At 40.7% G+C, this 288,358-nt stretch overlaps 4 protein-coding genes across 8 annotated transcripts in view; 3 read left to right on the forward strand and 1 right to left on the reverse strand.

Moving 5' to 3' along the window:
• Positions 1-711: 711 nt before the first annotated feature.
• CHN2 (chimerin 2) lies at positions 712-164,866 on the forward strand. Its single transcript, XM_086742592.1, has 13 exons — positions 712-993; positions 68,009-68,047; positions 75,387-75,442; positions 90,813-90,844; positions 94,026-94,139; positions 96,142-96,427; positions 139,562-139,639; positions 146,205-146,289; positions 148,614-148,787; positions 150,575-150,652; positions 157,914-158,051; positions 159,543-159,648; positions 163,000-164,866. The coding sequence occupies exons 1-13, from the start codon at positions 945-947 to the stop codon at positions 163,169-163,171; spliced, it is 1,407 nt and encodes a 468-aa protein (XP_086598718.1). The 5' UTR covers positions 712-944; the 3' UTR covers positions 163,172-164,866.
• Positions 164,867-172,882: 8,016 nt separating this feature from the next.
• Positions 172,883-175,468, forward strand: PRR15 (proline rich 15). Its single transcript, XM_086742005.1, has 2 exons — positions 172,883-172,999; positions 173,455-175,468. The coding sequence occupies exon 2, from the start codon at positions 173,464-173,466 to the stop codon at positions 173,827-173,829; it is 366 nt and encodes a 121-aa protein (XP_086598131.1). The 5' UTR covers positions 172,883-172,999; positions 173,455-173,463; the 3' UTR covers positions 173,830-175,468.
• A 38,201-nt stretch (positions 175,469-213,669) lies between these two features.
• WIPF3 (WAS/WASL interacting protein family member 3) lies at positions 213,670-249,588 on the forward strand. 3 transcript variants are annotated; one of them, XM_086742593.1, is made up of 8 exons: positions 213,670-213,829; positions 227,360-227,502; positions 240,863-240,995; positions 241,676-241,804; positions 243,331-244,086; positions 245,610-245,756; positions 246,441-246,542; positions 247,481-249,588. In XM_086742593.1, the coding sequence occupies exons 2-8, from the start codon at positions 227,413-227,415 to the stop codon at positions 247,519-247,521; spliced, it is 1,398 nt and encodes a 465-aa protein (XP_086598719.1). In that variant the 5' UTR covers positions 213,670-213,829; positions 227,360-227,412; the 3' UTR covers positions 247,522-249,588. The 3 variants fall into 3 exon arrangements, with proteins under 3 accessions (XP_086598719.1, XP_086598720.1, XP_086598721.1); XM_086742594.1 differs by lacking the exon at positions 213,670-213,829 and adding an exon at positions 214,968-215,051; XM_086742595.1 differs by lacking the exons at positions 213,670-213,829; positions 227,360-227,502 and adding an exon at positions 239,257-239,351.
• Positions 249,589-250,050: 462 nt separating this feature from the next.
• Positions 250,051-288,358, reverse strand: part of SCRN1 (secernin 1) — a 41,759-nt gene continuing 3,451 nt past the window's right edge. For all 3 annotated transcript variants that reach the window (XM_086742598.1, XM_086742597.1, XM_086742596.1), the window contains exons 2-9: positions 279,633-279,792; positions 268,252-268,433; positions 263,364-263,566; positions 258,626-258,820; positions 256,811-256,976; positions 254,708-254,888; positions 252,451-252,610; positions 250,051-252,181 (exon numbers count right to left, since the gene is read on the reverse strand). In XM_086742598.1, the coding sequence (XP_086598724.1) occupies positions 252,452-252,610; positions 254,708-254,888; positions 256,811-256,976; positions 258,626-258,820; positions 263,364-263,566; positions 268,252-268,433; positions 279,633-279,791 (1,245 nt within the window). In that variant the 5' untranslated portion in view covers position 279,792 and the 3' untranslated portion in view covers positions 250,051-252,181; position 252,451. The remainder of the gene's footprint in view (positions 252,182-252,450; positions 252,611-254,707; positions 254,889-256,810; positions 256,977-258,625; positions 258,821-263,363; positions 263,567-268,251; positions 268,434-279,632; positions 279,793-288,358) is intronic.

Genomic DNA, 288,358 nt, shown 5'->3' on the forward strand with positions numbered 1-288,358 from the left:
AGAGCCCGGTGTCGGTACAAGAAAACGGATGCCAGGAGGGAGGGAAAAAAAAGAATAAAAGGGAAGAAAAGTGCGGGTGGGAGCGTGCCAGGCGGGAGGGGGAGAGCCGCGGGAACGGAGGAAGGAGGCGGACAAAGGGCGGCGGGGGGCGCAGCCCTGCCCCAGGTGCGGCAGCCCCGCTCCAGCCGTAGCTGCACGGTAGCGGGGGGGTCTCCGGCGGCAGAGCCGGGGGGCGGCGGGCCCCCACACTGCGTCGCCGCCGAGCGGGGCGCCGGGCCCAGGCGCTCAACAGGCGCTGCCGCCCCGCCGCGCCAGGCGGGACGGGCGCCGGCACATGGCCGGAGCCGAGCTCGCCGCCAGCCCCGTGCCAGGCGGCGGAGGCCGGAAAGGGGCTTGGCCGCCGCTCGGCGGGGCTACCGCGCCGCCGGGGCTCGCCCGCCCGAGACCCACCCTGCCCGCTCAGCCGGGGCCGGCAGTGCCGCCGCTTCCTTTGTGTGCGTGAGGGGAGCTGCGGCGGGCGGGCGGGAGGCGGCGGGTCTCCGCGGCGGGCTGTCAGCGCTGCCCGCGAGGAGGCGGGGAAGGGAAGGGACGGGAAGGGAAGGGAGGAGGCGAGGGAAGGCGCTGGCAGGGCGGCTCTCCCGTCCCTCGTCAGAAGGTAAACGCTGCTCCCCAGGGCGGAGAGAGGCACTGGCAGCGCCGCGGGGCTTTTTCCCTGACCTGCCGAGCGGCTTCGCCCAGCCCCAGAGAGCGGCCGGCAGCGCCTCGGCGGGGGCGCCGCCGCCACCCGCTCCCCGGCGGCGCGGGGAGCCCAGCGCGGGCTGCGGTGGCGGCGCGGCTCGGCTCGGCGCGGCTCCGGCACTTTGCGATGGGCTGGCGGCAGCGGCGGCCGGACAGCAGCGGGGGCCGACGCAGGGCTCGCAGCTAAGGGGCGAGGAGGGGGGACCATGGCCGCATCCAGTAACTCCAGTTTGTCCGGCTCGTCGGTTTCCTCCGGTAAGTTTCTCCGGCGAGCGCCGCATTTCTCCCCTCCCTCCATTTTAGCAGGGAGCTACCTGCCCGCAACGCGCCTCGCCGTCCCGCCCGCCCCGAACGCCGCGGTGACCCCCGAGCGGGCTCTCCTCGGGGGGAGCGGGAGAAGGGGGCGATGCCCCTGCCCGCAGTGGACTGCCCCTCGGACCGGCGGAGGTGAAGCTAGGACGGGAGAGGCGCGGCAGGGCCCAGCTCGCCCCCCCGCCGTGTTTTTGTGTGGGGCAGGGGCGAGAGAAGCCCCGCGGCCGGCTCTCTGGCCAGGGTAGCAGCATCCCTCCCGGTCAGGGAAGGGGCGCGCCCGTGGCCCCCGCGCAGCCGCCGCCGGCACCTTACCAGGTGCCCCCGCCTCCGGGTTTGGGTGGCCCGGGGTGTTCCGAGACCGCCTCGCACTGCTGACGGGTGTGCTCTGCCTCTGGTGGTCCTCGCGGTGCAGGACCAGTCCCGCAGCGCAGGGCGGGTGCTGCGCGGGGCGCTGCGCGGGGCTCTGCGCGGGTGTTGCGCGGGTCCGACGGGACGTGCCCCTTGGCGGGCGTCGTGGCGCCCTGAGCATTTTGAGTACTTCTGCAGTACTGGGAAAGATTAAATTCCCAATCGGGATTAAAAAAAATGTTCCAGGTGAAAAACCTCCCCTAGGGCCGTGCGCGGCTGTGGATGAGCCTGCGCTTGCTCTGGGTTTTGAGGGTGCGGGAGTAGGAGGTGGAGTGGTGCGGGGTTTGGGGTGGTGCGGTGAGGAGGGCCGGCTGCCGGCGGAGCCGCAGGAAGACGGAAAAGTTACGGTGCATTTCTGAGCGAGGCAGCCCGAAATTGAAAGCAGTGGTGTAGTAGTACCACCGCCTGCTGCTTAGCTCGCTGAGCGGTTCCTTTAATGTTTAAGTGATGAGAAATTGGCAGAGAGTAGTGTCCAGGCTTTTTAGTGGGCTGAAGGAGTAAATAGAAGGATGAACAACTTTGAGGTTCAAGGGATTTGTGACTCAGTGTTTTATTTGAGGTGCCAGATAGAGAATTTGTATCTTAAACATAGCAATATGTGCTGTGAAAAGCAGACACGCTCCTTTGACTATCAGTACAACTGCAGAAAAAAAATAAAAATAGATTTAAAAGGCAATGAGCAGCTATGTTTTTTTAAAGATGGTGTATGTATGTGACTTACACAATTTACTCTATTGTCACTGTTCCAGCATGTGACACTTACAGCCAGATTCAAAGAAAGAACAGGCTGCTAAAAATAAATATTTATTCCAGCTCTTTTAATAAAACCCACAAACACTGTGAGCCTTGATTGCCTTAGCTAGAAAGCACCTGAAAGAAGCAGACATGAGAAATTCTGCCTTGTGTTCGTGTTTGCAATGCAAGAGTCGCAAAACCAGAATGAAAACAAGCAAGTGTCATCCCAACTAAATAGAGTGTTAGTTAAAGTACTTGTTTGGGCAATGCGACTTTTATTTTATGAATTATTTGTGTATTTTTACATCTGAGTTATAGGACAAAACCAGAAATAGCTCTAAAAGCCCAGACTGGAACCCGGGACTCTGTTCCTTGGTGCTCTAACCATTAAGCTGCAGAAGCGTGTCCCCTGTGTGCGTAGCTTCCTCGCTCCACAAATCTCAAGGTGTTTCTTGCATACTGTTCCAGCTTCTGAGAAAGGATGCTGAGTGCATGCTGCTGAATCCCCTATGGCTTTACAGAATCTGGGCTCCAGGACCTGACTCCCGAATTGGCAAATGGGTCTCCCTTGCAGCCTTGGTTCAAATGCCTGAAGAGTGGGAGCTCAGGCACATCCTTGGTCCGAGCAGTTGATATCAGCGAACTCCAGGTGGCCTCCTGCTCAGCAGGTGAATCTGGGACCAGACTTAGCATCTAGCTGAGGAACTGAGCTCTGGGCTTTAGATGCACATTCTTAAAAGTCAGAGGTTTTGACGCTTGACAGTACCCTGCTTTGTATGAGGCCTTTGGCTACAGCCCACAGCAGTTTGTGGTTTATCTCGTTTTGTATTTTTGCAAGGATGAGCACAGCTGAGCCTTGGCCCATGGCTTGGGGCTTTTAGATGCCACGATATTACAACTAATAAATATTGTCAACTGCTTCATAAAATAACTGAGTGCCCTTGGCTTTCATAGCTTACAACCTTGGATTTTTTTTTGTTTTGTTTTGGTTTTGTTCCAGTGCATTCAGTCTATATTTCTTCTATGCAAATACTAACCAAAAGTTACATTTGCTGCGGCACGATAAAGTTTCCAGTGTTAGCAGACACACCATATCTGACTGTGCAGCTGTATTTTGGGTGTCTGTGGTTTCAGTTCTGAGAACTCTGCAAGTTTTAGAGCATATTGTTTACACGATCTAGCCAAACAGTCTTGCTTTTAAGTTTAATTTGATAGAATTTATATGTATATTTAACTTACCAATATGAAGACTTCCAAATAGTATTATTATTTCTGTTCCACGGAAGAGGGAAGATTATAGTATCACAATATATTTTACTAATGGAAAAAGGAAGTGAAGTTTGTGGTTGATAGCAGAATGCCAAGCTGCAGGACTCAGCTCTGCCGTTGACCTGATGCTTGGCCTTGAGCAAACTGTGTAATGTGTTGCTGGATCTTTTGCCTGTCTTTAAGAGCAGTTTAGTGTTTGTCCATCTCATAGGGAACTTCTGAAGCCAAATTAAAGCATTGCTTGTATAATCCTTTCAGATTTTGAAGTAGCATAGGAACAATTGCCATATTTGCAAATGCATTAGCTTCAGCAAAACATGTATTTTATTTTTAGTTTTTTAAAAATATACAAGCATTCTGTGAAGAAACAGAACTGTTCATCTCGCGACCATATAAATAATTCAAGTGTGAGATGACTGTCAGAGTTTGCTGTTGTTTTGTGGTAACAACAGAAAGTCTGCCTGGCTTCTGTACTTAAGTTAGTGTCTGTAACATCCAAATGTGTGGTTAGGTTTGAGCATTAGTATGTGATACTTCATAAATCATAGGTGACTTGTTTTAAGAACTTCTGGGGTTAATAGCTGACCTGCATATGCATAAGTACAAGTTGAACTGGTTGATTGCCAGATTCTGGCCCATCTGGACACAAAGTGGTGCAGAGTATCTCCAGGTTCCTTCTGTTCACATCAAGATTTTGGTTAACCTCTACGGCCTGTGTGGAAAGGCAAGGGTTAGCTAGAATCCATCTTACAAGGAGTAAAAAGGTTTATTGACTGAGTGATAATTGCGGAAATTAGAGTTTGAGTGGCAGATGGGAGTTTTCATTCACTTTTTTAAAGGAATGATTTCTTCTCTCTTTTACCCACCTTTCTTAAAATAGAGATAGTTCTCCTTCCTTAGACAGCATCCACCTCTACCCTTCCATTGTAAAATCATGTTTCTGTTATACAGGTTCGCACAGATATGTTGTAGGAACAAAGTAGTCACATTAGGCCCAGGGGGAAAAAAGTCTGCTCTTGAATGCTGACTGCTGAAGCCTGAGAAAGTGTTACTGCAAGTGACCATTTGCGATATTTCAACCATTTCTGTTTTGATTCCTGCCAATTAATGTAGATGAGAAAAAATGTTAAACAGGTTAAATATATTTAATGTGAGGAAGGTGCCCAAGAATTTTATGGCCTGCGCATTTACGTTCCTGTAAATGCGCAAGTGGGATCTATAGTCTTCACTTGAACTTGTGTCTACATTAAAGACCAGAATTTAGTTCTGTTGTGGAGCAGTTGTTTATAAGCTCTGCCTGCACAGTGGCACGGCATGGTGGTTACCTGTATCTCTTGTGCAGATGGGGACCTGACGTCACAGACAGCTATGACTTCAGCTGTCAACTAATTGTAAAGCAAGAAATTGTACTTAGGAATCTGTTGCTCCTTTGCTTTCAGAGCTGGTCAACCCATCCCTCCTTCAGAGCTCGTGTCTGTGCTACTCATCTCAAAAACCACTGTAAGGCTGCTAATTATAGGTTCAGTCATATCAGGTACTTTCCCGGGCCCCATCTGAGAAGAGCCTGTGAAGGATTTTTTTCAGTAAGCTAGCACTCACTAGTAACAAAATCTACAGGAGACCTGTGGGCATTTTGTATTGTATTTCTTCATACATAGCTTTCTGCTTTTGGTGGCAGAACTTAAGCTGCTCTTTGACCACCAGGAGTCGTGTTTGAAGGTGGCTGGGGCAGAAAGGGGTATCCTGTGCTGAGGGAAGAAGGTGTGGGCATGATAAGCAGTTAGTTAAGCATTCTTCTTTGGGCCTTGGGTAAATCTGTACAGCATTTGAAGCGCTGAAATTATAATTACTTGCACTGGGGATTCCAGTTTACTTTCCTGTAATCTCTTCTATAGCACATGCCCAGGTGATCTATTAGCTGTATTGCTTGAAAGCCCCTAAATTTTGTTACTCTCTGTAGATGAAATGCTGACTCAACCACAGGCAGCATCTTTTCCTTCTCTCCCACCCTGTAAAGAGGACTGTATATGTTTCTATGCCTTCCTTCAGCTGCTTTCTCCTTAAAATAGACATATTCCTTTGCCACTCCCTGTCTTAGTATTGACCCTTATTCTCACTCATTCTGATCCTTCTTTTTTTTAAACTTTGTTCTTGGTGGTGAAACTTTTTGGCTTTTTCCTGGCAAACAATTTACCTCTCCCATTTCATCACCCACCACTTCCAGTTTCCTCCACCCAGTAGCCAAATACTGATTGTACATGACTGCCGAACTCGAGGCTCTGCTTGCTGGAATGTAAATACAAGCTTGAGTGAAGAGACCTTTGTGGCTGTGTCTGCTCTGCTTGTCTAAGGAGCAAGAAAATCCAGCGTGCTTCCCAGCTAGGCTCCATGCAGTGATATTCCCTGGGTGTCAGACATCTCGGCCTCTGCGTGGTTGTGCCAGCCACAGGTAGCACAAAGGGGCGATGAATCCCAGCTGCCTTGAAGGCCTTGAGCTCTGCTTGAAAAGTCTTTTGGCAGCTGGCCTCCTTGTAATGGCTAGATAGGTTAGATAGCTTGGGTTATCTGTCAAGTAAGGGTCCACACTGAAGGTAAATGCAAATACAAGTCTGCTAAATGATAGTGTATAGCGAGGCTTTCTCCTCCAGCAGGACTTGAACTGTGCCAAAACTGTTGCCTGAGTCTGAATCTGTGCTATAAGAATGGTAACACTGGGAGAATTTGGATGAATCATAGAATAGTTTGGGTTGGAAGGGACCTTTAAAGGTCATCTAGTCCAACCCCTCAGCAAGGAGCCGGGACATCTTCAATCAGATCAGGTTGCTCAGAGCCCCATCCAACCTGGCCTTGAATGTTTCCAGGGATGGGGCATCTACCAGCTCTCTGGGCAACCTGTGCCAGTGTTTCACCACCCTCATTGTAAAAAATGTCTTCCTCTTCTAGTTTAAAAGCTTTAACCCTTTGTCCTGTTGCTACAGCCCCTGCTAAAAAGTGTGTCCCCATCTTTCTTATAGGCCCCGTTTAGGTACTGGAAGGCCACAATAAGGTCTCCCCGGAGCCTTCTCTTCTCCAGGCTGAACAGCCCCAACTCTCTTGGCCTGTCCTCACAGGAGAGGTGCTCCAGCCCTCTGATCATCTTCGTGGCTCTCCTCTGGACTCACTCAAACAGGTCCATGTCTTTCCTGTACTGAGGACCCAAAAGCTGGAAGCAGTACTCCAGGTGGAGTCTCACGAGAGCAGAGGGGCAGAATCACCTCCCTCGACCTGCTGGCCACGCTGCTTTTGATGCAGCCCGGGATGCGGTTGGCGTTCTGGGCTGCGGGTGCACATTGCTGACTCACATCCAGCTTTTCATGCACCAGTACCCCCAAGTATTTTCTCGGCAGGGCTGCACTCAATCCCTTCATCCCCTGTGAAGACCCAAGGCAGATATGTAAACCCAGTATTTTGTGTTTTCTGTGAGCTCCAGAGATAAATTTGCAGGTGTTAAGGAAGACATGGAGGTTGAAGGGATAGCTCTGCGCCTTTCTGCTTCCTGTCCGAATTGGTGCTCCTTCATGTGCTGCGTGCATTTCAAGTAATACCTGTTATTAGACAAGGTGATGGAGTTGAAACACATAGGCAAGCTTTCTGCTACGGGCCTGAAGAAGGGCTTGTGTGTCTTCTTGGGGGATTTTTACATTTTGTCTGAAAAATTAAAAAATTTTTAATTGAAAATCAAAAAACATTTTTCTGTCTGAAGCTCAGGGGAAAAGGCCTGCAAGTATCACATAAGCAGTGATCCTCATTTAATTAATAATGAAGTTTATGGTTCATAAACTAATTCTTGTAATAAATTGAAAGGCAACAAATTGAGTTTTTTAAATAAATAAACAGAGATGTGTTGTTTAAAGGCAGCATATTTCTCAACTACAAGTTTTCACACATATGCTGCATTTCGAGATGGATAAAAAGACCCTTACTGAGGGAAGAAGAAAAATCTTTGATGGTTCCAGTAACTTAACAAGGTCAAAATAAAATATTAAAGGCTCATGACTCTCTGGGGGTCATGAAGGTGCTATGATGTGAAATAGGCAGATATATTGTAAAAATTAAAGTCAACATAGGCTGATTTTAATTAAGATGCAAGCAAGTGAGAAGAAATGAAATTACTATTGTACACAGATTCATTCTAATTGGGAAAAAGATTAGTAAGTGACAATAGATGTTTATTCTCAATGATTTAATAGAAATAGTGTTGTGAAAATGGCACATGAAAGCTATTTAAATAATGCTGCCATTATGCTGATAAGGTGCTACTTTTGATTTTTAAAAGGGCAATAAGAGTTCTTTTTATTTCTGTTCCTCATGCCAAGCTTCTGCTGGCCAGGGTGCTCTTTCTCTAAATTAAAGCTGAAGTCTTTTGTATTTGGTGATTATAAATAACTCACCATTCTTATTAAAAATAATAAAAATTCAAAAGGGAAAAATGCCAAAATACCCCATTCTGATGTAGTAATTTGTTCAACAGTTAGTTACTGAATGTGTAGGCTGTGATTACTGAGAATAAAATAGCCTGGAAATTGGTATAATACACGTCTGCTTCTCAATTTAACTTATACTGGTACTCTGTAAAGCAAAAGTCTTATTCTTCTTACGGATCTGCTTGTCTCAGAGACATATGTAGAAGATCAGACGAACAGTCTTTCATGCTGTCATGATGATGACCTTTTTGGATACAAGTTCAATTGACTAGTTCTTGCCTTCTGTTTGATGGTTCTAAGGAGGCTTAGATATGCCAAATGCTGAGTGATTGTAGGCAGAAATATCTTACGTTAGTGAGCGTTAGGCACAGTCCTCTTGTATGCCCATGCCCATAATGTTTTACATGGTTCAAATGATAATAATTTGGCTATTATGGGGCATAGGTAAGTCTTCAACCTGGTGTTTTAGATTAAAAAAATGTTACTTTTTTAAAGTTGCTTTGTTTATATACGTATCTTTGGCTAAAGGGCAAGAGTGGCTGGATTCGCCTTGCTTGCACCGTTGAGTGCTGGCAGAAGGTGTTCCCATGCTGGGGAGCCAGTCTGTTGTCGCTTGTTCTTCTCTCCTACAAAAGCAGGAGATACCTAGGAGAGTAAATATTTGGAGAACTGTATGTTAAGGAATGGCACATTAATATTGCATGAAAAAGCTTTTGTTGCAGGGAAATGTAGCAGGATTTATACAAGATGCTCTAAATCTGTAATTCTGTATATATCACATTCTGTACAGGTATAGTCACTTTGTCTAAGAATTATATACAACAGCTAGTGTAAATATGTACTTTTAGCTGCTATATATGAGTAATGACCCACTCTTACTGTATTTTTCTGACCTTTGATTGTGAGAATGTAAATTTGAATTTTACATTTGGAGGTGATTATTACAAACTATGACTCACGCGCAATTCAGCAATAATAGTTTCATCACCCTGTTTTACTCAGCAGTAATCCAAATCCTGGGGCTGGAGAGTGAGTGTATTCCTGGTAGAAGGAAGCTGATGTTGCAATAGCGTCCTTGTAACATTAATGTGCTTTAAAGTTTACCGATGAGTAGGTTGAAACTCAACAGCGCGGGCTGATGCGTTTGGTAAGGCAAAGAGAGGTTAAAGGGTTTTTAAAATTCAGAAAAATGTGCAAGTGTCGCTTGTCTTGCTTCTGGTGTTATTGATCAAGGTCATCATGAAATAATTAGTTTAGTAAATAAGACATCTGTTCTGAGGATGTCTTTATCAGGCAGTCTGATTCTCTCAAGACAAGGTGTCTCCAGGACGGTGTTATTACTGACAGTGTAGAAAGTACTAGGTGGGCCCTTGCTTATCCTCAGTAAATCACATGTCACCTGCTGCGACCTGTGTGTCAAGTCACATTTCTCTGTTTCCTCTTACAAGCTTGTCATGTAGCTGTTCCTCTCCCCTTCTCACCTTCTTGTTGGCTGGTTAAACATTGCTCGTAGCTTTTAAAAAACCAACATGTGACAAAGTGCGTTTGCAGTGTTAGGCTTTTTATTTCATCAAGGAAAAAAATTGAATGTTAGAAGAGACAGAGACCTCAGTTTGAAAATGAGGTTCAGCTTGTTGAGCAGATGTTTAATTGCTAAAAATTTGTCTTATCTTGACAGATCAATTGGTTAAATATTTGGCTTCGTGTTACGGCAAGGAAGAAGAATGGCAAGCACATACAATGTACAGGCACACTGAGCACAGCCACTGCAAAGGCAGGCAGAAGTTCCTGGGAGAAGGTGGTTCTGCTCCTCACAGGTGGCCTGTGCTGTTTTCAGAAGCAAAAGACGTCCGACAGCTCTCTCAGTATTAAGTTTACTGTCAAAAGACATGGAATATCTGCTGTAATATATTTTTGCTGCATGAAGCTGCATGGATTCTGCCTTAATCCCCCAATAAACTAGATCAGAGCACCCCAAAGGAAAGAGGAGAGGATGAGGGGATCATGAGAGATAAATCTTCCATTTTTAGCTTTTCCAAGGCATCTATGTGGTTGCTGATAAAGGCAGTTGCATGGTTTTTGGCGTGGTTGGACCCTGCCTTTCTGTGCATGTAGCACTGTACTGTTTCTGCGTATTATACAGTGCTGTGGCCCCACAGACGGTGCCAGCCCTTGCATCTCCTGTTTTGAAGCAGTTATATTGTGTGGGCACGTGTAGCTTAATAGAGAACCATATCCTATCCTGGTTAGGAGTTCAGGGTTAGGAACTTCGTAGACAGAGGCATATATAAACTGTGGAGGACCTCTTTGGCATGGAACATTAGGGATGCTAGTGACTGTTGTGGGCTATTAGCACGTTTAGGTAACTTCACAGGAGATAGAGCCGTCCACTGTCGTTACATGTAATGATACCACCTCTGTCTGAAGTCCCTGAGCTTTATGTAGGCTGGGAAACTGGTGAAATATGTACGTTATATGCCTGCTGTATCCTTTTGTACTTCTTTAGGTATCCACTGATAGACACTGTGGGAGATTATCTATCTATCTGACCCATCGTTGCTGTATTTATGTATATAGCCGGTAGAGTTACTGCTGAGTCAGCGTACTGTGACTTCTAGGTCCTGCTTTCTATAGGCAAGAGCTCCTAGAAGTCAGGAAAAAATTGGGGTGGGTGTGAAATCTGGGATGTGGACGTTCTGTGTTGCAGGTTAAAAACAGAACCAAACCCCACACCTATGTTGCAAGGAGATCTAATAGGAAAATCTTACTAATATTATGCTCTATAGAACAGCATATGGATTTGTCTCAAACTCTTTTTCTTCCTTTGATTTAAAAGCTTTTTCATTCTTCTCCTTTACTTTATGAACATATGACCCAGCTGGATTTATGATCCAGCTACAACTGGATCACGTTTCATTCTTTCTGATTCCAATATTAAGGCTAGCAGTTAATGAATTTTTAGGAGCTAGAGTAGAGTTTTTCATGTAAGGTTCCTCAAAGTTCCAAGATTTAGGGCTTTACAAAAAACGTGAATGTTGCAATCAAATTTCTGTATTGCACAGAACTGTCACAAAGCTGAATTAATTCTTTGTAAAAGATTTTGCTTTTAAAATGAAAAACCCTTTATGAACACAAGGTATTAAGCCCTGACCCTTCAAGCTGCTTGGTGCCTTCTGTTCCCACTGCATTGAGGTAGTAAATCAGCAGCTTGCAGGACTGGGTAGTTGCTTATCCGAGTATTTTTATGCAGTTTCCATTAAAGCAGAATCTGCTGTTACGATGGGGCAAATTATTATAGGCTACGTAGTAAACCTCCCCTCCTCCAAGTGCTGGTACATAACATATTTAATATTCAGTGCATTTACATCAAATATATATAGAACATGTCAATTCATTGGTGATGAATTTCCAAGGATTACGTACAAGACTTAAATTACACATAATTTGTATAAATACCTGCTTCTCGAGAGAGAGTACTCTCCGTAACTCTCCATCTCCTGCCAGGCAAGCGAAGATGATGGACAGCTTTTAGTATCACACTGTGATTACTCTATATTTGTTTTATTTTGCAATCTGAAGCTTGTAGTTAGACTGGTTTTTGTTGATGAACTTATTTACTGAATTATTGAACCCTTTGATGTCTTAACAAAAATGGAAAGACACATTTTAATTCTAAGCTTACTCATGCTCCTTTGTGTTTAACATATTGGTGTATGTTGGAAATTTTGTTTAAGTTTAGAGAGTAACTGTGAATAATGACTTAAATAGGAGTGGCTGCCATGGATGGAACTTCAGTGCTCCTGAGTGAACTGGGAGTGAAATTAAAGCTATGGAAATGGTGATTGACAGGCATACTTTTTTCTCCTCTTCCATTATGACACTAAAACCAGCGTTAAATCAGTAAACCACTGAGAAATAAACAAATGAACTGGAGGATGGAGGTAAGTAGATGTCAAGCTGGTGAGAATTTACGAAATTATGTAGACAAGAAAAAAGATGGCTTTATTTAGGTTGCGTAGACAGAAGAATACAGGATCCTGGACTCTTTACAAAGCAGGTTGCTGTATCAGACCATGTTAGTTGACAGAGGGAGAATTTTATAGATTTTTAATGTGGAACCTCTGGTCATTTTGATACAAAAAGAGTACGTCCTTGTGTGTGGGAGAGAAAAGCCTTAGGTGCATTGACAGTCTGTTAAAAAATATTGAGTGTTGGGTTCAAGATTTATCTGGTTTTTGTGATCGAGTGCACAAGTGGGGAGCTCTAAGGCGCAACTGAAAGCATCAGTTGTTTGCTGTGAAAAATTAGGTAATCATCTTTTTTTCCTCTGGTTGAACTAACAATTGACTGTCAGAAGCATCCCCTTCATGTTTTAGGTACACACATGATACAATAAGGAGGTTTTGGACTTTTATGGAACTCTGAGAGCTGCATTTCCATTGATGCAGTGCCTGGGGTGACCACTGTGGTGGCATTCCATATTGCAGTTTGAATGATTTCTCCCACAATTTGAAAAAGTATCGTGAACACAAAAGGAAGAGGTTTTCTGGGTGTGCTGTTGGGGAGCAATGCTGGGTAATGCTATTGCGCATTGCTAAACAGTTGTTCTATTTCCTTTCAGAAGTGATGGATTAGTTCATTCAGTAAGCTCCAAGAAAGAAAGAACAAGAAATTATCCGCCCAAATCCATTAAATTGCCTTATACCATTGATTTTTAAAATAAACCTGAAAAATGAAGTTTAAGTGCAAAACCAAAGAGTTAAGTGTATTACTTTTAATGATTAATGTAACAGTAAATCTTTAAGCACTGGCAGCTTAAGAAATCAACACGTACTGTGTGATTTCTTCTAGAACTACAACATTTGGCAGATGTATATGGGCTTGTTTGCACATAAAAATTATTTTTAAAAAAAGTCTTAAGAGACTCTTAAGAGACAAAAAATGTTTGGACATGGAAATATTATGGAATAGTTATTCTGGAACAGCGATTCCTGAACGCTATTCAGTTAAGTTATAGTAATGTAGATCATTGAATTGAAAGATGTAGAAATATAGCATTAATTATACTCATTTGTTGAGTAATGCTAAGCTTCTCTTTTCTTTTTCCCTTCTGCTCAATGTATTCTTGAAAGGTCATTGCTCCCTTTTTTTCAGAGACAGAATGCATTCTTGACATCAGAAACTTAAACCTGAACCTGCCATTGTAAGTTTTTTTTCTTCTTTTATTTAATTCTGTGTTATCACAGAAGCTGATCACATGATAGTTCAACTCTAAAAGGATAAAACGACGTGAAGATAAAGGTGACTCATTTCAGAGTAAAACTTTGCTAAACAGAACAGGTCCTTATTAGTTAGAAACGTTCACATCATGCGTGTAAGAGGTGCAATTACTGTTGTTTCATTTATGCTGACATACATTTATGTAGAGATTGCGTGAAAAGGCCACAGGGAGATTGGTGGCTATATGAATATAGAATAAATGACAATTTGGGGCCCAAAAATCTTATAACTTGTAGAATGGCAGAAGCATCAGGATAGTGGGTGTAAACTACAGTCAAAACAGTGAATAATTGGCACACTGTTATTAATTACATGTATCAAAATGTGTGTGTATGTTTAAGAAAATAGCAGGAACAAGAATGTTTAGGGAAATAGCAGGAATTTGCCCCCCACCCTTCATGACCTGTTTCTTCTTTAATTCTATTAACTAAGAAGGAAGACACATTGTCTTCAAAGAGTTGCTGCAGAGGGCTTTGGCTCATGAAAGCCTTTTCTGTCTTGTATTTGTTTCAGGTCCTTTGATCTCTTTTGGTTTGATGAGTACATGTCATCGCTTGGTATTGCAATTGCTTCCTCTTGCTCAGATATGACAGTAATAAATATATTCACTGAGGAGTGTAATTTAAAATCTTTATTATTCACAGTTATTGGCAAGTACTGTAGCCTAAGTGGTGAAAATGAGGGGGAGTCTGGTTCAGGTTGATTTTTTTTAAATAATTGATCCGTCTTATCAATATGCATAATAAGCTTCTTCAAACAGACTTCTCAAAAATTAAAGAAGAAAAAACTCAATATAAAATGATTGTAAGTGTAATTGAGTAGTGTAATTTACTTTCACTTTACAGGAAAAGGCTTTCAGCTTCACCTCTTAAGTCGCTTTAGAAAACTTGATTGAATATATTGATTGAAAACATCCAGAGTGTCTAGAAAACATAAGTGTACACAAATTCATCGGAATGGGATGTTTTATAGGAAGAAAATCCATCACTGTCTAGGGTTTGTAAGTATGTTAACTTCAAAAGTACTAGATATACCATAACAGACAATAAAGAACTTAATAATAGCAGGACTTTTTGACAAATATTTTTTCATCATTCTGTAAATGCTTAACTAATCCTCACAGCACCTGTTTCATAACTGGGAAGAAACTGGGCAGAAAAATTGAACCACCTAGATACTACCAGGACCTAAAAATAAAATCAACATGGAGTAAAAACGTAGGATTTTTCAGGAAACATTCTCAATTTGTTAGAGAAGGAACTGAGGTCCCCCCTTGGACCTCATTGGGTGCTTTGGCCCATACGAGGGACATATTTAGGACTTTTTTTTTTTCCCCTTAGTATAGTTTACCTAATTTTTTGTTTATATGATAGTGTGCCACAAATTTGTCTTATACATTTTCGTTTCTTGTTGTAAAATCGGTTTAGGACATGCTTTGTCTCAGTAGAATTTACATTTATTTTTGGTTTTCCTTCCTTCCTCATATATACTCTCTCCCTCCAAATGTAAAGCTTTGCTACACTCAGGCTGGGGTTAGGGACAGTTATGCGTGAACCAGTTAAGTAACTGCAGGTAACATCAGTGGAGTGAACAGTGTTATCCTGGATTTTTGTTCTGACAGTTACTTAGTCTGATACTGACTTTCCCCATCCTTGATGATCAGACTGTTCCCTAGTAAACATTTCAGAACAGATTTATTCACTGATATATACTTAAAGAAGTTGATGCTGTTCATTTTTGAGGCTGTTGAGTACCATTTGGAAGAGCAGCTGCTGAGGTAATGATTTGGATGTGTCCCCTACTACCCTTGAAAGGAGAAACATTGTGGGTGTACAAAACCTTTCCAAAGTATCAACGCCGTGCAAGCCTGAAAGCATTTGCATATTTTATTTTAACGGATTTTTTTCCCACCATGAATATGTTTATCTTGCTTGCAAATACTGAGTCTGATTGTGTGATGTCAAGCAGGAATGACTTCAGGATTTTTTTATATATCTAAGGTTCCCATAAGCACATGAGCAAGGGTATTTTCTTTCTGATTACCTGCCAGGCTATGACAAACTTAAAGAAATACGATCTTATGGGTAAGAATCGGTAGTCAGCTCAGTTTACTGTATCCTGTGATTTATTGGAGCCTGCAGTCCATGTAATGGAAGATGCCAGCTCTCATTTGAGGGAGCTCTAAGAAAGAATGAGAAACTTACCTGAACCGGCTTTCTGAAATATTGAGGAAAAAAAGAGTTTTGTAGTGAGGTTATTGCTTGAAACAAAACCAAATTTTAGGCCAGTCTGTCTCCGTCTCATTCCCACTGCTCATCCCAAAACAGCCCTTCTGCCTAGTGAACACAGCAGTCTTTATAATCTGTGATCCTAAAGAGCCAAACCATGGGGAATTTCAGCCAGGTTGCACGATTGGAGAGTCTGGCTTTAAGTTTTGTAAGAGAAGTTAAGTTCCAGGACTGGCTGACCTGTCCGAGCCATTTCTCAGTCTGTCTTCTGTCTTGCCTTATTGTAGTTTGAGTTTGCTTTGGTTTTGTTTGGGTTTTTTTTTAGTTATTTAACCTACAGTAGCTCATGAGTCTTTCTGCTTCCATGATTTGGACACAACTCCAGCTTTCAGAAGGTTGTTTTCTTGCTTCTGATAACCTTTCATACCCTGCTGTTCAGCTACGCTGCCTTCCTATTCCACTTTCTGAAATCTCTTTTTTGTTGTGTGGCATGTATTTGCTCTCAGCCTGCAGTGTGGTATCTCTGTTTACCATGCTGCCTGGGAAGATTTAACTCTCTTAGCTTCCCCATTTAGCTGGTTTCCTTTTAGCAAGATTTAATGTATCCTCCAGGGTGACTTAAAAATCAGATTTTGAAGGTTTTATCAGTCCTGTCAAAATTTCCTAGTATGTGTATCAACACTACCTACAGTTACAAACCCATTAAAAATGTCCAGACTGTAAAAACTATGTGTGAATGTGTTAGCACGTGTGTCTGTTCCTTGTAGATAGGGAACAGATAATCATTCTTGACAGGAAGAGTAATTCTAAATGTAGAATCTAGGCAGTCAAAGCTGGGGTTTGTTTGATTTTATCAGGCTCTAAACCAGCAGAAACTGTCCCTTCGGATGTGACGCTGCTGTCTTCGTCTCCAGTGGCTGCTTGGGGCCAACCAAGCTGCTTTTGCACCCAAGGAGTCTGGGGAGTGAGGGCTCAGATTTGGACTCAGTTAGAGATGGTTTACCAAGACAACTCATACAATTAGACATAATTTTTGGAGCCAAAGTAGGCAAACTTTATTCCTGGAGGAATCTGGAGCGCTCCTGTGAAATTGTATGACTTTGTCAGAGCTGACTGATAGATCCAGCCACAGGCTCAGTAAGCGTTAATGAAGGAGCTTAATAAGTGTGAACCGATGTGGTTTAAACAAGCTTAGTAGAGTCCTGTCACTTAGCTGTGGTATTGTTTGTAATGAAAAAGCTTTTTATAGAATCAGAAAACATAAGGGTAATTGGATTGCATCATAAGACATCACTGACACTCTGCTGCTTAAAGGAAAGGAAAAACGAGCAGGATTAGTAATTTTAAAATATTGTGATAGAAGGTAAAAATTTCAGAAAAGATGAAACAGGGAGCAGGCATTCTTTCTTTAAACTGAAATGATGCAGCTTGTTTAAATTTAATAGTAGAGTCAATATACGTTTACATGTACTTAAAAGCTGTCACATTCCCCAGCCATTAATCTTGATCTGACCTATTCCAGGCGAGAAACACGCACTCTGTGAACTTTTTTCTTTAAACTTCAAACATGAGCTCTCTTTACGATAATATATTTTCCGTGCTGTCTTTCTGAACCTTTCTCTGTGTGTTTGAGTTTTACAACACTGAGCTTTATCTGAAAGCAAATTTATTTTTAGAGCTTGCAAGAGAATAGTACAGCTGCACGAGTAAGATGCAGAGACTGAACAGCCTGGAAATACCCCTCTCTGAGAAGCATCTCTTCTTGGCTGGTCACACTTGATTTCGGTTTGCCCATGACATGAACATGTACAGAGTGTGTGCCGAAGTCCTGGCTTGGGTTAAGGTTGTTTGTTTATAGTTTATTAATGTTTTTAATTGGATTTTAAGATGAGTGGCTCTATGTTAATTGAGTAGGGATAAGCTTATACTGAAATGTGTTCCTGTTAATGCCTAGGGAGGTCTATTCCAGACGTAGCAGAGGCTTTCATCCAACTGGATGATGTGTTCCCACCTCTCCCTTTCCTCAGGCATCTCCCTGGGGACCGTATTTCTCCGTAGTGCATCTGTCCTGCTCTGTGCAGCTCCCCTCCGCCTTAGCAAGCCTTGCACCCCGTGCACCCTTGCTCACCATTGTCACTTTGCTCACAGTCATCCCCAGCGCTAGAGGAGATGCGCAGGAAAACAGAGGGACGGTTTATTAAGCCTGACTTAGAGCGGAGTCGCAGGGTGAAGATCCAGGAGGCAGCTTGAACTGGCTGAACAGCTTGGAGAGAAGGGATGTCCCAGCCTGCTGCCCAGTCCCGGTCCCTGCTCATGCTGCCACCGTGCGCAGATCTGGCACTCGTTGCATCCTTCTGTGAGCTGGCAACCAGCACCGTTTGAGAAACAGGGCTGACAGTGGAAAGCAAAAATCTCATGCTAGCATTTGCTTACCAAGATTCTCCTCTCCTTTTCCCAGTATCTATCATGCAAAATCTGATGTTTCTTTCTCTTAAGGTATATGGCATGTCAATCACTTGTTACAGCTTTGCTTTTTTGGGCTTTACAAAGTGCCCATCCCTTTCTCTTCAGCTCCTCTTCTCATCCTCCCTTTATTCATAACTGTAAAACCTTTTGGTGCCTGTATAATTCCTTTCATGTAGGAAGCAATATCTGTTGTGTTTATGTACGTGGATTTTGCTAATTCCTTAGTGTCTTATGTTTTGATAGAGTGTCTTTGGATATTTTTATGAATTTTAGCACAGCTGACCGTACTGGGAGCTTTCTGAGAAAAAGAAAGACAGTATTCTGCATTACAAACAAAGCAAACATGGTGCTAAGGAGAGTCTATTACCATGTGATGGGAAGCCATAAAATTCCAAAGTTGAGAGTCCAGGTGCACCTTTTTTTGGGCTGCTGTCAGCATCAATGTTAAAATGTAATTGTCAACCATGTGATGAAACATAACTTTTCAAAAAATAAAATATAACATACAATTTGTGCTTACAATATTGTCACATCTCTGATACACTCTGTATTTTATTAAGTATGTGAGCTGCAACTCGATAAAACTACTTAGATGAAATGTGCTTATTAAACAGAGATAATAATACCCCTATAACGCCAGAGGATTAAAAGAAAAAGAGAAGGGAGAGAAGTGTACATGGACATTTTAGAGTCCTATTTTGCTGTCTACATGAAAAGACTTGATTTTTTTTTTTTCTTCTAAGGATGCAGTCTTTTTTTTCTATGATTTTTTTTTTTTCTCTGTTCCTTTGAAACAGTGGACTGGAAACACCGATGTTCTATGACCTATTGTATTAACTTGGGCTCGTGCCAAGAAAACTTTTCTGCCTGGAGAAACAGTGCCAATTTTCAGGTTCAATATTTTATACTACCTGGGTTATAAAAATATTGTGAATTTCTGTGCAGCTGACAGTTTATCTTTCCAATTCAATGAAGCCATTACTAGCAACTGGTTAATTATTGATCCTTGGTTTTAAAGTTTTCTGATTGTTTTGCTTTCCTTTTTTTAACCTAAGCTGTCCTCTTGAGCAGCTCTAGATAAATAACATCTACAAGGGGGTATATTTTACCATGAGAATTTTTAAACTGCAGCTTTCAAATGCCAAATGAATAACTTCTTTCATATATGAAATATTTTACAACCAAGACTAAGATAACTTTAAAAGCAGAGACATTATGAGAGTCATGTCATTTTAGGAAGCAGATTCCTCTAGCTTAAACACATTCTACAAACTTTTTTTTTTTAATCTGTCAGTAACTTATTAAGTTTAAATTTTCAGGTGCATGGTGATCTTAAGTGACATGCTAATAAAATAAGGCACGTAAAATCTTAAAATGTATCTTTAAAATCTTAAATTTTTTCAAATTAAAATAATAAAATTTGCATGAAATGCTTTCATCCCATTGAATCTTGGGAAACAAAAACTTACACATCAAATAGCCATGTAGGGAGTTTCAGAGATTGCACAGATGTTTAAATTAAACTTTTTGGAAAAATAGTTTGAAAAACAAACTTCTAAATCTTTTCGACAGGGAGTGAATGCTCCTTATACTTAAATCTCTGTAACTTCTTTGGCAGAACAGTAGAAATGCTGTGGAGAGCAGTAAAAGTGGAATTGGCTCCGTGGTTCGGAATATTAGATCCCTGCAAATGCCCAATAATGGATAATGAGGATAAGTGAGAAATCCAACCAGGAGTGTAAAGAGAGGCTCATTCTTGCAATGAGCTCCATATGGATAGGCATTTCTGCCTTTGCAGAACATCACTTTTGTCAGCAGGTCCCCATGTAGTACATGGGTCAACTGTGTAGAGCTGATTGCATCATGAAAATGAAGTGACAGTATGTCTCAATGGGTTGGCTAAATGCTGTGTGATATTCTTGATTGTAAGTTTAAAAGCCTGTGATTATTTTGTTTCCATTAGCTGTTTCAGTTGTATGTTTCATCCATGGGATAACACAGGCATGGGCTTTGATTTGAATTGAAACCACTTAGTTCTAACAGCAGTTTCTTCCCTCTAAGACTGTCAGTGGTGTTAAAGCTTTTAAGTTCTCCCTGTTTTTCACCGAGTCTCTGTCCAGGTGTGGAATTTCATGTCTGGGGATGTGAAAGCTGGTTTATTGTGTCTGTTTGAGTGACTGAACGTGGTATCTTTCAGTCTGATTAGTTACGTGTATTAAAACAAAGTGTACTCATTACAATTTGAAGTATGTCTGTGGATGAAACAGTATTAGTATTAATAAACTTTGTAATTAATTAAAACACTGAGAAACTTCAGCTTCCTGTGACTTCAAGTCAGAATTTTTCCCTTTCGTCTTGAGACTTACCCTAGCAATAATAAAGTATCTGTATTTTAGATATGTGTAAATTACAGTACCTATAATTTAAAGTATCTTTAACTTGTATCTACTTAGTAAAGTGGTTAGTTGTTAAAGCTGTCCATTCGTTTCCAAGAGAGTGCCAGTTTTGGGGCCAGGTCAGACACTGCCAGCTGGTTTGATTGACGATGCTGATGCCTTATGTTCATGGAAGGCATTTAATCAGTCAGGAAATTAAGGCACTTCACTGCCTTGAATATACTAGAAGAAGAATTTGGGGGTTAACTGCTTCCACAGCCTTGCAGCACAGAGGGAGGTCAGCAGGTCGGTGGAGGAAGTTGGGAAGCATCTGCTGCTGCAAAGGAGTTTGTAGGTGAGCGGGCTGCAAGCACCCCAAGGAGAACTTGGCACCAAGTACTGAAGTCATTGCTGCGTGTGATGTAAAATGAGTCAAAATGAACCATCTAGCCTGCTGGTTTATGGCTTTCTCTAAACACTGCCACTACGACCAACACGTGGACTTTGCACGCTGTGCTGGGACATGAGGTCAGTGCAGATCTGGAGGACAACATTATCATCATCGTCACCTTCAAACCAAAGACACAGACTGGCTTCTCACTTGGCACTTCTCACTCCAGCTGTGTCATGAGCAGCTGTGATTATCATCAAAGTCTATCACACGGTAGCCGCATTTTAACACTTGAGAATGCATTGACTTAAACAGCAGAGGTGGAATCCACCACATTTTTCTGTCTAGACATGCTTTTAGCTGCGGTGTCTTGAAATAACAGAACATAGATTTGTAAAAATTGACATACAGCAGATAGTGTCTTGGTATCATGGTGGGAGAGGATTGTGTAGCCATTTAATTGTGACAGGGACACATGAAACCAGAAGCTGGTGGCCGGTGCTAATGTGTGGGCTGACACCTTCTTCCTCCACAGCAAAGCCGTGCTGTTGATTCTTGCTTGTGACATGGATTTGATTGATAAATATGGGCACTGAAGCTCCCGGTTACTGTTTTTACATACATTTCTGAGCTCTTCATACTTTGCAAATACACTCAAAGCATGATGTAATATATTCCAAACAGGTATTATTTATTCTGAAAAGAATGTGGCATATACCAGTTAGAATTTTTCCTTCCCCCCCACCCCCCGCTTAGTTTCTGTAAAGCACTCTGGAAGTTTTCAGTGACAACTTCTGTCTTCTTAACTGACATATGGAGAAGCCACAGTTTTGGCATGAAGTTACCTCCTGGTAATAGTGCCAGCAGAGTGTTATTTTATGGCATTGTTCAATACAGGAAACTGCTTTGCATTTTGTCTGTAATTTCAGCTTTTCTGTATGTTTGTTTTTGGATTCATAATTTTAATATTGACCGTTTCTTTTGCATTTTGAAATGTCTAATAAAAGGAATAATGATAGCATGAAATATTTCATTATGATCTTGTTGGGGTTTTTTTAATTCCATTTCCTTTATGTGTTTCTAGTAAGTTCTTTGTGGCAGATAGTGAAGAATAACTATTCTAGGAAAAGCTTCAATGTAGAAATGCCAACTTTTAATGTCTGAAACTCTTCAAGTTCTATGAACATTTTTCATAGATAATTCTTTGCAGTTTTCTACTAGTGTTAACATTAAGATCCGTCTTAGCTGCGTAACAATGAGCCGGGTGCTTCTCTGCTAACACAGAAAGCAAAACTAATTTCGGGTCAAATCCTGATTCTTTGCTCACGGCAGCAAAAGGCAAGACAGGAAAAACGGAGTGGGATTTCCACATCCCCACTTGTTTCCTGACTTAAGGACTGAGCAAATTTGATTTGGAAAGTAACTAAGACTAAGTATAAAGGCTTCAAAGTCCTTTTAAATAATAACAGCCAACATTTTTATAGCAAATTGTAGATAAAATCCTGGCGCTGTTGAAGTCAGCATTAAAAGTCCCACTGAGCCAGGATTTCACACACAGGGTTTGAAGCACTGTCAGGACATGGACTGATTCTCCGTTGCCCCATCTAAGAGGTGGGTATGTATTGTTGCCCTTAATTTGCAGGCCAAGATAACAAGATGAAATAACTTGGTCCTTCCTTCACAGAGAGTCGGTTAGCACTAGGACAGTAATTTGGGGGTTCCTTCATCTCAGCAGTCAGTTCATGCCTGACACCGTCTTCTACAGAGCATTTTTGCACAGTATCCCTGCATCTTAATTTGATATTCCATTCTTTGGCCTTGTTTTTACTTGCCCATCTCTTTGCTAACCATTTCATTTATCCTGTACTTCTCTAGCATTTTTTTTCCCCTGGTTAATTTACAGTGGTTCTATTTCTGGCCATCAGATTTCCTCTCCTCCTTTTATGGCCACAACAGAGCACACTTGTAAATCATCCTTCGGACTGCATGCACTGGCTGCCTTCTTGCTGCAAAACATGAGCAACTCTGCCCTGTCACTATTATGTGCTGACATTTAGCAGATGTATCGCCATTGTTCCAGAAATACTATTTTCTTAACATTTTAAAATATTTTTAAATGGCTTTAAAGTAACTTCACTAGCTTTCAGTGTCTCTTCATAAACTTAATAGATACATTCTAATATGGGTAAATATTTCTTGAAGTGTTTTCCTTCATTTGGAAATAATCTGTACAAGCTTAATTTTTGTATTACCACCAGTTGCAGACAATTCAGTTGGGTGATGTGAAATTAAATTATCTGTCCTGGTTGCGTATTGTATTCTACACAAAACCTTGAATTACTTTCTTAACAAAGACATCATCTGAACAATAGCGGACATGCCTGCTGTATTCAACATCTTGCGCTGTGCTTCTGGAAACAAATAAAGTCCTATCTTTGAAAATTTCCTATTCATTTCCCCAGTCTGTTCCTTCTTGTACTTGTTCTCTGTTTAATGCTGGCTTCTTTCCTCTATCAAATGAGATCTTTTTGAGTACCTTGGCATGTATTGTGATTTAACAGTCATTAACTGGGTTTTCTCTGGATAAAGAAAGACTGGCACAGCCAGAACTCCCTGGGTTCCTCCCTCCTTTCTCCTCTCCTCTTGAGCCTCAAGCTCTGGCTTTTTAACAGCTGGGGTCTCATCTATGTTCCCTGGTATTTGATGTGAGGGCTCATCACTCAGTGAAAGACGGTACTCATTTCTTCAAGAGCTGTGTTCAATGATTTTGTAACAGCGTCAGATGGCTTGGGGTAAGGGATTTCAATCAGAGTTTGAACACAAATTTTCTTAGATAAAGCACTCTTGCTACAGTTGGTAGTCCTTAGCCGTTTTATTTTTCACATGTACAGCAAAGTTATACTGAAATTTGCAAGTTTAATTCTTCATAACAAAATGTTAAAATGTGGCAGCTTGGTAAGTGAATTGCCACTTGCTTTCTGCTGAGCATTGTCATCAGTTTTGGCCCCAAACTGAAACGTTGTTCCCAAGTACTCCTCCATTTTGATCTGGGACAAATCCAAAATCCACGCAGTATCTCTCTCTTGGTTCTTGTTGGGAAGGCATCAGACTTTGCCAAGAGCAATGATTTTTACCAGATTTCAATGCAAGAGGTGACAAAGTCTTTGGAACAAGTAATTCTGTGAGATTTCCGCTAATGCGATGGCAGCTGTTTTTCAGAGTTGCCGCCTTTGCTCGCGCCTTGGGTTGCTCTTGCTGCCAAAGCAGTTGCTTCATCCATGCCTAAACTCCAGTGTCAAACTCACCAAAGTCTGTATCCAAACTAGCGCTTCTCAGTGTACCTTTGCCTGTGTTATCCCATCCTTATTGATCTCATATCTTTCCAAAGTGGAGAGGAGGGAAGGTCAGAGGAGGAACTGCCATCTGTGTGACCAGCTTAATTCAGTATATGCCCAGTAACGCGTTCTGTGACGGTAGCAGGCTATTCATTTTAAATGTTATTATTGCTGTTCATGGAGGCATAGCTGAAATACTAGCTTGAGCATTGGATCATGTATATTTAAATGCTAACTGTTGTCAAAAAAATGGTAAGCACTTACTAGCTGTGGAGTTTTTTTACTGGAAAGATTGCATGGATTGGTATTATTTCCTCGTGTTTGAATAATCCATAGGTTGCTTCGACTAAAAAGTAGGAATATATGTTTGTAACCTAAGTATTCCTAGGGGAATACCAGTCATATGTTCCTCCAGAAATTCTGGAAATGCATCCAAATAGATGCAAACTCTAATATTCAGTGATTCTTTAGGTCCCTGAAATATTGACTGATAGGTAACAGAAGATGATAGTAGGGTTCATTCAGAAATTCTGAGTATTCATTTAAATCTGAGAGTGTTTGATTCTGTGAGCAATTATTGAAATCCAAGTGTACTTGCTTTTTATGGAGGAATTCAGTATTGCTGGAAAACCATTTACATCAGCTCCCACTCTTCCTGCATTGTGCCTGCATTGTGAACAGGCCAGATGGTGCTTTGCTGCATGTGAGCACGGCAATAATTGCGGTTCTCAAAGTGAATGACTACGTTTTGCAGCATGACACCAATTTTAGATGAAAATGAGGCCCGGTGTATTGACAGACACAAGCGGAGTGAAGCCATGGCCCACAGAGTGGGAGTGGACTTGCTTTCTGGCTATTCCCTCCTATTATTCCTTATGTACATTAACAAACGTCTGTGTAAATTAGGACCAATTGAAGAGAAGTTTGCTTGGGGTGAAGTTTCAAAAATTATCCCCCATCCTCCCCGAGGGTGTATGTTTCAGTATCCTGACAAATTTGTATAGTATTATGAAAAGGTATTAAGCTTAATATATACTAGTCTGTGTTTCAAAATAAAAGTTACTGTTGGTACAGCTTGAGGTCATTTTGCTGCCATTTACCGTTTATCACCTGGTCCAAAACCTTTGTTTCTCAACTCTACACAAAGTTGTTTCCAGCCTCCCAAATAATTTGACCAACTTTACTGTTAAGTGTGGTTTTGGTCCCCTGTTCTGACAGAAAGCTCATCACTAGTCTCCTTATCTAGTCAGAAATTAATAAGCATCCATTCTCGCCTCCCTTTCCTGCTCTTCTCTTTTCACTTTGTCCCTCTTGCCAGGATGCCTTTTCTCCTTTCTCCCTTCTCTTTGAAATGACAGTGTTCAGCTACGCCGTCCTGCTGCGTCCACTGTCCTCTCTTGCGCTTGCCTGGCCTTTGTGGATGGGAGGAGATGCTGAAGGCAGGTTGTCAGCTTCAGCAGGTCTTAATAGGAGAGGGTTGGGGAATTGGGGAGGGGAAGGGGGCTGGGGTGGAAGAAGGTTGCTAGGGATTAGGTTTCCATCTGCCACTCTCTCATCTGTCCTTACCCTGGTCCTGGGCTGCCAGTGCTCCCCTCCTTTTCTGCTGTTGAAAAGAAGGAAGAAAGCATGGGCTTTTGTTTGTTTAAAAGCATAAAAGAAAGAGGGAATTAAGCTCATTAGTCCCTTCCTTATTAATCACCATTGACTGTAGGGAGTAAGCGTGAGTAAATGGAGGCTTGCAAAACAGCATAAAACCATTCAATGGCAGCAGTTAAGGGGAAGCTGAAGTCCATTTTTCTTTTCTGCAAATTTGAAAAATACTGAAAGTAGATGATTTTACATCAGAGTATCAAATTTAAAATCTGACATATGAACAGCGAATTGTAACACCAGTTGCTTGTTTCCCTCTTACTGATTGTCAAAAGAATGTAAACACTTTTGAAACAACAATTTTGATTCGTGCTTGGATTGGCTTTGCAGTATGCATTACCGACTTGGATTGTAAATGTATATATGTACATGTATATGACTTCCAAGAGCATATTTGTTACTCTATATGAGTGCTCTGAAGTAATATATATGAATACATATATCAGAAGTACACAAACATTCTCAAATAAATATTTGTGTTCAGTAGAAAATTGTTTCATTTGGGCGACAAGTTTCTGTTCTCCCACTCTTTGTTTTATCTTTGATCAGTGCTGTGCTAGGAAACAGGCCTGATTCTGTGTTATCTGTTCGGATAAAAAATTATTTCTTGATTTTAATCATGGAAAGAGAATTCCTGTTGACAAGTTACTGGCTTGACCAAACTTAGAAATAGGCTGGGTGCTGAGGGTGCTTAGTTAACATAATCTTCATGATACAGAATGTCTAAATGCAGGATGTAAGTAATTTGTTAGGATATTCTGGATGTACCAAGCAGGCAGCTTTTGACACTGAAGTAGTACAAGTTTGCAGATAAATGCCGGATACAGGTAGCCTAAAAATTCACAGGTAAACTACTGATGCCTGTTACTGTTGCTCCTGTTTTGGCGGCTACTGCTACAAAATGAAGATATTAACAGGAACAATTATCTTGGGAAAATAGTAATTAGTACATTCTTAAAACGTTTGCATGTTTGATGACTACAAGTGGTGTAGCAACCAGAGTGATGTATTACTAGTGGCTTGGCACTAGTCTCCCCTCTGCCCCTTGGTATGCCCATGTGCACTTGCATGGGGCAACAAGCCCAGGAGCATTCGGAGGGATGGGAACACCTTCTTCTGAACCACAATCTCTCTGTTCACCCTGCCTGTTAGATTAGAAAACCAATTGTGCAACTTCAGTGAAGCACTACATGCTTGTAGCTTCAGCAGTGTCATGGCACTGGGGCTCGGGCACCCCGAGCAGCGACCCGCGCGGGTCTGGTGCGACGAACAGCAAGCGCAAGAGCTGGGACACTGGGACAGCATCACGGACAGCTCTAGTGGTGCTGTTCTGCATCTGGTGGTGTCTTCCAAGCTGCTGGCAAGGTTTTTCTCTGGTGTGTGCATGTGGGAAGCCAATTTGCATTAAAAATTCTGTTAACTTGGGACAGCAGTGGCAGGTAGAGGTGGTGTCTTGCAAGCATGACGTGTAGGAAAGGAAAATGGGCACTGAATTGCATCCCATAGACACCACAATGGTTTTCCTCTTGTTTTGTTTTGAAAGTAGTCACTTTTAAAGATTTAGTATAAATGAGATAATTGCTCCTGACATTCTTTGAAATTATAAGCATGAGTGTGGATCACTAATATGTCTCTGTGAGCTTTATTGTATTTTTACATGATTTGCTTGCTCTTGAAGAAACCAGTTTCAGTGAAGTCATTTTCACACAGGGCTTTAAGACAGATAAGAGAAAACAGACAGTTGTTTATACTACTTGTAACAACACCTTAATTGATATGTCTCATTTTTTAATATCCTTTTATCTACATGTCTAAAATTAAATTAGATCTCCATTACTAAAATTAGAAGAGTCATTGGATTTGAAGTGCTTTCTTTCTGATCCTTAACTGAATGAAAGGAGCTTCTTTTGATAAAACTGTAATAGAATTAAATGCTCTGCATCTCATCCCCTGAAATCTTATGGATGGAGTATTAACTTTATTATATCCGCCAGACTAAGAACACCTTAAAAGGTGGGACTGAATTTTCTGAACAGGGAAACAAGGGTTATATGAATAAGAGAGATTAGTCATTCAGCCCCAGTATTACCCTCGCATACTGGATTTTTGTTCAAAGTAGCCTTTCCTCCCCACCTTACACAGACAGAACTCCGATTGTATTCAACACAAGTTTTGCTTGTTTGAAGCAACGTGCTCGCTGTAAACTTCAGTGAATTGCACTGATACTTAATACAAAGCTTCTGCATAAGTATTTTTGCTAATTGGGACCATAGCATTCAGCACCACTGAGCTCTGGCATCTTAAGGGCCTCAGGATTAAATCTACTACTTGCTACTACTACACAATAGATGCATTTTGTATGATTAAGTATTTGTATGTTTCTAAAATTTTTCACTCTGGAAATCATCCATAGCTGAATCCTAGCCAGGTCTCCATCTCAGAAGCATCGAGTGAATCCTCAGTAGAAATGGTGTAGGGGAAGAGCAACAATCACAAAAGCATCTATGCCTTTAACAGGTCTAAGCTTTAGGATTGAAAAGAAGCATCAAAAAATAGTGTCCAAACTTCACATTTCACAGTGAGATATGTCCTGTTAGCTGGCAAGCAGTTATTCTAGTATTAAAAACCAATTTCATCCTTCTTAGAACCACAATAAATGGCTATGTTTTCCCATGATTTAAAAGCAGTAAGACCAAACACTGTAGGGCAGTTTAGTGTAGCTTGCCCTTAGGAAGATGCGGATCTTTCAAGGTTGTGCAGACTGTGGATTCATTTGATGTGAAATGGTCTCTCCGCAAGGCCTTCCACATGCTACCAGGAGGCCCCAGACAACGGTGGGTGATTGAAAAGTGACCTTTTTTTGAGCACTTTGACTATGCCAATCCCACGGTCTGAGGTTATTGGGGATTGGGATGGTGCAGCAGGATATAGGATGGGGAGGAGTTCTCTTTGGAAACAGTTTAGTTCTTTACCTATGAGGAATGGCATGGGACCACTGTTAGGCCAGAATTTCATCTGGACAAGGTGTGTTCAAGAGGTGCCTGAGTTCCCCCTGCTTTTTTACAAACAGAGAGTGCTGCCATGAAGTGGCAAGTCTCATTTCTAAACTATTCATCCAAAGAACTCGGGCTCAGGTTAAGAGGACTGCACTTTTGTGTAGATGTGCTTATAATGTAGCCATATCTGCCAAATTTTCCATGTACCCTAACATTCAAAAATTAAAAGCAAAGAGAATAAAAAGTAATTTTGTTGACACTGTATCAATTGTTGAATGTTTGTTAGGGTGTGAAATTTAAATGTCTTTGAATTTATCTATGAATTTGTCTTTGACATATATAAGTATAATCAGCATTTTCTCTTCTTCTCATAAACTAAATGGCATAGAAGGGAAGGCTGATGTTTAAATTTCTTTCCTGCAACTGGGTCATTTCTCTGTGAAGAAATTTTCTGACTGCAGTGAGGTTATTTTAGCATGATGCAATGTATTCTGTAATGCAGGCAAGTCTCTTTCATGTCTGATGTGTCATTTTTAGAAACAGAACTGTAGAGGAGTATCTTTGAAAAAAATGCTAAGACGATGTTTGCAGTTTCCATGACCTTCTTTTATTAGTGCCTGTTCAAGCTGATACATCTTTTATGTCAGCAGTTCCCAAACCTGCCTACTTTGGACTCTTTCCTGCCTTCCAGCCTTGAAGCGCAGTTTCCAGCTGCAAGCTGCCGTGCTGTTCTGGATTACGACATCCCTTGTAACCCTGATTTTGAGTGTTGGGATCCCATGTGAGGGTGTGGACCCACATTCAGACCTGATGTTTTGTGCAGTAGTGTTAAAGCCTGACTGGCCGTGCTTTAAGCTGGCCTTCACACAAAGTGACAAACGGGAGATTTATCTGGGATAAGAAGCTCCAGGTCTGCACGAAGATGACAATTTGTTGTCATTCAGAGAAACAACAGACATCTACCAGGAAGACAGAGAGCCTCTAAGGAAGGGTTCATAGGGAGGTGCTGACTGTGTAATGGTGTCTGTATGGAAGAAGCCCAGAAGAGACCAAGGTGCAGGAGTTTTGAGATAAAGGCCTCACCTGCAGGAGGGTAAATGAACAACAGTCTGTAGATTGGAAGGTAATGAGGCTGTAGAAGTCATGCTTCCCAGATTATGTAAAGGAAGTCTTCAAAAGGGTTGGTAAGAACACTCTTGTAGTGGAAAATGTGTTTAAAGGAGGCAGACCTCAACAGAGATCAAGCAAGTGTAGTGCTCAGGTTATGTAGGTGGAATGTAGTATTAGAGTGAGTCTGTCTTATTCTAATTTTACATTTGGTTTTAAGAAATAAGCTAGATTATAGCTTAAATCTTAGACAAACTGCTAAGTACGGAAAGTGAAGTTGCTCCTATTATCTCTTTTTAGGTTGGAAAAGGCTTGAAGTGGTAAAGGCTAGTCAAGTTCACGGAGGGGCAGGATGTGACTGGAAACGTTTCCTTGTGTGCAGAGAAGCACTGATCTGAAGAGGAAGTGTTTGAAGGGTGGATAAATGTCTGTGTGTATATTTAGCCGAAACCTCCATGACAAAGGGAAGCAGGGACTGGAAGGATTGCCAGGATCTCGGCACGCAGCAGTGGTGGTTGTGGAGCCAGCTACCTGGAACAGGCAACTCCCAGCCTTCTGTCCAGGCTGGATGCTGACAACAGGGTCTGACCTCAAAAAATTTCTCCTATGTGTCCAGTGTCATTTCAACGTCAATACAAATTAACAATTTAAATAGTACTATTTTTTCACATGTATTTCAGTAAAGGCTGTTGAAGCCTTTGCAAATACAGCATTTTAACTGACCTTCATAATCTGTGAGGTCTGTACCACTACACTCACTTTACAGATAAAGGTACTGAGGAACATAAATGTTGTGATGACTTTTTGACAGACATGAGTGTTGGAACTGCAGAAGGAATGAAACGTGAACTCAGTTTTGTTTACTTGGCTTCCCAAGACAAAGGGGTTGAAAAGGTAGTCTGCGAATTAGGAAATTTCATATTTTGTTTATAATATATGAAATATATTTCTAAAAAAACTTTCTGACTTGTGGATTGTTTATTTGAGGAAAAAAAAAAAAAGCTAAATAATTTTTTTGAAAATGCATTGTTTTCTGGAATGTTTTGTTCAGCATATATAAAACTATTTTTAAAAACATTTATTCCACTGAACTCCATTAAAAGAAATCTGAGCATCTCACAGTGTAATAGTAAAATCTATAGTGCATTTCTCTTCAAAATGCAGCTGAACGTAATCTTCCCCTCGGTATTTCTGGTGAGTATGTGACAGTTGTATCAGCTAGTTCTATATTACTCATTTTGACAGATTAACTTTTTGGTGGGAATTTTCCATGGAATGAATCTTTCTGTAAACATATATTTAATAAATTAGAAGTTAACTAACAGGCAGTGATGACTAAATTATAATGTAGGAAATACTAATATGTCAAGAATTCATGTGTTTTGAGAGTGATTTGTATATGTTTGCATATGTTACTGTTAGCAGCAAACCAGCCAAGGAACAAACAATCCATCCGCTCGGTGTATTTTTGCCAGTTTCCAGAATAAGTAATGTCAAGTGAAGAACTGCACACTTTTATTTTCTAAAAGCAGCTTTGCCCTCCCATAGGAAAAAAAAATGAAAAACATTTCATTTAATGTAACTGATATATCACAAAAGCAATTAAAAAAAAAGAAATTGTATCCATCAATACTTCTGCTAATTCTTGTTTTTAGTAATTTGTTGTCTTTCAGGTGTCATTTTCCTCATATATAGCTCATTTCTCCTGTTAGAGCACCAAGAACATATATATGCTGAAGGCAACATTTGACATATAAAAATTCATGTAAGGATAAAAACCTTCTTAAATGAAATCAGGGCTCAAAAATGCTAAGGAATGAGAAGATGTTGCATTGCACTTCAAAAAAGAGATTTGGGTTTTTTAGTAATGAGCTAACAGACAATGCTGTTTTCCCGTGAAAACGTGTAGTAGAATTCGCAGAAAAGGTAGTGCCATTTGAGCAACGTATATGCTAATTTCTGAACACTTGAAGTTTATTCCTTTTTCCTCCTTGCTATGTCTTCTCAGTTGATTATAATAAATCACTGTTAAGCCAGGGCACAGGGGACTATGGCACAGAAGAAAATGCAGGGATGACAGGCTCATTTACTGGCTTAGCACACCAACACGTTGGGCACATTGCCATTAGTCATCTTGAGTTTGGAGTTCAGTTCAAAGAGATGCTTGTCAATGCATTTCCAAAAGGATGCGTTATTCATTTCCATAACGATGCTGGCGATGACTGCATGCTCAGTAGAAGCTATGAAGAAACTGGAATTTCCTCTTTGTTCTTGCTTTGACATGGGAAATATAGTTTATACAAACTAGGTTCTATGGTATTAAAATTAATGAATAATTGTACGTTATTTTCTCGCTAGAAGAAAGTTGAAAGCACACTTTTCAAAACACCCAGCTTTGCCCAGACTTTGTCAGGTACATTACTGAGGAGAACGTGTTCTGATTTGTTGGGTGGATTAACCTCATCCAAATGGACTTTCTGGGGCCACAGCTGGTCAGAATACACTGAGGAAAATGGGATGCTGAGGAAGTGCTGGGCCCTTGTAGGTGGGCCCTGGCACATGTGTCCACCATCCTTAGTGCTCTCCTGTTAAAGAAGGGCAGTGTCAATGAACTGTCACTGAATGATGGCTCTGGAGAAGCCTTTACTGGGTGACAGTTCCCATGTATTCAGATGCCTCTTATCACCCTGTGGTGATACGGTGTCCATTTCACAAGCATCTTAGAATATTAACAACAGCAATAGTGGAACAAGTGCTACCTTCAGCCTTGGCCAGGAGGAGGAATGGCTATAGTTTTCACAGATTAGTGTATTGGCATGCAGATAGCGGCTCTGGTTTGTCTCCTGAGCTGTGCAGGGGCTTTCTTCTACCCAGGAAATTAGGTTTTCATACACATTTCAGAAAGCAAATGGGTTGATGGCCGTTCCTGTCTCTTGTAGGATTAAGGCCAGAAGGTGCCATTGTCAATGTCTTCCTGGTTTGGTTGAGAAACATAGATGTAGTGAGAGTCAAGCTATGGGTGAATTCAAGAAGGTCTTTATATATGTTGACAAAAGTCCTAGAACTGGCTCTGGGATAAGTGGGAGAAAGACAGGTTCCAGAAGGATTTCCAAAATATATTTAAAGTGCATGTCATATAAAATCTGAAAACCCTCTTTTTCTGTCCTGCTTGCCAGTATGCGGTGTTCATCCTGCAGGAGAGTGATAAATCTCCCTTTTAAATAGCTATTATGGTCAATGGCAGGAAGGGGTGATGCCATCAGAAAGCATTTAGTACATTCTCTTTCAGGAAGAAAACACAACGTTAATTTCTCAGAAGAAAGATTCCTTGCCAAGGGAGAGGAAGGAGTGGCTGAATAGTTGAGGAGGAAAAATCTCAGTAAAGTCCTCATTGGGTTTTCTTAAGGGACATTTTAACAGGTCTGATTCAGCAGCTGCTCAGTGGCCATGATAGTCATCTGAAGTTTAGCCTTGGGGCCCTAAGCGTTGCCATGAGTTAGAGCTGAGCAAGCCTGTATATGCACTTTACCTGACCTGTGTGCCATAGGTTACACTTTAACAGTTTTATTATACTTATCAAAAAAAAAACTTGCTAAATGAAGTAAACTTTCTAATACTTTTTCAGATGTGTAAAATTACCTCTGTAAAAACTAACTCTTTTTTAGATAACATTCTATATCTATGACGTCTTTTTTCCAAAGTATTTGAAAATCAGATCAAATTCTGTCTTCTTCTAATCTTTGAATTTGACGCTTTGTATTTAGCACTTTGTATCTTATTTTATTTGTTTTTACATCAACAGTTCACTACCACTGAGCCCACAAATATTTGTAACTTCCCTAACAAAATTAATTTCTTCTATTAATGAAAAACTTTTTTTTTCCCCCTGTAGAAGCACACAATCAAAAACTGATTATACCAAACTGACTAAAATTTCCATGAGAGCTTGAATCTGAAGAATTCCCAATGCAGAGAATGGAAATCAAGTGCAGCTAGATCAATGTGATTCCTGTTTGTCGTTATATTTACAAGTAACAGGAACTAGGCTATGCTAATAAGCAAGTCAGCCTTTGAAGTACAAAGTGTATGCAAATGTGTTAGCCAAAATTTGTAGTTCGGAATGTAATTAAGTGAGCAGAAGAAAGACTGAGGATGCAGAAAAGTTCCAGGAGTATGGCCCACTTTCCAAGTGGAATTTACTGAATTTTTGGAAGTCTGTCTTAATGTACAAAATCTTTTTCGTTCTTCTGATTGTAGTTTTCAGTTGCTAGCAATATTGTAAGCTGTTGCAGTTCATGGATAGATGTTTTGCATGTTACTGTTCATACATTCTTCCTGCTGTTTATGTAAATAAGGGACTTTTGCATTTACCTTTGCGTTACTTAGATCTTAACAAGCACAGAATTTTTAGGAATGCTCAGACTTAGGTAATTTTGCTCCTTAATTTCTCTTAGCTTCTTTCCAGCAGCTGCATTGAGCCAATATGCTCACCAACTTTAAAGGGAATTTAAAGGGAAAGGCTGATGCAAACCTAGGGGTATGGAAAAGGTAAAGAGGAACACATGGAGTTTGAATGTTAGGAAAATGAAAAAAGTGTACTTGTGAATGGATATAGCTATTTGTAGAAGAAAAAAGTAATAGAGTATAGAAAAAGGAAGAATAGTAGGGCAAGAAGGGAAAATTTGAACACTTGAGTAGTAGGAGAAAGGCGTAAATTAAATTAAAGAATAAACCTATCATTTTGGTGGTGGAAAGCTGGTATGTACTTTCAAAGCATCCCAAGCCCATGATGGCTTTTTCTGTTTGTTTGAGCGCTTTCCACATTTTAACTTTCCTTTAAAATCAACAAGTGCTTCAGCTGAAAGTTTTATGTGCTTCCTAGTGCCTAGTTCTGAAATTTTAGAGAACACACTGCAAGAGGTATTTCCAGAGTGGCCCTGCTCTCATAAATAATGAAAGTTAATGACTGAAGGTCAGTACTGTGTACTGTGGGATAGAGTTCACTGTTCACTATCTGGAAGATGGAGAAGTTATTCTGGAAAACCAATGTTTGTAGTATGAAGTCCCACTGATAATATTGTTCACATGAGCAGCTCTGGCAGCGTTAGATTGTATACCTATGAAATCTAAGGATTGGGTTTGAAGTAGCACTACAAGAGTGGTGCCAGATTGAGACAGAGTACGTGCTTGGATGCTGATATACCACCTTAGATTTCTTTAGTGCATTGACCCACACACCACTGCTAGATTCTGGTGACAGGTTTTGGAGGTAGCACCTGACTGCGGCGAAGGGAATGGCTGGGGAACTGTGCCTTTGGTACATTAATCATCTTTGTTTTGCAAGACTGTTGATGACAAAATACTGGTGTTTTCATTTACACTATAAAGTTTCCTATAACACAGATGGAACTAACAAAACCAAACAAACAAAAAAAGAAAATAACACCCTTCCAAGAGGAAAAAGCTACATAGAATACCTTGGCACTTCCCAGGATGTTTGCTCTTCTGCATCTTGTTTTTTTGATTAAAAAAAATAAAGCTTTCAAAACAAATTTGAGGCATGGATTAGGATGTGTGCCCCATATATATGTCTCCTACTGTATAACAGTATATATAGTAGTAATTGTATAATGTGAATTACAGAATAAATTCTAAAGGGAAGATTCTCCATAAAGAAAAGAATCTTCAAAAACATATTTGGTTACTAAAATTTAATTATCAGATTAAAATATTTTTTACCTCCAGAGGAGTCAAATGTTCCAAATTGATAATTTTTAGAAAGACTTCAACAAGTGTAGAAATCATATAGAACTAGAAATCTCAGATATTAGAAAAACATAAATTTTTAATAGTATTCAGGGCAACTGACAAAATATTGGAATACAAGATAAATACATTGGGTTTGGTATTTGTTATTAAAAATCTGCTTGGAATTCTGTGTAGTGGAACACTTCTTAGCATTTCCTGCTTCTGATTCTTGCTTAGCACGGGTCACAGAAGTAGCTGGTGAAGCCTGCCAGGAAATGATCGTGTGCAGCCCTGCACGCTTTCACTCTCCTTATAAACTTTGTTTGTATCCTGTTTTTTAAGCAGGCAATGATTAAGTGTCTCAAAGAAAAACAGAACTTGGAAGGTGTGGTATTTTAGCTTTGCTTAAAAATATTTTAACATGCACGTCTCTTTTCTGGGACTGGCAAAGGTTTTGACTAGCCGTGTCTTTACAGGCTGATGTTTTATTGCCATACTGTCCATAATGTTCGAGCTGGTGTTGGGGAGCTCATGAGATAATCACTGCACAAACAATCATTTACCACTTCAGAAAGCTTGTTCATCCTTAATCTACATTCTGTGTAGCGCAGAATACTTTTGTTGGCAGAAGTGAGTGCATCAGGATATTAAAAGGCTGTGTTTTAGGATTAGTCTTTTTGTGCAGTTTCTTGCTTCCATTTGCTCTCTCCTCAACAAAACCACCTGGGTGTGAACTGTACGGTGTGGCTTAAGTCAGTCATCATTCTTTCGCTGAGGAAAGAGATTATTTATCAGATGCTTCAGGTTTTTCAAGAATGTGACTGAAACCAAAGAATATTTTGAGATTTCTGCTCATATGCAGAAGATGTTTATCATTTCCCCACGGAAAGCACGATTTTTATGTGTTAAGATGCTTTTTGGAAATAGCTCCTATGTTCCCTGTACACCAGGAGTGACTGTGGATGGCAGCAGGAAGTTTGGGAGTGCAGGGAATACACATCAGAACCATTCTGCACACATCTCATTACAAACAAAGTACATAAAACGTTGAACTGAATTTCCACTGAAGGTCTGTGGAAAGCTGCAGTCATCATTGGCGTCCTCAGAATTAGAATGAGGTTGGAGATCTGCTGGTTTAGGCAAGCTCTCTAGTCCACATGGATGGTATTTAGGTTTTGGCCTTATCATTTTTTGGCAAATTTAGTCTCGGGAAAAATGTTAGTTGAGCTTGATGTAATTAAGTAACTTCATGTGTAAAAAAACCACAGTGATTTCTGAGAACATTTGTCCAATAGCAAGTTTAAGTGCTGTTAGAGGACAGAAGGCCACAATAAGTTGTTGTAATTGTCCAGCCAGAGGTTGTTAGAGCATTGGCGACCCCGACACTCCAGAAATCTTTATGCTGAAACAGCCATCTCTCGTGGTCTAGGTAGATCTACAGTTGTTGAAAAGATCAGCGGTAGAGATGGGAGCTGGTGGGATATGAAGAACAATTTTTATCCTGTTTTGGAAAGCAGATGATCCCAGAGACATTGTGAAGAAGTAGCACTGCATGAACATTGCTTGGACAGGGCAAGACATAGAAAGGGCCTCCAGCTTTCTGAACTTAAGTGATAGGGTGGTGGGTGACACTGGGTAATGGCAAAAGGTACAGAGCAGAGAGAGTTTAAGAGACAAGGAGTTTTACATTTCAAAATAGGTCCTTTCTGTAGATTAATTTTCTCTTAGGACCTGTTAGAACTGGATGTGTTAAATACTCTATCTTTCCTTTAATTAAATAAAACCTGAATATTTTATACATTTGCATGTTTTATACATTTGCATGCTGTGGAAAGTGATTTTTATGTTACATATATTTATTCCGTAAGTTTAGGCAAATGCCTTAAGGAATGAGGCTGGTATAATCAACTTCAATATTAATAAAATTTTCAGCAGGGAGGGGCTGCCAATGCAAGCTTAAAATGACAGTTTAGAACCTTTTTTAGTAAGAATTCAGAATTCATTGCATATATCATACTGTACATGCTGCTAGAAAGATACTTCACTTTATACTGCTGTACTTAAAAGTTGGGCAGAAAGAAACCAGTGGTTCCCCATCTCTGGGCAGATGCCTCAGCACCACTCCCAGCTTGACCAAGCATTCCAGATTCAGTAACCCAACTCAGAACGGTTTGGCCCAGCCTTATCCTGTGTTCAGGGATGTTTTACTACTGGACTCGCTTACTGTTTTAGGGTATATGAGGCCATAACACTGTAACTGCCATGGGTCTCTTGCCCAATGTGCTAAGACCGTAACAAATCCCATGTTGCTATTAAGTAATTTTCTTTATTGGACATGAGAAGTGGAAATAAATGCTTCATTCTTCATTTAAAATTTGAAATCTGGGTAATCTATAATATAATAATTTGCCAAAATTGAGTCACACAAATTCTGGTTTATCCCTTTATATAGTGTTACTGCAGGAGTGAAGTTTTTGCTTCCCACCCTACTTGCCATGCCGTCAGGAAAACACTTTTTATAATAGATTGTATTCTAGTTTCATGTCCCTGTGCAACTATCATTTACATTTAATAATTTGTTCTCTAATGTCTGTTATAAGGAAGCAAGACATGTCTATATGACTTTGAGAGATGAGAAGTGTAAAGTATTGTGAAATAACCAACCCAGAGCTATTAATTGCATTTCTTAATATCACGCTTCCTATGTTTTTTGTTTATGCTACACATGAGGATTTTTAATAGGAAGCTTGATTCTGAAAGCGGTGGAGCGTATCAACAATAAAATAAATGTTTTAAGAGACACTGTAAAGGCTGATAGTCCCAAATTTTTACCTACATATTTTTTGTTTACTTTATGGGCTTGGTGCTAGTCTAGACCTGCCTCTAATGCTGCTAGCTTCAAAGCTTCTTAGGTACCAGAGGAGCCTCCCTCTGCCCTTTTTTCCTCCGGCAATGTGGTTGTTTGAAGGTGCTCTTTGTTTTCAGTCTGTAACATCATTATGTTAGTCTGCATATAACACAGCCATTCAAGTTCTTCCAACTCTATGTAGTAATCACATTTATGAGAATGCTGTTAGGGTTGTTGTCAAAATGTTAATTGATAGTGTAAGAGAATGTTGTTACCTTACCCGTAACTTTCAAATCACCACTCTTCAAGAAACTTGAATGGTGGAGAGTGTTCCCAATAATAGAAAATGCCTGAAATGAAAGGTTGAAAGAGAATCAAAGCAAATATAGAATACCTTTTGGAGACTGTAATTGACCACACTTTGATAGTGTGGAGCATCCAACAAGAAGCAGTTGGTGAGCCTGCAGTGATTCTGTTGCATGGATATTTCAAATACCTAAGGAATTGAACTCTTAGGGTCATCAGCATGCAATAAAAAACTATAGTGCTCAGCACTGAATGTATATGGAGATTTTCCCTTGATGAAAAGCAGATTAAAATTTTACATAAAGCAGTGACTTCAATAACAACTGACGATTACTATATCCTAATTTTAAGTGAGCAGTTTGGTACTCTGAGAACAGCTGGTTGGAAGTGTCTAAAACGAAAATGTTAGCATTCAGAATCTATTCTTTTGAATGCAGGGCCAAAGTGCTAGCTAACCTCATTTTACAGTGCTAAGTGCTTGGTATTTGAGAAGTATGAACAGTTCGCCTTGTGCTGATAGTGACAGGAAGACAGAACTTGGAGAAAATAAGATCTCATTTTTAATACTTGATACCTGAACACAAGTATTTATATGTATTTTGCTAAGTAAACACTCATTCTTTATAACCCAAGCCTTTTGGTGAAAAATTTGCATGTTGCTTTTCCTTTTATTTGGTTCCAAGTTTAAATTAGTTCTTAAATGTGTTTTAGTATGTGATTCAGATAGGCTGTTCTGTCGTAGGATGTTGACTTTGTATCTGAGTGATGAGTCACTTACTCTTAACAATCAGGCATAGACTAGAGAGTATATAGAATACCATTTAAATGTATACGTATTTACCATGTCTTCATTGCTGAAATAAAAAAAAAATAAATAATAATAAAGGAACCTGGCAATTTCTAACCATGAGTAACATGGCTGGCAGGTTAATTGCAGGCTTAGGCATGAATATGCAAAGGCAGAGATGATTCACAATGGCAGGAATAAAAGAACAATGAATGAAGGCCTTGGCTAGGTGTACAGCTATGGCAGTAAGGCCTGGCACCAGAGAGGATGAATACACTTCCTCGATTGGGCAATCATCATAATCAAGAACAAGTTGTTCATGAGCAGAACTGCAACGAAGCCTGGTTTCCTATGGGTCTGTAACATACCCACTGCACTTGATGACTTCTCCTCTTCATCATGTGCTTCACCCCAATATCTGCAGCTGCAGTTCTATGGTCTTCAGTGCTCCCTTGCCCCAAAGCTGTCTCCTGTGCTCTCCCTGCAATGGTATTTCCTCCTCCCCTCCAGGTCCCTTAACTGCCAGCTGGGCTGAAGGCAGTATGTATTGCTCTAAAATTTAACAAACCAAATACTTATATCCCTGCTGTGGCCTTTCTCACATTGGTAAGTCACAAAATTTACCTCCATTCTTGAGAATGCAGCTGATAAAATGTAAGAGTAACCTTAAGATACTAGTTGGAAAAAAAATTGAGATGTTCAAAGTCTGAATTCAGACCAACATTTTGTTGCTTTGTATCTGTTGGGCTGTAGGATCTCAGCGGCTTTTAAAAATCTCTAGTCCTTAAGATGCCGAGAGGCCCTTGACTGACTCCTGATTAACTCTCACTAGCTTAGGAGGAAAGTGAAGAATTCTCCTTTCTATCAATTATATATTTATTGTTTGTCATTTAAGTTTCACCGCTTATTTGTAACTCGTTTCCTCCGCTGCATAATGGATTAGGTAGGTTCTTTTAATATACCCATGTTGGATAATATGAGTGGTGCATTCTTGTGGTTTTGTGACCATAAGGATTTGCAAAATGCTGATGTGCAAGGTGACAGAGTAGTAAGATGAATCAGGACAGTCATCCTGCACAATGTGTTTTTAGCTGCAGTAGCTCCTCACAGTAAATCTGTTGTGAAAGGTATGGTCGGTATTGGCTGCTGTTTCAGTGCACTACAGTTGCATTTCTCTTGCTCCCTTGTTTTGCTTTATGCTCGGTGGCAGCTGGGTGGCTTGGTGAGTGTCAATTACCCCTGCTTTTTCTGCAGCTTTTCAAATAGCCTGAGTGATGAAAAGAGCTGGAATGAAATGGGACATTGGCCCTAGTTTTGCTTCTGTGCTGATTTCTTGCAATTTTTTTTTTTCAATGTGATTTCCAAATGAAATAGACTATAGTGTGGTGATCCAAATAGGTTTGAAAAGTAATATGACATTTACCACAAAGTACTTGTTTGTGAGGAATAAAAATTGACCTGGGTTTCTGGCTCTTTGGGTTGTAGAGGAATGACGCTTTGATCAATAATTTTGAAGCACAGAAAATTCCTGCTGACATCTTTCATGGATGTACATAATGAGGAAGACAAGGCGGTACTGTATGGAACAATAAGGTCGTCTGAACAAGCTGAGCAAATCTGAAAAAATCCTAAAGTAGTTTCTGCTTTAAAGGGTGATCGCTGATTGACTGTGTCAGAATGGAGTTACAGTGTCCCAACAAGCAGTGACTGGTGTTATTTTTGAACGGTGATAGTGAAAACATAACTCGAGAGGCTTTGACAAAGTGAGCTTATAAACTCTTAGAACATGTAAGTAGGGCAGTAACCATCGGGAGCAGACTGATGCCTTTGCAGTGTGCGTGTCACTGGTGAAACTGGTACTGGAGTACTGAGTCAGTCCTCCTCGTCTCCTTCAAAAAGGAAGTTGTAAAAGCTAAGAACGCACGAGACAAGCACCAGAGTGATATGGGGCCTGAGTAATGCATCTTACACAATAAACATAAAGAGCTCATCTGGCTTGTTTTATCAAAAAGGAATTTGAGAGAGTTTGATTACAGTGTACAAATTCCTCCACAGACAGGAGATAGGGAGTGCTAAAGGCTTTTTTTATTTTAGTGTGTCGTAGTTCAGCCCCAATCAGGACTAGACTACACAGTCTCTCTCTCACTCCCCCCCACCCTCTGAGAGAATAGGGGGAGATGATATAAGGAAAAACGGCTCGAGGTTTGAGATAAGGACGGGGAGAAATCCTTCTTAAAGTTACCATCACGGGCAAAACAGACTCGACTTGGGGAAAACTATTCATTTATTTCTAAAACTAGCAGGAGAATGAGACAGAGAATGAAATAACCTCCCCCCAACCCCTCCCTTTTCCCAGGCTTAACATTATCTCTACTACCTTCCCCCCTCCCTGAGTGGCACAGGGCGGGAAGAGGGAATGGGGGTCGCGGTCAGTTCATCACGCATTGTTTCATGCCGCTGCTTCATCGTCGGGGGAAGAACTCTTCAAATTCCTCCCCTGCTCCTTCGTGGGGTCCCTCCCACGAGCCACAGTCCTTCGTGAAACTGCTCCGGCGTGGGTCATCTCTTCCACGGAGTGCAGTCTCTCCAGAACGGCTGTCCCAGCGGGCCCTCCACAGGACACAGCCTCCTTCAGGCCTCCACCTGCTCCGGTGTGGGGTCCTCCACGGGCTGCAGGTGGATCTCTGCCCCTCCGTGGACCTCCATGGGCTGCAGGGGGACAACCTGCTCCACCATGGTCGTCACCACAGGCTGCAGGGGAATCTTGGCCAGGAGCCGCATTACTCCTCCCCCTCCTTCTTCACTGATCTTGGTGTCTGCAGCCGTTCTTCACAACAGGCTGGCAGATGCCTCTCAGGATCCTTTTTACATCTTATTCACTTCTCATCTCCTCTCCACTTCTTGCGGCTGGACTGGGGCTAGTTGGGCCCAGTCGGCCGCCCAGCGGGAGGCCAGAGGGTGAGGCCTGCAAGGCCCACAAGGCTCGCGCCTCCCCCTCTCTGCCCCCACTCAGGTGCTTCACATCTTCTCCCTCTTTTTTTTTTCTGTTTTCTCCTTCTTAAATACATTATCGCAGAGGCATTATCACGGGACATTCTGCTACCAATTGGCTCGGCCTTGGCCAGCAGCAGGTCTGCCCTAGGCCCAGCAGAGTCCACTGAACAAAGGGGAGCAACTTCTAGCAGTTTCCTACAAGAAGCTACCACCTTAGGCCCCCCCTTACTAAACAAAACCAGAACATAGTGGAAAATGAGTAACAGTCAGAAACAGAAACCAGATAGAGTTGAAGGAGAAATAATGTTCTCATTTGAACATGAGAAAGGATGAATGAGCGATGGAGATGGTACCATCTCTGTCCCTTGATTTCTTCCAGTCAACACTGACTGCTTTTCAAAAAGGTATGTTTTCATCAAGCAGTAAGAATAAGGTTATGATATGTAAGACATTTTACAATCTTAGGCCTGGTATGCTGTGAAACTTAATAAATGCTCACATGGCTTTGGCTGAAGACACTAGTCCACAAGAAGCCTCTATGTAAGTACAGTTAAGGTGCCTGTTTTACACGCTGACCTATTTCAGTGCTGAGGTACTTAAATGGTTAAGCTCATGGTGAGAATTAGTCACAAACTTATTTCTGTGTAACAATTTCTGATTGTCTTTTAAACCTCTTATCAACTCACAACACTTCTGTTTGTAGAGGCAGCATCACTAATTAGTATACATATGGTACGGAGAGCACTGGTAGGCAAAAAGTGCTGAAGAGCCAAGAGAGGAAGGTTAAAATACTGTTTTATTTGCAATTCACAATAATTACTTGCTTTCCTTAAATTGAATGGCCTTGTGGATGCAGAGCAAGGTGTGTGATGCCATTTTTTTTTAAAGTTTCTTCCTTTTGCAATATCTCAGGGTTGGAGAAGGGGAAGCAGAGGGGAGATGGGATTTTCAAAAGCATTAGACAAAAACATTTTAAAAGTTACGTTAGGGCTACACAATGACAGAATTAATACTGATGATTGTTAGAGCAGCTACAAGAAATTTTTAAAATGTTGCTGCTTATTCTGAGCTCGTTTTCTTCTGACAGAGGCTTTTACGAAAGATTATAGAACTTTGGGGTGTAAATTGATAAAAGTACTGGTTTTAGGAGTAAGGAAGCCTCTTTGGTAGCAGTGTAGAGATCAGAGTGATTTTAAAAATATAATTTAACTTATTGGGAGAGGGATTTTTGCTTAACTGTATGGCCTTTTCCTTTCTTTAAAAGGAGCTGCAAGGAAAGATCAATTGAGGGACTACAGCTGATGTCTGTTGGGAGGAGAAAATAGCTTGGCATAGAAAATACATGGTTATTGGGACCCTCCCCGGTCTGAGTGTTGTAATTAAAAGAAGTGCTATATTTTTGTGTGCAGCCTCAGTTCCAGTAAATGCTAAGTACCCTCAATTTTAACTGTACTCAGATCTGAAAATGATCAGTCATGGGAGCAATTCACAGTCTTACACAGTCTGGATGCTGTACCTTGTCGGTCTTTTAATGAAATCTACTCTGCGTCTTGACCTCTACCCCTTGCACACTGGTCTCTGTACAAAAAAACACTAAAAGGCTGTTCTATTAGAAAGGACATAGCAAGAAACACTAGATGGGTCCGAAAGGAGAGAGCTGTCAGTCATACATGGGATTTGATTCAAGATCAGATACAGCACTCTGTTTGGTTTTCTCTGTTTCTGTCTTGCTCCAGATGTTGGACTGTGTTAAGTGCCAAGTGAAGCAGCACGTCATTGTTCTTATTTTTGCCATCCTAACCACTTAAAGCTAAGTTTGGATCAGGCGTGAGAATGATCTGCCGCTTCCTTCCCTGTCATTAGTGGGGCTTTGAGCAGTGGATTATTTTTCAGGAGAGTTATGCATTTCCTTTTGTTTTCCTCCCTGGCGGAGTGGAATAAGTGCAGGCTGGTAAATTTTATTGCTCTGAAGCATTCCCCTTGGAAAATAAAATGAAAGCTCTGCCCCAAATCCAGCCCCAAGTATCCAGTCAGGGAAAAGACCTCTGATAGTGCTCTTACATGATCTAATGGGTCCTGTGGCAGTTCCCATTTGCTAGAGCCATCTCTGCGAGGGTAGCTTGACCTTCTGCAGACCTGGCTATGGAGAGGAGAACATCTTCAGTAAAAGAGTATCACGTGAGAGGAAAAAGGTAAAACTTCGTTATTGTCACTGCTCAGTTCATTGGAGGGAAAAACATGTTCTGGTATGAAAATCGGTGTTGCTAATTGTCATTTGGTATCCCTCTTTTTAATTTTCTTTGTTGAAGCATGTGCCCGCTAAAAAATGAGCGAATGTTCCTCATGAAGGGGACTTCTTAGACTCAGGATTTAGAAACTAAAACAGTAATTTCCTGTCTCTCTGTCAAAAGAAATCATTTTAATTACTTACAGTTCTGTTACCATTTCCTACCTTTGTTTTAAAGAAAGAATTCTTAGTTGAAATTAAGTACAGATAGAGATACTTTTTTTAACAACTTTGCCTATGTAGCAACAGCAAAATTTGTAGCAAAAATTTATGTTGTGGATTGGACATTAATTTTCCTGTGGTGATTTCACATAAATGGAAACTCTTGAGGGGCAAATTTTGCACTCCTCTGAGATCAGTTTGATGTGTGTGTATTCATCCAGGGATTGAAATTGATCCCATTAGATCTTTTCTCTATCAGCATTCTCTTAATTCATGTATTTCGGTTTTAGACAATTTGAAGTACAACCTTGCTCTGACCTGTATAGATAAAGTTATGCATATGCATATATATATTGTGCATCTCCTTTGCGCATGAACACATTCAGGATTTCTTCATAACCTTGACTTCTTCATAATTCTTGACTTTAGAATAATTGCCCTTCCAAAAGTCTGAAAAATGTAGTTAAGCAGTGTTTTTATCTAGTATTTCTCTTTTCTTCTCTTCCAGCACTCAGTCACATAGCAGATTCTGTGCTGTAGAGATAGAGATAAAACTGCTCTCAAAACTTCCCCCATTATGGACCACTTGTCATACTGTTCTGAAATGACTTCTTCCCTATGGTAGGAGTGGAGAGATGTAGCTGCCTTGGTGGGAGGAGGAGGGAGCAAAAGAGGGCGTTTATTCCATCCATCTTACACAGACTCCAACACACCTGGAAGCATCTCTCTAGACTGATAGTTGAAGTTAACTAGCTGAGACTAGATGCACAACTTCTAGCTGGCTAAGTTGAGACAAATCCCTAGAAACATTTCATTATGCTCCCTCTGTCCAGGCGCAGTCTTTGGACAATCTGAGGCCTGATGGAAGGACCAAATCAGTTTATCTCAGCAGCTTCCCAGTAACTAATGGGTTTGTGTCCAGACATCCCAATGCACAGGTATGTCTTGAGTGTAGCAGAGATTGGATCAGATTAATATAATCTCTTTTAAATCCATATAAATTATATGCCATTTTGACCCATCATTTCTTTGGCAGATTCAGGGAGAAGAAGACAACATTGATTTTATCTTCTTTGGAAAGAATACACCAAGCACAGCATCCTGTGGTATCCCTGACGTGTTCTTTGTGGCTTTTGACAGGCTTTTTGCCACTAGATTATCTCTGCCAGTGCCACACCATCCAAAGCTATTAGCTAAAGTTTAGACTGTTCTTACTCCTCATCCACCATTGTGACATCATTTTATCAGCTTTGTACTCTGTATACTTATGTGCATTGGATCTTGACTAATCAGCTAATTGGATCAGCTTCTAAACTGCTTTTATTGAAGACTGTTGGCTGAGATATTAAAACTGTTCAGCATGGTTGGCCTTTCTGCTCGGATGTAGCATGATAAATTTTGAACTCCAGATCTGATGTGTTTCACTGTTTGAGAAGTGTAGTGTGTGTCAGTGAGCTGGTCTAGCCTGTTTGGATGGAAATCATGAAAAAAGAGGACAAGACATGAAACTCCTTGCAGCTGTTTGTAGAGCCGCTGCTGGGAGGTGAGGAAGGTGTAGAGTTCTTGGTGTGCTCAGGAAGCAATCCTGGCAGAAGCTAAGAAATGTGCAGCTATGTACATAGCAGTTATTGCCAACACTGAAACATGTTGCAGCTTTTTTTCCAGCCCATCCTCAATTGCTTATCATGGCTGTCTTGCTAGAAGTAACTATTTTCTCAGATCTTCCCACAGATATGCTTGTTTAAGATGTTTCCTGACCTTGTTCCATCCAAAACAAGCTTGGTTACTTTATGCAACCTAAAAAACATGGCTTTGTTTAACCCTACCTGCTGCACTTTTGGAAGCTGAGGCATCTGACAGGAGGGCTGTGTGAGGGAGCTGGGCAGTAATCTTTTCATTAAATCATAGAAATTTGGTTGAAGAGACCTTTGGAGGTCTTGAATCAAAACCATTTCCAGCACTATATCTGGTGAACCATGGCTTTGTCCCGCTTAGTCTTGAAAACCTCCAAGAATAGATGCTGCATCATCTCTCTGGGCAACTTGTTCCACAGCTGCCCAGAATTTTGTTTAATCATGTTTGTCCAATCTGAACCATGCAAGCTGTAGTTTATGATGTTTGCCACTTGCTGCATTTTCTGCTGCTACCCAGGAGAGTTTGGTTCTGTCATCACTCCAGCAGCCTAAGCAACTGTAGGCTGCTATGAGATTGCTTCTTGGCTGCCTCTTTGCCACACTAACGAAGCCCAGCTCCCTTAACCTCTCATTGTGGGTAATGTGCCTTCTGTATGGTGTTTCTCTTATTTGTGAAGAAAGCATGCTGTTGGTTCATATTCAGTTTGGAGTGCACTATGACCCCCAGGTCCGTCCAGCAAGGCTGCTATACAACCAGTCAGTTCCCAGCCTTCAGTGATGTATGGACTCAGACACCAAACTTCACACTTCTTGTTGAACATGATGAAGTTTCTGTTGTTCCAATCCTCGGTTTATCAAGGTTCTTCTGAACTGAATCTCTCAGGGAGAGATTAAGCTAAACAGTAATTTACTATTGTCCAAAAGTTGCTGAGGAGTCTATCTTGTCACTCAAGTAGTTGACGATACTGAGCAATATCAGCCTCACTATTGATACTGGGGTACTCTGGTCATTACCAGCTGCAAAGCAGTTGTAAAGCCATTGATTAGCGCCCTTCAGGATTGGCAGTCCAACCAACTAGTTTTCAACTGACTTAACGATCTGTTCTTCTAGCCCTTATTTCATCAACTCCCAAATCATTTCAGGGGGTCACAGTGTCAAAAACCTTAATAAGGCAAGGTATATTGCATGCACCTCTCTCTCCTCATCCACATAGCAGGTCATTTTGTTATAAAAAGCAGTCAGCTCGATCAAGCATGGTCTGCCTGTGTTGACTGTTTTTGATTGCCTTCTTGTCCTTCGTGTATCTGGAAGTGGACTCCAAGGAACATGTTCCCTGCTTTGTCCAGGGACCGAGGTGAGGCTGACCAACCTGTTGTTCTCTTGGTCCTCCTTGCCTTTCTTAAAATAAGCATAATATCATGTCCCGTCCCTGGAAATATTCAAGGCCAGGCTGGACAGGGCTCTAAGCAACCTGATCTGGTTGAAGATGTCCCTGCTTCTTGCAGGGGATTTGGACTAGATGACCTTTAAAGGTTCCTTCCTACCCAAACTGTTCTATGATTTTATCAGCATTTTCTGTCTGCTGAGGACCTACCCTGATCGTGTGCAATTTTTCTTACATAATGGCCACACAGTCACATCAGTCAACTCTTTTGGCAGCCTTAGATGAATCCCATCCAGCTCCAGGTGTTTGAATAAATGCATCTAGTTTTGCTGATGAGTCCCTAACCAGTTACTTCCCCACTGTCAACTGCCCATCCCTTTCCCAGACTGCAGTGATACATGGAGAGGTCTGGAAGCAAGCTTTTCTATGTTGCTCATCAGTGGATTGTCAACCCCGTTCATCTCTGGACTCACATTTTCCCTGAACTTCCTTTAGCTGCTGGCTTTGCTTGTACAAGCCCTTCTTGTTTCCCTTTGCATAGCTGGCTAATTCAGCAGGAGCTGGCCTTTCACCTTCCTGACGTTAACCCCTAGTGACCGAGCAGTGTGTTTATACTCCTTCTCTGTGGAATTTTTAACCAGCAGAGCTGCTTCTTGGAGATGATGTGTGTCTCTGCAGCCTGGGTGTTCATTAAAGTACGGGAAAGCTGGAAGTGCACAGGCGATGTTCCCGTCGCTCTCCCTCCAGGGCAGAGGAGTGCCTGCTAGAGATACCATCTTAATATTTACATCATTTCAGTCACCTGCTTTTGTACACATATAGCAGGTCATGAGAAGCTATTACTTTCCATATCTCTGATGGCTATTTACAATATGACTTATTTATCTTGCCAGGCACTCTGTTACGAATGTGTATTGTATTAGGGTACGAGTGTAAATGGCCATCTTGTTCAGAAGAATTACTCTGGTTTAACAAAATACTTTTGCAGTTATACTACCGTGTTACTGATCTTCAATTCAGTGCAGTTAAAGTGCCATAAAATTGAAATATAGGAAGTTAACCCATCTACAGTTTGTGGGATTTTTTACTTCAGAGACCAAATAATGGCAGCTGACTACGTTCTGTATTTTCAAGTTAAGAAAAAGCAATGCATAAATAAAACTTTCCCTATGGTTATTCCGTCTGGGTATTGATGTATGCCACAGGACTGTTTATGTCCAAAGCACTTCAGAGTGGGTATGATGCAGCTCTGGTGGTGTCATGTGGGAAAGCAGCTCCTTCAGCCTGGTTGTCCTGCTCGCAAACTCTTCCCCTGGGCAGGTATTGCTGGCCATTGTTGGAAACGGTGCGTTGGGTTAGACAGGCATTTGGTCTTCCCCGGTATTGCCACTTTTTTGTTCTTATGTCTTTTTGTAGGTTGATACTTTTAACTTTCTCTTATACGTGTTTAGTTCAAGTGAGTGAGTTTTCTAGAACATTTTGAAGTAACTTGAATTTGTCAACAGGATGGATAAATAAGTAATATTGTGAAAGCTTTTTCAAGTCAAACTTCTGTTTGTTTCATAGTGCATTAATGGCAGCACAAATGTCCACTATTTCATTAATTGTATTTCTTGTTCAAGCTGAAATGGCTTATTGCTGCGCTAGTTTCTGCTTCCAGAGAATAACAAAAGAACAGTTGACTTTTACCTTAATTCGGTTTACTCAGTGAGACATCAGTGTGTCAGTGTGCAAGGTCTGCTGCACAATTGTATTTCAGATTTATGTTTCTTTTAAGAAGGCATCACAAAGGTCACAAGAGACACTTCCTGAAAGATTTTCAGTAACAGCTTATTTGCAAGATGAAATCCCAAATCCTTAAATGAATAATGAATAGAGCTGTAATTGGATATGTAGCAATAACTTTTAGAAGAGGGTAAGGTAGAAATGTCCTCGTCCAATTTGAACAGAAAAAAAAAAAAAAGTACAGTACTTGAAATCAGAATGGAGACCTGAACTGTACAGCTATTTGAGATTTGTTTTTTTCCTGAATAATTCTCTCTGTCCCACCGTGCTTGGATTTTTCTTTTTTTGTTTGCTGGTAACTTTTGTTTCAGTACTTGAGTTACTTCCTGTAGTTATCTGCTCCTTTGTGGAGTTAGGGAGTACTTTGTTATTCATGACTAACTAAATCAATCATCACTTTCTCATGTCATCTTGCATTGCATCAACTTCCTTTTTCAGATTAAATGGATGGGTGTAGCTCTCTATGGAGTCTAGAAGTGCTGTTTGCTGGCTTGGTTTTGGTGGTGGTTGCTCAATAGCTGCTTAAACATTTAAACATTGCAGTTAATTTATGTTTATCTGTGCCAGTGCAAGGCTTGGAGTTTAAGCACTGTTGAGGTATATGGGCATTTTTACTGCAGTGATGTTGTACCATTATCCCTACAGTCATAATTGTAAAGATTTGCATTTTCTGTGGAGCTGGGTAAGGATTAAGAGCATAAGCAGGAGAGAAGTGGGTTGCAAAGATATAACTGAGAGCATAATTTGTCCTGCCAGCATCCTATAATTGCTAATGATGCCTTAGAATAAGTAAGAGAACTTAGGGGTTTTGTTTGCAAGATTGCCAATTAATTAATTTACTGGGGGGTTGAAGGAATATTTTATGGAGTATGAGAGCTGCCACTTAGCAAAAAATACCTTATCATTTCAAGTTTACTTTTCAGTCTGGAGCTGCATTCAGGTTTAAGTAGGAATGAAATTCTATTGAAACTGAAAAACCGAGACTTTCCCCAGTGCACTGCTGTATGGTCTGCTTCGCTCTGATTTAGTTCCCCAACGGCGTGAGACTCTGCTACCTAAGTTAATACATTAATATTAAGTGGGTAGATCAGTATTGCACTGTTGGAGCCAATAAATTTTGGTTTAATTTAAAATCAGAGATGATATTTTATACATTGTGTTAGCATACAATTTTTATTAGCATATCAGGCTGTGAAAGAGTGATGCATTGCAGTAGAAAGCCAAGTATTTCAAGTTAATTGCTATTCCATTAAGTAGAAGTGGTGGTTTCAGCTTGAAAGAGTGTGGAGAAATGTTTGGCTAATGAAATGAGTGCTCAGAGTGATAATAACCGTTTGATGTACTGAAGACACCGGCTGAAAATACTCACCTCAGCGCTCAGAGCTGAAGGCCCTCAGAAGCAGGTGGTGAGATGGGGCTGGTCCAGCCTGCAGAAGCACTTTGGGTATGAGCCCAAAAAGCAGTGCTGCCCACTGAGGCCCTGTTACGCTACTAGAAAAAAAGAAAGAAATAAACAGCCGCCAAGACAGACATCCAGCAGCAGGTTTGTCTCACCTGACATGCTGGTTTTGTCCGGAACAAGTAGTGTGAGAGAGGAGAAACCACATTAAAGCACTGGGTTAGAGGGTAGCTGGTAGGTGCCAGTCTGATCCAGCAAATTCTTCCACAGCCTGCTGCCGCTGCTGGGGCTGTGCTCTGCCAACACGCTGCCGACCTGCACAGGCCAGCCGCTCTTCTCACAGGGGACATGGCGAGGGCAGGGCATCAAAGCAGGCTGGTTTCTTACCCGCTTTACTTCTCCCCTGCTTGGCCTCCTGCAGTCCTTTGGTCAGGTGTGGAGCCATCACTTTTTGGGACATGCTGCTACATGCGAGTGCAGCCCCTCAAGCTCCTTCTTGATTTCCTTCCACATCCACATCCTACAGCTTCTTTCTCCACCGTGGAATCGGAGGGGTTGCAGCTGAAATCAGAGTGGAGGGAGGGAATTCATCTCCCACTGCCTGCTATGGAGATCTCCATTTGGAAACACTGAAGGAAAGCTCCTGAGACTCATTTCAACTCAGTGCAACAGCAGTTTTCTTCCCCGTATCCCTCTTCAACGATGCTCTCAAGAGCTGCCATTGATTTCTGTGCCCCGGGTGGAGCACTGCAGCACTACAGAGCTATTTTTGTCAGATCAGAAATATTTGCTCCTCTGAAGTTTGCACTGAAGATTGGATTTGTTTATGTCTGTCTCCCTCTCTTTTCTACCCTGCCCTTGCGTTGTGCCAGTGTAAAGCACTGCTTGTTTTTGAACTGTGCTCTGTTATTTGAGGTAGCAGACATATTTGTGGCTCATTTTACCATAATTTCTAAAGGCCGGATTTGAACTGGGACTCTGCTGCTGCACAGGGCCTGGGGCAAGGTGGCTCCATCCCCAGGAAATCTCAGAGAGGCTGGGAGAAAGACTGTGCTGTATTTCTCTCTCTTATAGGGATGGAGAGTAGCACAGGGAATATTTGGAAGAGCTAGAAAATAAACTCAATATCTTAAATTTCAGTACTGTCCTTTAATTGCAAACCCATCCTTTGTCGTTCCTAAATATCAGGATGTTCTCTCCTGATACATCCCTGAGCTGTGTCACTGGTTTGTCTTTCCTCTAGCTGGACCTGTGAAACTGAATGAAAAATTAGTAAAACCACAAAATTTATTGTGGAAGTCAGTGCAAAGAGTGAAGAAAAAGTCCCAATCATTCCATATACTCTTCTATGAAAGATCAGCTGAAACCTGAAGTGATCGAAAGAGTTGTAGTGTGTGTTTGTGAGATGGAATAGACAGACCACACTTGTAAAAACAAAGACTGAATCTTAGTAAGCATGTAAGGTAGAGATATCTACATCTATATATGCTAGTAAATGAGCATATTCAGAAAAAAAAAAGATAGACCTCATTGAACTTTTTTGACTAATTTAGGATATAGCCACTCACTCATCCATTTTAAAATCTGATTGTGTAGTGCTGGTCTTTGGTCAGGGCTGCTGTGTTTTACTTTTCTGATAGGTAAAGATCCAGGTTTCAGTTCTGAAATAAGGTTATCTTAACAATATTTATGGATGAAGGAATTAGATTTAAACAGAGTTTGAATTAAAAAGTGTTTGATAATGCTTCTAGCTTGGGATTTTTGTAGTTTTTTATCTTAGCTTTTAAAGAGTTTTTTAATAATCTTTTTTTTAATCTGGTTAGTTATCTATGTCAGTGATCAGCGGAATCTATGTTTGTCCAGTACTTCCATAGGTCATTTGAATCTTTACTACTTTAGTGGTTCATGTAAATTTTGCATAGGAGAATACTTTTCTAGATCTGGACATGGGTGCAAAAGTCAAGTGCCCTTTCAGTGGCAAGAGTTCTGGACTGTAAGGGATAAATCAGAGAGTGCCTGGCTCTGGCTTCTTTTATATAGTGCATGAATAAAATTATTATAAGTGATAGACTTAAGTTCTTGATACTTCAGTGTTACTCAAGTACATTGCAGTCATTGGTACTCAGCTTACTGAGAGGAGTGTGAAAGCCATCTGCTGTTAACACCGTGGCCAGTGGGATTTCTGAGATCATGATGCTTGTATATAATTCTAGACAGCTCTTTGGCAGGAATAAATCGCTCCTACTCTAGTGAAATCAGTGGAGCAAGCATAAGTTTTGTAAATCTAAGTTTGGCGCTCTCTGATACTGAAATTTTTACTGACTTGGAATATCATGGGGCTCTTAGTTGCTGGTTCCATTCATTTTTTACCTCCTAGGTGATGTGCCTTTAGTACTGGTTATGCTTCTTTATTCCCACTTACATTCTTTTTTTTATAAACTTAAAGCTAATACATATTTTGCAGGACCTTTTCAGTGAGCCATGCGAGCATTCATCTGCTATTGTAGAGGAGACAATAAAGATAGCGATTCAGATGCAGAACAAGTGGTGCAGGAATGCAGTCTGCCAGTCTAGGATATGCAAAAAGTAGCATGCCTGCTAGGCTGACACTTCTCTGTACAGCAGCAGGAGCAGAGCTCTGAAAATCCCAGTTGGAACTGGCGCAGGAAGACACCTGTACTTTGAAGGACATGGCAACTTAAAGTTGAATCTGTTTTAAGAGAAATCATAAGGGCTGCAAAGGCTTTATTCAGAGCTGGCATCAAACCACTTTGGCACCTAATCAGTCATCTCTTCCATTGTTATAAAACCGTTGGAGCATTTTCAAGTGACTGTTTTGAGATAAGCATTTGTGTAAGGCTCTCCTGCTGTATTAAAAGTATCTGCAATACCTTTCTTGGGGAGGTGTGATTTGCAGCTAATGATCATGAAGCACCACCTCAGGTTGATTTTTTGTTAGTGCTTTTGAGCACAACCACTGGCTCGTTAGATGAAAGCTCACATTTCACAGCCCCTTTTAGCCAACGGTTATGTCATCGTAAATTGTCTGCAGAAGAACTTGGCGTTCTCCTGAATTTCACTGTCTAATGGCACCAATTGTGTGCCGCATGGACCTCATCAGATATACATGGCTGCTCTCAAATCTGGCCTCCTCACTCCGCTGGGGACTAAGTTTTGGACCCTAATGAGTGAGAAGCTGGGAGGAAATGTGGTTCTTCTAGACAGTAAATTAGTTTCAGAAAAGAAGCATTTCTCTATTGAAAATGTTTACCATTTGGGGACTCTGGACCTGACTTCACACAGCAGTGGTGTAAGTAAATTGACTGTCATCAGATAAAATGATGCACTGAAATCAAACTGCCAAGCAACAGGGTGTAGGCATATCTTTAAAAATACAGTCAAGTCAGGTGCTGTTGTCTGGTGCACCTTAGCAGGGAAGGATACGCTCAGGGTGAGCTGCAGTTTGCTTTTGAGTAATTCACTCTTCAGTAGAAATAAGTTATTACAAAACCTTGATCCAGAATAATTTTATTATTTATGTGATGTGTCGCTTCAATGAAAATGTAACGCAAATGTATTGAGGTTGGTTTTTTTTCTCATGCTTTCAGAAGGAACTAAATCTCCACCATTTTTCTTAACATTTATAAGCAAAGCTTCCTAATGTAATAATAAATCAGATGAAATTATCCCTAGTCTGTTTGTGTGATGCTCTATGTTTTTTGATTTTTTTTGTTTGTTTTTAACACCATCTTCTGTTTTCCAGCTGTCTTTGCGTTGCATTCAGATGAAACTATTATCTTAATAGTTAGGGGAGGATGCTGTGACTGGTACTTAAGATTCTGACACGGATAGCCCTCCTGTGTACCCTTTTGCTTTTCCATGCTTTTTTCCTTTTATCTGTTGGATGCTTGCCGCACACTATAATCACAAGCACTTTTAGGTCAGCAACTGCTGTGTTTTATTTTTAAACTGTACTAGTTAGCAGTTGGACATAACACCAACCCTGATTTTGGGTTCCAAATGCTGCCATAAGGGGAATATTTAATGATAATAAAATGCTTCGCTTTTGTGTCATTTGGAGTTCCACCTAATCTGGCTAAGCAATCAGCAGTTACTAGGCAGATGTAGATGAAATATTATTACTCTATAAACCTGTTTAAATTTGAATAGCCTTTTATTTAATATGCATAAGCATTTTTCCAACATTTGGTCTGTTAGGCAAAGTATATGCTGTAAAAGAAGCATTTATTGCTCACTTGTAAAAATAAAATATAGTATTGGTAAGCTAACTGGAAGCTTGTAGATACTCCATAAAGATGACAAGGTAAGATAAGCAGTAGAGCTAAGGCAAAATTGCTCTGGAGGTCTCTCTGAATAGCTGTCAGTTGTATGTTCTCCTAACACAATAATGGGCACTCCCAGGAGGTGGGAGTCTCATGGGATAATTATTCTTCTGAGGTTTAGATGGGTTTTGCTATGCCTTTTCCACAGATGGGTAAGACTGCCTTATAATTATTCTCCTCCTCTTTCAGAAGATCTTTCTAATGTAGAAATTAATAGAATTAATTTTGTATACATGCACTGTACTTACATTACCTAGCATATTAATGAATTTCAAGCAATATTGAATGCTATCAGATGGGAATAGTAAGTGGTCGAGTTAGCTTTTATCTTACAAATTGGATTTAAGTCTCACTGTGCTTGCCTTTTGAGATGTGTTTCTTTTTAATATTCAGGTCTATTTTCTGCTGTCATAAGCAGGCATATTTACTTTCTCAGCCTTGTTTGCCTTTAACTAGCCTTGAAAATAACAAGCATAAGAAGTAAAAGTTTAAAATAAATGTGTATTCTATAATTGTAAAATATTTTTAGAGTTCCTGGTGCATGCAGCTGACGTAGTTGCTCACCGTCTCTCTGTGACCATCAAGTAATGTTGATGAAATGCAGCAAACACTTGACAAAAATTGAGCTTCCTTTGGGGTGGCTCGTAGGGCAGCAGGCTGTCTCAGTCATTAGTTAAAAACCTTTGCTGTTGCCAATAAACCTGCAGACAAACAGCAACCTCAGCCTCTGGATTCTCAAGAAAATCTATATTTTGAGAGGTTTAGCTACTAGGATGATCTGACAAGCTCTGGCAAGCTTTCCTGTATGATATAAGAAACATACAGGAAAAGCAGGAAAAACTTTTTTTAAGTGTGTCACGTGGATTGGTGTACTTGCAAGGTGAAATATCCCTGCTAGCTCGGGTGGTGTCGGAGATGAGAGCATTAGCTCATCTTTTTAGCCAGCTTTCCTGTCTCCCAAGATGGGAGCAGGACTGCAGAGCAGTGGTTGCTACTAAGACTTGCAGTTCTTGCCTGGCACCAACCCTTCCCCTTAGCTTAAAAAAAATTGCATCATACCACTTTGGAGATTTGCCAGAACTTTCCAAAGGAAAGGCTTGAATTTGTTTTGTTTTCCTCTCTCTATTCTCCAGAGCAACATTAGTCGGGTTTGAGTCTCTGTGCATGTAGACACACGTTCGCTGTTTGGGAGTCAAAAAGTTACTGAACGTGAACGCAGTTTTGTTAGATGAAGGGCAGTACGTTGTCAGAGGAGCAAAGCTGTCCTTGTTTTCGTTACTAGGAAGCCATTGATAGAAAGTTTCTCTTTTGTGTCCATAGCTCTTTATCTGCCAGCATATTAGTACCTCCATTTGTGCTGGTACCTCCATCCGTGCTGGTATCTCCATCCGTGCCCCACGAGTTTAGACAGAGGGACAGAACTGCTCCTGTGATTCTGCAATGCATTTAGCCAGGTTTCTTCCTCACAGCTGTGATTGAGTCATGGCTTTTAAAGAATTTTGACTCATTTGCTGTTTAAAGGGGAGACTGTGCTGGGTCATAAAGATCAGCTGCTGGAAAAAAAAATGATGGTATCTGACGTCTAAACTTTATCAATCAGAGTACAAATCACATTAGAAAGTGTACTTGCTTACTGATACTGTATTGAATATTGGTTATTATTTAACTGCTGGAAGCTTATAGCTAATATATTTGCGAAGCTTTTGATGAATATTGATGCTTTTCCCTGTGCCTCTGCCATGAAATATAGTAAATATTATTGTACCAAAACCTTAGCCTTATTCATAATTAATTGACCTTACGCAAAGCGTTTAGTGGGATGAGTTAGAGGGTTTGTTCAAAATTGTGGCACCTGTGTGTGTCTTTAAAAATATCCCCAAGGAAGAGGATAGGTTTTTCTTACTGTACTGATTTTATGATCAGAGATGTGATGGATGAGCTTGTAAGTACTGGCCTGACTGTCTTGTGAGTGTATCTGCCAGATAAGTGGGATATATTGGGGTAAGAAATTAATTTTCTTTGTGAGTTCTACAAAGGTGGAAGACAATTCCAGAAAAGTTACTGAGAAAAATTGTGCTTTCTCCTTCCTTTGTAATTTATTTATGTGAAAATAACTGGCCTATCTCTGATTATATAGAAGCAAAATCTGGGAATTACTGGGAATTACTGCTTTCACTGTATTGGATTTACTTATCACATATAAAGATGCTTCATGTGTTCTAAGAGATTTATATACAGTATTCTCCTGTTTTATAGGTCTTTAAAATTTGCGAAGTAGGAAATCATGATATTAATCAAGCCACAGTCTTGTATTTTCCTTTATACATTACGGGTGGCTAAATTCTGTCCTCCCACTCAGTGCCACTGGAGGCACTCGTACATCTGTGTGTCCTGTGAGCACTGGTTTGGATGCACTTTAATCTGATGATTAAAATATTACAGAGACATGGGGTTTGTCTCCTGACATGCCGTTAACCACACTGTTTCCCTAGGGAAAATGCAGTCAATGCTGCAAGTTGCGAAGCTGCAAAGCAAAGTTGTCGCCCATGCCCAGGCACCGGGATATTTTGCACAGCCCTGTTGGTTATTTTGATAGAACTTGTGGAAGGCCTAAGTGTATTTTAAATTTTATAGTGTTTCATCCAAGGTATTTTGCAACTGTATGATATGCAACTATACTGTAAGAACTCATTATCAACTGTAGAAGTGCCAGGCTGTAGTAAAAAGCTCTTCAAAGAATCACAGACTTCCACAAGGCAATAACAATTCCTCCCGAGTAAGGAAACAATACATAAACCATATTCTTCTGAGGGGAAATAGTCCATGATAGTTTTCTAGTGATTTTAAATACTGGTATTCACTCTTTTATTGCCAAGTTGCAGGGAGGAAAGTGTAGTTGCGTAGAACTTGCTAAGATATAAGAATCTTGTCAGCATAAACATATTATTGTGGCACCAAATTTTAAGAAGATAAGCATTTCTACATGATTTAGATCTGAATTAATAACTGCAGGAACAGCAGTGCTGGGGGAGCAGTTAAATGGTGGGCGGCGATATAATAGAAAAGATATGTGAAGTGTTTGTATAACATATTTGAAGAGAAGGTGGGTACGTCAGGAAGAGCTGACATTGATTAATCAAAATTATTTTTCTAAAAGAGATAAGTTGAAGATCTAGAAACTTACTTCACATAAAATAATTATTAAATTGACCTTGAATGTAATTGACACACTTAGATAAAACTGTCCACCAAAGAAAGTAACTAAAGGAAAAATGTCGGGTTTTTGTAACAAGGAAGTACCCAGGTAGAGTATTGCTTCTTATCCTAGGAGCCTTGATTATTCAGAGTTTTATCAGAGAGCTGTGGGAATGATTATTATGCTTTGCAAGTGGGTGCTGTTTTTCCTGTTTTTCTGCTTTGATGTATAGAAGCAAATATTGCAGCAAATACTACTGGGCCTGTAAAGGAAGCCAAAGAAAAGTCTAATTATTTCCTAACCTTTTATTCTTCTGCAGGTTATTATGCATGCTCTGGATGGCAGAATAGTTCTCATCTCTGATGTCTAAGCCTTGAAATTGGGTTTAGGCTGCAGAGTTCAGTAAGGTCCCTAGTGTATGCGTAGCCCCTGTGCCGAGCACAACGCATTTTCTGATCTTTGTAAGTTACCAGTGTAAATTCTCTGAATCACATGGCTTTGCTGAGCGATGTGAATTGCTGAGTATCCACTTGATTCTGAGTATACAGTTCCAGCCTTTAAAAATACTTACATTTCTGTATCCAGAGAAGGGCGAACGCAGGGCCAGATGAGGAGGATGGAGTGATGATCTCTGAAAAGCTGTTGAAGAACCTCCATGGTCTTCAGGATGGCAGGACTAGGACCACCTCATACCCTTGAATAGTCAAAAGCAAACACTTGCACCCTTGCTTAGAGAGCTGATAAAATGACACGTCAAAAATAACAGTTACCAAAAGGAATGATTTGGATTTTGCTAAAGGTTAATAAGTTTTCAGGGAATATGCTGGCTCATTTGACAAGCCAGATAAACGGGCATCATGTCAATGTATGAGTGCATTTCTGGAACAAGGAATGTGCTGACACTACTTCAACATAAATGCTTTAATTGAAATACTTAATGGTGACCCTTTTAATGCTGGGTTTTTTGCATTATTGCAGTTATTTCAGTCACATGCTTTTTCGCACAATGCCTGGACTGCTTTGCTGAGTCTGGGGATCACTGGCTGGGTGTTGAGGGGATGTTTTTTTTTAGGATGCAATAAGTAAATAACAGGACATACATTGCCACATTCTGCACAGTGATAAAATAGCTTCAGCAGAGCTCCTGTCTTATAAGCCAACTGATTATCTGGTCTTGATTTTTAGCCAGGAACTAACTGGTCATTAGAAAGAAGCTAAAGCATATCTGTGTAAGATAGGAGGTCTGCTAACGTGATATGATTTAACTTATGTCATATGTTTATTCCCACCAAAGAAACGTCAGTCTCTCAGTCAAGCATAGCCCTGACTGTGGCATTTTAATGTCTTGATACCTCTAGTTTATAGATTAAAAACAGGAAAATGTGAAAATAACCATGTTACATTTTAATTACACTGGCATTAGTGTTAAAATAGAGAGTGGTAACGTGCATTGGGGCATAATTTTTAGTGACCAGATTAAATTAATGGCAGCCATTAACTCAAACCGATTTTTGGCAATCAAGCATGAAGGAGATATTTTGTGATTTTTTTTTGTTGTCTACCTTTCTAATTTTTAGACACAAACCTTTAATGACTTGCATGAGGAAATTCTTCATTGTTGCTCTGTGAGCAAAATGTTTCAAGGTGCCTAAATCATGGCAGCTCTTAAAAGCCATCCAAGATCAAATAGATTCAAAGTGATTCAGCAATAAAAAGGACCTACCTGCCTAAGATGAGGCAGTGTGAGTTCTCTGCACTCTTATATCTTACAGATTTCCCAGGAAATGTTTAGGGTGTTGGGAATATTCGCATCAGCTCACTTAGACTGCTGTCAGGTCCTTGGATTTGCTCTCTGGAAGACCCTGTATAATTCTGTTTCTTGGACTCCATGCAGTAACCCTAAGAAAGACTAGCCTCCTAAAGAGACCTCTAAAACTGGAGTTCTACAAATATCCTTCCCTTGTACACTTCTGTTGCAAATGAGAACCCTGCTTGTTCCTTCTCTCCATTTCCAAATTTTGAATGATACTTGCATCGCTTTGAATTCTCTCTAAATCTGTGCAGAATAGAAAGTCAAATTTTTCAATTAAATGGGATATTGTTACAACTGGATGGTCGTAGCTGGCTGAAGACCACTCACCAACTGCAGAACGTGGCTCCTTAAGCTTTTGTTTTGCTGTTCTACAAGTTTAGTTGTGGATTCAGGTAATTCAGATCTCCTGTGATCTTTTGGAGTAGGTCTCTAATAACTCACTTATTTCACAGTTGTATTTTATTTAATTCTTGGTAACTTCTGAATTACTAAATTTACCTATTTGCATGATCTTTCATCTGCATTTTAGTAAAACAGACAGGTGCATTAAACAAAATTATCCATGAACTGACCACCTGTCTATTAGTGGAAAGATACTGTTTGAAATCTGAAGCAAAAACAGGAGAGAGCACAATTTGGAAAGACTCTGATTTGTAGAAGGGACTACATGAGCTACCTTTACAGCAGTGGCTTCTAATAGCAAGTTTATGGTAGGCAAAAGCAAAAGATACAAAATAGCTGTCAATTTATATTGTGGTTATTAAAAGCTTACTGTTTCAGTGTAATTGCTGTGCAAGGGAGAACTCCACCTCTTTTGTGAGCTTTTTCTGACATTTTAAATTACACGCTATGGCTGATTTTTTTTTAAAAGAGAATAGCGCAGTGGGAAGCACCCATCATCTGAATTAATATACCAATTATAAACTGTTGCAAATAAACAATTTGATCACTTCTGTTTCTGTGCCTTACACTGAGAATTGAAGTGTCTCGTTAAAACAAAAGCTGAAGTCTCTTTCCATATTTTATCTGTCCATGTACCGATGACGAGAAAGTTCAGCAGTAAAGCTGGCAACTACGAGCTCCTCCGTAGGCAACTGAGCGTTCTGAATGAAACATTAAACAGAGCTTTTGACATGCTGAAGTGTTTCAACAGCTACATCGCTAATTATTAACTGCAAGAGAATTAATTTTGCTCTTCAAAGGAGCAGTGACTTTTCAGGAGTTAGAGAGAGGTGCTCGTTTGACAGTATGATTATTTGCAACTTAAAAAATAAGAACGTTCTTTCTTAAAGTGTAGTCAGATGTGCCTGCAAGGGCAGTTACTGGATGTAATAGGAGTAATCGTAACGCCCAAAGGTGTATGCCAAATGACAATCAAACCTAGAAAAAGTGCCTATTTAAAATAGTTTGCAAAATGACTGTGGTGTGGGATAGTTGTATATGAGTATATATTAATTGGTAAGGGGGCAAAATAAATGAAAATAGCCCTTCACCATCCGCAATATGAGCCATTAGAGGTTCAGATTAGATTAAAATGAGCTTCTGTAATAGCTAAGTTTTAAGCACAGAGTGGAAATTAAATAATGCAGTGATGTTTTACATGTTGAAAAAGAGCTGGCTTTATCAAAGAAGTCCCCTTATTACCATTTTGCTTTAATCTCCATCCACCAATATATGCTGGGAGATGCCCAACTGGAAAACAGCTTGGCAGAAAAGGACCTGGGGGTCCTGGTGGGCACCAAGTTGAAAAAGAGCCAGCAATGTACCCTTCCCTCCAAGAAGGCTGATGGTGTCCTGGGCTGCCTGAGGAGGAGTGTTACCAGCAGGTTAGGGGAGGGGATCCTTCCCCTCTACCCACCACTGGTGAGGCCACACCTGGAGTACTGTGTCCAGTGCTGGGCTCCCCAGTACAAGAGAGACATGGACATACGGGAGAGAGTCCAATGAAGAGCCACTAAGATGATGCAGGGGTTGAAGCATCTGTCCTGTAAGGAGAAGCTGAGAGAGTTGGAGATGATGTCTGTTCAACCTGGAGAAGAGAAGGCTCAGGAGGATCTCATCAAAGTGTACAAAAGCCTGAAGGGAGAGTACCAAGAGGATGGAACCAGGCTCTTTTCAGTGGTGCCCAGTGACATGACCAATGGCAATGGCCACAAAAATGAAACACAGGAGGGTCTGTCTGAACATCAGGAAACGCTTTTTTGCTGTGAGGGTGACTGAGCACAGGCACAGGTTGTCCAGGGAGGTTGTAGAGTCTCCGTCCTTGGAGACAGATATTCTGAAGCTGCCCGGACATGGTCCTGGGCAACTGGCTGTAGGTGGCCCTGCTTGAGCAGGGGGGGTGGACCAGATGACCTGCTGAGGTCCCTTCCAACTTCAGTTATTTTGGGATTCTGTGATGTCCATCCACATTATAGCCAATTGTATAATATCATTCTGGCTGTATGAAGAAAAAATATAAGAAAAATATATGTGCCTGAATAGTGCAAACACTGTTCATCTTTCACATAGTCTTTTACTCAACAGTTATATGGTAATGTTATATATATAATTACATATAAAAAAAAAGAAAAATGTGTTTAATAATATAGGCTAACTTAATGTTTTAGAAACAAAGTTATAAATATGAAAGTGTATGTAGTAGAACTGTTAAAAATCTCTTTAAAGGAAATATACAAAAGACATTTAAATACTAATAATTATTAGTCTTGGTCCTGAAAATAACAGTAGAAGATGAAAAAAATTAGTAACTAGACTTGTTCATCCGGTGAATCATTTAGCTGCACACTGCCAGTAAGCCAGTGGCTTCCAAATTGCCAGATTGGCTCTTCCTCACACACAATTGTCTTTTCTTGCACAAGCAGGTCATAGTTTTAAAATTAGTTGTTACTGGAAAGGAAGTCTGAACTTCAGACAATGGTGGCAGAAAATCCACGCTGAGGCAGTTCTTCCAAGGTGAACTGCAGAATATGTTTTATATTCCTTTAGAAAGGACAAAGGTAGAAAAAAAAAAAAAACAAACTTTTCTCCTCTTTCATAGTGGCTATGAAGAAATTAGCAAAGAATTATGGTCCTCCTTTGGTAGCTGTCCTTCTGCTACTCTGCATAACTCTTTACTACCGTAGGAATCATAAATAACTTATAAGAATATCTAGAACTGGGCATGGCATATTGCTACAGTATGGATATTTGTTACTGTTCCCCTTATAATTAGAAATGCCACTTATAAGTCAGAAGTATTTGATTCATGTGACATAATTTGTGATCTTTCTTTTAAGACAGAGTTTCCTCTTTCCAGTACCTTGCCAGTCTTGATCGTTAAAAGGATCAGAGTTTTAGCTTAGTCAGTATCTTATTAGATCTGCTTTAGCTGGGTCAGTCCCAGTGCTGGTAGCACAAGCATTGATGTTACATCATCATCATCTTCAGAAAGCACAAGGAAGTAGTAAAAAGCAATTCAGTCATTCCAGTGTCTCTCACAACTACATCCAGAAAGTTGTCATCTTTGGTACAGAGCCAGGCACGGTGAAGAACAAAGTTTGAAGTCCATGGATAACTTTACTTCGTATATAATTAATGTAAGCCCATTTCTCAGAAATTGCTTAAGAATGGCTCTGAGTAATATATTAATCATTTACACCCATCGTTTACAGAAATAATCTTCTGTCTTCATGTTTCTTTAAAAAATAAATCTTATATAGTTGTACTTTTTACCTGTCTGCTTAAAGCTTTGCCAGCTTTTCAGTACTCCCTTTACTGTAGTCTTTTTACACTTACTCAGCTTTGCAGTGCTCCATCAGCTTTATGAAAATATTTTATTCCTAAGATGCTTTTCATCCTTTCTAGTCTGTGAAGAGTAAAGCAAATTAAGTGAAGAACTAACCTGCTTTTCCTTACTCCCACTTTCCAGTTCCACAGTATCATTTTTGGTTTGACAATTTTCTGCAGTATCTTTTCATGTCAATTATGCATGCAGTACCTTCTGGTAGCTCTAATATTCCCCAAGAGTCAGCATTCATAATCCCTTTTGCCTTTCTGTTTCACATACAACTAACTTCTAATTACTTTGTTAGGTCTAACAAATACCAACCTTCTCAACTAGAATGTTTCAAAGCTTTTAGTTAACAGTATTGCCTGTAATATTATTCGTAGAAGTCTCTCATGGTTTTTTTTTGCTAAGGTCATTTCCGATATAGTATTGGTAAGACTTGAAAAAATTTTTAAAAAGACCCAAACTTCTGGACATTCTGTAAGTCTTTTACACTGAGTCTCTCCAGACTCAGAAAGCTGTATCGTAGCTGGCCCTGGGACATTTTGTTGAGTTTTTCAGAGCTTATACTCATGCTGTGCTCCGAGTTTCTCCTGTGATGACTGCTTTCAACCTCTTCTGTAGCTGGCTCCATTTCTGAATTTAGACAAGAAGTCACTGTTGAAAGTGTGAACCTTTTAATGAAATAGCAATAGGAGAGACCCTGTCAGTGAACCTTTTTTCCCATCCTGCCTGTCACTGTTGTGATAAGCACTATGATCAACGTTCATATTATAAATATCATTTAATGAGAGATCAACGTGGGGCACTTTTCATTTGTGCTGTTTGATTGATTGATTGATTTTTGCCAAGGCTCAAACCTGAGGTCTGTGGTCCTTGCTGAGCCCATTACCATGTGCAGAACTGAAGGCAGAAGCTGAGGGAGTTGAGGTGTCATGTGGTAGCTGAGCCAGCCACCCAAACTACCAAATTATTGTCAAATTCTGTGAACCTGCTGTATCAAGTCGAGTGATGGAGAGCATGATTTAATGAATAGAGCTACCTTATAATGAAAAGAGGACCAATAACAAAGAAGCAGAACAGAAATCTCATATAAGGGCAAACAGTAGGAATCCAGTCTGCTTGGGTAGGATTTGTCTCATTTGACCCCTAGGTTAAGAAAGGCTGAACATTTGACCCCTAGGTTAAGAAGGGCTGAAGTTTAGTCCAATCTAGTCATCCAGGATGGGAGTCCTAAGATTGTATCATACAAGGAGGAGAGTCAATGTATTTCTCCGGTGACTCAGACCTGAGTCCCTGATGCAGGAACTGTCCTGAGGCTAATTTCTATGCCGACAGTCATGTAGAATGGCGTCTTTGGCTCTATATGGATCATGTCTAGACAGGGGCCCAGTGGCCTCCTTCCACAAAGGGAGCAAGCAGTCTATATCTGGGCTTCGCGAAACATCTCCCTGATCCTTAAGCATGACCTCTGTCTTCAGGTTGTGTTTAAACTAATTGTTCTTTATTTCCCTACAAATGGATGCCATCAAATGTCATGCACGATAGCTTGACAATGACCAATATTAATACTATCACATGTGCGGAGTTTTGTTCCCTGTGATTTAGAGATGTGTTATCAACTGAAGGCATCATAGAGGATGTTGCAGTGCCTCGTAAGGGCAGATGTGGGGCTGGTGACCCATGGTTTTCCTCCAAGCCTGCTGCCCTTAAGAATTGTTTTAGCTATGGAGGAATGGTTCTGTCCACTCTTTCCTGGGCTGACAGATTAATAACTGTGACAAATCTAACATAATCATTGGGAGTTTTGTTTTATGACTATTGCCTGGGTGACTGTTCTCAACCGAGGTTGCAGTATTTCCACACCATAAGTCTCAAGCTAATGAAGCACTTTATGGCCACTTGTAGATCAACTTTCACTGTTCAATTTGCTATGCTCTTTCTAATTAATTTTGAAGACTAAAGCAACAACTGATACTCATTGCTTTTTTCGTTGTTCCTCCCAGTATTATTTCCTTTTCTGAAGTCACAGGTATAGATAATCAGATATTTGTTATGTCAATGTTTCTCCTGTTGGAAAAATATATTAAATGAACAAGCAAAATCGGAAATTCTCTTGCAGTAGTGTGGAAGTATGACAGAGAAATTTAATACACAATATTACGGTATTACAGTAAACTATATGTGGAGCAACAGATGTATAGGAAAAAGAGAGTCATATATTACCATTATAATGTGAGAGGAGAAAAAATTAGTCAGCTCTTGCATGAATAAATTTCACTGGTCTCACAAATAGCTTCATATAATTTAAAATAATCCTCTGTATAATGAACTTGCAAGCTAATTACTTTTGGATTGCCACAGCATGGTATAACTCTTGTCAGTCTGGAAGCGTTTTAAATTTTGCCAAAGTTGTGAAGTGGATACAGTTGAAACTGGATTTGAATGGGTCTCCCGATCAATGTATCTGCAAATTGTCGCAGGCTGTTATACCAAGGAGTAACTGTGATCATTGCTAGATTTATCCTTTTTTAAAACAATAGAGTTAAAAGTGACAGATGGTGGTTAATGATTAACATTCCTAGTAAACAAACTTTTGCAGGGATATTTTTAAAGTGGTTGTGTGTATATAAATAGACAAGGAGCGTGAGCTGTGCAACTATAATTGAATTACATTAGCATAACTTAAGTAGAAGTTTAGTAAATACCAAACACCTTAATTAACTTGCACAGTATTAGGAGGTTAATGACATACGCCCAGTAAATGACTCTCCAAAGTGTTTGGCAACATGGCAGTTTAGAGCCAAACTGGTACCCAGTACCCCACCCTTTGTGGTTGGTGTATGGTAACTTATTTAACTCCTGTCACTCCAGGTTGGCCTCTACTGGGATTTCTGGAGGATGAAGCAAAAGCCTTTCTTACAGCGAGCTGGAAACCTCCCTGTGGAGTGGGACTGTGCACTCACCATCCCTCTAGTCCCACCAGTCTGCCTCCCAGCCTGGAGAGCCCTTGCTCGCTGGGTCTGTAACACAGAGGGGTGGTGGTTAGCTCAGGCTCTACAAACTCATACTTTTAAACACAGAAGCTCTGCTCCTCCTGCCAAAAATTCACCCAGCAGCATTGTATAACTCTTGCACTAAGAGAAGACCCCAACTCTTTTTGTGCCGCTTTAGTCAATAAGGGCTGTAATTGTCTGTTTCTTGTTGCAGATTTTGTGGTCTTTCCTTTTCCTAACTTTTTATTGTTGTTTTTGCTGATGCAGTTTCTGGAAAAATATGCAAAATTCATATTCTAGTGGGTTCAAGAAGTGTAATTGCATCTCGTTGTTGAAACTGTCAGGTCTCAGCGTCAGAGTCCAGTCTGAGCTCTACATCTTCTTAGCTAAGGGGTGTGGTGAGCACTGATGCTCATTGTGAAGTCTTGATAGTGAGGTTAGAAGCTTGATTGAAAACCAGTAGTGATTTCTCTGTTTATCATGCCAGGTAAAGTAAATAAAGAATGTCTAGTTAATTATTTTTAAAATACTGGTGAGTCAGGAAACTATATGCAAATTGGTAAGAAATTGATTCCTGTTGCATTTGAGTAATTTGGAAAAAGCACATTGGATCCACAAGTGGTTGAAATTTATATTCTTCTCTCACATAGGAAACTGTACTGTAAATGAGCTGGCATCTCTCTTGGGAAAGAAATTTGAATTTTGCTGACAAGCTGAGGTCTCTCAGCAGAAAAATGCATGCTGACAGTTTGACCCAGTAGCCAATCGACTGATATCTTTCTCTCTTTTTACTTCTGTTTTAGATGCTGAAGAATACCAGCCTCCAATATGGAAATCATACTGTGAGTATACCAGAACTTTCAATAATCTTAGTACCTTACCAAGGTGTCACTGTTAAGTCTTTTCCCTTTCCTTGTTTAGAAAAAAAAAGACATAAATGTACTGCGTGCTTGTAGAAATTACTGTATGGGACAGCAGCGAAACCTGAACTTTTCTGGTTCTCCATAGAGCAAGTGCAGCAGGATTATGAGCAGCAGAGTCTCTGGACTCTGGAGTGTCCAGAGTCTCTGGACACTCTCTTACAAGTGTGCAAATCGTGGTTTCTCTGCTGAGATTTTCAGGAAGGATTCCAGAGCTAAAGGTTAATGCTTCATGTGTTTACTAAAGGTCAGGCTTGAGTGTATTTGTCTTTTAATATGGGTCACCAAATCACTTTAAGATAATAATATTTTTGATCCTTAGCAATAGAAGCTGATTTTTGAAGTGGTGGTTTAGAAGTTGGAGACACTATTATCAGTTCTTTGAACCTTCCTGTCTGCCTTTAGAAAAATAATTTACATAGAGTACAGTGCAGAACTGCATATTTTATGCTCTTTTTGCTTTGTTCCAAATGTATTTTCTAATAAAATAGCACAGATCTAAGACAAAGTATTGGCTTTTAAAACCCTTATTAAAGATGGCCTTTAAATTTGATATTTTTAAACCTTTCCTGGAACTTTAATGGAGCCATAGCTTGGGTGTAGAGGGAGATTTTATTACTGTTTTCAGATACAGAACTATCCTAGGCAAAAGTTGTCCCTTTTACTGTGGCAGCTTCAAATTCAGTACAGCGCCATTACCAAAATGGAACTACAAAAAGACAAGGATCACAGTGGTTACATGCATGTACGTGTATAATTTTAGAGACTTGAATAAACTTGTTGACTTAATTTATATGCCCATTAAACTGCCTTGCTAACTTCAAAGATATCGCCTCTATGTTACCTGAGAATGACAGTCTGCCTCAGAATGCTCTGGGATTTTTTCATCCAAAATTTGTGTACACCATTAAATTACAAAACTTACTTCTCATAAAACTGTTTTCTAGAGACTTTGTTGTTGTTGTTCTTGCAGTATTTTTAATGTATAAGAAAAACCTCCTTAAAAGTCAGAAAGAGTGGGTTGATTTGAGTTGGACCATTCCACCATACTTTGCTGGGTACTTGAAAAGATGTAGACACCTGAGTGGGTTTTTTTTAGAAGAGAAATCTGGCTTACTGAAAACAAATGGAAAAGCTCCCATTGACTCTAATAAGACCAGGATCTGAAATGACAGATGTTTCTCTTTTTTTTGCAGTGAGGAAGTTTTTATTAAAAAGTCGGGGAGTAAGCACATGCTGTTACTTCTCTTAGTTGCCTCACTGGTGCAGCAGACAGATCAATACATGCAGTGAAAATATTTGGTTACTTCTGCCTGATAGTTTACATGTAGTCCAAGGAAATTTCTTTAAAAATTAAAAAAAAAAATAGAATGAAGGAACAGAATATGAATATATAATTTCCTGTTTAGATATATGTAGGATGCCAATATTGTGGTAATGACAAAGTCATGGCTTCAGCATCTGAACCCCATGCATTAATGACCTTGGAAAAAGTTACAGAGCTCCAAAATGAGGATAATAGTTTAAGATTACAGAGATTTACTGCTGAGACTGCTTAGCCACAGACATATGTTTTTCATTGCAACATTAGGTAAAGTATGCTTCTTTACTCTGCTAGAAAAATCTCAATCTGGTAAATTAATTATGAAGGTTATGTCCAATGATAGTATTAATCTATGGGACAATGACAGTTTTAAATTAGTGTATATACTTTACTCTTAGCCGTTTATGTTTACTGCCTAATTAACAATTATTTTGAGTGTATTTTAGCTAGTAACTTTTTTTTTTAAAGTTTGCTAACATATTTTTAAGATACTTGGCATACAGTTTGTGGTTTTTTTAAGTCCTGGATAAATTTAGGTGCACTATGTTGCCTTTTATTGACTTAATAATCAAGGTTTCAATCCTTCTAGCTTCTCAACAAAGGCAGATTTTCCTGTTTATACAGGCAAAGTATTCAAATAAACAGTATTGCACATATCCATGGGCAAATGCTGATGAAAGTGGAACAGCTTAAGCTTTGGCATAGTGTACACGCTGGTTTCAGCTGTATTTGGAAAAGATGGACACTTCTCATGCAGAAGATCCTCTCTTGCATATGAAAAATTATTAGAAGGTACATAGGTTTCACAGTTTACAAGGTTTTTTAGACTTTCTGATAACCCTGGGATGCAGAGAATAAAAGAAATGCAAGAATAATTTTGTGTTACCAGGAAGTGACTTGGGAAAAAAAATCTAGAAAGATACTAGCTGCCAGCAGTTTCTAGGCAGTGGATTTGATTGCATTTATATCTGAGTAACAGATCAACAAACAAATATCCAACAACAGATTTCTTTTTGTAGTCTGCTGTATGTTAGGAATATGATACGAAATGGCATTTTGCCTTTTTAGCATCACCGAGGTAGGAAAGTAAGGAAGGAAAGAATCACAGACGTGTGGTTTGGCAGGGACTTCTGGGATGAGCTGATCTGGCTTCCCACTCGAAGCACGACTGTTGTCGGCTCTGGAGCAGAACAGCCATGACTTTATCTATCTGAGTCCTGAAAACCTTCAGGGATGGAGCCTCTGCCACCTCTGTCAGTAACCTGCTCTGGTGCTGTGCTGCCCCCTTAGAGCAGAGTCAATGATTGTACCTGCTTCATGTGATGAGTAGGCAATTTGTTTGACTGCTGAAATAGCATAGTCATTTTTTACTTGCAGCTACAGAGTGTATGTGCTTGAGTTTTGAAGAGATGTAAAATCACTCTACGTCTCCTTTTACCACTGTTGAGATTGCCAGGTGCTCAGCAGGTCTAATCTCCTTGCCACTTCAATGTTTATTTGCATGATTTAAGGTCAGTACGCTGGTGTGGAGCAATGTGGGAAGGTGCAGAGCGTCAGCTGATGCCATGCTTCAGCCTCTCACAAAGTTCCCCTGCTTTCTGCCCTTCAGCAAATAATAAGCACAGTGTCTGAGACTCAGTTTTGTTAGAAATTAAGGCCTTATTTCAACCAAGCGCTTAAGTTCCTAATTAAGCCTGTGAGTAATCCTGCAGAAAATAGGACACCTCATATTGTTCAAGCTCGGCACATGGATAAATGGCTGACTGAGATGACGCCGAGGAGGTAAAACTGAGGAACTCAATGAAACATTCTCAGAGAGAAGGCAGGGTGTTTCTTTCCTGCTTTATAAAAACAGTGATAGGAATTTTTCCTCTCTGCTGGAGCATCACTGAGCAGTAGTCATAGGTGAGTTAAAGCAGAAAGCTTGAGTTCCCGACGCACTATAGAATGAAAAAAGTATGAAGAAATTTGTGACAGTCCTCTTTCCCTGGCAGAAGAGGAGTAAATGTTGATATTTGCATGTCACCCGTTTGTTTCTTAGACAGATCAGATTTTGGAATGAGGCAGTTCTTTCTAAAACATATTGTGGAGTTTCTCTTATTCATCCCATGAGACAAGACTCGTCCTCTAGCAGGAACAAAAGAGAGATATATATTCTAACTAGTTACTTTACATCTCAAAGAAATGTTCCCTTAGAAATTAAATAATAAATTTAAGTTTTAATTTATAAGTTTATGAGTTCCCAGGTGATTTTGATGCTGTGAATGCTGGCAAACTAGCTGAATTATGAAACTGATAAAGGTGTTCAAGGGCCAATTAAAAGCTACTGCATTTTTCTATTGCAGTGCTGCATTTTGGTCTCGTATTTAGTATGTATTATTACTGCGCATTTCATTTGCATCTGATGCTGGATGAAAAGCTACTCCCAGTCTGATGCTGTTCTCTAAACAGTAATAACGCATTTTCTTTTTGCGTACAGTTGACTTTTTATAAGGTTAACTTTCTCAGGGCTAAAATAATAATGCATCATTATGTTCAAGTGTCATCTTTTTTATGATGATTTTGGGTTTGTCTCTAACCAGCCTGTCAGTTCTGAGCACTGGAATAGACTGGGTCAGGTATCAATCACTGCTTACCACTATATTAAATAAGTGTGTTTTCTATTATGCCAGTTAACCATATCCTTACACATTGGATTCTGTTTTAAGATTTTCAGAGATGGAGGGGGGAAAATGAAACAGGAAAGCAAGGCTTATTTGTCATTTGAGCAAGTAACTGAGGGGCATGTGCTTTCTGAACTCCTGACCATCCCCAGGACTCTGCTGAGGTCTCAGCAATGTCAGCCAGCGTGTGAGCACCCAGCACTTTGGAAAAAAGTATATAATGAAATCGAGCAGAGCTGCAGGATGTTCAGCACTTCTGAAAATGAGGTCACTTAATGAGGTGTCTACGCTCGTTGGAACTTAGCTGTAGGGCACATTTTTCTCAAGTCACCTTAGCCATAATATTGTACTTGTATTCATCGCCCATTAGCAGGCTTTCACATAGCAATCATTTGAAGCAGAAACAGGAGAGAATCTTTCTAGAGAAGAGCCCGGCTTTTGGTAGGGTCACACTTACTTTGTTCCTTAATACTTTAGTCTGAGCTATTTCCTTTTCCTAGTTCTTCACGTAACTACACTTGCACTGTTGTTTTACCTCCTCCACCCTTGCCTTGCTGTGTGTCTTTTCTGGGTGTCCTTGGCTGCTGTGTGCCTGTCTCTTCTCTGTTGTTTCTCCCCCGTTGAACTGCTTGGCTTCCCGAACCACGATGCCAGTGGTGGATTTCAGTCCTTTCTTTCTGTTCCCGATCTGTCTTCTCTCCCTGCATCTAATGATTCTACATCTCTCTCCAGTAGTTCCACTGGGCGGTCTTTCTGTCAGTTTAATGTCTTTCAGTTTAAAGCTAATATAGCCAAATCTGAACTCTTTATCTTTCCCAGGAAACCATTTCCCATTCATGATGTTTTTCTGTGATTACCACCATTCACGATCTCAGTCATGCTTGTTACTTGGGGCCATTTTCTCATCCTGCACATTCAAGGCAGCATATAATTTATTATTATTTATTTGTATAGTAATAATCCTACTACATTTTCCCCTGATGTATTTCTAAATCAGATATCTTTCACAGTTCAGATTATTGTGCAGATTAATTACCCGTGCCTCTCTGAGAATGACAGCAACCTTTTCCAGTCTATTCAAAATACAGTTGTTAAGATGATTTGTCTTCCTTGCATTCATCATGAATCCCTGCACTGATTCATCCCACTGCATCCTATCAGCATCCAGTTTTTTGTGTTTGCTTTCAAGTCTTTCATGTATCTGCCCTCTCCTGTTAGTCATTCCTTCCTTTGTTTTGTGAAATGCTGACTCTTCTCCTCACCCTTGCTTCTCCAGTGATTTCAATCCCAGTGATCATTTTGGTCACTTCAGAGAGCTCTTTGCTTTTTTCATTTCTTATAAATGCAGCACACCATAAGATAGGCCTCATATGTGTTCTTCAGATCAAATTATTTTGCACCCTAGTTATCAGGGCTATCTTAGAAACAGCTTTACTAGCTTAATTTGCTATGTCAATTAATATTTAACTATTTTGATAGGTATGATTATTGAAAAATAGGATTTTTATGAAGTATGATTTTTCAATTAATATTTAAATGAATAAATTGAGGAAATAGATATTTTACTTTAAATAGGAAGCAATCATACTCTTGCAATATTTTGAATCTTTAGAGTTCCTTCTCTCTACTGGAAATGTATGGGGGAAGAAAAAAGTTACTGTTTTCCTCTTGGATACGTTTGGTATTAAGCATCAGTAACTTGTTGAATGAGTGGTTATGCTGATTTCAGACATTCAGAAATGGACTCTACAATCGTGATATCGGGCTCCAGAATAATCAGAGTATTAAAAAATGGTCTCTGATTTTTGAAGCAAAATTTTCATACTTTGCTTGGCAATCTTTTTGGATACACAAGCCATTTGATCAGAAAAGAGTAGAAGGATGGCTTTGAATCTTATTCAGTCACACAGCTGAAAGAGGTTAGAAAGACCACTAGTTATCATTAACCTTGTGCGAAGGTAGTGAGAGGTCTGGCAGTGCTGAGTGAAGCAGGTTAAATCCAAAGCCTTAGTGCAGATTGAGAGCTGAATCACATCCATATGCATTAAAACTGACAGGGAATATAGGAAATCATGAACTCTTTTTCTGTGCCCCTCTGAGGAACTAGGGATGATGATTGGGTTGGGAAAAGGAGAGGTTATGGTTTCCTCTACTTTAACATTAGCAGAGAGCATCACCCCAAAGCTTTCACCTCCCCTCAGTGACAAACTTGGGTGCAAGCCGAGGACTTCCGCACTGCTCAGGTTTCATTGCTCTTGGTCCCATTTAAAGAGATGGAGAAGGTGGGAGAAGGCGCTGAAGAGTAACACCTACCGTTTCAATTCCATTTCTGCAACAGGGCTCCTGTGTTTATCAAACCTACAGGCATTTATATTCCTCCCATAATCTGCCACTTTTTGGGGCATGATTCTGAGCCTCACAAGCATTATTAACAGCTCTGTCCTAGAAATTCTGTCTTTTAAAAAAATGCATAGGCACAACATGATCTTTCCAAGTACAAGAAGGTCAGCGTACGGAAGGCCTTTCTCGAGGGAGGCAATCCAAACCTCTGGGATTTTTACTGGAGTTACGTAGAGACAGTCTGTCTGCACTGGAATTGATTACTGTCATTGCATGTCAGCTTCCTCTCACGACTCTGGAGTGGAAAGGAAGGAGAGGATCTCATTAAAGACATGCAGTAAAGAGTCTGGGGGCCAGCGTTCAGCAGCTACCCCTAGCCTCAGGTCTTCCTCCTCCAGCCCTCGGAAGATTCGCAAAATTGATCCAGGGCAATTTGAATAGGGCATAATTGCTCTGAAAGGAATGTTTGCTTGTAATTGCCAGCAAATCTTGAAATAAATGATGAGATGGTGGTGAACCCTTTCAGACATGCTGAACAACTTCTTGGCCTATCCAAAAAAAAGCTGGTGTTCTGGTAAGCGATCTGTTCTTGAGTTGTTACAGCATGGTATATGCAAAAGTGAGATTTTATCCTGAGGTATGTCTAATAAATCTTTCTAGCTAGTTTTCCCTGGTATAGAAATGTAAAAACAAGTACAAAAGGAGATAATACTTCTAAAAGTTAAAACAATGATCCCTTTAGTTAGTTTGCAGGTCAACAGCTGATTTTCATATAAATTACTCAGATGCACTGAAACACCTCAATTTGTTCTCCTTCTCTTTACATTTGCATTTTTCTCTGCAGTCTGCAGCCTCTGGCTAAAAAGACTCATCTGAATAAAAGTTTATGTATGTTGCCATCTCCTAATGATCTGTACATTTTTGTGTTTGACAGTGTACCAGTTGCAGCAAGAGGCGCCACGTCCCAAGAGAATCATCTGTCCTCGGGAGGTCAGTTCTTCTTTCGCTCTACCTTGTTAAATCTGATGAATTGTCAGCAGCGTATGATTACCGAGAATCTTTTGTACAGTCTATGACTATTATTCTCCTTAATTTTTCATTTTTCTAAGCCATTATTTTATATAATCATTTTTCTTAAGGTTGATTAATTAGAGCAGATTAATATTTGCTAATTAGGCATGGAGGCCTCGTTCTACCACTGGAAGCCCCTTCATTAGACAAATACTCATTAATCATTGCTTACTGTGCTTTTCTGTATACTACCTAAAGTTTTGTCTATCATTGTAAAAATGAAGGTATATTTTCTTCCTGCATCTGCATATTAATGTCTGCGTGATATCTTTCAACATGATACATGTCGCTCCAGTTTGTTGAAGGCATTCTGCTGAGGATTATGTTCAAGTTAAAATACTGAACTTACAGCTGCAGAGATCAGGTCTGTTACAGAAACTTTGAAGATTATTGGATATCAAGTTTATAGGGCTGAAGGTTTTGCTGAGTCATCCTGTCTCCCTGTTTTCTTTTTCTGTATTTCTTCATTTCTACTTAGTTAGATACATCAGTTCCTCAACCTGCATGGCATAACAGTAATGGAAAACATATGTAGATGTCGCTGCTCAATCGATAAAACTGTGATAGCTTTATCTTCTATAGTGTCAGGGACAAATTTAGTGCAAATAGACGTGTAATAGAAATACTAAACGCATGAAGTGATTACACGAGGTATCAAAGATGATGTGAAAGAAGATAGAAATTGCGGTTCATCAGCGTGATAGATAGCTCTAGTCTCAAATGTCATCCTGAGCTCTGACCTGCTTCCCACACTGTGTACCCATTGAAGTAGAGCCCTAGCACAGCGTCTGCCAAATATTAACAGATACAGTCTCAAAACAGTTTTGTGTAGGGCAGGAGGCTTTGTACCAAGGCATGGGTAGATTAAGTAAGTTGCCCAGGGTCATGAAGGAGATCCATTGCGAAGCCAGGAGCTGAATCCAGTTTTCCCGAGTCCACCCTGCGCCTTAACTAAAAGGCCATTGCATTTTTTCTTTCAAGTGCCGTCTACCAGTTGTCTCAGGGCAGGGGGGAGTAAGATCTTGGCCTCAGACTAGAAGTCTTCAAGCCCTGTCAGTTCAGGATGCTCCCAGGACGTATACGCAGGATGCTAAGAAGGGAAAGCAAAACACCAGAGTGGGTGAACCCTCCTGTCATCCTTTCTCCCTGTCAAAGACAAGGCTCAGGGAGGAGGAGCATGCTGTAGCCCTGTGGGACTCCAGTGCATGTGTGTTGAAGGATTTTAACCAGACTTTCCTCTCTGAAATTCCCATGCAAAACCAATGACAGGTAGGTCTCTGTGGCTGATATTCTCTAAAGGAGAGAACACTAAGGCTTTTACTAAATTAATATCGCATAACAGGCATTAAACTAGTAATGGTACAGTTGAAAAGAGTTAAGGTAAACAATTTATTTACTTCCGGTGTGGCCTTAGAAGAGTTTCTCAGTTTGTGTGAGATAATAGTTTATCTAACATTATATTTATCTATTTCATACTGGAACTACTTTGAGGAAGAACTTGTCTTGAGAAAATCTGATTAATCAGCATGGAAAACTTAGGAGCCCTTGCCTACAATTTGAACTCATCTTTGTGGTGATACAAGTGACTTAGTCTGAATAAGTTTAATCCTAAATTTATTATGCTAACTCAAATTAAAGCATTTTTTTTTAAATTGCCTGCATGAGTGAAAATTTGAATCAAGGTAAAATGTGCTTTTAAAGTGGAGTAGCAATTGTGTTCTTGTGCCAGAAACAAGATTATCTACACAAGAAAGTGGAGTAAATGTGCAGCTATGCACTCTTTACCAGTGTACTATATTGAACTTATTTCCTTAGACTCAAGAACATGTTAGGGACAACCAGACAACCGAAGTTGTCCTTTGCTGCCTTTGCCCGATGTTTAAAGACAATATATATATAGTGCCTATCCGGTTCACTTCCAAAGATTTGCAGAAAGAAGCTACGGTCATATTATATTAACCAAATTAATATGTAATTGGCAAAGCAGTACATAACAAAATAAGTTTAAAATGTCTGATTCACACAATCTGGGTTTGGTTCTGACTAATGAAGCATTTTTAGTGGCTTACTTCATGGACTGACTGAAGAGAGTCCTATTTTGAAAATTTAGTTAAACAGCTGAAAATAAGAGACTTTATTCCGAGGTAGGTATATAAAGCAGTATGGATTCCCATAAATGTGGTCTTTGGTTGACTTCTTGTTACTTGCATAGCACAACTGTAGGTGTTTGCAACCTGACTGCTAGACACAGAGATTCTCTGACCCAAGAGGCAAAAACCACTACAACACTGATGACTTGCATTATTTTTACATATAGTTGGAGAGGTGGGGCAGGTGGGGTGTCCTGATAACTAGATTGCTCCTTGTGGTTCATATTACCACTTTTATATAAAGTAGAACTACATACTGGTTTTATAGAGCGTCACAGATTATTTTAGAGAGAAAATTCATCACTATGTTCCTACGGCACCTATTAGCTTTTCCTTAGCACGCAGAGTGTTGGGATTGTTTTTCTTGGTTCTAGTTTGACTTCAGTGTAATCTGATGATTGTATAGGCTTGCCTCACTAAAGATGGTGTCTTATTTATCCTACATTTCTGTCAGTTACATAGAAAAATCTCAAAATCTCATTTTGTGTTATGTATATGAAAATATATTAATTGGCAATACAGTAGTTACTTAGTATGCAACATGATGCTCATCCAGCATCTGGAGAGCAGATGTCAGCAGTATGTGTGACTGGCAGGGGAAAGATTTATCTCTCTCTGTGCATATCATAGAAACTGGGCTTTGTTGAGGGTGTTCTCTTGTGGATGTATAATTTAGGGTTCAAACTGCTTCAGACAAATTTAAAAATTGGAAATACTTTTAATTCATTCATGCTTATGGGAAGATGTCTTTCGTTCATAATTGCCAAATTCTGCACTGTTCGCAAGGAAATTCAAACATCTGCTGCAAACAAAATCTGTAACACCAACAGATAAACTTATGAACGGTTGGGTTTATTTAGTTTTTTTTCCTCTCACCACTTGGTGTTTTCATCATTCCTCCATCTTTTCCATTGCCATCTTCCACATTCTCTGCATTCATTTGCTCTTCCATTACCTCTCTGTTACTCCATAGTCTCAGGGGTTTTAGCCTCAGATCTCTGCAGTTCTACCACCTCATTTGTGTGGATTTCTTGATTAACTATACTGTGGAGACAGAAATCACCTCTCCTGATACACAAACCATCAGACTAAAAGCTGGGACTGTAAATAAAACATGAACATTTATATCTTTGTGTCTTTGAGCTTTGCTATCGTGATTTTCCTTTTCTTTCTTTTTTCCTGCATAAATATCTTGTCAGCAAAAGCAGGTCATTCCTGCAATGGGAATCATATTGAATGAACTGTTAGGGCTTCAGGTATCTAACAGCTTTTAATTAATCACCACTGGCAGCGGGACTAGTGTGAATACCCTACCTTCCCGATAACATTGGATTTCTGCCAATATCCTCATTTGTAACCATATTCCTTCCAGCAATGTTATAATGATTTATTTTTTAAATAGAAAAAGTTTCATTTAAAAGCTCCATTCAGGTGGAGGAGTAGCTTTTAATTATTACACAAGTGTGCTGATAGGCATCAAAGAATCAGATTCATGTTGTGAGGAAGTCATATTATAAAGCATCTTTTAGGGTTTATTCTACAGAAATGCTGATAAAAAATTACAATCTCAGAAAATAATCCAAGCATTCAACTTCCTGGTTTTATTCTAAAGTAACATTTTAAAGAATTCTTAATTTTAAGAAATATTTTAATAGTAGACAAGTCAAAATATCTTCTAAGGAAGTGAAAGCTTTAATATAGTAAAAGAATTAAGGAAGAATGGTGACATTATTTGGGAACATTTTTGGTTAAACTATAGGCTTGTTATAAATTTCCTTTGAAGAGGGAGTGAGTCTTACCCATGAGGTTTTTTGATTACTTGTGTGAAGTCATTCAGATATTCATACCTGTGAATGTTATTCCTGTTCTATTTCAAGAAAGTCTTAATTGCTGACAACAATTTTTGACACTGATGGGTTTGTCTGCATTAGACTTTGTATATTCCTAACAGTGTCTTGGCCAAGCCAGTGTCAGCCACAGTGAGAAACTTCTAAATTTCCCTAGTGTGGACAAAGCCTTAGAGCCCTCACTTATATTATTGTGTAGAAAAATGTCAGTTAATTGCCTTCCTCATCATTCTGAATTCCAAATAGGTTGTGTCAGAAGTGGTAGAGATTATTATCTCTGCCTTGAAAGCATCACAATTATAATTTCTTTACTAAAAGCAAAAATTATTACAAAAGTGAGACTTTTCTCTGTAAAAAATTAAAAATTCCCTGTTTCTTTTTGCTTAAGTGATTGTGGAAGATTAAAATAATGATAACATATTCAGGCTGTACCACTGAGGGTCTTTCACTCTAACCATCCGGAGGGTCTGGGACTGTTTTGACCCTCTGGGTATCCATTACCCAGATTTATCAAAACAAGTATATAGACAGTGGCATTTCATAGAGCATAACTGTTGAAATGGTCACTAGCAGGTTTATAATGATATTGCCATCCTTTACTTTACTAGCAGGTAATACCCAGGATCTTTACACAGCTGCAAAACTGAACGACTGTGTATTATTCCTTACTCTGTTATCCTCACAGTTTCTTCTGAAGGATTCACAGGATTCAAGCTGAGGGCAGTGCAATTAGTAGAGTATCATTTAAACAACAGCAGTATGGAAAAGTGCTTTAGAAATGCTGGTTACTTTTGTCAGTCCTTCTTTCAGGTACAAAAATGTTTTGTATTTGTACATAAGAAAAAGCTTGTAGTTTGGTAAGCTTGAGCAAGGTTGTTCAAATTAAGCCTTAGTAAGATGTTTGCAGAATATATCTGACTGGATAATAAGTATTTAATCATTGCAATAAGTCTCCCATTAATTCCCTTATTCTGCTCGCTTAGTGACCTTTACAAGCTGAATATTTTCTCTTTCCCTCTGCCCTCATCTTTCTAAGAACAATGTCTATACTGTGGTAAAGTACTAGAGAGCTGTAATAGGTATTGAAATTGGCCATAAAATCGGTGGTAAATAAAGAGAGGAAATGGGAATTTTCATGGCACTTGTTCAAATCACTCTACTGCAAAAAGTCAGACACTACTGTGAGAAGGTGTCTCTTACTGTCAGTCCTGAGAGCTTATCTAAGGTAATTCAGAATATTATATTATCTTTTCCTTAGAAAGAAACCTCGGAACACACACAGTGACACACCAAGAGACCCCATTAGCCAGCAATTAAACGAAAATGAGCAGAATTGTTCTGAAACCTATTTTCGTTAATGAAAATGTTCATACATATAGGACTTAATGGAGCCTATACCTTCAAATTCTTATAATATTGCTGCTGCTTTAATTATGTTTTCATAATTCTGTCTTTATGATAGAAACAAAAAGAAATGAGGACACAGTAGTAGTCTGTGGGTTGCAAATGAAGCTGAAGAGCAATTTTGAATAGACATTGACAAAAGGAGGGAAGTTCTTCAACTGAAATCCATAGCGAAAGTAGAAAGCCTGGCTGCACTGGAAGGGGCTGGAAACAGTTGAAGGCCAGGAAGGGTCTTTCGTTAAATTGATGCAGAGGACCCGTGGCATATTGAAAGGTACTGTATCCAGCATGCCTCTCAACTGGCCACATGCAGGTTTTCCTATTAGGTTTAAAATGTGGGTTTACACCCAATGTCATTTTTCTGTGGTATCTCCATAGTTAATTTTGTCCTGCAGAGTGCCTGTGATTTGCAGCAGTGGATGAATGAAAGAACAGAGGCTGGAATATTGCTTGCCCAAAATTCCCTTGCATTCACCACATCAGAGAAAGTTGCCAGTGTTTTTTTCCAAGGCATTTTAAAGACTGACAGGAAATCTCATCTCTCCTAAAGTCTATGAAGTCTCACCCCACTGCAGTAGTAGGGTGGTGGAGCACTCAGGCAAAGACACATCATCTTCATTTTAATACTCCATTGACTACTGAATGGAGGAGAAAGCTTTCTAATTATTCTGCAGACATGACAGTAAACATTTCATTTAAGTAGTTACAGCTAAACAAAACTACAGGTTTGTCTGTTCCACTTGAGTTTCATCAAGTTTGATTTACTAATGTTCTAGGTTATGATTTGCAAATTAGACTGGTGTTCATCTTCGTCAGAGGAGTACGGTATGAACCAGTTGGTGCGTTTATTGATCACCGAAAATTGGAATAGTTAAAGCCATCCGTCTGGAAGACAAGACGGCAACTTCCAACTAATAAGCACAAATTACATGTCGCTGACTTTCTGGACTGATGAACTTGCTAATTATCCCTCTGGTCTTGGTTGAAAGCTTTGCTGGGAAGTTCCACCCTCCTCTCCTTTTTCCCTTGGAAGTATGTGATGTGTCTTTGTGCGTATTTATGATTTTGTTATTCTCCTATTTTTTATTTCCTTTTATCCTTCTTACATATCAGTCTTTTCATCTAGTTCTTTTTATTTTGACATGATGTCAAATGTCAGTAGTTTTCAAGCCAAAATAAATGAAAGCCTGTTTCATGTCTCAACTTAAAGTTTATCGATAAGTCTGTGTGTAGGTGAAAATGCTATGTGCTTGTATAGATTTGCGTATCTGTTCCAATTTAGGTTGGTATTCCTTGTGTCTGGTTAAAATAACATGTAGAAGGGGGTCTCATTGTCTCTGCTCTCTGACTGATACTTTGTGAGGTGTTTGATGTCTTTTTTCAAGATTTAAGATGAGAACATGGAGTATTGAGCAGTTGATGAATTTGTATTTCTTAGTATGAGTAAGTATAGAAACTTCACACATCTGTCTATCTTGCTTCCTATCTTCCTGTAGCTGTACATACATGCCTACGCACAGAATGAACACATTATCCAGCTACACAGGTCTTTTAGGAGGACCAAAGAGAAGTGGGCATGAACATTTTCAAAATGAAAGTTCAGAAGGTTTGCAATATAGATTTCTATTTATCCTTTGTTTCAAAAATATTTGCGTATCTGTTTGAAATACCATCATGATGATCTAATGTGTACTAACACATTTCAACTACCCAGAGAGAGTGTGCATGTGTGGTAGAGATGTTTTTTACGAAGAGTATATCTCATAAATAAGTATCAAAATATTCAGCTGTGTTGAAATGAAAGCATCTGTAAGTTACCAGATTGTTCATCATTTGGGAAATATTCTCCTACTTAGTATTTTGTAAAGGAGCTAATAGGATCTCCACCTTTTCCAGACTTGGAAAAAGTACCTAGCAGTATCTTAAGCTCCCTTATTCCTGTTCAGACTTTGCAGATAGCCTGACTTAAAAGAAATGTCTGCTGTTCCCAAGTACAGAGCAGAAGTATTCATAAAATCAGTGACAGGAGATTAACTGGATGAGTATTATGATTTCTCCTTGGATTTTTGCTTTCATCCTTCCCCTGTCCCTATGCACAGACGTTTTCCCAGTGTAATGCAGTGACAGTGCATCTCACACCCCATGATGCTGCACAGGGGCTTGTCTAAGGCCCCCTCCTCCTCATTTTCCACCTAGCCCACCCACTCTCAGTTCTGATGAGTTGTTTCCTTTTTTTTCCTCCACACCTCCAGCCCATACTCGAGTTTATAACCAGTCTCCAGCATATTGATGATAAACATTCACTTGGCACTTCTTAAGCGCAATCACTAAGCACCTTGCTGAAGGGCTGCATGTTTACACCAAACGTTAGCAGTGAGCTGGTTCAGAAGCATGTCTTTTGGGGATGCATTAGGGTAGGTGACATAACACCAATAGTTTTGTGCAGATGTGCTGTGGACTGTTGTGGCATGTGTCATAGGAATGTTTTAGTGCTTCTCACTGGTTACAGAATTGCAAGCATTTTTACTGCATTTATCTGCTGGTGCTAGGGATATTTTTCCTCCCGTGAAAATGACTCAATACATCATTCTTGAAAAAAGGGAGCACAGTCCAAATACTACATTCAAATTTTTCATCTTGCATTCAAGGTAACATTGATATTCCTTCTTACATTTAATGATGCCCTTACTGTGTGAGTGGAAGCTGCATAACAAATAGGATGACTCCTGCTTTTGCTGTTGAAGTTGTTTGAACTTGACCCTATCTCCCTTGACTATTTGGTAGCAGCCTCCTTGATTATGATTTATTTTGGTTTATTTTAGCTCACATTCAGGAGCACATTATTTTCTTTACTAGGTCAAAAAATACTTGGTTTTTTTTTCTTGTTCAATCTTGCTCTTTTCTGTTAGAGCTGAAATAGGTTCTGGTTTAGTAGCAATAGCAGATGTCCATGTTGGGGGAGATTTTGTTACCTTCTGGAGTTTGTAGTGTTTTGTCTGGTGTATTGATCGTTTGCTGTTGGACAGTTTACTCAAGGTCATAGATAGGAAACAAACCCAAATTAAAAATACCCTCATAAAGGATGCCTTAGAGCAGCTCTTTTGAGAGTCTGGTACAAGCAAGTAAACAAACAAACAAACTCAATTATTTTTAAATTCTTTGTCTTTTAAAATGATAGAAATAACCTTGACAGAGTGGAAATCAGCCTGCAGTAAGCGCCACAGTAGCAGTCAGAGCTGCTGAGCTTCCTGCGTTTCTTTGCAATGCCTTATCCTTCTGCCAGAGGGTCACTGTGCGTCTTACCTTCTCCATAGGTTACAGCACACCAGCAGAGCAGAGCTGTTGTTCAGCTTTGAGCAGCAGTTAATAAAAGCATTATTTGTGTTCTTCACTTTTGTCTTTCATTTTATATTCTTCCTAGCAGTGAAGAGCTCCACTCCTGCCTTCTCCCCAGGACTGTAAATTTTACCACGGAATATTTTGTTAGACGATACCAAACACAATTTGATGCTTTGCTATGCTGATAAATTTAAACTGATTTTTGTTAGTTAGGTAAGCGGTAACCAGTTTATCACTTGAAGGTTTGACTTTCTTCTCTAGAACAGTTCACTCAGCCCACTGCCTTCTCCCTGCTGCCTTCCCTCCTGAGAGGTGGATGGAAACATGGTATTATTGTGGTTTTATATGTGATTTATACAAGCTATTCTGCCTGCTCTCTGCTCATCGCTATCACCTGGGAGCAGTCCAGGCAGAGATGAGGAATAGGCTGGATCATGGTATCTCAGGGCTGGAAGAAACTCAAGAGATTGTCATCTCAACGTCAAGACGAGATGTTTGCATATCCTCTTCTTAAAGCCCTTCAAGGTTGAAGATTTCATGACCACCTCTGCTTATTTATTTAGTGTTTAATTATTTTTAACACTTTTGTTTGTTTAGCTCTATCTTTTTTTTTGCATTTTAAGCCTATTACTTCTTGTCATGTCTAGTAAGCATGGAGAAAACAAATTAATTTCCTCCTGAAAGAGGCCTTTTTCATAACTGTCTGCTACAGCCCCTCTCTGCCTTCTCTTCCTTAGGCCAGTCTCTTTTCATGTCTTTCACATTTGCTGAGTCCCTGTTCACTTTGGTTGTTTGCTCCAGTCTTTCTTGAGATGTGGTGCCCAAACCCACACTCAATATTCCAGCTAGAGGCTCTCCAAGTGGACATTGCAAGGAGACAATTACTGCAAGGTCTCTTGTTGGCTGCACTCTTCGTTTTATATTCCAGTATGGCATTCTGGATTTGGCAGTTTTTGCAACAGACAGCATCAGTCATTCATGTTCATTTTGTGGTCTGTAATGATGCCAGGATCCTTTTTTGCTGAGACCTGTCTAGTCATTGCCCTTCTGGTATTTTGAATGATTTTGACATCTTGCTTCCAGCTACTCTCTTGTCCTGGGGGCACCGTAGTCTGAGGCGGCTGGATGTGTATCCATCGAGTGGCCGTAACGCTGACATCCCTGAGGCTCTGGGACTGAATGACAAAAGGAGGTGCAGACTTCCAAAACTATTCATGTCACCTTTCTGGAGAGCCTCTGAAACATGGGCAGCCCAGGTGGATTATGTTCTGGGGGCTTGTGCATTGCTAGTTTCTTTCTGAGGAGTGTCTTTGCTCCTCCCTCATCACACAGCCAAAGTACGTGAACGTACTCATGAACTTACGTGTGCTGGATAGGCTTGTCATACGATGCCTATCCCATCAGTCATGCTGAATGACATTGACTGAAAATCTTAGGGGAAAAGACCATCTTGTCATTATGTATGTACCTAACGAGGGTCTATAATTGGCCTGTCCTGGCCCAGGAGTACACGTTACATTGCTGTTACTGCTAGTCACAAAATTAGCAACAGGCTTTATGATGTGATACTTTTTGCAAAACCAAGAGTTGCTTCCATTTGAAAACACTGCCAGAGATCCTGATAAGGTGATAGTAAGGAAGTGGTAAAAAGGTAGACAAATATTTCCCTTCAAAAAGAATGTTCTCCCAATTTAAATTGCTTAAGAGTCATTGATGTGAAATAATTTGTCCTATTTGGAGAGAAAGTTAGACACGCTAATTGATCTAACTAGAAATTTATTTAAGAAAAATTTGGAGGCAAAAAAAATCATTGAAGTAATGAAATACAACGTAGTTTTTTACTTCATTCCATTTAACAGGAGCTTACAATCTTCCTTAATCCATTCTGATTGTTGATTGTAAGGCTAAAGTTTGCAGTTAGCTTATGACAATTCTGCCTAAAGCTGAACAGTTCAGCCAATAAACTCCTTTTCTGTACAATCTGTTTTTACTGGCCTTGTCTTGGAAGCTTCTCTTCCAGCTCTTCTATTTCTCTGTATGTCAAACTGAGCTGAAAAACGTATTTCTATCTAGACAACTAGAATTACTGAAAAATAATTAGGATTGTTCCAAACAGAAAATAGATCAGATTAAACTTCCTTTGGGAAAACGCCTCACTGCCTGCTCTGCATGAACACACTGATGTTATTAACTCTTGGATCTTGTTTCTCTGCTCTTTCTGTGTTTTGAAGAGAGGAACAGAGAACCAGGTGCAGCTACCCATGTTATTGTTTCCCTTCCCCTTTTATATTCTTTTCATGGATGTATTAAGGCAGTGGTTGAAATAGGTAGATAGACAATGTTATGCTGTGCTGGCCCTTCTGAATTACAAACAGATTGCTGTCCTAGAGGGATTTCTAAGTTTTCATTCCAACATTTCTAGATTTCAGCTTTGGCCACTGCATAAAGAAATATGTCTTGTGCAGTGAGGCTGAAGAGAAATTAAATTTTTCTGAAATTAGGGTTATCTTATTTCTCTGGTAGTACTTACGCAGAAAGAATTCTTCAGGGTATCTTCAAATCTTCAGTGTGGTTTGGATGTCAATGCTTGCAATGAAACTCTTATCACATTAGGGGATGCTCCCCTCCTGCCTACATGATTCCCAGTAGTTTTATGATGAGTTATCTTACAGAGTGGTGTAGGATTTTAATACAATAATCTGTACATTAGCAGGAGTACGTCATGCCAGGGCTAAACCGTCCTGGCCAAAAGAGGAGCCACAAATCCCAGGGCACTAAAATTCAGTAAACTTCAAAATTATGTAAAAGTAATATCTTGAATTAGCTTAGATAGCCAGTGTATTTTTTTGAAGAAGACTTATTTCCTTCTCAGTGTTGACTTCAAACCCCAGTACAACCAACTCCACACCTTGAAGAATATGCTGTAACATAAAAAAACTTGTAAAACTAGACTAAATGTACATGTCAGGGTTTTTTTAGGGGATGGGGAGAGGCGATCAGGTTTGGCAGGCTGGGATTCAAGGCTGGAGTATGCGAAGTCTGCGCTGCATTTCATTTCTCTTGGAGCATGCTTCACGATTAGGTGTCGCTGAATGTTGCTGGCTTTGTAAGAGTACTGGATTAGTAGCAATTTAGGCTGTTTCACCATACGTCTTGTTTCCTGATCAACTTGACTTTAGTTTGAAACAATTTTGGCATTCACTGCTGATTCATAATTTATACAACTATGAATTTCAGTAGTAATGTTCAGCGTTTTCCCCATGGTTTCTGGGACAACTGCCAGAAACGCCTGCTCTGCAACAACATTTTTGGTTTGAGATTGGCAATAATACCTTTTTCTAAGCCAGAAATTGCCATCTCACATTTGAATTGAAAGCTACCACTTAATTTTAGTGGAGAAAGAGGACCCATTTAGTTTATCCTCTGTATGGGAGTAGCAAAAGCAAGCTGTGGAGCTCTTTAAGGCAAAATATATTTTCACTAGTGAAGACCTATTATTTGCCTTACGTAATTTTCCTCGGTTTTGTACTTTGTTTTTGTCTGTTCACGTAAGATTCCTAAATGTTTCAAACCCTCCGGTCTCTCCTTTGCTCAGTGTCTAGGGAGGTGGGCCGGAGGGATGGATAAAACCAGCTGGTCACCTGGGAGAGGTGGGCCTTGTTTCAACAAGGAAATTGTGAGGGCTCTAGGGAAAGGGATGAAAGTGTGCTTTATCACCATCATCTGAAAAAAATCTAAGTGTATGTGTCCTCAGAATAAGGCTGATTATTCTAGGCTCCTACCACTGGGAAACGGTCGCTTTTCAACCTGTGGATTTTCTTTCTTTCCACCACGTAGAATTCTCATAGGTGCATCTGCCTGACTTTGTGTGTGCAAGCCCATTTAGAGCAGGAGAGGGAAAGCTAATCCCAACTGAATTTCGGTCACCTTTGCCTTCTGGGGTATATAGAATTTCCCTTGAAGTTTGTACAGAGTCTGCAGTTGGCGCAAAACAGACCTGCTGGCTCCTTTGATACTTTTAAGCCTCTGCTCCATCAATTGTGCAGGCTTTTGGTTTATTTCCAAGTTCAGTTCCACATTCTGTTTTTTGATCTAGAGACCCTGATGTTATTTTGATCTTTTATCTTGCTGTAACTTTGTTTCCTTGTGTTTGTCCGTAGCCCTCAAGTTGGTTAGGAGTGAAATGATTATTTCAGGCTAAAGGTTGTGATGAGCACAGGAGATTCTTAGATTCTGGGGCACCTGGGTGGCCTCGCAGATCTGGAGCTTCATTTCAGGGAATACGACGATATCTTTCTTGCCTGAAGCCAAGTGCTGAAGTTGTGACTGTTTCAGACACGCAGATGCTAAAAGATGCTGGAGTGAAGGTTTCTGTTTAGTGAAGGAGGGGGAAGAATATAGGATTTGATGGGCTTTGTGTGGATTCTCAGAAGAACAAATATTTTAGCTCATGAATGGCAGGAAAAAATGGGAACAGCAGTGTCCAGGGCAGATCAGTCCATTGCTAGTTAAATGATAAAAATTACACATTATTGTATTGTTGCATAAGTGGTGTTGTGAGAGGGATACTTAATGTGCCTCCATTTGCTCAAGGAGTTATTTCCACATTGCTTTTATACTTTATATATGTAGGTTAGCTTTTGTTTCCGTGAAAGAGATGAAAGATTCCATGTGATGGTCTCACCTAACTCAGCTTCTGATACCTATTTTTTAATTAAGTTCCCAGCTGAATATATGCTTTCAGGGGTCATTAAAGGCTAAAAGGATGACAGGAAGGCAGCACAGTTCCCAGATAATAACATCATGTAGCGCTACTAAAGATGAACGTATGAACAACCTCCTTTCTGAGGTAACATGGATTTTTCTTGATTTTTTTTCCTTATAAAAATACAAAGGTAAAAAAAAAATGGAATTCATATACTTTCTCCTCTGTGTTGCCATATATGCACATAGAAACACAGCACTCGCACTTGGCAGTTCCTGTGATTTTGCTCTCTCTTGACTTCTGCATTTGCTTTTTCCTCTTACTCCTGCCCCTCAGAGCTCAAAAATGTTTGCATCAAGGTATTATTCCTAGGCAGGAGTTTCAAGGGTATGATACTACTATTGTTAGTGCTGTGCTACAAGAGAAATGCCGAGCTGGGAAAGAAGCGCAGTAAGGACTTGATTGAACTCCCATAGGTCTTCCACTGAAGATTCTCATTATCTTGTACAGCCTTTCGTTGATCTTGCACTGTATTGTAGCCTCAGCGACTGCAGGGTAGGAAGTCAGCTGCTCTGGTTTAGTGCCTGGCGTGTAGATTATTGAATCAAAAATGTCACATTTTTGCATTTGCTATTCAGAAATAAAAAACCTTTAAAGTTTTTATGAGTAAAATAATGAGGTATAATGAAAACAAGAACAAGAGTGCTTTTTTTCCAGTCAGATAAAATGATGACAATTCGTTGGTTTTATCCTAAAGGATGAAATAGTCTTAAAACCACAATTTTTCTGTGTGTGTGTCACTATGTATGAAGCAGTAATTCCATTTATACGGGCAGCTGTATTCAAGTATCACTCACTGAGATATTTAAAAAAAAAAAAATAAGCAAGAGCCTTTGTGTTTATCTTGTATTAAGCTCTGTCATGGTTATGCATGAAAAAAAAGTTGCAGCCCAGTAAGATGACGCTATTGATAAAGGCCACAACTGGAGAGTGGGCATCGCTTTATAAAGGCATATGTATATGAGTATGCCTGAAAAAAAAAAAAACGAAAATTAATTTGTGGTAGATACGTGCTAACCGAACGGGCCCGCGCGCTGCGAAAGCCTGGGCAGCCGTGCCCCCTGCTGGCACCGCCCGCCCCGCCGCCCGCCCGAGCAGCCGCGGGGAGGACAAAGAGGGGTGAAACACGAAATCAGGGGGCAGGGGAGCGCGCTTTTTGCGAAGTCCTCGAAAGATGGGGGTCACAGGAACGGGTTACAATGCCAGGCGTAGCCAGAGTTGCTGGGTGAGAAGGTGGGGTTCCTGAAACTTGGTTCAAAGCTCTTTGAAATAATGGGGAGGCCTTCCAGCGGCTTTTGGTCTGCTTTGGGTCGGGCCTGCAAGGCCTTGAGGCTTCAAGGAATTTAAGATGAAATCTAAAACCAGAAACCTTGGGTTTTTTTCCTCAAAATATTAAACTTTTTCTCTTCAGTCAGGCAAAAAAATGTTTTTAAGAAGACAGAGGATGTATAACAAAAATAGTCATACTTTATGTTACAAATACTAGATTGGCAAAACTGCAGTAAACTATTCTTTATCCATTTGATTAGGTTTTATATAATTTTGTCTAGTTCTATTCTTCCACCATTAATGCATGTTATTCTTCCCAGAAATCTGTCAATAAAACCGCTTCTGCTGTTGTCGTGTTTCTGTTCTTCGGTGCAGTCACGTTCCAGCCACAGTTTTGAATCCGCAGGATTTCATCACTTAGATGGGTGCAGCAGTCCTCGTTAGTAATGAAGCATAATTTATTTTTTGTGGCTTATTTAAAATTGAGTATGTTTTTTTTTTCTTTCAAAATCTAGGTGGAGAACAGACCAAAGTATTATGGAAGAGAGTAAGTATTTTTCACTTTTAAGTATCTGTTGAGTCTATCCAAAAGTCGTTGTTCTAGAACTTAAAAATAAAGACGTGATGGAGGTCTGACAAAATTTTTTGTTTTACCTTTCACTTCAACTAGGAGCTAAATGTATTGACAGCCTAATAATTTAACTTTATAATAACAGAATTGTATTATTTTAATAATAATTTTATCCTTATTACAATCCAGTAATGCTACTCACAATCCATGGACTGTGCTGCTTTGTGAGCCTGCATGTTTATTTTGCTTTTCTCAGGACAGTTTGGGGCAATAAAATATTGTCTGGAGTATTTCTTCCTTTTATTTTGGTTGTCACTTAAACCTCCCAGTGGTCCTGCAATGGCCTGGAGAGGAGAGAAGCGGGTTGTCTCTCTCACTGCCTTTTTGCGTATGTTGCTATATTTCCTCCACCCTACACAGTTGGGGAAGTACACGTGTCTACCACTGTGTGTCTACATACTGTTCTCTCTGCTAAAGTTACGAGGTCCAAAATGCCCAGAGAAGAGGTGTGTTTTTGTTGTGAGGAAAACAACAACAACAACAGACCACTAGAGTGTAATTCCTTTGTGCTCAGCAGTCTTCTTGCCAATGGGTAGTTTGAGAGGGGCTGGATCCTGCTTTGGCATGGGGATTTGGGCAGGTGAGGTTGAAGGGAAAGCCACTGCAGCAACCACTCATATCTCCTAGTTAAGCAGTGTTTGCAGAGCTGCCATTTGGCCTTTACTAGACTAATCTGCTGAGGCCCTAGCCCTTATTGCTAGCTAAATTACTTACATCACATGTTCTATTTTTTTCTTCCATCCCAGACACATAATCTGTGTTTAATGATCCTTTTCTACTATCAAAAAGCTCAAGAGCCAGCAGCTTCGCCCCTGATTACTGAAGTTTCATTTTTTAAATATTATCTTTGACAACAGGGAATTCAGATTTAGCCACTAGAGTACAACAGAGCTGAAGACGGTACCTATCTGAGTAACCCATCACGCTTCCTACAGCAGGACTTGTAAAGCTATTACAGCAATCTTTAATCCAGGAATCTGCTTGGCTGTTGATGTACTGTGGGTTTGTGGAGCGGTGGGGCTGGCAGGAACTGTAAGAAGTCACCTCGGTGAACCTGCCCAGGCAAGATCACAGTAGTTATTATCATTCAGAAAGATTTCAGAACCACTGGGACAGTCCTATAAAAGCAATTGACTCTGTGCTCAGTAGTGCTTGGAAAGAGAATGAGGAATTTCTAGGGAAAGAAACAGAAAAAACCATAATTATATCACTATATAAATCTATGATGTGGCTGCATTTTAAGTAGCGCACAAAGTTCTTGTCACTCTCTACGCCTTCTTCCTCCCTCCGTTTTAGAAAGGTTATAGAAAAAATGAAAGGTACAGCAAAGTGCAACAACGGTGGAGCAAAGGGATGCAGCTCCTACCGTAGGAAAAAAATGAACAGGTCTTCTTCAGTGAGTGTCCAAGAGAGGGACATGCACAGTATCCCTCTCAAGGTCATTGCCACGAGGTGCTGCATAAAGATATTAAAGAGTTTACAAGTGAGATGCTCACATTCATGAAGGGTAAGGTCACAGCTGATCAGACACAACTTCTGGCTAAATCAGTGATGGATGGACATGGGTGTGAAGTGAAAGAAATATGTCACTGCTTCCTGTACTCTTTCCGTAAGCATTTCTTGTCAGCTGCTGTCAGAGGCAGGCGTCTGAGTTTGGGGGATCTTGTACCATGTGCAAGCCAGTTTTATACCCTTATAAAAATGTACCAGAAATATTCATAAGAAAGCTTGGATTACCCAGTGCTTATCACCCATGGTTAAAGAAATTTCACAGATGCCCCAGGTATACTCTCCCAGTGATTTCTTAAGTTGATCAGCAGGAGAGCTTTTTTCTTAATATCTGACATAAAGTCTGCCGTATTTTATAATGAGCTTTTGGTGTTGAATAGCTTATGCTCATTATTTTTAACCTGAGTTATGAATTGCCATGAGTTTACTGGTAAAGACATGCTTAAATTATGTCATCTAGGGAATGCTTATTTCAATTTGCATGGGGCAATAAATGAGTGTGTTCCCCACCAGTAGAGACAGAAAGTATGAATCAATTTACATTATTTTGAATAGAAAGTCAGTCTGGAAAGATCACCTAAACCTAATATTTCCAACATGTAATAGTTTTGAAAAGACAATGTAAAGAGAACGGAACAACAATTGCATTTACATCCAGTGCTTTTTTTCTTCTCTTTCACTACTGAGCCAGAGGCAGTGTTAGAAATGTGCCACTTCATATGTATTGTCAGAAAAGAGAAAATGCTGAAGGCCAGTACATTTTAGTGCCTTTTTTCAGACAGCAGCAGAAATAGAAACTTTCAAAACCTCTGAGGACACCCTTAGAGACTTATCAGCTAGCAAAATGTACATAAGAGTTAAGACTCCAACTGCTGTAAAGACTGCAGTTGTACTTGTGGAAAGCTCACCGCTAAATATTGATTATTGTAAGGTTATTTGTGCATGTCATTGTGCAATGACAAAAGAATCAGGGAGGTATTGCTTTTCTCCAACACTGAATGGGGAACTCACTGAAATGAAGAAAACAGTATTTTTCTCAAGGCTATTCGTATCTTCTTCTACTTTAATATATGCAGAATAAAATTTTGAATAATTGTTGTCATTTTTTTCTCAATTTCCCTTACAAATTTGAGGAAGCAATGTTAATATAAAAACAAAGCAAACTGACAGTAAGAATGATCACTCATTTTAACTAACTCCTCTCCATTAAAAAAAAAAAAAAAAAAGCCTTTGTTCCTAGTTTTCAATTCTGTAGTAAAGCCTCTGGAAAGGAAACAAGGAAGAGGGGCATAGATTGGTAGAGGAGAAAAGTTGTGAAAAGGTGGGGCATTTACAGAAAATAGTCTTTGGGTGTGGTTGAGTGCTGTACTGACTGAAGCTGCATATACAGTATAGTTTTTGTTTTGCCTCTATGCTGGACTTGCCCAGACTGGATGACTGTCCTGCCACTTTTAGACACTTGGACGCTGCCCTAATGGCTTAGACCATGATGCTCTGCAGTGCAGAAGTTTTCAAAAGGTTTCTGGGGTGGAGGAGGAGGTGTTTCTGGTTGGATTGTTCTGTAAATCACTGAAATGTCTTCCCTTAGGTTTCACGGGATCATTTCTCGGGAGCAAGCAGATGAAATACTTGCTGGTGTAGAAGGAGCATATATTCTTAGAGAAAGCCAGCGGCAACCCGGCTGCTATACTCTTGCTCTCAGGTAAATGCTATTTTAATAGAGGCTTAATGTTCAATGTAAATGTGTTTAATGGAGAGGATTAGATCAGTCCATTTTGAGTCCCCTGTTACTTAACAAACTTCATGGTGTCAGGGTGATTGTACACCCTCTTGTCAGCAATTTGACCATCACAGTACTGCAGCAATTCAGTCACTCCTTCAACACTTGGCTAGGAGGACCCTTTTCAAAAGCAGACTGTGCCTGTTTTCAAAATTTCCAAACTTTCTGCTGCCTAGAGTTGAGTGTTGTAAAGATGGAGCTTCTCCTTGAAAACTGCCTAAGAGATGTGAGTGAGTACAGAACAGGAGAGTGTCCCAGCAGATGACACAGCCGCGTTGTCCTCTGAGCTCAGTGATGCGTGGTACACAAACATCAGCAACTGTTGGCAATAATAACCCCGGATAAAACTGGAAAATCATGAAGTCTGGTGGCTGACCAGCTGTGGAAGGCAGCATAGTGACTTCAGTTTTCTTCCCTAACTGGAATTCGAGCTTGCTATAGAAATAGCACGTGAAGCATGGGATGCTGCTGCTCTAAGAAGTAAGAGTCTGCTGTTCAACTGAATGAAAAATTCAGTAGGAGCCCATGCTGCAATCTCACTGCCCCTCACAGGTGCCTTTCCTTGAAAATACATCCAGTCCTGGCTTAACTGTGCCATTCAAAACCTGCCCACGTGACAGTCTTACAGCTGCTGTGGTTTAGTAGTGGCAGGAGGATAAAACAAACAAAACAAACTCCTTAGCAATATTTTGCAATTTTTATAGCTTTATTACTTCTGTCAGATATACACAAAATAAAAGTCTACATTTTTATCCTTCTGCTGATAAGCCAGAAGGAAAAATCCTTTAAGGAGTTACCCTAAGTAGCTGTGATACAGTGCTGAAATCATCCTGAGCATTTGTATTGATGTGCAGATGGTGGAGCTGGAAAAATTGGTGAGTCATGTGAACTAAAAAGTGGTGTAAATTAAAAGCAACTTTTGTCAGCTGAAAAAGAACAAATGTAATTTTTTAGGGTTTTGGAGAGAGATTTTAAAATAAAGAATGAAAAGAACTACTAAAGGATGAGGATTACGGCAAAGTGCCTGTTGTTTTGACACAACAACATGATTTCTAAATCCATCTGGATGATTATTTGTAGAATAAAAAACTTAATTTGATTATAAATTGGGAATTCATACAAAAAATGTGAGGGAAAAAATAAGAGGCTTAAACAGTTTTATTTGAATGTGCAACGAAGTATGCAGAGACATACACATTTGATGCAGTAGAAGGACCATTTAACCCAATGTCATATCTTCGAATCCTTTAGTCAAGAATGAGATTCCAATTGCGGTGTTATAAACTGATGTGCTACTACAGCACTTTGCTTTTTAAAACACTTTAGGATTACACTTGCCATAAATAGAGCCAGAGTTATTCCACAGAACTTTGGGTGTTTATTTGGGCCCCTAAATTAGGAGCTCAGTCTCCCTGGCTTCCTGACAGAGGGTAATTCAGACCCTTAGGATTTGAATTACTTGCTAGAGATGCCCGTCTCTCTTCATTGACTGTAAATATGCCCATAGTGGTTAAGCATCCACTTTCTGTACCTCAAAAATGTTTTGGCATGAAAGAGCCCTTAACACAATTATGTATCCCAGTATAAGGTCTTGTCAATGCAAGCATGGCCTTCCGATTGCTGCAGAAAGTCCCTGTAGAATTTAGTTTTAAATAATGAACGTCTGGGTCACGTAGCTTGTTGCGAAGACTTGGCCTCAGTTCTGTAGCCCAGTCCATGTGATGCAGTCAAGTTTGAGGTTGAAGTTGAGTTGGTCTTTCCACAGAGATTCCATTGCAGCCGTGTGCATACTCCATATGTAATCCAGACGTATAGACTCATCAGCAAAACTGCCTCCTGAGTGTTTTGCCAGTATGAATGCTCCTCTCTCACTCTTGCCTCTCTCTCTTTCTTCTCTCCCTCCTTTTTTTTCTGGTATTTGCAGATTTGGTAATCAGACCTTAAACTACAGGTTGTTCTATGATGGGAAGCACTTTGTTGGGGAGAAAAGATTCGAATCAATCCATGATCTGGTTACAGATGGTTTGATAACATTGTATATAGAAACAAAGGCTTCTGAGTATATTTCCAAAATGACAACAAACCCCATCTATGAACACATTGGATACGCCACTTTGCTTAGAGAAAAAGTGTCCCGGAGGCTGAGCAGAACAAAAAACGAGTCAAGAAAAGCAAGTGTAACGAGTGAAGAAAATACCCCAGTTGAAAAGGTAAGTATTCAGTTTAAAATTTTATCAATTAATACCAGTCTTTCTCTCAAATCTGAGAGGAAAAAAAAGTGTTTTGTCTAAAGACCTGTTTCTGTTTTTCTGTACTTCATTAAGTATTACTATGCCACTGAAAAGTTTGTATCCTGGTACTGTGATCTTGGCTCCAAACTAGTATTTGACTGGAGCTTATGGTGAAAGCTTTCTAATACGTACCCAATACAAATGTTTTCTCTGTGTAAATTATATACTAATTTAACAACTGCATCTAAAATTGTTCACAAGTTATACCTCTTTGTCCATGTATATTCAAGCATATTCCACAGGAGGGTTATGAAACTAGTTCCCACTGATCCTTCACCACAGCTCAAGTTTGTTATCTTTCCATTCACACTCCAAAGCTCCTCTTTTCTGCCAAGTCTTTGGTGGATGGGTCTCAAATTGGGATATTGTGAGTTTTCTTCCCTTCTCGTGGGTCTAAAATTCGAATATTGTGTATTTGCCTCCCTTTCTTCTTGCTCTTCTCATTTGAAGTGGGCTTTCCTTGATCTCCTTCTCTCATTCCATAGAGTTATATGGACTAGGACTTATTTACATGATGATAAATTGAGAATTTGGGCAGTTAGCAACCATCTGAAGATGTAAAATTAGAAATTCTTTTACATATGAGAAATAGTCTTGTAAGCAGTGACGTGGATATTTTCATTTCCCAGGTGGTAAGGCAGTAAGAACTGTCAAACAATTTTTTTTTTTTAGTCTGGTGTTTGTGCTGAATTGACTTTGTAAGCATACTTCTGCAGTGTAACTGATGATTTTGGTGTTCTGTGTGCTGGCTAGCTAGTTGGGAACTAGAGCCGGTTTGTATTTGGGAAGTAGGGATTGAATTTGCTGTTGTGTAGTAATATTGAGCATGAAGAGAGTTCAGCTTCTTTGTGTGTAGCCTCATCACTCTAGGACATCTCTGGCATAGTTATTTGTTGAGTTCACATATCTGCATTGGCTGATTTTATACTGGTTTGGATTTCTCAGTAATAAGAATTGCTTGAGTAACTGACCTGACATGTAAACCTATTCATCCTCTATAACAAATTAATTCCATTAACAATGACATTTTTTTAGGGAAGGCATAGTGCCGCAGGGAGGTCCTATGGAGAATGGCACAGCAATGAGTGCTCCATTCAAGTTTTATTTCAAAATTAATCCACTGATGACAATGGAGTTTGATTCAATTGAATGGTATTGTTACATGCAAGAGGAGTGGATGCCATTGAGACAGGTTTTGTGCTTGTTCAGTTGATTCATGTGATTGGACACCAGTTCATTTTGAATGCTCTAACAGGCATGAGAAAGTGAATTTCGACTTTATTTGAGGCACAATAAGAAATAAACATAGTGCAGCATGATGGACTTTTTTGTGTAGGTGTTTTTGTGTAGATGGGAGGATGGTCCAGAGGATGTTCTGTAAAAGTTTATTTTATATAGAGAAAATACTAGACCATCATTGGGATAACTGTAAATATTATTACATGACTGTAGAGTAATAAAGCAATCATGACAGGCGAAAATCATGCTACATTCTGTAGGAAATCAGGAGAATTTTTTTTGTACAAGGAAAAACACGATCTCAAAATTGTGATCAGTTTTACTTGTAGTTCTTGCAGCTGAGAAGCAATGGTCTTTTGTATCTCTCAAAGTGCTCTCAAAGACTTCAGATGGGTTTGTTCTAGTACCATATATTTCCTAAAAGATTTTGTTTTCTGTTTTGCTTGGGGTTGGATGTCATTTTTCAGGCTGAGCAGTTTTGAATAAGTGCCGCAAAAACTCTTTTAGCCCAATAGAAGGCATACTGTTGCTGAAGGGGCCCCTGCCCTCTCTCCTTCAACATCTCTTTTTTGCTGACGTATGGTTTTATCCAGCTATGCAGTAAGTGACACTAGAAAGGTACTCCGGATTAAAACTAACTCGGAAGAAAAACCGTGTGAATTTTCAGCTAGATCTGCTACCTGATCCACCTCATGTGAGTGGAAATGTAGCACAAAGTAGAGGGCAAGACTTTCTTCTGATGTCAGCTCAAAAAATGATGATATGGACTTAAAGTGACTGTAGAACTGCATCCTTAGTTCCTCATTAGTGATTTAATTAGAATCACAGAATCATTTAGGTTGGAAAAGACGTTCAAGATCATCCAGTCCAACCGTAAACCTAACACTGCCAAGTCCACCACTAAACCATGTCCCTGAGCGCCACATCTACAGGTCTTTTAAATACTTCCAGGGGTGGTGACTCAACCACTTCCCTGGGCAGCCTGTTCCAATGCTTGGTAACCCTTTCAGGGAAGACATTTTTCCTAATATCCAATCTAAACCTCCCTGCACAACTTGAGGACATTTCAGCTTGTCCTATGACTTTTTACTTGGGAAGAGGGACATACTAGGTCTTCTTTTGTATTGCAGCTGAATGAAATTAAAGTGTGTAAGGTATTATTTACCTCCGAGATGGTTCACAATGTGAAAGGCAGTACCACGGGTCCTTACCCCACAAGGATTAGTGATCTAAATTTCTGTACGTGCAGGCAGTAGCAGCCTGCAAGACTGGGCTGCGTGGCTGCGCTGTCATGTAAAAATAGCTGACTTCAGCTAAGCCATTACGTTGTTGGCAACTCTTTCTGCCTTCCTCCCACTGAGGGAAAGCAGCAGAAGGAGGAACAGCAGCTGTTTCTGACATATTTTTCTTGCCAGGAGGAGTAGAAGCAATCGCAGCTACAAGAGGAGTGAGGCTGAATAGGCAAGGGGATCTGCTCACAGGCTGAAGACCTGCGGTAGCAGCTGAGACCTCGCTATTGATGATTAGAACTCCCAATGGGCTTCTCTACCGGTACCAGTAGTTTTCCATCATCTTAGGGAAATCCACATGAAAAAAAGGATACTTCAACTAAAATATTAGCAACTGAAAGACATTCACAGAAGTCTCTATAGTGAAGCCTACCATGGTTGCTTTTGCTTCATTTGTTCCTGGGAGAAGCTCATGAGAGGTTTGGGTAGCAGACAAAGACTCAGGGGTCATCATTCCCATTTCTTCCTCACAGTAGTCTCAGATAAAGTAGGGACTGGGTTTTGGAATGATCTGGTGAAAATACCAAGAATTTGTCAGTAATAGCATATAGGAACAGAAGAGGATAAAGGGAATTTAATGTTTATTTTTATATAAACTTTAGACGTCCTCTAAAATATAAAAATAATATGGGGAAATGGTAGTTCTATGGGAGTTGTGTCAGATGTTTTGCTTGAGGCTGTCATGTGTTGTACACCGTTTTAGACAAAGGCCATGGTCTGCCCACAAATCAAAACCTTCACCCACTTCAATGACTCTAATAAATTTCAGACTCCTAGAAATAAGTGAATGAATATTCAGTATTATTTGCTGCATGTGTGGAAAATAATTGCATTTTTTCTAAGATTTATTTTCTCTGGCCAATTGAACAGGTAAAAATGTATTTTTTAGAAATAATTGATCTGGTTTATTTGAAAGTGCTGCCTGGAGTATTTTGAATGCTTCAGAAATGATGGGGTAGGGAGGGGGGAAGCCATACATGCAGGACAAAAAGTTCCATTATTTCTAAAGAGGAACATGAGAATCCAGTGCCCTAAGGTTAAGCATCAGTACTCCTCTCACAGATTAGGCTTTTTACAGTGAGATTTTGTTTTATACTGAAACCAATTCCAGAGTGTGAAAGTGCAGCTGAAGGCGTTTGTCTTCTTAGCGGGTTTGTTAACACCATCCGGGGAGTCTGCTCATCCTGTCGCCTCCCGCCTTGACAGCGGAGATTATTCAATGTCTCAGTCACTCCAGCGCCGCCGCTCCCCGTGGGGTAGGTCGACGGAAGGGGACCACCAAGGCACGGGCTGGAGGGAAGAGCCGGCATTTGGATGAAATGTCTTGGTACTGCCTGGGGTACCTGTCTGTTCCCATAATGATGATTTCTTTGAGGTTGTAATTAGTGGAGTCATGCCCATTCCAGAAAGGAGGTGTGATACATGGGCTAGATTAAGCTGTTGTTGTTCATGCATTTTTATCCAACATTTTTTGTAACAGGCCTAAGAAAACATTTATGCTTTAAGATACTTAATGTTGTTGTTTCATCTGAAAGTTATTTCTGTCTAACTTTAAAGAGGTGCTAGATTTGTAGACACAGATTCCAAATTTTAGTCCAATTAGTTTAACAGATTTTTAATCTGAAGGGAGACGCAGTAATTTTTAGAAAACAGCATGCTGCAAATACTTTTCTTTGCAGTGTAGGCAACTGTTGTTTCAACCCCTTCAAAAAGGGTTTTGCATATAGAAACAGTTTTTTGTGCAAAGAACATTTGAAGATTGTAGATTGTCTGTTAGGGTTGTGATTTAAGCTTGGGCAAATTGTGATCACCTGGTTCATGTTTGCTCAGCTTATGGAATGCTGTACTTGGGGCAAAATGAACATGTGCTGGAAGATGTAGGGCAGATAAGTACCTGGTACTCGTACATACTGTAATTAATTACCAGTAGTTCACGTTACTGGTGAATGTAGGAGAAGTGTAACTTGCTGTAAGCAATTAATCTTCGTATGTAGGTGAGAAGAAAATTGCAGTAATCTGTCAGTAAAATATGTAGTTCTGAAACATTTATTACTATCACATACCATGTTATCCTGCAACTGCTGCCCTTACTTGCATCAGTGGTCACTGTGTGACAGGCAAGGAAAAAAATTCTTAATTTCTAATCCTACATCAGCAAGTGTAATTTGGGAAAATAGATTCAAAGAATTGAAATGTTGGAGGTAAATGCAAGCTGAAGTTTCATGAATGCTCTGATCAAGTGAAAACTGTCACAGTCGCTGATGAGAAACCATCCGTGGTTCCCTGCTCTTGCACTTTCATTCCTGCTCCTGTGTCCTACCCTGTGTGCTACCGCAGCCACCCCATGCCTTGGGTGGGACCTGGATGCTGCGACACAGTGCCCTGTGTCAGGCAAAGGCTGTGCCCCACACCTTGTTTCTCTGCTGTGCTGGTCTTAGGCAGGAGCAGTTGCTCAGTTTGGGTTGCCTTATAGCTCCTCAAATATTCATGTTAGCACAGGGGGATGCGATGAGAATGGCAGGCTGGAGTTAAAGAAAGGCTTTGGCAGCGGTTGAGCTTAAAGTATTTGCAAGAAGAATGATCTTAACCTATCTGACAGAGGACAAACTGTTGGTAAACGCGGTAAAGATTAAGGAAGGCTTTGTTGGTGCCAGGTCTCTGCTTACTCGGATCCTGGAAAAACTCCCATCAGCTTCTCTCTAAGTAGGATCTGGCTCAGTCAGTTCAAACATACCAGTTGTACGTGAAATATGAGTTTGCTTGGAGCCTGGGCTGTTCTGCTCTCTGGTTGCGAGTACATGCCAGGAGCAGCAAGAGGCATTTAACGATGATGATCTGTAAAGAGCAGCGTAGCAGTTTGAGCTAAACCGAGAGCGAGCTGTATGTGGAGACTTCACTTGACAGTGGGACGGTGCAGAAAACTGTATATTGCTGCCTGACATTGTAACCTCTCTGTCTGTTTTGCTGGAACTCTTTAGGTGCAAATGACAGAGCCCATAGTTAATACTGCAGCTAGAACTAAAGAGCTGAAATGATAAGCGTATTGTGGAGTCTGGAAGGTTGTAGATTTCCTTGGCAGAAAATCCCACACAAATAACAGACAGATAAGAAAGCTATTCCCGTTAAGGCAAAGGTGACAGAAAAGGAAGAATAACTTTGCTAGCAGTGGTAGTTGGTATTACTGTCCTCATTAGTCATGCTGCTCACACACAGTTTCCCACAGAAGAAAATGCAGGACTTCCAGGAAAGACTATTTTCTAACATTCCTTAATTGGAGATGTAATCTGCTTATGGAACTAAATTTTTTAGGGGCACTGCAGTTTTCTTACATCAAAACTGCACGGGAGACAGCCAATCTTAAGAGAACCTCTGTTTTTGTTCAATTTTTGTCAGTATTTACACTTCTACATTGCTATTCACACCACGTCCTTTTCTGAAGGCCTTTCAGCCTCATCCTACCACTCCATTTTTGTCTCTTCATTGAATTTTCTACAGGTACTGCTGTTAGCCATCGATAAAGAAATCTTTACAGTCTTTCATTTATTCATTATTCTTTCCATTTTGCAGCTCCTCCAAACCTCTAATGATCCTGTTGCAGGTTGCTAGCTAGTGTTTAACTCTCTGCTGGGATGTCTGTCCAGATGTTGAGCATGTCCTTCCACACAAGGGCTGCAGGGTACTGTGCTGTCCTAGCAGCGGGTCACGGGGTTAAGAGGATAGCGAGCGGAGACATCTGTTCCTGCGGACTCTGGGCTGCAACCACACTGATCGTTTGAACTGGTGTTTTACATTGCCTTCAACTCCCTGGTTTCTGCAACGTGCTTGGTCAGAACAAATTAAAATTTGCTCTACAGGGACATCAGCAGCCCACTACCTTCTTTTATTAGGGGTTATAGTTTCACTCAGAATTCACAAAGGATTCCTCCCCAGCTGATTTACCCTGGAAAATGCTCAGACACCACACTGATAAGAGGCAAAATAAAGCCTGTACATGAAGGTGGCCTTTATCTGCAGATTTGCAGTGATTAAAAGTGTGCGGCATTTTTGCTGCTAGAAGCAACAAACTTATACATCAAAATTACTGTGGGAGTAATTGATTCCTTTCATCAGCCACTCCTGCTTGTCCTGCAAGAGTAGTAGTCTACACACAGGTTACCACATGTGCATACTTAATTGTGGTGTGCCCTGACATGAGTACTTAAGACACCCTAGTGCCTTCTTTAAGTAACTGTTAGCAATTTAGTACTGACTTCATCCAGAATACTCTTTGGTATTATACCACAGTGAGGAGGAGTTTATATGACTACAGTAGATCTACCAGTATATGTATTTTAGTTAGCAGTTTTATGTTTTGATTGACAAATACCATCTTAGTGAAAATATAGCTGGCTGATAATTTTCTTTTGGCTTTCAATGTTGGCATTATTTTGTATTTTCCAGCTGTGTCTTTTTACAGCTTCTTTTTTGTTTAAAGCATCATAAATATGAAATAGGCAATATATAAGAAATAAAAATAAGAAAGCTAGCAAAGTAAAATCATGAAAAGTATCTTTTTTGATTCCTTCCCTCTGGCTGTCTGTGTTTATGCACGGGGAAAGGGATGGTGCTTAGTTGTTGATTGTGGCATTCCTAACTAATACCTAGTGTTTTGCCTGATTAGACAAGGATTTCTGAGAGGACTAGTTTGGGCTCATTTTAACAGTAACAGAAATTGAGGGAATCAAGAGAAAGCGAGGTTCCATTGCAAAGTATTTGCTTACATTGCTTCCCTGAGCTGTTAACGTCTCTCCAGGTTCCTGGTTTATGTTATGTTATTACCGTCAGCTTAGGATTTGTGACTTTTGCCTTAAGCAGAATAAGTGATATGATTCTGCCTGAAGAGAGCTTGTAAGCTGGAGACAAAACTGATTTACACAGATGACATGATGCGACAGATGTGATCTGATCCAAATGCTACTGAAATTAATGGGAAGACCCCCAAAGATTTTTCAATGGGTCTTGGAGCAGTTCAGGACACTGCTAAGCATATGGAGCAAAGGTGAATATCAAGGTTGTTACCACTGAAGTGTTTCCCAATCCAGTGTTTCAGAAAGGTGGCCAAATGGAAGCGACATCAAAACTTCATACCTGAATACCACGACTGTAGATTAAAATTTTCTCAAATGAGAATGTGAGATTAGTACTGGAAGTGATTAGATACACCAGAAGTCCTTCTAGTAGTCTTAAGGCAAACACCACTTGGCTCTTCAAGTACGGTACCATATCTGCAGCTGGGCTCTGCCATACATAAATTAATCTTTTCCTCTTGGGTATTTTCCTGTTATGAGCATATTAATAATTCTAATAAAGTTAAATGTTTGGTGCATAAAAACCGTGCTTAGTTTGGTGTATTAAAAATAAAAGCCTTATAAGTTTTTTTGTCTTGGCTTTTATACTGTTTGTATAGTTTGATGGTATTAAATTAGTCTAATCAAAGTTCCACAGGGATTGGGATGGGGCCTTCACCGTAAACATTTCATTTATCTAGTCACTGGAAAATTAAAAGCCATTTTTAAAGAAAAAACCTCTACTTGACTATCTCACATGCATCTTGAGACACTGTGTAGGAATAGGCACTAAACTTTTACAGGCACCTCTAAACTGCTGTGTTTTGATCTTGGAAATCTAGTGTTCAGTTTCTTAAGAATAAGAGAGATATTAGTTTCTGTTTGTGGAGGACTTGGAGTTAATGTCAAAAGAAAAGTGTTTAAATAGTGACCAATATTTATCCTTTTTGTTTTGTTTATAAAGTATGTGTTTTAGTGATGTGCTTGTTTAGGTCATGTGTTTGCTTGACTATTATAGGGAAAAAAATAACCTGTCCTCTGTATTCATGCTGGAGTTGACAAGAGGTGATAAGCCTGAAATACTGCGATGAATGTTGCAGGTTAGCTATTAAGGGAGAAGAAAAAGAACAGTGGAACAGTGGGATGGAGTGCCTGAGGGGGTGACAGAATCTCCCTCATCATAAGGCATAGAAACATGTTAGGAAGCATCTGGGAGAAATGGCACTGATACCTAAGGCAGGCAGGAGAAAAGCCTCCTAAAGAACTATCTAGTCTTATTTCTCCATGGTTTTCTATGCCTAAAAAATACTATTTAGCTTCTGATTCATCTTGTCTAGATGAAGATATCTAACTAATGTAGCTAAGGAGCAGTTATTTGATTCCTCCCCACGGGAGAAGGGTACATTCCACCTTCAATTCAGAATTGCCGGTTCACTAGTGAGGAATTAACTGCAGCTTCAATCCTAATGTCCAGAGCTTCCACTAAATGCTTAATGCTAGCCACGATGCACTAAGTTCTTCCTCTTCTATATCCTCTGCAGACATGCCAAGGAACATCTTGCCTGGCTTTCTATGTCCCTACCTGCTGTTTGGCAGTTGTCCCATCACGCTGTAGATATTATTCTTTCTGAGCATAAAACGTGTCTGTCATATGTCATATCCACCGAGCATCTTCTTCCATACCCAGGGTGCAGCAGGTCTCACCCCTGAAGCACATGGACACTCGAGCAAAGTCACGTGCAGAGCCCAAGCAAAGGTCCTCTGTTTGATCTGGGCTCTCGCCACAGAGAGCCCACTTAGCGGCCTGCACCCTCACCCTGCAGCTGGGATACTGGGAATCCAGGTGCGGGGATCTCCCCGGTCACCTCTGGGCTGGGTCAGCAGCTATCAGGTCTCAGCTACGGGGCTAGGAGAGCTTGCCAGAGCTGCCAGGCTGGAGAAGGCAGCAGCCTGGGCAGGATGAGAGCTAGTAATGGCCACAGTGAAGCACATGCTGTTGACAGTGTTCTCAGCTGAGGCTTAACGACGAAGGTCAGGACCCAGTGCTTTTTATAACTATTCATATTTGGAAAAGAGGACGCTGTGGTGCAAAAAGTACAAATCGTAACAATGGGCTCTTTCTTGTAATGTATTCTCAGCCCTGGAGAACAGTGGGACTGCGCACGGTTGTCAGCGTGGGTTATAAAGAATGAATACTGCCAGTTAGACTTGATTGTCTTTTTGATGGATTTACAAAAGTACTGAATGAAAAGAATGCAGCAGATGCCAAATAATTGGATTTTTAGCTAAGTAGTACAATGTCTCATGAAATCATACTCTTGACATTAATTCAAATTGGTTGGCGCATGAACATGGTCACATGGACCAGAAATAGGTAGAGGAATTTAAACAAAGAATAAAGATAGGCAGCAGCTTGATAAGCTGGGGAAAGATAGCTGACGGCAGGGACGGGAATTTCATTTAAGATTTTTATTGATCTGGGAAAAGTTCAAACAAGACATTACCAAAAACTCAGGATGGTTCGTGCTATGATGTGACTTTGTATAGGAACTTAATTCCTGGAAATATAATGACTGTCCATGGCAGAAACATCAAGAGAATCTCAATTTAAAAATGTAAGAAGACCATTTGGCGTGTTTTAAGCACATGAAAAGGAGCCAACCCATGTACATACCTGGGGTCTTTCTTCTGTCAAGAGTGAGGGGGTTGCTTGCATTTAAGCCAGGTGTGCCTCTAGCAGGAGCTAGAGGCCAGGAAGAATATTGCCATAGCCTTAGGAGGAATTATGTCTCCACTGCTTGTCAAGAAAAGTAGTTGTTGTTACACTTCAAAAGCCTCTTTCCCTGATTTTCTATTGGTTCATCCATCCATCTAAACAATACCTATTGCTGTGGTAACTCATTGGGCCCTTTTGGCAAGCTGTAAGCTGGGAATAGTGCTTCTACTTCTCAAAATTATTGTGCCCAGCACCTGTAGGCAGGGAGATGCAGAAAGCCCTGCTTCTTTCACTCCCTGACTGTGTGCTGGACCAGGTGCCCTTTGGCTGGTGGTACAAGTCAGCTTTGCTGAAGTCTGTTTGGCTTGTTTGGGATCTTGACAGCAGGAGTGACTCCTTGCCAGGGTCTTGGTGCCTTCTGCATGGCAGTCTGTGGTGTGGGCTCCTCAAATGAGAAAGGTGGGCTGGGAGTGCAGCTTGGCCATTTGGTACAGTCCATCAGGAACAGACCCTGAGGAAAAAGATACTTATTCAATGAGACTGCTGTAGGGTGGTTTTTTGGTTTGCCTTTTTTTGGGGGTGATGGGAGTGGTGTGAAGATGGAGAAGGCATCTCCAGATAACTCTGACAGACTCTATACCACCTAGAGTTGCAGGGAGCAGCTTTGGAGGAATCAAATAAGATGATTTATGAATGAAATTGTCCCAATTAAACACTAGGTGGCATATTTAACTTACGAGTTTCCAGGGACTGTATTAGGGCGCTTTTGACAGCTGACACCCGGTGGTAGTTTTGCGACTGGAGGAATACCCAAATGTAGTTTCATAGGAAGATGACTGCCTTTTTTACAAAATAAGCATTCATCATGTTCTTAAAAAATGTGACACAAAACCTTCAGCCTTAAAGTTATTCTTTAGCTTCAGAGTCACTTCTGTATTAATACACAGATTATTAAATGCACTGTGGTAAGGAATAGGTGTGCGTGACAATGGTCCTACAAAAGGTTCCAGTCTCAGAGGAATTGTGTAAACAGTGAGAGGGGTTAATATGCAAAGATACAGGATGATTCACTTATTTTACTTGTCTGAAAGGCTGAATGTAATGTCAATATCTAATGCATTTTAAAAGTTAAATGAAGGGAACCTAACATTGCTCTTTATGTGAATGCAAAGCACAGCTTTTCATTCCAGAGCTGGTATTTTAAGGTAATAGCATCCAGTGGTTTGGGCAAAATACTCAAAGGCAGAATATAGGCCTTTATTCTGTGTCTGCGTGACACCTGTTAAGTCAGCCAGACTGCAGTTCACCATGTGCTACTGCTTCTCCATCGGTGAAGGAATAAATACAACTAGCTTACAGAAATGCTTTTTCATGGAGCTCATCCTTGAGAAAACCCAGCACCACAGCCATCACCGGGGCAGAGCACTTAGCGTCTACTGAAAAAAAAAAAACGTTTGGTATGTCTGCTTTGAAAATACTTAATTTTTCCTGTGGATATCTTAAGAAGACAGATAGATACTTTGGACTAACTGCAGATACCGTGAAGATAAAGTTCTTTAGTGCAGGAGATATCCATAGTGCTGGTTGCGCAGGTTGTTGCAGCTCTACCTGGAAGGGAGTTGTAGGTCACTGACCCGCATCCACTGCCATCTGGATTTCTGAGATAAATCTTCATCATCTGTCAGTCTGCTCTGTTGTAACTCATGTATGGACCTCTGAGTTGATGGAACTGGTTATAGCTATTTGGCGCTAGCTCTTACAGAAAAAGTGGGTTGTATAAAAAGGGAGCTAAATATGTAGGTTTGAGCTGGGATGTGCTCATTATGCCAGTGCTGAGGAGTGTGGAAAATAGACCTTGCTATAAGAACAAGATTATGGGGATAAATCCTTTCCTTGCCTAACACTGGCTGTGCCCCAGGAATGCCTGTACTTTTCAAGGGGAAAAGAAGTCCTATTCCCCATTCCTTTTCCATCCTCTCCTTACCCACAAGAAGCAGGCTGCAGCTATTGCATTATCTGATGCCAGGGGATGTGGTGGGGCAAAAGCTGAACGTCTTAAGCTTGCCTTAGGACACAAAAAATGTGTCCAGGGCATCTGTACTCTGGCATCCACAGAATCTGGTCAGGTTCACACCACAGAGATTAATTTATGCATATATTCATTTTCAGTAGTATCTTTTGATGCCCATATTCTGTAAGTTTTTTTTGTGTCTGTTATTTTCCCAGCTCTCAGAAAAGTTCTAGTAGACCAGCATGTAATTTGAACAGTTAACTGAGGTCTGCTGCTCAACACGCAGTGGCTGGATCCCTAGCCACTCCTGGGCTGTGTTCACAAAGGTGCATTTTACAATATATGTACATAGAGAGACACCTGGGCAACTCTTTCAAATAAATTAGTTATATTTATTTATATATTTAAGGAAGTAGAGGGGAAAATAATTTCCTTTTATTTCCCTCTTCCCCTCCCTTTAATTTGATAAATCCAATCAGTGCAGTTTCCTAAATCCATCTGGTCTATAATGCATTGCCGAATCTCAGGCCAAGTGAATTTGCAGACAAAGCTTAAGGCACTTCCAGAATAGCTGAAAATGAAGTATACTGGCAGAGATTGGACTAAAGAGAGTGTGTTTTCAAGGACATTGTCCACATCATTTGGTTTCCTGTAGACCTCAGAGTACTAGGAATTAAGGGAAAAAGCTGGCTTGTGGTTTCTTTGTGGGCTGGCAGAAACCCAATTGAATAAAGTCAAGTCATCATTTGATTTAACTTGCTTCTTATGAGATGCTGCATGCAATGCAGGATTCATATAACCTCCACATGGTGCTTTGTAGGTAATTTTTCCATGTGTGTTGTTTTAATAAGCTTTCAGTTCAGTGACTTAAGTTTCCTTCTCCACATGTGAGCAGTGTACAAGCTCTGTATTGTCCAGCTGCAGACACTGAATTTCATGAGAAAATACAAAACCTTCTGTCTTTTCCTTTGTTCTATTTGTCACTACAGTCACTACATTTTATGTTGCAAATTTAAAAAAAAAAAAGTATGTCGTTGGGCTACATGTAGCATTTTCTTCCTTTGGAAATCACAGTGTATGCTGTACAACAAAGGCACGATACTGCCCCAGTTGCGATGACAGCGAGCCTGTATAGCCACAGATCGAGACACGTAGATGTTCCATTAGAGTTCCCAGAACAAGAAATGTGGACAAGTATGTTGTGATATCCATCCACAGAGTCCAGTGCCTTGGGGCCGTGGTGAGCCAGCCTACGGAGCAGGTACAGCGTAGGCAGCTTGTACGGCCGTTTCAGGCAGCTTGTCCAACACATCAGCTCACGTGCAGTTCACAGAGCGCGTGGGTTGTTGCCCTGACTGGGTTACCTGGAGATCTTGGTACATGCATTTTACTGGATGACAGTAATGGGGAGATTAAAGCACCACACATTAGAACACAGATGGAATTCAGACATCTACTTGCTCAGTGTCTTTTAAGTAGAATTTTGTACGGGGAATAAATCAGTCCATTTAGTTCAATTTAGTATCTAGACTTTCTACTACACAAGCAGAACATCTCACTTGCAGCAAGATTCAAGATCTGACTTGGAAAGGGAGTACTATATTGGCTAGTGCCTGAGCTATGGAGTAATAAATATTTGTATCTTCTGTAACTGAGAAGAACCCTCTTTGGTGCAAACAGATGGTGGTGGTGAATTTGATTCTTCTGCAAATTATATTTGAGGTAGAAGATTGCAAGTAAAGGTACAGTGACTGAAATGTTAATGCTTTCTCATTTTATTGCCTGTCTATTTTCCTTTTAAAACGTGAGTTCAAATTCTTGAATAAAGGTAAGAATCATGACATTAATAAGAAATAGGAGATTAAAAATTTCAGCCATCTGATTGTATGTAGATTGGGGTAACAGTTGTGGAAGTTTGCACTCTAACACCACCACCTATTTTTATCTTGCCAGGTGTTGCTAAGAATAATTTAGAATTTTGAATAGTTGTGTTTTTGTAGACCTGTGCAAGAATCCAGGAAAAATCCGTGAATATTTAATATTACAATAATCAGATGAAAAAACAAAGTAATTCAGAATTTGATAGCACTTCCAATCCAACATAACATACACAGAGCTAATTGAGAATATATTCCTATAGTCTTTTGATTTTTTTTTGTAAAAATTTAGCACCTAAATTCATGCATACAAAATAACTCAATATTCCCATCTTCATACTGCTTTAAAAAAGCAAGTGCTTAACACTAAGTTCTACATTGTCTTCAGACAAAAAACCAAATATAATAGAATTCAGTAACAGCATAACAGAGTATTTATTGCAACAGAGGAGATGTATTTTTTTCACAAGACTTGACATATCGAAATTTAAGCAGAAATGGGGGAGGGAGTACTTATCCCTGAAAAAAAGAAATCAGCAAATAGGAGGGAGTTCTATAATAACCCATGTGGGACCATGGAGCATTTTGGATTAGCTACGCACCACGGGTAGTCCTAGTTTATCTTTTTACTGTTGTTGTTGTTGTTCTCTTGACAGTTCAGTGTATTTTAAGATGCTGTCCATGGCCTTTTGGTGTATAATTATATTTTTCACTTGATCTGTAATTTGGTAGCTGGAACAAGAAGACAAAAGGTTGTTTGGATTCGGACCTGACAGCCAGGAGGGTGAAGTGCTGACATTAGTCTCCCACCTGACAGGTCTATGCCTCATGATTCGTCTGTGTGTGTGTCTGCGGTATATTTAAAAAGCAAGGAACCTAGCAGAAGGGATTCTCAGCCCATACATAGGTGCAGGCGAAATGTGCAATAATGAGCCTTGAACTGTCTGTTTTATTTTCAGTGGGATGCCTTTTCTTTTTACTTGCTTTCACTGAACCTAGTGAAAATAGTTGTCACACAGAGTATTCAGAGGATGCATTTTTGCTCCCAGAAAGCATGTCATTGCTTTTTGCCCTTCTCAGTTTTTCTTCAATTAGCAGTGCATATTGTGTTGAACTTGAATCCATCTTGCTGAGCTGCTTGTCTTCCTCACCGTTTTTACAGAGAGTAGTTGGTCCATCAGTGGTCATGTTGCCTGGTGTACTGAAAACTTGTTGTGTTGTTGTGTTTGGCATTTGCTAGCCAAAATAACTGGAAATTATTCACTATCTGCCCTTTGCCACTGCAGAGTTAAACACTGTACCCAGGTGAATTAATGTTTGTGTCTCAGCAGTTGGTGAAGTCCCTTCTCCTGGCTTCCACCGAGTCCTTATCTCTGCTGACATTGCCCAAATAGCTTTACACGCAGATACTTTCTTCCTTCAGTCTGCAGATATGAAGGTGAAGATGCACAAACAGGGAATTTAGGACATAAATGCAGATCTGTCTCATTCGAGAATGATGTGTGAGTGGGGTAGCTGTGGTAATTAGGGTTGTTTTGTAAACACCTTCTCATGATAGTTTACTTGGAGTAGCAATGCTGATACACAGTGTATTTTGTGTACCTAACTATCCCTAGAAGTCACGTTTTAAAGGAGAGGGTCTGGTGGGGGGATGTTAAGGAGGCACATTTGTGCTGGCGGTACTGTCACTGAAGATCAGGGTTGTTCCTCAGCGTGTGTCCATGACAAGACAAGAGTAGGCCTAGTTTGGTATTGTAGTCAAGGCCAGTGAGGTGGTGCAGCCAGGACCTGGGATAAATCCCAAACAGAGAAGTACAACCTCCAGCAGCTTTGCTTTTGATTAACATCTCTTTATTGATTTCAGTGGCAAATGCAGAAAAGACAGCTATTGTGAAGAAACCACAGAGCCAGGAGAGAGAGAGAAACAATAGTGGAAATAGCATTAAAAGCATTTTAAAAATTGTTTCTTCTCCTCAATCATCAGCCTATTTCCTTGAACATTCTTCTGTAGCACAGTATCAAAGACAAACATTTTACCTTAACAACACTTTAATAAATATCTTGCCAGTTACGAGTATAGGATCTAAAAACTGCAGAATTTTTAATACCTATGTACAGCTAATATTAAAGCAAATACAGAGAAGATAGTGCTAGAAATTTCATCAGATTTGGTCTCCAAAGCCTGGATTTTCAAATTCCCCTAACTTTAATGAATCTTCTCTCACATGAGTAGATAAGCATATGATTTGCATCTAAACGTAGCAACACAGGCCCACAGTGAGCCATTAAGTGAATTGACTGTGAACAGCGAGAAAAGGGTTTGAACATAACAGCTTCTGGCTCTTGGTTCATCCCACGGTTCAACAGGTCCCACTACCTTAGCTTTGCAACTCTGAGTGAGACTTCACAGTGTGAAATCTTAGGAGAGACTTAGTCAGTAGGGTGTCCTTTTCCTAGTTAAACACTTTGCAGCTTTCTGATCTGTGACTTTGCTAACCCCTCATATGTAAATCTCCGGTAATGGTGCTTCGAGCTTTACCTTCCTTAGCTTTGGGCCCTTCCATTCAGTCTAATTTTTTTTTTCCTTCTACAGGGCTTTACTTTTTCTCTCAAAATCAAGCTTGAGAACTTTTGGTGGTGTAATAAAGGAGTCCAGGGAACTTGTTCTGGCAAAGGAGACTGTCCAAGCCAGGAACTGAAGACAGAGGTTTTAAAATACAGCCTTAAAAAAAAAATTTAAAACGTTAATGTGGTTACATTCCACATCTTCTGAAACAGAGACTTTAAAACAAGGAAGTATTGCTGAATCTGACCGTGTGGTCTGTATAAGAAAGTATATGTCCCATCTCAGTAATCAGTTTTTTCTCTATTTTAAATCTATGTTACTGACTTTCTAAAAATGTAGGTGCTGTGCTGTCACTTCAGAAGAGGTCCTGCTGCTCTGTTCAAAGGGAGCAGCAATGAAATTTAATACTATCTTCCAATACTGCAGTCACCTCCATCTACACTTCAGCCTCTCCCACCAGGCAAGAGGGACAGGAGAGGCAGTGATTTGTAACTAGCCCGTCTGCACTCCTGAGCTGGTGAGCAACAGGAGTATGCAACCAGCACATGTTTAGAAATCCCCATATAGTAGCTGCTACAAAGAATCACCACCAGTTTGCCCCAGGGTAAGAGACATTGAGACATCCAACAACAGAGGGGAAACTCCAGCAACAGGCTGTTGCTGACAGAAGAAAAAATTCAAGTGCCTGGACCTTGGGAAGAGGCAACACTGAGCTCTGTCCGACTCTGCCATCCTTTGCTTCTCCAGGGGATGACCGTCATAGCTGTGTTGTGGTGTCTGTCCTAGTTCCAGAGAAGGAAGAGGATGTAGCACCAACTCTTATTTGTATCTCTTCCTATTTGATATTTGCAAATCTCTCCCACCATTTGGATACCACCCTGAAGGGCAGGAGGTTGGCCTCAGTCCCTATTCTGAAACATGAATCTTTTACACAGGATGAAATGACAAATGATTTTTGACAAGAATGGGACTTGAGGTTTATTCAGATCCTGTTGCAAAGAGAAGCACGCGGTAAGACTTGTGGCTTCGTATTGCTGTTACTAAGGAACAGAGCATTAATGATTTCTTCTGACAAGTGACATCACTTCCAGAGAAGCAATGAGCGAACAAGTAAACATCAAAAATATGAAATGAAGATCTGCCCATTAGCAGATCTTAGTTCCATTGACTTCTCTTTCCATTTAAACACCATAGACCTGTTTCTAAACAAACTATCAGCAAAGTTGTGAATTATTGAGGGATTTACAAAAATTGCCTTCTTATCTGTCTTTAGCCTTAAGTATCATTGAAGGCACAGCAACAAGTGGAAAAAAGTCTTCCAAATTCAGAACAAAATGGCCATATCTTACAGATATATATAAAAAATATATATAATAAAGGATTGGATCCAGCTAACATGTAATAGTATGCTACAGTACTCATTTTCAGGAATAGTCCTTTTAAAATATCTGAAAATGGTAATAAATGCTGCACTTTCCATTATTTGAAGGAACAAGGTGGTGAAGAAATAAAACTAATTATATTGGGCCCCAAATGTATAATATAACTGTTATATGAATATTGAATATTGCTAATATGTTAATGTGAAAATTGCATGAAACAAAATAAGTTCTGGGTTAAGAAACTATTGGATCTGGTTCTCCAACAGCTTGCATCAGCTTGAAGCTGGTGTAAGATCTGCCTGCCAAAAACAGTCATTGCAGAACTGGAAGCATTATTTTTATGGGCATGGTAAATATATATTTAAATTTTTTTTCTTCTTACAATATTTTTTAAGGAATTCTATGTCCATAGCATTTCTCTTTTTTCTAGAAAAGCAACCGTTTTTTAAAATGTGTGTTCATGTACACAGATGCTTAGGAAAAAAAGCATTGGCACTGTCATCGTTGCCCTTTTTTAACTTCCCCAGCAAGGTTATCCAGACTGGTTACACAAAGTTGTAATTGGGGAGTATTTTAATATTTTACATTAGGTGTGTTGCAATCTCAGCTTTTCCCTTATTAGCAAAGGGAACTATGGACATCGTGCTGTGTTGGCCATAGGAGAATTAATCAGAGCAACGTCAGAACAGTCTCTACAAGGCTGCTCTGTAATCATGTGTCAGCCCATGCTACCTTCTTTCAGATGTCAGAGTGGACCTAAGGGCTGTCCTGAGAACCTGAAGAGAAGGGTGCCAAGGGAGGGTGTAAGAAAGGCTGGTTTTGCCCAATATAGTGTTGGGTCTCTTTCCCTGAAGCTGAGGCTCATGAGGAGGAATGCTTGGCTACCTGCATGTTCTTCTATTTGTAGCTTTTTTGGAAGAGGACCATGGAAGGGAGAGGACGGGGACTGGTGACAGGAGGAGTCTGGAGGGGAAAAAGGCAGTTCAGAGCTGCTCCATGAAACAAAAATAAATGCATGTGTTCTCTGGGAGCTGAAAAAATTGACATGGCTGGGAACACAGGGTGGTTTGTGTTTCTCTTCATCCCTCCTCATTCACTGGCAGTAACCAAACACGTTGACCCCCAGCATTTCAAGTCTCACAGGCAAGGCCCTACATTGGTATTCTGCCTGCCAAGTTCTCAGGTGTTGCTCTGAGAAATCTTGGGGAAAATTACATTGAAGACAACTTTTGCCCCAGTCTTCTGTAAGAAAGTGCAGCAAAGGTTGCAAATTATCATCTCTCAAAAGCATCCCCCAGTAGGGATTTTGCCTTAACACACTTTTTAAGGATTTAAAATGAGGGATTTTCTCAGTAAAATGTCACTTGAGAAACCAACTGACTCATCTCCAGTCTGATGCACTGGAATATCTCCCCCTCTCCCTGTGGTCTTCCCTTGATAATTTTTTTTTCTTTTATTTAAGCTATCATCCTAAAAACCACCATATGGCGGTTTTAAAACCACCTTTATTTTTCCTCATTATTTCCCCTCTTGCCTTCTCAGGACAAGAAAAAGTCTTTCTTTTGGCTTTTTCCCACTTTATGCTTCAGAAACCCCAGCACAGATACCCTCGTTTCTACCTATGGAGCACCAGCACAGCAAAGGAAAACAGTCACGTTCTGCCGCAGCACAGAAGATGCAAGAAGGAGCAGCAGCAAAGGGGTTAAAGGGAGTCCCATAGCAAAGATATGCAATGCCTTGAAATTTTAAGCACTAAGAATCTATGAATACATAAAAGAATAAATCTTTGCAATTCCAGGTATTTCTGCTTGACACAAAACACTTAGAATCAGTTATATATGATTTTCTGTGAACACTGGAGTTGGTGATACCTGGTTCTCTATGGATTTATGCTCTACCTTTCTGCATACTTTAATCCCACTTCAGTAATCCCAGCCATCCTTCCAGACCTTTCACACATCCTTCCCTCACCCCCATTCCTTCTACCCTCTTCTCCCCTCGACATTTCGTTCTTAGTACCTGCGAAGGAAGCGGCACACGTTGTAGCTCTTCATCAGGCTGCTGGGCTGGCCAGGAGAGAGCACACAAGCTCAGACCTCAGGCTGCGTCTCTTGCCACAGTCCAGCTACCAAATTTCATTAAATTCAGACATCTGTTGCTCCATCAGCTTCAGCTAGAATTAGCCAGCCGGTTCAAAAGACAGTCAGGGCAAGTGGCAAGACAGATTGACAACTGCAATCACATTTCTGTAGGCAATCACACTAAGGACAATGTTGCCTTTTATTTTAAAATAATTTTTAAGCTCTGTAGGTACAGTTTCCAGGCATGTTTTTTTACCTACCTGTCAGTGTAAATGTAGTGATAAGACCCACCTCTTCCCCCACCCCATGTAAACATACCTCTTCTGCAAAATACCTGGCTGCAGGGGCTTCACTGGTTTCTACCAGTGCCATGCAGACTGCTTCCAGGTGTTTTACAGAGAGCTAGCCAGGTACCTTGCAACTTGCCAGCTTATTATATTCCACATACTGGCTTCAGGTAGCTTTAAAAAAAAAAAAAAATCCAAATGTTGGCTTTCCCTGAATGGCACAGCTGTAACTGACTGCAATTTCCACTATTTGATGGCTGCTGGGAGAACATGTGGCTGTGAGTGAGTTGAGCACCTGTCCAACAGCATCTGAGACCTGCTCATTTGAAACTCTGAGGTGGGTCACTCCTGCCTCTCCAGAAAGTAGTTGATGTTTTCGTGTGGGATGGAGAAAAAGAAGTTTCACTGAAGCTGTTCTTCATGCTCTTGAGTAATGTGTAGCTCCCAGCATTCTCCTCCCTTTTCAAGTGGACTGAAGGGAGGAGAGCAGTTGCTGCTGTCTTTAGCACCTGGGAACAGCAGCCTTGGAAGTGGCAAAGTGCTCTTAACTCTACCTACAGAGGATAAAGTGGAGGGAATCTCCTACTTTGTCCTCCTTTGGCAGAGATCCCTGAAAAATTGCCCATCCCTCAAAATTAGGGCTCTGGGTGGTGGACAAGGGGTATCACCCTTCTGTGATGTAGTCAGGTCCCTGGCTGAGGAGCATGCACTGTGTCCTTACCGCAATAGCAAGAAGGGCATCCAGAGTGGATCTTGTCTTTGTACCTGAGTAGACACTGTACCATTCAGGACAATCTGTTCAGAACTGGTTTGCAACATCTGCAATGACTGTGCTCAGAGTTATGTGTGCTCAGCAATATTAAAAAAAAAGTCTCACAAAAATATGCATCAGATGGTCTCCTCTAGTTTGTTTTTATTTAAGTCTCCAAGTAAACTTCTAAAACATATTCTCAATTTTTCTGACTGCTCAGTTTCAAAAGAGATTGAGTTTCCTTTGCATCTTCAATGAGACTGTTCCCAGTGAGTTACTGTCTTGGTTGTGCAGAGGGATAAATGCCTGATTGTCTTCATTTGAAAAAGGCCCCAAAAATGCTTCTGCTCAGCCTCAGCCATTTGACTGGGAGGTTTCCACATCATGTGTCAAGCTGGCTTTTCTTCTCTGACTGCCAAAAACTGCTCAGATGAGGTTGAGGGGAAGTACAAGGGTTTTTTTTGACAGCACGTAGGAGATTCCAGCTAATTGAGTTCACTGGGAATTTTTCTACACAGCATTTTTTCTGTTGAAAAATGCCAACTCCTTGTGGAGGAGGGTCAGCCCCAACAAATTACTCACTTTAATGGAGACAGCCTGAAGAAGCCCAAGGTAGAAGAGGCCAGGCTCAGGCTGGTGCCAGATAGGGTAATGTTTGTACCCCATGACCCTCTCTCCCTTATAGGGCTTAAAACTTCTGTGCCTGAGGTCTCATCATTGCCCTGCTGTCAGCAAACAATTGTGAAAATCCATTGACGTCTCGTGCTCTTCCCATGACTGACCCATCCACAAAGTCATCGTGCGCTCCTTGCTGACAGTCACTGCACTGGCTCCTACTACAGATATCTGCCCTTGGGTTTTTAAGCTTTGGTCCAGTCTGGGCGACTAACCATGTTGGGGTCGTTGGGGTTCCCCAGTTCAGATTTCTAGCCTGGCAAAGGGGTTCACATTGCTGCAGGAGTCCAAAGAAACTGGGGATAAGACTCAACACAGAAGAGCTTTGAAGGTACAAAGTTAAGGATTTGGAAGCTAGGGAATGCTGAATCAAGAGTCTCCAGTACAAGCCCAGCTGTACGTTTGTTTACATGATGATACTGTTTTTAGTTACAGGATCCTATTTCTTTCCTGTGGGATTCCTGCTTTACTCAGTGCACTGAAGAAACTTTGCTCAGCTAAAGTAGCATGGTTATGTAGGTAAACATGCTGTTGTTCACCGGTTTGTTTAAAGTGATTTAAAAAAAGGAAGAATTTCCAAATTCTGCCTTCACCTGAATGCCACAGCTATAGCTGACTACAGTTTCTGCTGTTTCCACTTCTTGATGACGATTAAGTCGTGGCTGTGGGTGAGTGGGTGGCTGTGGGTGAGCGGCTTTGCCTGGCTATTTATGGAAATGAAAGGCATGTGATGAAAAGGGGAAAGAAAAAATAAGTCTACTGCAGTGGTGAAACTGGTTGAAAGTTGCACAATGGGCTGGATTACATCACAGCCCAGAGCCCTCATTTCGTGTTGGCAAGTAGCTCGAACAAATCCAGAGGCTAATGAGTCTACTTCTGGTACTGAGTGCACAAATTAGTTTCTACAGAAGTATTGAGTAAATGCAGGTGAAACTAATGGGATCTGTTATCTGAATATAGAAAATAATATACCCTATTAAATATTATTTTTTAAAATGCAAGCTGCGACTCTAATTAGGTGCCAAAAAGGAGAAAAGATTAATATAATGAGTCAGCCTCTTGTCAATGAAATTAGAATAATACCAGCTTTTTTTTGTGAAAATTGTTGTGCAGCATCCAGACTGCACAGCTTCCTGATTCCCTGGGGAGCCAGTGGGCAAGGGAGGGACATTAACATTCAGGATTCAGAATAGAGTTTGAGAGGAACGTGCATGATGTGAACTGGCTTGGAGAAAACTATTCTCTGCTCACGTAAACAGAGACAGCATCATAAGACTTCAAGGGTCAGAGCTCAGCTTGAATTAAGACAGATCTCTTTTCTTTAATATTCAGTGTTGGGAAGATGAAAGAAGTATTGCCCTAGAAAAATCAGGTTTAAAATTCTGCTGGATGCTGGGATTTCACTTGAGAAGTAAATAGGCACTTTCTTTTCTTTTCTTTGCACTTCAAAGATTTACATGCATGACAGTTGAGTAATCAGCTGTTCAGTGAGTGCAAGTCAGCGTGATGGAAAAATAGCCACTGGTTTGTTCCATAAAGTCATGGGGAGAAACAAATAAATGACACAGGGAGTGTTTGATTTTTTTAAGAGCATAATGTGGCTCAATAGAGCATTTCTTACCACTAAGGGTAAGGCAACGGTCTGCTAGCTTTGTGGTTGTTGTAAGCAAAGTTTTTAGTCACAATATTGTAATAAAAAGAAAGGAAATTGAGTCAGACAGCTTTTTCAGAAAATGCTTTGGAGACTTTCTCCCTAGACCAGGCTCACTCCCTCAGTTGTCACTTGCTTTCCATCACCCAGAAGCAAGTATCTGCTCATCTCACAGATATCCTGAGGATTAATATTTTCTCTTCTTATTAATATCTGATTTCTATAAGAGCACCAATGTGTACTAGGCACTTTACAGACAAGTAAGGAAGCGAGTTACTTTTCCTAGAAACTTACAATCAATTGGGGTTTGCCTGAAGTAGCGTAAAATGGATCTCTCTGGGCTGTATTTATTTATCTGTTACTTGTAATGATTTATCTTGCATGCCTGGCCATGACAGCTCTTGTTTTACAAAAGCTAGAAACGCGGTAGGTGATCCACAGTAGAATCAAAGCATGACCTGCAGCTGGAATGATATTTCAAGGAAAAAAAAAGAAAAGCAAGAAGTTCACAGATCAATCTTGCTTGGTTCTTTTTCTTCCCATTCACCCTCCAAAATTTAGCCATCTCAGAAACTCAGCCAAGTAGATGTTTGTGTAGACTGCTGAATTAATATGATAGAAGGAAATGGGAGAAGCGAAGTTCCCAGTGCTGAGAACAACTGGAGAGAAGTTAAATTGCAGGGAGCTCAGCATGGACGCTGGGTGCTCTGAGCATCCCGTCCCCACCAAGGAGGCTGATGGCTATAGCCTGTGTCATGCAGAGACTCTGCTGGATGTTCCGGGTTTGATCCTAAACAAATGATATAGAAGTTCCTTCACTCTGAAGGTGGTGAAGCAAGGATGTCTCTTGCAAAGTCTACAGGAGAGAAAAAAATTCACATTCTCATTGGCATTTCAGATGACGTAAGGCGCTCTTCGCTGATGGCTGTGAAGGGATGCTAGCTCTAATAAATTCTGCTAATTGCTGGTATAATTTTAGGGAAAGGTGATTTTTCTTCCTTCGATAGACAGCTCAGGTTCTGATTTACCAAACACTCTCGCTAACAGTAAATGTACACAGCTACTCGAGGTAGAAAGCTATTTTGATAGTATACTTCTAGCACAATCTTTTTTTCAACGGTAGCATTAGAAAAGTACGCTGGAAGAAGAACAGGTGAAACATTTTGCTTAGAATAAAAGCTTTCTTTTGATTTGGCTATGAACTTAGATCCATGTGAAAAAAATGTGTTCAGTTTTTCTAACAGCTGTACTTTTACCCTCTGTATGCACTATTATAAAACACAGTTGTGTGGGACTGTAATATTCAAAATTATGATTCTGAAAGTCTAAATATTTGCATATTTCTGATGAAACATTCTGAAAATTATGTTTTACCGGTACACAATTTAGGACAGTAATGTCTAGTTTAGGGACAGACTTTGGGTACATGAGGGTGGTGTTTACTGTGCATGGCTGCAGTTGACATGCCGAGTCTTTCTTTTGCCTATAATACATATTTCAAATATGGCCAACTAATTAAATTTGGATGTAGAGATGCTTCTATATCAATATGCATATTATATGCATATATATTGTATGTGCGTAGCATATCAAAAGATATATATATATGCAGATGTACTAAAGACAAATAGTGTAATGTTATATTATGTGAGTATAATAGATTCATAAATATAAAATACTCCCACTGTTCTTTGTTTTCCATGCAGATTTATGTTTTATGAAATGGATTAAAGCCTGTGACTGCTGCATAGTGAAGCAGGCAGCTGCTCAATATTTATTTTTATCTTCATTGCTGAAAATGTAGACCCACTGCTCATTAAATTAGTCCTGGTTCTTCCAGTAAGCACAGTTTATCTTCGGCAGGAGTCCAGGTTAGAGATATTTTGAAGTTTTCCAGCAACACCTAATTTTTTTTCTTTTTTTTATTTTTAAGAAAATGTACATTTAAGCCTGAAATGTTTCATAAAAAAAAAAAAATTCACCGACTCCAAGTGACCATATGTATTCACACATCACACCTCCAGCCTCAGCGCTCACACCTCAGCACTTCCTTGGATTTCTTTGGATGTCCTCAGCCTTGGTGTAATCTGCCTGATTGATTGGCTAATTATGTTGGAAGTTAATGATCCCCAGCCCTTAGGCAGTCTGACATTAAGCTGAGAACCCAAAACACAGCCCCTTGGCTGGCTGGCAGATCTTCCCCAGACGCAGCAGACCTGAAACAGTGACATATTTGCCGGAAAACTCCTTCCACCAAATGCCCACCATTTCCGCTGGAGTTAAAATTTTTGGAAAAAAGACAAGAGGTGTACACAGAACAAATCCCTTCCTTTTCAGCCAAGTCTAGACCACTCACGCTCTTTGATAAAACATCACATAAAGCAACAACACCTATATCTTAATATTTGCCTCTTTCCTATTATGTCCATGGAATGACAGACTCTTTGAATACATACATATATATATATGTGTGTGTATCTATATATATACACAAAATTAGACAAAATATGTTGTCTGTAAGTAGGTAGATTTGTGTTGTTCCCAGAAGGGCAGTGGTGGAATTCTTCAGATAGTTCTTAGCTTTGGTATTTCTTGGCTGCTAAATATTTTAGTTTGCAGTCTATTTATAAACTTGGGAAGTTATTTTAAAGATGTAGTTCAATGGAAAGTCCAAGAGAGGCTCATTTTGAACTAAAACACTTGTGATTTTTCAGTAGATGTTCTAAAAATATTTCCGTTGTGTATGTCTTGTGCACTGCAGACTTTTGCAATAGCAAAGGTTGGTTCTCAGGCAGATTGGGGTTTGTTAGGAATTACGAAATGGAGTACTGGGTTGTAAAATAATCTACACCCCATGATAATATTCAAGGAGGGTTCTAGATTTTTATAAAGGTTGAATAAATTGACTGATCTTTGTTGTACACATTTCTCTCTTGAACTTGTGCCGATCTATTCTCTGAAGAAATAAGAGGTCTGATTATTCTGGGCAGAACAGGGATAGCAAGGAGAAAAACCTGTGAATTAAAATGGGATTTCTACTTCACTCCTCCTCTTAATTTGCATGTTAATCAGTAATTCAGCACTTAAGTGAAGGAGAGACAGGAGCTTTACTACTTGGGGTATTATATATACTGCACTTTTAAAACACTCTGGTAATTTACTGTTGGGTCCTTGCTCCAATATTTGCAAATTCTTCTTCACAGGCTTAAAAATTGTCTTCATCTGCTGTGGTTATGTTCTATTTTGTATTTTTTCTTGCGCAAAAAAAAAAGTCCTTGTTATGAAGGTGGGGCAGCTTTCTAGACTGTAAGCTCTTCAGGGCAGGGAACGATCTCTTGCTCCGTGTTTGTACAGCATCGCTGTTGGCTTGAGTTCGTTGAAGGCTCAAGCTCCTGTGCACTGCTGCAATGCAAATAATAAACACTACTGAAAAATAAAGAGTCTATTTGATCAATTGGAGTCTTACCTGGGTATGAAGAGAGGGAAATTAGGTGTCAAAGTCAATGCTCTCCATTATGGGTTATTTAGCACATAGTAACAGTTTAAAATAGTAATGAGTTTTATAAATTAGCCATGCAGCTAGTTGATATGTTGCAGACTTCAGAAGATTTGCTGATGATAAATATGATGACATTTCTTGTTAACAGTAAATAGTGAGACTGTACAGATTTACCAAACAAAGGAAAATTCTTACTCTGTGACCCTGCCATTTGAAAAGCCCTTGAATCCTAAAGGGCTTCTGTAAATACAAATCACTGTAAACGGCAGAATTGCCAAAGTATACAGCAAAGTACTTTTGTAAATCTATCGTGTCTGATCATTCAGTTCACTACATGATCTACCATATAGTTAACCATAGAGGACATTTAATTTTTTCTTTTTTAAACAAAAAAAAAGTTTCTCTAAGCAATAAGTTAATGTGTATTAGTGATTCCAGACATCTTAGAGAATAAAAATGAAACTTTACCAACAGAATTAGCTCAGTAAGTATTTTTCTCATTTATGCTTCACATGGTTATGGGAGCAGCCATCTCAGCTAAATATGAGCAGGAAACGACGGGAATATTGATAGTATGGATAGCGTACGTAAAACTGCATTGAAAATAGGGGCCCAAATGTGTTCAGTAGGATAGATGGCCAATTTCTAACATGAGACAGGCAATTATACAAGGGCAGGAAGCAGAAAGTGAAAAATATATAGGGTAAAAGCCTGTCATTATGAGATGGCAGAGATCTCTGTTTAGACAGAGCTGGTGCCGAACTACAGAAGAGTCTTGGCTGAAAAGTCACTGAATTCTTTTTCCTTTCAAGTGAAATGTTTTTGTCATTCAAAAATAAAAAAAAAAAAGTACTGCAGTTGTAAGTTGTCTTTGACATTCTACTTGTGGAGGAGGAGTGCTTTAGACAGATTGCTCTGGCTGCTCAGGAGAGCTTTCTGATTGCCCAGCAGATGTTTCTCTGATAGGGAAAAATCTGCCCCGATTTCCACCATTCTTTTTCACCTGTAGCATAAACTTCCCATGACAGTGGTTTGTGTGAAACCAAGGAGCTACTCTCCTTATCCCTGATTGATCTCCAAGGCCCTTCTGATCTCATTTGGTGCTATGCACCTGCTACAGTTTTTAAGAGGTGATGCCTCTCGCCCCATCCCTTCCCTTTGCACACCATGTGCCAAAACCTGGTACCTGGCCGTTACTGGCTGGGTTTGAGAGCTGGTATCTGGATGGTTCCTAACTCTTCCCCTTATCAGTAAACGTGTGTTTTTCACACTGCTGAGACCGTCATTGATAGACTGTCAGTGCAAAGAGCTGGAGGAGCAGCTATAATTGCTTTTTAGCAACTTTATTGTTAGCGGAGAGCCACCACTTGTTCATTTCCAGGTGTTCGTTCTCTGTTTCAGGGGCTCCCTGGGACAGATGTTCCCCTGTGCCTCTGCCCTGCAGACTCCATCCAGCTGTGGTGACACAGAGGTGTAGGGCTTTACCTCGCCAACACCTAGTGATAAGGCAACCTGAAAATCTGTTGGGGATTGCAGCTGCTCCTTCAAGTCTGGGTGTTTGCCTGGTGTATGTTACTCCTGGGGATATTGCAACACCATCCGATGCTCTTTAGCATTTATAGGCGGTAATATCTAGTAAGGGTTCTTTTTTTTTTTTTTAACCAGCATCTACCTGGAGACTGCCGTGGTTTCCTTTAGAAGTATTCGTTGCCATCGTGATCTGTTCCATTGCTGCTACTGGCTGCTTGTTCGTAAAATCCAAGCTAGAAACCAGTATTGGAGCAACAGCCCCTTCAGTGGGTTGTGCATTGTGGAGCAGGTGGTACATGTGTTGTAAGGCACGATTTTGCCTGTTAGTTTGCAAACAAGTTTAGGATGTTGAGGTTTGACCTATAAAGCTTGAGGCGATGTGTGAACCGTTGCCTGTGGAGATCACCTTTCTCTTTGCAACATTTTGCCACTGCTGAAGTTAATGAAGAAGATTGGTAAGAAAGCAAAAAGCCCACAGCTGGAACTACATCCTACACATCAGGGAGGTCTCCAGGTCTGGTGCACCGCAAGTACCATGCAGCACTGAAGGCTGTGAAACTGAGGTGTGAATGAAATGTGGAGCAGAGGGGCAATGGAAGTGACTGGCTTTCCATGCCAGTCTTGTACTTCTGTTAAATTACTTAGAATCCATGTTGGCAAGTTGCAAAATATTTCTATAAATTAAAATAAAACAAGGACAGAATGCAATCATGATGATGCTGATAGAAGATGGCACTTCATTTAATGAAATCTCTCCGTATTACAGCAATAGTAAACCAACTTGTTAAACTTCTTAAAGCAAATTAGATCATTTTAGAATTAAGTGAAAATGCATCTAAGTGATAAATTAACTTACTCTGTCTGAATGGGCAATAGAGTGCTTAGCCTGTTTTTCAAAACGTAGAGCAAAAGAGCTGGTAATGTTGCAATTTAAAAAAATAAAGTTTTGTCTAATTTAGAAATTAATATAAATGGAAGCAATTAGTATGGTATGAAAACATACCACCCAGACAGGCGTGTGTTTTCTTTCAGTGCAGTGAAGTCTGATTTTAGTTTTTGTCTTGTGTGCTGGCAAATCTTTGACTAGTTTGTGTAAACGCAGGGTTTAAAATGCTGCATTGTCTGCTCCTGCCTGAATAAATCCTTCATTAATGCCTTCTATATTAAGTATGTCTGTCCCCCCTGCTGGGGCTGAAGTGCGATACTTTACAAACAGCTGAGAGTCTTTCCAAGACGTTCCTTCAGGGGGGCTTCTTGTCAATTGGCCTTTGCAGGGGCATGGCTGTGACACGGCTCCTTCTTCCCGTGCCGGCTAGATTAAGTCTGTCTTTCAGTTGAAGTCCCAATAGAGCAAAAATGAAAGCAGAAGATGGCCATGATTCACATCAGTCTGCAAAGACATGAGTCTTTTGTTATTGCTTTCTTCAGCAAGAAGAATAAGATTCTTTTTTTGCTTGAAATTATCAAGTATTTAGAGATGTACCTTTTGTTTTAGTTAGCAGAAAAGGCATTCTCAGTGGAACTGAAGCTGTCACTGCAGATTAAAAGAGCCCTGCAGAACAACTGATTAACAGGAAGAAAACAAATGCAAAGCTCCTGTGTCTCTGTATTGAGCTTGTACCGGGGAATACAACTTTGCTCAGCAGTCGTCGGTAGAGGATCGCCTTTGAAACTAACATTTTATCAAAGCGTCGTAGTGGAGGGTTGATAATAGTAGTGGGAAATTTCTGCACTTTTGTTTTTACTTTGTTCTGAATTGTGATAAAAGTAAAAAACTCAACTTTTCATGACTGAACACTGAGGAAGCAGGATAAAAGGCAGAAAAAGATTTGAGTTAGATTGACTGAAACTGTTCCAACTATTTTTAATGTTTTATTAACTGTTTTTAACAAAGTATTTCAAACTGGGAACAGAAAATTGCTTTTTAAAATATTTCAAACTTAAATGTTTCCACATTTAAAAAAAAAAAAATGGAATTTCGGTCTTGGTCAGAACTTCCCTGTACAAAGTTCCTGGTCAACAAAAAATGTTTCCCTGAAAAATCGCCCCACAAAGTTCAAGCTTACTGACTGATATATTGTTCTACTCTTCGGATTAGCAAAGCAAAAAATGATGGTACTTCATGAAGCAAATGAGTCCTCCTACTTTTTTATCATAACCTCTGGTCTAACTCCACAGTGGGTTGACTGCCATCAGGTCTGAGTTAGTGGCCGTGGAAGATGTGCAACACATTGTTAGTTCAAGCCCTTCCAGTATGCTGGTGCTGCTGTTGGCCTTGCTGAGACAGTAAAACTCAGAGCGTATTCGATGGGAGCTGTCATGTCTCTTGTCTCATCAGCACCGTGGTTTTCCGTGCTCCCATCCGCTGGCCACAACAGTGCAAAGTCGCTGAAAGCCGTGGGTTTGCTCCAGAAGTCTCCCAGATAGAGCTGGTTTGTACAGCTGTGCTCGAGGGGATAATTTGAACCTTACTCTGTGTGGTTAGATGCAAGAAGAAAAAGGCTCAGCTCGATTCTTCAGGCAAAACCACAAGTAAGACAGTGACGTCTCCCATGGACGCTGATCTGTGTTTAGGAGTAAAACCATCCTCAGATCTGAGCCTGGTTCAGCCGATGGGACTAGGGCAGGAGCTGTGGTGGGGCACCGTTGGGTGGCAGGTCCCAGCCCCAACTTGGGCCATGTGGAGGAGTGGGTCTCTGCTGTTCCCAGTCACTCAAGGAAAGAAAAAAATTGCTTCCTTTTTTTCCATTCAGGGGAAAAAAAAAAACATATTGAAGGAGCTTTTTATTCTTGATTTCATCTTGGTGTTATTTTCACATGGTGGCATTGCTGCATGCCTAGTACTTGTCAGTTGTTTCACAGGGAGGATGAAATAAAACAGTTTAGAAAAATCATTTCTGTTCCCTTTGGCAATGTGTAGTGATGGTAACATAAAGAGGGTGGTGGCAGCTACATGGCCACTTTGACAAATGTCTTCAATTAGGCATTCCTGAAAGCAGTAGCATCACTGAAATGTAACTACACTTAACACAGTGGATCAAAATTAATATCAGCATGTGCCTGTTTGAGTTTTACTTTTTTTTAAATGTTTGCTGAATTTTAAAAATTTTACCAAAACCCCACTTTTCCTTATAAAATTGTACTTCTGTTGTATTATTCCCCCTACATCCTAACAGAGGGTCATGAGTACTAATTACATCTTACAGAAGCCCCAGGATCATAAGCAGGCTTGTATTATGTCACTTCTACAGCTGGAAAACGGAGGCACAGAAAGGTTAATTATTTTCACCTAATCTGTGTGGTCAACAGTGTTACAACAAGTGGAATTCAGAAATCCTGCTCTGATTTCTGATGACATAATATATATTCATGACAATGTATATATCTCACCTTACATATACTGCTAACCTTTTTCCTGGAGGTTAACACTTTGGAAAGATCTTACTAGTACTTCCATTTCAGAACTTTCCTTTCATTATTTTTGTATGGTTTTGCTAGGAACGTCATCTGTCGCAAAGCAAAAATCCCTGCTCTGCCGAAAAATGTGATGGCACTAAGTATCACACATATACAGAGGCCAAATTCCCCTGTCCCAAACAGTATTCAGGTAATGTACTTAAGATAATATGTAAATTCAGATAAATATTAGCTAGGTAAACTGCAGAAAATACTTCAGCTGGACAAGATCACTGTATACACAGTCCATTGAAGGTATCCATAGTTCCCCAGAGAGTTCATCCTGGAGTACCGCAATAGCTGCCATCCTTTGGCATCCAGTGGTCAGAAAGGGGAGAATTCAGCATGATTTCGTACATCTGGAGCTGAAAAGTGACTACAAAGCTAACTACTTCTGGAACTAAAGTTTTGTGCTATTTAGTTCCGTTGACTCAAGTGGAACTATGAGATATTTCACCTACAAAATGTCTTAGCAGGAGTGGTCCTAATAGGGAAACTCATTTACTCTGTTTCCTGTTTCCCCAACCATTTCTTACGAATGCCTCATCACAAGTGAAATAATATAAAGAAGCTGTAAACTAAGTTACTGCAGTTGAACTATGGACATGGATAGAGGTAGGGTACAGTATCAGTCTTGCTTTTTGAGTACTTTAAAAGTTCTGCTGATGATAGGATGGTATTTATAAATATTAGCTAAACAGCTGTAAAATAATATAAATACTAGGGTGATGGCAACTACATATTTTAAAATAAACATCTTTTGTTCTGCAAAATACAAACTTTTACCTTTCCGTGGGCAGAGACAACTGCAGTTTGAGTTCATGCTGGTGGTAGCCCCATGGGTCCCGTGAGTTAAATCCCAGGCTGAGTAGTGATGTCATTCCCCCAGTTCTTTTTTAATCTCTTTTTTGTGCTGAGCGCAGCCATCTGTCCCGTCCGAACAATGGCCAAAGCAGCTGTGCGTGGTGTGCCACCAGGAACAAAAGCCACTGCTTCATACCAGAGGGCAGCAGGCTGCAGGTCGCAGGGAGTTATAAGGATATCAAGGTCAAATGACACCTGATGCCACGCTGTACGGAAAAATAAAACTAGGATTATACGGCCTTTATGTGTTTATTCATGAGCAGAGAAGTGGGGTCAGTCTTTGTCTGAGTTTTTCTCTCATGGCCATGGGAATGCATATGTGTTTTCAAGGGGAGCTGCACCGCTGCTTACCCACAGAGCAAAGGAGTAACAAAAACAGCTTCAAGCAGTGGGCAAAGCAAACATGACACAAACCAATTCTTTTGAAGGGAAGATAAAACAACTTGGATATATTCTGGTACTTTATACAAGTTCAGAGTGTGTGATCTCAAGTGGTTTGCGTATCCTGTAACAAGCCCTTGTAAAAGCGCATTGAACCATGTTTTTCATGTGCAGTCTGCAGCACACAGTAGTTCCCTTGCTTCTTTGTGGGAAAGGGGGAAGCTGAGCAAGGGCCGAGTGCTGCTTAGAAGCCACATTCAGGAGAAGAAGAAGTTGGTTATTTGTTGAGCTGCTTTTTCTGCAGGGTGAGCTGGAAGGAACTCCAGGAAGGTACATACTCCACACGGTTCAATAGCCCATTCCTGCAGGCAGCTTTCTACTTTTCAAAAAGTGGTGCTGGTCCTGTCCCAACTATTCTCTTTCTGTGCTGTGTCCATAAGCAGAACAGAAGCTAATACTGGTTTAAGCTTTAGAAACCTTTATTATATATCAAGGGGGAACATAATATATGGGGTAAATTCACGCATATAATGAAATAAATAAGTGATGACAACTGAGTGCAGAGTTTCCTATCTTTTCTTTGACCCCACATCACTTTTGTCTGCATGGATTCCTGCTCTGTTTCTAAGCAAACACACATTTTGGAGCCATTAGTCAGAGTTATACCAGGAGTTATACTGTCATACCACTTCTTTTGGGATGATAGTCCAGGATTTGACCCTGTCTCTCATGAGCAGGGTGACATTTCTTGAAGCTTGATGGGACAGAAGCACGTATTTCACAAGTGGGTAAGCTGTAAACAGCATATACTCTCACCTCAAGGGAACGCGTCCTGGGACATGGAGGCATTAGTGGATATCAGACAAGTTGTAAAACATCCATGGCCCCGCACCAAAACTGGTGATTTCCTCCATGCTAAGGTTCCCCTTATGCACTAGGAAGATGGTTCACAATTGCCCTTACTTTTTTGCCATGCAATTCATGAAAGCTACTGAAATAGAAGTTCACAGTCATAAAAAATAGCATTTTTATAAAACTAGAATTTCACCATTTTTGGTAAAGTGCAATGGCTGAGGCTTGTTTAAAAGTATTATTTCAACCTGAAAGCATATTGTGTTCTTATTGGCTAATTGCCTCTTTTGTGCCCTAAATGGTATGAATAATTCCTTTCACCTTGTATTGTCTACTCAGTTTGTGCATTTTTGCAGGAAGAAGTCACAAGATGCTGCAGTAAAAGGGGACAGAAATATTACTAATGATGGAAAAAAAACATAATTAAATTTCTAGGTCTTTGCACTATGTAGTTTACCTGAAGGTTTTGTGACTGCTGACCAGCAGTGTAACTCGGTCATGCTGTTTGTAAGTTTGAGATTGAAGCTTTAAAGTTCCTTCACACCACCCAGAGACTGCCAAAACTAGAGAAAAATCCTGTTTGCTGCTTGATGCTGATAGTGGCACTGTCCTCCCTGCAAATTGCTTATCGTCCCCATCTCCCTGTGAGCACTAAACAAACAGAGCATCACACCATTGAGAATCCACTCCTGAAATGTTACCGTCCGGGAACAGTAGGTTTTATAAGTTGCCAGTGCTTTAGACAAGATGATCACTGATTTATGAATCACTGGCTCGCAAATTATTTGTTCTCTTTCACTTACATAAATCTCTTCTTTAACCCACATTAAAGTCTCTTGTTTTAAGCTGTCCTGAGCTCAGGAAAAAGTTACTGTTCCCGAGACTGCCACAGCATACTTTACATTCTGGCAGCTCTCTCGGCATCGCTTTACAGCCCCTCCAGAGATCAGCTGGCTGTGCCGAGCAGTTAGTGACTCCAAACATAGATGCCATTGCTGTCTGACTCCGTGGTTTCTGGGAAACTTTCTTGAAGCCTGTTTTCCTCCACGTTTTGTCATAATCCCAAGAGGGGTGGATTGTTGCTTCTCTATATGAACAGAAGCTCTGACTGTGGTCCATAAGATTCAGATTAGAGCATTTGCTGCAAGGCTGAGTTGGTCTCACACCGAGAGAATTTTACTCCCACCAGCATACAGTATCAGAACTCAAAGTGAGAAATAGAAAAATTTTCTGTATTTTATTTTTTTTATTGTTCTTTCTGTGTGTATGTGAAATTTTACTGTGTACAGAGCAGATAACCTGTCACTGTGTTGCTTTGAGATAATACCTGCCTGTAGGGCATAACAGTGTTGGAAACACAGGAATGAGAATCATCCCAAAAGTGTGGAGGTAGGTGTTTGTGTGCTGTCCTGTGGGTGTGTTTGGGGGTGTGATAAGGCACACAGTCAAACATCCAGGCCTTACGCCCACCAGCTATACAACACAGTAGCTCTATACCACTGGGATTTATTATCAGACTCATTCATTTGATGTCCTGACATTAGACAGACTCAATGCAATCTCACAAAACATGGTCCTCAATTTAACCCCGTGATTAAGCATGGCGTCCAACCATCTCCTTCAATGCACAAGCAGTTATGGTTGATGATAATCCCCCACAAGCGCACTGAAAGGGTCCTGAGAGCAGGACTGCTGCACTTGCGATGCCTTTAGCCTGTTTCCCATCCCTTCAAGGGCACTGCGCCATGCTCACAAGCGTCATCTTTCTCAGAGGGAACGTTCCTGCCTTTCTCTCTCTCTCCCCAGACCAGGAAGTAAGCATGTTAACTTCTCCATTGTGGTAGCTCAGTAGGTTTGGCTCTAGTTCAAGCTCTGCAGTCTCCTTGCAGGGCAAAGACAGTTTTGGTCAACGGCAAGCTGGCTTTCCTAAACAAAGTGCTGTTTCTTCAGAAAGCGAGAGGTTCATAGCGAAAACGTAAAAAGATTAACGGGTCATATACATGCAGAGCTTACGCGGTGCTGAGCCAGCATCCACTGGGGATCTGGATAAAAACTATAATGTTTAGGATTTTTTTTTTAAATCTCTGTCTCTTGACTAATAGTCCTGTATCTTGCAGAGAGCATGAGTCACTTCCCTCTTAATTCGGAGAGTCCATTGTATATCATATTAAGTTCATTATGTTGCTAGGCTATTTCCTCTGTGGGTGAAATGTCATAATACTGGCTATCTATATAGTCAGCATCAGAAAGCTGTGTTAATTACAGACTGATTCCTCTGTAGTTATGCTTCTTGAAAAAGTTCACCCTATAAAGGTACATACAGCTGTGTAACAAATGATACAGTAAGCTGGCTATTCCATGTTTCCAGAGCATGAGTCTTAGCCAGGTCTAAAGTATGGGAAGTACTGCTAACCAAAATTAAGTAAAGTTATTATTCTGTAATTACTTGTGGATATGCTTGAGGCTGATAAAATAAATGATTCCTTATTTAATTTATTCTAAAATTGAATAGTTAACAGAAAAAATAGAAAAGACTTCAGAGAGGGATTAATCTTAGCTTCTTTTTAATATCTTTAAGTAAGCTATCTGTTACCAGATTACTGGTTTAGAGTAGACACCTGTCATCCGTCCATCCATCCATTCGATCCTTAAATGTCTATTTGTTAGAAAAATACTTTATTATTTAAATACTTTATTTAATACTTTATTAGTTTTGTTGTTAACAAAAACAACATCATTGTAGATGCAAATATCAAGATAAATATTGTGTTGGAATTTTGGTTTGACTGCAGACCAGATGTTATCAAAGATATGCTTTGATTTATAGGTGTGATAACAGAACTCATTCACGTTCATTGCAGTCAGTCAAATTCAGTCAGTCACATGTGTTGTATCCACACAGAGAACAAGAAGTAATTAAGAAATAACTTCAGTGCAGTTTCCCTGAGAAAGCCCTATTAGCAGATGAAGTGGCTTCTGCCAGCCCCACCATGGGGGATTTGGTGTTCCTCTTCCTCCATGGTGGCAACAAGGGCAAGGGCGTCCGGTTCTGCTCTCATCTGCCCTGCTCAGCCCTCATGCCCCGGCTCTTGAACTTGGCCAGGAAAACATCGTTAATAACCTTGACAAGTATGGAGATAGATTGGGAAGGATAAAGGAGAGAGTGGGAGGAAAGGAAGTCGAGGCAATAAATAGGCTAGACCTGTTGTTACCATGTTAATCTCTACAGGGTTATTCGGGGGAATCGCTGAAGTAGGTCTTCCTATACCTATGCCTTTTCCTTATTTCTGGACTATTTTTTCCTTGATACCGACAATGTATTTTAAATACAAGGCATATTTACTACAGTTTTCAAAAACTGGAAATCAAAATACTATTTCAGACATAGAAAATACAATGGCAGAGGTGAAATACACAGCTTAACGCATTAAGTGATACAATTGCTTGACAACATAAAAGGTTTTAGTCTGCCCATTATTTTTTTAATTGGAGATGACTATGTAATTGCATACCACTGAGTAACCTCCAGTTGTTCTTCCAAAATAGACAATAGTTTATTAGATTAATATTCTATAAGAGGCTTACAGCAACTATTGTTTTTAATAATAGCCTCGCTAGTGCCTTCCTGATTCTACAGCATTTCACCTTTGGCTGTTGTATTGTTTGGTTCACTACATTGTTTTGAAAAAAATAATCATGATGTGTACAGAAAAATCTGTTTGAGAAGGATTTAGAAAGGGGATCTGAAGTGTAAGGGAGATTATATTTCCATTTGCTGTAGATAAATCATATATTTTATCTGCAGGGGAGGGGATCGAATACCCTGTGAAGAAAGAACTGCCTATAAATGACAACTGGTCACTGCAATGCTGATAAACGGTCAATCACGTTAATTTAGGAGAACTGTAAAGATTAAAATTTTAATCATTTTAAATTCAGAGCATTTACTGCAGGTGTCCTCCTAAATGAGCAGTTCCTTTTGCTGTAGAGAGGGTTATCCTCAAAAGATAGGTGGGGTTGGTGGTGACGGAAGTGCACCCAGACTCTCCAGAATAGGAGCCTGGCATAGATAATCTGCTGCTGTAAACACTTCCAGCACATTGTTCACAGCTCCTCAGAATCGTGATTTGCAGAGAAAAATAAAAAAGAAAGTTGAAACTCTGAGGAATAAAGAGCAAAACTATAGATATATCTTAATCCTTTAAAAAAACCTGTGGTGCTTTTTTTTAAATTACGATGACTGAGCTCCGGGTCACCTGAAAGGAATTTTTTTGCTGTAAACAAGAAACTTACTGGGTTTTCAGTGGGCAGGATGGAAGCCTTGAGTTGCTCAGACGGACCTGCGCTCAGGGGCAGCTCACGTGATTGCAGTTGGAGCTCTGTTGAACACAGGAGGGTGGCAGCCAATTAATGCTAATTATTTTTGTCTATTTTCAATTCCCTGGGAGCAAGTAGATTGTGTTCCCCACAAAAGCAAACCGGAGAGGCGGTTTCTGTGCAATCTGACTGCTTTCCTAACCCTGAGCTTTGTGTCATGGAGCTTCCCGGCCCTGCTCTGCAGTCTCTGTTCACCTAACTGACGTCAGAAGCCTTCCCGACAGAGCGAGTTTTTTAGGAAAGTGGGTTTTGCCAGATCGAGTTGGCAAGGGCCGCTCTGCAGGCATTGTGCTTTTCATCTTCAGTACGTTTTCTGCTTGGAGCTTGTTTCCTCCCACTGTTTCAGCAGCACAGAAGCCTTTTAGTGGCAGCTCCCGGTGCCGTGGCAGTGGCGGGCACAGGCTGGCAGCATTGTGGAATGGCGAAGGCCGTTGGCTGACTAGCTTTCACCATCATTTCCCTTCTGTGCCCTCTGTTTTGCTAAGAGTGCTCTTAGACCACTGCATACCTCACTGGCTTCTCCGGCATTATCCTCTGAATCCATCGTGGGAAGAGCTCCGTGGGAGAAAACCAGAAAAAACCCAATAGCTACGAGATTCCTGCACTGTGTGTCATCTCCACGATATGTTTGCAATTGAGCAAACATAATCTGGCAGATTACCCAGTATGCCGTGCCTGCCAGGAAACAGGCCTCTCTTTGACCTATGACTGTATCTGTGTGCGGCGTTAAGTGTATTTAGTTAGAGATCAGTCATGGATATGTCACATGTCCGCGTCACGGAGCAATCTCCCTTTCACTTGTTGTGTCGTCCAAGGAGACGTGCCCATGCCGCTCCTTTGCCCGCCGTAGCTGTGCCCTTTGGCAGGGAGAGCGGTGACCAAGGATCTGCCACTCCCTACCCACATCCCTTCCAGCCCACCTGGGCACATCGCTTCCGCATTGTCTCTTCCCAGCGTATGGGAGCTGGCGCGGAGGAGTCGGGCGGCATGCAGAGTTCCCTCGCCGCTTCCAGTGAGTCCTCAGCACTGCCCGCACGGCTGCAACAGAAATCGTGCCACGTGTACAAAACCAAAAGCTTTTCATTCTACAATTTGTTCTTTCCTACCCCCGAGGCCTTTGTTAGCCAACAGGACGCCAGTGTTTGAGGGGAGAGACAATGGTGCGGTTCAGCTCGCTCTGCGAAGGCATGCTGGAAATGGCACAACAGCTGAGTCTGCCCTCTTCCTCCCCCCACTTTTTAATTTTATTATTCTGGTTCAGTGACATTTATTTTGCTGTAAATGCTCAACTTGCTATACAGTACATGTGTTTTACAGTGACACTAGTAAACTGAAATTGTGTGTTATGCAGAAATCCTTTGGTCTGAAAACGCAGACAACCTGTATTTGCCTTTCAGCCTTCACTAGCTCAGATGTTTGGTGATAACCAGAAATAATATTTTTAGCTGCTAATGTTCTCCTCAGCTGCAGGCTGACTTGCTAACTTGATCAAGAGATGCTCTCTAAGTGACTTGACACTATACACAGTAAATTTTTTATTAAGAAGGTGGATAAAGGATAGCACTGGGGCTTGCCTATGATATCACTACTTTGGAACTGGTTGCTGCTGAGAATTTGTCATTGCTGCTGTTTGCATTATGTTTAGAGAGGGAACGGGTTATATATGCGGTCCACCTCATCTCAGTTTTACAGCGCCATTTTAGACACTGAACCTGGTAGGGCTTTGTATGATTAAGCTTCTTAAGAGGATGCACTCACTGTTGGCCTTCTGTACACATCCTGTGTTTGCAAGGGATCCCATTAAACAACTATCTAAACAGGGCTGAAGCAAGGCAGAAAAAGCAACCGAGGGCATAAATAAAATTTCATATATGGTAAACAGTAAATACTGATCTGCCTTAGTCATATGATCTGGTTTGGCTGAGTTGTCCTCCTCCAGGTCTATTAAGTTTAATGCTTCTGTGCAAACACTCAGAGTTTCCATTAAATATAGTGCTGTATGTCTGATCCCAGGATGACACACTGATATGCCAAAAATAAATAGAAATTCCAAGATGTATCATCATAAGCCTGTAGCTTGAGTTTCAAATCTGCCATGTTACGTAAAAAAATATTGGTTATATAATGGGATTTTTATCAGTCTAGTGACATAAATACAAATATTAGAGCATTATTAGGAAACCAACCTCTCTCTGACTTTGGATGTTATGCTGGAAGTCAGAGTGAAAGTAGCTTATGTATATATGGGGATTTAGATGTTGTAACTTCAGAGGCAGGTGTCTAACAACTCAGAGCTAGTTTGGGGGTTTTGTTCCTGATAAATGTAAATACATTTTAAATGGTACTGAGGAAAGAAACTGGAGTGTGATAAGAACTTCAGGCTGCTCCAAAGGTTCCTTCGTGATGGCCTAAACTGAAGGCATTGCTGCTGATGGGGTCAGAGATGTCCCTAAAACCACTGCTCCTCGTCTCTTGAAGCACATTGAGAGATGGGGAGCTATAGTCTTGTCTTTATCTGCTGGAAAGCAGATAAAGGTCCTGAGCTGGCAGAAATCAGGACTCACTAGCGGGAGGACGTATGGAAGAGCAGCAGGGGTTTCCTCCAGGCAGAGCAGTGTTCATGCATACACCACAGCCAGTTGTCAGCCGTGGTCAGGTAACAGTGCCAAGCCCTGGGGAAAGGCCAGGCGGGCAGCAACTGCTCGTGGAGCAATGGGGTTGTGTGGAAGTCCTCCCTACCAGGGAGCAGAAGCTTTGGAGTATGGGAGCACATAAAAAGAGGTGCTGTGAGTTACCTGGAAAATAAAGGAATTAAATATGCTGTACATAGAAATGCATCCTTTTATAACTGAGAAGCTGATTCTGCAGATTGCACATCATCTTGAAAACCCTAAGTAGGGCACTATTTGAAATTGCACAGCCTGATGTTACTGACAGCCGACCATTCCACATCATCTTGAAAACCCTAAGTAGGGCACTATTTGAAATTGCATGGCCTGATGTTACTGATGGCCGACCATCTGTCCCCATGGGCTTTCAAATCAGGAGAGCATCGCTTTTACTAAGCGGTCTATATGGTGGAGGTTTTAGTAAGTGAATTAGATGAACCTTCTGACTTTTCAGCCTGAGGTAAAAGCAGACTGAAAAAATAGAGGCAAGTTCAACTTCACAAGTTAACGTAAGTGAATTAAATACTTTAATTTCACATATTTTTGGGGTAGATTGAAGTGGGGCAGACTATAAAAGGCTGATGTGGTCTTTAGTGTCTCTAGTTCAAAGAGGCAGTTTTTCCAGTAGCCCTGGTAACCCTCCGGTTTGCTCAGTCACAACATCTCCAACATTAGATACACCTTAGAGAATTAAATCTCACAGTGCTCTGCCGACCAGGTAACTCCTGTCCTCCTCTTATGGCTGGAGAATGGACATACTCACTAAGGGAGCAGGAGAGGTGAGCTGGAGGGAGGGAATCTAGTGGGGAAGGAGCACTGAATGTGCTTCCCAGGGGATGCTCGGTGTCCTGGGATGGGGACTTACCTGCCTGTAAAGAAGTGAGTCAGGTGCCCAAAGTAACACTGCAAGCTGTAGCGCAGGCTGGTCAGATCCCTCCTGTCCCTGGGCTTTAACTAGAAATCACTTGCCCCACCAGAATCTATAGATGCATGTAACCAGAGTGAAGGATGACTGCTCTTGCTGTCTTGCAGACCCTGTTCTGCAAACAGGGCTGTGCACATGGGCTTCCTACAGCCATGTGAAGCTCCTCTGCTGCCTTCGCTCCAGCGCTGCACAGGGCTCCGGGGCTTCCTCCCCTGCATCCTCCCAGCTGGGCTTTCAGCTTTCCCTGACAGTGAGCTAGCTCCGTGCTCCCAGGTGCACACTGACAAAATGCTCTGGTTTAAAACATAGCATAAAAGTGCTATTAATGCTTGGACTGCTGCTGGATTTTTCCCTTTGTAGACAGGATACGGGGGGAAAAAAAAAAAAAAGAGAGCGAGAGAGATTTTTAGCCCTGTAAGATTAAACAATCATCATGGTTTTAAGGTCTTAATCTGGTGGCATGCAGACTGCTGGCTGATAAGTCTCCGAGTCTGAGTATAATTGGATGCAGCATCGGATTCAGCTGTGTGGGCTTTCCCCGGGGCTTTTTGTTTATTTGTTCATTTTTAACATGCTACAGAGTTGAAGTGATCTCTCCCTGGAGATGCTTTTGGGCGTGAAGCTGTAACGCCGTCCCCCCGCCCAGGCCGGTATTTTGGCAACACCTAGTTGGAGACCACCACTGTGGGGAGGGTGGGGGGAAGGTTGCTCAGTGTATGAATTCGGGCTATTGTTCGAGGCACACATCTGCCTTAAGAAATTGCACGGCACAGGCCGTTACTTATTCAGATGCAGAAGCTCCTTCCGTCCCACAAGACGGCCCATTCAAGTCACATGCCAGAGGTCTCGGCAGAATGGGCTGCAGCTGCTTCAAATCTGCTGTCTAACATCAGAAGCAGTTGGACAAACTGTACAGTGCTGACTACAGTCAGGCTCCCAGGCGCCGAGGAAGACAGGGAAAAGATTTGGGATCCCAGCGCTATGTTCTCAGAGGATCTGTGGCTGGAAAATGAGAAAAACTGTGCTGTTGTTCACAAGTCGAAGCGAGGAAGGAAGCGCCAAGAGCTCCTGGCCGTGGCCCTGGGGGTGAAGGTGGGAGTCAAGGGGGCACTTTTGTGGCAACCTCTGAAACTCTTTGCCTATTCGCAGATCACCTCCTTGGTCAGAAGAGCAGCCTTAACTCAAAACGACAACCATTTCAACTATGAAAAAGCACACAATTTTAAGGTAAGCACAACTTCCTATTATTTTAAGCTTGAAAGTTCTGTTTTGATCCCTCACTTTCTATTTTTTGCTGTGATGGGGTTTTCATGCACCCATCTATACCAGCTCTGAGAAAAGTGTTGAAAAAACCTTTTTCTTTCTTTCAGGTTCTTGACTGCATTTTTAATATGTTTTTACATAGGCACTTAATCCAAATAGCAATTTTGCTACTCACTGCACTAGTTGATTGGCATTTTAGCTCTTTTTGCCCAGATTCAGTTTTTTGTTCAGAAACAAAGTACTTCGTATTGATTGTTTTTATCTTAAAGTGTATCCGGTTTTAAATAAGAAAAAGGCCCCTTTTCAAAATCTAGCTATTATCAGAAGCCAGGAGCATTTTACCAGCAAACATTTTGGACCATTTCTGTTTTCAGAAGCAGTTGAGGAAGCTGGGGTGCTCACTAACAAGAAAGCAGAGCACAGCGGTGGTATTGTCTCCCAGCTTTTGTTCCACCACCATATGCTAAGGAAATGCGCTCAGAGTCCCACTGAGCTAGAGGGTCTGAGCTTGAGTTTGCTTGTAAAACTGAACCAAATACCTGGACAAACACAGAGGTGTTTAAATGGATTATCTTTTTGCTCTCTTATACATTAAAAATCAAATTCTTAGGGTGTTGTTTTTTTTTTTTTTCCCCCAAGTGCTGTGTCTGGTATACTGCAGCAGGGAAGTGACTCAGCTTTGGAAACAGACCTTCCAGGCAGCTTGTACTAAAATGTTTTGCCGAAAGGACTGTGCTGGTTTTAGAGTATGCCAGCCAGTTACCATATCTAATGCTGTCAAATTGTGGTTTGATGCTTATCGGGATTGATCCAGAGAGAATAAGAGACAGTAACAAGACAGGAAAAGAATGCATCTCAGCTTTGAAATCTCAGTTTACTTAATGCTCCTTGAGGATGCTGATCTGGGTCACTGTCAGAATAGTTCAACTCATTAGGAGAAAGATAATTTTCTGAGACTCGTCTTGAGCCAAAAAAAAAGGAGAAGCACTTATTAAAATTATTTCACTGATTTCCTGGTTTAGTAAAAAAGCTTCACTTCTTATTTTTCTACACGTTCTGCCATGCAGACATTGCTCTCCTCTGCAGTGCTTCTGCTGTAGTTGGTAAATCGATAATTTAATATTAGTGAGCAAAGCAAACAATAGCATCCCTTTTCTCATTCCCCCTCCTTGACCCAGACTACAGAAAAGTCAATATTTATCTCACTGATCAGCACTGAAGGAAATACGGGAAATACTCTGTGTTTTCTTGCTTGATTAAACCAGCTTTCATTCTTTCTGGGTTTTGCCCTCATTATCATTTTAATATCAAAACTATTTTAGTTTAAGTAGAAAATATTTTCTCATGACTGAGACTTTTTTCCACTTTGACCCATGCATTCTTTCCTCTTCAAAATTCCCCTTGTTTTGGCTTTGATTTATAATTGGACACGTGCCCAGTTAACTTTGCGTTTGCACAATCTAGCTGTTGTACAGTCTCTGTTCCTCTCTGTTTCAAAAGACTCATAGTTTAACTGAAAAATCACATGATTAAAATATATATGTATTCAAAAGCTTGACAGCCAAAAATTATTGCCTTATAAAGGCAATTGCCCAGTAAAGCCAATAGAAAACATAGGGAAGAAATATTAAAAAAAAAAAAAAGGTCCAGAAAGGCCAGTCAGAAGTGTTACATTTACTTAATGAACAAATATGTTCACTATGCAAATACAGTTAGTTTTCCAACGGAATGTATTAGAACATGTTGTTGAACAAAAAATGTGGATAGAATGTTTAGAGTAGAATATTTAGATTTAAAAGACAGCTAAATTCAAGTCTAGTATCTTTAATATAGTCCCTATTCATTACATAAAAGGGTTAAGAAGTTATTTAAAAGTGAAAGAATGGCTTTATGGGTCTTGGGGCAAAATTCTTAATGGCTTTTGACAGCACTCAGGCTATGATGATATGGGATTTATCTAAAGGAGAATGCTATTTTGCAGACATTCAAAGAGTTGTCTTCCCCATTTGCAGGTGAATACTGATGTGTATTGTGTCATTTATCTCAGTTCATAGTGACAAAGGTTACGTGTCACGGTGTCCATCATAATCTTGTAATAGGCAATTCTTCATGAATAGACAGACACTCTTTAGCTCTGGTTCTTCAGACATGAAGCATCTTAAAAATGAAGGGCACATTTTTAGCTAAGTTGATGAGATTTTTTTTTAGCTCTCACACCAAAGATCTTGTCTACTAGAAGAGAGAAGCAACAAAATTAAGAAAGAGACTCAAAGCACAACATTGAGAGCAAGGTCAGATCTCCCTCCATCCTTTCCAAGCTAACATAAAAATTAAAAAGCAGCATTGGAGTTTGGAGGGTGAGAGCACCAGGTTCTGAATATCCATGCTTTCTCCTGCAGCCTCTCTTCCAAATTCAAGGTATTCAAGGCAAATGAACAAAAAAAAAGGTTTAGGATCCAGACTGATTTGTTAAGCTGGGTTCATCCTGAGCACACAACAGTCACATGGGTTTAGATTTGAAGCTGGCATCTGTCTGGCGGGACAACTTCGCATAAGCCAGTGTAGACATACCGTAATTCAGGAAAGAGAATAAATCTCTGAAGCCATGTTTAGAAAAACACTGAGGTATTTTTGTAACTATGTGGGCGTCAGCCTAACTGGATCGCAAAGTCCTCTTGCATGTCATGGCAGTCTGGATCCGGCAGGCTCTTTGAGGTATGCTTTACCTGCCAACTCCAGTGGGGTCCCAGCTAGTGGTGAGGTCAGCCTCGTGCCTGAGGGCAGCATGGAGTTTGGGGATGCTCCACACTTTTTGTTCGAGGCTGGGAATTCATGAGAGGGCCTCTGTGCTGCTTTAAGTGAGTGAATACAGCTGAATAATGTGCATTTACCACAATATTGTGCCTGTTTGCCACTGTAGCATAGGCAAATCCCATTTGCAGGCGGGAGTCAAGGCAGCTGATTACTGCCAAGTCAGAAGATCTGGGAGAAAGGAGACTCTGGGATAAATTTCCCCTAGTGTTAATCATTGCAGACAAACACTGCTTCTGGGAAACAAAGGGTTTGTGGGAGGCATTTTGTACAGACATCATGAAGATTATGTGTATGTATTTAAACAAAATAATAGCAGAGTCAGCTTTTCTTCCCTGCAAAGAACTCAGGTTCAGCAGGAGTCCACAGGAGAGTCCAAATGTGCATGTATTCAGGCAGAAGTCTGAAAAACATCTTATTTTCTTTGGAGGCAAATAGAAAAGGCTTCAAACCCAGTCAGATAAACAACAAAATTGTCTCAGAAACAGCACCATATAATGCCAATAAAAAACATGCATTTCAATTCAAGGCAGATTTTAGTTTGTTTTTGCAATATTGCATAAGGCATTATAATTTTTTGCCACTGTATTGGCACTCCTTAACTTTGGTCTTAGTTTCTCCCTCTGTGAACACATCTCAGACAGAGACTAAAACTGAATGAGATAGCACCCGTGGGGGGAATTCTGCCATTTGGAAGCAGGGGTACCAGAGGGCTGAAAGGCAAAAGTGAGAGCACAGGAAAGTGATAAGAAGAGACATGCAGTCTAGTATTGGGTGAGATTGTTCAGCAGAGAAGAGAAGATGATTGTGAGAAACAACTTGTCATTGAAAGAGCTAGAAAGGAAACAGCATGAAGAAGTTAGGAGTTAGATGTTGTGGAAAGAAGACGAAAGACTGAAGAAAGGTACAGTGTAGAGTCTGAAACATCATGTTTTTGGGTTATATGAAGAAATGCTTTCCTGTAAGTCCTTCTTAAGATTTGAAATTCCGTGTCATCTGTCACTCAAGCAGCCCGAGCCTATGCTATGTGTACACAGAGAGGTCTCCTGAGATCCATAATCTCTTGATCATGTTTCCGAAAATCTAAGCCCAGAGTATTTGTAATGATGCAGTTACAAAGGACAGGGAAAAACTTAAGAAACTAAGACCTACTGTTACTTCTCTGTGCTTAAAATAGAAATGAGATCAGTCTTGCAGGCAAAATTCCCATTCACCACACAAAAGTGTTGCGTGCAAGCTTTGGGCTATGTTCAAGTGTTGTGTTCGTAAGAACAGATTTCCTTCATTATTGGTTTAAAATTAATGGCAAGCCATGAGACACTTGGTTCAAAGATTCTTTTGCACCTTCCAATAGAAACTTTCGAAGATGTCCCTTTTCAGTTAGACATAGCAACAGTTTCCCTGGTTCAGCTTGACCAGAAACCACCAAGACTAGCTTTTCACAGGGCATTTCAACTGAGAACTTGCCATTAGAGCTAAAATGCAGATCCATGAAAAACTGAGGTGAATGAATAAAGAGAACTAAACCTTTGAGGGCCACCAAGCTGAAGGGAACAAGGGAAGGGTGCACGGTCAGCACTTCTCAGAGGGAGCCCTCAGGCAGAGTTGATGACTTTCCCATTAATGACGGGAGAGATCAAGGAATAATCAGCTGCCATTTTCTAAATATGCCACAGTGAGATCAGCTGAAATAAGCTTTATGTAAAGCAAGCAAGTAGGCCCCAAATATCCTAGCAACTGCAATGGACTTTAAATGTGAAGTGGTGTGTTTTAAAAATCCTGAATGAGCTTTTAGAGCCACTTCTCACGAAGTTAGCTTTTGTAAGCCACTGCAAAGCAGAAGACATAGTTAGCTGTCTTCCCACAGCAGATGATTTTCACTCACAATTAAATGCAGGTGCAGACCTACTAATTATGTGGTTATCAGTCTAAAAATGTAAACATGCAGGCATTATTAGTTGCATCCATAGTTTTGTATCCACTGAAGGTCACATAGAGCGTATGCCGGAAACTCAGGTCACCAGCTGATGTTAGGTACTGCCATTTACCCCCACTAAAAGCCATATCTGAAATTCATGCTCTCCGTTCTGCAAAATAAAGTAAGATAAAATGAGAAAGAAGTGTGTGTCTCTATCTATCCATCTGTCTGTCTCAAACTTTATTGCAAAGTGTTGTTTCCCAGAGATATGCATTTGAACAGCATTTCGAAAAAATAAATAAGAGCAGTCAGACATTCCAGTTTTGACCTTTTACTATGAAAAGAGAGGAAAAGTTACTCTTGCTTTAAGCTTATTCACGCAATTATTGATGGTGAGTAGTTGGTCAGGAGTCAGTTGGGGTCAGGCTCACATTTTTATCACTAAAGTAGTAGAAAGAGAGGTCTGTATTAAAATCACAGTACTTCATCTTCATAGGGAATGGACTCAAGAGTACAGGCTTGTTTAGGTGTGATCCTGCAGACAAATGGGACAAAAACATTAGCAAGGGAAATGCTTGGTTTAAAACTTCACCAAGTTTATCTGGAAAGGGCGATGACCATTTTTTTACTGTATGAAAAGTAAAGAGCAGCTTTCCGCATCCCAGAGGGTGGAAGTGGCCTTTCAGCCATCCACCCAACGGGTAAATAAGAACAGAGAGAAGGAAAAGGAAGCATTAGCAGCCAGAGCGTGCATGATTTATGTTTTGTTAAGCTCAATTAAGTCTCTGGCCAGAACTGGCTCATACCATGTCCATTCACATGGCCGTAGACCTCACTATTTACTCTTCTTTTCAATGGAAATGAAATGCTTACTTTACCAGAAAATACATCTTAAGTAAAAAGGTCTTCTGCCGTAGCCTTTGGAAGAGGAGTTGAGGAAGTAGCGGTGGTGTGCAAAACCTGGCTGAGGAGCTGTGGGCTCTGTCAGCACGCAAGGCATTTTATTCTTCCTTATTTACTCATGTGTGGACTGTGGCAAAATGAAGTTTGGTCTACTGAAAAAGAGCTTACTGACATCTTTTCCCTATGTGAGTTCAGTTTTCACTTCTTGGAGTGGGGAAAGTCAGATCATTACCCAACCGCTGCCTGGAGTGCCTGCACAAATCATTAATCCGTGATACAAATTTACAGCAATCACCTCAGGTTTTGTTCAGTGTTGTTGGGTGGAAATGCACATGTAACACCGTAGTCATAGTGCGTTCAAACCTGAGTTAGAACATGGATCTTGCAGCAGATCTGTGGTTGCACATGGTTATGGGGAACCAAAACCTGGTGCGTTCAAAGGGACTTTCTGTCATTGCATTTCCCCTGCTTTCAAGTGATCTGTTGAAGAGCATTTGAATCTCAGAAACATTCCTGTTTTGTTTGAACTAGTCAAATAAAAGCACTGACTACACTTCCTTGGTTTATTAGTTTTACTTTTTTCTCCTTTGACTAGTGAAGCAGGTTTCCTCCCCTGTGCTATAGCTAAAATGTCAGCTCGCAAGAATGATTTGGTTCTGGTGTCACACACAGCCCGGTTCTCTGTTATGTTATTGAAAGATAAACTTCAAGATCAAAGCAAATTTCTGTTCCTATGGTTTATTTCATCTAGACTTTGGAAAAATGTGGGCACTGTGTGCTAAAGATTTACTCCTACTGAGTCTTCTGTTGTTTATCCATTTCAGTTGTTCCATCTGTCAGACCATCTGCCTCCCAGTGACCCCATTTCTTTCTTTTTTTCCTCCATTTGTATTACAGGTCCATACGTTTCGAGGTCCGCACTGGTGTGAATACTGCGCCAACTTCATGTGGGGTCTCATCGCTCAGGGAGTGAGGTGTTCAGGTAGCCCTTCAACATTTTCTGTCATTCTCTTGAAATGCTCAGACATCTCTTCCACCCCCACCCTGCACTCCCTGCAGGATTTCTTTACAGAACAAGCCAAGAAATCCTCCCTCACAAGTTAGAGCATTGTCGTTTTCCCCCATTAGTTGATTTAGAAATGAAGCCATCAGCCCTTCATCGCTGAGGGTGACATCCTTTTGGTAGTACCTTGGTCATATGTGTGCCTTGGTGTATACATTAAGAATTGATCTTTATGGTTAAGTTATCCCTGAATGTTTTTATGTCTTAAGAAACAAGCCCTGCAAATGGCAGAGCTAGCCAGCAGCTAGGCTTCACAACTCATCTTTTTGCCACCAGTTGCTGAGAAGTACTCTTGTCTGCAAAAAGACTGTCACCTGTTTCCTATAAAAATACTATGTGTTGCTGCAAGCCTTAAGTATCCCACCTCGAAGGAAAGCGAAAAATATAAGCTTTGTTTTCCTAGAAGAATTAGTTTTCTGATGCATCTATAGCTGTATTAGCATTTTAATAGTGCTTTAATTATTTTAAATTTGTTTGTTCTTTTGTGAAAAATAATCATCTTGGAAAAATGCAATAATCATCACTTCATGAGCTTTTGGATTCAGCAAGTGAAGCAGTATTTGGTGCACTGCAAGTGGGGTTTCATAACTTCGTTCTAAGGACCTTCAATCCCTTCCATGTCTCATGTCAATGTATTTCTATCTTACCTCTCCCTGCCCTGACCTCCAGGCATTCCTGATCTCAGACTGCCAGCAAACATATCCAACGCTGACATCTGCCTTTCATGGGTACAGAAGATGATTGTTACCTTAAATTTAGACCACAGTTTGAAGGATCAAAATACCTTTCACAAATGCACAGTTTTAGTAAGTGCAGTCTCAGCTACTGCTACATCTTTTCTGCCTGTAGATGAATAATGGTAACACAAAGAATGTGAGAAGGACATTAAAAAAGAGGAAAATGAATGGTAGTTTGCTTTTCAAGCTGTTCAGTCTTCAAAACAAGTGTGCAAAACTGAGCTCACTAGTGCATAGCTCTGTATTTGCTCACATACATAAAATATTAAACTTAGGAAAAGACTTGTTTATTAGTATGAAACGTAATACTCTCCCTCATTAAATTACCAACATTTAACTCTATTTGGATTTAACTTCACATGCTGGGAGAACAGCACTGAAAAACAATACAGGGAGGATCCTAACTGCAGCTGCTCACATTTGTTTAGATTTTGCAGAACAATAATGTATTATGCAATAATAACTGTGTGGAGAAACACACAAAACCACAAGTTCCATTAAATGCATAGGTGTGTTTGTAGTAATGATACGATTTTGCTTGATTAATATTTTATAGACAATAATACTGAATGATACTAGACATGTTAAGTTAGCCCAGAAGGTACTGTCAGTGATGGGCATGACTGGGAAAGCATTAAAACAGGAATCAGAGTTATGTGAGATAATGTAACTCACGATGGTGGTGGTTGCTTTGCTGAGGCTTCTAAATTCGTTTGGCTGAATATGTGAATCTGTTAGAAGAATTCAATTTGTGGAGATCTAGCAGTGATGGTTAAGTTAATAGAAGCCCACCCGTGCAACCAAGAATGCGATTTGACTCTGGAGTAAGAAACCAAGTACCATTTGTAAAATTAGTCACTTTTTTACATCATGTCTTTCACTGCATTTTATATGCATAAACTGAGCTACAGACTAAACACAGGGGCCACCTTAGTCACCAGTGAAGTGATGAGACAGGAGTGAGGAGGCTGCTGATGTGGCAAAGCGAGCCAAAATGCGATACTGCAGGAATGTGGAAGGGGAAGGGAGGCACGCTAGCTCAAAGCACTGTCCCAATTTGAGTGCTCAGGTGAATGTTAGGTTCTTTGCCCATTAGCAGTGCTAAGCCACAAGCTGACCAGCAGGAGACAGTCATTACTGTGCTAATTTTATAAAAGGCTAAACTGAAATACTCAGAAATTAAGTCCCATGTCCTTTCAAATGCAACACCTAGAGCTACATGTCTGTCAGTGAATTGACCCAGACCACACAGTGCTCACCTCAAGCTCAGAGGTGTGTGAAGGACATTCAGAGCCCATACAGCTTTTTTAACAACTATGCTGGAGTTCACTTTGCCCACCGTAAGTTTTTTACAGATTTCCATGCTCATCTTTCTCATCTCCATCTTATTTATTCTAATTTTGCTGACTGATGGGAAAGTTATGCCCCTTGCCAAGGAAATAAATCGTTAGACAAGACCTGTTGGCATTAGTATTAATTAATTAATGTGGCTAACTTTGTTTACAGACTGCGGGTTAAACGTACATAAGCAGTGCTCCAAATACGTGCCCAACGACTGCCAACCTGACCTCAAGAGGATAAAGCGAGTCTACTGTTGCGATCTCACCACCCTAGTGAAAGCCCACAATACCCAGAGGCCGATGGTTGTGGATTCATGCATTCGAGAGATCGAAGCAAGAGGTTTGTGTGCTTGCAAAAGCAGCAGACACAATTAAATTAAGATTATTTCAATTACATGCTAAGCTAGGACAGGGTAGCATGCTCATGCAGAAGACAGGATGAGAGAAGGGTTTTTTAGTGTAGGTGATACATTGCTTTGCATTAGCTAGTAAAATTAAATCATGGCATTTCATAATGCAATTTCCTGAAATGCTTTCTGAAAACATGTCAAAACATGTATTACGTTACACTTCTGAAAGAGGTGAACTTTAAAGTGAACTTTAAGTTCATGTTTATGTGTCTTTTTTCATTATTTTCCTTTAACATACCTAGAGACACTTCCAATTTCAGAGTAATCAGTTTAAATCAAATCCCTTATTAAAAACCTTTCCAGGCATTATGGGCAAGAGAACACAAGTGACTGGAAGTGCCTCAGACAAGTGAGGTTACGGGCTGTGGCGTTTTGTGGTATGTCACAAACTGCACAGGGTTTCATATGATGCTCAGCTACTGACTGATGGATACCGTGGCTCAGATAGCGTGTCACAGCCAAAACTCCCGCTTGTGGCAGGTTTTTGGTACGCAGACGTGTCAGGTTGAAGAAATACCATATCCCCTCCAACACAACACAGTAATGATCACGTATTTTTGCTTTGGATAGCAAATGTGTGTGTCGTGCTGCACAATAAGCCAGATTTCCCTGTTAGTCGTAGCTTCAGCACAGGAATCTCATAATGTTGACTTCGTGGCATCCCAGTAATCTGCATGGCAACACACTGATACTAGCCATAGGGATTTCAAAGCCAGGCATCATCTACCGAAATGAATCAAAGATTTACAAGTAAATCCCCTGCACTGCTCCGTAAAGCTCTATCAGGATTATATCGTCATTGCGGGGACAAATAGAATAGTTGGGACTAGGACAGAAGAGCTTTACTCCAGTGATATAGCGGGAAGCTACATTGCATTTGAGATCTAATCACTTACATGTACATTTATTGATTAAGATAAAATCTGCTGCCCACTCTCTTGTTTTTTCAACATCTCTAAATGTCTTTCTTTAATTGCCGTAGAACTAGGTGAGATACTGATTTCATTCTTAAGAAAGCAAAGTGTATTGGATCTTATAAGCAGGTTAGCACTCTGCATAGTCACAGTAATGAGTTCTGGAATTAAATAACATTTTTGTGACTTTACTTGGCTAGCTCTGCCTGCTCTGCTGGGCTGCCCTGCATTTCATATTGGTGTGGAGCAACGCAGGGAGAGTTGTGCAAGTGAGCAGGTCTCTTGTGGTGAAAGAACTGTAGAAGGGATGTACTGATGTGGAGAAGAACAGTATCCATCACGTCTATCAGCTGTGTATAAGTAAAAGCTGACAGCAAAACTGGAAACAAATGTGCTCATGGGGAAGGGCAGTCTCTTACTTGCATTGCTATTTATCATTAAGCAACTGGTAAAAGGAAAGGAGACTTCTAAAGCTTTATTAATTATAGTTAAAGCCAGGAAAATCTCCCACATGAAATGAATAAATCATGATAACATCACATGCCCTGCCATTAGCAAATTGCAGTATTTTTTTCTAACATAATCAACCAGGGTCCTAACAAAATCAGAAAGTCTAAATTCTAAAATTCTTTAATTCTTTAACAAACAATTTAAAATTATCCTGATCCTTCCTTAAATTTCTGGAGTTTCACATTATAATTAATATTTTGCTACACTTAACTAGATCTGTTGTTCTTGCTTTATTGCTTTTAAACCATTTGTTGGTTACTGAAGCAAAGTTAACCAAGAACTTTTCGTTTCAGGTTTAAAGTCCGAGGGCCTCTATAGAGTCTCAGGCTTCACTGAGCACATTGAAGATGTGAAAATGGCCTTTGATCGAGGTATAACATTTTTTAATTTTGTACAATTTTAATCTAAACCTTCAGTTTTAGGACTTTTCACTTCTTTTTGGTTTCATATAGATACCATGGTAATGAAACTGGCATATAAGCCGAAGTACAGAAAGTCACCTGTCTTTTCTGAGTTCTTAAATTAGTCTATAGTGCTTTTCGTAAGAAAACATCATATTTCGTAGTTGGAAGGAATAACTAAAGAGTAAGTAATGGTAGGCAGAAGGGTAAGTGCTCAGGGGACTCGATTGCTCAACCTAGCAGCACAGCCTAGGCTCCTAGTTCAAGTACAAGCCTAGATGGTATTAGGGGAAAGTTCTTAGTCCTATCTTTAGTAGTGGACTCAGTGCTTTACAATACGATAATCTATTTAGGAGTTTAAGAAACAGGAACTCCAACTGGGAAGTCATTCTGCATGTAGCCTTGTAGAAAGCACCGCACCATTGTGCACCATTGTGATTGCATCTGCACAACAGATGAGAGGAGCATTGAGTAGATTGGTTGTACAGCATATTGAAAAACTAATAATTAAGACACTGCCTGATTACCATCCTAGGAGTCCTTCTGAATTGATTTAGCTGATTATCTTGGTTCTGGTTGTGCATGGTCTTTGCACACAGGACTAAATTAAAGTATGAATGTAAGTGGCTGCAGAGTAGGGCCTTCAGTAGAAAACATGTTTTCAAGTGCATTTAAGAAGTTATATAAATATTATTCTCCTTTCTGATAAATAGCATTTTCTTTCATACTTAATTTTTTCAGGTGTTACGACTGCCACGTTAGGGAATAGAGTCAGACACAGTTCAGTGATCACAAGCCCATGAGGACGAGGCAGGTCCAGATCAAGCCAGAAAGTCAACCTGTGGGTCAGGGTACCGACCAGAAGGGTGCACAGCCAGGCACAGGCATGGCCATGACACAGCTGGAGACAGCTACGATGTTGCTCAGGCAGGGACTGGGGACCCTGAGGACCCACGGGCAGGAGGTGTGGGGGCCCCAGGGGAGGCTGGGTAGGGCCAGCAAGGTCTATGGGTGGTATGTCTTAGACTTACTGTGCCTGAATACTTTTTTGTTTGGAGACAATTTGTCATGCAGACATCACTGGGAAAGGAAGTCAAACTAGGAATTTCCATAGTGACTGTTTTCATGCCATACTGAAATACCCTTTAAAAAATAATACGTATTTTAAAATATGTTGGATGCTGCAGTTGTGAACATATGCATATACATACATGGGTGAGCCATGATTGGGGTGAAAGAGATGCGCAGTGATATGACTTCTGTTGTAGGAAGATACGTGTTGCAGATGCTGCAGACCTTATTGTGGCCTTTCAATACTTAAAGGGGGCTTATCCAAAAGATGGGCAGAAACTTTTTAGCAGAGCCTGTTGTGACAGAACAAAGAGTAATGGTTTTAAAATAGAAGGAAGTAGATTTAGACTAGATACAAGGAAGAAATTTTTTAAAATGAGGGTGGTAGAACACTGGAAAAGGTTGCCCAGAGAGGTGGTTGATGCCCCATCCCTGGAAACATTCAAGGCCAGGTTGGATGGGGCTCTGAGCAACCTGATCTGGTTGAAGATGTCCCTGCTTCTTGCAGGGGAGTTGGACTAAATGACCTTTAAAGGTCCCTTCCAACCCAAACCATTCTATGATTCTATGTGCCACATGAAGCAGTGCCACCTAGAGGGTCACAGACCCCATAGGTCTCACTCTGTTCCCTGCAGGTAGATCTGGCCTGGAAAACTTTCGTTCTGGTGTTAATTCTCCTTTAAGTGTACCAGCCTGAATGAAAGCCAGAAGGGGAAGCACAGGTTGAAGAGCGAAAAGTTTGAAGAAAGCATATGGAAATTTCTGTCTGAGCATGACTTGAATACTGCTGCATCTGTAGTTCCTTTGCAAATGCTTCGAACCATTGGAGCCAGTTCAGTTTTACAGACAGCATATCCTTTATTATTGCCTATACTCATGGCATAATCTGGTGGCAATGCAGACCTGAATTAGACCCACAGCAAGGAAGAAAGTGTGATTTACCATCAAAGAAAGCAACACCTAGAATCAGGAAAAGTAAGGTCACTAGCAGTACCAAATTTCCAGAGGACAAAAAAAAGCATGGATAAACGTGGAAGCAGAGAAAGCAAGAACCGAGTTTACATACAAAGGCTGTGGGGAAAGCCATTAGGCCTTAACTGATAAAAAGCTGTGTTTTCATTTTCTTTCACAATCTCATGAGGGAAAAGGGCTAAGAAAGGAGAGCTTTACCATGAATAATGCTAAAAGCAGCAGAACAGTGAACAAAACCTTGTTATGAGAATTGCATGACTAGAGTATTGCTGAGACTAGAAACAGAACTTTCAAAACTTTCCAGTTTTGAAAATGTTTTTTCCTTGAACTGAGATGGAGAAGCAGAAGGAGTTGGTTTGGTTTTTTTTTTTGCAGGAAGGCAGTTAAAGAAAACCAAAATACATTTTTTTGTTCTGACTTGTGGGCTGCACAGCTAGAAGGTGGTTGTCAGCTGGCAGAAAGTTGAATTGGCAAGATGCTTCCAACCTGAGAGCTCAGGGCTTGCTTCCCTGTCAGACCCTAGTTTACAGAGACAGGCACCCAACCCTCTCTTTTGCATCCCAGTCCCACAGGTAGGAACATCACTTTTCTGCTGCCCAGTTACCCTTGCTTAGCCCTAGAAGCCAGAGCAACAGGGGGTGAACTATCCCAAGGATGTAGAATATCCCCTATCTCTGTCTCAGGTGACAGAGCTGGGAGAGAAAGGAGCTGAGAGCCAGGTGGCAGGTCTCACCTCCAGCAATGCCTGGTAGGGTTTTTGTTCAAATTTCATTTTCTGCCCAGAAATTGAAGTTTGTGGGAGTTTTGCAGAACTGTTTTTCCACATGCACTACAGGATATTAGCATATTTTTTGCAAAAGTAAAAAAGAAAAAAAAAAAGAAAGAAAATTTGTGTCTGAAATACAAAAATGGAAAATTCCTGATCAGTTCTGGTTAATAGATAGGTGCCGCAGCAGAAACAGCCATATCTGTGGTCACGTCACTATCTTAGACATCTCTGGAGCACGCTGCATAGCAGAAGGTAAATACATTTTAAAAGAGCTTGGGATAGTTAGCTATCAGAGGAGAAGCTGAGAGCAGAGGTATGAACCAGAGAAAAGAACTCTTTAATCTAATGGATAGTCTTGGCACAGTACTAGAGGATGTACACTGGCCAGGCATAAATTTAGTTTAACAATTTAAAGACCTTTTTTTCACCATCTGAAAACAAGACTCTGAAGCAATCTTCTAATAAAAGCAGAGATAAAAACCTTAACTAGTTTTAAAATGGAAGTTGAGTGGTCTACAAGAAGGGTTATATGGCATGGTGCCTGCAGTAGCAGAGAACTGCGCTCTGGCGTTACAGAGGCCCCTCCCTGCCCGTTGTTTCTAAGTCAGTCCCCAGACACCTGGCTGGAATGCCAGCACACTTTTGCATCTCTGGAAAGACAGCTTTTAACAAATGGGTTTGAAAATAAACAAGCAAGATGTCCTCCCATTTTAACGCACAGGACACATCCGTCAAATAACACCATCAAGCTTTCTAGTTTCACAAGCTCTTCATCAAGGCACAGGAGCAACAGAGTACGATACAGGGTGAGGCGCAGGGGCTGACTCGGCCGTGGGGTACCTCTCCTGCTGATTTCATCTGCAACTGAAGGGGCACAATAAGAAGCCAATCCTCCCTCTGACTCTGCTTCGCTAAAGGGCCGCTCACTTGTTGCTTCCAAAGAATTATAGCAAGAATAGAAAAGCAAAGGCAGACTTTAAAGTTAACATCTCAGGAAGGGAATGGCATCCCATGTAGTATTACTTGGATCCAGTGAAGCTGTGATAGTTGGTTTTAAAACAGGGAGCAGTTGCTCCTCGTCTGATTTAAACTAAGACTCCTGCCCAAAGCCAAAGCAGTGTAAATACCCCTACTGTAAATTAGCATTAGGCTCTCTGAGGCACTGACAATGTTCCATTCTAGTGATTTTTGTAATGAGAAGGAGGGGAATAATGTGGATTTATTTTATCTGGTGAATGTTGGTGCTGTAGAATGACAGTTGCTCTCTGTCAGCATTGTTGAGCTGTGGTGTTGTGGCATCTAGAAAACCCTCATTGTATGCTTTATCCACAGAGCTGCCATTGTCACCAGTGCATTCTGTCCCCGCACTTGTTTGTATGACTGGCTGGTACAATACACTTGCTGAAAATATTATGCTGTTAAATATTACATGAGTATTTAGAGGTATCCTAACTTATACTCACTCTTTTGCCAGTGTAGCTGAAAACCTGTCAAAAGCCAAATCCAAGAAAAACCACAAAGAAGTATGTTAGTATGGTGAAGGTTGTGCAAGAAAAACAAAATGTTAAGGAAAAAGGAACATAAGTAGAAGTTTGGTATTCAGAGGGCATAGTTGAGACTTTAAGAATGTGATACTTACTCCATTTCATTCTCTAATCAACTATTGATATATTTCTATGGAATCCAAAGTCAGCTGAAACCTTTAAGGAACAGAATAAAGACTTTCTTTGTCTAGAGATATTCAAACTTCAACATAATGCAACAAAATATGTTGAGAGTTAAATTAACAAGGGAAGAGAAATGACAGGGTTTGGGTAGGATTAGGTTTGTAAAGCTGAAATGAGCTCTGTGTTTGTAATCCAACATTTTTTAAATGATTGTATTAACACATGGCCATTGCAATGATGTTGTAAATGCTAATTACAATTTGAGGAAAGTTACTGTTTTGAAGAGTGAAAAAAATTATTGTGGTAATGCAGAAGGTACCATATAAAATAGATGTAGTTCATACAGTATGCTGCTGCAAAGGATCCTCTGTGAAATATGTGTCATGACTTTACCAGCAATGAATTAACTATTCTTTCTTAGTGCTTTGAATTTTAAGTGTGTTGAAATAAAAATACAAATCCAGGAATTTGGTGAGGATAAGAAATAAGTGCAGCCTGCCAAGGGTCTCAGTTGCTGAAACTGAAAGGAAAAAATAAAATCCAAAATCTACCAAAGGAAAATTAAAATCCACCTACCGCTACATACCCACTGTGAAAATGTGTAGGTATATTATAAGAGATGTATTGTTACACTCACTTTAAAATAATCTTCAGTGCATTTCCAATGGATGTGTATTTATCTCTGAAGTGAAAAGAAAAATCTTTGACTCGGGAATTAATGCATTTTTCCTACAGTAAGCGAATACGTAAATAAGAGGTGTCTTTGAAGTATATTGTAGTTTGAAGTACCTCTAGCTGAAGTGCCCCTTTAAGGAAGCTTGCTGGGCTGCTTTGTAAAAGTACTAAATAAATAACACTTCCATTTAGTGTGCTGGTGACCTGCATAATAGATGCAACCTTCTGCTTTGCTATATCTGTTCTGATGCAGCTGCTGGCTCCTCGGAGGTATCTGTTTTCAGTGGAGCATTTTGAGTGCTCAGTGTCCATCAATTAAATAGAGCTCTCCACACAAAGCTTTACAAGACTAATGCTACCGTGCCTGAAACGTGTGGATTAAACAAAAGATTGGAGCAGTGTAAACATCCTCCTAGGGCTTATTGATGCTGTATTAAATTAAAGGCTGATGGATGAATTCAAACTGCTCAGCTGCATCAAGAAAGGCTGCTTGTTTTAAACACTTAAGCATATAATCTCCTTTTGATGAGAACGTTTAGTGCTATCAGTCTTAATGAGAATTATGTGCATACATTGGACAGGACGTATCCCTTCAAGATGAATGCCATAGGTTTGTATAAAATGTCTACAATCAGTATAAAGTCTTTTACTGTGCTGTGAAAGACTTTATCACCATCTTAGACATTGCGTATCAAGCACACCTACTCATCTGTCTGTATCAGGGCATGTCTACAAGCACTAGTTATTGTGAGACAAGCAAAGCCATGGCTTCACAGCATGTCAGCACCTCGGTGGTAAGAGCCCAAGCTTGTGCTTGCACCTCCTGGCAGATACAAGCAAACTCCTCTCTGTTTTTCAAGCAAGCATAACCTCACATTGCGCGCTAACCGTATGGTCCTAATCTTCACCACCTCCTGCAAGAGAAGTGCTGTTATGCTCACTTTAAAGGTGAGGAATTAGGACGACGGGGTATAACTGATCTCGAAAAAATCTGAGGTAAAGCTGGGGATTAAATCCAGACAGCCTCAGCCCCTGCTTGACCTACCCCTACCGCCAAGGACAGGCCCCAGGAGGGGAGGACAGCAGAGTTTCTTGGTCTGGAGAAAAATGTGGGTATGGAGGGTGTTAGGTAGCACAGAACAGATGTAGTCATTTGAACCTGAAAAACAGTGACCCAGCCTCACTGCTAGTTCTTGTCATTTCAGTCATGGCAAGCCATGCGTTGGCCAAGGGCTTACCAGCAACATGTTAAGCTCATGCGATTAAAAGTGCTCCATAATGGAGTTCTGATTAACTGTGTTATGAATGTGGCAAACAAAATGTATGTCATTTCAGTTGCATAATTCATCTATTTATTTGTTCATCCATTGCAAGTATCCATATTCATTTAACAAATTGCGATACACATTTCAGAATAAATTGTATAGCTAAATGCCATAGCATGTCTATTTAAATTCAAATCTTTGCTATAAATAAATGTCAAATATGAAGACATTAAAGGACATCCAGAAAATAAGGCAGCTTTCCTACTAGCTAATCAGTATAGATAGATTGGTGCAGGACTTACAAGGTTTGAATGTTTACTCTGCTTTTTCCTACTGGTCTCTTCATTGGAAATTTATGTTATTTCTCTATGGCTGTTTCCCCAAGTGAAAATTAAAAGAATGGTTCATACTCCTGTGCGTTGATCTGTGGCTACAAAATGCAACATCATCAGAACAAGTTATTAATAGCTTATTTTCAGTGAATAAATAGGCCAGATTCATTATTAACATGATTTTTCAACCAACATTAAAACATTGTATGTGAGATGGTACACTGTAGATATTGTTGATGTAATCATCAGCCTCTCCAAAAGATGTAAGCAAATAAATTGTTTACTAAAAGATAAAGAAACTACCATTCCTCATTCATGTACTGTAATGTTAGTTGCAATATATTCTCATTTAAGCCTTTCAACTGCTTTCAGGTTGTTTTTTCTTGTCAGGTTGCACACAATAAATCTGAATTAGAAGCCTAGCCTTGCTTCAGTCAAAATTAACCCTCGTTTCAAAAAGATTTCTTCCTCCTCTTCTAGATGGTGACAAGGCCGATATTTCTGCCAGTATTTATCCAGACATAAACATCATTGCCGGAGCACTGAAGCTATACTTCAGAGACTTACCGATTCCCGTGATCACCTATGACACCTATTCCAAGTTCATAGAGGCAGCAAGTAAGTATTGCATAGTGTTTTGTACCGATCTTCAATTACATTTCCCATTCATGAAGCTGTCTACGTTAAAGAACAAGAAAAGACAGACAACAAACTGGAAGCAAGGGCGTTGCTCTGTTCATTACTTCTCTGCCATGTCCTTCTTTCACATGAAACTTTTCCTTGAATGCTATTGCAGATGGGACATCATGCAGGTACACCATCTCAGGGCTGGTGTCACAGCCACAGATTTGTGCAAGGCTGGGTGATCCATGGCAGGTCACAAACCACACCTGCCCCACAGTTCAGGCGCATCCACCCTTCATTAGGTCCTGCAGAATCTAACCCGTGTCCAGATGGAAGGCACGTGCAGTTAGCCCCTGCCCAGAGCTGGCAAGTCATGGGTGCACACTACCAGAGCGGGAGGAGGACAGCAGCATTCATTGCCATAACGTTGTCAGAGAAAGCTGAGATTCACCTCGAATTCTGCTCTCCAGGGCACAGCCTTCCATGTAATGATAGTCACTCATGAAAACTCACCAGGTGGATTGCATCAAAATCAGATTATTAGCAAAAAATGTCAAAGACTTGAGGTGTCTGAGACATAGCATGCTTTCTTCTTTTGAAAGTATCCTTAGTAATTTTGAAATGGCACCCAGTATATGGATAAGTAGCAGGAAGAGTGGTCTGCCTGTGTGATTGTGCTGCCCTCCCTTCCCCTCTGCCTTATTCCACCTCATACGCCCCGTGCAAGCACGGATACCTCTCTCCTGCACTCTCCTCTTCCTCCTTGGCAAAGAAATTATTCTTGCTCCTCACTAGTCCTATGAAGAACATGCCCAGAGGAAGCAGCTCCTATCACGTCGATACACCAGTCTCTTAAAAGCAGGACATAAAGATTCTTAATCTTCTAAAACTTCAAGCTCCTGCTGCCATTTGTATGGAAAATCATGCAGCAAATACAGCTCTGACTCAGTTCACAGCTTAGGAATTCATACTTTTTAATGTAAAGTACATGTAAATCCTGCTCAGATTGTTAGAGAGATTGCCAAGTGAGCACTGATGCTCTCTGATCAGTGATACCCACAGATTTAGAGATGTTCAGAAATATCTTTGTTTATGTAGTTCCGTGTCTTTTCAGTCTCTAGCTGAATGTATATATTCAAGCACAGTCTCTAAAGCATATATCCATATATTTTAGAGTCAGTTCCAAGCAGAGTATTAGGAAGCACTTAATGAAGCTCAGATATTGTACCTATATAGGCCTGTAGATAGAGCTACAGACCATAGAGACAGCTATTGCATGGTCTTTGTTGCTGATTTCTTTGTAAAGCCTTTTTTTTTTTTGAGGATGTAGAAGTTGCTGATAAGCTCCGTGTTTATGAATTTAATATTTATTCCTCCAAGCACAGTAAGTGGCTTGTAAATGATTCTATAATAATAACCTAGCTTCCTGAATTATTGGTGTTTACAAATGGAAGCAAACATTAATCCTGTTTGCTCTTTTCACAGAAATCTCCAATCCTGATGAACGACTAGAAGCAATACACGAAGTGTTGATGTTACTCCCTGCTGCTCACTACGAGACACTTAGATACCTAATGATTCATCTCAAAAAGTGAGTTAATTGGCATGTAAGGTAATTCCTGAAGAGCTTAACAATTTTCTCCTTTGAAAGAGAGATATTACTGAAAGTACCAATAAAGCTTCCATTAGGGCACTGCCACTAAAACAGTAATGTTACAAATAAACAGGCAAGCTATGTTTGTATAAATGCATACAAGCTATGCACATATATAGCACCGATCCTTTTGCTGGCAGATTATTGCAAGCCTTTGAAGAGTTAATTAAGATCTGCCACATTTCTCTGAGGCAGACAATAGCTGAAAAATAACAGAATGGTAAGTACTGTAGAGATGTGCTAGATGTGCTGCAGCAAGTCACTTGATCATGCTATGCTTCTGCCTCCCCTTACCTCCTGATTTGTCTTCCTGAACGATAACCCTAAAAGGAGAGAGCTGTCTCTTACGAGTTGTTTGCTCACATCATAGTTAAGCCAAGAATCAAGGAGGGCCTATTTTTATACGACTAGTAAGAGCAATACAAGCCCTTACCAGTTATTTCCTATCTCCTTTCATTTTAAACACTCTCTGCCTCATTTGCTTTCCAAAGCTTCTTTAGTCATAAGAAATAAAAAATTTTCAAAAGTGCTTGAATTTCATTTTTTATCTCTTCTTAATTGTCCCACTAAATGCAGCACAGTTGCAAATTTGGAGGGTTTTTTTGAGTTTGATCTGCACTATTCTGCAATATTAATGCCAATGAAAAGAAAAAGACCTCAACTTGTGTAAAATTGCATCAGAGAGCATGTGTGAAGTCCATTTCATGCTCAATCAGATTCTCATTATGCAGAGACTTTTGCTCATTTTGAATCGTCTCAGGTCTTTACAACTGAGTAATTTTGCCTTTCCAAGAGACATTACCTGGGCATGCAGGAGCTTCGTCGGGCTCTGCAAAAATGACATCTCCAAACACCCACCTTTGTCAGCACTTATGCATGGACAATGCAGGATGAACCATCTTGGCTTTTAAGAAGGCCCATGGAAGCTGTAGACAAGCATGTCCCAGCAGCAAATTTTTAATAGCCAAGTATTGACTTGCTTTCCTTCTTCTTTTTCATGAACTGCAGTACAGGCTTTGGTTCAGCTGTTCAGCTGAACTACTGATGAGACAAAAATAGTCCAAACAGCTGATTAAGCTTTCTCTCTCAAATACCTGCAAGTCACCCAATGAATTTCCTCTCCTTTCCCAAATTGTAGCTTTCAGCGTCTGCACAGAAGTCAAGTGCATCTCAGTTCCTATGGACAAACTGTCAGAGAGATCTGAATGCAAAAGGAGAGATCCTTTAGGTTCAGACTATGCTGTTCTGTACATTAAACATGAGTCCCAACTTTCCTGCATGGAGAAAATATGCGCTGGTGTCAGGGAGTCTGTTTATGTATAGACTGCAGGATCACTGCAGGATCACAGCCTCTACACCAGCGCTGTTCCTCAACAGAAAAGAAACTGCACCGAGTTGCTGTTTAAAGCACTTTATATTTCTATTTCAAATGGAAGGGACGCTAAACTGAGCTCAATCAAAGTTGAGCAAGTTTTGTAGTGCTTTTGAAAAATTAGAGCTACCTTTCCTGAATCTGTTTATTGTCTTTATTGTCTTTCTTCCTCTTCCATTGAAAGAATAACCTAGTGTAGTCAGGAAAATCCAGCAGAGGACAATACCAGCAATTAAAAATGAGCCTGTCAGCCCATTAATTAATTGTTCTCTTGAGTCAAATGGAAGCTTCTTTCTCATAACTTTTTGCTCAAAATCAGAGGAAGTACAATAGCATGAGCAGTCCACCCTGGGCAAAATACATACAACTTCATCCATGCCAACGTTGCAGTGAAGCTGTGCAGCTGAATCGTCTCTGTATTCACCCCAGGCTGTGCAAGAAGCTCCACACTGCTGCACAGAGGTGCCAGTAAGATGTACGTGGCATTGCAGAGCTGTTCAAGATCTCTGCGGCATACAGCCACAGATGGAAAGCAGAGTGTTACACATGCAGTCACACAGAGGTGGCTTGGGCTATGCAGCCTTGGTTTGTCTTTTCTCCTCATATCTGTGCTACAAGATGAGGATGTATCTGTGAGTAGGGGCACTAATGGACTTCTTTCCTGGAAGCAGAGAGGAACAGTGTTTTTCTGTGACAGAGCCACTCTTTGCAGAGAGCCAAAAGCAGAAGAAAAACCTAGTCAGATAAGGACCTTGCAACAAGGGAAAAACAGATTACTTCTGGTTTCAGGCTTTTTGTGCTACCCTGCCGGCATGAGTGAATCCACTGCTGCCCAGCTAGGAATTGTCATGGCCAGGGGCGGTCTCAGCTGTTGCCAGGAGAGCTGGCTCCAAAACCAGATGTGCTCCACCCTGGCAGAGCATTTGTGTGGAGAGGAGATGTGAAACTTCACCTCTGGTCTGCTTAGTAACAGCAAGTGTCTCGTCCATGAGGGACCATGACCGATTAAGGGACCACGGCTGTCTCTACACTGCAGTGCAAGAGCATTCTCAGGACTGAACTCAAATACCAAAGGCTTGCTGGGACAACACTAATGTGATCCCGCTCTGTTACCTGGAGGGAAAGCTTGAGCACATCTTGCATTTTCTAGCAGGCCTAAGGGATGACTTCTCTTCATCCTTGGTAGCCTGTGTTTGCTCCAGCCACATGTGACCTGCCTTTTTTTTTTGTATTTACATTATATGACCTCTGTCAGGGAACAAAACAGGCCAGGCTCCTTCCTAGAAGTGCTTCTGTCAAGGATAGATGGCATTTGTAGCAGTCTGACTTTAGCAAGCCACCTCTCCAGGATTCAGCACGCTCCTTAAAGTGTAACGAGTGATCAGAGTCACTCAGCTGTTGGTTGGCCTGAGGCAGCCAGCAAGGCAGAAATGTGTGAACTTGTGGGTTCCTGCAGACTGGAAGCGTGGGGGTCACTGGCAATCAAAAGAAAATCTGGGTTCATATTCAAGAAGCACATCCGCACCTCCGGTGTGATGCACACCTAGTACAACATGCCAGAGAACTGTAGTTACTGTAGAGTAGGAGACTGCTCCATACATCATCATTTAAATCATGGTTATGCTTTTCAGAAAATGCCACTAATTCTTATACCATAACAGATAGCCACATGGAAAAATCACTTAAGAGTCACTGGAGGGGTGCTTAAAGGCACTGGAAATCACAGCCCCACCATAATTGCATTGTACTTGCTGTGGAAACAGTTACCATGTTGAGTGAGAGTAAAAATTGCTGCTGAAAAATGGCATTTTCTACCAATGCTTGTTGTGAAGTGGGACTAGAGATTAACAGGCATATATACTTTTCCCCTGGGAAATAAACAACTACTTACTTTTTTTTTCCTTTTTCTATTTTAGGGTTACCTTGCATGAAAAGGAGAATTTTATGAATGCTGAAAATCTGGGAATAGTGTTTGGACCTACTTTAATGAGACCTCCAGAGGACAGTACCCTTGCTACGCTGAATGACATGCGGTACCAGAAGTTAATTGTGCAGATTTTAATAGAAAATGAAGATGTTCTCTTTTAGACAGAGAGAGACATATCTTCAAAGCCATTTGTTTTTAAATAATTAGTTTGAAGGAAAAACAACATTTCTTTAATTTTTTTTAAACAGAAAGGAAAAGTTCCTTGACTGCACTTCAATTTCTGCAAAGTTGCAGATGGATGCCAAAATGTTTAGGGAAAGCCTATGTCTCATAGACATATGCCTCTTTGTAGAAGGGGAAAAAAAGGTCAGAAAAAATCCTCTTACCTTGTATCTTTTGCCTTGTCTCAGATGTATATTTGTTTTGAGAAGTTGCAAACAATTTTATTGTTAACTTATTAAGAAACACAAAACATATTTTAATATGGCTAGAGAAGCAAAAAGGTACTTAATCAGTGTTTCTTGTATACACCTATACATTTCCCTCTCCATGAGACATAATTATATATGTCAATTGTGAAACAGAACCTATATTGTAAAGATATTTTTACTTTACCTAGCTGAAAGAATGGCATTTTATTTTAGCAAACTATAAATCAATGCGGTGCATTGATTATCTTCCACGTAATTCTTTCCTGCATTTTTGCTATGATATATTGAAAACAATTACCACTGATGCAGTATTATCCTCAAATACCTCTTTCATTGCAAGTGTTTTGAAGGAGAATTTTTTTCTTATGTGTATTCCAGCTTTCTTTAGGTTTCTTTGCATTTAGGCACTAGCATCCTAAGATTGTACACTTTTAGCCATTTGATATTCCCCAAAACATATAGTATTTTCTTTTCTTTCTTTTTTTTTTTTACTCCCATGTAAAATACAGTATTGAGAATTTTTCAAAAGTCCTGGTGGTAGTATCAGTTTCATATGCCAGATTTTTCTTGGATCACAGTAATATGTAAGTTAAGTGATGCTGGGACACTGGATATTTTCTGGCCTTGTTGAAAAGTTAGCACTTTTTGGGGTTAATTATGAAGGATTTGGTTTTTTTCTGTAAAAATCGAGTTATGTTTTGTCATGTTTCTGTATTTATAAACGTACAGTAAATCTTCTAAAAATGTAGGTATTTATCTTGAATGTGTTTCCTGATGGTTTGTTTAAAAAAAAAAAAAAAACAAGAAAGAATGTGTAGACAATGTGGGAGTTGGTAAATTTAATTATTACCAAATTTTAATATTTTTTCTCCCCTCACAAACATTGACCTACAGAGTTCATAGTCTAACTGCAACTTATTTGTAATGTTAAAATTGTTTCTCAGCATGAGATGTTTCTGCAAGCGTAGAAAATCAACATACTTTACTACCAAACTCAATTTTCAATACAAAAAAAATCATAATAATCCCTCATCTTTATCATTTGTATCATATACTTGGTAACTCAGTGATGCAGTTTCCTGAATTATTTCAGGGAGCACATGTTTCTATTCAAATTGAAAAATATGTGTAACTATGATAATGAAGGGAAGTGGAGGGTATGACTGTAAATTTGCCATCTTCTAGAGAAATAACTAAGGGCTAGATAGATTAACCCGGATTGCAGAGCAAATGCTAAATAGTCTGAGTTCCCATACTTCCATAGATCCTCCTGCCTTCTACAGGACTTTTGTTGTAGGTTATGTACTACTTAATACTGTCGTAAAAATTATCTGGAAATGGTTTTATTTTGTGAAGTGAAATATGCTTTGTAATTTATGATAGTGTAAATGGAAGGAAAAATCCCATTAAATGTGTTAAAGAGTTCTGGTGTCTGTCACTCTGACCACATGGCAAGCTGCCCCATGAAAATCAATCGCTAATTACCATCCTGACATTGCTGGAAACTTTCCTACTTGAAAAATTTAGAACAGTTTTACTCAATGTCAGCAGTTTCAGATTGGCACTCGGATGTCCTTACTACCACAGCCAAGCCTGTGCACACATTTATTTTCTGCGACCACCCTGAACCACCTCTGTGTAGAACTTCAAGCAAGCAACGAATCGCAATATCAGTCCAATCAATTTCCAAGAATCAATGCCATCAGAGCAATTTTCCACTCCCCTGAACGCAGACATTCAGCTAACAATGATTTTCTTTATTTTTTCTGGTCAGGTCACTAATTATTTATTTTTTAATGGTATTTTAGTATGGTTTTTTATTTTTGCAGGAAGACAAATAAGCCATTCTGTTTCTGCTTCTCCCTTTCCCTCTACCGTGAGCAAACTCGTAGCTCTGACATGTCTCACAATCTGGGGTCTTTAACACATGCTGCCTCCTAAGGATTCGATGACAGAGCGGTACATTTAGAAATACCCATGCTTAGTGTCTTTGGAGGGCAGAAGTTTCTAATCGGCTGGACAGAGGGAAGAGTATGATTCTGCATCTTAAACCACAACAATCTAATGAGTTGTCCGTGTTTGTCTTGGCTAACCAATGGCCAGCATCCTCCGGGGCGTACTGAGTGTGGACATCAAAGGCCTCTGTCCCCTCTGTGCTTCATGAGTGCTGCACACACTTCAGCTCTTACGTCAGGCTTTCTGTGGCCATCACTGCTGCATCTGGGGCTAAGCAGCACCTCTGAGATCTGATCGTCTCTCTTCCAGGTTCACCGTTCAAGGAAGTAAAAGGCCAGTAGACTTTTCTCTGCAAAACATACTGCTAAAGCAGAAGATAAAGCATGTAACTGTAATGCAAGCCTGTACTCCACTACACAGAAAAAAATGTATCTGACTGGATCTTCCCTTTGCTTCAAAGCATTCAGCAGAGTGTGATGACTTACCTCACACCAAGCACTACTAGAGACTCCAGGAGTCTGTGTTGGAGCTGACGTAACTTCCCTGCTGGGTCATTTCATCTCAAGCGGAACGCAGCTCTGCTCTGGAAGCAGGGGAGATACCTGTGTTTGACTGCGTTGGAGCCTGTCCCCAGCCAGATGTTTGGCAGGACCCTTAGCAATCCCCCACTGCCGGCATCCACCCGTGCTTCCCATCTGCCATTCAGCTAGCCCCATCTTCTGGCATGATCCACTCCATACCCCCTCACAGCTGGTCCTTGGAGCTACTGGGGTGAGACAACTCGCCTCCCATAAAGCAGAAGTGTCTTAGTAAAACATTACATGATGTTAATGGTTTGTAAGGTAGCAACTTTCATACGTGCTGCGGAACAGCTGAAATCTCTTCTTTACACCTCCATCTTTGTGAGACTCATTGCTGCCAGGTTTAAATATTTCGAGCCTGCTGGGGTAACTGAGCAAAGGAATTGTTTCCCGAGAACGCCGTGCTGGAGACGAGGCAGTGTGTGCTGTGTCTGACTCCAAAGCACACGTGTACTGAAAAGGCAGCTGGCAGGCAAGACTTGATCAGGGAACTATTGAAGGGTTTCTTCAACTGAGAAACTGATTTGGGGCTCCTCTACCCAGAGACCAGGTGTCGTGAAACTTAATTATCTCTCTTCTGCTGTCAAATACCATTGGAATTGGATAAAGGATCTGGAAGTTACTGGGGAAGGAGAAGAATTTGCAAGAAGAGAAGCAGACAAAGAGCGTAAGTGCAGGTATTTTGTTTCCTCGAAAACCTTTTTGAAATGAAGTTACAAAGGAGACAGAGCTCTTCTCTCAACTCACTGTTCTGTGAGCTGATGTCAGTTTAAGCTCCTGAACAGGTCTAACAGAGCACAAAACTGGGTGAATTGGCACCACGCTCATTTTATTTCTAAGCAAGAGGTAAGGCTACACTTTCCTATACTCTTAACTGTGTCAGAGCTCACACAACATTTGAGCTTAACAAAGGAGACAGAGCTGCAGGGGCACTTGGCCTGAGACTCTGGGAAGGAATGTGTCAGGTTTGGAATCTCTTCTGAAACAAGGTGCTTTAAAGACCTGAGCTGTGTGTTGCTATCAAATTTAGGACACAGGAGGGAGGAGGGATTGCGGGTGTAGTACTGGGAAAAACTCTGGTCTTAGTAGGTCTCAGAGAAGTGGCGGGAGTGCCTGTGGTAATAAATAGCTGGGCTGAAGGAAGGTTTAAGGTCACACTGCAAGGAAGTGGAAGTGAAGGTAGGTACTGAGAGTGGTTTGCAGAGCATGTGGAGCAACTCTGTCTTCTCTTTTATGATAAGCTCAAACACTGCACAGTGCAGACCTGCACAAATGAGACACAAGATGATTAGCTGTGTTTGCACAAGGCCCTGCCTGGGCTCACATCTCTGGAGAGAGAGTATTTTCCTAAACCAGCTAGGCCGCTGCTTTCTCCTTCTCCCTCCCACCTGGAGATGGAGACAGCCGGAAGCCTCTGCTGTACCTTCAGCTGCCTCCAGTATCAGGCTCCCCCACGCAGGGTACAAACGGGGCAAAGGCAGCCTGCTCCCCGATCCTGCTGATGGCTGGGCAGAGATGCTGCTCTGCTGTCTGAGAAGAGGCCAGAGAGGGCAGAAAATGAGATGGGGCTGGGAGGAAGGATCACAGGAGGGTCCACAAGCCAGCACTTCTCCAGCTGTTCAAGCTCCCCAAAGTGACAGCAGCTGGACAGGCTACAAGATTTTCCCTCGATGCTGCGCTCTCACCAAAGCTTCCTCAAAGGGCACAAGCCACAGGAGGCTGTCTTCTTATTTCTTTATTGACAAGTACAGAGTCAAGGTCTGCAGAAAAGGGAGGAAGACTATTCAAGTGCCAATAGATCCGCCATGACAATAACCAGGAACTGGTGAAAACTGAGTAGGAAAGTAATTCAAAACACTTATACAGGGAGAAGAATGGCATCTAACTGGATCTTCAAAGCAGAATTATATTGCTATATCCCCTGCAGCTATGTAAAGGGAATGAAGAGACTATAGGGCTCATGAAGATAAGAGTGAGAGCGTCAATATGTTTTACGTTCTTTAGCTGTAGAGATAATTCCTTGATTAAAGATCATGGTTAAGATTCAGAAATCTGAACCTTAGGGAGCTATGATTATTGCTGAATGCTCTAGGGCTTGCAGATTTAGGACATCAATGCATGTTGCAGGGGGGTCATACTTGACACTATCTTTCTCTGAAGGCCTGGTATTCTGGGTGTAATCACACTGATGCTGCAGCCAGAGCCAGGACTGGGAGTTCAAAGCCTGAAGGACCTGGATTATTGCAGGATGTTGTAAGGACTGCAGTAAGGAAGAAAGCTTCTGTCAATTGGTGTCAGTGCTTTAAAAGCCAGAATAGAAATGAGCAGCGGGTTATAAGTAGAGAAACTGTTGGGGTTCAGTTTACAGTGGACTTGGGGATGTCAGGAACCAAGCTTACCACTGGAAGCTGCCTTCAGTGCAGGGCTCTGCAGGGCCTGATGAGGTGGAGGTCAAAGTATTCTCTCTTCTCTCAAAAGTATGAGCCATTTGTTACCACTAAGATGAAGGTTAGAATGAGGAGTAGGGTTAGCTTTGGGGTTTGGAACTCTAGATCTTGAAGAACATACATCGCTGTGGCAATATTTGAAGATACTTTATTTTCTGTTCTGCTGTTGGGCAGGTATGGGTATGACCAATGTGCAGATTCATATTATTTACCACATAGTTATTCATAACAAGGTAACAGTTAGGGTTAGGTTAGGAATCCAAATATTGAGAAGCCAGTATTGTGACTGCATGCTGCACAGCCCTCAATATTAGAAATAGGGCTGATGTCAACAAGGGAGAGTTATTTATAACAGGGTTTTTGTTGTTACAGACATGAGTCTTACAAATAACTGTATTTTTTCAGTTCTGCTATAGGAGCAGGACCATAGTTTTATCTTCAGATACTGTAAGGGTGAGAGAGAAGACGAGGTTTAGAGTTTGAGATTCAAAGAATCAGAGTGAGTTTGCTGCTGGATATACAAATGTAAGAAGAGGGCTGGTGTTAGAAGCCTAAACTCGTCTGTTTGTTCTGCTATGGGGATTGATTCATGGGACACAAGCTAGTGGCTGGTTGGGAACTGAAAGTTCGAGGAGCTGTGTTTATGGTCTATTTTGATGAAATTTTGGGCCTTCCTTATAGTTATGGGTATTGCTAAGGTAAAGTTTCGGAATCTGTTGTGTAATGAGACAGATTTATTCATGAAGTTGAACTTCCCATTGAACGAGGATGAGCACTAGTGCTAAGCTAACCAGCTACAGGACTGGTTCCCTTCATAGAGCTACTGCTAGGGCCCATGTAAGTAAGAATATTTGTCTGCACTAGCACTGGAGGTAAGATTAGAAAATTTAAGACTACATCTGTGTCAGTCAATAAAATGGGGTCAAGGACCTCTCCTATGAAAAGTGGTGGAGTCTCTCCCTGTCAACATTACATTGTACTTAACTGAGGTCCTCTCAAGGGCCTGTGGTGCCACCTGTGGCCTCTGAGAGTATTTTTTTTTAATAGAGGCACTGAATCAAAAATTGTGATTTAGCACCTGTAATAATTCCAGGGCTGTGTTGCAGCCCATCAAACTGGTGTTTTCATACTCCAAGGCTGAGATGGCGCAATGCATGGCCTAGACTGTTACATGAGGGCTGGTTGCATACTGGAGTGTTTGAGGGTGCAAAAACCTGTTGCAATAAGGCTGGAGGACTAGGGAGGGGAACAGACTGGTGTAGTTTCATCAATTGTGCCTAAAGGGGAATAATCCTTTGTTCTTGTTGCCTCAAAACCATGCTTGACCAGTGCGTAGTCACTAAGATAGGCCAAAATCATGCTAAGGAGTCACCACTAACAATAGGGCCAATTCACCAAGTGCAGGGTTCAAACTCACTCCCTGGCTCTGTTTTTTTTTTACATAGCCTGGGTATGGATGCTGCAGTCCCACAGCCTTAAACAGCAGCCTGCTGTCAACAGGGAAAATGTTCTCCCCCTTTATGAAACAGCTGGAGTCTTACTGTGGTTATGGTAAAGGCTAAGGTTTGAGATACTGCTAGCACTTGGAAATCTAAAGCCAGAAGAACTGAAGTTACTGCTGCCTTCTTCTGAGTAGACAGCCTGATGCAGACAGGATGCCATTCTTTGTGTGGTCTTTTCCTGAACACATAGGTCCCTTGCTTTAAATTAAAGTCACATTTAGGCTTTGAGATCTAGGAGTTTCAAGAGCTGATTTTAATGTTGAATGCCAAAAGGCCAGCAGGTATCAGTGCTGCAAGTTTTCTTTCTAAGGGTCAGTTGCTCAGTTATATGTCGGGTCAGGGTTAGAGGTTAAGAATCGAAACTTGAAGACTCAAGCATGCTCTTGAATATGGCTGGGAATATGGACCTAAGAAGAGCTCTACTCTTTTTAGGTGCCAGTGCTCTATGTTCTTTTCTACAGTAGGCTCAAACATGTCATTGGCCTTAAGGTTAGCATTTGGGAATCCGAAGTTCCAAAAGTCCAGTATATTTGCTGGATGGTCTGGGGCTTCAGGGTAAATAAGAGACCTGATAGCAGTATTCGCAAATGCCCTTTATGCTTCTGAGAGCACCATTGGATCCCCTTAGTATAATTGTAACTGATTTAATATTGGTGTTAAAGTTGTTGTTACATTTTGGAAACAGAAAGCCGCGTAGTCCATGGTGTCAGGAAGGCTGATGGCTCCTCTCTTCTACTGCGAGTAGAGATGGATCCCCTCAACACAATTAGGTAAGGGTATGGTTTGGTAATCTAAGGTTTCCAGAGTCCAGTTTCAACTTGAACACAGTAGGGTCTGCACAGTTTGGAAAAGGGATGGTGGGAAGTGCAACAAACACCTTTTTTTTTTTCCTTTCCTTCTTGTTGCTGCAGCCACAGTTTAGGTGTTGTAAGTAAGGTTAGTTTGAGAGCTGACATTAAAGTTAATTTTTGGGAATCTAACTCTTGAGATTACCAGGGTATTTGTGAACTTTGGAGGGCCTGGAGAAGATGAAGATACCTGATGTCAATATGGTTCAATCCTACACCAAAGGAGCTTGTTACAATGTAGGAGAAAAGGCCTTACAGTTTTACTTTGCAGTATACCAGGGCATCTGCTAGGATCTTGCACATCCACCCTAGCTGGACTACAAAACCCCCTTAATTGTTATCCTCTCCTCCTGCAAATAAAGGACTGAATTTAACTGCAGCGGTCTTATTAAGTGAATATAGTGTCTGACTTCTATGCATCGAACGAGTCAATGGGTTATTTTACTTTCCTTTTTATATCAGTGCTGTGAACATATGCACACTGAAGGAATGGAACAAGTAGTATTGCAGTAAGAAAGGGGCAGAATGTACATTTTCACTGTTAGAGTTGTTTTTATATAAACACTAACCTCTGTGACAATCTTGTGGGACAGCGTGTTGTGACTGATTCATAGCAGTGACTTTCAAATGCAGAGCAGGTTTTGCTGTCCTCCTGTGCCGCTGCGTACGTGTGCAGGCAGGACCCTCCCACTCGAGCTGTCTCTTACAAAGCTTTCCAATCCACCTGTCTCTTCTCAGTAGACCCTGCTTTCAGTGCAGTGTCAAGAAGGACAAATCTCTTACATTAAGATTCTTTGAAAGAGGATGAACAGGAAAAAAAACCCCACTGATTTGATGTAAGTTTGGCATTATGTGACCTAAGAGGTCACATATCTATGGTAATAAAAATAATATAAACAAGTAATATGGTGGTAAATGTTTTGTATAAACCTATAATCAGAATGGAAGACTAGTCATGGTTTGTTTGTTTGTTTGTTTTAAATAATAATAATCTTTATTTCTTCATAAATTCCCTTTTCCCCAGACACTTCCCGAGGACACAAGATGAGGAGGGATGCTCGTGCTCTTATTCCCCATAGATACAAACAAATAGCATAGCAGTAGGTCATAGTCACCGGGAGAAACTTGACTTTGTATCTGTTGCTATCCATGTCCCAGCAGAGCCCAGTGCCCTGGTGCTGTGCATCTCAGAAAACGCTAGCTGCTTACTTGTTAGGCCATCTTTTCTCACTGGAAGTTACTGCTTTATTCCATAGGAGAGATTTTTTTGCTGCTGGTATCAGTTAGTATGATAGACAGTTTAGAGTGCTTTCAAGTGTGTGTGTGTATGCAAGCTTCCCCGTCCAAAACCCTTTGGGTTTGAAGAGAGCAATTTACAGAGTAACATAAGTGCACAACCCAGGTTCCTCTCCCTCAGCAACCGGTATTCACCAATTTCCACATGTCTTATCTTTATGGGCTCTCCAGGGAACCTGCAAGTAGCAGAAGCTGATCTGCAAAAGATGAGGCTGAAATACCACTGCTTTCACAAACTCCTCCACACGATCAGGGGCATCCTCGAGGGACTGACTGATGGGAGGAGTGTTAGATGCCATAGTTCTCCAAAGAAGAAATCATCATTTTTAACACAGTGTGGTACAAGCAAATCTTTTTTTCTCCTTTTCTGGATGAATAATAAAAAAAAAAAAGTAAAGACATTTATATGGCCATATATCCATCATACACAGAAATTCAAAGTCTCAATTCTAAGCTAGTTAAATATAAATACGAGACGGCACTATCACTCTTAGTGTGTCAGCTACGCTCATTTTTTAAAGATGGGCAATTAAAACCAATTGTGTCTTCTTTACGGCTACAAAATATTCTCCTCCTCCTCCTCCTTCAGGGGGTCACCCACCTGCCCCCGCCCCACAACCCCCGAGGACCCGCCGCTGAAACCCCGGACCCGGCTATTCCTCCCTCCCCCCGCCCCACGCCGGTGGAGCCCGGCAGGTGAGCGGGAACCGCCCCGGGGCCGGGGCCGGGGCCGGCCGGCCCGCCGCTCCGCCCACCGGGGCCCAGCCGCTGGGCTGGCAGCCACCTGCCGCCGCGCTGCACAGCCGCCCGGCTCGCCGGCACCGGCCGGCCTCTTCCCTCCTTCCCGGCCCCGGCGACGGAGCCGTAGCGGTGTGCGGAGGGAGAGGCGGCCCCTCTTCCCCGTGGGAGAAGGGGAGCGCGCCCGCAGGTCAGTGTCGCCTCCCGGACCTGTTGCGCAGGGAGCCGGCGGGGGGAGGGAGCGGTGCCCCATCGCGGGAGCTGCCGGCCCCGTCCCGGGGGCAGGCGGCAGCCCCAGGGTGCCGGGCCTCGGGGTCGGCTTCTGGGGCTGGGGGGCGGCGAGTGCATGGAGCGGGTCCCGCGGCTCAGCGCCCAGGCTGTTTACCTTCAACCCCGCCGGCCGCGCAGGGGCAGGCTGGCCGGCGCTTCAGAGCCGGTCACCGGGGCTCGGCCGGGGCGAAGCGCAAAATCCTCCCTCCCCCCGTGCCAGACCTGTCCCTCCCTGCCGGGCAGCTCCGTCCCAGAAGCGCTGCCCGCCTCCCCTGTGCAAGGGAAGAGGGGTCGCCGCCGCCTTCACCTTTGCCTGGCTGCCAGTCCCCCTCCCTCGCTCTCTTCCCCCTCCCTCCACCTCCGCCTTCCCCGCAGGAGCCCGAGATGGCGGACAGCGCCGCGGCCACCGCCGCCCCCCGCGCCGGCGTGAAGGGCAGCTCGGCGGGGCCCTGGTGGAAGTCGCTGACCAGCAAGAAGAAGCAGAAAGAAGAAGCGGCCTCCCCGCCGCCCCCAGCAGCCAGCGAGGCCGCCGCCGCCCCCCCCAGCCCCGAGGGCCGGGAGGAGCTGCCGCCCCCCTTCAGCAGCGGTGAGACCGCGGGGGGAGGCGGCGGCAACCGCCGGAGCCTCCGCGTCTCCCACTCGGGCCGCTTCAAGGAGAGGAGGAAGGTGCGCACCTCGCTGCTGGCCGACAGCCCCGAGGTCTTCGACGGCGGCGGTGCCCCGGGCCGTGCCGCTCAGGGGGGCGAGTAGCCAAGGAGGGCTTCGCCCCCGGAGCCGCGGCCCAGCGAAGAGCCGTCACTGGACGAGTGGCCGGAGCGTGTGGCTGCCCCATGGCTGGGGTTGACCTCGCTTGGCCCCAGCAGCCTCCCCAGCCCTGACTGGACACTGCGGGGAGCCCGGCACCTCCGCCAGACGAGTGAACCGTGTGCTGTGTGACATGGACACCGCCAAGACCAAACCCCCAGATGACGGGACGATGTGATTGTGGTAACAAAATAATACCAATCAAGGCCCCACTCTCTGCACTATGGTGAGCGGACTCAAAGGTGCTATCCCAGGGCCGATGCTGGGGTCTCCGTACCTTCCTCCAGTTCTTGCCAGGAGCCAACGCACTGACTTTTCAGGCCTGTGACCCAGCTCCTCTCGGCTCCTCTCCGGCCGAGGAGCTGCTCTGCTGCTCTCGTCTCACGTGCTGCCTTATCGAAGGAAGGGGGGAACGAAGTGCTCTTATCTAACTTCAGGGCCGAGGACCTCCAGCGGTGCCGTAGCTCCCGAGCGGTTGTGCTCCTGCCCTGCTGTTAGCGGGCACACCCTGAACCCATCCTCCTTCCCCTGCGGGGGTCAAAAGAGAGGTATCGTGAGGGGCAGGTGGCTGCATTCGCCTGTGCCCCACATCACCTCACATTTAAATATGCAAAAGGCAGGACCGTGCTGGTTTTCTCCCGCTTCTTACTGTGTAGCAACAAGCAGGTGTTTCAGAGGCTGGTCTCCCGTAGTTCTGTTACAGAGGGAGGCTGATTGTTGGCTAGCAATTCACACTGTTTACCCAGGGAACACATGATTTTTGCATAATTTGTGATAACTGGCATAACGAAGCTCCGGGGAAGAAATTGTGTGATAAAATGTAAATGGCAGATGAGACCAGCCCGGGAGAGCAAAGGCAGAGTTGTACTCCCCTAATGTGGAAATTGGCTTTGGCACCTCTGGAAATGTTCTTTACTGTTTACAGTGTCCAAGGCTTGTGAAGCAAGGTTAAAGATTCCCAGGATTTCTTTTGATAGCGAGATGATGTGCTTCAACTCAGGGAGCTAGCTGCTCCCCCTGACAGCTCCTGGATTTTTGGACAAAGTAAACTATAAGCCAGAATTTTACTGGTGTTGTGCCTTACAGAGCAAACTCAGCTAAAAACACTCAGCAATTACACGTTTCTTGATATTAGCTGATGTAGCGACTACTGATGTATTTATTTTAAATGCATTTGCAATAGACTTTATATTGTTAAAATGGTTTTAGACTTTTTCTGAATGTAATATAAGATACTACGTAGTGGCAGGGACTGAAAATTATTTCCTAGCAGTCAAGTATTACACCATTATGATTTTGTTTGGTTGTAACTAATGATTTAAGGTCAATTAAAAATAAAAAGTGACCTGAAAGAAAACACGAGCTGAGAGCTGAGTTCCAGGTGAGAATACGGATTAAACCAGTCACTGACGATCACTGAAATGATGCAGCAGATGCTGGGCAAGTGCCCCATGGTTCAATATGTGTAATAATACATAATGAACTTTGAAAGGTCCTGTGCAATAAACTCAGACAACCTAGCTGGCTTAGGTCTTTACCAGTCCTTCACTCAGCTCCTCCTTCAGACTCTGAAACCCAAGGACAAAGGGACTGTATCATCATAAATCTATTTCCATAAAAGCTTTTTTCCGCTCAATGTGCAGACATACGCTTTTTAAGTTTTGTTTAGTAAAACTACAAGGTACTGATTGGTTTTGGACTGCCTTTTTATGTTCCTGGCTACATGCTGACAAAGCAAAGGGGCGGGGGGGGTGACTCTTAGAAGCTCTTAAAAGTTTCTCCTCAGAGACACTTTTCTTATGTGGAGCCTCTTCAGTCAAGGGGCATCTGAAATCCTTCTGTCAAGGAGAAGCAATTGGAGCAAACTCAGCCTCAGATGAAGGAGTGTGAGAGAGAAGGAGGAAAGTTTAAAAGCTGGGAATGGAGAGTTGGATGAAGAACTGTACTTCGGCTACAGTGAGCCCAGGGTTGGAGGGGAAAGGAGGCAGAAAGGGGTGACTTTGCTGCCAGGGTTGTCATACTACCTTCAGAGGGCAACATGTCCGTATTTATTATGGGCAAAAAGTAATCTGCCTGTATTTATGTATTCTAGGGCCCAAAGGACCATGTGCTGCATGCGTGTGCGTGTACGTGCACATTTTTCTCCGTTTTTTATCCTTGCACTGTTGTGAAAACACAGCTTCCTCTCTTCTGTACCTCCAAGCTACCTCTTTCTACAGGGAATCTCTGTTTGCTCCATGGAAATGTCTCAGGTTTATTAGTTGCAAGCCTTTACCACGGCACAAGATATCTACCAATTCAGGTTTTATTTGTGAAGAAGTCTGGTATGCTGTTCAGATGGCTGCTGTTAAGATTCGATATCAATACTGGTTAATATGTGACTAAATGTTAGCCATGTCTTAATCCTTGTGTCTGGTACTTTCAGCTTGGAAATTTGGTTGGAATACAAAGACAATAAATGCACATAAAACGACTCGCTCGCAGCCATCCTCCATCTTTATCCTGACCTTGAGCTGTGGGAAGGAGATGTAATTCTATCTTCCTGCTCCGTCAAATCCTTGCTTCAATGAATTTGATAGCAGCCGCTGAAAAACTAGATCCATGAGAAAACGGGCTGACTGCCTCGTCTCACTTTCCCCGCCCTCTGCGCAAGGGCCACGAAGCGATATCTTTAGGTTAGGGCTGACCTGGGTACCGCACCGAGGAGGAAGAAGCCCCGTTTCGCAGAAAAGGTCCTCTTGTTTTCTCAGTCTGAGCATCAGATAAAGCTTTAAGCAATCTATACGCATGCAAACGAATTAAGCTGGTACAGAAAAAGAGAACCTGAATTGTCTTTTTTTAACCCTTGAAGTGGAGAAAGTTCTACCTTGCTTACGTATTGGAGAATACTTGCTCAGTTGTAGTAGTGCATTTCTGTGCATTGAATTATTAAAAGGCTGTCAGCGTTCTTAATACAGGTATTTTCCTCACCTCCTTTATAAAGAATATGCATCAGAATGTAGGTTTAGGAAGTGGGGTAGCTGAGAAAGTAGTTCCTGTTTGTTTCTGAAAGCAAGCAGTGACTTATTGACAAAATAAATGGAAATAAGCAGCTGAGGTTCCAGCTCAGGTAAGTCAATTGTAGTGCAATTTTCTTCATATTATTCCAAAAGCTACTAAGGATTGAAGGTTTAGGGCAAAAATAAATATTTTGTAAATAGAGCGAACTTTTCAAATAAACTTGCAAAATATATGCCTGCTTCTTCCTGCTCTCACCAAAACTAAAAATAAATCTCTGAGTAGCTGTCTGGTGAATCATTCCCTGCTCTTGTAGGCTGGTCAGTCTGGACCTCAACAAAGATTATAGGGAGCACCTGCAGAAAATGATCCTAAATTGGAAACACTGGAATAAATATTGCCTTGAAAGCCTCAAGACTTTTAACCTCAGATGTTATGTCAGGGCATGACTTAAAACTAAACTGAAAGAATGGAGAGGGGACTTTACTTCTTTTAGGGGGGAAAGGAGTCTTTATTGGCTTTTTGCTGGGGTTTTTTTTTGTTTGGTTTTTTTTTAAAGTTCTGTCTTCACTGTAGTGCAAACAATGATAATTTTATATTTGCAATATCAAGTCTCTTGTCCACTAACAGGATAACTTCATTCAAGGGCTCAAATCTGAAGGACAGAACTCAACCTTGGCTTGACCAGTGCAGCTGGATGCTTCCTTCACTTTAAAGCCCATGTTTAATTTAGCTCATTCAAACATCTGATATCTAAGTGGAAGAAAAGCAGTTTCAAGTGCAGGTACAAACTAGAAGCTCATTTTTGCTGCCTTTTGGGATCCTATCTGGTAGGGCAAACCAAAGAAACCCAAACCTGGTGTTTTCTAAGATGTCTTTTAAAAGCTGAAGTGAGAGAGGGTTGGTTATAGAATGATATTTGAGACTATATAATTACACCATTTTGAAAACCAAAGCTTTCCCCTTCATCACTAATTTATTGTAAATAGGATGGGAGACCTGCTGGCTGTGATTTTTCATTTCAGAATAAAACAAAAGGGATTAAAAAGTTGCTCTATTTTATAGACACCAGAAGCAGTGAAGTAGTTTATCTGTTTTATCCTTAATGAGACATACGAAATTCAGAAATAGCTCTAAGAAACGATATTTGGATGTAGTCTTCAACTACAGCATATTGATTAGCACCTGCAGTTTACAAATTTGATTTACTGCCCCTTTTATCTAGATAAAGCAATATAACATCAGATAATAAGTGTTTAGGGGACAGCAAACAGGTTTCCATGATAGCTGCAAGGCATGATTTTAAATGAAAAATTTACTCCGGTGAGTAATCATCATCAGATCTAGATGTCATGTTTCATGTGAGTAAAAATGAGTTAGAATGGGTTTTGCAGGGTATTATTAGTTACCAGGCTATCAGATGTTTTGGGATGTGTAAAGTAAGCTTGATTCTCAGATGCAAGCCTCTGTGTGCCATTAATCTTGTGCTGCCTGTCTGCAATGCCTCAGGTCTTTCTCCAGATCCAGAGTTACCATTTATCATGCTAGTCCCTTTTACACTGAGGTAAAAAGCATGATCCACTGCATTACTGAAAATAAGAACCATACCTATGTATGTCTGTTGAAATTAAAAATTAGAGGTGCTGGGCATCCTTGAACTTTGGTGGTTTCCTTTTTTTCTTTTCACTACTGATTTCAGTCCATTTTGCTTTCCAGGTCTTTGTCGTATCCTCAAACTGTAAATATCTGAGCAGATAAACTGTCCACTGATCTCACAAGAACTGCTTGGTGACAGGAGAGTGGGCAGCACTTCAGTAGCCGAGGGAAAAGCTATAATAGATCCGTTTCTGCACGTGCTTTGGAGCACACTCCCACTCAATTTTAGGAACAGGAGCAGAACTGAGCCTTAGTCTTGATTCTGGAAATACAACTACCTGGGAAACAGAAGGAGCCTCATAGTCTGCACACCCTTGGTTGTGTTTATCTTGGCACGCGCTTTCAGTGACAGAAGTTTCAAAAAATCAGAGTCGGTTTACCTGTCCTGTTTAACATCATTGGGGTCAGGAAGAGGAGCATGGTGTAAACTTAAAAGAGAAATCCTGCCAACAGTACTTCTAGAAATGCTGTAGCTCAGACCTTGCTCAGACCTCTGTGAGAGGGAGGAGGAGGTGAAAAACCCCATATTTTCTGGCTTCTCTAATTTTTGTGTTCTTTTCTTGACATAGCAATGCTATAGCAGTCTTCTTACTGGACCCTAAAGCAGACAGAGAAGTAGAATTTATGAAATAGGCAGATGTACAGAATATATAAGGACAGCACTTTGCACTGGCATTCTCTTGCAGAAGAGACAAACCAACGACCAGACATTACACTGGGCATTTAAGGTAGTTTAGTTCTTCCTGCAAGGCTGGGAAGCTGTGGTTTGTTCCTGGCTTGGTTCTCAACTGGCTTACAGTAGATATGAAAATGCCTCTCGATAATATAATGTTAGCTATCACAGGTATTAATTAACATCTGCTGAATTGCATCTGAAATGAAAAACAGTGAGAAACTGAGGAATCACATTAGAACAGCAAACGTTGCTGACCATGATGGAAATCACATAAGCTTTGGAAAGCTGAGGCCCTATTGTAAATTATCAGTTGAAGCACTTAAAATATTGCCTGGTTTTGTTATAGACAGCTATTCTTCCTTAATTCATATGTTTTTATTTTTCTACTGTAACCATTTACCATACAGTTACCTTTTAATGATTATTTTTATTCACTATATATTACCTCTTTAGTTTTATTTATTGGTTTGTTGTTTTTTTTTTTTGTGCTGGAACAGAAATTTGGCTGGGCTTGTCCCCTGCAGAATGTTTCCACAGAATTTGAAGATATTTCTCTGACCTATACCTAAACCTAAACTCAATAACAATATCTTGCAGTTGTGGAGAGCTCTGGAGAAATGAGCTCACCACAGAAGACTGATCCTTTCATCTTCCTGAAAAAAAAGTATGCACCATCCCTACTTAAAGAAAGGAAATCCAAGATACAGGGCTAAAGTAAAGCTCATAAGTAAGTACCTGAACGGAATGATGCATCCAGTCTCAGACCAGAAACCAGTCTATGCCAAAACTGCCTAATAAAACCAAGCTGTAATAAGTGGTGGCAAGAGGTTCAAATGGGCTGTCTAAAGTTTTAGATCCCTGAGAGGAAGCCTTGGATATTTGGGAGTTTTAGCATGACTTAAACTTACACCTCATTGCACAGCTACCTCCAGGACAGTTGCTGATGCTGTGCACTGTAAACTGTGGCTGGGACTTGAACGAGAACCACCGAGACAGGCAGAAGGGGAGTTGTAGTTGTATTTGTGGCGTTGGCATCCCACTTGTACACACAGGAAAAACAATTTAGTTCTAACCTAAGGTGTGTAACTGAACTACTGTGGTTGTGTGAGTATGTATCTCCCCTCGTGCAGCTGCAGATTTCCAGTTTGGTCCCAGCTGCAGATTTCCAGTTTGGTCCCAGGGTCACATTGGCAACAGAATTGAGGTGTCCAATTCCACTTGCTTCAATGGTGCCTCGGTACCTCTGTGGATCTCAGCTTCAGTAAAAGCTCTTAGAAGAGGGAGTGTAGTTACACAAAACTATCAAAATTGTACCAAGATGAGGAAGTTAAAAAGGTTAAACTTTCTGGTTTATTTACCAAGGCAAATAGATTTAACAATGCAAAAGAGCTGCCTAATAACATGTATTTTTTATTCTGCATTTTCAGCTGTTTGTGCTGAAGCAGTGTAGCTCCTTTCTCCCCTCCTCCCTGGCATATTCTTGCTTTCCAGCTGCTATTTGATCTTTTCCAGTCTTAACTCGAAATTACTCCTTACAGAACCTCTCAGTGAGATGGTTTCAGCTCAGCCCCGTGTAGCATTTCGGCAGAGCCATTGTTCTTTTATCCTCTGCCTGTAGATCAGCTTTTACTGCTAAACAGCTTCTTTATAAACCCCAATGAAATCTTCTCTTGGGCTTTTTGTCTGTGTTGAGAACAAGACCAAAGGTTGAAGATAGTTTTAAGCCCTGAGGTGTGCGGAGCCCCCCATCCCTTCCTGCGTTTCGGTGTTAGTTACTGCTTTGGCCTTTACCTGTTTCACTTTGTGAGCCAGGATGGGGCACACCCTCACCCAGCACAATACAAACCCGTTTAATTAAGAGCTATTCAAGCTCTTTTTTTTTTAATGTTTGTTTGAACAAATGCCTCTGTCAAGCAGCAGTCATATGACACCTTTCCAAACCCTGCAATCCAGAGCAGAAACCAGCAATGCAATTTCAAGTTGCTTTTGGGTCTGAACCATCACGGTAAGGATCTTCAGCTTGTTCCCAAGGCTGGGGAAAGGTCACTTGCCAAGGCTTTGATGGTCCTTTATGGCATTTGCAGGTCTGTAGTGGTTTCTAGAAATGCTACCAAGAAGTGTCTGCTATCTGGGGAGAGGTAAAAATGGCAGTACAAATTTGGCTTATTAAGGTTTGTAATTTATGCATGCGAATGCCCAGTGTGTGCTAGCAAACTGAGTATTTTCTGGACGTATGTGACACCCAGCCTTTCATATCTGCATACAAGATGCCACCTGCAAGTATCTGTGAAGGATTTGCATTTAGGCATGGAAATCAACATAAGCTATTACAGGCAGGAAGCATTTTGAAAATGTTGCCCTTCCCATCTTGCCTGGGGATTGTTTCATCGGCTGGAGCATCCCTGCATGCCCCGTTTGACTCCTCTGAAGGCTCTGAGTCTACCACAGCTCTCCTAGAGCACATTGGTAGTCCCTCGAGAGGAAACAGGGCTTGTTCAACCAGAAAAATGGAAAGTAAAAGCTACTACTGGAGGAGTTAATGCCACAGGGATCCTGGAGGAGCACGTCTTAATTAATCTTCTTTGCCAAATCAAAGCTGCTTTTGCTTTGGCTTGTGGGAGCTGTGTCGCTGCTGCCTGTTGCTGTGACAGCTCCTCCACCTCGTTTCATCTGCCTTTAAGCAGTGCAGTAATATTATCACTTGGATATGTTTGACAGATTTGAGAAGGGGTGTAGTTCACTGAAGGCTTGACTAAAGAAAGAACTTGGAGAGAAGCCATATTTATGTGATAAAATAAAGCTAAATTGATGGGGAGGGATCCTGCTGTCTAAGGTCCATATCCCTTCGTGAACACACCCATGAAATTCCTGTGAATGAGAGTCACAGGATCTTGTCTGAAGATGCAGCTAACTACAAGGGACCGGTCTGGGTGCCTGGTCACTCCAGCAGGAAATGATGTGTGCTCTCAGGGACCTCAAACCTGAGACTCATGATCCTTGCTAATGGATCAGATCCCAATGTGGAAGAAACGTGCAGACTTTTTCCCGCACATAATGGGTTTAAGAAAGGCACATTGACAGTCCTGCTTCACACTGGTGGCACTGTATCATCGCTGTGCCATTTTGATCAGCCTTGCTTGTGGTGGTTGCTCACTAGGCCAACTAATAGCTCTCTGCTTTGGACAGCTGCTCTGTTACTCTGTGCTGTTAACCTTCCCTCTGAATCTGCCCAGAGGCTATTAACACTGTGCCTGAGGATGAAGATGCCTTGCTCTTTCAGGTAGTTAGAGAAACCTGCCCATCCAACAAACTGGGAAGATTTTTTGCAGCCTCAGGTAACTCCTGACAGAGGAAGGTTTGAGTCCCCTCAGGCATGAGGGAAACATAATTGAGGTAGCCACCTTCCTTGGTAAGTGCTTTAAATGTCAGGCTAGATATCTCAGTCCCGTTGATGGGTCTGAAAAACTAGTAGGCAAATTCCAGTGAAAAAGTCCATGGAGAGCTATTAACACAAAGATGGGGCTGTAACCCCCTGATGGGAATTTCTCGAATGGAAGGCATTGATCTGTCAGCAGTGGGAGAGCATAGCAGAGGAGATATCCCATGTTAGTCTTGATTATTCTCTATCAGTGACTGTCAGAGGGTTCTGTACTAAATGGATGTTTGGTTTGACCTGGTAAAAATCTGTCTCTCTTGTTAGGAGAGAATAAAAGCAAGCCCTATGCACTTCTGTGGAAGAAATGGGGCTGGCACCTGTGCTCAAGAGGGGATTCAGGGCTCTGGAGTGTGCCTTTACAAAAGCATGTCCCAGCAGAAGGAGAGAACACAAAAAACTCATTCTTGTCCCAGGTCTTCCACCTGAGCCCAGCATCTGAGCTTTGAGGAGGCCCAGCCTGGAACAGAGTCCAAAAACCAAAGCTCCTCAGTGAATCTGGGCTGTGCTAGCAGGCCAAAAGTCAAGCATTGTATTTACACCAAAGCAAGGACCCTTTGCACCAAAGTACAGTAAGGTCTACATTTGTCAGTGCTGGTTTTTCTGTGGTTCAAACGTAGCAGGCACCTTTTGCAACTGCTACGACAAGCTCTATCTTTGCTATATTTTATCTACATGTGGCTGTGCTTTTGCACGTCATGTTCTAATTTCTAGGCAGATAATATTTGCTAAATGCGTCCGAATTCCTCTGCATGGGAGCTGCATGAGCAGAAGGGATGGCTTTCTGCTCCTAGGGGTGAACAAGCACTTTGCAGGAATTCCTGTACCTGCACTAGAACATGAAGTATCTTTAAAATGCCATGTCATATTCAACACTTGGAAAAAAAAACAACCAACAAACAAACCAGCTCCAGGCGTATGCAGGGTGACATGACATGCTGTTTTTTATAGCAATTAAACTGTCCAATGTTCAAACAATAAAATATTCACAATTACACAGCAATAGACCTTCCTGCTGTAGGGAGGGGCTGATGTGAAAAGCTTTTCACCCATATCCTTTGGGAAAAACTCGCATCCTCAGCCCCTTCCCAATGGAGACTCTCACATCTGTCAGTTCCAGGGGCTTTTCTTTTGCAGTAGATGACAGCTTTTACACTCCCATGCCCTTTCTAGTGACTCTCCAGATAGTAAACTTACTTACCAGGGAAAGCATTTTTTATATTATGGTGTAACCTTAAGATGATCTAGAGTGCCCTGGTAAAAGTTTAATCTGCGAGAAGAGTGACAATTTTACCCGTACAACTCCAGCTGTGTAAGGCTGACCATTGCATAGTCCCTTTTGTGTCTACTTAAAATTGCTTAACATTGATAGTTTCTTGAGCTGGCACGTAGTAGCTCCTTATAATTTATGTTTTTAAAAATTACTATCTGTTTACACCACTGTAATAAGCCCCAGGGAAAAAAAAAAACACTAAAAATACTTTTGTCATAGGTATTTCAGGATCTGTTTAAAAAGATGAAAAAAAAAATACCAAGGTGGTTTTTTTTTTGAAAGCGAACTACAAGTTCCTCTGGAGAAGAGGCTATTGTAAGTTGCATGACTGACTTCAGGCAAGGAGGTCAGACAACCAGCTTTTAGTAACTACTGAGATTTTAACCTGTATGAATTGGGAATCCCAGCCTCAATCTACTGCTCACATAGCTTTTTCTCACCCTCTTATCAGTTTGAAAACATGCCGTTTACAACTGTATTTGTTGGGCGCTGACAATAGTTGCTGTTATTGATTCCGATTCTTTGTCAGGAGCGATCCTGTTTGGAGGATTTAAGCTTTCCACAAGACTTAAACCTTTTGCTCTGTGATGCATCAGTCCTAACACTTAACGTTACCCTCAGAGATCCTGAGAGGCATGCTGAAATTGCAGATTGGTACTTCAAGGGAAAAAACAACCAAGGATTTCCAAGAGGTTTTAATCAGGCTTATCATAAATATCCTGAAGTTTTATTCATTAGGAACAGGGGTATATATGTTAATTTTTGTGTTTGCAGGCTAATTTTTGTGTTTCCCTCTTGATGGTCCTGATGACTCACTTAAGGACACAGCTTTCACAGGTTTTCTAAAGCTGTCTCCTATCCACAACCAATAATGCACTGTAGGAATAGCTTAATTTAGCTTGAATTTAAGATTACTGTACATTACTAGATCAGGAGTAAGCCAGGCCTATGATTTCATTAGATTCCTTGAGGAGGGAGAGTTAATCTGGTCTTCTTAACATTTGTGCAAAACTATGCCTGGGTGTTCAAGGCATTACAAGGGACGAACGGTTCACTCTGAGAGCTTCAAGAAACAGCACACAGGCTCCAGTTCAATATATCAGCCTTGTTTTGTCTTGGGCCTGGAGCAATCTTAGCAGGTACCAAAATAGTTTTTAATCTCTGCACTGTCGCCTGTCCTCATAACTTCATTCACATCCTGTGGTTGCTGCTGTCCTCTGTCGAGCTGTATGGAGCTGCTAAGGCATAGGTGAAAGGTCCTTCACTCTCACACTCTCCAAATTCTGAATTTTCAATGTAAGGCTTTCTAATCTTTGTACGTGAGAGGAGTTGAGCCTTTCACATCCTAAGTAGCTCTGCTTTTTGCTGGCTTAGAAAACCTGATAAATAGATGAATTTATCCATTTATCCATTAGAAAACCAATACCTGATCAACGATCTGCTTCTGAAAATGTCCCAGAAGGCACCTGGAAAGAAGAGCCAGAAATCTGCAAGGAAAAGTACTTCTTTCTCCGACCCAGAGCATGAGGAATACGGTTTATTCTTTGTACGTTTGCCATGAGTGCTGCAAATTCTGCCGAGTTTGAACTGTAAATTGTGCCAGGGCTGGAAGGTTGGAGGGGATGGACATGGTGTGCTCTGTGTGGATTACAAAGGCAGCAGGGTGACCTGCCAGAGCTGTTATGCTTAAAGAAAGACATTTCCTTTTAATTCCGAGTGTGAAGACTGAGGCTGTGAATGTATTAAGGGCATGGGATTAAAAAGTTTTGTCTTCCACAGAAACTAGATCTGAAAGGAATGATTCCCTTGTTACCTGGGAAATAAATTATTAAATTAGATAAGAGAAACAGTCCTCTCATGAATCGATAATAGTTTAAAAGAAAAAAAAAAGATATCCAAAGGGTAAGGAACGGTCAATTTTTCAAGTGCAGGAAGCGGCTTGTGGTAAAAAGGCAGCGGAGAGTGATGTGACAAACTATTGATTATTCAGAAGAGTCAGAGTTTAAACTACAATCTCAAGACTTGGCAAATAAAATGATAGATGAAAGTCAAAGTCAGTACAGTAATGGATCCAGGGAAAACAATCCTTACTATACACTTACAATGGTAAACTCTCCAGAAGTTATTACTGTTTGGTAAAGAGAGCTTGAAAATTGTGTTGGCTATGTCAGCAAAAATGCCAGCTCAGCACTCTGTGGTAGTCCAGAAAGGTAAATAAAATGTTAAGATTTATCAGTAAAGGAACAGAGAGCAAAACTGAAAACTGCAAGCTCATGATGTGACCACAGTTTCACTGTTGTAGGCAGTTCTGGTCCTTATTTCAGGGAAAATATGATAGGGCTAGAAAAAGTATAAAGAAAGGTAAAAAGATGATTATATGTTCAGAAAGGTTTTTGTTCAAGATGAATTTAGACAGATTTGCTTGGAAAAAGTGCAGTGGGGAAAAGACATAACACAGCTATACAGAATCACAAACAGCAAAGAAAGGTGAGCAGGACACCATAATCTTCTCCCTCTACGCAAAAGCTTGAGAAAGCTGGTTTAAAGCAACTGGGGAGTATTCTTCACAGCCAATGCATTAAGCTGTGGAACTTCTTGCCACAGGGTGTTGTGGAGATAAAAAGTATAAGTAGGTTGAAAAAAGTGAAATGAACAAATTTGCAGATGAAAAAAAAAATCCATCAAAACCTATTAAATACAAAGATATGGATTAAACCTCTGTCTCAGGTAGTCCCCACCAAGACTGTTGGGGTCTGTGAGGATATGCTGCAGGAAGCGTAACTGTGCACTGGCTTTATTCTTACCCTCTCTCCCTAAATCGTCTACCGGCTGCCGGCAGAGGCTGGCTGCTGGCCTGGACGGACCTTTGCTTGGATCCAGTCTGACTGCACTTGGGCACCATAAATCTGAGGGTTTGACAGGCAAATACACTGAAATGAAGTTTATGCATCAGATAGTGCTGGAAGATACGTGCTATCTTATGAGAGTCCCATAAAAAGTATACAAGCAATCCATCATTCTCTTGCAAATATATTGCGGGGAGCTATTATAAAATGGCATGATGTGCTCATTATCTATGTTCTATCAGACTATCAGTAGTAACTCAGTACGGTTATATTGCCGCAGATTATATTATTTTCATAACACAGGTCATGGCAGAATCTTGGCGCCAGAACTTATGATAGTTTAAAGGGTTATTTCTCTGTTAAAGACAAATGATTGCTTTGAGATCAAGATCTTGCTACCAATCGGTCTGGTTTAACAATAAATTAATATACACCATCTTAAAAATTAGGACATGCTTAAACTGCGGGTCTGAGACACATTAGAGTTCCCAGTTGTAGATGAATCTCTGAAAATAAAACATGACTTCAAAGAACTAGGAGTTTACAAAATATTGCAGACCTGAAGGAATTAATATTCTGAACCTGTGTGTTAGAGACGGCTGAGAAAAGGAATTTTTTTTTTCCATGATTATAGAGAGATCCAGACTAAACAGCGGTTTATCTTTAGTAGAGATCAACCACATTTTCCTGTCCATCTAGTACCATTCATTATCTCAGGGACTCAAAGTGCTTTACAAACATGAATTAGCTAAGGGCTATGAAGGAGGCAGACCTCCTTCGCAGAGTAACCTCTTTTTTAGAATGAGAAGGCTTCATTGCAGAAAATTCACATGGTTTAAGAAATGTCCGCTGGCAAAAGGCACCAAAGAAGTTAATTTTGTGAAGACAGCTTTCTTTTATATGCATGTCTCTGCTGTGTTATATTTTCACATTATTTTAATAAGTTGCACTTTGAATTAAGAAAAGACCAAATATTTACTAAAGGCATATCTGATGGCTCAGTAGAATACTGTATTTTGTTGGAAAATACGCCTTTTTGTAGCTGTGGTTGAGTTCAGCTGAACTTCACTCTTTACAATCCTGTTGCTGTTGGCAAACTCCACTTCTGCCATTGAACTTCCAATGAGCTCGTGACTCACCGTGGTGCCACCTTCTGAAATCGTGAGTGCTAGTTCAGAAATCACTCCTTTCTCCAGAATACTTCCTGTAGGTTAAGTTCACATACCTGCTATAGTAAGGTCATTATTCACTGATCAACTTTCATTCTCCTTCTGCAAAGGGCGAGACAGGATGGCATTTTCAGGAAGCTGGAGGCTGGGTACTCAGGTGGAACCAAGCCAGTGTCAGCTGCTGCCCTTTGCTGTGAGCTACTGAAAATGGATGTTTCGGTTCACCTAGAGGATCAGTAACTGGAGATTTTTTAGCAAACAGGCTTTGGGGTTGGAGACAATGAATCACTCCACTTTAAACAAAAAAAAAAAAAAAAAAAAAAAACCACAAAAAAAAAAAACCAAACAAGAAAAACCCCATGACCAAACTTTCAGTGGAAGCAGCCTGTGCCCTGGTAATGGCTTGCGAATGTAAACAGTGAATATAAAGGAGGGGTGAGGAAGGAGAGCACAGAGGTAAGGCTGGTCCTGGTCAGCCATATAATTTCACTTGCTGTCTGTCAAGTTTTGCAAAGTAAGTGGGAAACATGGCTTCCTAGTAAATGGATGGAATATTTTCAAGGGAAATTAAAAGGAAGGTGAAAATAATCCTGGAACTTCCCATTGGCAGGCACGGAGTTGGCAGGGTTGGTTAAAATGCTAAATTCTGCCTCTCTTTTGGCAGTTCTGGTTTTCAGGAGAAACTGAGCTCCTCTTTGAAAATTCATTCCCTTTAAATTACTTTTCAAGTTTTGTACCCAAATCATGAATCACCGCTTCTTGCATTAGCTAGTGAGTAACTCACATTCATGTATCTGTTTAAATGCCTTGGTGTTTTCTGTGGTATATTTACTACAAAGTACCAAGATACATTTTGATGCCTTCTATTTTAAATGAAGAACATTTCAGTGAAGAAAAGCAACCAAAAAAAAATGCTCTCTACAACGAGATGGAACAAAGTGTGAACCTATCCCTCTTCAAAATCCTTTTCCTTTCATGGTGTGACTGCTTTAGGCTCTCCATAAAATGAAAGTGGAATTACCCATGCGAGTAGGCAAAACATTCAGGAATAAATCAAAGTATTTTCACAGAGTTACAAACAGCACCAGTTAGGATTAAAAATATTTTATAAATAAGAAGTGACCACTTATCTTAAAACCTTTCCCATAATCCAGAGGCCAAAAGGTGCTTCACAATTGAGCTTTACAGAATTCTTGTATCATTTTTAAAAATTTTAATAGGCTTTAGATACACAACTTCTACTACCTTCTATGGGAAAAGGAACATGAAATTCCCTTAGTTGTTCTTGACATTTCCTTTCTAGGTTCCTAACCCCTCCAGCTGACCACAGATGAAGTAGCCTGCTGATTTTAAGGAACTGAAGGAAACAGGGACGAGGATAGTCCTTAGTTTAGAAGGAAATCACCATTCAGAACCATGGGAACATGGCTGTTAGGAAGAACTTTGCTTTAGTGTGGAACTTACCAGGAAAGTAGTGCACAGACTGCATACAAATGACAGGCTGCAGTAGCAGAACAACTAGGACAGTGAGAATTGCTGCAGTCTGGGCATCACAGAAGTGACTCAATGAAAGTGAAGAATGACAAGTAATTTACCAAAGAGTCTGTATCCTTAATGAGCATAAGATCCCTGTAATTTTACTGACAATGCATTTGATGTACTGTTCTCCAGTTTATTGCAGAAGCAGCAGGAAGTCTCTTTGAAAGCAAAACAACAACAAAATAAAATGTAAAAGACTGTAGAAAATTAATGATTATGTCTTATGTGTCCAGGCCTCTGAGTGTTTTTCTTCCTGAAGTTGTGTTCTGACCCCTGGGACCAGGAATGCCATGTTGATACTTGGAGTCCCTTAAACACTGTGTCTCATTTTTTACCCACCAACAATGCCATTATACTGTTGCAGAAAAGGCACGGAATAAAGAGTAGCATGGCCTGGGAAGCAATACTTCAAGTCTGTTCTGCATTGATGAGATTGCAATTGTAGCGTGCATCCAGATTTGAATCCTTCAGGCATTAAGAAAGAGGGAGGGTAAGTAAAGAGAGTCTACAGGAGGTACTTAATATGCATGAGCAGAAGCCTAGGAAAGCATGATATATGAGGATGGATCGAAGAAATTAAAGTTTTTTAATCTAGAAAGGAAAAGAAAGAGCAGGAAACATAATGGTCTCGAAACACCTATAAAATTGCTGCAAGAAAAAAAAATATCTGTTTCCTGTGTCCTTGGTAGCTAATGCAAGGAGTAATAGGTCTCGACTACAAAAAAGAGAGCTTAGATTTGATATTTGAAAAAGCAAAGCTTGGAAGGCTTGCCTTTGTCATACATGGCTTTAAGATAAGGGCACCTCTGAAATATAGCTGACGCTGCCTTGGGGCAGGAGGCTGGAGCCAGGGATCTCCTCGGTTCCTTCCAGCCTTCCAAGCAGTCGGTCGTAAAGGGAGAAATAATGGCTGGCTGTCTCTGTTGGCTGTTTTATGGACACAGAGGAGCAGTCCCACTGAGGAAATAATTTTTTACTAAGCTGATCCTGCTGAAAACATTTGTTTGGTCCTGGGAAACATGCTGAATGATTACAAAGCCTGTATGGACCTAGGATAATTTTGACACCAGCAAAGACTGTAACCACCTTCACAATACCTGGCATGTACTGTAGGAAGGTAGAGTAATATAAAGAAAAGCCTTTTACTGCAGGTGATCTAGGATCTTGCTCAGCAATAAGATTTGTAAGGGGTTGTAGATGCCAAAACTCATCCCTTTCCAGAATGACTCTGAGGAGTGCAGCCTTCTGGCCTTGGGGAAGCTGAAGCCATAAATGACTGCTGCAAAGTGCATGTTGAAAGGAATGACTAGCTCTGATAAAGAAGCAGTAGATAAAAGATAAAAGCTTCTTAAGAACTGGTGACTGCAGGTGTTTCCAGAGTTCAGAGCAAACCAGTGTGGGAGGATTCCAAATTTCACACCAGCGCGTGTTCTTCACTCTCCCAGCACTTCTCACAGTGTGCCCACAAACATTTACCTTTTCCAGCCTGAGCTGAAGCCAGTCATTTCCTAACCAAGCAAAAATGCTGTTCAGATAGTTTGGTCTGCAGCCAGAAAACCCTAAAACAAGCATGAACCAGCATGAGGGAATGCCTCAGCTCAGCCCCTTGCAGCAGTCCCTGGATGTTGCCTTTACACAGCAGGCAACAGAGTGCCTACCCTGGAGCTGCACAAATCCGAGGAGACAGCAAATATCCATGCTTATATCTGTCAGCAGCAAGCACAGACTCAGAGCAGTAAATCTGCCAACTCAGATTAGGGATTATCAATAAAAATGCAATGATTAAATAGCAGTGAAAGGCTTTGACTGAGACCTTTTAGAGCATGGAGCAAGAACTGTCATTTGCTGGCCACCCATTCGGTTCAGCAGGAGCTTCATCTGTTCACAGCTGGGTCTCCTGAGAGCGAGATGAGGGGACACTCTCACTGCTTATTTGTAAGCAAGTTTCAGAGACTTCTCACTTTTTTTTTTCTGGGAAAAGGAGAGCAGGTTAAAAATTGTCTGGGTAAACGTGTCCAAATACCAAAATAGCAGTGTCTTCAAATAAGACTTCAAAAAATGAGGGAGAGGAGTTGGTTGCAGTACTAGTGACAGTCCAAGAGCAAGCCAAAACTGTCAAGTGGGAGGGAGGCTGCAGAAGAGCATGTCCCTGATGCAGGGAGATCGATCTAGGTGCAGATGGGTGCTCCTTCGGGAGCCCAACCTCTTCAAGAAGAGCCAGCTCTCAGCTGCCTTCGCTGTTGCTGATGAGGAGTAGGCTTTCAGTTTTGAACACTGGATGGAGAAATTGCAGAAAAAAAAAAAAAAGCTTTTCTACTTAAATACCTTGACTATAAAGTACGGCTTATAAGGTACAGAAACCCTTACGTGCAGAAATATTCATGGAAAGACATCAGTTTTTTAGTAAGAGTTGAAAGAATATAAAGTAATATTGCACATATTTTTAATAGTTGCAACTTGGCAGGTCCAAAATCCCACTGTCAGTGGGAAATTGGAATGGTTGTGTTGTCAGTAAAATCTCACATGCACTGGGTCTTATTTTCATGTCTTTTAACATTTTTCATCAGTTACATGGAAGAAAAAATATTTCCCAGTCGTACCAACTGCTGAAAGCTTGAGCTGACACAAAGACTGGAGGTAGTGGGTAAAAAATGAAGATGATGAGTCATGGATAGAGATCAGTCTGGGTCTCCTGGTCACATCAAACAATGTGCACAAATAAAAATTAATTCTTACAGAGATCGGAGGGCAACCAGAGCACGAAGGGCAAGCCCTCTTTGCAAGCTTCTAGTGGCCAAAATATCTACTGTAAACCTTGATGTGTGAGCAGGAAACTGGTGAGAATGAGTGGGGAAGGCCTATTGCCTCCATCATTCCACTGGTGTAGCCACTTCTAAAAGAACATCTAGTTCATTTATCTGGGAATGATTAGAGACAAGACTGATCTTAGGAGATCATACAAGAATGATTAAAGCACTGGAAAATATACCTCATAGTGTAACACAAGAGGAGTTCAATCTATTTAGCGTAACAAAGGAGCCACAGCATGATAAAACTTTGATCTCAGGCTCCTTGATCTAGCAGACGAAGATATAACAAGATCTGGGACAGAGTGGCAGCAAATCTAGATTATAAATAAGATGTAATTTTTTATAAAATCGTTGCAATTTTAAGCTAGGAATAGAATTATTTATAGAAAAGAGGCTCTAGTTCAAGCAAGAAATTGTTCATGAAAACCTCCCAATTCATGGTATATATGAAGTCAGACTCAATAACCAAAGTAATCCCTCAAGCCAGATAATCTCTGGGTTACTAAGAAAATTTCCCATGACTACTACATTACTATTTCATTATATGTTACAAACATGTCAAGACACTCTCAATAAAATCCACAGTACTTTGTAGTCAATACTACACAGCTATGTCTCAGAGAGAAAGTCTCTGCCCCAAAAGAGTTTTAAAATAAATTATTTTATGCCCTATTTTGCAGATAAAGTAATTTGACCAAGATCAGACAGGAAGCTTGTGGCAGAAAATAGATTTGAATCTACATAGTCCTTAGAGCTATCTTAACCAAAACATCACCCACATCTCACTGAGACCTCTGCTGACATTGTGCTTACAAAGCGCCGTTCCTCAGACCTTTGCAGTGCCCGTGTGCTGGTGGCTCACCCGTTGTGCCGCAAAATAGTGATGGAGGAGTGTAGAAGGAGAGGGGTGAGGAATGCTGGCATGGGTGCACACCATTTGTGGAGAAGGCATCTCAGCCATTGCTGATTGGGACAATACTGTTGGGATTTCTGGATCAGTCTTCCCTCTTTTCATTAGAGTCTGCAGAGGACGATAAAACAAGATTCACACAATGTGAATTAGGTGTTAACCTGCTAATGCCAGCGAGTGGGGTGGATGGGAAATGCAGGCCCACGTTCCGGATGTGCACACAGCTGAGAACACTTTCAGGATTTGCACTGCTCTGAAAGTATTTGAAATGCAGCCCAGCAACTACGTCTCAGCTCACTATAACCGCAACCATGTTTGCTGATAGGAAGTCATTGCATCAGACTGAGTAGGGATGGACACTGCAGGGTGCCCTATGGTCCTAGACCCAGTTCCTACCCCGGTTGTCTCCAAATGCTGTTCCCTGTGCATTGACAGCAATGCAAGGGGATGGAGGCAGAGGGGCCAGGTCCACAGCGAGGGCTCACACCAGCTTTCCCCCAGCACAGCACATCCGATGGATTCCCAGGACACGGCCTTTATGAGTGTCTTTAACCCAGCCTGAGATTACAAGCGCTCCAGGTCTCGCCTGTGTGTGTGAATACATAGCACAGGACATAGCAGCCCTGAATGAGGCAGGCAGGCAGCGATGTAGTGGCAGGAAGGATTTTTCATGGAAAACTGAGCATTCTTCAAGAGCTGAAAGGAACTGCTTTTTGTTGACAGCTATCCCTAAAAATATTGAATCTCTTTAGGTTTGAATTTATTCCCTATCTTCCTTCTTCTTCCCATTTACAGAAGAGGAAATTATTTTTTTTTCTGCTTTAATTTTAATTTTGTTTTTTTCATCCTGCATTTTCAGACTGCATTTCTAATGAAGCACAACATTTTGAGAGGGGTGTTTCTGGATGGACGAGGAAGCAAAAAACCAGGAGTTTCACTGGAAAAATGGAGGCCCATCGTCAGAGAGCTTTGATATTGGAAGGTAGATACATCCTCTGGGGCCATTAAGTCTGTAGGAAAGAATGACCCAGACTCAGTGGCTATTCCTTTGGTGGGAATATCTGTATGCTTCATGGCTAGGTGTCCTTAGAGTGGGAAAGAGAAGCCTTTTCAAGTCTAGTGCCTCCAAACATGCACGTGAACACGCACACACATGCACACTCAGACACGTTGTGCTTCTCCCTGGGTCCTACAGAGTCGGCTGATGCTTGCAAGTGTTTATGTAACACCGTCATTGCTAGTTAATGCATTGGAAATGCTGAACAGCAATTAAATGGCAATTAGTAAGCTGAACGTTTTATTGTGGTCATAATTCCTTTCTATTTTACTCAGTGAAGGCAAGAATGTCTTGGCCGCGAGCCAGACGATCGCTCAGAAGGACAATTATGCATTTCCACAGCAGCCAGAGGGTTAAGTTTCCTGACGAAATCCAAAAGCCAGCGAGGTAGAAGCAAGTCTGTGAGATGCAGGGCAGGAGCGACTACTATTTTAAGAACATGTTACATACAGACAAACATTTTGGAAATAGTGCTCTGGCAGAGGAGCCACGCTCCTCAAGTCCTGTAGCCACACTAATAACATTTTCTTCCCTTCCGTGATATTGCTTTTTTATTGTTTCATACTTTGAACACTGTCTTATGAACTCCAAAAATTATGGCACTTATTTTCTTATCTCATTAGGATAAGCAACAGATGAAAGATTGCGGAGATCCAAAGACCCATGACAACTTGGTCCTGTTAACCTGTCCGGCATGCACTGTGACTGCAAGAAGGCATATCACAAGCTGTTCAGCTGTAACTAAGCTGAGTAAATGAAAATAAAAGCTCTAAGGGTAGCCGGGTGTGGTGCCAACCTTTGCTCATGTGCTTTTGTTTGCAGTTGGCAGAGTCCAGGCTCAACCTATTTATCTTATTCACTGAAAACTGTATCTCTGTATTTAATTGTCGTCAAAAGGAAATGGGCATGTCTTCTGGCTCCTGATTAGGCTGGGAAAAGGTAGTGGTCACCTTATATGAAATCTAAATCTTTTGCTGCAGGACTGTGGTTCCATCCAGGCCAAATCTGAAGGTGGCTATCACTGGAGTTTTTAATCAGTCTTTTAAAAAGTTTAACACAAGTATAGCTATGATCATATTTCAACATTACTCAGAGTTATCCTTAAACTACAAGTACCTTTTCAAATAGATGCAGTACAATAATTCATGCATCTGTGAGGTATCACTTCTGTAAACCTTCTCAAATCCAGGAGATTTCTTCTCTAGGGTTGCAAGACTGGCTGCCAGTTTTGTATCTAACCTACACCTAACTCTTATTTGAAAAGCTTGCTAGTTCAACTAGTTAACTAGAACTTGGAGTATTCAGCAATTCTTCTATACAGACAGTGGTGTTTTAAGGCTACGTGATAAACCTATTTAGAAATTCTGCCTGGGGACAATACATACACTCAATATATTGAAAACTCTAATTGCTAGGTTTCTGAGAAAGCTTCTCTATTTTTGTCCGCCTTGTTGCTCACATTGCCTCCTCCGCTTTCCTATCGGAGGGCATGATAAAGGAATGAGTGTACCTGCAGAATTGCACTTCATATGCTGTTGTTGAAGGTAAAGCCTTCCTGGTGGCTTCATAGTCTGGACAATAATCAAAGAATGAGAATAAATTTATTTCACCACCTACTCCACTGGGACTGTTCAATGTAGAGAGGGATGGTAAATAGTAAGTCCAGCAGTATTACATGTAGTTAAAGTATGGGAAAAGTCAAAAAGGCTTTGGCTTTTGGAAGCAGCACTATTTTGTGAGAGGATGGTCACAGTTCACTCTCAGTATTATAAAATTTACAAAACTATATAAAAGGAAAGAGAAATTCACAGATAGATTAGCTAATGTGACATTGCACTCCTAGAGAGTTTGATTTCATTTAGGTGTGGCTAAATCTTTATTAATTTTTACACTAAACAGATACACATTTAGGACTTCCTGACTTGACAAAGTCCCTTCAGGGTGCAAGCAGAAAAGTTTTGCTTATGTGTAAATGTGTACGGATCAGAAAATCCTAGCCAGTGACTGAAAAGCAACCATGATTCACTTCAAAATGCATGTCTGTCAGAGAGGATTTACACCTAAAACGTATCTCGAAAGCTAGGAGTTACATCTGGCTGTGTAGAAAGCCCTTCACTTCTGAGAAACCAGGGTGAAAATACTTCTGCACAGGTGACATTATAAAATGATGGTATTGTTTTCAACATTGCCAGATCTGCTGGGATGTCTTAGAAAGCAGACTTTTGGATATTGTTTTCCATTAGACTGAGTTTACTACTGCTATTCAGAAGTATTAACGTCTTATCTCTGGATTTTCCTTTAGTAATCCCGAAATTAAAAGATCAGGCAAGATACTTTTAGCGTTCATAATTTTTAAGAGATTGCCACCCAGTGGTAAAAGAGTATTAATGCCATTTTTCAGCTCCTGTAGCAGAAGCAGTGTGTATAGCAATGCTTAGAAATGATGGTGAAGATCAAAATATCGCTATAATAACATATACAAAGCAAATATCATGCAATTAAATGATTTTTTTTATTTTAGGGGGGATTAATCAAGGACGTAAATCATTTGAAATGTAGATGACATAGCTTTCACTACCATGATCTGCTGTAAAAGAAACAGCCCTCAGTAGGTAACCTGTTGTTTAAACCATTGACGTCCGTTATTATGAAGACAAGGACCACCTGGACTGTACAACTCTGACTTAGCACCATTCAGAAAACTCAATAGAAATGATTGCATTAACACGTCTACTTCTTTAGGTGACTGGGTTTCAAGCAGCTAAGTCTCTTAAAAATTAGTGGGCTATTATATTGTTGCAATTTTTCTGGACTAATAAATGTGACTTGTAAGCTGCATAATTGCAGAGGAATACTCATAGGAGGTCCTGGACAACAAGTTGGACATGAGCCAGCAGCGTGCCCTCACAGCAAGAGTCCAACAGTAACCTGGGCTGGAGCATCTCACGTATGAGGAAAGGCTGAAAGAGCTGGGGCTGTTCAGCCTGGAGAACAGAAGACTCGGGGGGATTACTCATCCATGTGTATAAATATCTGAAAGAAGATGGAGCTCTTTTCAGTGGTGCCCAGTAACAGGACACCAGGGGCAATGGGCACAAACTGAAACACGGGCGGCTCCATCTGAACATCAGGAAACACTTTTCATAGAATGGTTTGGGTTGGAAGGGACTGTTAAAGATCATGTAGTCCAACTCACCTGCCATGGGCAGGGACAACTTTCACTAGGTCAGGTTGCTCAAAGCCCCATCCAATCTGACTTTGAACACTTCCATAAAATCAAAGAATGGTTTGGGTTGGAAGGGATGGCCCAACTTTCACTGTGAGGGTAACTGAGCACTGGCACAGGCTGCCTAGGGAGGTTGTGGAATCTCCCTCCTTGAAGACATTTAAAAGCTGTCTGGACATGGTTCTGGGCAACTGGCTGTAGGTGACCCTGCTTGACCAGAAGGAGTTAGATCAGATGACTTCAAGAGTTCCCTTCCAACCTCAACCATTCTGTAATTCTGTGGTAGGGTAATCATCTGGTTTGTTTCCATTTATCACACTGAGCTTACCAAAAGCTATCACTTAAAAGTTCATGATTCACAAAAGGAAACTATCAACTTGAAAGTGTGTGAAGAACAGGAACTTCATCTGCTACATCTACATAGTGGTCAGTGCATTTAATCCGCTGAATAGGACTCTGCAATTGCTTTCTCCATTCCTATTTGCTTGCCATTTAAAAAATATTTTCAATATTCTATGACAGAAGTCATAGCATTATTGATTCTTCTGCAAAACTGACATACCTTCACATCACTTTTAGATTACCTTAATGCCTGGGATTACAACTAGCAATTTCTTTAAAGCAAAGCCATCTTTAAACAGTATTTTCAGATCAGTTTGACTGTGTTCCTCAGTATCATTGGAAGGCTCTGCAACCAGAAGGTCTCTCTGGTCTCTCTCTGGGCTCACATTATTTACTGCTCATAAAAACCAGCTATGCAGAAGGAAAACATGGTGTTCCGGAAATGCGTGTTTAGGTGCAGCTACAGAATCCTCTATCAGAGGTGGCCAGCTCCTGGCCCGTGGTGTGTCCCTTCAATGTTTCTGGACTTTGTGAGAAGTAATTTCATCCAGAACTTCCGCAGGCTGCAATCTGCCACCTAACAAAAGCAAAGGCATTTGGGTCCTGCCCTTTGTGAAATGCGATCCTTACACAATCATTAATCCTCTCTTGTTTATCCCAGTTTTTTAAAATGTCACTCACAAGATGGGGGACAAGTCTCTAGTTTCAGATTATTTATTCAATGAAAAATAAAAATGCCAAAGAGCAACTTCTTTCTGGGCACTTAAACAAAGAAAGTCTTTTATGTCTCCAGTGATCCGTGAACCTTATCATGATGAAATGTTCATGTTGGCAACTCATTGTGATGTGACCAACCACATACATCACCTAATGCAACTAGCTCCAAAGATGGAAAAACACACATACACAAGATGACTTTCCCTCATTCTCTGGAATAAAGAGCCTCCTGCACCTATACACTACTCTGTTTTGAGCCAGTGATCCAACACAGACAACTTTGGCTTGGGAACTTTGGCTTGTGTTTCAGCAAAGACCATTCCCCAAATGCTGATGTCAACAGGCTCCGTGTTGAGCAGCAAGGACCAAGTGCCACTCAGGAGCAGACCCAAAGGAAATTTTACATAAAGATTGCTGCTTTGTAAAATAACTTTATCTTTCAAGACAGATTGTGTGCTGAAGTCCAACTTCCGGCAGTCGCATGGGAAGTCACACCTGAAAGCAAGCGCCAGCGCCAGTCATTCCATGGATATCAGAACAGACTGTGCTCAGGATGTGGCCACTGCCGGTGTCACAGTCACACTGTTACAGCTTGTACAATTCATGTCCTGAAGATACTGTGACAAAATTAAAATACCCAATGCTTTATCATGCGTGTAGTTATACAAATGTTACTCATACTCGGAATATGTTCATAAACCCATGTAGCCAGGTATGTGTTTGTTTAAGCCCTGGGAGGAATGCCAGACCTATATTTTCCTGCTTCTTGTTGCTTAAAGAAACAGGGTGCAGTTGAAATTTGTTGTGTAGAGGGCAGGAGGGAGTCCGGAAGAGTGTGGGAGATGTAAGGCTCCACTGCTCCTCGGTGCATAGTGGCCCTGGTGCAAATGAACATTGGTTGGGAATAATTCTAAATTCAAGGGACTAGGTGAGCCTTATTTTAGCAGGATGAATGTTAGCATGTTAATTTTATTTGTTTTTAAGCTGATACAGCTTAAACAGTACAAAAACTAGAGGTTAACTGGGCAGCAGTAGGGAATAAACATACAAAGCACCTCAATACCAGCGTATTATCTGTCCTCTGCTCATGTAGCCGTTGGTGGACCAAACTGCCTGATTTGTGCACCTTGTAATAATTATGCCTCCAAATTGATCATACAATTGCAATTCCTTGATTAGTGTAAATCTTTACTTGGTGAGGGTACCATTCAAAGTTAACATCCCAGTCCTCTACATGGACTAGTTATACATCAAAAGATGCTGATGTTGGCTGCCTAGGATGTGATGTTGTCTAATAATATTTACTAGGCTATATCTTCTCAATCATATCAAGGTCTTACATGCAATTTCTTTTTTGCAGTGGAAGCTCGTGTGCAGGCTGCTGCCTTGACTGATACACTGAGGAATGAACCAGGGACCTTGGGGGAAACAAACCTCAAGGATCTATGTGCTGCTGCGGTTGGAGCTGAAGAGTTACGGCATCATAGCTGCGAGCTGTAAAACGCCGCTGTGAATCAGCACAGATGGGATCTGTATCACACACCACAAGGGGGTTGCACTTCAGTTCAGACAAGTCTGGCTACTTCAAGCAGATTAAATTTGGGCAGGGGTTTGAACAATGAACTGGTGTGTTTAAAGTTCTACTGGTTTAATGAAAAAATAGCTATTTTTTTTGAACAACACTATCAAAATGGTCTCTTAGTCTCTTTGCCTTTATTCTCATTTCTACAGTTATTGCAATAGGAGCAGTGTCAGTTTGTGACTTCTAACCTCGGTGATGTGACAAGGTTATTAATCCTTTTGTCAGCTTAAGCCATGTTGAGAGACTGAAGCAGAAAACGAGGATCAGCTTTCTTTACCAGCATCCTCCTGTGTTTGGGTGTGTGTATACTTCACTACAGTAATGAAAATCACATTTATGTCAAACCAAACTCTTTTTCTTTTTACATATTCATATACATTAATGGAAATTTAACATGTCTAGCATAGATTGTATGTCTCTGTGTAGGAGAGTATGATGAAAATAGTCACAATTTTGGCAACTGTCTCAGAATATAGAGATCTGCTCATGGGTCTAAGGCAATGTTTGTTTGTTTCCATTTAATCTGTGCATCTCTCTTGATTATAATGTGTTTATACAATTTTATTAATGTTAAAGTAATGAAATAGTGAAGTAGGCCAACTGTCTTCTCTTCACAGACTCCATGCTGCAATGAACAATCTGTCAAAGAGATAAAAACTCTTATAGAAAGTAATCACCTGACTGCAGACATTCAAGGCAGATTTCATAGGTGTCCCATGACTGCACTAATCTCTCGCAAACATGTGGCAGCCTCCTGGTGACTTGGCAGGACAATTTTGCCACACCCAGCTCCACCAGCCATTGACAGGTGGTCTTGTTCTTCATTTCACAGTAGGCTACTAAATAACTGGTGCATTTCATTACACAAACAATGAGGGAAGAATATTCCTTGCTACTAACTGCAGGGAAGACCCTGAGATGCAAAAAATCCAATCCACATTCAGTCCGAATCTAGCTCATTTTTGGAAATAATGTTGAGTTTGGACTCTAGTAAGGCTTGGATGTCGGGATTGTTTTAGTTCCACCTCTGTGTGTTAGCAGAATAAGCCAAGGCCCCAAAGGCTGAAAACGTGGATAAGACCACATTTGTTCAAAAACACTTCTGTTCCTTTGTTTCAGACCTGTTATGTTTCATGCCATGAGAACAAAGTGCTCTCAACTGAATTTCTCCCACAGGGCCCTCTGCACTGCCTGCCCCCGCAATGTATGCCTCACTCCAGCTCCTGGCTCTCCAGGGTGCAGCTGCTAAGCCACAATTAGGTGCTCCTGAACTGATTTCAAATCCTGTTTTTTCCAGGAACCAAATTCACTCACAGCTTTGCTTAGCCACAGAGCTCAACTTGACAACAGATTTATCACTAGCCTTACTTTATTAAGACAGGATAACAAATAGCAACAGTTTACTGTCAATCAAGCAGTGGTCAGTTGTCCAGCTACCTGAATCCCATAACCCTCAAGCTGCAAGTCTCTTTTGTGTACATTTATTTAGTTCCTTATATCTTGTGGCATATTGTTGGGTATTATATTTTATCATGCCCTTTCTAAATGGTTACATACTTAACCCAAACTCGAAGGAGGCACACAAGCTCCAGGCCTCAGCAATGATGGGTACTCAGCTCAGGCTGTGGATTCTTCAATGCTGAGTCCAGCGTTGTCCCAGTCTGCAGACGTAATAGCACAGTAGACCACTCTTAGTCCCTGGATGGACTACAGACATTCTGCGCATTTGTCTGGTATCTGAGCCCTTAGCAGTCACACTCTCCTCTTTCCTTCAGTTGCACAACGGTAATAATTAGACTTGCTGTTTTCCAGGCCCTTTTTGCATTGCATTAACCTGTGCCTCGCTGCAGAGTCTGCATCTCTAGCATTTGCAATACAAATGCACCTGACGTGAGGCCTGCAGTTCTGGCAGTGCCTCTGAGAGCTGCCCCCACAACCAAAGCAGGACTGTACCAAGGTCACCCCCAAGCAGTAGCCGCGCACCTGGGTTTCGCATCCGTCAGGCGGCCTCACACTCTTGGGTCCATCTGTTATAATTCTCTCTTCATCCATCCTTTTTGGTCAGAACCTTGGAGTCTGCTGCATCAGCAGTCAGGTAAGATGAGAGGTCTGTTATACAGCAGGCATTTGTTTAGAAAGGGATTCGCTGTCTCTGTGTACAGACTTGTTTGCATCCACTCTTGTTCTTTCTTTCCTCTGTACTGAAAACCTTCCTCTAACCAGCCTGTAATGTTTAGTACAGACTTCCATGTAAAAGCGAAGTATGATAAGGTATCGGCAGCAGCAGCCAATTAAAGTGAAGTAAAAAAGGAAAGATTTTAAAGGTTAAATGTATAGCAGGAGGTGATTTAACTACTTACAGGACAGGGGGATAGAAAGCCCAAACAGACAAATCAGTGCAACTGGAATAACGACAGCCAGCAGCCTCCCAGGAAAGTACAGAGGAGAGATAAGTCCATCATGAAAGAGGCTTCTTCTATAACTCACGTTATATCACATTTGCTGTGGGCTGAGCCTGAGCACAGAACAGTTGCCATGGCTTAGCTGATGTGCGGTTACCTCTTAAGTTCTCGTACCTCAATCGTGTGTGAGCCCTAAGGTTGCAGAAACACACTGGATCACATTGGCAGAGTTCCATAAAAACATGCTGAACTTTAAAAACTAGGAAACGAAAACAGAGTTTGATTCAGAAATGGAAAGAAAAAACTTCCTTCTGTCTTTTGTAGTTCAGTTCAAACTTCTGTAAGACCTGAACCTTGCAGTACTGTGGCGTATAAGAAGAGAACTGCTACAATAAGGGTGGGAGTCGATGATGTGAAAGTATACTGTGGTTAAAATAATGTAATACTAAATATAAATTTCAGTTGTGTGCTGAATAGGGTGAAAAACAGAATGGGAAAATGGGAATTTTGGTGAGAATCAAGAATAATTCCATGTTTTGAGAACTCGGAACCACATCCAGGTTCAGTGCCAGAGACACAGCAACAGGACCACTTTCTCACAGTCCTTCCCACAGGAGTCATTAATACACTTCAAATGTTCTTTGGGCCAGAGAACAAGCAACAGTGCTCTGCAGTGCTCTGCAGTGCTCTCCTCATCTGTGACTTCCAGAACCAGCTCCAATGACTGGAGTTAAACAAAGAGTTTTAAAAGCAGATATTCAAACACTCAAACACTTTGGTCAATGACCAAAGCACTCCCCTAAAATATCAGACCTAAATTGCTCCAAATCAGGCAAGGAAAGGATCTGAACATCTGAACATCGGCTCCCTGTGCCCTAAGTGAAAGCTGGATATGTACATAGGTCAACTATAAGCAGCAGAGACAATGAGAGCTACATAGGCAGCAGACGTCCATGGACCTGCTTCTTGCTTTGTCAAAGCTGGAGCCTGAAAACCCAGTCAGGGCTGTTCCTTAGGACATGAATGAGCCATTTCAAAACAAGCAGTTGTCATCCTTACTCATTCCCGTGGCAGCAGCAAGTCTGGCTTTCCTGAACTGTCCTCTCTGCTCTTCACCATAGCTCTGTCCTTCCCTTCCCTCCTTTCCTCCTTTCTTGTGGTAGGAAGAATCCAGATCTCTTCTCCAAGCAGCAAAATTAATTTTTGCTGATACTGCTAAGATGCCTTAAGCTGAATCTGGGGTAAGCACAACACTTTTGCCTAATAAATCTCATTTTATTCCACACTGCATATACTTTTATCAAAACTCACAAAGAAATGTACCATCCTCAAAAAAAAAAGGAAAAGAGTTTTGTTTAATTCACAGGATATTTATGAACTATAAATTTAAAAAGTAAAGTTTTCTAGTCAAACTAAAAGGAATTTTTTTTTCTTCAAATAACAAACTAAAAACTTGGAAATCTTAGAAAGAAGATAAATAAAGGGACAATCTGTTATAAATCAGAATGAAAGAGACATAGATGACCTCAAAGATGAGTAAAGATCTGTGAAGTACACATCACTAACTACATTAAAAGCAATAGCTATGGTAGAAGCACTTGGTGTGAAACCTCTGATTTCAGCAAATTCTGCATCAAAATCCCTCCTCTTTTAGTGGAGACACCGAAACTGGCCCCCAACAGGAGAAGAGGGTGGTATTCAATACACTGGAGAGTGCTAGAAGGCAAAGAAAAGGCAGCAATTAGCTGTTAAGACAAAGTAGCTGCCTGCTGGGTAAAAAGCAACTGGCATAACTGATGAAGACATGGTGACCTTGTTGCCTGGAAACATTTAAAGTGTGTTTTGTCAGTGACTTTCCAGTTGGCTGGGGTAGACTTGGCAGCCTGGTACAACCCAGAGGTGTTGGCTGATTGCTAGCAACGTGCCAGCGGCTCATTTTCTGCAGGGTCACTCTGCCCCTTGTTCCAAGGCTAATTCAGCTGGTGAAATGTGTCACACGAGGTTTGCTGCTGCAGAGCACCTGCGGAGTTTGGCACTTGCCCTGCTGCAGAGTTTTCTAGAGGGAAAGGGAACGGCGGGCTACCTGGGCGGCTTCAGGGGAGGACTTTCCTGTTCTGCATCCCTCTCATGCTACACACGCAAATAATCAGCCTGATTAGTGCTTCGCTGTTCCTCTGCACAGTGGGTCTTTGTTAACCTTGGAAACTCAATTAGAAATTATGTCATTTGGCCTTGTTCTGTTTATTGATTTTGAGCTGGAGTGCATGCCATGCTTATGAGTTTGACTGATTGGGCAGGTCGGGATACTGCAACAACTTCTAAGGGAAAAAATATTATTATAATTTTTTACTGTTGCAGTATCTAGAATCCTCAGACAGCCTTCTCTGACCCTACCACTCCAGCCTCAGAATAAAAAGGTGATCTCTGCCTTGATACATTTAATCTCCCAGTAGTTCTTAAGAATGTGTTCAGCTTTGGCCCATTTTACCTCTTGTTCAGGTGAATTTTCTTTATTTATGAGAGTTTATCTGAGGCTAAACATAGTTATTTGATAAATATATGATCAAAAACAAATGACAAAGCACAATAATAACACAAAGTGAAAGGGAATTTGATGGCAAGTTTATAATGCAGAAAGTGGAAAAAAAGATCTTGCCTCAAATTCTACTCTTAGGTTTTCCACCTGTGGGACTTCCACATTTTTATAAATCACCATCTCCTCTGCAAAAGACTTATTAATCTTATTTTTCCTAGGGAGAAATGAAAGTTGCAGTCTTAATTATGTTGCCTTTTACTAAGAAATACTAATGCTTATGATTATGTGGGTTCATTTACCACAGGTAGAGAAATCAGAAAATGAGAGCTGGGTTGCTTTCGTTGTATTTCATCTCCTCAAATTGGATGGTAGCAAATCTCAGAACAGCACTTTTCACTTGCCAAAGAAGGTGAGGCATCTTTGTCTGCATCAATAATTGCACCGGCTCTCTCTCAAACTCACACAAACTCAAAGGAATCCTGCTGCTTCAGTAACCACATTCTGCTTGCCCTTCCATCCTCTAACATCATTCACTTCACGACTAGTCCACAATTTTATTTTCGTCTCAGTATCTAGAAATGATTAGTTGGCAATTAAGCCTTTTCTATGCCCTACCGGGGAAGTGGATGCAAACAAGGCTGTGAAAAGAGTGCTTTTGACACACCATGCCTTTGACAGCAGTTCCAGGACAGTTACTGCAAGGCAATTGAACTCCTTCTCTGGAGAGTTTTGTCCCAGATACTTAAACATCTGGCTTTTAATGCAGAATTCATTACCACTTTAAGTCATAATAATAGAAAGTGCATCAAGATCCTGAAACAAAAACAGTTGTTATTGCAAAGTATTAAACGTTGAGTAAAGGAAGCAGCTCCTCAGTGGCACATAATAGTTACAGCTCTCATTCCACAAATCACTTAAAGCCACTTATAACTACTATTATTAGCTATAAAAGCCCACTTGGGTTTTATGAGCACTGGAGAACTGAGACAAAAAGATTGCTTCAAGAAGAATAGTGTCTTGATCATCGTAAGTCTTTTGGCCCCACACAGACATGGTCAAAAAAAAATGGAGATTATACCAATCCAATTACATAGAAAAATGTCTGAAGATTTAAATGCAATTCATCTAGGAAGATTTTATTTTAATTAGAACATAGCAGAATAACAGCAGCAACCTGCAGTGATATCATCAAATCAAGGCTGTTTCTATGGGAACACCACCAACTCCCAGAAATTATCATGTCAGTTTGCCATAAATAGAAAAAAAAAAATTAAAAAAAAAGATAAAGTAGAGAAAGGAAAGAAAAAAATATTACAAGAGAACGAGAATGAAGAGGAGAATCCAGTCCTCTCTTTTTGATGCTTATTGCCAATATATTGTCAAGTTTTATTCTTCAAAAAAAAAATGTAGTGAGATTAAAATTTCAGTAAAATTTACACCGCTCCTGCCACACATTTGAGGCCTTGAACACCTTTTCTGAAGACTTTCTAAAGGGTTTTACAGAAAAAAAAAAGCATGCAATGCAGTATTCTATACTGATCTCCCCGCTTCCTGTGCTTTCTACAGTACTAGTGAGCTCAAGATTGGTGTGGGAGGGAGACATACTTTCCGTCACAGATATTTGCTGTATTTCCTCACTTCCATTTTTCTGCTAGCTCTGTACTTCAAAAGTCCAATCTGAAAGGGATACAATTACAGAACAAGAAAAATAAACAATTAATATCACAAACAGAAGCTACTGTTTCCCTCCATCTGCTTATCTGATATCCTCCCTTTCCCAGCAATCATCTTCCTAATAGATGCCTCCAGCATGGTGCCTTCAGCAACCACATATGAGACTCCAGTCCAGCAGCATTTCTGCACCCCGGTGCTCAGTGGGCCTGTTTCTCCTGCTCTCCTCACCACTACAACACACTCCCTTCTGCAGGAGCTCCAATGAGCTGCCCAGGCCAGTGGCAATAGCTTCTCAGCGCTGTATTCCCAGTTGTAAAATTCTCTTGCTTGTGGTTTGTGACTACTGTTTTTCCACTTACAAGATGCATGTTCTACTCTTCATGATTCTCATTTATTTCCCCCTCACCAGCCATTCCTCCTGAGATTATCCATTATAATCTTTTTCAGTTCTGCCTTATTGTGGCTAGTAATAGTACCTGAATCATAGAATCATAGAATGGTTTGGGTTGGAAGGGACCTTTAAAGGTCACCTAGACCAACACCCCTGCAAGGAGCAGGGACAGCTCCAATCAGATTAGGTTGCTCAGAGCCCCATCCAGCCTTAATAATGTCACTTTGGGCAAAATCAGACAGTGATAGTATCAGTAACTGCTGCTGAGAATATTGACAGTGTATTTGCTGATAGTCCTTCAACCCCTTTCACAATTTGATTCAAACTCCTATCTGCATATAGCACAGCAGAGGGCACTGCCTTCTTCAGATCCCTGCGATGAGTCTAAAGTACTTTAAGTGCTCTCATGGCCTAGGACAGACATCAGCTATATTTCAAGAGAAAAATGCCTTTAAACATCTTTAAAAATGTTGATACTACTGCTTGTAAAGAATATGTGTGAGTCCATTTGTTCCAACAGGACTTACATGAATATTTTTCATATGCAGCAGACCATAAATACGTCAGATTTTATTGTTATGTGCTGAAAAGCTGAATAAGCATTTGCTAACAGTATGTTTAAATCTTGGTTTCAAATGAGGCTGTATCTTTCTTTAGACACAGAGGGTCAAATTATTATTTCAAAGAAAATCTGAAGGATTTACAATAATATATCCACACATTAAGCTGCAAATTTACTTATACAAACAAATAATGAGACCTGCTGCCTGCCCATCTCCTGCTATCCAACAACGTAGACTCATCCCTCTATATGAGCTGGATTTTAAGGACTGCAGAGTTGAATGGTATGTCAGGTTTGACTGGTGGTGAACTAGACAGGGAAGAGGAGTAATTCAGAGGCAGAGTATAAGGTAAGTACAATAATTTGCTGAGAATAGTCAGTTATACCTGAGTTACCATCAGGAGCAGTAGGGATTACCTAGGCACTTGTACCCAAGATGAACAGATACGGACTCTCATCTCTCTTTGACCATGTTAATACCTAGGCTGCACGTGCAATGTTAATAACTGTGTATGCTGTTATGTAGGAGGCTTTAATTTGCTGTTTAGCATCCTGTTCCAGGCAAATTCTTGAGCTAAATCTTGTACTTGACATCAATGCTTAAAAAAAGAAGCGTTCAAAGTATGTTCAAAGCCCAGGATGTAGAAAAACATTCATGCTGCTTCTTTCCCATAATGTGACAGTTGAAGCAAAAGGAATTTCAGGGGGAAAAAAAAATTGCTCACAAAGATCACAAAGTACCTTTCTATTTCAAGAAAGTGGCAAAGGAAATCATCCTCTTCAAACACACTATTTGTGCCTACTAATTATTATCTTCAAGGACACTCCCCCTGGTGGGGATGAAAAGGTTATACGCTCAAAAGCGATATTCGAAAACGGTATTCTGATTCTTGCCATATTTCACTTTTCACCCTAATTGCAGACTAGCACCGGGCATGCTTTCAGCTCATTATTCTCTACAGAGGCCTGGTAATGGTATTTCATCTACTGCCTAATTCTACAGCTTTAACGCGGAAAAATTCTTTTCAAATTCATTACCAATGGAGAGCAAACAGTAGGTCTGCCTCTCTGCTTTTTGTTTAGCTGTTCAGTAACTGGATAAACATTAACCAGCTGGATAGTGCAATTATAATTTTTTTAAGGTACTGTAAATGCTTGCAACAGCATAGTATCTGGCAGCCTCACAAATATTAATGAATGCATTCTTGTTCCACTCATGCTATTAAGAGCGATTAAGTACTTTCACAGAGGTCATGCAGAAAATGAATGGCAGAACCAAGCACTGAAGAAAATCCAAAGCTTTTTTTACTAAGAGATACTTTTTAAGACAACCCACAGCACAAACAGAAATAAGCAGAAGAAATACAATTAGTGGAATGAATTGACATTAGATACTAATTACTTATTATGAGCCTGAATGTACTTAGACATTCGTTTCCAATGAACTCAGCAAACAGCTTGCTCAAAAAGATCAGGAGTAAGGATTTAGGATTTGGATTAAAAACACAGAAAAAAAGTAAATGCTAATATCCCCCTCTAGGGAAATCATCTGTACTAATTATTTGTCTACAGCTTTCCTCAATATTGCAGTCTAAACTGCATTTGTAAACATTACCCCATTGTTCTGTGACAAGCAACTCAAGTCACTTCTAGGAATTTTGACTAAAATGTGTTAGAGCAAAATTAAAGTTTTGAGTTATTATTAACTCTCTATAGAAAGGACAGAAATTGTACAGATAAAAAGTAAAAGATCAATATTTGAAGACAAATATGTGATAATATCTCCGTTCATATGTGAGAATATCTCTGTTAATTGTGAAATTAGAGCTAACAAAGTAATCAAATACAATGGTTGAGACTACTATTGGAACAGAATTTTCAACTGTTGAAAGCTATTCAGAAGTGTAATCAAATAGCATACTAAAAGCAAGAAACTTTTTTTTTATTTCTGCTCTTAAGCATTTAAGTTTCATGCATTTTTATGCAAAAACTATTTTTTACATCATGTACAAATGCTTCATACTGCAGGTATTTTTGTTATGTCTTTAAAATGTATGCATAAATAATGCCAAATACAAACCCATCCATATTTTCTGACAGATGTATTTAGCCTTGACCAAATTTTAAAGTAATTTTTTTTTACTTCAAAGTTAGATAATTTTTTGCTTATGTTCAGTGGTGACTAGAAAGCTTTACATGTGTTTATTCAAAATACAAAGGTACAAATGTTGCACGGGAATGAAGATTTTCAGCTTTTCCTTATATTGTCTGGAGGGGGAAAAAGGTATAAGTATTTATCATAAGAAGTACTGTCTTTGACAAGTATTTATATTGACATATCAGTGAAGCATCCTAGATTGTTCTACTCAAAATCAGTAACAATACACCAAATAAGAGATCAAGTTCTTCCTCTGTTTGGGACACTCTATCTCCTCTTAAATATTTTTGTTTATTTCAGGTATTTTTCATTTTCTTCTGAGGGACTTTGGGGAGTCTTGAAGATGACAGTGTCATAAACAAGCCCTTAGTGCAGAAAGATGTTTTTAAAGAAATGGTCAATGATGTATTTGCTAAGAAAATTATTATCCAGTATTGAACAATTTATGAATGGAAGGAAACTTCAATTAAGCAATATGCATTTTAGAATTTGTTTTAATTTTCTTTTCAGTTGTTTGTAGCAAAACCAAATGAATCAAAATTAAATATCTCTTGCTACGAAGCACCACTCACCACATACTATGGCAGGTCACCACAGGCCATTCGCATCTCTCATGTCTTTAATGGTCATGGCTTCTTGGTATAGAGGACAAAGATTCTGCTTCCTTCTGGTTTAGGTTAAGTTTATCCTGCAATTCATTCATACTCTTGTTAGACTACACATTTGTAACCTCTTAAAAATTATAGGCTCATAACAAATTAATCTTTCCACAGAAGGGCTAGGACCAGAAATGGAAGGGTGCAAAATTTCTCATTTAGGTAGGCTGTCAAGACTGAAGGTATGAGCTGGGGTTTAGCTGCACAAGACACAGCAAGGGAAGGAAATGTGGGAGAAAAATACTGAGTATAGCAGCTGCCTGTGCTGGAATAGAAAGATGGCAGACTGGGGCTGTTATGTTGCTCAAGACAGCCACTCAGAAGTATTCCCCAGATCAGCCTGAGAGACATGTTCCCAAACTGTGGCGAAACCCAAAATAAGGGTTTGGGTTTTTTTTTGCAACATAGTACCAAAAAAAACCACAGAGAATGTTGCACCAGTAGCCTGAGGCTAGGACAGATGCAGAGGTTCACCTTCTCTGGAGAAATGGGTATATTGTTTGATCCATGTTACAATGTATGTGTCAAGAGTAATAATACAATTTCGGTATACAACATAATTTTTTAATAGTTATGCAGATGGAACATATGGAAAATAAACTTGTATTTATGGCTATGTTTTGTAAAACATACCAGTGTTAACTACAAGTATGTTTGAGGCAAGTTTTCTGTATTTGAAACACTTCAAATAATCTTAAATTGGTAGATAATAAAACCCAGGAAAGGCACGTCCTATATAATAATTTGGGGTCAGTTTTGTCCTTGCTGCATTGCCCTTTCTGTGATCTTGGATGCAGCTGTGAGGAGGAGGATTTCATGTGGTGAACCAGAAAAAAATGGGAGTTTCAGTTCACTAGCCTTGACAAAGCTCCTTGCAGTTTGTACAGAAGTCTTTGGCCTCTTCCACTACCACCGTGTGCTCCAGAAGTGCCGTCATTCCGATTCAGCATTGGAAAGGGAGCACTTCTTTTCTTCTCACCTCTGCCTCTCAAAGACAAAACAGAAAGAGGAGACTTACAATTTCTAGGCATGCAGCCCCAGAGGGCTCTTTTAATAAAATCTAACGCGCAAGATGTTTCTGTAACCAGCCACCACTAGCCAAGAGGCAAGTTATTATGTACTTCTGTGTATTTAATGTATGTGAACTATGTACCGTGGGTGAAGTTGATTGTTTCAGACTAGGCCAGTGCATAAACTTCATACCAGGCCAGTCCAGCTGCATAGGTGGAAATGGTCACCGTTGCACTGTACAAATTCTGCAGTCGTTATGTGGATCTCATTGGAAAATGAAAGAATTCATACGAACAGGACAAAAACAATTTTTTCCTGCAGTCTTGCAGCTTGTTCCTCCTAAGTTCCTTTTTGTTCTAAACCAAGAGGTGGACAAAGTCTATTTCAGCATTAGCAATCTAAAATCAAATCTCAGCTGAGATTAATTTGCATGAGTAATGAAAGCTATTTTCAAGTGTGGCATTATATATATGTATTTTTTTTTTAAGTAAATGCTTACATTTTTATTTTTCTGGGGCACTACCTATGGCACTCTTGGCTTTGTTTTGTGCTTTGAAGTTCAAACTAGTGGCCAGCTGGAAATGGGTTTAGAGCTTCCTTACCACTGTGGAAGCAACTATGGCAGATACTTAGGATGGAGAATTATTTAGTTTAACAAGCAATTAGGACGATATTTTCAGAATAATAAATCAAACTCACACCCCTAGACAGACGGGACAGAGAGATCTAACGCACAGATTTTTGTGCCCCTGCCCTGACAAGCAGAGGTGCTGCAGCCCACCAGTCTCAGAGGCTGATATTGCCATCGTTCAGATCCAAGCGACACTAATTTCCCCGGACCACTTTATCATCAAGTAGGGCAAGAAAAACCCAGTTTGACATTCCTACAAGCAAACAGGTTTTCCAGAGAAATCCAGAGAAGAGAGGCCTGCCTTCTCAGCCACCTGAAAGCACAATCTGAAGGCCAGTGAGCAGACAAGAACCCACAGGGTGACATGTTGTTCATAATACGTTGCTCAGCAGCACTCACATTCCTGCATGCATGACAAAACGGGGGTACCTCATTCCTCCAGCTGGCTGGGAGGCCGCTCGCCAGCAACTGCCTTGCCCTGACAGAAACAAGGCTCACTAGGGCAAAGCTGTAATGTTTCCATCTGCAAATTGCCTTTAAAAGAAATCCAGAGGAAAAGATTTATTTCCTTTTCTTCTTGTTAGATGCTTCTAGCGCACAATCTGGGGCAGAAAAAACGAGGGCAACCAGCCAGCTCCAAGCGCAGGCCCTCGTGGGGCTGCTGGGCAGAAGCAGTTCGGCAGGTGGACAGCTTTTGGCAGGGGGACAGAGTAGTGGCATTTTTAATCTGTGCCACGGGGCAGCATTTTGGCTTCCACGTGGGCTTTAAAAAGCACCCAGCTCTACCAAGGCACCCGCTCGTGGGATGGTGCGCCGGGCTGCAGCTGGACTTCACCCTCCTGTGCTCGAGGGTGGGGATGGAAAAGGGGGCCGCCGGCTGAAGGCCCAGGCCAGGGCCCCCTCCCTGAGGTACAGCCCCGCCTGGGCAGGCGCCAGGCCCGAGGCGGCGGCACCGGCACGCAGCCCGGTGGGGCCGTTGGGGCCGGATCCGGCCGGCGCTCACCTGCCCCCGACCCCGCGCGCTCCCCCTCCAGTTTGTCTCCCCCTCGGGACGGCGTGTGTTAAATTACTACTTAAAATAAATAAATAAATCCTTCCTGAGGACCGGGACGGGCTTTCTTCCACCCCTCAAGATCTTCAGATCCCAACCCCCCCCGCTCCGCTCCTTCCCCCCGCCTCCCAGCCAACTCCCACCGCCCCTGAGGGGAGGCGGGCGGCTGCCGTACCTGGCGGCCTCTGCCCGGGGAGGAGCGCGCCGCGCTGCCCCGGCCTCCACCCCCCTACCCCCCCGGCACCGGTACGGGCACCGGCACGGGCCGCCGAGCAGGTGGGCGCGGAAGGGGCGCAGCGCGGCGGCTCCTGGGGTTGGGGCGGCGGGGGTGTTCCCGCTGCCTCCGTCCCGCCTCGCCGCCCCCGGCAGCCGGAGGCCCAGGGGTGGGGGCCGAGGCGGCCGCCTCCCTGCAGCCCGAAGGCCGGGACCTCCCCCTCCGCGCCGCGGGGGACCGAGACAACTCGGCGGACAAACTTGCTGCCGCTGCTCGTAACCGGCCCCGCGGCGGCGGCCGGGCATCGCCGCTGCTCCGCGTCCCTCCCCGGTCAGCGTCCGGGAGGCGGGCCGGGCTGAGCGGGGAGAGCCGAGGCTTTGGGATGCGGTTCCTCGCAGCGCCGGGGGAAGCGTGGCTGCACCTTTAGGTACAGGTTCTGCGCGGCGCTGCCTTTCTGTTTTTTTTTTTTTTTCCTTTTTTCCAAGTGAAGGGAAACGGGCTGTTTTCAGGCGGCGGTGGGTAGGAATAACTTTTTCCCTAGTTTTTGCCCTTGAAGTAGATGCGCTGGAATAGGTCAGCTGAGAAAAGGGCTGAGTGACAGTCAAAGGCACCGTGTGTTGAGTGTGTACCCATTGCAGGGGGAGTGCTGGAGAGGTGTTAGAAAGGCCGCTTTAAAGGTTTGTTATTTAATATTAATATTTAAATATTTAATAAGAATGAACATGGGTAAAAACATGACTAAAATCCTGTCACACCTGCGTCAGCCTGTTAGCGCTAATACGGAGCGGCAGGGAATTTGCTCGTAGAGGGCAGTGAGAGGGATTTCTGTTATTATTCTTAGGATACGCTGGGAGCTGGCGAAGGCGTAGGTGCGGTGGTTGTGTCACGGTCCCTGTGCGGGGAGTTGTGGAGGAAGGGTGTGTTTGCCTTGTTCACAAAGTTCGGGAGTTCTAGGAACAGGAAGGACACAGCAGGCCAACATGCCTTTCTTTCGTTTGTTACTCAAAGTGGAATACTGCTAAGGGAGGTTTCTGAAAGGCAGCAAAATGAGTCTGATTTAGGAGAGGAGGCACTGAGATATAAGAAAAAGGTTGATGATACCAGCACTGTCTTGGGGCAGTCTGGGTTTATAGGCTGAAATTTGCAAGTGCTTCTGCTGATTCAGATGATGAAATATTGCTAAAATTGTGATAACAGTGATACCTCTTAGCATGCTTGCTGTGTGAAACAAATTGTTGAACTGCTTCCTGATAAAAGCAGTGTTTTCTGTTTCTCCATCTGTATATGGAGCACAAACTTCTGTTTATTTAACAACGTGTATCTGTATAATCACTGTTAAAAGCCTTCAGTTTGCATCCTGTGTGCAGAAAGGCGAGCCAGAGGGAAGATGATCAAGGAAAGGCATACAACTTTATTCCGTGATGGCAGTCCGAGCTGGGACGCTTGTTAGGTATGTGAGGAGGGTTCCCCTTCACTGCCTGAACCTGTGACCCAAAACAGTGTCCTGACTGGAATGTGCTGCCACCCACGGCTCGTGAGGGACATTGCCCAACTTGAGGGTGGAAAGATTGAGTCTGCTTTGCCATCAGTTACCAGCTTCCGTGTACAAGGTAACACAGAAGGAGCTTGGTGTGGGACTCTTAGATTGCGTAAGTGTGTTTTGTTTCACTGATAGAATGCTTTGGATGTTTTGCTGTAAATGATGATGACAAAATGTGGGTTAGACTCATAACCAGAAAGAAATTCTGTGGGAGTTGATTCTTCTCCTGTAGAAGATCCTGGGGCTTAGCAATCAACATGCAACCCGTCTTGATGTTACGGTGACCTTGCTATTAAACATTTTTAAGTATTAACTACAACATCTTATTAAGATCGAGGCTCCAGTAGGCTGTGTTATACAAAATTGCACAAAATACTTATATTGCAAGCCTGTACCAGCTTGCAATATAAGTGTGAAATTTGATTTTTTTTAAATGAAGAATATACATTCTATGAAGGTATAAATAGTTTGATCAGCTTTATATACAGACTTTGGTTGCTTAGGGGCAGATGCAAAGCTTAATTCAGTAGGTGCAATGTTCAAGTCATTGTTGGTTTGGATCTATTCCTAGAAATGATTAAGATACACTTGAGATTCTGATTCTGTGATTGTACTGCACTGGAAAGAGCAACATATGATTATATTTATGAAACCATACAGTATAATACAAAGCAACTCCCTTATTTTTTTTGTCTTTCTTCATCAGTTCCCCCCAAAGGGAATATAAATAAAGATCTTGTAGCATCTCAATTTCTGTTACTGCACTACATCAGCAAGGGCTATGCTAGGATTGTGTACATAATTACATGAATTTACAGAAAGTATTTAGGTATTTTTTTCAAACAGCAAATCAAAACATAGCAGTGTTGTGTCTCAGTAAGCATACCGTAAGTCAGCAGTGTTTGTGGAATGTCATAACAGAATGTAGCGTAGATGCTACTAGATGCTCTTTACACTTAAAAATTTTTGTTGTTGTTGCTGATGAGGTCAGTATTTTGGGAAATTCATTGTCCTCTGAAAAGAAGACCTTGGAGTGAAAACAATACCTTAGTCATAACAAATAGAAAAATATTTGCACATTTTAAGAGATAGTAAATCATGCTATTCAACTTTGAAGCTTTAAAAATCTATTTTATATTATATCTAAAATAAATATTAACTGATATTAAATAGTATAATATTAATATTTAAAAATCTTCTAACTCCAAAGGGAAGCAAAGCAGTGAAAGGATTAGTGTCAAATTTCTTTGTATGTTTGTTAGTCATAACTCACCTTTACATGATTTTTTAGAGGCATCTGCTTCTGTGGAAGCTTTTCTTCTGTGTGGTCAGAAGTTCCTTTCAGTTACTAAAAGCAGGTGAGACTGGACTAGCTCAGTTCGGTTCTCTTCCCCTTGACTTCCACAAGTTACTGGTCCTGGATTTGTATGAGCATCTTCTGCATTACTATGTGGGTATTTTATGCCATTCATTATAAAGTCTAATAAATTAAGGTCTAAGATCACAAACAAAAAGTTGAAGCAGATGATTGCTTTGGGAAAATGATAACCAGGCTCTGTTGTGCCAGAATAAAGATTCCTGGCTTCTTCAAGTAAAATTAGTATCTAAATAAACACAGTAATCAACTATAATATCCAGTGAATTCTTTTAGATAGAAGTCTTCAGTACTCACCTCACACTGAGTTACTAGTGACTGCTATGCAATTTTGAGGTATAGCTTTCTGGAATGCCTTTACCACTGTTCTTACAGATCTTCCCTAATTAGTCTGTGGCCTTACACAAAGTAGTTACTGTCTTTGAAATGCTGAAGCTTTCTGAAAATTGGCTTATAGTAGCAAAACTTTAATGGGACTTCACAATTGCTTTTTCATTTGCGGTCATTCTTCGTCAGGGTTGTCCAATGGCTTTGCAGGCAGGATGACCATTGATGTAAACAGTGGTATATTTGCAAACAGGGCTTGGGGCTTCCAAATCTGAGAGAGAAAAAAAAAAGTGTAATTTTAGACAAAATGGTATTCTTTTGAATATACCCACCTTAATTTGACTTTTGAGTATCAGTGAGTGGACTCGTTCAGTGTTACATACATGACAGGTGTAAAGCTGCCTTTGGATTGCTTTCAAAGTATGTGAAACAGCTAAAGAGTTTTTCATAAGGTATGAAAAGTGTGTTTCCATGCCTTGATAATTCAGACAACAGCTGAAACGGATTTCCTTTAGACTACCAGAAATACCTGTCTCTCAAATAAGATCATGCGTGGGGAGCCCGAGTCTCCTTTGTATTGGCCCTGTGTCATCTTTCGCCTCTGTTATGAACAGATAAATAACCCTCTGTGATGGGAATGGTATCATTTTTTAGCCAGCCCAGGCTGAGGAGAGCAGCAAATCAGCTATACTCTAGCTACAGTGTAAGTGATAATACCAAGTGAAAAGGGGAGGAAAACTGAACCAAAGGTCCCTACAAGATAAAGTTCACTAAATGTAGGAACAGAAAAGTCAGCATGAAAGCACTTGCTCAATCTTGACACTGCTCTTACAAATGTCTAAGAAAACTACGTCCTGTGTCTGCTCTGCAGCTTCTCTGTAATGGACAGACTGTATCCTTCATTTACGCTGTTTGCAATTGCAATGTCTGCCTTGATAAATTAAAGTGATGGCTAGAAATTACAGTGCTTCTACTCGATTCATACGATAGCGGTAAATACTTCCTTCTAGATGGACAAAGCGAATGAATGGATTTAGAGACAGTCACCCCTTTGTGTTGGTCCCTTTCACTAACTGTATGCAGGTCTGTAGATGACTGCTGCACCATTGAACTTATTCTACTTACTATATCATGTTTTACTCTCTTCATTGTAAGTAACAAAAAAAGGGAAAAAAAAAGAGGAGAGCAGAAAATGGTACTGGATCACAAGGGAGGTCTTGGGATCTTTTGTTCCTCCTTCATATCCACTTGTTTGAAAGGTATTACATTATTGCTTTCCTAACTCATGTAGTTTTATGCAGTGAAAAATGTACACACACCAGCGCTGCTGGCTGCATATAAAATAGTCCTGGCAAATATGTGACTTTTGTCCAAGTCAGTTACACTTTTGTTGTATAGAATCGTAGAATGGCTTGGGTTGGAAGGGACCTTTAAAGGTCACCTAGTCCAACCCCTGTGCAAGGAGCAGGGACATCTTCGACTAGATCAGGTCGCTCAGAGCCTCATCCAGCCTGGCCTTGAGTAACACTATATCTGTACAAAATCTACAGATCTGTTGTGTTAGTTGAGTAGAGACAAAAAGAAAATAGCAGAAAACGCAAGCCAGGCTTATGTATCAGGAAAACAGAACATTTTTTTAGTAACTTATTTTCAGAGGAAGTGTTTGCTCCTCTTGGGGATGCGTGAATCACTGCAAAGATATCTGTCAAATTCTGCCTAGGATTTGGACAGAAAGTTGCTTCAGTTGATCAGCTGTGCGAGTGCAGACAGCTTAAGACACACTAGTGATGTAGTGATGTTGTGTTACTGTGGCTTGTATTTGCTTGAGTATTTTCAGAATTAAACCCGAAGAACTGACCTCACTTCTACTGAAAACAACGGAAAATTTAGCATAAAAAATAATAAGAGGTGGATTACTCCTGAAATTAGTAAATTGACAGAGGAGGTGGAGACTGCATCTGTAGCGTACTGAGTGAGAGGTGTAGGGCCCAACAGAGCATTTAACGCAGAATGAAAGCCTTTTTTAGCCTTGAAATGACTAAGTAGCAAGGAAATTATGCAAAAAGCGGATTGTACAAAATATTCTTGGATCAAGTGATCATGAGTTTACATTGACTTGGCAGTAGGGTAAATGCTGCAGTGCCAAGTGGGGATACCAGAGCTGGCTCTGAACAAGCTGTACCAGGAGCTGCAAAGGCCAGTATAGCTGCAGAATGTGTATGCTGTGGTTGCTTTGCTGCTTTCTTCTGCCCAGACTATTTTACCTGGTTATTTTTCTCCAAAATTTCAGTCTTGTATCCAGTCTGTCATGAGGCTTTGTACATTGGCACTAATACTTACCAGGTCTAGTCAGGATATATCTCCTGGTACTTCCTAGAATCACATTTCCTTTTCTTTCAGAGGCAAATCAGTCTAGCTCTGCATTTCCCATGTTTTTCTCAGTACTGGCAACCTGTGCTGAACCTCTAGTGTCATCATGCAGTTATTTACTTTTGCACCATGTGCAATGTTTCTTTCCCCAGGACAGACAACTCTACCTTTTAAATGGATTGTCTCCCTTTGCCTTGCATCAACAGCAGGCAACAGGTGAGGTGAATGGTGAAAAGAGCAAAGACAAAGAAGAAAGTGGAGAGAGGGAACTGAGAGACTGGTAAACCATGAGAAAATAAGAGAAATTTTCAGAGGGAAGTAAAGGAAGAGAAGGGCCAAATACACACTGATAAAAGTGAAAGGTGGAGTACAAAACCAGCATAAAATTTGACACCAGAGTTGGTGGAAACGAGTGAGTCCTCCTCTTTCCTCTGCTTGGTCTGGTGGACACTAGCTGCATTGGAAGTATTCTTGGCAGCTGATTCTAATCTACTTGTTCAAAGAAGGAAAATTGTAGAAAACCACTTTGCTGCTTTGTGTCTATGATAGACACAACCTCAAAAAAAATCTTCTATTGCCACTTAATCGCTAGAATTATTTTCCTTCTTCAGCAGGCAGCAAAGTTCGTTGACTATTTTTTGATTCCTGGTGTTTATTGCTTATTTTGTGTGTACGTGTAGGCATCAGTCACATTGTCCTCTCTGAATATAATGACTTTCACAAAGGATTGCAACTGATGTCCTTTAGTAAGTCAAAGGGCTGAATCTTCAATTTAATAAAACTCATATTGTTTCTTCTAAGAACATTGTTTTCCTAGCAGTTCAGACCTAGGCCTATAAATCAAACATCTTTTGTCAGGGATTTTTTAGGGAATTAACAGTTGCAAATGACTTTGCAATTTGTTGTTCTTTGTGGAATATAGTCCTGCATAAATGGGTGTAAGTTTGGTGGAGCTAGGTATTTTGTCCATTGCCTTCAAAAACAGCTAACAATTTTTTGTACAAGGAAGCATATCTACACTTTCATGCATGTAGGAAATTTTATAAATATATCAGCTATGATAGTTAAGGGACAGTAAGACCACTTTGCACTTTATTTATTTCAGAACACTGAATTAGTTAAAATAATAAAGATGCAACTTTATGGTAGTGTAGCGAGGCTTCCTTAATAATATAGGGGTTTATATACCCTTTCTTATAAGTATGGAAGCCTTACTCTGGTGAAAGGAGCCTCTAAGATGAGGTTACCAACTATGTCCTTGAAATGGAGTAGCGGTTTCAAAACGATTGACAGATAAGAGCATGAAAGTAAGAACGTTCAGAAGTTGTAGTTTAATTTGTCGGGACACCAAGGCTAGCATTTTTACCACTGAAAATAGATTTAGAAGGAATATTAAGTAATCACAACTTCACTGAAAACTAGGATCAAAGATTCCCTTTCTTTATTTGAGGTGAGGATTTCCGGTGACCAGACCATCACATTTTGCATCCCTTATAAAGACAATTCTTACACCATACAGTGACCACAATCTGTACTGGGGCATGATACCGATACTGTATTGTAGGGAAGAATGGCTCATGTTAGATTTCCAGATTTATTTTCCTTGCATTGCCAGTATTAGACTGTGTTTCTTAAGCTGGTAGGTATCAACTTGATGTGGCATGCATACAAGTTTCTATAAATTTATATTTCCAAGATGGGAAGCTGCGAATGTTTAAAATAGGATCTCTGATGAAACATCATGTGGTTGAAAGTGAGAATTTTAGAATTATTTGAGACGTGAATTTTGAAAGTGTGGTAGTCTTGTGATACCCACGTTTGCAAATTATTTTCACTTGATTGGCATTTGAAAACAGACATTTGTTGAGCTGTGTATAGCAAATATAAAAAGCAAGATGCTGAATACTACCTTGTTTAGGTTCTCTATTTTGATGCTAGCTACTTAATTGGAAAGCAAAATTTTAGTCTGTTAAGGGAATTGATTAAACAATTTAAGGAATTTCTTTGGTGGAAACCATTCTGTGTGCAGGTATACTTTTCAGATAATCTCTTTATATTATATGAATGATAGTAAATAAATATATTAATAAATATAAATAAATGTGTTGTTAATAGTTATGTGAAAGCATACAATTTACTTCTCTGCAGAGACCACAACATTTGCAAGTGTTAACTTGAAACATCAGGTTGCCTCTACTAAGAGACCTCAAATGCTGTTCACGGTGAAACTCTTGAGGAGTATAAAACGGTGATCTTCAGAACGTGGCAGTGACCTTGAACTTCCACTGAGCTGCACTTTATTTAGCTTAGGCCAATCATTAACCTTGCTAATGACTGTATATCAAATTTGCCATTGTTTATATATTTGGTAGTGAAATAGGTCGTGTCTGTGTGGATGATACGATATATTTAAAGGAAACTCTGTATAAATTGTTTCCTTTGCAAAGTTATGTCTTTGTGCAAGTTCTAATTGCTTCTAACTTACCTCATTTGTCTTTGGACTCTTTAGCTTCAGGTTAGCGCTGCTGTGTGCATAATATATTTCTTTTTCTTAGGTGGTGTTCTTTTCTGTTACTCCTTGTTTAAAAGAGGATGACAAATTCTCTTATTCTGCTCCCTTACAGCAATTAGTCTTCTGTGGCAGATCCCTGTGGAGTAGAGGAAGCTACGCCCTGGAATAGTCATGTATAGGGATGTGAAGTCATCTGCGCAGCTTTGCCTCTGAAGGGAGGCTTGTCAAGACATAGCACTTCAGTTTCTGGCCTCAGCACCATAGGGAACACAGCAGAGAGGCCTGCCCACAGTACACATGGAAGCAAGGCGTCTTCAGATTCCTGTAAGCTGTGCTAGGTCAACCCTAGCCAGTTTGTTGCAGTGTTGTCAGGCTCCTGGCTGTTTTTTCGGGCAGAAAGGGGATACAGCCCTTAGCTGGAACAAGCCTGGTGGAAATAGTCTAAACTGGGGAGAACTTAACATTGCTTGGCTTCAATGCAGGACGCTGTTATGTGCTGTGAGACAATCCCACAGACCCTGCGTAGACAAATGCTGTGTAAGAGTGCTGCATCGGATATTAAATGGAGGAAGAGCCCCTGAGGTTTGTACATTTCAATAGAAATGAAAAAGCCAGATTCTGCCTTTAGTTGAAGTGATGTAAACGGCGACTGAGGGCAGAAGTTTGTCTCATAAGCAGTACGCAATCCAGGTATTGTCTGCTAGGAAATGGAGAAAGGCTAGAGTTTTCTTAGTCAGCTGTAGGAATATACCTGTGAGTGTATTAAAATATATCTAGTAAGACAGGTATGTATGTGAGTGTTTGCATTTCTCATGAGCTGTAAAAGAAGGTAACAGTTTCACACTTCTGTACTGCTCTTAAATCTCTCAAATACAGCACACTGTCAAATATTTTATGGACGGGGTTTTTTCTGCAGAGAGACTATGACAATACTCTGAAGGCTCTTCCTTGATTCTTCCTTGTTCTGTTCTCTGAACACAAAAAGTCATTCACACTGAAAGTGGTGGAAAGAAATGTAGCATCTGGTGCTTAGAAATCACACATTTTGATTCTGCTATACTTAAAATCTAAACTAGTTCATTCCAAACAAAAGCTTTTTCCAAGTCATTTCCAGTTGCGTGCTAGAGGCAGAAGAAAAATTGATCTGTGGAACACACGTCTGCTACTCTGTTTTTTTCTCTTTTCTGCTTCTACATGTGTTGTACTGTCTTTAAAAGATTTGTGGTGTGCCTGTACCAGTTACTTCAGCTGTTCTTTGGTGATGTTTGACAGGAGCAAATGGGGGCACGATTAGGCTCACTGTCTACTTTTCAGATCATGAAAGTTGATCAGATGCTTATTGATGCTGTTTCTCCTGTGTAATTTTGAATTTCTTTTTGTTTTTTGTTAAAATATAAGGACTTAAAAGCTATAACTCAGAACAGTATACTTAATGAGGAAATCATATTTGATTATATAAAAGCTGATTAAAAGTTTAAAACTGTTTGTGATCTACTTCTTTCTTCCATTTTTAATCAAGAAAATAAGACCAATGTTTTAGATAAGCTTTCCTGCACATCTGTGAAATATCCACCCCAGCCTTGACTTTGAAGCAAAAAGAATGTATAAATTTCCCCAAAGCTGAATTATCTACCTCAGAGTCAGCAGTTGCAATGACTGCAAATCCAGTAATAATGGATGAGTTATTTTGCAAGTCCTTTCTCCAAATTGATTAAAAGTATTGCATTTTCAATTCCAGCTGTGTTGTTAAGTATTAATGAGTATACCACCTAAAGATTATAGCCATATTAAAGAAAAAAAAAAACAAACAACAAAACAAATGTTAATACTTAAGAAATAATTTTGTGTATAAATGCATATTACATGCTTTTAAATAGCTGTGATTTTTTTTTTTTTTTTGGAGCTTGAGTTCTATATTGAGGACTGCACTTGCTGTTCTTACTTAAACCCAGCTGCTGGTCAAGCAAGCTCTGTGAGAAGATGCAAGGAACAGTCTGAAATTACCAGTCTTAGAATTACCCTTACCAAGAGGACAAAAAAAGACCAATTATTTTGAGATCAGAGTACAGTAATAATGCTTACTGACTGATAGGACAACTTGTAAGAAATAAAACAGCTTAAAAAGTATAGTTAGTCCTTGTAAATATACTTCTGAGTTCTAATTCTTATGTTTCACAAAGCTGATGCTGAGGGCTAGGAGAAATTTTTGTTTGGCACAGGGTAGAGTCATCCGCAGTGGAGTACAAATGCGATCAAATTAAGAAAAGGAGAAATTAGGCTGAATGTCAGGCAATCTAAACTATGAGAGTTATTTGACTGTGGAAGAGCTTCCCAGGGGAAATAATACAAGCCACGTTATTTGGGACACCTAAAATTAGACTTCAGAAAGCACTAAAAAAAAAAAATGTACAACCTTGCTTTGGTAGGGAAGTGGACTAGAAAAAGAAGGATTTGGGATTTTCATTCTTTTGCAATAAACCCTACAGGTTTTGGGCCTGATTCTGTTTCATGATGTGGAAGTCAAGGGAAGATTTACATTGCTTTTTGCCTGAGAAGACTGAGGCTAGACACACAGGCTTCTCCCCTCCACCTATTGCCAACTTTCAAAACTGTATCTTTATATTTCTGTCCCTCAGGGATAGTTCAGCCCTCTCTCTTCCAATTATAAACATGTATCTTCAGAGGAGAGGAGAAAGGGCATGTGTGCCTTAAGGACCCTTTGTAGCATTTCCCTCTTGTCTGGCTCTTAACAGACACCAGAACTGATCAATGTGATACTCCTTTTTTGTTTTTAATTCAGAGCTTATTTTAGCTTATAATGTTCTGAAGCTGTTGTCTGAAGTTGCCAACTGTATTTTAACTAACAGCTTGAGGAGGGGAGAAGAGGCAGCCTTCAACCGATGTGTGTTGATACGTTGAAAGTGTTGCAGTCTTCTCCATAATTCTATTTAAATACAAACCGTGTAAATGAAATAAATGAAGTGATACAAAAGAGGTTGTCATACCCCATCCTCCGTCTTAAAATGTATAGATCATGCAGTTATGACTAAATTTTGCGAGCCAATTTTATTATGGTAAGTTAGTTTAAAGATGCCTACCTATATCTGCATAAAGTCTTTCTTTGCTGTAGTGTCTGCTTGTGAGACTGACAGCACTCCTTCTCCCAAAGCCTTCTTGAACAAACAGAACCCTTATGTGGAAAATATTTCTTTGTTGTGTAGGTATTAAATGGGATCACCTTCACACTGTAATAGTATCAGTATAAAAAAGATATGAATTTGTCTGTGTGGACAAAAGTATGCCAAGGTCAGGACGCTGAGCCTCTGGATCTGTGATAAGAGACAATGGGAGGCTCATACACAGAATTTTGTGAAAGATTGTGTGTGGAGGATTCAAAAAAGCACAGGAGGAAAGCTGTAGGACATCTCCAGTATTTCATTCAAAGGTTGTGGGTTATAGCCCCCCAAAATGCATGCTGCTTCTGTGTCCCTGGACAAAGAGGATTCAGGGGAGGAGAGTGGGATACATGGTGAAGTGAACACTTCCTGTGCACTGAATTTGGGGTTGTAAATGGGCACAATTTCTGGGCCTGGAACTGAGCTGCATCACTTGGAGGAATGGGAGCTGGGCTTGGGGAGAGAGGCAGATAGAAAAGTCAACTGATTGTATTTCAGATGCAAGGATGACTTCTAAATACCAAGAGCTGATTCCCATTTCCTTTCTCCCACTGCTGCTCGCCCCCAGTGTGCTTTACCTCCTGCTGCCATGCACATGGTCTGCCACAGAAGCGTGGGTTGTATTTTTTTTTTTCTAATTTGACTAAGAGCATATTTCCCCATCTAAATCCTTAATGAAGACAAAAGGCTTGTATCGCAGGGTAGGAAGATACTAACCCGAAACGTTACTAGGAGGGAAGACTCATTCTCCTTATGTCTATGTTTTTGAATGACTTAATTGAGGAAAAGATGTATCTTCTGATGATGGCTTTTTGCACATGGCAACAATGAGGGTGGAATGGTGGAGATGCTGCAATGCTGGCTTTCTTGGAAAGTTTTGTTAAGCCATTATTGAAGTGATTGTAACCAATTCTGTTAGAGATCTGGGGTGCTTTGATATGCTAGTCCTTTGCACAGCAACCTCCCAAGGGAGAAAGCAAATGTTGCAGAGGTTCTACATAGTTATTTTTTTATTGATCTCCCATAAAATATTTTGCAAGCTACAGCAGAAGGAGAATACTCAGATGTTATCTGGCTCTTGTTCAGGAACACTTGCTAGGAAGTGGACCTGCATGTACCTGCCTGTTTCCTTGTATTCTGCATGTACCTCATGTACCTTTTAACTTCATTGCCTCTTCTAATCCATCCCTCTCTAACAAAACAGCCAAGTATTCTCCTGGAAATGGTAACTTGCTTCATTTCTGTCTTGTCCTGTCTCCTGAAGCTCACCAGATTGAACTGTCTAATTTCTCCTGCTTGTACAGGTGATTCTTAAATTACTTGACCAAAAGGTTGCAGGCAGCTGGAAAAGCATAAACAGAGTGCCTGCTTTTTTGAAAGAAGGGAAAGATGAAGGGAGTACAGTCTGGGAACTGTCGTCCTTTCAACTTAACGTAAATATATTGAAAAACATCAAGATGAGTAAAATGTTTCTAAGTGCTTGGAGGAGTCAGGAAAACAAATTATGATCTGCAGAGATGTATAAAGAAAAAATGTGTCAAATCAGTGTAATTTCCCGCTAAGATAAAGCCTTACAGAAAGGAAAGAAATAGCAGGTGTCGTATTTTGCTTTATTGTAGGGCTTTTGACACTGTTTCGCATGACATTGTGAAGAGTTGCAGAAGACAGTTATAACATGGGCATAAAACTAGATGTAAACCCATGTTTGGAGCATTTATCCAAGAGTCACTATCAAAATAAAAGAAGTTATCAAGTATGGCTTGCAGAGGGCTCTCTTTGCCACTGCCTAGTACTTTCATTTGCAGTTTTACTGATGGAATACAAGAGTTGCTTATTAACTTTAGAGATTACTTCCGACTGAGAGGGGATGCAGTCATGTTGGGAGCTGGGTTAGAGATGAAAATCAGTGAGTGATGCCCTGTCATTCTGCAGGAGATTTAAAAAACAAAAACCAAAACAATAACATGCAGCTTTTTGGGGGGGAAGATATGTATTTTTTTAGTCAGTGTATTACTAAAGAATTCTGAAAAGTTAACATTTAAAAATGGCAGGAAAACACATGTGACTTTAGTACTTGAAACACTTGGTCCTTATATGCTGTCATTTGGTAATAAAACTATATTTAATGAAACTTTAATTTGTAGAATTATTTCTTCAGTTATTATTCAATCCTGTATTTTTTTTCTTTTTATTTATTTTTGTAACATTGGAGCAAGTCCGGTGACCCTCACAAAGTTCCTTATGCTATCCTTAGAGCAGCAAAACTCTGGCTTAAAGTCATTGGAGTTTTTGTCCCAGCAGGAGTGTCTACATGTGGCTGACTGTGATTTGTTCTCTGCAGAATTTCATTTCAAGGCTATGGGCTAGATTAAGGCAGAACATAATAGTTAAAGCTGGACAAGCTGGCATCTGTGCATTTGGTGTTCGTGGCACTTGTCCAGATCTGTGAGCTTGCTCTTTAGATGAACATTGTCATCAGAGAACTATAATGAGGCTGTTCGTACTGTAGTTTTGGAAGCAGTGCAGTGTAAAAGTCTTCAGTCTGCTGAGAGCTAGAAATTTGGCTGATCTTCAGCTTACAGTGTATTAACACGTTCTTTTTTATTATTATTTTTATTTTTCCCACTTTTCTTTCTCCTCCCTTCCTTCCTCTCAAGGACATAGACTGTCTATATTTTTCATAACTGCGTGAAGCTAGAAATCGTAACGGATGCCTGTGCCGCCGCCACCACCACCTCCTCCTCCTCCTCCTCCTCCACCTCCACCACCTTCTGGAGGGCCCCCTCCACCACCACCTCTGGTAAGATTGACTTTTCATCTCTATTAGCAGAACCTTAGTTATAGTAGCCATCTCAAAGCCCCCAGAATTTTGGTATGGATTTTCAGAGCTGTGCTCTCCGAAGAGTGGTGCATGAGATGATCCATTGGGGTGTGGGAAGAAAATATTAGAACTTTAGTCATACATGTGTATACTTTATAAATAAATAAATATATGTATATTGGGGTCCATGCTCAAAATTTTTTTTAGTGCTGGGGGTACGGGATCAAAAAGTTTGGAGACAATTGCATGTGGTGAGAATTTAACATTTGTGAATATGTCTTCGGCCACAAGCAACTGATTTTTGTATTGGTAATATGCAGGTGGTAAGTATTAATTTCCTCATCCTCTTTCTTACAGCTTCTGGTAAGACTCACAGTGCTCCGCTGTAGGTGTTGCTCTTTCTAGTACATGCTGTCTTCCGGGGGATACAGCACAATATGCTTTTATACATGTGCAGGAGTAATTACCGCTTGTAACAGGTCATTACTCTGTGTGTCGTGAAGTAGAACATGTGCCCTGCCAGCACTTTTGCAGTAAGAGGAGAATGCTCTGAGTGGAGTTTCAGGGTATTACATTTTCATACCTTCACAGTCAATTACTGCACCTGTGTAAGTCATTCCTTGTCTGCAGTCATTTGTTCATAGCCTATTTCTGCATTTAAATTCTTAGACCGTATATGAAGTAGTGAAACCTGGTGTGATTGTATTCAAGATATAAAATCTCTCCTTACTTTTTCCATGTATTTTTCTGTCACTATTGTAGTTATTTGCAGTGTTTGTTAGTCCCTGTAGCAAAACAGTAAGTGGTACTTCAAGTGTACTTCAAATTACATACTTTTTTTTTTTTTAAATTAACTTTATTTCTGCCTTGCATTCTCTGGCATCTCTGCCTGTTTTGTTCCTATGAAGGTCTGTTGATTTTGTTTGATAATGTTCCTATATTATCTTCTTCCAGGAGGAGGTTTCCTTGCATGTTTTTCTCTGCTGCTTTGGAGAGAAACTATTTTGTAAAACTTTCCATTAATTGTGGAGATGAAGAAGAGGAAGACAAAGACAGTACATGCAATCAGCAGTGCTTGATTCCTTTTATTCTGTTTTAACTTTGGGCACCATGAGCAGTGTTATCAATTAGCAGCTCTTTTGGGTTGGTACACAACCTATAGTTAGATACTGAAACAAGTGGGCTGAGTTTTGTGAGCAACTTAATGCCTGCAACTGCAATTAAAGTCAACAGAAGCTGCAAGTGTTCCTATCCTAATAAATTTAGCTTAGTAAGTATCTAGCGACATTTTTAGCCTCCTCTAACAGATGCCAATTGTCAAAGACTTGAGAAAGCTGAGGACCCCTGAGAACTAGTACAAACAAGATTTTTTTGTTTTGTTTTGTTTCCTCTCCTTTTCTGATGACTAAAACCACTACTATGGTAGGGTTTTAAGACAAGAAGGGTTATACTGTATTTTCGTGTTTCAGTTAGATTGTTCTGTTACCAGTGTGATCTTCTGCAGGTAAGACATACAGAATTTAGGGTCAGTTTTATCTTGGTGATACAATGCAAACTAAATGTATTTCTAATTCATATCTGATACTAAAGCCTTCCTTTTAATAAATGTTGACACTAAAAAGAGCACAGGAACCGACATAAAGCATTAGTAAAATAATGTAGCAGAATATTATTTTTTTCTGTAACAGCAAAAAGATTTTTCTCTGTTAAAACTGAACGAGAGAGACGGTCTGTAGTCTACCTGCTGAGTTCAGCAAAAGCACATTATGAGAGAGATTCAGCTCTCCAGTTGGTGCGAAGTTGCAGAGTAAAATATTCTGATGGGGGAATCCTTGAAAACTTGCTACGAACCCTATTTTATTTTACAAGGAAGCTGTTTGCTAGAACTTGGCATCTGTCTTTTACAACTGCTAAACTGCCCAGCTGTTGTTACAGCTGCTAAATCCACAGTTGGAGAGTGGAAGAAGAAAAAATTCTAACAGACATGTAGCTTTAAGGAAGATCTTCAAAACAAATAACTTTTGTTTGGCTAACACCTGGAAACGTTCCAAAGTAAACAGCACTGTGATTTTTATTATACTGATGTAATTAAATCAGAGTAATGTTTACATGTTAGCAGTTAAAACTTAGGTTTTAAGTTCGCCATTGATATGCAGGCGAGCCACTGGTTTAACTTACTTGATTTATGTTAAGAGAAATGTCTGTGTGTAGGTTGAAGTTTTAGAATTCTGTTATTTTGCATGATGCCATTGCAAGGGTACCATAGACTTGTCTTGGTTTTCTAATTATAAGGATAGTAGCTGTACTTTCCTCTTGCTTTCATTATTAAGAGATTTTCAGCAGTAGTCACCACCTTATCTTTTTTTTTCTGCACATTTTCTTAGTGAATATTATGAGCCATGGTCCCAAATGATTCTGCAGTCCTTACTTCATTGAAATCCCAAGCACTGGTGGCACTTGACTTTTTTTTTTTGTACTGTTAATTCCCTCTTAAGGCAGAAGACAAGTTCTTTCCTACTCTTTGCAAAGATTTTGGACCTGCAGATATTTTGTGAGCAGAAGTCAGTATGAGTACTTACGGAGGTTGTTGCAAGGCAATACTGAAGTGATTTGGAGATGGTATTTATGATGTGGTAGGATCTACCTGTGCCCAGCAGCTGAAAAGCTACTGGCTGTTAGAGTGTATGTAAAACAAAGCGAAGTGGATTTTTCAGGAAGGAATGGCAGGGTGTCTGCAATAGCAGATGTAGGTGGTTGAGTCAAAATGTAAATATAGCTAATTGGATTAATTGAGAATGTCTTCAAATGCCTGCCTTCTGGGGGTCATAGATAAAGATGAGAGGGATGAGTAAGCAGAAGAAAACAGTGCCTCAACACATTTTCTGGCACTGGCTTACAGAATTGAGATCTCTCTTTCACTTTTTCCCATCCACCCTAATAAAGGTAACTTAGAAAAGAGGCATTAGGATGTCTGTCCTAAAACTCTTTCAATTTTATAGCCCTATGTGCATCACACAGAGTTGATTTTTCATAGTTTTTTTTTGTTGTTGTTTGTGAGTTTTTCTTGTTTAAAGCTCTCTGTTACTGAAAAACTTATTTTTATTCCCCCTCTGTTTCTTTTATGCCTTTTGGTTTCGCATATGAGGCATTCTGGTTAGTTTTGGTTGTTGTATTTCCAGAAGTAGATATCACCACTGAGACTGATTAAAAATTTTCTCTGCTTAATCTCTCAAGAGAGGATCAAGAGAGAATTTTGCTTTGATAAACCATGTTCACTTTTTACGTGCAGTGGAGTCTGCTCACTGCTGTGCTGCCTTTGTCTGTACATTTGGATTCCTAATATTATGATCAGTCATCACCTATTAAAATGTTAATATTGAAGGAAGTGTGTATGTGTAGCAGTCCTGCTGGGTTGTGCCTTATTCAGAGAAGATGTTTGTTTAATGATTCATGTGTTTGTGGAGTTTAAGAAAGTACTTCTAGTCTCTTTAAAATTGTTCTTATTGAAGTCTTAGCATGGAAATTAACCCTCAAAATCACAGTGGATCAGATTATCAAAGCCAGTAAAGTAGCACCAGGAGATTATTTGCCTTATTAGCATACTGAAAACTAGGAGAGCAAGAGGAGAAAGTAATATGCTTACTTTGGTGAGAGAGATGCGAAACTTGAAATAATGCTGAATGCTAGGCTGGCATGTAGATTAATCTTAGTGACTGCTTCACTCTTATTTAGTTTAAAAAAAAAAAAAGGAAAGAAATAGAATTTCTGTTGTAGATAAACATATGTCAGCGTTTATCAAGTTTGTTATTCTGACCTTATTTTCTAGTCTTGTAATAAAAAAAACTCAGAAAAGCAATTCCTCATAGTATAACACTGTGATTAAATGCATAATTTACACAGAGGTAGGATTTCCAAGATTAAGAAAAACATCAACTGATAGTTTTCCTGGGGGAGATTTTTTTTTTTCCCCTCCTTCATGCATTTGTCAGAGTGCAAACTTTGTTGAGCTGTTTCCTTCAACTTTCCCAAGAAATTCAGAGAGCTACAGTGCTTATCTGAAGTTGTGTGGGAGTTGGTTTTGCTCCTGTGACATTCAGCACTCAGCACTACTGTTCTTTGGAAGGAGAAAAAACAACGTATGTAAAACAGCTTGTCTGAAGATAATGATGATTTATGGTATTTTGATTCGGTCTTATAAAATGTAATATAAGAAGGAGAATGTGCGCATATGAGTGTGTGTATGCATAAATGTGTGTGCATGCTTGCTAATTGTTTATTGTAAAAATTAAGGCAATTTCTCAAGTTTTAATTCAGACCCCTAGGCATGCAACTGTAACACTGAAAGAACAGAATCATGCATAGTGCCAATTACAAAATACATAGGAACGTGTTTATTAAAATTTTATGCGAGCTGTGAGTAAGATGATATTTAGTACTTTGTGATGAAGTCCCTAGGTCAGGAGATACTAAATCATAATATTTATTGCTGCTAGGTAGAACGTATCAGAGTGAGAGAGAGTGCAGGGTTGGTAATCTTGTTGATGACAGGCTGTCATACAGACCGTGCTAAGGGCTGCGTGAAGTGCAGCTGAAATTTTTCAGAATGCTTTGTTCTGGCCAAAATACAAGAAACAGATTTATAGTGTTTCAATAATGTATCATGCCTCACAATCTGCTTTCACAAAGAAGTGAGGGGGAATATAAAGAAAAAATGCTGTGTCTTTGTGTGGTTTATTTGACTTAGTTTTCAGATAGTGGAAAATACGGGATTGCGTAGCTGTGGCATCTCAAAGGGTTGCTGCTGGAGCCTTCTGCTCTTGTAGTGAACAAATACAGAAAGCGTAAGCAGAAGCTGTGAAAGGTGAGGAAAGTGTAAAGGAAACAAATACTACGTTGGCATTGCTCCATTTCATCTGGACAGGTACAGGGGCGTGTACTGCATATATTCATATGTGCTGATCTTGTTGAATGCTTTCCTTGAGATCTCTTGGGTCACCATTTTTAATGTGTCCAGGTGGTGCGTTCTGTTTTGCAGTTGTCTTCATAATGTTGTGTGTTGTATGTGTTGTCTGAATGGAATGGGAAACGCTTAAATTTATTTTTCTTATTCTTCTATCTGTTTTTCATCTGTATAATTTTCTATATAAAAGTATGGAAATTGCAGTGTGTCACAGATGTGCCAGTTGTAAATGATCAAGCCCAGGTACTGGAAGCAGCTTAGCTGCAGAGAGCTAATAGGTTAAGTTATCATTCTAATCACAAGGTAATACAGCCCTGAAAAATCAGTATCCCCATCTATCTTGTATGCAATGGCTACATATTAAATTCCATCTGTCAATTGATATTATACTCGTAGCCTTTTAATTAAAAGAGAACCCAGAATTACAGCGATACTTGAGTTGGACTTCTCTGCGTGGCTGGAAGTGTTAGTTTCTCGCTGTTCTCCTATCTTGGGCTGACCATAATTTTGCATGGATGCTAAAAGGCATTTCAGAATGAACAGCAACTTCTGCTGTAGTGGCACCAGCTTCTGTTTGACATTTTCATTGCAATGCCAGGGCATCAGGTTTTCTTGTTTATGTAAGAATTTTCACTTCTGTTCTAATTGATGCAGAGGAAATTTTTTATTTTGAATCTGAAAAATTTAGAAATCAGAAGGTGAAGTTAAAAAAAAAATTGAAGCCAGTCTCAGGGTATTTTTTAGTAACTGACTTGTGATCTTTCTGAACTGCTGGGAAGCACTTTTAGAGTAGTTTTGATTTTACACTGCCTCCATTTTGGTGGATTCTGTTACTGCATATTTTCTTTTAGTGAAAGAACAGCCAGAATTGTTGTTTAAAATGTGGGTGTCAGTAAGTTAAATACCCACAGAAAAGCTAAATGGCTCAGCAGGTATAAATCGTCATATTGATTCTATTGCATTTTTGTGTTCAGGTACAGAAATTTAACAACCCAGACTAGAAAACTTTAAGTACACTTTGTTAATAAGCCCACGGCTCTGTTTGTAGCAGGAGCGATTGAACCTTTAAGTGTGCAAGATTTTACATTGTCTGATGGAATAGCACTAACATAAAATGAAGTTGGTTTTGTTGGGTGCAGTGGCATTGATTACTGGTGATGTTTGAAATGAGCACTGGAATATAGATGTAGAAGAGAGTAACTCCTGCTATGCTATTTTTTTAAATATTTTGTTCTCTGCCCTTGTGTCTGCTGGTACACTTCAAGCAGGTAGATGCTAGTGCAGAGCAGGCACCATCTCTGCTAACACCGAGGCGGCTCGTTATTTGGGACTAATGCCAGGACTAGGCGGTGGCTAAAACGCTGGGAAGAGATCTGCAACAACTTTTGCACGGTACTTGCCTTGCTAGAAGCTGAGGAACGAGGCTGGTGTAGACACAGCCTATCTAAGTACACACATTGCTCGATGACCTTTTCAGCCCGGCAGGTTCAGATTGTAGAACTTTGTGCGATGGAGACTGAGATCGTGGTTAATCGTTATTGAGCTGGATGTAGATGGAATCGTGAAACGCTGGTCCTGTCATTCTCTTGAAACAATGACTTCATTAGCTGGCAGGAAGCTATTTGGCAGGTCCACTCATGTGAGTTCCCTCAAAAAAAATGTTGGCTGGAGAGTGACTCCTTGCATAGGAAACATTTGAAGCTCAGCTTGCTAGAAGGCTGAGAGATTGCCGTGTTTACCCAGGTAGACCAAGTGCCAAGAATTAATTAGTTTCATTCTGTGCTACACAGGAGAAACACAAGAAGTGGCTCTGATCTTGTGATTGACTGTGCAGGTGGAGTCTTGCACTGTGGTGAGGTTTCCTGTAATTAAAAAGTTTTAAATCAGAGGTTGGGACTCTGTTGTGAATAGATGAACCAAAACTCACACATACCAGATCTCACAAGCTTCTTTATAAATGAACAGTTTAAAATACTTAAAATAAAAGAAGTCGTGTGCTTTGTTGTTGAAAATTGTTGGATTTTTTCTTAGGCTGGAAGGGGGGATTGTTTTTATTTTATTTATTTTTTTTTTTACATTTGATAGTGCATGAGTGAAACCACACCTGATGCATATTTAAAGAAAATGCAAGAAGCATAACAATGTTTTTCTCTATTGTACTTCTGCTTGTGACTTGCTGGGAACTGAGCTTACTTTTTTATTTTAGTAAGCTCCTGGGTTTTGTTGTAGTTGCTTTTCTCAACGCATTCCCGGGAGAGACTTCAGCTGCCCATTTGAGAATTCTTTGTAAAAGCAATACTCTTGCCTGCTGGGCAAACTACTTCTGCTGCAAATACAAAATAGTGCATTCTTGGCATAATTCTCATCTAGTAAAGGTGGATTGATCTGAAAAACAAAATATCTTTGTCTGTGCCCTTCAAGATGGGTGTGAGCACCAACCCTGTGCCTGGCTTTCTTTCAAAGGCGCAGGAGCTTTATGGCTGGATGGGGACCCAGTCATCGTCTCTTCCCCAGTGCCCTCTTACTTGGAGAGCCTTGCAGTGCCATATGGGTGGTGAGAACACTCATCATCCTTCCTCAGATGATTTACCAACCCCAAACAAGCTATGCTTTCCCCTCAATGTTCTTAGCCATCTCTGGCATGACGCATATACAGCATTACACAGCTACCTTCACTTTTATTGTCCATTTTCCTGAACAATCTGTATTTGTCTACACCAGAATTCCAGTTATTGTTAGCATAGGAATAATGTTTGGGGGTTTTTGTTATATTTCCAGTTGCTTGGTTCTTCCTTCATGCTTTGCAGGTCCTTGAATTAAGGTTTAGATGTTTCAGTTGTCTCTCACTGATGCAGAGATTTTTTTTGGCCAGACTTGGTGCTGTCATGTCACTGACTGCATTTCCTACACAGCTATTGCTGGTTTTGCCCTGTCTGCTGTTCTGCATGCTGGTTTGAATTGTCCATTGCCATGTTTGTAGATTTTTTTTCTGTTGCATTTCTTAGTTTAAGTTTGGTCTCTGAATCATGTCAGATTGGATACCAGAGAAGGCCAGGACTGGCCCAGGAGGTCCTGTTTTCATGAATTTGTGTCTCTGTGATTAAGCATTCCTTATCTTAGTGCTTTCTGTTCATCTTTTTTTTTTTTTTATCTTGCTGCAACGTCTTTCCCCTTCCTTAAAAGCCAAACCTGAAGTGTTGCATGCTGCGTTGGTGAAGATCCCTTGCCTCGGCCCATGTCTGTGTAGGTTTGGCTGAGTGTGGCAGAGAAAAATAATAAGAAAGCAAGAGTTTGCTAAGGGGTGTCCTCAGACACTTCTTTTACTGAAATATACGCTGTGTATGCCTTCTGCCAGTATCTGTGTTTGATCTCTGCATTTAATCTTTTTTTTTTTTTTTCATGTAGGGGGAAAAAATTGGGCATGGGAAGGGTGATTGACACCAGATTCACAGAAATAAATGAAATTGTCAGCAAAGGAGAGTGTTCTTTTTCTGCCCATGATAAAATACTGCATGTCAAATTGATTGATTTTTAATTTTATCAGTATAAGTCTCACCAAATAGATAGTTAGGGATAAGCTAAATGTATTTTGACTTCTTTTTTTGGTTTAGTTTTTTTTTTTTATCTAGTTCAGATAAATAAATACATTTTCTACACAGATGTATTTCCAATATTTCTTATTAAAGGTGACCAGGAAAGGGAATCTACTGTGACGATACAATTCATTACATATTGGGAGTATAAATACTCAGTACTATAAGTTCTCTGAAATAAAAGAGAATATAGTAGCTTTGGATGGAATTGTGTTTTATTTTATCTTATCCATGGCTTCTGCTTATTGCATCCTCTTTTCCCAGTTAGCTGATGGATTTATTCTGAAGCAGAGGTCCACAGCTGGCTGGCTACTGGATGGTCCAGACAGCTGGAGATACATTTTTGCTGCAACTGTCATGTTTGTGAAGATCTACACTACCTTGAAGTGTTTTGCAAATTCAATAAAAAGCATATTTAAAAATCAGAGTAAATATAACCCATTGATGGGGCAGTGTATGGATCCACTGTGACCTGAACTACCTGCCCGGAGTCCAGAGGATTTCCCCTTTTTCTGTGTGCAGGGGTGCTCTTTATATCTGAAAGATAATAATTAATACTTCCCCACAATTAGTACTACTATGAACCTTTTCAAATGCCTGGTGCCTTCTGCATTTACATCATTTTAGTATCTGAGCACGTCTAGCTCTTAAATATTTTAAGTATCGTAGGAGCCCAGAGGGTAGGTTGATGCTTCTATCCATCTTGCAAGATGTAAAGTGATTTTCCCAAGGTGATGTAAGTATTGCAGCGGAAATGTACCCAGAAATTGAGCTCTTTGCCATGGATTTCAGTCCATTTCCTTTTTAAAAGTCTCTCTGATCTTAATTTATCTGGTACAATCCAGTTTAGAATGTTAAGATTGTGATTTTTTTTCAGGGACAAACCTTGAGTGGTCCATATATACAGTGTAAACAGAGTTGTTTTGCTAAACAGAATTACTCACTTTCACAGATCTCAAAACTAGAAGAAACTGTTACAAACCACTGGCTGCCTCCCCACTACAAAGTCCACTGCATGTCAGCAAGTAGCGATGTGTACATGTAGACGTGGCACTTCAGGACATGGTTTGGTAGGCATGGTGGTGTTGGGTTGACAGTTGGACTTGATGGTCTTAGAGATCTTTTCCACCCATAATGATTCTGTGATTCTATGATAGACTTCAGGGCTGATGGACCAGACTGAGCTGCTAACATCTGAACTGTTTGTTTCCTCCAGCTTTTTGAATATCACATTGGCTCTTTGCGGTGCATCTCCAGTTTTTCAATATCATTTTAAAGATGTGGAGACCAGAACTGAACTTGTAATTCTCTTTTTGCTCGCATTATCTTTTCTGAAAGGATAAAATATATCACAGGTGAGTGCTATTCCTCACCATGGGACTATGCTAGGAGGTCAGGCACACTTGCTCATGCAGGCTCACTGCTGAAGCCTACAGCCAGGTTCAGGCTTGTGACATTCTGGATGCAGGCTTTCCTTTCAGAGGTATGGCCAGAACTTTTTATCCAGTCATTTTGAGTTTTATATTTGACATTTGTATATTGTGCATCTTCTTCCCCCCCCTCCCCCAGTGGTAGGGGAGGATGTTTTGGTTTGTTGTTCTTTTCAAATGGCATCAAGTTGCACTGATTTGGATCTCTCTGTGTAACCATGCTGCCTTCGTTCATTTCTATGCCAGTCTAAGTTATTGCCTAAAAATTTTGAAATATTTATTTCCATCATTGATGATTTACACTCTGGAACATCACTCAAAATATTGTGATTTTCCTGACTCCAGGTACTTTGGAGACCTGTCAAGTAGCCTAACACTGATCCTATACCTTACTGAATGGCATAGCTGAGTCTGTAATATAGGCCGCTGAAGACAAAAGTGGTGGAGTTTGGTGAGATGAAAAGGGAGTAGTTCAGGCTATTTACATGTGTGGTTTGTTCCATTCTGTTTCCAAGTATGTACTGAATGTGCCATTCTTAATGGTTAGAAATAAAGCAGAATAACCCAATGGTTACTAGGGTAATGAGAACCCACCGTTCCCTTACCAATTCGTGTAAATAAAGTATGGAATTTAATTTCACTGTGTGTTACCTGAGGCAGCTCTGGCATCTGATATAATAAATGATCTTCACATTCTTCTCCAGCTTGCCTTCTGATTTTCACTGCAAGATTGAGATGTTTCTCTTTTTATAAATAAATAAGGCAGCCCCGCTGATGGAAGGGTACAAAGTAGCCTAAGAATTACATCTTTTGTCTTGCAGCTGTTTTTCCTCTGTGACTCAAAATATATTCGTCTTCCTGCTGAAATGCTTCTATTGCATGTGATGAGGATTGAAGATTTGACACCCATAAGAATTCCTCTTTTCATTTTTCTCTTGATACACCACTTACACATGTAGTATCTGTCCTTGTGCAGGTGTAGCATGAGTGTGATTCCAAGATGAATGTCTTAATCAAAGGAAGGAAGATTCCTTTCTGATCGTGTATCAAAAAGCAATATGATAAAAACACAAATTTGCAAACGGAGGGCACCAGTAGCTGAGTGGGTGAGATACTTACCTGGTGATATGATTCTTGACAAGAATTGTCACCGGCCTTGGGAGCGTGGGCAGCAAACAAGAAATCCGAAGGAGCTCTGACCACTGTGCAACACTACACCCCCGACCATCTTGACTTTGTAATGGAAAAAGAGAATCCATATTGAGCTGCTCAGCAGTGAATCGATCACCCGAGTCCACCAGGCTGGGCGCGGAAGATTGTATCTCTTACGTACATGAGGAGGAAGCAGAAACAGCTGGGGCATGGGATGGAGTTGTGCTTGCAGTGAAGGAGATCTATTGTAAGGGAAAGGTGGCTTGTTACGCTGCATTCTGGGCCTGCAGAATAGTGTTCCTGCTTTTTTTATGCTGCAAATTGTGAACAAATTAACATCTTAGCCATGTTAAAGTGATATCAAGTCATGGGTCACTTGCAAATATAAGTTGCCACAAGCAAGGTATTTGAGCCTTATAGCTATTTGGGTATCAAAAATTTCTATTCCAATAGCCTACTTGCTTGGGGGAACAGATCAGGCAGGTGAAGTGGACAGCTGGCATAATGTACGGACACTTGAACCCGGAAACGAAAACACAGCTGCTGCATCTAATTTTAAACATAGGTCTTGATCAGATCCCTCTAGATCCTGGTTGTCCTGCTACAGCAAAGTCGTTAGTGGGAGTAGAGGCGTGAAGTTCAAGATTCAAGGGAATCACCCTTGTTCCAGTTATGGTATTTCCATTTTTCACAGTAAGTATTGTCAGCTTCTGGAAAATGTGAGTGGAAATAGTTTCTGGCTGGTACAGGGTCTAATGCTGCTTACATGTAGAGCTTTTCTGGATTGTCATAATAGGCAGTGGGACTCGCTGTCCTGAAAGCACAAGGGCAGGCAGCACTGTTTGAAATTAGGAAACCATGTAACAAAGTGGGAGTTTTTAAAAATATATTTAAATTATATTTAAATAATATATGGTTACAGTATCAGTCACAAGATTATAATTCTGAGTTTTTACATCAGGTGTCAGGAATGCAGCCGGCATTAGCAGCGATCTGGAGTGCCATCTAGTGAGGCTCTGCAAATCCAGCTTGCTCTTTTTTTTTTTTTTTTTTTTTTTTTTTTTTTTTTTTTTTTTTTTAAGCAAGTACAAAAAAACCTGACAAGTAATACCATACTGGTATAATTCTGCATCTAGGACTAGCAAGTTAAACATGTTATTAATGCAGCAGCTGATTAAGTAATTTCAAGCACCTATTTTGCTTTCAGAATGCTATTACCAAGTTGGGTCTTTTGTTTTAAAGTGTGACGGTATAACTCTGCTTTATTATAACAGTGATGCTAAAATTGAGGGCTATGGAAAGATTTCTGGTATTCATTCTCGTTTGGAAGTTAGCTGACCTACAGGAATTTGCAGTATCTGTGGACACACGCAGCACATTGTCCCTCTGACATGAAGATTCCCCTCTTCAGTTAGCCCACTGTTAACCACGTGATAGGTTTAGAAATAACAGTTTTGCTGATTTAGATCTGCTTCAGGAAAGCAAAACGTTCAACCTTTTTAATGACTTTTTTTTTAATAACAGGAAACTTGGTGAAATAAGAGTAAAGAATAAAAAGATTTCTTTGTTTTATTACAAAACTTTTAACTACAACCTGATTTTACATTTAAGGACCTTGATTAGGCTAGAAGAGTTACTAAAATATAATTGTATTGTTCTAAAGACAGTATACTTAAACTCTTAAACTACTCACACTTAAAATGGTGTAAATCTCTGATGCACAGACAGTCTAAATTAGTTAATGATCACATTCAAATATAAGAGCAGTATGCAATTAGCTGTCTTTTTTTCCTAAGGCAAAGTGGGTAAAACAGATGTTTTTTCTATGGTGGCATATAAAATCTTTGTTGTAAAACATTGTAAATAGAATGAAAAAGCTAACGAGAGAGGCAGTCAGAGCCAGAGCTGTGGGGCAGAGACCATAAATGGCCAAGCAAGAGGTCACATTTCATTTAAGTGTGTCTCCTAATTTCCTTTCAATGGTTTTAGCACAGCTAGTATTAGATTTGTCTTCTATTTAAACTTTCAGGTTTCCTGCCTCCTATACAACTGAATGCTGTTCTCATTAATTTGACTCAAAGGCTTTGAAATGACAGCTGCCAAGGATGGCTTATTTCAAATCTTCTACCCTACGTTTGCTATGTGTCCTTTCTAAGCATATATTTTTGTTTGTACCTCCCATCTAATGCTCTTTTTGTCAACAGGCAAGTTCAGAGGTACCAAAATTGCGAAAGGAAGACCAAAAAGCACGAAATGCTCTCTTAGCTGATATCCAGCAGGGAACTCGCTTAAGAAAAGTGACTCAAATCAATGACCGCAGTGCACCACAGATTGAAAGTAAGTATGTGCTTCTGAGTAAGGTCCCTGGGTGAACTTTGCTTGAAGCCTCAGTTGTGGAAGCCAGCTGGACATTTTTCAAACGGAAGGGGAGGTTTGAAGTTCAGCAAAGATTAGCATCTTCTCAGGGCTTTAGGATGCGGAGAGGGGAGTCTTTCTAAACTTGCATTCTGCTCTAAGATCAACAACTATTAACACTCCATAATAAGTCTGTAACTAGATATCACCTTAACAGGCATTCCTTGTCCAAAAAAAAAAAATCATGAATGATGAAATCCTTGAGAGTTTCTCAAGAAAATAATTGTTTAAGTGGGAATTGTTAATTCTGGCGAAAGAGTTGTTGTTTCCTAGATAAAAAGAACAAAGAATGCCAAAAAAATTCTGGAAGCATAATTCTAATGTAGTCTAACAGAACATATTGCTGGTGTCTGCATTGATGTGAAATTAAAAAGTACCAGAGGGTGCTGTGCTCCAAGATGGGGGTCAGAGAGTAGTGGCACTTTACTGTATTAACCGTAACTTCCCTTGCTGAGCCTGCCTAAAGAGGGAAAAGTCTGGTCTTGACTATGTTGGTGCCAAGTCTTTGCCATCTGAGGACAAGGATGAAATGACTACCTGATATATCCTGGTTTGTTTTTGGTTTTTTTTTGTGGTTTTGTTTTGTTTTGCTTTTTTAACAGAACCCAAAGGAGCTAACAGAGATGGAGTTAATCCAGCCATTAATAAAGGTGGCTCTCAGCAGCCTCTGGGAGGCTTATTTGCTGGTGGTTTTCCTGTTCTCAGACCGGCAGGGCAGAGGGATATGCCAGGTAAGGGCTTCATTTGTACAAGAGAGTAGCTGGGGGGAACTGCAGTTTGGGATGAAAGTACCTTGAGGTTAGCTTTAGGGATTGATTTTTATTATGAACCCTTAATTCATCTTGTGACCATTGGAGGGTCAATTAGTAATGTGCTTGAAATAATCTTTCTAGATCTCAGGTGCCTTATTCCTTAAAATGTCAATAATAAGCTATCTCTACACTGGGTAAGAAAGAGATTGAATAGATTGTACAGAATTTTAATGGAGATTTTTTTTTACATTAGTTTAATGAAAACTTTTAATTGTGCCTTGAACAGAGTACTGAAATTTAAGTTTACCAACTTCAGCACAAATGGCAAAGAAGTAATATTTCCTTCCTTTCATTAGCATGTATTTCTGTGGTGTTACAGGTTTGTGTGTTACTCTAAGGATTTATATTTAAGATTTCTGCCCTCTGGATTTTGATCCAGAAAGGTAATTTATTAACCTGAAAAAGAAGGTTATTGTTGCTTCACAAAGGCAGGAGGAAGGCATCCATGGGATCCCTGCTGCTGCTTTTGCCTCAAGAAGTGCCGGCATCAAGGAGAGCTGACTTTGAGTCAGCGGCCGTGACCTCTGGCGCTGTTGGGCAGCTGGTGCGCTTGCTCAGGCAGCACAGAGCAAAGCAGGCATTTTCAGGGAAAGACAGAACTTGGTGCTACCTGTGGCTTTTTTTTCCCTGGAAGGCAAGCCCAAGAGGTGCAGCGCTACTTGTGACTGGGCTTCCTCACACAGCTTCAGCTGCTGTAGCTGCTTTGAGTTGTTCTTAGAACTGTGACCGTGCCTGTCAGACTATATGGCTATAGAATGAGATGCCTTTTTTGACATCTTGCTTTGTGAAAAATCCTTGACATTTACTCAGGAAAATACATTTTGTAAGGCAGAGTCTTTGAGAATTTGCTGTTGACAGTGCAACATTTGAACCTGTGCCTTCCGGAAGGCCTTTGAGGCACTACCTTTAAGAACTCGGCTTTTATCCGAGTTAAACTCCTCTTTTATCCAATTCAGATTTATGTAATGTTTGTGCAAATTTTTTAATCTTAAGCAAGTACTTAACTGCAAGGATGCATGTTGATGCATGTCAATCTACTAGTGCTCTCTGAGGCCTGTTCACTGGAACTCTCCATTCCTCCAAGCAGACGGCTCATCCGCGTTCGGCAGCCTGCGCTAGGCGGACGAGGGACCCCAGGCCTCTGTGAAAAGCACCCTCCCCTTAAACTGTTTGATTTTGCAGAAAGGGAGGCCCAGGGAGGGGAGCAGGGTCTCTGGGTTGCCATGCAGCTAACCACAGTCCCTGGTGCCCACAGGAATACATCACCTCCCAAACCCATTACCCCAGGGACAACCTGATGGACATGGGATGTTCCGGGAGAAATACTTTAGTTACTGAGAGTAACCACTGGGGAGGGGAAGACGAAGAGTTTGCTTTTTGCACTGTTTCTGCCCGATGAGCGGGTGTGAACTCCTGCTGTGATGTGTGCCGTACCTCTTTTGCAGCTGGGCGGCCCGGGCAGCTTCCCGGAGTGCGAGCAGCGGCTCCCAAGCCCTCGGCGCCAGCGAGCAGCGGCAGCGCTGCCAAGGGGAGCGGCAGCCCCTCGCTCCCGGCCGAAAGCCCCCGGGCAGCCGTCCCACCGGAACCTGCCAGCGCCTCCCGACCCGCAGCTGGCCCCGGGCCCGGCCGGCCCAGCCTGCCCGCCCCGCCTCCACCGCCTCCTGCTTCCAGCAAACCTTCCCTGGCTTTCCCTCCTCCTCCCCCTCTCCCCCCTCCAGCCGAGCGCCCTCCCAAAGGGGTCTCCCCCTCCGCCGCTCCTCCGCCCCCACTCCCCCCTCCTCAGGCTGACAAACCCAACAAGTTTCAAGCAGGCGCTTCGCACCCCATACCACCGCCCCCTCCTCCTCCTCCTCCTCCCCTGCCCCTTGTGCCCCCCTGCGGGTTTCCGGGCAGGACAACCGATTTCTCTGCTGCCGCCTCCTCTCCGACTGAAGGAAGAGACTGTCCCCCCCCCCCTCCTCCCCCTCCTCCGCCACACGCGCACCCCCTGACCCCAAACAGACTCTCCTTTCCACCCTCCCCAGCCTTTCACAGCGCTCTGGGCAGCGCTGATGTGCCCCCTCCGCTGCCCCCCAAGTCTCCCCACCTGCTGTCACAGCTCCATAAGCCCAGCAATATTCAGTCGCTGCCGCTTCCTCCCACCCCCGGCCTCCCCCAGCCCGCGGCGGAGATCAGGAAGAAGAGACCCGGCCGAGGCCCAGGTGAGAGCAGCATTCAAAGAAAGGAGGCTTTTTTCCCCCTGCCTTTGGCTAGTGAGGGCAATTGCACTGGTGGCTGGAGAGCTTGGAGGGGTGAGGATGAAGAGCACACGTAGCAGGGAGGTGAGGTCCATCATCTGGGAGGAATACGTGTAGGTCGCATTACACGTGAGACGTTGGGCTCTTCTTGGCGCTGGGCATGCACGCCATATAGTTTAATCCGCGATTCTGGGAAGCCGTGTTTTAGGACTGCTGGGCTGCTTCATCCTTTCATGTTGGCATTGGTGTGTCTCCAGCAGCACCATGACTGAGCTCAGAAGCAGTCTCTGAACAGTCTCAGGTAGGGCAGCCAGGTCTGCGGCTGTTTGAGTGTCAGCCTACCCACGATGTTCTGCTGCTGCTGTACCCGTGCAGTATCGGCAATGGGTGGGAAATGTTACAGGAGAGAATAAAACAAAGATGGTGTAGCTACAGCCGCAGATGAGCAAAGGCAAATATGGCTGCAGCCCTCTGCTTTTCAGTGAAGAGGAGCAGCCAGTGCCTCCTGCAGTCAAGGTGGAAGGGCCAAAGACTTCTCTGACTACTTGGGAAGCAGGGATATTGGCTAGTGTTTCCTCAGCAGATGGTAGAAGGAACTTTTTTCAGACTTCTCTGATGTAATGAAGGTAATAAAAAAACCCCTAGCCTAGATCTGTGTGGGTTTGAGAAAATGAGACAGCTGCTTAATAAGGAACATCTGAAGAGAATGTTCTGTACCCTGTATTTTAGCAGCCACATGTCAAGAGAAAGATTACTGGTTCCCTTTGACAGCCATGGGAAAGGCCATGTAAGTACAGCAGATCAGGTGCTTCATGATGGTGATTAATGCTGCTCAGGAACTGTCTGATGAACTGTTACTTTATCAGGATGCCTGTTTCTGATGGTGGTTCAACTTTTGAGGTTTCCATAAAATTAGCCTGCCTTTCTCTTGCTTACCTTGGGGGAGAAGCAGCTTTGAGAGGCTGCTAACTTGGAGGCTGTGGGCTTCTTTCCCCCTACCACGGTTCCTGTGGTAGGTCTGCTCAGAAGATAGAAACTTTGAAGGCCTTACAACTCCTAAGTGAAATGCACAAGAATAATGGTAATTCCACTGCATAGCTGCTGAAGTGTTAGAAAATTATTTTCTTTTAGAGATACCATCTAGTGGTTGGTTTGTGTTTGTTTTTTTTTTTTTTTCGAAAAAAAAAATGCTTGTTCTTGTGAAAGTGGAAGGATAGTCTCCCCCTCCAGACTGCAACAAAACCGTACTTCAGAATGTCAGACTTTCCCTAGAACTTGAAATAGCAAGCACCAACCAATTCCAATAGAGACTTAAATTTAATACTTAATGCTATAAATCTGTGGTCAGGCTTGACAGAGAGCAGCTATGAAGTTACACTACGATAGCATGGTAAACTTGCCCTAAATATTGCACTCCTACTTCTGTGTAAAGCTTGCTGTGGGGTTTGTTAAGTCATTATGATGTTTATGTGTTGCTTGTTTTTAAGGAACCGGTGCTGGGAAGCTAGTCACTCCTCCACAGCCGCCAGCAAGATCACCAACAACTGAACTTACGAGCAAGTCTGGAGTCTCAGCCTGGGCTACAGCTCATGACCCCTACCCACCACTTAAAAATGGAAATATGCACATCATTGGTAACATCACCTAAATTAGATCTCTTAGCCATAGTAAATTATTTTGGTATTAAAACCTGTGTGTGTCTCAGACCTCAAACTCATTTGAGACTTTCTCACAACAGTAATAGAGCAGTATGACGAGACCCACTGAAACATTTTTGTGCAGCCTTAAACAATGACAGAAAATTAAGGCTTTTTCACAAAGGTTTTGAATCACCCAAAAGACAAGAAAAGCATGCACTACTTGCAAAATTATTTAAGATTGTGAAAAGTTGCTTTGGTGTACTTGTATTACTATTCTTGAAACCAGTTCATGGACATTTAGTAGCTTCAATCCTATAGAGCGAAGACTGCTAAGAATTATTTTTGTGGTCTGATGAATTGGCCATTCATTTTTGCTTACAGCTAAATGGCTTGAAAACCACCTAGGAATACCTCTGTTACCACAATATCATCAATGCAGAACACTGGAACAGCAGCCAGAAGCTTAACTTCAGTTAGTAGCAGGCTGTGTTTGCAATTAAGACAGAAAACTTGGATGGCTCACAGAAGTACTCATCAAGATTGTTTATATGAAATGAGCCGCTATCAGTTCCGGGAAAACAAGTCAGCATTTTAAATTGAAATTACTTGTGGCTTTTTTTTTTTTTTTAAAGTCTCTCTCTAACAGTGACTAATGTTTATTTCCCTGAAACTTGCCAGATGACTTTGAATCTAAATTTACTTTCCATGCTGTGGAAGATTTCCCCCCACCTGATGAATTCAAGCCATTTCAGAAAATATATCCCAGCAAGATAGCCAGAGGTAAGTGTGTAAACATGAGAAGATCTGATAATTACCCAATAGAATTAAAAACAGGGAGTGAAGCTGAAGAACAGAAGCCAGCATTAATGTGAAGAACTGGGCTGCTAGCATAGGCACAGAGAGGAATAGGATTTGTTACAGTGGCAACAGGGACCAAAGATACAATGAAAAGCACTTTATTAAAGTCTTAGTAGCTAAAAATAAAATTATGTGGCTTGACATGCAGTCTGTGTTCTTTAGATTGGTGAACTTGCAGAGCCCCTGATACTAGAAGTAGTGATGTCACATAACAGACTTAGGCAGCTACTGAGTTGGGTTTTTTGTTCATGAACTTGGGAAATCACAAGAGAAAGGTGACTTGATCACTGTTTTCCATCATGTGTTTTGATTTAAATCCTATGCATGCTGTTTTACACATCTGAATAACAGAGAGACTTTGTACCTGAACCTTGTCAGGAAAGTAATGAATGACTGAACCTTTTTTTTTTTTTTTTTCTTTTTTTCTTTTTTTCCCCCTCCCTTAACTTAAAACTTGGTATCGGGGCACTGTTGTAGGAGCAGAAGTTCACCTATCCAGCTTTGAAAACTGGTAGCTGAAGGTGCTGAAAGATCTCATGCCCATATTCTGCTTTTTATAAAACCCAGTCTTTCTGTATTATTAGATCAACTATTTATCTCCAACTTTTCATTAAGTTTTTTTTTATTTCCATGCCAAAGTACTTTGTGGGACTTTTCATAGGAGCCTCAGTCAGTCTAAATCATCTGCTGTATGATCTGATCAAAGACTTTACTGAAGGGCTACAGAGCATGCGCAATATACGTCTATCAGTTCAAGGGTAGGAGTTAAATGCAGCATCCATGCTGTAGAACAGCATCCAAAATACATATCCAAAAATGTATCTGTCTGTCTCCTCTGATTAAACCTGTTCTATTTACAGATCCCTCTAAAAATCCTCCATTAAGAACACATGTGAGATGAGAAGAGTCTTCTGATGCTCTCTGGATTTGTATTAAAAAAGAACAACGTCAAGATAAGATAATACATAAAACAGAAGGGGTCTCCATTACAGTGACAAAGATTGTATTTAAATTGCAAGTGCTGCAATGTTAACATTTCTATCAACTGGAAAAGTGGTATAAATGATACTTTTTAGACTGGCCTACATACTACAGGATGTAGTTAGTACAGGCTTTTAAATTATTGTATATAGGTGGATATTTTTTAAGGAAAGCAGCATAAAATTTAAATTCTTTGTAGTGGTGAAACAATTCTCTTTCTTGTTATGCTGACAGATGTTACCTCAAAATACTTTTTGCATTACGTGCCTGTAGTTCATTTTCCCCCTTCCATCATAATTTTAAACTAACATGCTGCCTTTGATGTTTCTTCACTTCTTTTACTCTGCCTATCCTTAGATCGCAGCAGAATGTCACTTTCATGAACAGATGGGCCAACAATCCTTTTCTGATCAAGCATGATGAGGAAGGAGATGACAAGGAGCTGTGGCTGCTGTTGAGCCTGCCTCCTAGTGATTACAGATCCTTATAGGATAGTGTCTGAAGAAGCCCAGCTGGGTAGGGTGGTCATGGACTTAATAAGACAAAAGTTTTCCAAACTGGAGGAAAATAAAGTTGTTCTACTGTAAGGAAAAAAAAAAGTGTGTGTGAAGATGAAGTATGTATGTATGTTAAGGGTGCATGTCCTGTTTTTTCCTGATGGCAAAGTGGATATTTACCATTTGTGTGACAGACAGTCTTTACCTAGCAATTAGGAGGCCTTTGGATGAGGGGTCCAACACCTACATTTTAAACAGGCAACCTCAGCTACTATTGTTCACCTGTAGCAGCAGTGAGGATTCATTGTCCAAAATATACCACATGGAACAAACACTCCCCAAAGTGGTTGCTCCCTTGAAAAGAGTTGGTTGAAAAAAGTAACCTAGCAGTGGACAAGACTTGAGCTTCTGCTTTTAATATCCAGCCTAGGGTAAGGTCTTTGCATCACAGGTGCTGGAGCACATCCAAAGAAAAACAGTAAAGCTGGTGAAGGGTCTGGAGAACAAGTCCTGTGAGGAGTGGCTGAGAGAATTGGGGTTGTTTAGTCTGGAGAAAAGGAGGCTGAGGGGAGACTTTACCACTCTCTACAACTACCTCAAAGGTGGGTGGTCACTGTCTTCTCCCAAGTAACAAGTGATCGGACAAAGAGGAAACAGCCTCAAGTTGCACCAGGAGAGGTTTAGATTGGATATTAGAAAAAGAAAGTCTTCAGCAAAAGGGTTGTCAAACACTGGCGCAGGCTGCCCAGGGAAGTGGGGGAGTCACCATCCCTGGAGGTATTTGAAAGACCTGTAGATGTGGCACTTAGGGACATGGTTTAGTGGTGGACCTGGCAGTGTTAGGTTGGACTTGATGATCCGAAAGGTCTTTTCCAACCTGAACAGTTCTGTTGATTCACCAGCTTGAAAAAGGGCACTGCTGTTCTCAGGCGAGCCTGGTGCTAACAGCCAGGTTATAGTTCTGGCATTAATGTATATAATTGCCAGTAATTCCCCTCAGCTGCAGCTGTAATAATATTATAGATCACAGGTGAAGATCTTTCCCCATGGCTACGCCTTTGTACAAAACCATTTGGAAAAGACAGGTAACTGCATCTTTACATACTTCTGCTTTTCTCTGTTCTTGAAACAGCTCAGTTAGTGATGCTGTAACCCCTACTCCCACACATGCTCAAAGCGTGAAGATGTATAAAACTAAGCAGCTTTTCACTGTAGGACTCTAATGATGCTTTCTTAGTATTTTTCTAGTCTATTATGATACTTGGCTGTACATCATGTGAAAAGAAAAAAAATAGTGATGCTTTGACCAATACTTCATGTCACTGTCATTATTCTAGTTACTTGATAAATATGCATAAGTATAGTAATAAGCAGAGGTCAGCATATACATTGCATCTTAAACAACTGGAAAAGTTTAATACTGCTTTGAATAATATTTTGTTACAGTACTATTAAAGCTGACTTATTGTTGGTCCTCGTTTGTTCTGGAACTTGTGTACTGCTCTGTAATAAGTATCTTCATAAGGATTTTCAAACTACTTAATGCTAGACTACCTGCCAGAAAATATTGAAATGAGAAAAAAATTTACTTCTGTTTTTATTACGAGTAGGGGTATTTTAGAAGCAAACATCATCCTTCAGGGATGAAATCAGAAAGCCTGTGCATATTTGCAAGCATTGGTGAAATGCTATTTCCATATATACTGGATTGTTGTTCAAGATCTGTTGAAGCTTCCCAAGTCACTATTACCTGGAGATACAGAGAATCTTACCAGCTGTCACCCAGTGGCCACAGCTGTGCTCAAGACCATGGGACATTTTAGGGCCACAGATGTGCTCTTGTTTCTCTAAGTTATAGGACTAGTGATTGCACTCAAGCACACTATATATTTTTTAAATGCACTACACAGCTGAAGCAAAAGCAAGATATTATTAGAAAATTACTACCTGGATCACTGTGCTCAAAACAATTTATTAGTTCTGTCATAAAGCAGTTCCAAATAAGGACATAAATTCCCACAAGATAATTGCAAATGTTGGTTTCTTTTTTTAAGAAACAGGCAAATTATGATATATTATGTTTTTAGCAGTAACACGTCTCCCTCCACCCTCTCAAAGATTAGAGATCAGAGTTGTGCAAAAGAGCTATGTGAAGTGCTATATCCTAATTTCTGCCCTCTGGATAGGGCAATCATTTTATCCCTGTTCTCCCCTTGTTCACAAATATACAGCTACTCCTATCAGGATGTAAAGCGCTCAGCAAACAATAGCTTATAGAAGCACCTTTGAAGTTCAACATGGTATGTGTTAAGTGTACTCTGATTAGGAGTATTTTAATTCAAAGTAGCCTTTCATTCCAAAAGTGGATTTAATGGGAAATCCATTTACTTCAGTTGTGGACAGTTGGCAAAAGCACTCTGCTCTTTCACCTGGCTTCATCCAGCACAATAATCTCTGAAATAAAGTGTGCCCCTTGCAGTCCCTATTCTGGCTACATAGATAGAAGGTAAGTTTTAGTGTTTACTTGCTTATTTTCTTCTTCCCTTGTCTCCATTTTCAGAATACCTAGGTATGGGGCTGTTCCTGTAATAGAGAGCATGGGAGGAATATATTGTGAATGGGAAGATTATTAGGTAGGCCACAAGAGAAAAATATCTTCATGTTTGCTTTCTGTAAGTGAAAAGGCACAATGTTTTCTTGTCCAATTGCCAATTGTCATATAAGGCAAGTAATGAGTCTGAACAGAGCAATTTCTTTCAAAAAAATTCTGAGAATGCAGTGTCCAGTAGGGCAATGGCTGTTTCCCTAGTGCACAACTCTTACAGTTTCAAGTTGAGGTGTTGCTGCCTTGTAAGGAGCTTTTATTTCCTCAATACAGAAGTCTGTGGTTCTTCACCATTCTAACTTCCACGTATTAAAGAAATGGACTCCTTGTCTAAACCTCCAGTTAAAAAAACCCCAACCACCTTCACATGACACAGGAAGCAGTGTCTACTGGTTTAATTCTTAAAGTGTTTGTCCTATTGCACTTCTACAAGAAGGAAATACATGAAAAGCAGGTCTGTCTGAAAGAAAGACACTCAAGGAACAGAAGCATGCTGCAGAACTGCACTTAATGTAAAGAAACAAGAGACAGCCATTTCTAAGCCGAACCAGTTGGATTGCCACACCCATCAGTAACTCACTGGTATTTAATGGATTCATCAGCCATGTATGCTCACCACAGAGATTACTAGGAACTGTTCAGTAGTACAAAGGCAGAAAGATGGAGAATAGTCAGGTATTGATCAATGTCCAGTATCTATTCCCTCAAAAAATTCCAAATTTGTAGCTTGTATATAAATATGACACCTTATTAATTACATCTTACAAGCCAACAGGTTATCTGTAGATGCCTTAGGCATCCAGGCTGGCTCTGCGTTTTAGTACTCAAGTACTACAGCAGCAGCCAGGTGCATTACAAACACAAGCTTCCTTAAGTTGGGTGCAAATGAAGGCAAAATTTAACCTGGGAGACCTAATTCTGATCATTTGCACAGGCATAATGTCAGATGCTGAGTTACTGCAACCAGATATGCCCATATGAGGCCAGTACAGCAAGGTCAAGAACTAGGACTTACCTTCCTGGCCCCTCAAAACTGGGATTTCAGCTCTAACATTCTTTGTATGAATTAGCAAGACAAGAAAAACGCAAGTCAGCTTTGCTGCAAATCTATTGCTGAGCAATAGAGGAAAAAACAGATTGCTTTCAATGATGATATGGCAGTTAGCCTGATGAAGTTAATCTTTTGCTTTAATTGGTTGCCCAACATACATATTTAAACATTCTGTACTAAATTAGCCAGCATGCACACAGTAATTGGACCAGTCAATGACTTCCTCCTTTCACTATATACATACACAAACAGGAACACCACAAGATTGGACAAAGGAAAGCAATTTGTTAACCAGATACAGCTAGCAAGTAATATTTTTTTCCTCTAGAAATGTTTTTCCTGCAAATTCACAAGTGTGAAGACCTCCTTTCAAGGCTTGAAGAACTCTGCAGTCTTCCAGTGAAAAGGCTAACAATAGCCACCGTAGCTGAAATGAGATAAAATTTGTTTAAAAACTGTTCCAAGCAACAGTGAAATTGAAAAAAATTTGCCTGCAATGTAGCATAGGGAAAAGGGACTTTGGAGACAATCTGAGCAGATGTACTGAGGTAGAAAGGTGGCTTTGGACCAGAGTCTGAACACCCTTAGCTTAGTGTAAAAGAGAAAGAGGAGGATCAGAATCAGATCCAACATTTCACACTCACTGACACCTCGTACCGGAAACTCAGTATCTAAAGAACTGAAGTGTTTACTTACTTTATTTGAAGAACTTTAGTTCTGTGTCAACACAGTCATAGAAAAGATCCACTACTTCAGCAGGATCCAGAACCTCTGTACGAGTAAGGATATCTTCCATTGCTTCCAAGCCTTGTTTTTCAAGGTCTAACATAATTCTCATCAGTTTCTGCCCTTTATCCTAAGGCATGAAACAACCACACTCAATTAACCAGCAAACAGGCTTGTTAAAGAATTTTACTGTTCTCTTTTGTTATGGAAATCTTTTCAAATATTTTTAAAAATAAAAAAAAAACTTTTTAAGTACAAAGTATTTCTGTTAATAGTTTTTTGGATGGCCAAAGGCTAAAAGGAACAGCACCGGACACTTTATGTATTAATAAAAATAAACAAGAAGGAGTTGCTAAGTTTAAAGCAGAGAAGGAAGATGGAGAGGAAGATGGACAGAGGAAAATGGTATAAGGCCTGTACACACGAGAAAGAGGTAAAGCAACTTCTTAAGGCTGTAAACCCGCAAACAGAACTATATGAGAAGACTAGAAAGCCTCAGAACTGTACAGATGTGTATCTACATGTGTATCTCTCAGATCATCACCTGCAAGATGATGATTAGATCTGAAATTATGTGTAATGTAACAGCATTAAGACTCCAGATCCCAGGGAAAGCTTTCTGTGCCATTCTGACTTACTGCTCTTCATGTTTCTGGGCAGGAAATTCACTCCTAAACAAGGTGTCATTTTGTTTATCCACATATTATTTAAAGTCTACTTTTTTTTTTTTTAATTGAGAAGTGCTGTTTGTTTTGTTTGCAGCTTTCAAAATTCAATTCCAGAAAAAAAGGCATTTAGAATGAGCAAAGGTTCTGAACTTCCCAGGATTTATACCAGCATTGTGCAGAAAAAGTAGAGCACCTAAGCTAAGGTTTAGGCTCTCAGATGGGCAGTTTTTACAGCATGAAGCCTGATTAAAAACTATATTTCCTTTTCTGCCACCAGTTTTGGCATCACACTGTAGGACTTTAATAGGGAAGAGTTCACAAGATGTTAACATGCCTCTTCTAGGTCTTCCCTAAATCAGCATCTCACGTAATGCTGTGGGAGCCAGCTGCACATTGAGTCAATGTTACCACAGAGGCCAAAGATGTTAAATTAAAACATTCTAAGGGATTAAAAACTACATCCAGCCAAAACTGCATTTAAATAAAGTTTGTATTAGCAAAGGTTACCATGGCTTCCTTAATCATTAATGGATAAGTCTGAATGTTGTTATGATCTTAGCAAGACTCTGACCTATGCAAACAGACACAGAGGAAAACTGCAGAAAAGCGAGTCCTCTGTGGAAGTTCAACATGACTATGTGGGTCTTCCAGAAATTGCCCAAAATACCAATACCAGCATGACTGGCATGCCTGGTGATCTCTCCCTCTGTTTTACTTCCTTATATTCAGTTACCCAGTTTACTGCCGTAGTTGTAATTGCAAATGTCAAAGAACAATTATTTAACTACTTGCACTATGACAGTTAAAGTTGTATCTCAATCAGCTGGAAAAGCTGTACAGAATAATCCCCTTCCTGCCTTTTTTTATTCCGAAATTTATTCCCGTAAGAGATATTCAACACTTTAGATTTTTACACTGGAAAGTTTTCAGCCCTCAGGTACCTGTTTGCATGGCATTGGAAAGCGTCCTTCCTTCTCACATGGCATTTTCAGTTAATTCTTACAAATTAACAGAAGTGCATTGAGACTTGCAAAACTGTCATGTGCAAATTACTCCTTTGACAAAAAAAAAAACACCCCTCAAACTATGTAGTTCTTAATCCAGCATATAATTTAAATTACAACCTTCCTGCCATCATCCTATCATATAATTCTAACACTGGGTTGCACTAATGTTCAATAATCATTTAAAAAGACTATAAACACAATGGGGATTGATCAAGCTAATCAGCTTGTCAGTTTGACTTTTCATTTTATAGAAGTATGGAGCAGAGCAACACTCTCTGGATAACAAAGAAAAAAAAAAAAAAAAAACAAAACCAAAAAAACAACAAACTATGCAGAATAGTTTGCCCTTCAGGGGGCGTCATTATTCAAGCTAAACTTGCAAGGATGCTAAGAATATTCAGAGAATGCTGCTTTTTTTTTTATTCTGACAACATGCAGAAATGTTTAGCCAGAACAGGTTGTATCTTTGTTTTTCAGTGAGTAACTCTGAAGTAAATTATGGAGTTAGGAATCTGCATTTACTTCTTTAATTCAAGGTCCCACAGCTCTTACCTGATCATTCTCGAGGAGAGATCGGGCCCATTCATGTGCCTTGTACAATTCATGCCTGCGATCAGGTTTCTCCTGGAATCGAGGTATCTTTTTAGCAGGATCATCATTGCCAAAAGAAGGAGACTGTACTTTTGGTACTAATTTTACATCATCAACAAAAATAAAGGGTTTAAATATGGACCTGAAAGAAATGAGAATTACTGCTTGCAGTATTAAGAGATTTTATATGTTATTGAAACATTTACCTGGCTATTTTAAAACAAGAGATACAGAACAGCACAGGTAATTAATTCATCTACACTATGCACAGACTAGATTAAGGAGCTGATACTGGCCACGAGCAAAATAAATTTATCTGCTTTAAAAGAATTGGGTTTGCCAATTACTGTAAAATTTCATTACTCCTTTTTACCTATAGGCTTCTTCGGTCTTCTTCATGCCAGTTTTGCCACTTTTTTAGAAAAGTAGCACTGTATTCTTCTATTCAAGTTTCTTTTAACAAATCTCAGCATTCAGCCTCACATCCGTTTTTCTCCTCTGTTCACACTGCCATCTCTCCTTCTCCCTCCAGATTTAATTTCCATTAAAATCACAAACACACATTTGTGTGGAGCAAGGAAGATTACATACCTTGTTCAATATCAGAGGATCTGGCATATAACCAGAGAGAGAGAGAGACAGAGAGAGAGAGAGACAGAGAGAGAGAGAGAGAGAGAGAGACAGAGAGAGAGAACAAAACCCCAGCAATCCAGGATCTTAATTCCTGAGACTCTGAGAGGAGGTATTGAAAAAATGCATGGAGAACCTGCCTTCACTTTAGATACACAACAAAACAGCACCTTGCATTCTGCAATAATGCAGCTGCCAGAAATGCAAGACTTCTGCAGAACATGAGTAATAACCACTGCCTGCATACAGTCAGCAGGTTCACTGCTGCTAGCCTTTCCATCACTGTCATGAAGCCTTGCTGACAAAGAGTTTGAGACTCACTAGCTGCACTTAAAATAATGCTTTTCTTAATGCATTACATTGTAAAATAATGCAAGAAAGGCCTCAAAATATTTTTTTTTTTTACAGCTAGACTCTCAGTCTTTAAAAAGGACAGAAATCCCACCAAAACAAGATGAAGTCTTGCTCATTTTTATCCAAAAGGATTTACATGAAAGGATTTACATGAAGTCAAATACAAGTTTTGGTAAGGAAGCTCAAACTTCTCACTTAACCCTGAAGGTCTGAGTTGCATAATGCAAGGTGGGTGGAAAGTCCCTTTGGCAGGGATGACTTCTGTAGCACTTGGTAGCACCTAAGGCTTACTACCATTCCTGTTACAGGAATGACTGCCAGCTGTTCAAGGGCATAATTTTCTTCTTCCCGTAACCTCTTTACCTCAATGCAAGTGGCAGATCTCCTGAACAACTGCAAGTGGTTTAGTTCAGTTTCTGTGAATCCCAGGTGGATTCTGTTTAACACACAAGCTAATTCATTAGTTCTTTGATGATCTGGCCTGTGAGTTCCCTTATCTCCTCTGGTGCTTTCAACTAGAGAAGACATTATTTAAACTAACTAGGAATGGTCCCTCCAAAAAAAAAAAAAAAAAAAAAACCAAACAAAAAAAACCCACATACTTGGAATAGCTGGGAGTTGCAGATGTTTTGGTCTGTTAACATTTTGATGTCATACAAAGCTACCTAAGAGCACACACCCCCTCTTTGCTAGTTAAGAAACTTAGTTTCAATTTTGCACCCACCTGTTCAAGAGAGGTCACTAAAATGGTCCACAACCTCATCATCTCAACAAGAACCCACTGGGAAGCAACTATGCTGGAGCAGTAGTTCCTCCCTAAACTGCATTTCCTCTAGAAGCTCTGAATTTCGGCAAAGTTCCAGATCCAGCCTTTCAGCCCAGTGGTGCCCATTCACAATTGCAGCAAGATGCAGATCAGTAACATGTGACTCGTGTAGACTGCACACCACCAACTACTGATCACACTTCTGGTCAGAACATGCTCTTGAAGCACATTCCAATTTGGGTAGCAGAATTTGTTTACTATCTTTCAACCCATTATCTGCTGTCCACTCAGGGAACCCCAGTCCTGTGGCTTACCTTGAAGGGTCTGGCGTGCCAGTGAAGTAATGAACACAAGGAAAACTAGGGTCTTGAGGCAGAACAGACACTATGCTAGCTGTAGTAAGGAAAGATTCAGAGTCCACACAGACACCACTATCCTTGTCACGCAGGACATCAATCATAGCTTGTGCAGAAACGTCACCTATATGAAGGGGGGAAAAAAGAAATTACTAAGTGGTCAACAGCTTGAACCCCAGAGAACGGATTTAGCTTGAATGGGCTTTGGTCTAATATAAGCAGTGACACTTGACACGTGCACATCACAAGTCCCAGTTAATAGTTTCTATTTAAACAATGTAAACTCAGAATGAATTTGCCTAACTAGTAAAAGAGAACAGTAAGAAGCATTAATTAGGCAATACAATTGCTAGGTAAGGAGAAACGTCATTAAATGGTATTCTTCAGGAAGAAGGCCATCATGTCTGTAATATTGCTTTAGCAGTCACTGTGATCAGACTACTTACATAAAACACCCGTTTTCCTCTAGAAGCTCCCTCTACCCAAGTTCAGGCAGAATGGGAGCACCCTGATCTCTAACTTCTCATCTATTTCCACTAGCTCTCAGTCAAAATTTTGAAATGTCATCTCACATTCACAGTCCTAAAGCAGCAGACCTAGACTCTGATATTCTTCTCCAAACTACTATCTACAAGAATCCCCTGTTCTCATTCTATTTCCTACCTGTGTCGTATGACAGCTTTCTCCCCATGGCACCTCCATGTTTTCTTGCCTTGGCAGGTCGGGCTGCTTTCCCCAGCAACTCCTCAAACCCTGCACTGACTCATCCTTGCGTGCACGGGTGCCTCAAGACACCAGGAGGCATGGAATGACCCAGCAGTCTGCAAAATTTGCAGCCAATAGCCATCTGTCTTGTAGGGGCCCTCAGGCTTTTTAGTGCCATAATCCAGGTTTATTAAGACCTTTCACCTATGGTGCTTCAGAGTTACTGTCTGCCTCTCAGGCACAAACCACGCTCCATGTAATTCTACAGCCTTAGCAGGAACTCTTCATTGCAATAAATATTTCACTTCTACACTTTTCTTGACATTTGCCAGCATGTGAAAATGCTAACAATCTAGTAAATTCACATCTGTAGTAAAGGGCTTTTTATGAAAAGATCATTTGTATTATTTTTTCACACATGAGAGAGCAGACATGCCAGCCATGCACTGCTGGAGGCCAGTCATTTCAGAGCTATTCTGGCCAGCTGCAGTGAACTTAAGTCATTAATAAATTTTGGTCTGGAAATAAACCCTTCCTTTGACTAAAGGCAATTGGCACATTGTCTGTTCTGGTCACTTTGTTCTGCTCGACAATGAAAAACAGACTTCAGTTTGCAACTGACTTGCACTGCTCTTTCTTAAACTATGATCTGAATTTCTTCCCCAAAAGCCTAAGCAAACCTCCCAAAATATAGAATCCATTGAGCTCAAACTTTCATACAAGAGGCCTTTTTTTTTAATACTATAATTTTAGTATTAGGAAGAGCCACTATACTTACAGAAAGCACAAACGTAGTGGTACATCACATATATCAGAACAATAGGGAAGAAGGTTGTTTTATAACTGCAATTCTGTTTTAAAACCTTAAACCTGAGGGGAACATTAAGGACTTCATCCTAAATTGTTGCAAGTTTAGGGACAGTCTTCAGTTCTGGTCTTTCTTTCTGCATGGTTTACATGTAGAGGTATTCTCAATCACCTGTAGTTCTGGATAGAATGCCTGAAAGGAGGCAGTAGTGACAAAAAAAAAAAATCCTGCTGCACACACAAAGATGGTTCAACACTTACCACCTTGCTTTTCTAGGCTCTCCCTGCCAGAACAGCAGGCTAAATGGTCATCAGCAAGAGAGAACACTTCAGAAAAATTGAAGTCTGAGTCTCCATTCCACCAGCCCTGACTTCTCACATAATTCCTTAGTTCAGGATGCTCAGCATCAATTTTTGTAGTTAATGAAAGCTGATTGCAAATGCATTTCACCCCCTCTGTAGAAAGAGCCACATATTAAAAGAACATTAATACAGGTTTTCTGGGAGAAGCTGGAAGGACAATGCAATTTCAATTAGGAAACAAATTAAACCATCGGTGAGGATGTACATTTGGCATGACTGCACAACTACACATACACAGAATTATTAGTCACTGCAGGTTGCAGAGCTCAATTCTCGGTGCCCTACTTAGGTATTTACACTGCCTTGTGATTAATAGTACTATTTAGGCTGAATACCAGTTTGACAATCCGTGCCTCACACATTCCAACCATGAAGTCACAGTGGTCTCCAAATGCCAAAGGCACCTGCCTCATCTTTTCTCCAGTGGTGCACACCACTGCCACAACAAGGCCTGAGGTCTAACTTGATTTCAAAACATATTTCAGCAAAGCTGCATTTTGTTTAATAAATATTCTTTGCCCCTCAAAACTGAAGATTTAATTTGGAAAAATGTTTTTAAAAGTTTCATAATTGCTTTAAGCTTCCCAGTTGAAAAACAACTTTATCGTGAGCAGCAAGATAAGCTGAAATTAAACTTCATTTTTTAATCTTAAATTTTAAAATGGCATGAAGTAAAAAGAAAGTGTAAGTAACCTTCAAAGAAAATTAAAAGGCTTTTTATTTAGCTTTTCTCAAAAATGCCGCAGTGCTTATATCCATATATCTACAGCATGACTAACAGTGGCTGCTGCAGACGCTCCTCAGAGAGAATAAAGCAAATGTGTTGGAAGCCAGGGAAAGAGCTGATAAAGTAAATCTGTAAACTAAAATAAACCCAGGTCAGGAATTTGGCACAAACTTTTTCTTAAACAGAAACCAAAGTAGTATTTGTGAAAGTTATTAATACTGCCTTCCACAAAAGTAAGCTTGCTTTTGTAATGTCTCATGCGTGCAATTTAAATAATGAGTAACAACTTAGAGCAGGAAGTTCTGTGCAAAAGTCAACATCTTTCAGTTCTGACTTGTACTAGGTCACTGACAGTTTGTTCTGATTCACAAACACTGTGTCTTTCAGGGAATTCTCTTGATTTGAGCGATAAGAATATTTGTGTTTGTATCAAGCCAGGCAAGCCACTCCTTAAGAGCTCTTTAACTATTACATTTAGTAACTGGTGAAATAGCATTTCATGGTTTTGATCCTCCTCAAAAAAATGAAAATTTATCAAGCAAATACATTTTTCTATTCAGACTGAAGAACTGTAATAAGAAGGATTTTAAAGTGTTTATCCTTAAGTTACTGTGAAAGAGCTGCTTGATAAACATTCGCTATGAGCTTTACAGAACTGCAGCAGTAATATTAGAATCAGAACAACCCTGAGGACAGATTCAGGGAAAAAATGCCTTCACACTGGAGAATGACACATTTTCCCTGTTTTTAGTAGCACTTGTGCATCCATTTGAAGGCTTAAGAGGCACATTTATGGTTGCAAAAAAGAACCCCCCTGAGCAAAGTATGAAATATAGAGTCCTTACACAGCCAGCAGCCTTTGCTCCTGGCAGCCTTGGCAGGCTGCAGGAGATGGAAGCTACTCTATCCGTGGCTCACGGGGACCTCCTGAAGAGAAACGTGCTGGTAAAAATCAGAACAGAACTGCAGTATCATTTCACAAAGCTGCAAACAGCAGATGAAGGTAACAGTTTATTTGCTAGAAAGAAGGATGTGAAGGTTATACATTGCTGATGCAGCTAAAAGGGATAAATAAAAACACTGTTCTTCAACTATCAGGTAGGTCAACAGAAGGTGGCAGGCTGTCATTGCATAATCCTAGGAACCTCTGGAGCCAGCTGCTTTCTAGAATTTGGATTTTATCAGGACAGCATTATCATCCTTCCCTCCTCTATGTTTGGTATCTCTTTGTTCTAGAAGACTTCCTTCATCTTGTAGCTACCCTTAAAATGCAAGCTTTGCTTGGGCAAACCCCGTCTCTGCTAAGGTAAGCTGATTGACACTTACAGACTCATAGAATGGTTTGGGTTGGAAGGGACATTTAAAGGTCATCTAGTCCAATGCCCCTGCAAGGACCAGGGACACCTTCAACTAGATCAGGTTGCTCAGAGCCTCATCCAACCTGGCCTTGAATATTTCCAGGCATGGGGCTGGAAACATCCACCACCTCTCTGGGCAACCTGTTCCAGTGTTTCATCACCCTCATTGTAAAAAATTTCTTCCTTATATCTTGTCTAAATCTACCTCCTTCTAGTCTTAAACCATTACTTCTAGTTTTAAACCATTACCCCTTGTCCTGTCACAACAGGCCCTGATAAAAAGTTTTTCCCTGTCTTTCTTATATACCCCTTTCAGGTACCGGAAGGTTGTTACAGGGCCTCCCCAGAGCCTTCTCTTCTTGAGGCTGAACAGCCCAACTCTTTCAGCCTGTTTTCATAGATGAGGTGCTCCAGCCCTCTGATCATCATCTTGGTCCTTCTCTGGACTCACTCCAATACATCTGTGTCTTTCCTACACTGGGGGCTCCAGAGCCAGAAGCACTACTCCAGGTGGGGTCTCACCAGAGCAGAATAGAGGGGCAGAATCCCCTCCCTCAACCTGCTGTCCACACTTCCTTTGGTACAGCCCAGGATGCAGTTGGCTTTCTGGGCTGCAAACACACATTGCCAGGTCACGAGTCAACCAACACTCCCAAATTCTTCTCCTCAGGGCTGCTCTTAATCCATCCTCTGCCCAGCTTCTATTTGTGTTTGGCATTGCTCCAACCCATCTGCAGGACCTTGCCAGCCTTGTTGAACTTCATGAGGTTTGCACAGGCCCACCTCTGCAGCCTGTCAAGGTCCCTCTTCCCTCCAGTGCATCGACCACACCACACAGCTTGGTGCCGTCAGTGAACTGGCTGCAGGTGCACTCAGTCCCACTGTCCACGTCACCAACAAAAATGTTACACAGTACCGATCCCCAAACTGACCCCTGAGGAATGCCACTCATCACCAGTCTCCACTTGGATATCGAGCTGCAACTCTGAGTGCAGCCATCTACCTAATTCCTTATTTACTGAGTGGTCCATCTGTCAAATCCGTGTCTCTCCAGTTTAGACATAAGGATGTCATGCTGACCCTGTAGAAGGTCACCAAATTTGTCAGGCAAGATTTGCCCTTAGTGAAACCATGTTGGCTGTCACCAGTCACCATTTATTTTCCATCTGCCTTAGCATAGTTTCCAGGAGGATCTGCTCCATGATCTTGCCGGGCACAGAAGTGAGACTTACTGGCCTGTAGCTCCCCAGGTCTTCCTTTTTCCCCTTTTTAAAAATGAGGGTTATATTTCCCCTTTTCCAGTCAGTGGGGAACCTCACCAAACTGCCACTGCTTCTCAAATACAATGGATAGTGGCTTGGTAACTTCATCTGCCAGTTCCCTCAGGACCCACAGATGCATCTGATCGGCTCCCATGGACTTGTGCACCTTCAGGTTCCTTAGATGGTCTCAAATCTGCTCTTCTCCCTCAGTGGGCAGTTCATTCTCCTAGTCCCTGCTTTTGCCTTCTGTGACTTGGGCGACATGGCTAGAGCCCTTGCCAGTGAAGACTGAGGCAAAAAAGTTTGATCGCATGAACTGACAATTGTCCATCACACAACATTACACAGGATGGTGTTATTTTGTTGCTTTGGTACTTTCAAAGTTACACCTCCCTCCTCCCCACATCTGCTGCTTTCAGTGAAGTGGAAAGGAAGAGAATTGAATGGATCTGTCATAGCTCAAAGCATGGATGATAAAAATCCTCTTAAATGATCTGAATTTTTAATTGCTTCAAATGTGAGTAAGTTTTAAAAAGCCCTACTCTCATTAAAATAAAAATCCCTTCAAAACTAAAACAACAATTGAGAATAAATTAAATATACCTCTTAGACAATCATATGATATTAAGGCAGCACATATTTCCTGGCAAAGTTTTTAATAAGTTCAGCCATCAAGCCAGTGAAATCTAGAAGTCAGTTTGGCCTCTCTGGCTTCACACATACAGAAAAAGAAACCACCTGCAAGTTTAAAGAGCAAAAAAGTATTGTTTTGCAGTATCAGATAAGAAATGGGGATATGAGAGGACTGTATCTATTGCAGTAAACCAACCAGCAGCAGCCCATTCAATTTACCATCTAACACAAGCCCTTTTCTCAAAGCTATCAATGCTTCTCCTTCCCTCAATATTTTAGATTTGTAAGTAACAATCTGGGCATTAACTCCACCAAAACGACACTTGACACATTCCAAACAGTAAATAAATCTGGGAAAATACAACACTTACCAAAGATAAATGTTTAAGGATGATGATTATTACATAGCTTATGCATACAAGTAACAATCTCCAGCTTCACAGAAAATGCTAAGTCACATCAGTCAATGCAAAACAACATTTAAAAAACAAATAAGAGTAGTACAAATCTAGAAGGTTAAAATCAATGACTTAATCAAACACTTGCATAAATTTGTCACTTACTTAAACTCAGTGACTTTAAGACCAATTCTTCCAAGACAATTCTTTACAGTTATTTATAATGACAGAGAGGTTTGCTGTGAGTGATTAACTGACCTGTGATTTTTTCTGCTGCCCAGTACTTTCCAGAAGTCTCCAGTATCCAGGCTTCATTTCTGTCCACAATCAAAAATGCACTTTGGAAAGTATGGCATGAACTCCCATCTTCATAATAATTTCCACCTTGTCCATGCTCTTCCAACAGAGCAACTATTACATCCAACGCTTCTTTAGCTGTTGCACCTCTTTCTAGGCCAAGTCTATATGAAAAGTGTAAACCAGAAATTCAGATAGACACATAACAGTGAGGTCTCCGTAAGTTATTCATTTTAAAAATCAGCACTGATCTGGTTTTAAAATACAGAAGTGTCGGCTATGCCTACTGTAAGAACTCTCGCTTTAATGAGTTACTAGAAATACAGGATGAGATATTAAATTATTTAATTTGTTTCAAGTCTTTATTTTCTACACTGGTTCTTTATTCTCAAGCCTATCATAGCTTGTTTTTAGTTTTTTAAAAAAAAGAGTCCAATTACCAACCAATGACCTCAACTGCACTGTAAACATGTAATGCTCTGTTTATTATTCCATCGTCCCCCCCATCAGAATAAATCTGAAGGACAATTTGCAAAGGTCTTTTTAAAAAAACAGCTGTATGCAAACTTATTCTTCTGTACAGAAGAATGGGAAATTGCAAACTAGTATTACCAGAGATCAAAAAAGGGAAGGACCATTCAGTATGACAGTCTCTCTACAACCTCTCTTTCCCAATGCTCCAGTATTTAACCAGCCGTGGAAGCTAGATGTGTGTTATCCTTTGATGTATATTGCACACTGTAGGCAGCAGCATTTGTGCACAGTCATGCTTCAGTGTTGCAGTAGAGGCTTCCCCAAAAAATGTTTAACAATTAAACACCAGATACGGCTTTTGTCTGAACTAAGAGTAACCATATGTCTAAAAGAACATGATTTTAAAAGAAAGTTGGAGCAAAGCAAGGGTATTTTAGGGAAAAGTAAACTGAGGTACAAGAACAGGTTTTACAAAGTTACAGACAATTACTGTATCTTGCCTTGGATAAATGGGATTAAATAATCCCTTGGGGTAATTTACAGTCCTAACCAAGTCAACAACAAAAGCAGTAACCAGAAGAGTCCAAATCAGACCAGCAAATTATTCCCCTGGTTCCAAAATGCAATTGCTGGTAATGAAAAAAATGCAGTATTTCAAACAACAGCATATCCATGCCTCCATCTTTTGGGAGAGTTACCTGAATCAGTCTAAAATTTCTCGCTGTTAGTTGCGTCACCTTAATATTTTTCCTCTGTATTTATGTTTCTCTAATAGCAATATGGACAAAGTAATTTTGACTGATGGATAGTTCCAAGAAATTCACCTTTAAATTTAAGTACTATGCTAGCCCTTTCCATTTCCCTGGAAATCACATGACAAGAAAACACTACTACTCTGTTTCTTTCCTAAAAACTACAGCGCACAAATCAGGTCCTGATAACCTGAATACAAATTTGTTGATCTAAATACTTTTCAACGTGACCTCTGCATTGAGCCTGCTTTATTAAACAGTTGGCCACTATTAGCCTTATTTTAGGCTGAATTAGTGAAAGCAGTGTTTTCATCTCTCTCAGCAGCATCTATTTATCACTTAGTGACAAAGGAGAGCCAACTAGAATTTTAGATCCTAACTTAAAGTGACAATTTCTCCACCAACATAATCTTTGCATCTATAGAGTCTTTCCCTCTCATCTTGTTTCTCTTATTAGCTGCAACTTGTTTTGCATTGTCGTCTCCATTTTTAGTTCCTATGCATTTATATTAACCCTTCATTCTTTTCATCACTGGTGCAATCGCTTTTTCAGAGCAATACCAGATGCCAGTCTTCGCACACACCATAGACATTTAAAAGCTAGTCCAAAAGCATGTCTTATTATTCCCCAAAAATAGCTCCAAGAGTTGTCACTGCCACAGGTAAATGAATGGGCTGACAACTACCTTAGTGACCATACAGTCACTAGATTCAGTGATAATCTGCTCCTTTCTCTCCAGTTCATGACCAAAAGCACTAGGTTATAATTAGATCAAAACCTGCCAAGAGACATAACATCACAGTGAAACTTTTAATAATGTCTCCCTGAAATTTTGCTTCCAAGATGGTTATGGTCTAGCTTTCTCTGTCAAAACTACACCAGAGATTCAGGCTGAAGAAATATCTTTTAGATTTTTTTTTTTTTTGTAAATGGCTCCAACGTTACATTTATTTCCATTTAACAAAGGCCTATGCTCTGCCTTTGTTTGGGTGCTCCTATCTGTCAGTCACAAGGGGCAGCAAAAACCAAAGAAAAGAAAAAACCCTACCCTACACAACAACCACACAGCTCATCTCCACAAAACTGTAGGTCTGTCAGTTATCTCGGCATCAGTGCCCTGGGTAACTGCAGCAAAATCCTCCCACTAAGACAATCCAGAGTACCCTTCAAGGCGAGCAGGAAGAAAAGTTTTAAGTAACTTGAATTATTCATTAAGAAAATTTCAGTGACTTGGTACAATCCACTGCCTCAGTACCTCCAATATGCTATCACAGCATATTATAACCTTGTCAAAACAACATTATCTTAAGCGTTTCGACTTCACATCTCAGTTACAGATGCAGACTTTCCAAATGAAGTAACTAACATACATGATAATGACACTCTACTTTATTCAGTTTCGATGTCTCTAAGGAAAGAAATTGGTAAACAAATTAATACCATTTTAAAGAGCATTCTTGACTCCCTGCCAAGATTGGCATCTCTGTGTGGCTCTGAAAAAGTGATTGCACCAGCAATGGAAAGAACTAATATATGCACCTAGGGATTAAAAATTAAGACAACAATTCAAAAATAAGAGTGTGTTGTACTGCAGATGGGTAAAAAGAGGCAGAGCTGGTCCCAGCTGCTTCATTGCAGCCTATATGATTCATTTTGTACTCAATGGCTCTCTATTCTATGAGGGGATCCAAAACCGATAAGCTTATCAACTGGCCAAGTCTTCACAGTAAGAGAAAGAATCGCTTTGGCTGGAACAAGAGGCAGATGGTAGTCTGCAACACATCTCTAGTTCTCCTTGCCTGAAGTAGTCTCTGCATTCACACTACGGACAACTTCTGCAGATAAGAAGAAGAGAGGGAGGGTATTATCTACAGGTGATGATCACTGGTAGTTTATGACCAGCTTCTCCTTATTTTACTATCTCCTGATTTGTGATGAGGGCAAACCAGTATTTTGGTCACAGTTATTGCAGTCTCAAAATAAGCAGAACTGCATCTAAAGCAACAGTTTGTTAAAGTTTCAAAAGGATGGTAGTAGGAGGGGAATAAAAAAAAGGGTGGAGCTTGGAAAGTCACCTAATATATCCCTCTTCCTGACAAAAGCTTGTCCCATATTTTCTTAAGAGAGCCTCCCAGTCTATTCAGTCTCCACTGATGCAATTAAACTCACTAGTCTTCCCAGGTACAGCTTCTCCACAGATTCCTTCATTAATACAGAGTTTAGAGAAAATATCAGAGAGAAACATAACCCAAATTCCCTCATAATTTTCTCATTGGTCAGCTTCTACAGATCTCTGATAATATTTCTCATTTCCACTACTCATTCCCATTCTCTACAACTGCCTCATATTCCTCTTGATTTAGTAGTTGGAATCAGATACTGTATTTCTGCAGAGACATCATTAGAGTCACAAGAACATTCACAATTCCAGTTTCAGGCAGCTGTACACCTAACAACAACAACTTCTAACTCAAGCTACCCAGCTTACTTATGGGAATACTTTCCAAGGTTTTAATGCCCTCTTAAAAGTCAAGGTATCTATTTCCTATCCTCTACTCATAAAATTTGCTAACTCATTACAGGAGTATAGTAGCATGGTTTGACAGGATTTTTCTTGATTAACAGTCATTATTGTACATTTATCATCTCCTTGACATTTAAGTATTTTTTTCCCCTTCAGGAACTGAGGTTAAGCTGGTCTATAACCACAACTTTTTTTAACTCTATTAAGTATAACCACAACATTTAACCTTTGCCAGTCATCTAGAACCTCTCCCAACTTTCATTAGCTCTCAAGAAAAATAAGAATTCACCTGAAATTGGTTCAGCCCGGTCATTAAGTATCCCAGGGCAAATTCCAGCAAGACTCCTGGGTCTGACATTGGATTTGCTTAAATAAGGGGTCATTTTCCTGTTCCATCTTTAAACTAAACTGAGTCAATTGGCTCCCTTTCTCTTTGTAATAAGTTTGAAAAAAAAAAAAAAAAAACAAGAGAAAAAGGTGCATTTTCAGCTTTCTTCCGCCATCTAACTCTCCTTTAAATTCTCTTCACTACAAGAAGGTTGAGACTTACAGTGCAGTACAAGCCTTTTAGGCAGACAGCCTTCAAAGAACAGACTTACAGGAGTTTGTCAGCATTTAAATAAGGGCAATGGTTTGCATTGGAATGCATGGGCTGAAGTGAGGCACAGTAGGTTTTTTTATGCCTACAGTTGGCCATAAGCCCAGGATAAGCTTTTTAGGTCAGAGTAGGCTGGTGTACAGTGAGGGAGAATGAAGGGCACACCAGCAATCTGATGTTACAAATTAGTTAGGAGTTCCTTACCAACAATGTAATAATTTATCTTATCCTGCCAGAATAGCCGCTGCTAGACTGTAGGGTAGGTAGGCAGGGTAGGTTTAGTGAGCCCACATAGATTGGTACGTACTTGGTAGCCAAATTCCAATTCCAAGCATTTTAAGTGTTAACTCAGCTGTGTCTGGAGCTCTGCCTAGACAAGTCTCCTGCTTATATTGTCTTAAAATCTCCTAATGCCAGCACCACAAAGTTGTTACCCAGTATCATCACCATCTAAACTTCTGGTGTTTAAAAGACTGGTCACAGCTCAGCAAGCCACCCACCTGACAAGATCCATTCCAAGCAAGGCTTCAGATTCAGAAGCTGGTTCTCTGGTCACGACAGCTTCATTAGCCACACAGACTCCATGCTCGTTAGCTCCCATTTCTGCCCCCCAAAGCCAAGAGGGTCTGCTCAGCACAACAGCATGAGTCTTCGGCACCTGCTCAATCTCAATATATGTGCACTGCAGAGAGAGCAGGAAGAAAAAAAGCAGAACAGTTGCAAGCATTCTATTTAATGCTGTGACTGAAGTAACACCAGACTTCAGTGTATAGAGAGGACACATCATTAAAAAAAGTCCACATCTTGAGTATGAGTGGGGAATTCTTTTAAACAACATTCAACTGTTATGTTTGAACTTTTACATCTTTATATTGCAAAAGCTTGGGAAAATACATCTCTCTTGATAGTTGCAGGCTTCAAAGAGTCAAGCAGAACCTAAGTCCTAGAATCAGTGGAAAGCAGCAGTAGACAGACTGTACTGTTATGTTACAGTAAAGAAACACAGATCATATTTGTACATAGTAACAACATCAAACCATTCTACCATTTCACCTAAGCACAATCTCCAGTACTTTAAGTACATAGTGTAACAATGGTAACAGGACAAAGTACATTAAAAGGCTTCCCCCTCTCCCTTGCTGCCTCCCCTGCAGCTGCCCCCAGGACTGAAACTGCTAGTACAAAGAAGGAAAAAAAAAAAAAAAAAAAAAAAAAAAAGACTTGAAAAGATTCAGTGGAATGCTTTGATAAACAGTCACAGGAAATAAAACATAGGCATTGTTTTTGCTTAAAACTGATGTTTCTGCTATTTTAAATGGTCTACTGTAATCAGAGCTCTGTGGCTGCATTCTGACAAGTCAAAATGCAGAGGCAGGCTGGAGAGAAGTCACTGAAACTGCAAGGAAGAAAAATCATTCATTATCTTTCAAATATATTTAGTTTTCTCTTGCTCTAGGACTTAAAAACAAGCACTGTTTTCCCAGACACCGAGGAAGACAGCTTGATCCATCATTAGATCATCGGCTTGTACAAGCCAGAAGAATGGTCTTTACATTTTACTACTGAGGTCACACTAAGTTCTTCAATGACCAAAGTCCACAGAATTTTCTTCTGAGGAAACTGAAGCTGTCTGTGGTATTTATGAGACAGCTCATAGTGTTTAGCATTCCTGTTGTAACATCCTCCTTGCAGGAAGTAATCAGCAACATTTTTCTAGAGGAATATTTGGTCAGACATATCAAAGTGAGTAGGATGAGCAGAATGGACTTGTGGACTGAAAGCTGTTTGCCATGAAAATAAATGCTGTGTCTACATTAAAACCTAAAGGCAAAGGAATCAGTATAAGATCATTAGCAGTGAGAAGCTATTTTTTTTTCCTAACCTGTTTTCCCCCCTCTATGGATCACACAGCATGACCATCTTCAGCCTCCAGTCTTCAGCAATTATTTTTACAATAATACTTAGTCTACCATGCAATTAAAATGTATAACAGATCACCTTTGATCAGAAATGGCATTTTTAGAGTCCTTCACTCTGACCATGCAAGGACACAAGAAATGAGCTTGACACCTTCATTAGGAATTGCGTGCAAGCAGGTCAAACTGCCATCTTTCTATAAAATCAGGCAGACTATAGGTGAAATAAGAGGATGAATTCTCATGGACACATGATTGGAAAAGGAAAAAAAAAAAAAAGAAAAAGAGAGATGGGGAACTCTTTCATTCTAATGAATTAAAAATAGAGAAATAGAGTAGGGACATGCTTCCCTTCTCCTTTCTGCAAAGTGCTTAATTTTTGGTTTTGGCTTAGGCTGGAAGACCCCAGCAGGGACTTATCTGCTGTATTTGTTGGAGAAATATTTGACCAAGCTATCTGACCAAATTATTTATATAGCAAAACACTATGATTTTGTAGAGGCAGATTCCTCATCTATTGAGGTGCAACAACATCTGGCACTGGCCAAGACCTAAGATCCAACTAATAAAAACACTTTATACAGTTGACCCTTTGTTTCAGTTTCTAACTAAGCCATGCCAGAGCCGCCATTTCTTATCAAGACTCCTTCTCCATTCGAGCTGTCAGCCAGCAAATTCCATCTTTGACATTCTGTGCAAAATTTTTTCAGAGCTTTGTCACTGCTGCTTGGATTAGCACTTAATGCACGTGTGTGAGTGAAAAGAGAGTAACTATATTTCCTGGAAGTGGAAAGGAGCTGCAGGAGCAGGAAAAGGGGCTGGGCCAAGCACCTTCCCACATTACATGTGAAGACACAACCAGAGCAGTTATCGGGAGACAAGTTTGCAGCCAGGGGAGACACCAACTCCTGCACTACACAAATCCTGGCTTCCTGCATCTCACAAGTGGTCAGCCAGCTGGAGCCATCCTGCAGAGCCATCCAGGACATGAACCTTCTCAACTCTGCAGCAGGAAGCAAAAACCTAGACGCAGTGTGGAAGCGACTTCAGCACTCCATAAACCCCCACTCGCATAGCCTTCTCTGGCTGAATAGCCCTATTATACAAGCTTGCTTACACTGAGGCTTTGATTTTCTAGAAGGAAAAATGATGAGAACATTCTGAAAAGTGATAGTTAGGCTAAAAAAAATGCTGAATGTCTTTTCTCTGCAAAACATTCTGGCTATCCTTGCTACCAAACACTTATTACTTGGGGCCTCTTCCAAAACCAAGCATTTTCAAAGCTGCTACTTATTATAAAGATTTTATTGTCAATGGTAGCAGTAAGAAAGCAGAAAGATAAAATTGTTTGCTCCTGCTTGAAGGATTCAGAACGTTCTGAAAAAAAAACGTGCTTTTGCTTTGTAACTATGTAATCAGAGGCCAGAAAATATCCAGGGCCCCCTCTATGCACCTCTTCCATTTAGAACCACATTTCAGTCTGCAACTGGCTGAGCGCACCAGAGAGCCAGGGGGCCAGTAAACCAACAGAATACAGCTGCCACCTTCTATATCGTTTTTTTACATTCCCCAACTCAGCAAGTGAATGTGGATCATATCTTCATGCAGTTGTTTTCAGCTTCCATACAATAACTCATGTATATAGACAATGTTCAAGCCTTATTTATATAAATTGCCCTAGAAGACATAAATAACAGAAAACCATTCCAATCTGCTAGTAGCTGACAGGCCTTGTAAAACTACTGTTGACTTGATTCTTGTTCAACAATTCTTTGCCGTGGTTATTGACTGATGAAAAAGCCTTGATGAGATTTTACCTTCTCGTTAGAATTATTTACTTCAGGAAGCAGAAAAGTAGGCACTCAATAGGACTGATGTATTAAGGTAGGTGTTATATTTCTTAATAATAGATATGAGCTTCTCAAAAAATGAGGGTCCAGATGTGACAATAGATTATTTATTTTAAACATAAACCTCTCACTCTTCATACCTCTCCATCCCTCCTTAAAATAACATCAGAAAGCTCTTTTCCAGATAAAAGAATATTTTCATGCAGGAAACAGAGGAACTAGGCTATCCACCTGTAGCAAAACCACATCAACTCTAAAGGTAGGTCAACTAAAGCCAGGCACTGGATTTGCAACACAGCAAACCATTGCTACCTGTTCCACAGAAATCGGGGCATATGCTTGTAAAGGCTCAGATACTGAAGGACATGGTAGGGGAAAGACACCACCAGCCACCAAAAAACCTCACTGGTCACCAGATCTCTAGAAAGCGGAGCTCAGATTATGACAAGACTTCAGAAGCAAACACAAACCACAACCTCCCTGTCCCCTCTCCTGCACCCCACTGATCTGGCAGAAGCCTCCAGCACAACAGCATAGCAGCCTGTTCTACTGAGAGCTGTGCCAAACTAGGGAATGACAAATAAAACAGACATAAGGTACTGCTGTGATTCTGCTTGCTACCAACCCTGTCTTTAAAACACCTGAAGCACCCACCCTCAGCATTTCCTAACGTTAACATTTTTCTTTGGTATGAATGCTAAAAACAGAACAATACTGATACATTTGGTGGCAAAGGCCGTGAGTGAGTGGTGTCAGGCTCCATTCATTTGCTAGAACTCCAGCCCTGAAAGCAGCGTAATTGGCATTGTGCCCTGTGACAGTAAATTCCCATCAGAAAATATAAAAGGAAAGAACAGAGACTTCACATACAAGAGATGAAGCCAACAACTTTAAAAGAGAATTGAGCAGACTGGAAACTAATGATGTTTCTTTTATTTCACTTACAGTATCAAGAAAAGAATCTTATCATGGCAGTTCTAAGTATAGTGCAAGGCACAAATGTACCTCCCACCCTAGCTAGGGCATGCAGATATGCTGGAGGTATTCCAAAAGCGGATACGACAGTCATAGGCACAAGAGATTTCTTCTTTCATTAATGAAAAGAAACTATTGTGCAGATTCTACTGTACTGAGGCCGCAGAAGCCCGATTCCTAGCACCGTCAGTCAGGTCATTATGAAATATCAATGAAATCACATAGGCTTTGGCCCTGGATAACAAAGGCAATAGTCAGGGAGTGCTTTAGAAAGAAATGATCTTTGAAGAAGGGCATAAGATTCTAGATTACAGAAGAGATTCCCCCACACCATCCCCTCATCAGATCCAGGCTCTAACTTGGCATTAACTCTTTGCTTAACTACTTCAAGCACTGCTGTACTATAGCACATAAATGAAAATTGGTAAAATAGCTGTACTATTGTAGTAACTTGAGAAGTTGTGCCATGGCTGCTTTTAACCCCTTCCAAAAGAGGAACGGCAAAAATGCGATGAGGCAGTCTCACAGCCTGCTGCCTCCGTGGCAATCAAGAGATAGAGACTGACAATCTGGTTGGAACTGTCTAGAGAGGCGATTCCCCAGGTGACACAGGCTACCTGTGTCCTCTCATCACGGTAAAGTGGAAGACCAGAAAGATAGAACATGGTTCTTCAAGAAAGGCCCTCAGACCATCTCCTGTGGATGTGCTTGGTAGAATGTGTCTTACCTGTTTCTAGTCATTGCAACCAGCATCTGTAAAATTTGAATCTGTATGTTTCTGATCTCTACCATCAACATTTATATTGAAGACTAAGGATGATAGATTTTATTCTATAAAAGAATTAAAGAAGCTAGAAAAAGCTGAACAGTTCTCCTGTCAAAAAGCAGAACTATACACCCTTTGACCTACTCTAACCCACTCTGTTAAACCATCAAGGAGCCTCAGGCATGTGAGCCACAGCATGTCGAAATGTGCTCAACAAAATGAAATATAAAAATCTTTAAACAAATAAAATACCACAAAGTGTCGCAAGGCACCTAAGGCTGAAAACACTCTCTGGAAACACTATATGTCAGAGCTGATTTTAGCAGTCCAGAATTCACCTCTTGTTTTTTAAGCTACAAATCCAGCAGTTTCCTGGGTGATGAGCAAAAGTAAAACTGAAATAAGGATGAAGTTTATTAATTCATTTTTTTTCAAAATGGTAAGAAACAGATTTCAAAGAAGCCACAAAAAGCCCATCACAGAGATATCCTTGGACTGATTTCTTTGCTTGGTCACTTTGAAGTGCCTGCTCACACATCAGTTTTGCCACAAGTAAATTGTCTGGGTCAAGACAGGATAGTTGGCAGGTTTTTGCCCCACACAATTCCAGCACTCCTTCTCCTCTTCCTCTCTGTTACAATTAAAACAACAACAAAAAAAAGAACATTAAAGAGACTAAGAAAAAAAATTAGTTCATGGTAACCAGTTTTGCTTTGGTAGCAGAAAGGAGCAAAGAAGCAGCACTCCTACAGTAAAAACAGGGGCTTTGAGAGGGCAGAAACACTGAAGAGATTCTGGCTTCTACCTCTGAACCGCCGCTGGCTCATGCACTGTGTTACAAAGCAAAGTCAAACACATTAGTTTAAAGGCCACTGGCCTGCAATAGGGCAGAACAGAGAAGCAGCTCATGTTAGCCAAGCAACAGACTCTGCTGAAGGCAGCAACGTCTCTCTCTCTTTTGGTTACTGTCTGCCTGCATACTGCCTCTTCTCTATTGCTGTGCAAAGTTTAAAGCTTAGCTTAAACAAGGTGGCTTGACATAAGTCATCCGACTGGACGCGTCATGAGATAGGCTGCTTACACAGCCAGTTATCGGGTCTCAGCTGAGACGCAAGAAAAAGCAGCTTCCTAGATTATCTCTGAATTGTAAGCCTTTAAACTACAGCCTTTTTTATTTAAACCAAGTAAATGAAAAGTTTCATCATGGGCATAAACACCTGTGTTTCATCAAAGTTTCCTGCCAGTCAACACTTCTCCATGGAGCTATCAGTGAGGGTGCCTAGGTTCAAGTTGACAGCTGCAGTAACATGACTGTAAGCATGGTACTATTAATCTAAACTGGAGGCTTACCCAAGAGCAAATGCTCAGTAGATGCTACTGCTTGGCTCCTGTTACCAAATTCTGAACGTCTTACCCCTAGATATAATGCAGATAACCCAAACAGCTGACATAAGAGGGAATCGAAGTATATCAGAACTGAACTTCGACACTGGTATGATGCCTGGCCATTACGTTACAAAGTTAAGATACCTCCAGGTAATACAAAGCCAACTTTAATACAGTCAAAGTCTACTTTCCAAGTTTTATATCTATCTCGCAACACCACACAGAGATCCCTCATTTAGCTTCAGGTGAGCTTTTATGTCTGCAGTACTCAGAGCAATGCAAAAAATCTTACTGTCCCTCTGAAAACTCAGAGCAAGGGGAGGTAGGATGGTATCTTTAAAAAAAAAAAAACAACCAAACAACAACAACAAAAAACCCAACCCCAAAACTATTAAAAAAAAACAACTAAGGCATAACTGTGCCACTAAGTTTTAGAGAACACAAAATTCCTCCTACCCCACAGAGGGTTGGCTTTAAGCCCAGAAGAGTGTTTAATACCAACATATTAGAAAAAAAATTTGCATATTCCACAATTTGATAGACTTTGTTGTAGACCACCCTTGCTATTTTTCCTCCTTCCACTCCCCCATAAGAAATTGCATGCTATTAAGAAAAAAGAGGTTTTACAGCTCTATCATTGAAACACGCAATCATGACTCTTTTCAGTATTTTCAGATCATGGATAAATGGTCAAATTAGAAGAAAAGGAGGTTGATCTAAAAGGAAAAAAAAAAAATCCACCTGGAAAATTCAGCTAACACTCATCCACTCAAGACTTCTTCAAAGAAAGAAAACCACAGCAAGCAGCAGGTTACTACAGAACAAGAGAAATCTAGTCAGTAAAATCTACCTTAAAAATAAGACAGAGGGGCTTGTATCTTAAAACACACACAGCATTAATTCTCACTAACATATGAAAAATTCTTAAAATCTACATCTGGGGAAAAAAGAACACACTTACTTTTAGTAGAGGAATTCAAAAAAGGATCATATTTACGTTTAAGGGAGCAATATTTCACCTGCGTGCACAAGTTTATTAGACTGACCACTACAAGGAAGAGTACTGACCAGCATCTGCCACTGCAAAATTACAATGCAAAACAAGAACAAACTTTCTGAGAGTTGTCAAACACACACACAGAGCAGACCTTCATGAAAAGCCTCATTGTTCAGGGTCTTGGGAACCTGCTGACATGGAGGGAAGGAATTATGTTGATGAGTTCGCTGCAGCGTTACTTGTCTGGTAGATTGGGCCACAAAGACCAAGCTTAAAATGACTTGCAGATTTTACTGAATTGCCTTGTTTAAGGCTCTGCCTCAAACTAGCTGATAGCTACATAGCATAGCCTGCCTGATTCCTTTATGGCAATAATCTAGCTGAACTACCGTGCCATTTTTGGTTACGTTGTGCATTATCACACTTACAAATGTGAGCAGCACTGAACATAAATAGGATACAGACTTCCTAAGAGAGTCTTATAAAACAACCCATGTTGTTAAGTGTATTGAAAACCACCTCTTAACAGAAATTCAGAATGTGAGTGACAGTCGTGGAGAAGTAATCAAAATTTGATACATTACCTGCAAAGAATAGAATATAATTCCACCATCATTGCCCATGAAGGTAAAGGATCATGGATCTAACATAAGAAACCAATAAAAATGTAGAATATGGAATGGAGTGAAAAGCTATTCATTCGGGGAAAAAAGGAAAAAAAAGAAATGCTAGGATGGATGACAGGAACAATTTAGTCAGAGGCACAAAGGATTACTGACTTAGGAAAACAGTAGCATGAAATTAGTCAATCACATTTTTCCATTTGCAAAATACCATATATTTACTTTGCTAAGATCTGTTTTGTTAGTTTTATAAAGCACAACTGAAGGAAAGCTGTAGCAAGAAAAACCCCCACTCAACGATAACTGAACTGCTGGCAGTTTTCATGGGTTTTAAAGAGCAAAGTAATAATTCTGAATATAGTCAAAGGCTTTGACATTCCTTTCCACTCCCCCTATTAGCTAATTACGTCTGACAACTCAGTAAATTTGCTTAAAAGGTGGATAAAGTGTTGTATGCCTGCTACTTAAAAAACATAAAGCAGCTGAATTCAAGCCCTTCCTTCAAAGCTTTTCTTAGCTTTTAGAGGCACCACTAACAGTACACTGGGTATTAACAGGCTTTGCACAAGCTCTGCCTGTAAGTAAGCATGCATTTGTCTAAGACAAGGGCAGTGTCTTAGAGACATTCCTACCATAGGGGAAATACACACATTTCAGCTAATTAGCAAAAGCTGAAGACCTTACTTTTGTTCTGCTATCACAAAAAGTTAGCATATTTGAAAATGCCATCTTCTCATTCACTAGTGTCCTCAAGTTCATAGAACAGCAAAATCTAGAAGCAAATCTAGCAGCCTAAAACTTAAATTGTAGAGTTTTTACTGATTCAGTCCATCATTCACAATTCCTACAGCAAAGGGGATTGTTACGATACTTTTTGAAAGACCTTTGAAGTGGCCAGTTTAAAAAGAAAATTCAAAAAAAAAAAAGAAAGGTTTATTTCTAAAGATAATTACTCTACAACACTGATATTTGATAGACTTGTTTGATTGAACACGCACTCACTCTCTGTGAAGATGGAAAAAAATCTTGAACCTTAAAGAGAAACTAACAAGTACACCTATGCTTCAGTGTGTCCAAAGGAGAGCAGTTAAAGGACTGTGCAAAGCTAAAAGACAGCCCTTAGACTCAATAAAACAATTAAAATCAGTATCTTGTTTTAACTAACTTACTCTACTCAAAATATCCATAAGGGTTTGGTTGTTTTCTTTTGTTTTTTAAACACATTCACAACAACTACCACTGAGTATGATAAAGATGCAGTGACAAGCGATTGCTTGCACTCCTCCCAGAGCAACTGAACATGTTTTTATTTTGTGCTGGGAGGAAATAGGACGAATTCTGGTAAACATCTAGAGTCTGTATGTTTCTGTACAGCACTCTACTCGCAAAACCTCTGGCTAGCTAATGAAGAATTATGCAGTAGCATAGACTAGGAGAAGCCAATGCACCCATCTAATTAGGGCTTAAGCCCCTACTTTAGGGGAAAAAAAAAAAAACAACAAGGTATTAGTCCACTCCAGTCTCTTATATAAAAGTGCATCTTCACCATATGGCAACAAAACTTTACCTTCATTAAAAAAAATAATTAATTAACATTTATGGGGAAGGTTTGCAGAACAGATCTATAAATTGCAGTGTGCTAGGCAAAGGGATTGTGCTTCCCACTTTCAAAATGACTGGCAAAAGCGTCCAGTCCATAACTGATTCTATAAAAGGCATTACACTGGTTAATCATTGAGTGGGAGAGGGATCATAGTACATTATATGAGGCTTAATAATACCCTTCAGCAAATTATGACAATCTCATCAAAGAATAAGATACGGGGCAAAGAGACCAAAAGAATCAAGTACTCTAACATTAAGCTCTTACAAAGTATCCTCTTTTAAGGATACAAACAGTCCAGAAGCAGCTTTTGGAAGCTGCTCTTCCACAGTAACAGGTTTTTTCATTTCCAGTTCTATGAAGCTTTAAAAAAACCTGCTCTGAAGCTTTTTTCTGGTCTTATTGTCACACTTGTGTTCCGTATACTAGCACAGGTCTACAACAGTGCTGCCAATACAGCACTGGAATTAACAGTGCTTAGTGCTTTTAGACAGAGGGAGGAAATTTCTTCATATCCAATATTAAACCATTTAATAATGCACAAGTTATACTACATGTTGGTAGCAACAGGAATCAAGACAACATTAACTGTTAGAAAAAGCATCAAATACTCTGAAATTTGGAAGTTATCCTACTTGAAAGACAGAATTAAAGCTAGCACTGGCCTCAGGATCTCTTCTGGTGAAGCAACAACTATGATATTCGTAAAGGATGTGTAGGGGGGAGATACCAACCTGGTGTAGAACACCTACTGTTCAAAGCCTTCTGCATAGCTATGGGAACAGGAGGAAGCTGAATGCAGGGAACCCCATAGCACCTGCTTTCCCATTTGCCAGCTAGAGCAAGAACCTGTGGACTCTAAAAGCTCCTGACAGTGCAGATGAGGGTCTGTGTTCTCTGCTAAAACAGCTACCTCCACCAATCTCTGTCTTTCCATCTGCTGTCTCAGTCTCTTGATTCCACCTTCACTCTACACTTTCCTGTCTTCCTTTTTCACTTGTCCCCTTGCTTCACCCTTCACATCTGCTTATCCTTTCATTTCTCCTGTCGTTAAAGTAAGGCTGCAGTAACAGACTATAACTAAAATTACTTCCAGCAGGGTCCCTTTAAATTTGCATCCATGGCATCAGAATCCAGCTTCAGGACTCCACATCCAGCCTGGATTCAGAGAGAAGCCACAGCGCTGAAAACTGACCATGATGTAGATGCCTCAGCTGCAGAACATGTCATCAAAGCCAACTGTATGTAAAAGAGTTATGTTTGGCTTATAAAGCTTATGCTCTTGTTTTCCTCCTCTCACATTCGCTTATTAGAGCACAAGTTCTTTGAGGCAGAGATTTCCGGCTACACGTTTTACAACATGCCTAGTGTAGTTAGGCCCCATTACAACTGTCAAACAACCACCATGAATTAAAAGAATTCACTCTGCAAGTGACAAACTTTGAAAATTTGCTTGTAGTTCCAGTCAGCCAGGATAATTTTCCCTTAAAAGGAAAAGGTAAGCAACAGGCTACACAGTGCAAGAATCTGAGATGTGAAGAGTTCAGCCTGTCTGCTGGAGGAAGTACAGATCACGGATTTTTCCTCAATTAAACAGAAAAGTTACATTCTGAGTTTCACTTTCAAAAATCTTGTCTCCTCTGTACTCAAGAGAGGTTTGAGTGAAGGGAACAAGGACTCCATAATCTGACAAGAAAACAAGACAACATTAATTTCTTCCAATAATAGTCATTTCTCACCGCTTGAATTAACAGTTCACCCTTACCTCAACTTTGCTTCCTGGATCATGAGCTGCGGCAGCAAAGTAGACCACCTCCTGTACTTCATCCCTAGGCCGTGCAGAGTTCTTTCCAAACACCACCAGCCCATCTTTAGAACATGGGGGAAAGGCTACAAAACAGTAACTTGGGGGAGCTGCAGCCATTCTAGAAAGGAAAGGAGGAGTAAACAAACAGAAATAGTGTTTGCTGAACTCATAACTACATGCATTAGAGAATCATTCAGTCTATCGCTATTTGTTGTAGCTAAGAGACAATGCATTCCCATCTGTCAGCTGATTGTGCAACGACTCAGGGGAAGCTTATCTGGATTCAATAAAAAGAATTATAGTCATTTTCAGACATTTTTCACCCAAGGCTTGTGGGGGAATAAAGAGGAGGAATAAAGATAACTGCCTCTTAATGAGTCTACTTGGTCCTTGCAGAAAGAAAAAAAGACACTGTGCACCGGAGCTGTTTGGGAACATATGACCTAGATGTATTCTGCTGACTCAGACAAGTCCAGAGACACAGAATAATTTTAAATAATTTACACTCTGCTCCCATGCAGTTTAAAATTTTAAAAAAGAAAAGAGAAAACATGTTTGAGGGATTCCTGAGGGAGGGCAATGCTGTAACTAGAAACAGAACAAAGACACAGCACAACTCTATCAAAAACTGTCCATCAATTTATCTACTGAGATCAGAGAAAGAGTGAAGCACTAATTGCACTTTATTTCCTCTGTGGTTTGTCTGCATTGCTGCTCTTGCCCAAATTTAATTCATTGCAGTTTATTTGTTTATGCAGACTAATGTGAATATTTTTAAAATGCTTATAGGATAGTACAAACATTTTAAGATTTTAAGTGCCTGCAATGACAACATATTAATAAAAATGTAAACTGTTTCAGGACTATGACACTACTGTAGCTGGTCTCGTGTACATTTCCATCTCTGACATTTTTTCTACCATTCAAGGAAACTTCTGTCACATATGCCTACAAAATAAAAAGGCAGAGTGTTTATTGCTTGTTAAAATAGCACTCAATACAGACATCAGATTTCTTCATAGATCTTATAATTACATCACAAAATTCCAGCTCCAAAATAAGCAAGTACGTTCCTCTTCTCCCTCCACGATATCCTGAACAAGTAAAAATATGTATGTACATTTGGACTCCTTAGAAACAACCAACACAATCAAAAGTTTCTCCCCAAAAGCTGCTCATTTATTTGAAAGACAATGCTGGGGGTGGGGGTGTGTGTAAAGCTGGTTTTGATCATTAACTTGGACATACTCCAAACCATTCAAATTTGACATCTTATTTTTTTAAAGCAGTACCATTTGAACACACACTTCTCACAGAAAAGCAGCCCTCCAATATCAAACCAAAGAAAGAACGTCTTTTGGATAAAGGCTAATCCATAAAGTGGCAATTGTTTGTGAAGAAAACACTCAAGAGTTTGCCTGTAAACTATGAAGAGGTCACACTGACACTCAGACTTGCAAAAAAACTTCAAAAGACGGTGTGTGTTAAAGATGTCCTCTACCAACACAACATGGGGTGATAAATTGCCTAGAGAACCCACAGAACCTTTAAATTTAGGTAACATTATATTTAAGAATAATCAGCCAGTTGAGTTGAAAATGCATTAGGAAACAAACCAATCCTATTACAAGCAGAGTTTTGACTAGTGGGAAGGGACAACTACTATAAGCTGGAATTAGTTCAGCTGATAAAACACATCCCCCAGAGAACACCTACATGCAAACGAGCATATTGTGCCACTAAGTCTCAGTACATTACTGGTTCTAGATGAGTGTCCTGCAGACACGCATGAAGACAAAGCCCCACTTTAACTGCCACTCTTATTACTTGTGTGTCGTTAGAGCATTTGTGATTAAACTGAAATGCAACATAGAGCATTGCTCAAGCTTCATCACTAAGGAAACCATTTAGTATTTTGCTATTAATTATTCCAAGTACGCACATGTAATTTGCTGTGTTGGTGATATCAACCTAATTGCTTTCCAGCACCCTCAGAGCTCACATCTACCTTTGAGTAAGTAATCATTTAGTCTCTAAATTTGTCTTCTGATGCCTTGCCAGATAAGCCAAAATCTTGAATAACTTGCAGGCTTACTGTGGATCTCAGTATTCAAAATAAGTATTTACTTTATTCGAAACACAAACTAAATGGATTTATTTGAAATACATATGGCAGCTGAAAGACATTAGACATCCAACAGCCTAGAAAGGTTAGGATGACACACAGTACTAATTTTTATTACATTAAGTTCTTCAACTTAAATATCAAACATATTGCCAGGTAGGCTTAAAAAGATGGGAAATAATGCTTCAGGACTGTGTTACTGAATAAACTGAAAGATACGCAAGGCAGACTTTATGCAAGGCAGACATCACCTACAGACTGAGCAGGCAGGGAAAACAATGGAAAATCTGTAGGTATCTTACATTCTACAGACTCGTTAAGTCCTCCTTGAAATAAAGCAGGCTTATTTGTATTTGGGAGGCTTTTTATTTTTTCCTTTAAGTATATCAACAGTTACTGAACCAAAAAACAAATTGCCATTTTGGTAACACTTTTTAAGTATGCAAGTATGAGTAAGCTACTTTATTAACTACATTTCACTTCAACACACAGTATATTTCAAACGGGGGGGGGGGGGGCGGTACGTAACAGTTAAACACTGCAAGCTGTATATTAAACCTTGTACTGAAAATGTGACTGTCGTAAGAGTTAGCACTAGGATCTTAAATTACGTTTCTAGAAATGGAATCTAGCAAGCAGTCTACTACAGTTTAAATCTACTCACTTTGCCAGGTAGCAGTTTTTCCTAGAACCTCATTTGGTTCATTTTAAATATGACAAGGATGGCAGTTCATCAGATACACCCACAACTTGTGTTTGTCCAGAATGCTACTGAACTGCATCTTCCTCCAGCATATAACTAAAGCAGTCTCTTAGCAGCTATCTAAGCAGGATATTTCTACTTGCCTACTTTATTTTCCTTTTTCTTAGTTCAGCTTCAGGTTGTCCTCATTCTCATTTTCACACATTTGCTGCCTCTTTGCCCTCTCACAAGATACCATCCTGACTCAATATCAAACAAGCATCTTTCATGTACAAAAGGAACAGAATACTCCTCCTTCACAGTACCTCTGATAAATCAGACTAACTTACAAAACCACCCACTGTTAAACCCTATGCTTTTTTTTTTTTCACAGATTTGCTCCTCCAGTGAAAGGCAATCCTAAAAACCTTAGAAAACACTAGGAATGACTGCAAACACATCTCAAATAATACCTTGTTGCCCATTCACAGTCACAGCTCTTCACCACAGAGCATGTTAGCATACAGGCTTGATTTTCTCAACAGATCATACCTCAGGTGTACATTTTGATGTAGACAGTGTAAACCTACACTATGTCAACAGGCCCTAGATTTGATTGCAGACCATTACACCCACGGATGGGCCACTGCAAGTTAAGAGAAACAGGGACCATACAGTCTATTTATAGGCTATATCTAAAACCATTCTGCATATGAAAGCAGTAGAAATAGACCAACAGCTGTATGTTACACTATACTACTACATAATCATAGAATAATAAAATACTTCGGGTCAGAAGGGACCTTTAAAGGTCATCTAGCCCAAGCCCCTTGGCAAGAAGCAGGAACATCTCCAACCAGATCAGGTTGCTCAGAGCCCCATCCAACCCGGTCTTGAATGTTTCCAGGGATGGGGCATCTACCCTCTGGGCAACCTGTTCCAGTGTTTCACCACCCTCATCGTAAAAAAAAAATTCTTTCCTATATCTAGTCTGGTATCTACCTCCTTCTGGTTTCAAGCCATTACTCCTTGTCCTATCACAACAAGCCCTACTAAAAAGTTTTTCCGTGTCTTTCTTATAAGCCCCCCTTAGGTACTGGAAGGCTGCTTTAAGGTCTCCCCAGCGCCTTCTCTTCTCCAGGCCGAACAGCCCCAAATCTCTCAGCCTCTTTTCACAGGAGAGGTGCTCCAGCTCCCTGATCATCATCGTGTCCCTCCTCTGGACTCACTCCATGTACACAGGTCCGTATTAACTGCTGCAGTTTCAGGTAGTTAACAGACATCACACTCAGGTGACCTAGAATCACAGCAGGTACAAAAGCTGGAAAACCAGTTCTGAGCGGCAGCCACAGGTTAATATAATCCACTTGCTATCTTTTTATTTGACAAAAATGTACTACAGCAGGGATGCAGTACTGCATGTGGTCATATTTTTTCCAGAGTCTCCTGGTGACTATGGCACTTAGCTTAGTGTTCTGATACTATGAAGAAGCTTTGTTTAACAAGTTTCTTTATTAAGATCTCTCATTGTGACAAATCTCATTTAGAAACTGCCAAGACAAATTAATTCTATGAACTAATCACCATCACTGTCAATGGTAAAACAGACTGGCTCCTAAGTACTTTGATGCAGAAAAAAGGAGTAACATCCACCAGGCAATGTCTGGCTCAAAACAACACAAAGTAAAACAACAGGTATGACAATTATTAGGGCTTTATAAACACATCTGAACATCACTATACTCCTGAAACAGGGTGAACATGGAAGTGCTGTTGCCTAGCACCACCTCAAGAAAACTAACACATAAATCTTGACAGACATAAAATACTAATCTTCAGGTTGAAAATACCAAGATGTGGAACATTTAACTTTAGAGTATTTTCCATTTCACAGTATGAGGATCTTACAAATGCCAACGTGTATTAAGAAGGGTCACAAATTATAATTAGAACAACTTGCACTATTAGTGTCAAAATTTGTCCTCAATCAGATTTTTAGAGTGGTCAACGAGAAATAAAATTGTTATTCTTTAAGTCTGTACATAAAGGTTGTGACATAATCTAATGAAAGCATCATTTAGATGTCATTTTTCACTTATTTAAAAAAAAAAAAAAGGAACTGACAAATAATGCTGTTATAGCAACAGACACACAGGACAGACTGCAGAATCTCATCCTCCCCTCCTAAACACGTGACTGAGACTGAAGGCACACTCCTAGGAGAACAGGGATGTGCTTAAATTATTCAGTGTGTTCTGGAGCCCTCCCTCTGACCCAGGAAAACTGAAATAGCTACGTATCCACAGCAAAGCGCTCTGAGATTATCAAGAAAGAGTCTAAACTGGAGAAAGGAAGATTTTCATACTAACTTACTCAACATTTTGGGATGGGGTTTTTTGGTCTTTTTTGTTTGTTTTGGTCTTGTCTTTTTGTTGTTGTTGTTGTTTGTTTTGGTCTTTTTTTTTTCTTCCCTCCCAACCAGAATAACACTGTGTACTGCTTCTCTGAAAGCAACAATTTGGTACTGAAAAAATCTTTAGAAAAGAAAGTTCAATAATTTGACTGCTACAATAAAACTACTTACCAGAAAAATAAGCTTATCCTCCCATATCAAATAGACAAACTTTTTTCAAGTCAACTAATTTCCCTTGTTTGACAAAATACCCTGAAGACATTAAGCACACAGTAATCAACAGTTTTGTAAAGTTACAAATTATGTGAAAACTAACTTGCCAACAGTAGCTTTCATAGTTGCTGTCTCCTATTTATTAAAAAAATTACCAAAAATAAAAATGCAATATTATGAACTATTCGTTTTTTAAGCCCTTCTAATAACATATTGTTCAAGCAATTCCAAAGCTTATTTCTAAAACTGTAAAACTGCTTTTGCCAAGAGCAAGTTCTTTTCTCTGTCTTTTCTTCAGTTGGAAAACAAAACAATAGGCTTATAATGAAAGTACAGCACTCACTAAGAAGCAGTGGGCAATAAAAAGGATTAGTGTGAGAGAAGAGGGTCAAAAAAAGGGTCTGTCTTGAAATTTAACTCATGCTTATTGAGCTGAATCAATATTTGCTCTTCAATTTTTAAATACTGCTAACTTAATGCCCTGCAACTTTATACCAAAATAAGCTAAAGATGCCCTTAAAGTCATATATAAAAACGCTTTGGTTTTAATATAAGTTAGGTTAGCTAGGGTTTCTGAAACATTAATTAAGATTTACACCAACAGAAAAAATTCTGAAATAGCTATTCCTACGTGTAGAGCTACTCCTTTCCTAACAAGGCACCATTTACAACATGTTAAGTGATGCACGTGTACAAACAGTTCTGCCCTTAATATGCTATCCAAAATTTTTGTTTTCTACACCAATATAGTCTCTTGCCTAAAAATTTAGTAATACTCAGTCACCACACTTAAGAGCAATACCAGATCGGTAAAATATATTACATGAGAAGTCAGTGTAGTGGGTTTGTGTGGCAAGGTTTTGGCAGTGGGAGGACTATGGGGTAACTTCTGTGAGAAGCTGCCCGAAGCTACCCCCATGTCTGATAGAGCCAATGCCACCCGGCTCCAAGATGGGACCGCCACTGGGCAAGGCCGAGCCCATCAGTGACAGTGGTAGTGCCTCTGTGATAACATATTCAAGAAGGGAAAAAATGGCTTGAAAAGCAGCAGTGGAGAGAAGAGTGAGGATACATGAGAGGAACAACTCTGCAGACACCAAGGTCAGTGAAGAAGGAGGGGGAGAAGGTGCCAGAGCAGAGGTTCCCCTGCAGCCTGTGGTGCAGCCCATGGTGAAGCAGGCTGTCGCCCTGCAGCCCACGAAGGCCCGTGGAGGAGCAGAGATCCACCTGCAGCCCGTGGAGGATCCCACGCCGGAGCAGCTGGATGCCGAAGGAGGCTATGGCCCCATGGGAAGCTCACACTGGAGCAGGCTCCTGGGGGGACCTGTGGACCCATCAAGGATCCACCCTGGAGCAGTTTGTGAAGAACTGTAGCCCATAGGAAGGGCCCATGCTAGAGAAGTTTGTGAGGACTGTCTCCCATGGGAGGGACCCCACCCAGGAGCAGCAGAGTGTGAGGAGTCCTGCCCCCTAGGAGGAAGGAGCGGCAGAGACAATGTGTGATGAACTGATCACAACCCCCATTCTCTGAAGACGGGAAGGGTGGGGGAAAGGTGTTCTTGATATTTAGTTTTGTTTCTCATTATCCTGCTCTGGTTTGATTGTTAATAAATTAAGTTAATTTTCCCCAGATCGAGTCTATTTTGCCCATGATAGTAATTACTGTCCTTATCTCGACACACAAGCTTTCCATTATATTTTCTCTCCTTCAACCACTCAGAGAGGAGGGAGGGTGAGCAAGCGGTGACGTGGTGCTTAACTGCTGGCTGGGGCTAAACCACAACAGCCAGCTACCACTGTTACAGCTCCTTTTCACAAGAAATCAAAACACCACTCAAACAGATATTAAGGAAGAAAAGTTCAATGAGACCAAGCAGTCAGCACTGACAACAGAAAAGCACTCACCTCATGTTACTACGATACAATTTAACTGTAAAATTTGCCTTATATTGATACGAATTGACTCATAAGCTGGCAAAACTTCAAGCTTGATCAAGCCAAACCTTCACCTAGGAGCACAGCTGCTGCATTCATTACTCAGCATAGCTATGTTTCCAGCATGGATGGAACCATAAAAAGCACTTTGCTTTCCTTCAGCTTAGTGAGGTTGCACAGACAAACTTGTCTTTCAAACATTTTCTAAGTTTGTCTTCAAGATTTTTGTTGCCGTAACTATCAAGCCCTCTGAAGCACAGACATAACCAAAGTATTGTACAGGGTGAAGTCTAAATCTCTCCTAACCCCCAGTTTTCCAAGCACACCTGTGATTGTCCTAGATAACCTATTGCTAATGCTGATGATAATCAACATTCTGGTTTTGAGACAGAGTGGGTGTCCACAAAAACAGGGGTGGGACAGTTAACACTGGGGTTTCATCTCAGACCTCCACAGCAGTTTGGTCAGAACACCACTTGTACTGATCATAGAGCCTAATTTTTCCATCCTCACTTCTATGCTTTCTGCAAATTAAAGCTAGTCTGGAACAGGTGCTTTAGGTACGACAAATACAGAGGCTGCTAAACTCCTTGCTGATAAGTTCCGAGTGCATTCTGTTGATGACAGCATTTTCTTTAACGTTTATATTGCAAAAGAGATTTGAGCTGCTATTAAAGTCCAGAGAGCATGTTAAACCTTCTACGAAGGCATACAACTTGTTTCTATCTATTAAAGGATGACTTCTCCTTACTGCATTTAGGGCTTTTATAAAACAGAAACCCAGCTGTGTTAATACTTCTGAAGTATTTCAATAATGTTGAAAGATTTCAATAAATCTGTTTTCATTGCTACCAAAAAGGCCAAGTGACCTAACGTGCAAGAAACATTTACAATTAAAAACTGAGAGGCAGTATTTGAACAAGGGTCCTCAGATGTCAATCAAGGTTGTCCCATTAGCAAAGGAAGAATATATCGAATAGGCCACACATTATTTATTCCCAACTCTTCCATATTTTTCATGAGGTGGCAGGAGAAAGATCAGTTACAACTGCGAAAACTTTGTTCAAGGTCCAGTTTTTTGTTTTGAACTTCTATTTTAACCTTCAAATTAAGATATTTCCTGTGCCTGAGACAAGCTTGTATTTCCATTTACAAATCAAGCCTAGTGTCTTATGCGCATAGAGACATGTGATCTCTGCATCCTGCAGAAAAGCAATGTTTCCAAAACCAGAAATGAAAAGCAAAATTCATTCAGCTGCAGCCACAGAACAAAGACAGCAAACTGAAAGGCACAATAATAATATTGTTGCCATCTC

The sequence above is a fragment of the Chlamydotis macqueenii genome, chromosome 2 (genome assembly GCF_036417535.1).
Source record: "Chlamydotis macqueenii isolate bChlMac1 chromosome 2, bChlMac1.mat, whole genome shotgun sequence".
In the NCBI taxonomy this organism is placed as follows: Eukaryota; Metazoa; Chordata; class Aves; order Otidiformes; family Otididae; genus Chlamydotis; species Chlamydotis macqueenii.

Excerpts from the sequence above, each read along its gene's own strand:
- CHN2 (XM_086742592.1), top strand. The coding sequence starts at position 945 with ATGGCCGCATCCAGTAACTCCAGTTTGTCCGGCTCGTCGGTTTCCTCC. Across the intron at positions 94,140-96,141 it reads TGCTATACTCTTGCTCTCAG|ATTTGGTAATCAGACCTTAA; the intron begins GTAAATGCTATT and ends TGGTATTTGCAG. Across the intron at positions 146,290-148,613 it reads TCAGGGAGTGAGGTGTTCAG|ACTGCGGGTTAAACGTACAT; the intron begins GTAGCCCTTCAA and ends CTTTGTTTACAG.
- WIPF3 (XM_086742593.1), top strand. The coding sequence starts at position 227,413 with ATGCCTGTGCCGCCGCCACCACCACCTCCTCCTCCTCCTCCTCCTCCA. Across the intron at positions 241,805-243,330 it reads AGGGCAGAGGGATATGCCAG|CTGGGCGGCCCGGGCAGCTT; the intron begins GTAAGGGCTTCA and ends CCTCTTTTGCAG. Across the intron at positions 245,757-246,440 it reads TGGAAATATGCACATCATTG|ATGACTTTGAATCTAAATTT; the intron begins GTAACATCACCT and ends GAAACTTGCCAG.
- PRR15 (XM_086742005.1), top strand. The coding sequence starts at position 173,464 with ATGGCGGACAGCGCCGCGGCCACCGCCGCCCCCCGCGCCGGCGTGAAG.